This window comes from Coloeus monedula (genome assembly GCF_965178545.1).
Source record: "Coloeus monedula genome assembly, chromosome: 4".
In the NCBI taxonomy this organism is placed as follows: Eukaryota; Metazoa; Chordata; class Aves; order Passeriformes; family Corvidae; genus Coloeus; species Coloeus monedula.
The window spans coordinates 51,971,222-52,248,389 of NC_138784.1; the positions used below are offsets into that span (position 1 = coordinate 51,971,222).

Below are 277,168 nucleotides of genomic sequence, written 5' to 3' on the forward strand. Positions count from 1 at the left end.
CCTACCAACTCACAGGAATGTGAGGATTTATTCCAACAGGTATCAGGATGCAAGAAGGTGTTTACCATGGAAAGGAGCAGCCTGCCAAGCCTTTCTGAGCACTCCTCCTCTCCTACTGCCAGGAACACCATCTGAGCCAGGCTCAGAGCTTGGCCAGAGTCTACCTTTGTCCTAGAAAACAGAATGTACTACATCCTCCAGGTTAAACAAGTAGGCCCCAATACACCTCATGAGTTCATCCTTTGAGCAGATGCAATAGATAAAATGTCAATCGCCTGCCTTGAATAAGAAGAATGAAAATGTAACCTTTTTTTTCTGCATTTTTAATCTCAATCTTCACGGCCAGTGCAGAAGGACAGAGGTGTGCTGTGCTAACCACTATGCCCTATCACCTCCTTGCCAGTCTTCAGGACAGCTTCAGCAGAGAAACTGCACTTCTCTTAAGCCATATTGGTAGCCCTGGAGGGAGACCTTGCAGTAAAGAGTGCTGTGCTCTCTCTCCCAATGCTACTCAGGGGCCAGGGGTTTGGCTCGACAGAGTCAATACAGAAAAAAATGACAGAAGCAGTACAGCAAAATAGCAAGGTACTTGATTGGTAGTTCTACCTATGTCTGATCAGATGAAGTAAAACTCAACAGTTGTTGTTTGAGGGGGTTTGGGTTCTTTTCGTAATTAAATTCATAATTTTTCTCTCACTACATCTGTAAACCACATGCTGCTCATCAGACAGATTTGCTAGCCCATGGTGAGCTTCATGTAGTGTGACTGGACTTCTGCTAAGACATGAGCTAGCTAGTAAGCAACAGGATATTTTGCTGTTCTGTATGTGATTATAGTGCAAATTAGCCTTTGATCAATGTGTAGAGACACTGACACACAAAACCCCATGAATTTTAAATACGAGATTTACGGGTTGGAAATTGGCTGTATTCAATTTAAAACAGCAAGTAGATATATGTGACTTCATAGAAGATGCATATAAATTCCAAACTAACTCGTGTATCACTGCTATACCTGAAATCCCTTCTCAATCTTGACATCCTTAAGCCTCACATCCTGAAATTTTTTCTGCATCTCCAGGATTATTTTTAGTCCTCCTTTAAAATTCCTCTGAAATTTACGTATTCTTCCTGAGAAGACACACAAACAGTCCAAAATACTGAGTCACAAAGCAAGACAAATACTTATTTCTGCATGATTATTCATTTCCCATTAAGTCCTAAGGTCACAGTAAAGTACCTGTGAGGGTACTATTAAGAAGATTCACATCAATTTCTAGGATGACTACACTGTCCTCTGAATCATTCACTTCATCATGTTAGTTTCAGCAAACTTCCAAGAAAAATCTGGTGTAAACATGGTACATCCAACAGATAGATATGTTGACTTATGAGAAAACTGTTCACATTTATCGGAGATCTACCTTTTTGAACTATCTCCCTGATACATATTAAATAAAGCAACACCCATGGCAATATCCCCCAGCTGGCAAATCCCAAGGTGTGTTAAAAATTAACAGGAGCATTTCACAGACCTCAGGCTGTTACTCTTAAGACTCCTGGGTGGAAGTTATAAAGTCCTGTTGCATGACTGAGTGTTGCACAATGCTGTTCCCTGCCACAGACCCTTACCTTTTATTATTGAGTCCAAATAATATACGTAAAATGTTCAAAACCCAAATATCCCTTAGATGCACATTTTCTGTTCTATACTTCACCCTAAATCTAGCAATGGTCTTATCAAACATTAGCTTTGGTTGTCCTTTGTTTCTGACATAAATACCCTACTGTCCATTATCTTTATCCTCCGTGGCTTCAGACATTTTAAATCTCTTTTCGACAGTCCTGAACCAGCCATGTTGTCCAATCTACACATTAATTTAATTATTTTCATTTACATGTTTTCATCATATACTGACTTTTTTTTGTGCCATTATAATATCCACATTTGCCTTAAACAACTTTTTGTCCAATTTCACTTTCCTTCATTTTCATGCGACAGTCCTCTTACAGCATCTAGAGTGACAGCCCAGAAAAATTCTATAGATATTGGCATATTTTGCTCTACTGCACATTAGCAGTATTTGTATAGAAATACTCATGCAAGAAAGACAGATGTGGATGAACTTCATAGCACAAGAAGATCTTTTGGCTTGAAGCTGGCTACATTCACACCACTAACCATGACTGACTTAGGTGTACCTCAACACCTGTGATCTTCCTGTCAATGATCAGCTTTTCCTTGTTCATCATGACTGAGGTGAAGTACACTGTACTGCACATTAGGAAAATGTATTTTCAAATGTTACCAAAGAGTTATCACTGCCTAGAGGCAATCCTTGAAAGTCATCATCCCAAATCCCCCTGTGTAACTCCAATGTCACACCTCTGGATGACATTCTTCACAATTTCTCAGTCTGGCAGTAAAAAACTTCCAATCTATTTATTTTTCTCCCACTGACCCCATTCCATGTCCCATCTTCTACGGTACAAATAGTTTCACACATTTCTCTGTTGCTGGTACTAGACTGATCTTCCCACAACCTCCCCCAGCACCTGCCCCCGGTGCCTCGGCCCCATCACCGGCATCCACTGACCTGCACTGAGCACCTGCCACGGCGGGGGCTGAAACCTGGACATTCTCCTCCTGTCTGAAAGGAGGCTGTAGCCAGGTGAGGGTCGGTCTCTTCTCCTAGGCAAACAGAGACAGGACAAGAGGACATAGCCCTAAGCTGTGGCAGGGGAGGTATATTTTGGATGTTAGGAGGAATTTCTTCACTGAGAGAGGGATTACATATGGAAATGGGCTGCCCAGGGAGGTGGGGGAGTCACCGTCCCTGGAGCTGTTTAAGAAGAAACTGGACGTGGCACTGAGTGCCATGGTCTAGTTGAAAAGGTGGTGTTCGTCATAGGTTGGACTCAATGATCTCAGAGGTCTCTTGCGACATAACTGATTTTGTGATTTTTACTTCTGGCTGCCCACACCTCCAGTTGCTGCTAAAACCGTTCCAGGATCCCCCCTTTTCCCTTCCCCACATGCCCCTCCACTCCGGGATGCCCCTTTCCCATTCCCAACATGCCCTTCCACTCCGGGATGCCCCCTTTTCCATTCCCAACACGATTTTCCACTCCGGGATCCCTCCTTTTCTATGCCCAACATGCCCTTCCACTCCGGGATCCCCCCTTTCCCCTTCCCACCACGCCCCTCCGCTCGGGGATCCCCGCCCGCCGCGCGCACGCACCGCCTCCGCATCGAGGGCGCGCGGGCCCCGCCCTTCCTGCCGGGAAGGAGGAGCGGGAGGGGGCGGGCGGAGCCGGACGGGAAGATGGCGGACCTGGAGGAGCAGCTGTCCGACGAGGAGAAGGTAGGGATGGGTGGATACGCTGCGCCGAGCCGCGCGGCTCTCTTGTCCCCGGCCCTTCGAGCCGGCGAGGCTCCTGGTTTCAGCGTGGCCCCGCAGCCGGGCCCGGCTGCCGGGAGGTCGGGGGGAGGCCGGGGCAGGCCCGGCCCGGCCCGGCCGCATCTCCCGCCGCGCCTTGTACGGTGCGGGCCCGGCGGGGGCGGCGCCCGGGGCCCGGCGAGGGCGGCAGCAGCTCTGCCGGTCCCCATGGCCGCCCCCGCCCGGCGTGCGGGGCGCGGGGATGGCAGGGAGAGGCAGAAGAGACGCGGAAGGGCTTTCCCTTCCCCCACCTCCGCTTCCCGTTCCCGAAGCGCCGTGCCCGTGCCAGCCGGCTGCTCCGTAGCACCAGGCCTGCCGTCCCCAGGCACCCCGGCAGGCTCCGGGAGGAGATGGGATACATGTGATTTACGAGAGGAAGGAGCTGTGGGGATGAGGAAGGCTGTTTTGCTTCCTGCTAGGAGACAGTAATTGGGGAAGTGTGAGGTCAAGGAGCAGAGGGACTGTGTTAGCGAGATGTAGAGGTACTCTTTTTGTGGCAGTGTGAAACTCAAATTTAGGGCAGATTTTTCCAGAAAAGTCTCAAAAGGAGCAGGATGTTTTCTGAGACCTCAGTTATCCCTGCTCCTTGTCATCCTCTGTGGGATCCAGCTTCACGGCAGCTGCCTGTTTCCAAGCTAGGGTGTGGTGTTCCGTGTACATGGTGCTGGTGCGCTGCTCATGCCTTTATGTAATGCATGTTCTTGTTCACTTTACAATTTAAAAATTTTAATTTTCATGTCTGTGGAAGTTGTGAGGTGACTCAAATGTGGAAGGCATCAATACATGATGTTTCAAACTTCTTTGAAGTTAAAAGGATGTCTAAAATATCTAAGTAGTTACAGAAAGGCAGATTTTCTGTTTGACCATGTTTTATAACTAGAGATGCACTGATATGTCTAGGGGTGCATAGCACCAGGATCTTGCTATCTTCTTCCCAAGAGGTTTGAAGACTGTGCCCTCGTCTACTTAATTCACATTTCAATGCCACCTCTCTGTTGGTACAAGCAGTAATGTGATTCAGAAGTGCAAGTGGTAATTGTGTTTTTTCTAGCCCTGTATAGAAAATACAAGTAAACACTAATCAAGTACATTGTTCCGGAGCATATGCTGAAAATACTTAACTGCATGGTTAAGATTGGAAGGGATCCTTGGGCATCATTTTGTAGAGTCATCTAGAGCAGGCTGCCCAGGACTATGTGCAGATGGCTTTTGGAAATCTCTAGGAATGCAGACTCCACAACTTCCTGGTCAACCTGTGGCAGTGCTTGGTCACGCTTGCAGTAAAAAAGTGTTTCCTTGTGCCCAGATGACACCTCCTGTGTTTCATTTTATGCCCATTGCTTCTTGTCCTGTCAAATAATAAAAGACAAAATGACAATTTTGTCTTGTCTCTGTATGAGCTTGGAAGCGCTGCCTGTGCTTTTGTGGCTGATGGAGTTAAGTTCTGAATTTTCTTCCACCCACTAATTTCAGGGGTTTTTTCTCCAAAAAGGAGTGCAGAGACTCATAGAGACTCTTCCTGCCTTGGTATAAGTGAATAGAATGAGCACTCATCCATTTTAAATTTAAATTGATTTCTCTATTAGTCCCATATAAAATTGATTGTCCTGTATGAGTAGAATTTTCCAAGCCTCAGAGTATATTTTATTGGCTAAGAAACCAAAGATGAGTAACACTGCAAACTCATGGAAAAGCAGGCAATGTGCATGTAGATTTTGTGATACCTGAAGATTTTATTTCTGATGCATTAAGTTGTGCTGTCGTACAATAAAAATGTTATTTTGAGTATTCAGTTTTACTGAGCTTAAAAAAAAAATCAGCTGGACAGCATTTGTCAAACACACCCTTCTCACTCATCCAGTTGGGGCTATAAATAAATGCAGTAGATGCAAAGAGGCAAACATTGATTTTCATGAAGAAACAAATCACATTGCTCCTTTATATACTTTCCTCCCATCATACAGAACTGATAGTATTGAAGGCTGATGCAGATGATGGTGATGTAGTTTTGTAGATAATTTCAGTAGAGACATAACTAGAACCCTGAAACTCCTAAAATTCAAGGAGGAAAGAAGGTGAACTAAATAACAGAACTTTTTTGTCTCAGACTTCTAATAACGATGTATGAGTACAAATAAGTAGGAGATTGAGTGATGTAATGATAGGACAAGTTCAGAAAGGTCTTTGATTCATATCTTACTTCATGTTTAGTCAAAAGATTTAAGTGTTGCAACAGCAGTAAGCAGTTTCATATACCTTACTATTACTAGATTTAAGATGACTGTGTTTAGCTGTGGCATAATTCAAGTTTAATACTTGCAGTATTTAGCATAATTGAGAATATAGAAAGGGGCATAATTGGAATAATGGCAAACCAAATTGCTACAGTTCAGGTAAAGAATCTTTAAAACCCAGGAAGGAGAAGAGGCAGAGAGAGCATTATTTCAATATTCAAGATTGCATAAATGGTTTTGGACTCAATCTTGTTCTGTAGATTCACATTTTTGCAGAGATTCTTGAAGCCATGTTTTTCTTTCAATGATGATAGTGTGACAATAAATTTGAACAAGCTTTTAAAAAAAAATCTGAGGACTATTTGTAGCAAATAAGGTGTGTAAGATTTGTGTAGATCCAAGGATCTGAAGTTGAACCATTGCCAGTGAAAGTTACTGGTCGTAGCATCCAGGAACAGCGATCTTTCAGTGCTAAAGATTGCTTTTATGATCCACAGTGTTTTGTAGTTGCGTTATTCACATAGGTCACTGAAAATCCAGGAGCTTTTAGGAATGTCGAATAACATAAGTTTGTTTGTTTGTTCATTCAGTTTGTTTATTCAAAAATGGGGTGTGAGAGGTGGAAGTCTTGAACTCTCAAGCAACAATGTCATCACTTCTGCACCCTTCCTACAGATAATACATCATCACTTAGCAAGTTTTCAATGCAAAACCTGTTATGTATCCAGGATATTTGAAGCAGTTTTGTTAAACTCTAGTAACCATTTTTTCTGGTTCAATTTTATTCCAGTTTATCTAGAAATTGTTTTCTTACCTGTAGCTACAACAAACTCATAAAAATATATAAAAATATTTTAATAAGAGTGTTACTTTAAGGTTCAATTTATCTATGTGAATATAGGCCATGATTGATGAAAGGTACTGATTTTACTATAAAAGTGGCATTTGCTAATGTAAATACTCATTTACAAACAATGGCACAAATGAAAAACAGCACTAAAACTATTTAAATCTTAAAACTAGTGTTCTCCAGTCCATTTTTGGTGACTTGAAGGGGTGTGTTTATTGTAGGTTTGGTTGGGGTTTTTTCCTTTGTTTTTAATGTGAATCTACAAAGCACATGAGTTAAATAGCTGTGTATGACTTGAGAAAAAGCCTAAGAAAATCAGGATGCCTTCAGGGAGGAAAGGGTAACACATGAAATTTTTAAATACTAAGTTATCTCTTGCATTCCTTAAAATACTGAACAAAATAAATGTGGTAATTGTCAAACATTTTTTTAAAAAAAGGAACTACACCTCTTTCAGTAAGCTTATGTCTCAGTAGTTTCACTTTTTCAGGAAGATGGGGTTTAACGGTGTGATTAGAATGAAACCTCTCTTACGATGAGGAAGTAGTCCCATTTGTGAAAGTGAGCCTGGATGGCTTCCAGGTATTTCCTGCTACACTGGGTAACTTTGTAACTTCTTAGATTTGTAGATGTTGACACCTAATTTACCTAATAAAGTTAAACTAAACTCTGCAGTATAGTTTTGTCAGGTTAAGGAAAACCCATTTCTTAAGTCAGTGCTTTGGAATGAAAAGTCTATGCCAATAAAATGCATCTCTCACCTGTAACATTGTCTTTAAAACGTGATATGTTGACAGCAGATTGCACTTGCATGTACAAGCCCACCAATGTGGGAGGCTCAGGTACTTTTATCAGTGCAAATATAAACCTTTTTCTTGAAACTGCTTTGGAAGCATTAGCAGAATTTTTGACAGAAAAAATGTTACTTTTCTAATTTACATGTGTTAAATAATTCCTGTGCTCTACATTGTTCATTTTGAAAGGATTTAGAATTCTGACTTTCAGAATTGTGTCAAGTGAGACTTGGAGGCTGTGGATGAGTAGGAGCTGCATTTGAATGACCTTTTCTGGGTATAATTGCACTGTAATCCATAAAGTAAACTTAAAGTCTTGTAAGTGTCCTTTGACAACATTTTGATGAAATTCTTTAATAAGAATGAGGAAGTTAGGAGTGCTTTTCAGACTGACATGTAATTCTGAATATTGGAGGCCTTCCAAGATTTAAGATTTTCATGTCCATCTCAGGGTATACATGAAAATGTCTGTGAAGATAGTGTGTTGTCTTGAGTTAGGTATTTTTTTTTAATTATTGGTATTAAAAATGCATAAATACCACTGAGATTGAAGGACAGAATAGATACTTGAATCACTTTTTTGGGAAAGTGTTAAACACTGTCTGAAGAAGCGATCATATACTGTATGTGTAACTGCAAATAATAACTTGCTTTATTTCTGCAGTCATACTGGCTGGAAGAAATTTCTGAAGGTAACTAATGCTGCTTAGTCAAAATGGGCCAGCTTAGATAAGGTTGCTTAGGGACTTGCACTTTGAGTTTTGGGAATCTCCAAGGACAGAGACTGTACTGGCTCTCTGGGTGAGGTGTTGCAATGTTTGTCTAAGCTCATAGTCAGAAACTTCTCCTAATACATAATTGTCGCAGCTTGTGTTCAATGCTGCTTGTCTTTCACTGTGTACCTCCATAGTAAGTTACTGTGCAAAGCAAATTGTTTGCCTTTCTGACAAGTTAAAAGTAATTACTTGAAGCTTGAAGGTGAATACAAATGAAAGCGGTTATTATAAATAAAAGATCAGTGATTTATTATTTCCTTAGTACTAGTTTGAAGAAATCAGGTACCCTTTGGGGATTATGACTTCTGCCATGTTAGGGACTATTTATAATGCAGGCACCTCAGGACCATCAAAAGCCCCCTTCTTGCTGCCTTTGTACTGTCAAAACTTCTTGCAGAAGCTTGCTACCTAGGAATCCTCATAGTTTACATAGATATGGGAAACAAACTGAAGCAAAAATAGAGTAATTGAACAAGTTATTGGCAAATACAGTGATGAAACTGGAGACATTAATTTATGATATAATTGATATGGTTCTATTGCCTACCAATACAGTCTTCAACCTACACTTCTGCTGTGAAATTTTATTTTTGGTTGGTTTCAATTTTGGCAGTAAAAAAAAAGAATAGGAAGAGGGTTTTAGCTGCATTATTTAGCAAACCCATGTATTTTTGACAGGCAACCCTGTATACTATTCACTTGCAGGTTCTGAAAGTGGGATGTAAAGGAGTTGGAAGTGCTCTTTGAGAAATGAAAGCAGGTTTTTGAGCATATGGCAATTACATTTTTAATCCATGAGTAAAAAAGCTTCTGAAATGTAAAATACTTCAAATGCTTTCTTAACTTGGCAGAAGGCATTAAAACTTTGAATTGGTAACTTTGAGAGAGAATTGTAAGACACTGGAATTGGGAGGGGGAGACGTAACAGTTAAGGTGGTACCTTATTCCATCATTTTTCATGGAGCAAGCTCTGGTATGTTCCTTTTCTCTCCCCACTGCTATTGAATGGGGACTTGATGTCCTTTATAACATTATAACAAACGATCTTGGGGTAGGAGGAAGAATCACTTTAAAAACTTGGGCTTTGTCGTAGAAGAATACTTTGCAAATGTGAACCAAGTGCTTTTTAGCTTATGGTGGATACCGCTGTGTAAAGACTGCTGAGAAATAGAGGCCTCATTGCTGCAACTGAGCATCATGTGTGTTGATGTCCCTGTAACAGGATGTCATGGGCTTTTACGTGGGAGATGATACTGTTGGTTTCTTTCTTTGTGAAGTCTTAGTTAGCTGTTTCTTATACCATTTACTTACCAAATAAAAGTTAATGGGTTTTTTTTTTTCATTAAATGTAAACTTTTACTACTTTTTCAGGTTTTGGTGAATGACTTTTGCAAGGAAATAAATTTTTTATGCTGCTTATCTGTTGTCTATCTGATCCATAAGCTAAGTGCAGTTGCTTGGCTGCTATTGTATATATTTTATATGTAACTATAAATAGTTGTATATAAATATATTCTTTATACAGTATATACATAAATAGCTCTATATAAATATCTATAATAAAAGGTTTCCAGTTTTGTATAGTCAGGAGTAATGAAAGTAACTGCAAAATTACATGGGGGAGATTTATCTTCCCTAATTTTTTTTAAGGTTAGTCTTGTGTATTACCCAGGTAGCATCCACTGCTTTCATATTCCTTTTTGCTATCTGTGCCTAATACAATGACTTTCAGGAGTCCTGTTTTGAGTTTGGGTTTCTTTAATCCTTCTTAATATGATGTGGTGTGTAAAATGACTTTAAGATGGAGACTTTTATGATATTTAGATACTCTGCTGAAAGGCCCTACAGTGAAGCATCCACCACCTTTCAAAGTAGTTATTTTTGTGAAAATAAATCTCGTTATTCAAGTCAGGTTGTCAGGTAGAAAGAATGCAGCTAAATTACCACATGTGGAAGATTTTGCACCACTATTAAGTGCTAGTACTGTTACATACTCTTAAATATTTGTGTATTAAAAATAATTGAGGAAAACACATGTTCTCCAGATGTAATGCAGCTTTAGGCATTACTATTAAGGAAATGTCTGTTCAGTCAAAACCATAGGTATGGAATGTGCCCCTCCTTTCCTGTGCCACAGAACCACATTTTTACAGCGTTTTCTTCCTTAGCTCTTCTAGAAGCAGAAGTGGATTGGATACTGCAGTGCATTTTCAGTTGAGCTTAGTAGGAAAGCAGCTGCAACACTACTTTTATATTCATTCCCTCTCTGGTAGAGTCACTGCCTCTGTTCCATGTTCGTGTGAGATGACACGTGTTTGGGGATGCTGCTTCACTGTTAAAAGTTACACCTGTGGGTATAGTGAGGTTTCATGAGATGCTGTGAAGGCAGTTTGCTGCTGACATGGGGTAATCCTTTTCTCACATGTTTGTTCTCTGTGCTTGTCCAGCTGTTTGAAGGCTTTTTTGCCTCACTAAACTGTCAGCAGCAAGAAGCAATATAATTATTTAAAGCTCTTTTTAAGGTAAATTGATTGCTATCTTCTTGCCACCTTCTAAAGCTATTCTTTAGCTAGATCAATTTGCTTGTTTGAATACTCACAGAAATAGATTAGCCCTGATGATTCAAATGAGTTTGTAAAAACACTGGTGCAACATCCTGAGAAGTATCTAACCTAAAGATTTAATGAGCAATTGGAGCCAGCCCTACCAAATGTCTAGCTATCCAAAGGAGAAGCCAGTTACATTTCCTTTAAACACTGAAGGGTTTAAAACCTCAAAAACTATGTTGATGTTTGGACAGAGCATCAAGCATTGTATCTTGCAAATATTTGAACCTTAGGCTGTGCTCCTTGATGTGTTATGCATGTCAATGCAAAATTTGAGTAGTGGATGTCGGAGCAGTTTTGCTTTGTAAGGAGCAATAAAGCTGCATATTGAAAAATAATAGCGCAGCTCAAGGTGAACTCAGGCCACAAGTTTTAATCAAACTCAAAACTAAACAAAACTAGGTAAGTCTTATGTCCAATGTCACTCCAGTGAGTACAAGCAGTATCCCTTTTAAGTGTGAATTACAGATCTTGAAAGAATTGAAACTTCCCTCATTTAAATCAGCCTGTGATAATATTTATGTAACTATTAACTTATTGTGAGAAAACCCTGTAGCTACGTGTAAACAGATTTAAGGGGGTCAAGACAAAGCCATTTGTTTAGCTGCCTGCAGACAGGTAGCAAAGAGCTACATCAGAGGGCATGACTCTGAGAACAGAGCTCTCTAGACTCTACTTTTCCTGGAGCTCTCTTCTGGATGTGATATCATCTTTGTTTGCCAAGCACAGGTTTTTGTGAGTAGGAGATTTATTGTGTGTTATAAGATTGCAAGGGTACCCTCAGGAATCCAGAATGTAAATGCATGATATACAATGCTTTGAGCCTGCTGTAACACTGATAAAAGTGACTTCGGGAAGCTCTTTTTATTCCCCTGTGATTAGCAACAAAGTTGTCTTTCAGTGGAAATTATTGTGGGAATCTTTTGAACACACTCCCTCTTCCCCCTCCCCCCAGCCCCCCAGTTTTAATGCAATTTGTTAGGTTAAAAGGGCTTTTAGTATCTATTTCACTATTTCATTTTTATTGCTGTGAAGCAGTGAACTTTAACCTGTTATGAGTGTAGAGGCAGGCTGGGTCTCCTTGCTGCAAAGAGTTCACAGCTGAATTTGAAATAAGTGATATGTAGAAAAGAGTAAGGGTGAGTATGTGGCTTCACAGCATCTTGCTTATCAGCATGGTTTTCTGTGCAGCATGGATGTTGATTGAAGGAGTGAGCTGTCAGGGTGCCTAGCTACTGGGTTTCAGTTCAGTTAAAAGGGGGAAAAGAAAAATTAAAGAGGGAGAGTAGTAGTGGCCCTGTTATTGTTAGATGCACCTTAGCAGAGTCCGAGGAGCGAGCTGCCTTTGCAGAGCTGACAGTGGCACTGTGGAGCTCTGCAGTGGGAGCACGTATTCCTGACCATATATAGGCACATACAGCACACAAGGTCGGGCTTCTCCAACCAGTGTCACTTCTCATGTGCCAGGAACAGGAAGAGTGACCTGGGGGTATTTGAAGTCGCTATGTATAACTTCTTAAAATAAACTTCAGAATGTCTTAGGCTGGAAAAGATAGAGAAGTAGAATTTCTCTATGTACCTGATGGGTATCATCCATTGAGAAAAATTAAATTGTGAAATAAAGGCAGAAGTATGGAAAAAAGATAGATTTAGCATAACTGTCGCCATTCTGTACGTTAGTACATTGCTCTTTGCTTGTATTCTGAAAACTGCAAATATTTTGTGACTGAGTGTAGGCATTTGTTGATAGACCAATTGTTTTAATCTCTAGCAGAATGAAGAATTGGGCATAATGCCTAATAACCTTGTTCATCACATACAACAAACCTGTCCTTTTCTCTTTTGCTAGGCTTCTCTGTCTGGATTTTTACCTTACTTACTGGATTTTTTACCTTTATAAAATCAAAAAGCTTGCAGGTTTGTTAAACTTTTAACTGATGTGTTGGGTAGCATTTCACTTCACTTGAAGTGTGAAAGTAAATCTTGCTAGCTCTTACCTGCTGAGACCAGACTTCCATTTAAGCAAGACTGAGAGTGGTGTAAATGTGAAAACTGGATAAAGAAAGTGGCTACAGTGGGGAATGCTTCCCTTCTCAGTGTTTCAGAATTCTTTTTTTATTTTTTTTTTACTTGCTCTCAGCTTCTGTAGGATTTGTCCAAATTAATGCTCAAACCTGCACAAAGACGTGGTTCATAAAAACATATTTAAATGAGGTTTTTTGGAGGCCAAGAAATTTAATAGAGTAAATGCATAGTTACTTACATAGGCTTGTGGTAAAAGCTGGTTTTTTGTAAACCACTGGTCATCAGATGTTCTGGATTAGTGAAGTCTAAAGTTTATAGTTTCTTGCCACTCTGAAGACTTGAAGCTGAAAACTCTGTAAATCAAATCTACGTCAATAAAACACTGTCTTAAACTTTAGGTAGTGTTTTGGGAGTAACTACAGAAATAAGTGGAGAAACTTCAGGTATTTTAGGTCTTTGAGTTTTCTAAAGGAATACAACTGTAACAGTTTTTTGTTACTTGCTGATACATGTGTAAGTTTCTTGTACTGTGTGTAAAGGTACTGCTCTCTTCAATGGAAAAAGGTTTTGTTCTCTAGATTCTTTAGATATTATGATGTTTCTGTTTTGGCTTGCTCAAATCAATTTTTTAAAGTCTCAATGCATTGAATAATCAGCATTGGTTGCAACTGTAATGCACCTGATTGATTTGTCTTCTTAAAACTGTTTTCAGCAGATATAACTTTCTATCTCAGTTTGACTAAAGTGCAGTTTAGCTTTTTGCCTGTCATTTTGTATTACAAGTTATGTGCATTTTTAATTTATTTTTTTGTAGTTGCTCATAAACATCATATTTTATATGGACTATCCTTTTGTTTTAATTGTGCTTCCCCAAGTGATAGCTGAGCCAGAGGCTTTCTGCTGCCAAAAGGGGGAGATCTTCATCTCATAGAGGCTCATGGAAGTGCAGTCATTTATCCTTCAGTATCAGTCTGGGTTTGAAAAACAGAAGCCTCCTTTAGAGCATTTATTTCTGGAAAAATTCTGTGGCAATAAATCTGTAAGTGCTTTTCAGTTCTTATGTGTTAAGACTACTGGATTTAATTCTTTTATATGGGCTTCCTGTATGTATGAATTGGGGAAATAACGGCTTTATCAGATACTCGTCACAGAGAAGTTAATTCAGTTTAACTGCTGAAGGAAAGTGGATTCCTTTTAAATTGGCTTCACAAAGGCAGGTTAGCAAAATACAGAGAGTGTCTTAGCTGACATGCTCTCATCTTCTGAAAACATGTTAGGTTTTTTACTTTTGTAAGCACAAATATACTTTATACTTGATGAGATATTCATTGCAAATTTGCAGGATTGTGTTTATCTGTTCTATAGAAAGTGTCATCTATGATGAATTTTCACACTAAAAAACTATCAGTGAGAAATTGAATTTACTGGTAAAATGTTTGTAAAAAGTAATGTCGAGGTTGGTCTGTCCTGAGGACATCTATTACTACTGAATGCTTTTGAATGAATATTACTTATAGTGTGGCTAATCTGACTGATAAGAATAGCTTTTACTGATAGTGGAAAAAAACAAGCAAAACCAGATTTACACTACCAAAGCAGCTGAAAATGAGGTAGTTCAGTTTTAGTATAGACCTAATGTCTCACCTTACAGATGTACCAGTTTAAAGCATGTGGTCATTCAGAGTGCAGTTTGGGTACCCATGTTTTGCTTAATTTTGCTTTTACAGCTGCTGCCAGCCCAAAACAGATGGACCTGTTATATCACAACTCCAAATGTCTCCAAGTCTTGTTTCTCTGCTTGTCCAGAGCTATCCTGGCCTTGGCAGGGTTAAGCAGTCCGGTTCACCTGAAGTCAAGGAACCAAGAAAAGGTGTTACTTCATTTTGAGCTGGAGTCAGCCTGGTGATAGTCATTCTGAAATCATGCAACTAAATACTTGCTCTTCAGGTCTGATCCCCGACCCTATTAATTGGTGTCACGGTTTAACCCCAGGCACCCAGCAAGCCCCATGCAGACACTCAGTCACTGCCCCACTAGTGGGATTGGGGAGAAGGGTAAAAGTGGGAAAACTCATTGGTTGAGATAAAGACAGTTTAATAGGGAAAGTAAAAGGTGTGCATGCATGCAAAGCTGAACAGAGAATTAATTTATTGCTTCCCATGTTCAGCCATCTCCAGGAGAGCAGAGCCCTTTCACATGTAGTGGTGACTTGGGAGGTCAAATGCCATCACTCCAAAATCTCCCCGCCCTGCTTCCTCCTTCTTCCCCCCACTCATGATTTGATATGGTCTGGAATATCCCTTGGTCAGTTTGGGTCACCTGTCCCAGCTGTGTCTCCTCCCAACCTCCCATGCACCCCCAACTTCATTGCCAGTGTGTCAGTATGAAAAGTAGAAAAGGCCTTGTCTCTGTGTAAGCCCTGCTCAGCAACAACAAAACCAGCTATTATCAACACTGTGTTCAGCACAAATCCGAAACATAGTCTCCTACCAGCCACTGTTAAGAAAATTAGTTCTGCCCCAGCCAAAACCAGCACAATTGGTCATTTGATAAAATGTGCTGGTGATAGAACCTTGGAGCCTGTCTTGCCCCTTTTCTTCATGAGCACATTAATAATACCGTAGGTTAGCTTTATTTCTCATTGTTTATATTACTTTAGCTTGAGCACTGAGCTGAGTACAGTGCCTTGACTTCAGCAGGAGAGGTAGAGGAGTGTGCAGATTGGTGGTTCAGATAATGTTGATAATGCAGATGAGTTTACATTCTTTTAATTCAAAGGGGACAATCCAGGTTGCTTTAATAAGTAGCCATAGAAGAAGGTGTTCTTGCTTCTCTGTGCCTCTTTTGAGAAGAGTGAACTCCGTGGCATTTATGTCAGTATAATGCAAATTCATGTTTACATGGAAAGATGAGATCTGATGGTAGGTATTTGAGGTAGCAGACAAAGGCTGTCTGCAATCCAAAATGCAACATTTAGGTTAGAAAGTTGGGAACTGACAACTTTTCCGTTTCCGTTATCCAGGTCTGAATGGCTGTGTGCTGTTAGTGATTTGAAAGCTGCCTGGGCTGGTCACATGGGATCTCATGAGGGTTGAACACTGTTAATGAGGCAGCTAAGAGCTCTCCCAGGACCATTTAACTTGAACCACCTCTCCTGGAGACCCTGGTCTGAAATTTGGGCCCTGTCAAGAACCAGGGGCCCAAACACTGGCTGTATTGCTACCCTCAGTTGTAAAAGCTGTTTTCTTGTCAGTTCAAAAGCTGTAGCATGCTCAGACAGTTCTTTTGTAGTGTCCAATACAAACAAATGTGTAAATGTAAAGCATTCTTTGGTTATTTTTAGATGTTTGTTAATGGAATGTGTGCTTATGAAACAAACCTTAATTTCAAACAGTGGTTCCAGACACTGAATCTCCCAGCTCTTTATTCTGTAGAAACATGATGGAAGGTGTTGGAAAGGGGAACTCCAGTTCAGGTAGTATCCTGTATTTGAATAGCAACATCATATCGAGGATGCAAGAGAGCTGTAAGTGTCTGCTGAACTTGGATAGGATAGGTGATAGGAACTTCTGCAAGATGAAGTTAGGGAACTGATATTTAGTTAGTTAGGCACATGTGTCTGTAGCTGTGCAGTGAACCGGCTCAGGGACCTGGTCTGAAAAAGAAGAGCAATGACTTTCCTGGTTTTGCTCACTGTGCTGTTGTACCAGGGCTCGTGCAAGCAGAAAGAGAGAGGAAGTCAGGGCAGGTTTGCATACTTCTGGGCGAAATACTGGCTTATGCTGTGTTTTCTTTGCAAGAAGTTGTGGCTGAAGGCCATTAATTACTAATTAAGATCTCAAGGTTTTTTTAAGCTCTATCTGCTGCTACTGTGATACTGAGAGATCTTAGGTAGATGTGGTGAAATTACATGCTTTAGTGTCTATGCAGTGTTTTTAATCTGTCAATTTTGTCTAACTGAACCTTTTGAAAGGTACAGAACCATATGATGTGTAGTAAAATTAGAAGAGAAACTTAAAAGATCAAATATATCTTCATCACGGATTTTGGCTCTTGGATTATGTATTGATTCCCAGGCATCCATGGACTGAAAGTTGAAATAGATTGTGAACATATTATTGATCTTACTTGTTATATACATCTTTTTGTGTTAGCCGGTAATAGAAAACATGAGTGACTCAATTTCTCCATCTGCTTCCATCACATATACACTCTATTCTGTTTGAAGAGGTGGAACTTTACATTCTGTGTCTTTAATAAAGAGCAAGTAATTAAAATAATGTGAACAAATATGTGAAACAGTGGGAGTTGTACAATTTCATGTCTGGCTATTAAAACTACATAATGCATGACTGCTTTGAATAGGAATGAATGCAAGTATATACAACCACGATTGTTTTTGTATTTAAGGTGCGTATAGCAGCAAAATTCATAATTCATGCTCCTCCTGGGGAATTCAATGAGGTGTTCAATGGTGAGTATCTGTCTGCTCTGTCCTTTCATTTAAGGCATCTATATCCAAAATTGCATTGCTGATTATTCTCCTGAATTTCATGTAGCTTATATTATAGCAGCTCCCTTGCCGTAAGGGATGGTTTTGTAGCTTGGCATGATAAGCTTTGCAGTCACAAGACAGCTTGAAGTTTAAATACAAAGCAAGGAAAGTACTACTTTTCTTTGTGATGTGAGAATGAGCTTTGTCTCTGTTTTCAATGAGTCATGAATTAACAGTTACAAGGGTTTCTGTTTAGAAGACACCTACTCTTGTTTTTTTTCTTTGATAGACAATTATATTTTTCAACAAAAATTAAACTGGCTAAAATTAAAATGGTCCTTTTTTTTTAAGAAGGAATATCATTACAAATACTTAACCTTGAATACACAAAAGACTACTGCCTAGTGCCAGTTGTGGAAAGAATATTAATCTTCTCCAAACATTTCTAACCTTTAAATTCTGGGCACATTCCATTTTACTGAGTGTATTGGTAAACTGAAAGGAAACTTAAAATAAGCTTCTTTCAACTACTGTTGTCTGAACTTTACCTAAGATGTTAATTTTTTTTAAAAATTTTTGCTTGTCTGTCATCAAGATATTTGGGCATACATATCATATAAAAAGGCATGCTTTATAGTTGTGGCTTACAAATGGTTCTGAAGCTATTTAAGTAAAGAAGTAAATTTAGTATACTAAACCTGTAGTCAGTCTCAGACTGGAGAGAGCTTAAGGTTATTAAAGAATGCAGTGCTTTTACAAGTACCTTGTTCTTAAACTGTGGCCAGCTGATTAATATTTAAAATTAATTAGTACTACATTTTTGAAGTGAGCAGGTTATTAACTCAGCTTTCTGAAGATTATTAATATTTCTTAGAGTAGTACTGCTTATAAACATTATTGTTATGCTAATTCATAGTTGCAACTACCTGCTCAATAACAGAGTACAGTAATAGATTGAAATCACGTAACGAACATTTGCTCACAAATGCCTGACCAGAGTTCAGTGAGATTCAGGCTGCCTTCTTAAAAAGAGAGAGAAAGCTTTGGATTCCAAGTCTGTAAATTGTGGGTTTGTTTGGTTGGTTTTGTGTGGAGTTTTTTGGGTATGTGGGGTGTTTTTTCCTTTGGGCTATTGTGTTTTGGTGTGGGTGGGGGAGTTTGGTTTATTCCAGGAGGGTTTGCTTGTTTGTTTTTTAAAGGAAAAAATACCTTAATATATTCCAGATTTTTTTTTCCACTTTAATGATAACTTAGGAATATTTAGAAGAGGTTTAATATGGTATAGCGAGACTAATGATTGGTTAGTTAATGAGCAGTGAATTAAATTGTTATTAAAACAGTGCCTAGTAAAGTCAAATACATAAGAAATTTGCTGCACAGTAAATATGAAGTAATTCTGAGGAGAGTATTGACTTTTTTCTATATTCGTATGTTTCTTGTATCATGGTAGAAGAAATGCTGTTGTGATGTAAAATCCTCTGCCTAGTAAGTGTCATTAAGGAATGAGACTAAAAAGGGTAAGGCTTAAAAAATAATAAGTTCAATACATACTGTATCAGTGTTACCAGAATACAATAACAATAATACAGTGTGAGGGAGTTGGTAATATACATTTTAAAGGAAACTTGGTAGAATTCTGTGCTGTTCTCATTCAGAGCTTCTCTAAAAACTAGATTGACAGATTCCTACACCCTGTAGAATACAGCTTATATCTGTTCGCCAAATTGTCTTGGAAGAGATCCATTTCTATACTATTATTTTCATTTTGTTCAGTCAAAATTATAAAATATGAAGCAATAAATTTCCTACCTAGTAATCTCTGTGGGTATGGAGTGGTTTGGGTTTTTTGTTTTGTACAGTCTGTTGACATTTGTTATGTGACTGAAACAAGTTTCTGGGCAAACTGTATTTATATGTTGTAAATACCTCCTTTCAGATGTTCGGTTGCTGCTTAATAATGACAATCTTCTCAGGGAAGGAGCAGCCCAGTAAGTACCAGATGTCATATACTCAGTTGCATAAAAACAAATGGTTTTTCAGTAGGACTTGCATAATCAGTAAGCAGTTCATTGAAAAGATGAGTGCTTGGCAAGTAAAACCCTATTGTGTGTGTTGGGCATCTTTAATCAAGGTTAAATTCTTGGCAGAGGAGAGATCTGTATTGTCTAATGATTAGAGCAACTTCATTTTCTGTTTCACGGTAGATGTTACTTGAACATCTGTAAGATACTGCTTCCTTAGGCCCTACTTCTATATCAGAACATTATGCCTACTGTACTTTCATGCCAAAATTAGTTTCATCTGTAAGAGTGGAGATGTCTGGCTTAGTAGGTTGGATCCCTGTGGAATTTAAACTTTATCTGTTCTTCCAGTTTCTATGGGTTACTGTAAAGCTTATGTGTTTGTCTATATCAGGGTACTTCTGAATGTAAATTTTTGTATAGGATTGGTTGGAACCTGTAATACAAGCACCGAGTGAACCGAAGTGATTCCAAGTTTTTTGGCATGCTAGGGTTAAGCATTGATAAAATTTTTTAATGCATCATTGCCCAGATTATTAGCTATTATTTCGATTTCTTAACTGCTACTAAGTAAAAAGATTGTGCCTGATGCAGGCTTTTGTTGGTTTTTTTCTCTTGTAGTGCATTTGCACAGTACAACTTGGACCAGTTTACTCCTGTAAAAATTGACGGTTACGACGAACAGGTATGAATATAATTAAATACTTGCAGTCTTCCTTAAACTCTTAAAGATGTTCTGGTATTGGAATAGTTGTTGGCAAGAAAATTAAAAGAAATGCGTCTTCCCTACCAAAACACAGAGATTGTGCCCCTTCAGTAGTACCAGTACCAGTCCCATAAGTTAATCACTTACGGGTACCTAAAGAGCTTGAAATTTTAGTCTGCGACGTTGGCTGAATTCAGTGTTTTGTAGCTGTAAAAACAATTTGCTCCATCTTCAGTAGTAGAAGACAGGAATTTCTATCTTGCATTGTTTGCTGCAGTAAGAGGGTAAGATTCAAGATTTTTTTTTTTCTGAGGCAGTGTGTCATATTCACCTTCTCCTCTCTTGCTATATGCATATTTGTTTAAAATGTAAGCCTTTGTATGTGATTAAGCTCCCATTAAATGCAGGATATAATTAGGTTTGGCATGGCATTTTTTTTGTTTTTATTGAATAGCAAATGTTATTAACTAATTTTATGATTAAATTGTATATAATATAAATACATGTTAAAATGAAATATAAGTTTTAAACTTAAATTTTACAATACAGGTTTTGATAACAGAGCATGGTGATTTGGGAAATGGAAAATTTCTGGATCCCAAGAACAAGATTTCTTTTAAATTTGATCACTTAAGAAAGGAGGCTACTGATCCTAGACCCCATGAAGTTGAAAATGCCATAGAGTCCTGGAGAAATTCAGTTGAAACAGCAATGAAAGCATATGTGAAGGAACACTATCCAAATGGTGTCTGCACAGTAAGTGCTAAATTACATAACCACTGTACCACTATACATAGATACAAATTTTAAAAGGGAGCTATTTGTAAACCAGAAAGATAAGCAGTTTTGACTGTAAAGAATTTATTCCTGTCAGGTATTCATGAGAAATGAGGGAAAGCTTCAGAAATTTAATGTTTCAGCTATTGGATTATTAGTGGGTGGTTACTGCAGGTCATAGTGAAGATTTACTTCTGTATTTAAACATTTTTATTTAAATTTCTTAAAGCATTTAGACCTTTTGTGGACTACTGCAGGTTGATCCTGCTGATCCTGGCTATCTGGTTGGTTGTTTAGAAGGGGAGAAAAATTCTGTAAGACAGAAATGTCTGCCTTGGCTTGCTTTACTGACAAAACTGTCTTAGTAAAGCAAACTGGTTTTGCTCCGTCATATCTCCTATATATCCAAGTGTCATATTCTTACCACCAGAATTGGTGGTTCTGATAGCTTCTTAAAATAAAACCTCTTAGTCTGGACTAAAATAGCATTTGCTTGCTGTTACGAGCCCTGTGACTATTTAAATCTCAGCAAACTGATCTATTGATAGCTGTTCTGTGCTTTATGTTGATGTGACAGAAAAATTAACTAGGGGAAAAAAATCAGTTGCCAAGTTAACAGGTTGAATTGGATTCCCAGGCAGGCAGATGAGTTCCAGTTCCTGTCAAGGAAACCGTATTGGATGTTTGCTGAGATACTTTTTAGTAGTATTTGATTTGGGGGCATAAAGCAGAACAGAGGACTAAACCCACCCTTTTAGTCACCTTTTTGCTATTCTGTACAGGTTTAAATCGTCATATAGTTGGTAGAATAACTGGTGTTTGAAACCCAGCTGGTAATATATATATTGTCTCAGTAGTCACTGCCATAGGCTTAAAATTCCTGTAGTGGCAGAAAAATGAGTTCACAATATATAAAATTTAGTTAAGATGATTGACCTTCAAGTTTTTTAGTCTTAGATTTTTCTGCATTGTAATAAATACTTTAATGTTTCATGTACAGGAATATTATGTATAACCATAATGGTTCTAAAATGAAATTTTACAGTTTATATAACAACAGTAGACCCAGATATCTAAGCAGTTTGAGCAAGATCTACTGAAACTTTGACTCTGTTCTTTTTTTTGCTTCTTTTGTTTTTTTTTTCCTAATTAAGGTGTATGGTAAAACAATTGATGGACAGCAAACCATTATTGCATGCATAGAGAGCCATCAATTTCAAGCAAAGAATTTTTGGTAAGTTTTTGTATGGATCCACAGACAGTAAAATACAGCTAACTGAGTAAGTGCCATTACAGTGATAATCCTTAGTTCAGAGAAGAAGGTGGATGCATTTCTTGTATGGGACTTTTTTTCTCCCTCTACCCTACTCCCAAGTTTTTCTGCCAAAACTGCAGAAATCTCTTCCTTTGTGGTAAGTAGAATGGCAGACTGTGTGCCTGCATCTCCTTTGCAGAGCTTCACAAAATTCCATATTACACAAACGACATACGTGATCAATTTTCCTGTTTATCACACTGACACCAATACTCATGGCTGTATTCCCTAAAATGGTTGTTTTGGCTTGTTTTGCTTCCTTTGTGACTGATAGAATAAGCCAGTTCCTTCTAGTTTGAATTTCTCAGAGAAAGGAGGTGACCAAAAATCACTTTACAATGGGACTTAAGTGATTAATTTTGGGATAAGACAGATAAAGGTGATTTTGGATGAAATAAACTCTTACAAACTGCATTAGTGGTTTGGTCCAAAATACTCATTACTGTTTACCTTCAGTGAGATAAGAATTAGGAGAAATGCAAAGCAGGCACCAAACTTGAAAGAATATAAAGAAGTTTATTAACAGACCTAAAAGAAGAAAAAAAATTCATACCATACCTTCAGAACACTTCTCCTGCCCCCCACCTTTCTCCCTTCTCCCACTGACAATGTAAAAAGACAACCCTTGAGATGTTCAGTCTGTTGACTACTTCCATAATAACCTTGTTCAGTCCATTTAGGAAGAGGAGTCTCTCTGGCCCATGCTATGAAAACATTATCACAACGAGACAGCCGCCCTGGTTGGTTCTCTGCTCGCATGTGAATCCCTCCCCCCACCTTGCAGCTTTTCCCACAACTGCTTTCGAGGGTCCACTCTTGAATTAGTGGGGTACAATTTTAAGGTTGAGCCATTCAGAAGCAAAAGTTCTCTTCACCCATCTCTGGGAGCACTTCATCTCTAAGAGCAGAGGCCCTTCTCCTTCCGTGGGAGCAAAGGGTCCTCCTCATCTTCATCTCTAGGACTATCTCTGGGAGCATCTCTAGGAACTGAGGTTTTCTCCTTTTCCATTTGGAGCAAAAGTCCTCATCGCTTCCATCTCTCCCTGTTCAAACTTCTCATGAAATTACAGCTGTGTCAGCATCTGCCTATCTCAGCACAGGTGCTTTTGCTCACAAGTGCAAGTTGAACGCTCCACCCCCGCTGCCTTCATGAAATTACAGCAGGTACTCTGATATATCATAGCTTTACAACAGAATTTCAGCTTTAAGCATCTCCTCTTTCTTCTCCCTCAGGTTTTCAGCTCTTAACAGCACTAAAAGGGTTAATCTCACCGAGGCCTTGCAGCTGGAATTTCGCTTATTGCTGTTGCTCACATGATCTCTGCTGGACAGTGGTGCAGCTTTCGGCTGAATCTTTGCTGCGCTGGAGAGGGGGAGCTGGGCTGCTCTGGCTGCCCACAGCAGGACTGGGGGGGGAGGAGGGAGGGGGGCGTTCCGTGGCTGGAACAGGTCCATCGGCTCCAGGATGGCCGTGGCCCGGCCTGGCCTGACCTGAGCAGGGCCTGGGCCGGGCCCGCTGGCCCCCACACAGGACCCACAGCCACCTGTGCCAGCACTGGAAACGAGACAGAGCTGTGGGGGGGTTGTATATTCTTAAGTGTGGATCACAGAGATGGTCACAATTTTAAGTGGCTTAAAGAATTGTTCCTATTCAAACTGGCCAGCTGATAGGTTCTGTCAGGTCAGGTCACAGAGGAAGCTGTAAACACCCCTTTGCAAGAACATCACTTCTGAGACTATGCTTGCTAACCCATGACACTGCAGCTTTCTTTCTTTTTTCTGGACTTGGTTGAATGATTTTTTCCATAGTCTGAAGTGAATTTTGGATAGCTCGGTACAGGAAACTGGCCAGAGGTGACATAAAATATCACAGAATCAGGAATGGGTTAAGGAGGTTATATCCTAAAGATAGCTTATATATGCAGTTGTCAGAAGAAAGGTGTTTCATTATTATTTGGTTTGCTGTTTTGCATCTGCTTGCAATTTATATTAGTAATCCCACAGGTAATGGATGGAAGTACGGAAATCTTTGGGTTTTGATTCTTGGAGGTGGATATTACATATCTATAGTAATTTCAGCATGTGTATGGATCAGTTGAATTATTTGCCCAGTACACTGATTTTTATTGAATTTGCATAGCTAATAAATATTTTTTCCTATTGACTTAAACTTGACTAGTTAAGTGTGCATGTTTTGCATAAACGTTAAAAGTAACTTGAAATAATACTGGTTTTCTTTTTAGTTTGGACATATGAATGAATTTTGATATTTCAAATAATTATTTTGTAGTCTTTAAAGAAGAGGAACAGATATGCAGCAGCCTTTTATAGATGGAGAAAATCTTTCTTGAAAGTTTTCTTTATTAAAGTTATGGTTGGGCATCTATGGGTAAATATTGACCATATTTTTAAGTGTTTTTCATGGGTAGTCAGACTCTAAATCTTGTTCTTAGTGAGTTGTAATAAATGCATATTGGTTTGGGAGATTTAGAGATGGAGGAATAGATTCCAAGTTAACCAGATTGCTCAGTTATCCAGCTGTATGGCTGGATATCCAGCCCAAGCCACAGCCAATATTTATTCTCAAGGTGTTCCGGCTTTTTAGGCATTTAGAAGTCTGTCAGCCTACTATGAGAGTAAGTTTGCTGGGTAATAGCAAACCAATATATGCTAAAGAAAAATACTTTGTGATTATTTGAAATACTATCAACGTAGTAGGATAGATGGCTTATTAAAGAAAGAAAAGGAAAGTTAATCTCTGATCAAACATTCTAAGTCAGCCAAGCTAAATAAGGAAATGGTATTGTTTTCACCTTAGAGCATTTCCTACAGAAAAATGCTTCTGAACTTGAATTTTTGATTTTTTTTATTTAATAGCAACTTAAGGATAAAAAAGATATCCCAGAGTGGAAATACTGTGGTCATCTTAACTTCAAGGGACCACAGAGCAGCTAAGAAGCAAACAAATCTTTTAGCTAGCCATTGAATCCCAGGCGTTCAAAAACTAGAGTTATACCTAAGGTATAATCCAGCACGTAAGTTTCTCAAAATCAGTGGGTCAGTCTATAAGGCTACTAGTAGTATTAATGTCAGTGAGTTGGGCAACCCTTTCTGTTTTCTTAGCAATGTCAACTTCTGAATTGTCTTAGTCTATATGTTCAGTGATAATTTGGAAATTGTCTGAAATAATAACCAATGGCTTTATAGTTGAGTTACCATTGTTACTATCTAAGGTGTAATTATATAGATTCATTAGTAGCAGTTAATATTTTGTGTCTTTTCTCTCCCCTTGTTGAATGCACCGGAATCTACGCCTAACATTAGCAGGATTGGAACTCATAGTGTCAACTTTTTTCCTTCTTTAAGTGTAAACACAGGACAAATGATGGACAGCTGCACTGCATTTTTAATACAGCTCTATAGTACTAACCTAATCCACTAACTTCCTAGCTAAATAAGAAAATGTCTAGGTTACAGGAAAGAAATCAGGTGAAACTACACCATACTCTCCCCATACTGTTTTCTGAGTGTTTGGAACACCCTTTTAAGCATTTTGGCAAGGATTCTGAATTTGTGGAAGGAAACTGGAGGGAAATTGTTGTCCTGGAAGGGAAATGCTGGAAGAGCTGAAAGTTGCAGTTACAGTTACTAGTTAAAGTTAACTAGTTACAGTTAAACACAGCAGAAAGTCTTGCTGCTTTAATGTTCCTTCCATTCTAATTTTTGATAGCCTGAGGTGAAGTGTGACTTTGGCTGATCTAGGACATCACCCAGGTCCTAGAAACAAAATATTGACTGTGTGTGCCTAACTAATACTACAACAGAGGAAGAACACTGGAGGCTTTAGGTACTTTCAGAAGTCCTACTGTTAAAAGTTTCTTAATAAGAAATCTCCTTGGTCCACAGCGAAAACTGAGATTAAATGTTTTGGGAAACTGTTCTGATCTTGATTGATTATGAGACTGAATCTTTAGGGGAAGATTTTCTGCATGTGTAGTTGCACTGCAAATTTCGTTCTCTGTTTTCCTTTGACTACCAGTTGTATGTTGGGATTTTTTTTCATAACCAGTGGGGTGACATTCAGTTTCTGTTTTATTGCTTTTTTTAAGGAATGGCCGTTGGAGGTCAGAATGGAAGTTTACAATCACCCCTTCAACCACTCAAGTGGCTGGCATCTTGAAAATTCAGGTATGCTTATCTCAAGCTGTGTCCTGAGCTGTTAAGTCTCCAGTCATTATCGAGGGAGACTCAGGCCAGTGTATCAAATATGTTAAGGGAAAATGGGGACCCAATAAGAAAGGCAGCAATGCTCATTCAGTTAAGTGTTAGTGACTTAATTTGCATATTTATCTAATCCTTAAAAACATAAAATATGTGTTTAATGTAATGATTCAGAGGACTTGAGAAGGTGTATACACCTCAGCTAGGCATATTCCTCTTTGGTTTCCTGTTTCTTGAATTCTTGAAGTGAGACAAGCCTTTCCTTAGGGTAGGCCCTTTCTGAAGCAGAATTTTTTTTTTTTTTCATTTTAACTGATAATGGGGCTTTTTCATGTTATCCTATTGTTCAGAAACCTTTGGTTTCAGCAATTCCACCATAGAAATTTTTGAATCTGTTGTTTTCTTCATTCAGAATTTGGCTTTCCTATTGGGTTTAGGGCATTCAGAAATGAAGAATTCCAAGCAGGCAGAAGTCGTGAGACCAAAGGAAGTCTGACTGTCATGTGGTAGGCAGGGAAACTTTACTTCCTGGATTGGTTCCCTGGAATGTGTACACATACATTGCAGCAGTTTATTGAAGCAGTTCTGGGATCAAGGTCTGGAAACTTAGTGCAGTCTGACTTTCTGTGTAGTACTTCATTTATTTTTTTTAACGAGACAGAGTCAAGGTTTTTTTTCTTGCTGTTTTTATGCCCCCATGAGTTTTGCTTGTTCTTACTGCTCAGTGATGACTGCAGAAGGAAGGTGCAAAGGAATGTTTTTCTAGTCTGAAGCTAGGATGTTATTTTAGGATGTGGTGGCTGTGTTCAGATTCACCCGAGCAAGGGGACCCTGAATCTGCTTTCCCATGCTAGTGCCAGTTCTGTAACATTTGGAATGACGGTCAAAATGTGAGCAGCCGTTATTACGTTGCCAGGTCACAACAGTCATGGTAAGCAGCCCCTTAAGCAACTTCTAGGCTTCTCAAGACTTTGTCACTTAAATCCAACTTGCAGCAAAGCAGGCATTTTCTCCGCAGCATGCATTTTTGGTTAAATGTCTTAAGAGGTTTTCCAGAACAAGGAAGCGGGTGTCCACCTAATTCTTGGAAAGGTTAGGGCAGCAGCCTAAAAAATAGTCTGAATGAGGAATTTATTCAGGTTCTAGTCACCTTTTCAATTTGGGCACCAGATGATTTTGTCTTTTAGTACTATTTCACGTAATTAATCAAGTCATTATTTATATTCATGAAAGTTCTGGAGAGTGATGAAAAGTTCTACTTTTTTGCTTGTGTAGAAACTACTTGTTTCATCAAAGAATTTTGAACTCAGTTTTAAATTTTTAGAAATGGTGTACAATTTCTCCAGTGTATGTGGGAGTGCACAGTCTTCACCTCTCAGAAGAAACAAACAAAAAAAGTACTTTAATTATTTTTTTTTTAAGGAGCACAGTACTTTTCTAGAAAAGGAAGTCTCTGCAGCACTAGTAAAATTTTAGAGTACTGAAATTTCAGTGTTGTTTGCAAAATCTTTGATAGCAATACACTGTTGCCTGTTTCTGATAAAACCTTTTATTAATAAGTTGGGGAAATTGAGCATCACCTGCTATCTTCAGGTGTCTTCAGTATTTTTAAGATCATTTGCACAATTTCTTCCTTTTTTCTTAATTCTAATAATAAATTCTAATATAGGAGATTCTCAATTGTTGTAATCTCTTCTGTGTAACTTTCTTTAATTATATTTAAGGGGAAAAGCAACAGCAGAGCCTTTTACTAAAACTAAGTCCCTACGGTATTTAACATGCTCCAACTGGATGGAAAACAACTGATAAGTGTACTGGTTACTAGTTTATCTCTTAGATAATTCGTTATTCTCATCCCTCAGTTAACCTTTCCAAGAGGTTCTGTTCATAAACATCCTCTTTCTTGTAGTCTTCTGCACCTAGACCTAGCATTCTAGAATGAAGGATGTCATCAGTGAGGTATAGTACAGAACAGTTACTTCTCATATTTTGTTTAAGATATAACACATCCCAGAATTAGATTTGACTCTCCATCTCTGTTAAGCTTCTAGGTCTTGAGTGTTTGCCAAGAATGTGACCCAGTGACACAGATAAGATGTTTGTGCTGGTGTTGGCCTCAGAGCACAGGGGAGGTTTGGGCTCTCTGCAGTGAATCATGATGGACAAGGGGAAATACTTATATTGCTTTGGGTTCTGCTGCTTCATTGGGAATTCTTAAAATTGTGCACTGAGTAAGCACTTCTCCTCTTTCAGAAAATGGATTGAAAAAGACTGGCAGAGGTTTTACCCAGCAATGTTTGATTTGAAAAGAAACTTCTTCTGTGGTTAGGTTGATACCTTTTGTTGCAAAACAAGTATTTGACAATAAGCAAAATAATCGTGTAAGATGAACCATAGGCAATAATGTTTTACTCATATAGGAAACCTTTCCTTTGTGTGGTATTACAACTGTCTTACTGTGTGTCATTTTTTTTCTGTTATTTATGAAGCTGAGGGTCTTTTGCACTTACGATCATAATGCATAAGAAATTATACTGTTGTGCATTAATCTTAGAATATAATGTTAAGTTGTCTAATAGGGTGACGCACAAATGTTTCATTTTCTCATAACATCAGCTATGTTGACTATCTTGACTTTATCAAAATTGTAAACAAATCTTCAAAGATGCTTATTTAAATGTCAGCGATCTGCACAACTTCTATATCAATTATTGTTAATGATCACATGTAGTTTTATATGTGCTCCCTTATTTTATGTTTTCCAACAGTTGTGTTAGGAGCTAAATGTTTTCTTACCTGTCTCAACTGAATTTAAAAGTACTAAAGTTAGCTTGAGTAGAGTTTTAGTGGTCTCCTGCAAAATAATCAAGGAAGCTATTATGTAGATACAGCGTTTCAAGAATAAATTATTTCATTCGGCTTTGCTATCTAACCTTGGGAACTGCTTTGTCTAGATAAATACCAGCTTTTGTTATGAGCCCTATCTAATAGAGGAAAATGTCAAATCCAAGGAGAGCTAGAAAGGGAAGCTTAATGTTGCACTATTCTAATTTTAAGTATATCTTCATCATTTAGAATAGTCTAGTCTATTCATTTCAAGGGTTTCTAGTAAGGTCACATAAATAAGGTGTTGTTTTCATGATGTTAGTCAAAACCTAAACTTCTTTGCTTGGAATAGTACTTAAGGGTATAGTACTTAAGTACTAATAGTAAGCTAGTAGTACTTAAGGCTTAAAAATGTTTCCAGAGTAGCCTCTTCAGTATTCCCCCTCTAAAATAGTGAATTCTACCTTATTTTGGTTTTTCTACTTGATTTTGTTCTGTAACGTTCTGTATGTGGTTTTGGTTGATTTGTATAGGTTTCTTACTGTGATAAATAACACAACACTTTGATTTTCCTGTATGTTGTTGATTTGTAAAACTTAATATGAGGTTCTTTGTTTCATTTTCTCTAGGTTCACTACTATGAAGATGGTAATGTTCAGTTGGTGAGCCATAAAGACATACAAGATTCTCTAACAGTGTCTGTAAGTGACCTTTAAAAACTTAGTGGGTATATTAAAGTGACTTTTTAATTTAAAAATAGAAGCAAGCTTTAAAAAGCTCAGAGGTTTGCGAAGTCTGTTCTTCTATATGTATGGGAATTAATGTTCAAATTTACAAATACTTTATATGTAATATTTACTACTTCTGCCCAATACGTAGCTAGTATTTTTTTTTTTAAGTAAAAAAATATTAACGTATGCTTGCATGTGGCTTATATAAGCTACATTAACTTTGATTTTTAAGCATTAATTAGCTTGTTGTCAGTCTTCCTGCACTTCTTTATTTAAACTTTGGTCTGCAGAGTGACCTATAGAATTAATTTTTGAATATGAAGGAGGTTTGAGTTAAAGCAACTGACTTTAGTAGTACAATCTCTAGGACACTGCCTCCTTTGCTTGCTGGAAGAAGGACCAGTATGCTAAAATAGTAAACAAATGGTACCAGTTGAGAAGCAGTAGTGGGTATTTTCCCTTCATTTTCTCTGTCTGTAACTGCTGCTGTCAGTGTCTTGCTGTTCTGTACACAAAGCCCTTTAAGAGATGCTTCAACTTGAGAATCATAACACAGTTTATATTTAAAGCATCATTTTTTTCAAGTTCTTACCAAATAGATTATTATAGTAATGAGGAGCAAACAATAGAAATAGAAGTTGTTTGGAAATATTACTGGATATATCTTTTAAGGATTGATAATGTTCCACCATGAACAGCTACTACTTCTGAAACAGTGTCTATAATTGTGTTTAAAAACAAGAAGATTTTCTGTTGGAGTGTTTTTTAATAGAATTTAAGATAGTGAGGTTAAACTGGCAAAGAGAAATTGTAAAAGTTAACAGTACAAGTATTTTAATGATAATAACTAGCAGTGGCCAATTTGGCTCAATAGGTCAATTCATCAGTAAAGAACATTGTTTGTTAGAATAAAGCAAGGCTTGTTGGTTTTTCACCATAAAAAATGGGAGAATGTGGTGCCAACTGATAACACTTCTTGAGCTGTAGATATAAAATTACTTCTGACCCCCCAGAGCAGAAGGATCTATTTAGTCTTTCATTCAAATAAGAGTTGCTTCAGGGAAGGTTATGTGGATGCAGTTTTGCTTTCAATAGTTTTTGCTTCACTTGCTATTGGGAAGAAACTTAATCCTGTTTTGCAATTCACTAAAGTAGTAGCAGACTGATGAGTAGGAAAACATCTTTTACATAACTCAGCTGAAACAAAAGCAAATATGCTGCTGGTTACCAGTTTTTAACCTTGGCTTTGAGCTTCACAGAGGGCAGAGGCTGTACAAGTTCTTACTTCACACAGAAGAAATGGTAGGTAGATTAAAAGGAGCCTCAATGACTCCTCTCTTTTGTTGTTTATTAGAGAACCCATTTTAAAACTATTAACAGGCACAACAGAAATAAATGACAGAAGAGTTCTCTTGTTGCTAGAGTTGTGAATAATCTTGCTGAAGGTTATTCTCTTATCCCTTGTTTTCCTCTGAGACAAATAAGACCACATACCTCTGAATTTTTCCTTTCATTGGCAGAGCCTTTGAAAGTATTTCCTCAGTTCACTAAAAAGTCAAAACCTTTTCATTTTTTCATCTACTTTGTCTCTGCCTTCTCCTTCATGTCTCTTGCAGTGTCCAGAAGCACTTCCACAGCTATTAGGTGCAGTTTCACTGAAACTTTGTACCAGTTATGACTGAAGCTGTCAGAGTCTCCATGTCTTTGCCTTTGCAGGAATGAGGGATTACATGGGACAAGAACACTCCTAACTTTAAACAGCTTCCTCAAAAGCACACTTAGGAATGTCTCCAATGCTAAGTTCGAAGTTTAGAAATTCATGAACCCTCACTTCGTTCTGGGGACTTCGTTTAAGCACTTCAGCTAATTTGCCTCCAGATTGACTGATGGGGCATATTTTATTTTTAAACAAAACACCCACTTGCATCCTTAAACAGTTTTTTTTCTGACCTCACCCTTATCAGTCATGATGAAATTTGCACCTTCATTTTTGCAAGAGGTATTTGGGGATAGTTTTAGAATACCAGGTATATAAAGCCTAGTGTTTTCCTCAGCTTAGTCTCCAGATTCAGAATGTTTGCTGGTGAACAAATCTGTTTTGGTTTCATGGTTATATTATACTATAACTTCTGGGTTAACTGGTGTTCTTGAAGTTTTCTTGAATTTGTACTGGAAATGTAACATTGATAATGTTATTATCCGTACTTTGCATGTTTTTAGAGACTTTGGTGGGCATTGTCATATTTCCAAATGCTGATCTGTTCCATCTGTCTTTTTATTGTACCATAGAATTCTTAATCAAAATATGTTAATGAGTTTTGTGGCAATCTTTATGCTTGTAACAGTTTGATTTTATTTTTCTAACATCATCATCATATGGGATATGCCTTTTGGATGAGTGTTCAGTTTTGATTTAGCCACTGAACAGTCAAGTGTTCTCATTGAGTCTGACATCACTCATAACTATAGGAAGAACATAATCCATCTGGTCCTAGAATTATGCTGTGTATCAGACCTAATTCAAATGTTTTTTTCCTAGAATGAAGCCCAGACAGCAAAGGAATTTATAAAAATTGTAGAGGCTGCAGAAAATGAATATCAGGTATGTTGGAAACAAACACTGTATTCATACTCATATTTATAGCATTACCATATACTTAACCAAAGCTAGTATTCTATAACTAGCAAGATAATGCAGTTCCATTTAAATAGATTGCATGCTGCTGTGAACTCTGTCTTGCCTTTTCATACCTTCTGGTGATTGTGCTTAACATTACAACAGAAGTAATTTTTTGAGAGTGGAAAAGTTCCTTGCATGATGAAGTTTCAGCAATTCTGGTGTCTTAAAGCATTAGTGCATTCCCTAGGTGGAATTTTTGTACAGATTCTGTTCAGAGGCTACTCTGTTAGACAGCTTTGCTAAGTACGACTATAGGCATTACCTGTTTCAGTTAGTCATTTCAAAGTTAGGAAAGTGTAACTGTTCTGGATACTTTCTGCAGAACTGGATACACATTCGTTCAGGCCTTGAACATAAGGTAAATTTCAGATATCGTGTTCTGTCAGTTTGAAAGAAATACTCTTTAATTAAAATGTTTGAAGTATCTATTGTATGCATTATATTCAAGTTCACATGATGTGTTGTGGACTGACTTTAGCATCCCCACAGGAAAGACAGTAGAAGACTTTCCTGTGTGGAATTAATGATGTATGAGCTAACTGTGGTCAGCATTTTATTCATGCTGCTGATTAACCACACTTTGGTTTGCTGAAACACCTTGGCTATGGCCAGGTTTATTACATGTCTCACTAATTTTCTTCACATAGTCTCAATCTGTATCTAGCAGCTTTCCTTCATTAAGTATTATTTCAATTTAGCATGTTTTTATTAAGCCTGTTTAAGAGGTAGCAGGCCCCTGAGTCACTGAATGTTTATATGGCATCCTAGTTCTGTTCTTCACATGTCTGTTCTGTGTGCCTTTGTGTTTGACAGACTGCTATCAGTGAGAACTATCAGACTATGTCGGACACTACTTTCAAGGCCTTACGTCGACAGTTGCCAGTTACCCGCACCAAGATTGACTGGAACAAGATCCTTAGCTATAAGATTGGAAAAGAGATGCAGAATGCTTAAAGTGAACATTGCATGACTGGATCATTTTAGTGTCCTTGTATACAAATAAAAATTATTACAAAAAATATTTGGAACTGTCAAATCACCCAGTCAGCATGGGCTTTTGCCATTGAAAATCACTGTAAGTAGTTTGGTTAGAGCACAAAGCTTAGCTAATTGACTTTTTTTTCTTTTTCCTTCCTTTCAGAGGGTTGCAACTTCACTATAGCTGAATATCTTCCTTTAGAGTTTCCGTTGTACCTTTATTTTTTTATAATGAAGAGACCATGCCTTTAGTTTTCAATTACACATTAAGAACAGTTGGAAAAAATATTTTTGCATATGATAACCCTTCCTCTTGCTTTCATGTGAAATGGACAACTTGAAAAATCTGCTGGATTCCTTGTGGAGATCAATAATATGCATTTCTAGGTCAAGGTCAACATGGAGTTAGCCATAGGTGCTGGTTTTGAAATCATCTGTCCTTTCATTGTATGTAAAATTGGGAAAAGCATTTTCTGTATCATTTAAACCTGTCAGAGGACATGCTTAGCTAGCCCCATGATAGCTAATTTTTTTTTTTTTTTAAAGAAAAGGCCAAGGTCTAATGCTGTTTTGAGGTTTTGAAATTAAATAAAAGTACTTACTCCAGAAATGCATTTAATGCTTTTTTCTGACAATTACTCAAATGAGCTCAAACTCCATCTGCCCTCCAGGTTTTTTTATCATAAAGCTACAAATGTATTATAACAAGGCATATTGTAATATATATAATCCTGTACTCATTACTATGTCTGTTTATTTTTTTCTTGGATTGAAATGTACTAAAATTCAATGTGACATTAAAACGCAAATTTTCTATTTATTTGAGTATCAGATTGTTTCCTGATATAGCCTATTTTTGGTGTTTCTAAATAATTTTTAAATTCTGCTTAAAGCAGCCACAAACTTGTGTATTTAGGGATTGTAATATCATTATCATTTTCATCTGCATTTAAAAAACATATGCATATGGAAATCTACTTAAAACAGATGTATTTTGGCTTCGTATTGGCTACAGAGGATAGAAGAAATTCCAAGACCAAAAACTAATACATTTGTCTGGAGAATACTTTCCCTGTCTGATATGTCTCATTTTGAAAATGGATGTCAGGTATCTAAAAACACAGACTTCGTTACAAATGCTGTATAACGCTTCCATAACATGCATAGATTTTGTTTTTAATTGGATAAAAACTTGGTTTACAGTATGCTACCTACTTATATGCTCATGATGGAAAATTAAAAAGCTCTTTATTTTTTAGAAGGCAGATGTTTATACACACTCCTAAACCAGTAAAGCTTACACAAAGGTTTGATGTCTTTGTTTACAGCATGATCTTATGAATTACCTTAAACTGTTAAATTACAGCATAGCAAGAGAAAGAGTCTAGACTTGTACTGGGTATAAAAATGTACATATGAAGTAGTTTGCTGTTTGAATTTCAATAGCAATACCCCAATATTCTGTTCTTCAGTGCTCTCTTACACAGAGGTATAGAAGTTCTTGAAACTGCTGCTACTTTACAGTACTAAACTGTATAGTAGAGGAGTGGGATTTGTTCTACCACAGTCTTCCTGGATAGTTGCCCTCTCAATTGTCTTTGTAGTTCAGCTCCTGAACCATGTTGTTCTTTTCAAGTTAGCTCATAAAAGCTGCATGTGAGCTAGTAACAAATGCTGAGTCACTGTCAAGTCAGTCTGTCAGTCTTAACTAAGATCTAAATACAAACCCTATTTGAAGAATTTCTTCCAGGGTATTTAAGAACAAGGTAAAAATAAAAAGGCAGTGAATGAACAGTTAGGAGAATTGTTAATGGGCAACAGCAGTGCAAATAACTTTTCTAGCTGTTTAGAATGTTGCATATGACCAGAATCAGCACTGACTAAAAGTCAGAATGCTATTTTTCTTACCTGAAATAAAGAGCTAGTTTTAAATATATTCCTAATAAAGAGGTATTTTACTGTGAAGTACTCTATTACTGTATTTTCCTCTCCATTTATTCAGTCCTGTGATAGTCTTAATTCCTTATCTTGAAATAATTGCTTCTTTCAGGTTCAATTCTACCAATTGGATAACATAAGTAGATCTGTATTACTTATGTTTTTTCTTGTGTTAATTTTTAGTCTGTGAGACAACTATACCTTGAACATCAAATTTATTAAGTTATAGCTTCAATAAAGCCATTTGTAAGTAAATCAACTATTCTGTTACTTTTTCCAAGTGGTGTGCTGTATCATATTTAGGGGTAATGACTCCCCAGATGAAGCTGACCTGACTGTCAGCTGAGGTACATGGCACATTTAGAGTTCTTGATTTCTAGCAGAGTTTTGGATGTCACTTTGCACTTTTGTTTCTATCCCTGCCACTTTTAAGTTGGAGAATTTTAGAGCTTGCTTGGTAGGCTTTAGGGTATTTTCTGTAGGTAAAGCACTTTCTCTGAGAAATTTTGCTGTGGCAATTGTCTTAATGTGAACTACTATTTGTTTATATTCTATTTTTAAATATAAAGACAAGCTTTGTATTGTTCAATCTTGATGTAATAGACATTATGGCTTGTAAAATGGACTTGTAAAATGTTTGTGGTTTTGAAGTGTATTACATCTTATGCATCTTAGTGCCCCTTTATATGAAGGAATTTTTAACTTCTGCAAGTAAGCAGCTGTTCTTTGTGAACATCTTCAACAGGAGTGGCAATTCTGCTTTCAGGTTCTCCTGAGCAGCCCCTTTTTGTATGTCTGTCTTAAAATGCATACTGTGGATAGAATGAAACTTTAAAATCATTGTAATTTTGATTATCTGGCTACTGCTGCTTACTGCTCTACATGCTGATAACAATTCTGCCGTCTGGTTCCACTGGGAACACTGCGATGCAGTTCATTAGTAAATGGTCACTCAGCCAGGGTTAAAAGCCTTGTGTGAGGCTGAACATCCTGAGAGATACGTTCTCTTTGGGGCTGGCTCCAGCTGCATCTATGGCAGCAATGTAGTTTATGCAGTTTGGAAATCCCTCTGTTATCCCCACTTTCCACAGACTGGTTTGGCTCTCAAAGCCGTTTTGGTGCTCTTGAATTCACTTCCTTTTGGAGAACTCAGAACATGGACCTGGGCTCTGAGTGTGCACCAGGTACCCTCCAGCTCTGAATGGTGACCTGAGTCCATAGCAGTGGTTTCTTTCAGGCAGCTTGAAACCACCTACCTATGTATTGAGGATGTCTGGAGCTTCAGACAAAACTGGGCCTTCACATTTCCAGACTGTAAATACTGTAGGTATAGAAGTTGCATCAACTGTTCGATTCTGTGGATTCACTCCTATCGTATTGAATTACTTGCTGACACAGACATAGCTTCTGCCACATTTGTTGACTGGAAAGACTGAAACTGTTCTTCATCTGATGCAATTGTAAACTAGGTTTAGATTAAACTTAGTTTGTTCATAACCTTGAAGTGTCAATTTTTGTGTGACAGTGTCAACTGAACTTTTTTTTTTTTTAAGGGGAAAATTTGCATCAGATTTTAACCAAAAAGGTCAATTTTTTCTTTTACAGCTAAAAGGAACTGTGAATATGCACTTTATTCCTTCTGTGAAAATGAATGTTTAATACTTGGTAGGTTCTCTTATTAGCAATATTTTCCTCTGCTACTGTGACTTGCTTACCTGTAACAGGTATTGCTCAGCATGATGTTAGCCATGTGCTCATCAGAAAAAAGGGTCAGAATGATAATCATTGTCTTAAAGGATACATGCTATAAGTACATTTAGACTTTTCTATGCATCTTTTCTTTGCAAATCAATAAACTTGTGCAGGGACAAATCTGTCAGGTTTGTTCCTCTTCAGTCAAGAGGAGCATGTAGGAACTTCTGCCTGACTAGCTGCAGTTTGAAATAATGTCAGATCAGAAACAACTTCCAGTTTATGGGTTGTAAATATATCTAGTAAAGTAGGTATACAGTAGTTGGTTGGATAGTTTGGGAGGACACCACCATATGCCCATAATGATTTGTAGTAATTTCAGTTTTGCCTTTAAATGTGCTTCACCATTTTCAATTTCAAGTGTTTACCGAGCACAGCTGTTCTAGGCATCAGTGAAAGAATTGAGATTACTTCCTTTAATAAGTAGCTTCCCAGTATGCAACTCAGTTTGAGTTACCCTTCAAGGTTATTTCAGAATTTACTTAAAAATATTAATATAGAAGGCTAAGCTGCAACTTTGCCATACCACTGTGAGTGTAAGACAAGCAGTGTTGTGAAGAGGAGTTCAGAAAAACATGCTCCCTATCTCTTTCTTAGGAAGTAAAAATGGCCCCAGAGGCCTTGCCAATTACAGTGCAGCAGTGTGCTTGCGGTGTATCTGGAACCTAAGCTACTTTCTTCAAACACAGAGAAGTGAGTTTTAGTCCCCTGAGGTAAAGAAGGGATTTGGCTTCCCTGAAGCAAATGTTCTTATAACTGGCTGAAAGGAAGCAAGGCTATCTCCTCTTTTGCAGATGAAGTGTTTATGAACCTAATTGAAAATTACAGCCACAAGCTCTTGAGTGCAGGAAAAATCCTTGCCTTTCATTCTCTTGGGCTGCAGTGGATGGAAAGTGTTTCTTGGTGCCTGCTCAAGCAGCCTCCCTGCCCAGTGTGCCGGCTTTCTTGGGTGGTGGGTTGTAGTGTTGCATCTGTTGCTGTGGCTGGGTACTAAAAGTTAGATGCCCAAAGGCAAAAACATTCAAGTTGTTGCTGTGCTCTGAAGGTGCCAGAAGCTCACACTGTGCAGCAAGGGGCCCAAAGATTAGCCCTGGGATTTGCTGTCATGCTGCCTTTTTTCCAGGTGAGGCAGCACATCCAGTTGTAATCCAAGATGTGTCAGTAAGATGATAAAATACAAGACTGCGATCAGTTATGGTTTTCTTTAAGGAAGAAAGGTGTCATGTGTTTCCACTCAACCACAGTTCCTGTTCAGCCTGTGACAGGGAGCCTGATGCTGCAGCTCTGAGGAAAGGGTCAGTTCAATTCAAGTTGCACTCCAGGAGCACGGGTTGGATGGAGGCTGGCACAGCAGTCACAGCCAAAGGCTGCGCTGTACAGTGCCCGTGAGCTGCAGCCTCTGCTGCCCGTCTGTCTGGGCATATGTGCTACAAGCATTGATCGAGCTGTTCTCCCTGTCCTGGCACAGCCTGTCTTAACTAGGCACAACTAGGGCTGCTGCCCCAAATGTCCTGGTGGCCCTTCTGTTAATAACCTGCTATTTACAGTGACCTGGGTCTAACCATGCAGTAATAACTTACACATAATCTGGAAATTAGGGAAACAGACTTGGAAAAGGAGCAAGGTAGTTACTAAATGAATCAATATTCAAAATAGAAACAGATTTTTTAAATGCATACATTTTTAACTTCGCTGTGACACTTAAGGTTAATATCTGCATATGCACTGGAGTAAGCGCTGAGCTTTCAGGAGCCATTAGCAGTTTTAAACTAGGTAGCAGGAAGAAAAATCTGCTCTATTCTTTCAAGTGGCACGTGATTGTCAAACCAGCTTTTGGATGCTGTAAAACTGGTAAGTTTTGCAAGTCTTTAACTTCACTATAACAATAGGAACAATAAGTAGCAAAAACGATTAGCCAAAAAGCAGTTTTGATTACAGATTCTGAAATTCAATATTCAGTTGGAAGGTTTCTGAAAAAATAGTGGTGTTAGAAATCCTTTAATGGAATGTGAAAGCTTATGTTGGGGGGTTTTTTCCAGAGTTGTTGCACCATCACCTGCATCTCGACTTCATGTGATAGGACAGACTTGTCTGCTCTGAAATAAATTATTAAAGATTATCCTTCCTCTCCAAGTTCTTGTAGGTTTTGGTATTATTAATATTAAGGTAGATAGTAGGAAAAGACATCTACCATGCTAGGTCTTGACCTTTTTTGTCTTAGCTGCGGGCATACAGAAGGGCTTTTTCCCATTCTCATTGCCACGTTTTATATATTTGAAGAGCATCTCCAGACTGTAGCTTTTAGATTAAAGACTGAATACTGCAACTCCAATTACTACATGAAATCCAATACTCTAAGTAATTTCCTTACATTCTCCTTTTTGATTTCTGCACATTTTGAGACGCTTGTTTTTCTCTGCATATTGTTCATTTCAGCCCTGATGATACTGCAGGCTATTGTGATACTAAGCTGGTACTTGTGTTTCCTTTTGCTAGAATCTGGTCTTGCAATAATATTCTCTAGTATTATCTTCATCAGCTATTAGGAATTTTAAACCCCATGTTAAATTAAGGAGATAAAACCAACCAATCAGCCACTACTAGGTAGGTATGCCTGATGTTATCCTTCTCTAATGACAAAGCAGGTAGTGGGAATGTACAAAAAATGAGACCATCTGCATCCTAATGATGTGGACCAGCCAGCACACAGATTCTGAACTGAGAGCATCTTGGCATGAAAAGATGGGCTGCTGTGAACTTTTCCGGGGTGATGAATTAAATCCTTGTGATGTGGGATATTGTGCCAACAGGTAATTTGTTTTTCAGTAGGTACTGACATCAGTTAAAACTGAGGAGTTGAAGTGCACCCCCCTGTCTTGTGCTAGGAAGCACATAGTATGCTTCTTTCCTACCTTTTTTCTATGGAAAGGAAAAGGAATCAGTGATCAGTCAGAGGTGACAAGCTCTGAGATGCATCTCACCTGGTGAAAAACTATGGTAGCTGCTGTAACATCCATGCAAGCACTTTCCATATGTCTCAATGTGTGTCTCCACCAAGCTAGCCAGAATTACTTCTAGAGTATCAGAAAAGTGTGAGTCATTCAAGAGCCTGTTTAAAGTTCCTGTAGGCGTATACTGAGTATGAAGGGTTCTTTATCTGTGCTTGGTGCCAGGAGCCAGCTCAACTGCAGAAGGCTAGACCTGAGAGATGCTGCTAAGAAAGTAAATGCCATATGCTCACTAAGAATTGAAGTGCTGCTCCTGTTCCAAGGCTTTGCTGCAAGGCAAAGGTTTCTGCATGACTGATTCTCTTGGTGCAATAGAATTTGGTAAAATCAGTAACTAGTAGGGGTCTTTTCCCAGTTTGTTACTAAACTTAGTGAGCCATCATCTTCCCTATAAGAACTTGTTTCATCTGGAAACAGTGTGCCTTGTAGTCCTACCAGCAGTTGATGTGGCCAGAGTTACTCCACCTGAATGTAAAGGAAGAATGGGGGGAGTGTCCCAGTATATAATTTCCCAATGAATAAATCCAGCTACCTGGATTTATCTCTGGGTAAGATCCTTTCAGACATAGTAAAGTTGCTGCCCAGATTGTAGCTGCTGACAGAGTGGTAACCCAGAGCCTGGTGTCAAAACACAGGTGATGACAACATTGAGAAACAGGGCAGTAGCAGATGCAACCTGGGCAATCTCACAATCGATGATTACTGTTCTACGAATCATGAAAGTTACCAACAAAGTAACATACCCAGTAAAAGAGGCTCCAAGGTTATCTAAAACAGTGGGTTTTCAATGCAGCTGATGGGTTTGCTACAATCATGTGGCAGTCCTGTGGTGGAAATCACCACACAAGGTGAGCAGCAACCATTACTATATCCTTTTCTCAGAATCCCTCCTAGTTCTTTGATGTAAGGAAAAGCCCCTTCAATAGGGCTATTTGTGCCTTGCCAGCAAGGCTAGGAAATGCTGAGCGGAACAGAATTGTATGGGTGAAGCTCCCTGCTTGCCCACTAGGGTTTTCATCTTGTCCCTCTTCCCTGCTGCCATGCAGAGCAACTGATTCAGTCAGCAGCATCACTACTAAAAGGGGAGGCAGGATGGACTGAATTAAAGGATGCTGTGAGAAAGGTGTTTGGATCTGAAGAATGACTGCTGGGTGCAGAAGACAGAAGGCTGTGACCCAGCAAGAACAGATCAAGCAAAACTGAAGAGCAAAGGAGGGAAGAAAGTAGGACATGATGAAGCCAGCGTGTAACACGGACTATTGTTCTGTAGCCCAAATTTAAAGATGAGCTCACAGAGACCTTCATCTGTGGAGAGGGTAAGAAGAACAGGCTCTATGAGGGAGGTTTTCTCAGCAATGATGTACTGGATGGGTGTGGAGAGGCAAGACAAGCAAGAAAAGGAGAAAACAATTGCATCAGACAAGGCAAAAGGATATTTTGGCACTTGATTTTGCAAAGATTTAACAAGATTTGGCTTGGGAGCCAAATCTAGCTGTGATATGGGTAAATGACATGCCATTTAGATGCTACCTGCTTCCACGGCTTGCTCAATCCCTTCCTGCCTACAGGCAGAGCTGTTCTTGTCCTTTGTAATTGTTGCCAGCCTCAAGCAGTAATAATTACCTGTACATGATCCAGCACAGTGACTGCTCTGTTTCCTTCCTCTGAAAGTCTGGAGAAGAAGTAAAATGTAACTGCCAGTGGATTTCTGTGCTTCTACTGATACGTAGCAGGTAAAGATGCCGTGTTGCAAATCCTAGAGGAAAAATAAACTTCACTCTGCAAATTGCAGATTTCACATGGGAGGAGTTGAGACCTTTTTCTCTCTTTAAAATGTTTTCATTAAGTATAATACCAACACTCACTAAATTGAAGACCATGCTCAACATATTTTTCCTTAAAAAAAAATGGTCAAGATACCAATCAGTGAAAAAAGGCCATGTCTTCTACATCTCCTACAAATGCATCTCCTTAAAAAAAAAAAAAAACAAAAAAAGGAAAAGAAGATTTACTGTTTGGCTTCAGTCCAAGGCATGAGTAGAGTGGGGAGCAGAGCTTTTGTCCTTTTCCTCGACCTCAATAGGGGAGGCAGAAACCAGTGCTGGTTCCCTCTGGGCTTTTGGCCATCTGTCTCTGCCTCCCTGTTTCTCCCACAGCCTCCCATGAGGTACAGAACATGTGTGGATGCAGATGCCAGCTTCTGACTTGTGGAGAGCTCTTTTTTGACCAGGGGCCAACCTAACAGCTCGCGTGGTTCCTTTATGAATCCTAAGCACATACCATCCTGTACAAATACTGACATGTCTTGCTCCACCACCTTTTATAAAGAAGCTTAATAAAATGCCTCAACGAATGTGTGTCCACTTCACAAAAACACGTAAGTGCTCCTGGAGGATATTTCCATGGATTTTAAAAAAACCCCAAACAATTTGCTTTATCAAATTGTGTTTGGGATGGGGCACTGCCCCACCTTGATGCCTAAGTGTGCTGACAGTCAAGGTGAAATTCCCATCTCATTTTTAGGGAAGAAAAAGTAAACGGGCAAAAAAGCAGCAGAAGAAAATAGATTTGATTTTTTTTTTTTTTAATTTGGTTGGGGTTTTCTTTCTGGTTATTTCATTATTTTGAACACTACCCGAAAGTACTGAAACTCTGCTCTGAGTTGCACTAGCTATTTAGCAACACCTTCCTTTGCCCTCTCTTTGCACTGACATCTGATTCTTAACTGAGCCAGTTCTAACCTGGGTTTTGTTACTTGTCTTGCAATCAGGGCAGCTTGTTAGTTGAATTTTTTGTCAGTAAAGATCTTAAAACAACTTTCAGGCAGGCTTTCCTCCTTCCCATGCAACTACCCTGACACATTCCATAGCAGCATGTTTTCTGGAAGAGTACTCGTGGCCATGAACAACATTTTGTTAATAATGGAAACAATTTTTTTAAGCTTTTTGACATGTGGTGCTCAAGGCATATTTCACTTTTCCTCATTAGTATTGGTGGCATGTTTTTAAATATTACTGTCTTTAAGCTGAAGATTATTCCTGTAATACTGTAATATCCCACTTTTAGAATGGGGAACAGAAACTTCAGCCTGGGCACACTGTTCAGAAGTCTGTAGTTGCATACTTTTGCAATATCTTTAATAAAAATACATCGATTAAATTGTAAATTAAGCACAATTTTTTATTTCAGTGTTTCTTACCATATTTTCAATTTTCTGGATTGTGACTAAAGACTGTGTGTACTTTAGTTGAAAACAGATTTTTGCTATGTGATTAAGGCATTTTACGCAGACTTTGGTATGTCTGAAAAGCGCTGTGTACGAGATCCCGTGAACTCTCCTCCAGTGCTCTCATTCCCATTGGCAAACTGCTTCTCAACCATTGCTGATTCCAGCTTAGACTGCCACCTGCAGTTCAACCCTGGTGTTGTTTAACATGCAGCTGATAACGCTTGATAGGTGCACTATGTGCATATGTATTTATTTGTGTGTGTGTAAATACACATCTGGGCAGAGGCATGCATACCTATGTGCATTGTTGTTTAACAGGTATCTAGATTAAGAAGTGTTGGGCATAACGCTGCTTAACGGGATTCAGTTGCTAGTGAAGGAATCAGCTGAAGGTCAAGGGGATGTCTGGCTCCTTTGAACCAAGCTGACAATGTTTCCCAGTGCTCATATATAAATGGAGCTCATGTGGGTCTCACTTCTGCCCTTTCTGAATGTCCTCGACTAGAGTGCCTGGCTGTCTTTTGGCTGCCAAGACCCCAATGAAATCTAAATTTGTAGCCAGGTTCCAAGAAGGTTATACATTATGGGCCTAGAAAAGGTCTCTCATTCTGATCTCTGAAATTATCAGACAGAAGATATTTTAAGGTTTACTAAAACACCCAAACATTAAAAACCCCACTGCTTTGGATCTTGGACTACTTTGGACCCATACAAAGATTGTGTGGGCAAAATTTTCAAACTGGACTTCTGCTGCACAGTGGTCCCATCTATTCTTTCTTATTTGCCAGGATCCAAGTTCAATAAAATGTCTTTCTTCTGAAAAGAAACAAAACTTCACTGTACCTCTTGCTTAGTAACTGTCATTGCTTCTGCTTCCTGATTTCATTTAGCAAAGTCATCAACAGTCATATGAGAAATTAGGAACTCTGAACTGGGTTTATGGCAGACAAATTAGTAGTGTTCACACTTACAGATATTATTTTGAGGTAGGAACTGAGAGCTTGTGGGAGAAAACTCTAAACAATGATGTAATTGTGTGGGAAATCTTAGCAGAGAGGTAAAACACTACTTTCAAAAATTTTTTTGTCCAGTGATTCACTTCAGCTGTATTCTGTTATATGTTGACTTAGCAAATGAGGGCCTAGAACCAGGTGACACTCAAAATGGTGTCTTTTCATTGTACTGAACAGTTTGCTTCTGACTTATGAAATGCATGTTTCAGGGCTTTGTATTTGCTTGGAATTTCATTCAAACAGAACTGAGAGACAAGAGATAATTTGTGTTAAATAGCGCCTGAACAGTGAACTTGCCTTGAGTGTCAGCTTAGATGCTTCTTTAATAGGAACAGCAGAAATGTAATTTGTCATATGAATGCACAAAACTAGTCACAAGTCAAGATATGCAGCACTTAATTTTTTGTCACCTCACACAAACATTTGGGTTTGGACACATGCTTTGTATTTCCTGAGTTTTTGGGGGGTTTTGTTTGGGGTTTTTGTTGGTTTTTTGGGGGGGTTGGGGGGTTTTTTTGTGGGTTGGTGGTTTTGTTTGTTTGGTTTGGTTTTCTTGGTTTAGTTTGTGCCATTGTTTTTTGTTGTTGTGTTTGTTTGCCTGTTTGGTTTTTTGTTTTTTCCTTTGTACAGCACCCAATGAGGAATCCTTATTTTTTTAAATACTTTATGCTCACTGTAAAAACATTGGAGATCTAGAAGTGAAATGCATAACATTACTGCAAAGTATTAAAACTTTTGTAATTTCAAGGGAAGAAGAAGCAGTGGTGCTTAGAGGAAGGAAGGCATAAAATTAATAACTGTGCTTTAAGTGGGCACAGTTCATAGTGTTTTGATCTTCTAGTAATACAAGAGGTGTAAAGAAAGCAGAGCTGGAGGAACCAACACAATTCACTCCTGTCTTTCAATAAAAGACAATAGATTGAAAAGTTGTCTATAACAAAAAACTTTGGGAAAGCCCCATACACCACTTCTTATCTTTCATACATAAAAGAAATGGGTCATAGTCAGTTTTTTAAGATAAGCATGAATACTCTGAAAATTAAAATATGTAGAGGAAAATTTATAAAAGTGAAAAATTGCCTAGTGCAATTGCAAATGTAAGAGGAATATTTTGATTTATAAATAACTGCATGATTGAATAAGGTTGAGGTTTTTCAGGTGTGACCTAATGTGTTAAGTATTTCTTCCCTTTAAAACTGGAAGGGGAAACTGAAAAATTTGAAATGTGGTTTTCTTCGATATGTAATTAAACTATAAATGACGTTTTATGTAGTTAATCTGTATATTCTCATTTTAAAAGTTTTGTGATTTATTAGCAGGAAAAACTTCTGTCAATCCTGCACCAATATTCTTATATGGAGACAGTGGTCTCTTAATCAGAGGATCCTGTCACCATCGAATGAAGAAGACACAGTTACCTCCCCATCCAGCTTCAAGTCCTGCAGTAGTCTGGAAGAAAAAATTTTGTGCCTTTGCTACCATGAGAAGGTATCAATTTGTAGAGCTACAGATTTACTTTGGTTTAATGCCTTTGGGTATTGTAAACATTCTAGGAAAGCTACAATGTTTTTCTCTGTGATGACTGTTTCTTTGGCAGACTAAGAAATCTCAGGTCAGAGTGGTTACTACCAGTTGGAGAAATTTTCGAGGATTTTTTGATCTTTTGGTAAGACTTTATGAATAGTACCTGTTTCTTACAATGCTGGAGAGTGTTATCCCACTGGATACAGGCTGTGGAAGCACAGAAGAGAGATCCAAACAAATTGTGAATATGTGTTGTGTATTTACTTAAATGTTTGTAAGCTGTGGGACACCAAAAAAAAAAAAAAAAAAAAAAAGCAGGGATCGGCTGTGTTTACCGACTTGAATTTTTATCCCATTCTGCTGTCAAATGTTGTTTCATGAATAAATACCTCATTCATGGAAGAAGCAAAATGTATTTCTCAAAAGTACAATTCTATGACTTGAAGTTTATGCTTTACTGACACTATTTTAATGAGATGCATATCTGGTGGGTGCCTTCCCTGCCCTTGGCAGGGGGGTCGGAACTAGATATGCGTCCCTTCCCTCCCATTTATTGCGCCATATAGTTATCTTCCAAGGAGGAGAGTTGTGCAGTTCGGGACTCTGCTGGGCACTGTACACACCAACACGCACGCAGGGACTTCTATGCCTGTTTCATTACCCAACAAGAAGCTCACACGGGTCAACTGCAAAAAAAAACCTACGTGAGCCCTTTTTAGGCTTAAAGTCCTGTTGCACGGTGAAAATGCCGCCAGAAGTTATTGTTCAAGATCGTAAAGATGTGGGGGGGAAAGTTGCGTGGCCCTTCTGCCCCCTTCTGCCCCGGTTCTGTTCTGGCCGCACGCCGCCGTGCCCCGCAGCCTCCGCGCTCCGGCGGCGGGGCGGGCGCGGGCAGGGCCGGGGTGCCGAGCGCAGGGGCCGAGCCGCGGGGCGCGGCCGAGCGCGGCTGGGGGCAGGTCCGGCGCTGCCACCGCAGCACGTCCCCACCCGCTCGGCCGGAGGGGAGCTCGCAGGAGTCCATTTTAGCGGGCCAGCCCCCGCCGAGGCTCGGCGGCGGGCACGGCGGCGGCCGGGGGCAGAGCCGGCAGCGCCCCGGGGGCACCCGCAGTGCCCGGCGGGCGGTGCGTGCGGCGGGCGGGGGAGAGGCGGCCCGGCCAGCGAGAGGGGGGTGAACCATCCCACAAACACACGCTGAGGGCTCGTGGCAGCAGAGAGCAGCGTTTGGGTTGATTTCCCCACACACACACTCCGTTCCCCCCCCCCCCCCCCTTTTTTTTTTTTTTTTTTCTTTTTCCTCTTTTCTCTCCAAAAAACATGGCTGAAGCTGGGACGGGCTTTTTGGAACAGCTCAAGTCTTGCATCGTCTGGTCCTGGACTTATCTCTGGACGCTGTGGTTCTTCATCATGCTCTTCCTCGTCTACATCTTAAGGGTGCCGCTGAAGATCAATGACAATTTAACCACAGGTAGGCTGTGACCATCGGCCCCCTTGCCCTGCCCCGGGGGCGGCTCGGCCGGGGGTGCCCGCGGGGGCGCGCCCGCCGCCGCCCCCTCGGCTGTGCGAGTACTGTCTTACGCTATTTGTGCTATTCGCATTGCACTCAAGCATTTTTTTTAAACCAGGATTAAAACTTTAATTATGTTCCTGATAAAAATTAGATCTCAGCTACTTTTTTCTGAATGATAATAAATAATAAGAGTGCAAGTTTGCTGGAAGACTATCACTGTTGCGATGGACTTTGCTTCGGCTGTTCAAACTCGCTAAGGTAGTGTGCCGCTGCTATACTGAATCAGCAGTAACTTACGTACTGTTAGCCGGTCTGGACTGGGCAGTTATGTCCTTATCTTGAAATTGCTTATTTTTCTACCCATCTACTTTGATAATTTAATTTCTGGCCCCCTCACCCTCCCAACCCCCATGCTGGAAAAGACAAATTAGTTTTGGGGCATAGGAGATGTAACCCATGTGGCATCCCTGCTGCTGGGAAGTCGAACGTTATCTGAGCTTTTTTCACCCATCCCTCTGGCCTGTTCTCATTTGATAAGCCTCTGGCAATTCCAGCATCAAAGAAGAATTAAAAAAAAGAAAGATTCAGCATATGGCAGCTTTCACTTTAGGCATAAACGCAGTTACAAATTGCGTTTATAAACTTTAAATGCAATTTTGGTCAAATTTTCAAATAAAATGTCTTTGAACAATATCCTGTTTCTTTTGACATTGCCGCACACTGATTAAAACAGGATGTAATTCTTGTTGCTTGATTCTTAATAATTTATGTAATGCGTACGTCCCAGGTAAGCATTGCAGGCCATGGCTGTCAAGCAAAAATGTCAGAATGCTTTCTATTATAATTTTCGGTTTTGGAAAAAATCACAGGCATCCATCTGAGACCTAATCAGCCCCCTCTGATTTCTTTCTGAGTTTGAACAAACTAATTCTTGATGCACTTTCTCATTTGAAATGTTACTCCAGCTGAGTCATCATGGGGTTTAACTGAAATGTCTCAAAATGCAAGTAAAATGACAGTATGAAATCTCTGAGGAGTTTAAAAAGGCTGAAGAAAGTCCCAAAGTGCAGGATGAAAATGAGTTACCAGGGGAGAACAATAGGCACAGTATGGTCTTTATGCATCGTCTGTTCCTAAATGGAATTTATTAAAAAGTTAGTACTGGTAATAGCATGATCATTTTTTGTTTTCTTAGTTTTTCAAAGCTTGTGTGAATGAATTAAAATGGATTTGATTTATTGTGGGTCATTCCCCCCCCCAGTTGATTACAGTCAGATTCTACTGTCATTAATTTAAGGTTGCTCATAAAGTACCACAGGAACTGGTCATGTGATACCAATCAAATTTATTTCAGTGATGTGAAAATGAGTTTGTAAATGTTGCTACTAAAACTTCTGTGTGACATAAAGAAATAGTAGGGTGATTAAAAACAATGACTGGGCATTTTACCAGAACAAGCTGGATCTGTTGGTGAGTTGAGGTCAAACAAACTGGTTTTCAGTACCACCAGAGGCAGGCTTAGGCAGCCAGTTAAAAAAACACAGTTCCACAGGTATGGTTTGCACTTCATGAAATAGTGATTTAGAAAGGTTTTAGAGACGTAGATCAAACACCTTAGACAGAGTTCACAGTGGTGTGATACAAAAGGACTAGTGTGGCATGTACGGGAGGGCACCTGCCACGGGGACTTGGTGCTTGCTACTGCTGTATGATTTTGTTTTTCCATCCCTAGTGTCAGTATTTTTAAAAGGAAATGGAAAAGCTGGAGAAGATAGTGGAAAGATTATTCCAGGGCTGGAGAGATGCATCAGAGTAAGATTATGGTAAAGTGGTATTGTCATGGAGAGAAAGAAATGGCCTTTTAATCATGAAAAGAATTATAACAATTGATGGCTAGAAGCAGAGGGCAGAACTCAATTTTGTCATAATCAGGCATTAATTCTTAGCAAACTTGGATCAGCTAATAAAGGAACCTTTGGGATTCGCCTGTCTGAAATTCTTCAACTCCGATGGTGAAACAGGAGTCTCCAGTGTTCATGCAGCCTTAAATTGCTTTTTGGTAAGGACAGGGCAGCAGGCTGTGCACCACTCGCAGTCAGAGTCATTGCAGATGGTTTCACCAAATAGACCAGTGCTTGGTCACTTGCATCAGAAAGTCTTACTAAGAAGAAGTGTGGGGTCTTTTTCCCTCCTTCGATGTTGTACAGATGTGCACACCCCAAGCGTTAGTGCATGTTGGTCACCCCATGTGTTTCAGTGAGCTCCCAGGCTTGAAGGTCCTCAGTTTGGCCAAGCATAATTTCAGTGTCCTCAGTGGAGTACCTTACTGTGATATAACCAAATGGAAATCTAATCTGTCTTGTAAAAATATTACTGTTAAATCTGATTGTGGTGTTTCATGTATTTTTGGGGGGTTTTTTTCATTTTTTTGAAGCTTGATATCCAGATCAAATAATAAGATATGAATAGGAGTGTTTGAACTATTGTACTATACCATTAGCCAGGAAGCAAGAGAGGACATATTAAGTCCTATATTAAGTATTAAGTACAGAATAAGCAGTTGAGGAAGCGGATGTTATCATCTTACTCTAAAATAATTAAAAATGCCTTGCCTATTTTACATAACATGCTGTATTTTCTTCCCATGTTGGCACTTGCATGATTTCTGAATGCCACACTAATCTGAACTAAGACACACCTCTTCTAAAAATGTGCTTGTTTTTCCTGACATAAGAGTTTGGATTTCTAGTCAAATCCTAAGAAGGAAAGAGGCACTGAACTTAAACAGTTTCTGATGATTTTATTTATCCTTTCAAAGTGCAACAGAAAGACGGATTTAATGACCAGAGCAGTAAGTGTGACTAGCTTGTGACAAGGCAGACAGGAGGAAACCTCTGGTTTGCCAAGGGTGGAGAAATCAGAAAAACTGATTTCCTAAAGCTGTGGAAAATAAATATATGGGTATGAGCTCTGGGCTGAGTCTGGCTCTATTGGTGTCGGTGGAGTATTATTATTCAGCTGTTCTGGAGCAAGGCCCTGTGGTGTTACCAGCTGAGCTGCAACGTTAGAAGCCTGTAGAATGAAAGAAAGCAAGTAAAGTTGTGCTGCCAGGCCCCTGAGGTCAGCAGGCCCAGGATACCACGGCTGGAAGAGGAAGACTACATCACCTTGTGGTGGCTAGGACAGAGTTGTTATCTGAGGAACATGATACATTTCTTCATTATGATTTTTTAAAAATTATTATGATGACATTCCTACTGAAATAAACAGCTAAAATTTTAATTAATTAATTAATGTGGGATTTGTGACCGTGTAATAGACTTTTCTTAAAGCCCATCACCGGAAACACTGCGCACGGTGCCGGCCATTTGGAGAGGGAAGAGGCTGGCATGGAGCAGGGCTGGCAGCACTGGCCATCAGCACGTCCCCACTCACCCCTGTGGTTTGTGTGGCCAGGGGGTGAAGTAGACATGTTCAAAGTCCTGTAAAATTAGGATAATGATGCTTTCTGTTTGTCCAGGAGTCTCTCAGAAGACACAAAATTGAGAGGTTTTTTTAGTCAGCCTGGCCCACCTTAGATGTATTCACCAGTGTGTGCATTGCACTGACTTCAGGAAGCAAAGCACTTGGAAAAGTCCCATCTTATGAAACTATCTTGTGTTAAACCGTGCAAGAAAGCGGAGTGTGATTTCATTAGCAGAAATACTGCAGGAGATTAAGAGATGGAGCCTGCCTCTCAGGTTTGGGCTACGCTGTCTTAGGGTGCTGGCTGCTGCCAGTGAAGCTCATCTCATCTTTCTGATCTCCCCTTTCTGGGCTTCCTGACCCTGCAGATCTATACTGCACATTGGTGCAATGTGCCCCAATAAGCTGCAATGTGAGAAGAAAAGAAAATTTTCATTCCCATGGTCTCATGGCCTGTTACTAAAATTTAACTAATTTCACTTTTTTCCTGCTGCTGGTAATTTGGCCACGTGGAGCTGCATGTGCACAAGCTGCGGTGATAAACCACCCGTAGGACAGAAGGATTTTTTGGGGACTGAATGCCTGGGGGTTTGTCTTGCTTGGGCTGGGGGTGCACAGCTGCAGGTGCTGGGGCTGGAGCTGCCGGTACCTGCTCGGCCCCTGAAGCCACCGTGCGTGTCGAGGTGTGTTTGCTGTGATAGCATCTTGACAGATGCTCCGGAGGTATTGTTCCCCTTCATAAATTCAAGCTAGGGCCGTTAATCATGAGGGTTGGAAAACATTAACCTGACAAAGGCCAGGGAGTTTCAAATGGTTTGAAAACAAGTGAACAGATTCTTTCTTTTGAGAAGAACTGAAGGACAGTTAGTTTTAGTTTTGCAGACTTGCTGGTAATTGCTTGGCCTTTCTTCAAAGCAATCTGCCGTCATTGTGATGGGTTTCCTTGTAAGCATCTGCTGTGTGAGCTACAAAAGTCAGTGTGGAGGTGGGCGAGTCGAAAGAAAACCTGGAGCAAAGCTCTCATGCCACCAAAGGAGACGGAAGAATTCTTAACTCCCTGCAAGTGCCGTGTAGATTTGTTTGGGGTATTCTTAAGAATTTGACTGTTGAAAGTAAAGTTTCAAATGCATGACTACTTCTGCCAAGGTCAGCATCAATCCCGCCTATGAAATTCACAGAATCAGTTACAGATAGTTTGCTCACTGACCCAAAATCACTTGCATTAATTTTTGCATTTCTTAGAATGTAAATTAAATATTTACTAAATACTGATCTTATTTTCTGCTCAGTGGAATTAAAGTAAACAGTGTTTTCGTAACTGTTAACCCCTCTCTTCAGCTGTATCACTTACAGCACCACAAAGCATTCATAGTTGCTGCTGAGCCTCCAGACAGGGTTTGGATATTAGAGGTTTCTGTGGTCTGCCTTTTTGGGTTTTGCAAAAATTAGTTTTTACTGCTGTAGGCTAATATTCATGAGGTTATTATAAAACAGGTTTTAACTGTTTCAAGCATGCATATTTTCATCATGGTACATTTGGAAACTGTCCCTTTAATATTTTAGGGAAGAGATTATTACGTGCATGAAAGTACTATGTTACTTTTGACAAAAAGCAGACAAATCTTTGTAGATGAAACTGGGGATTCTTGGGGGAAAAGCTGTATCAAAACTTGCTGGATCAATGCCCCATGGATACAGTATACAATGATACTTGTTTTCTATGAATTTTTGACATTTCTTCACTGGTTTGACTTTTTGATTGAGCTTAATTTTTCAGTCAGCATCAGATGCTGGGAATGGAGTGAAGTTTGTAGGAAATGCAAGGTTTTCAGAAAATACTGTTTGAAGAAATTGACTTTATTACTGCAAAAGCTCTAGAAGATTTGCAGTCACTATTTCAGGGGAAATGTGTAAGCCAGAGCCTTCAAAATAATATTTGATAACATCTTGAGTGAGCTTACTGTAACACTGACTGATATGCAACCATGGAGCTGTACTGCCAGCTTCTAACTGAAGTCTAAAGTCCTCTGTGTGTTGATGAAAATCTATGGAAATGCTCCTAAAACTGCCTATGTGTAGTGGGATTTTCCCAAAGCATCCACTGAGTGCCTGGACAAATTTAGCCCAAAAGAGCATAAGCCCCCGATTGTTCACAGGGGTCATAGGCCCTAATTGTCTGAGTGGCTGTGAAAATACCACCATTCTAAATTAAAGAAAGAACTTAAAATAGATATATTTTTGGTGGTTGTTTTGCAAAGCAAATGCAAAAATCCGGGTCATGAATTTGCATTTGTGAAAGACAGAAGTGCTAATTGGTGTCAGTGCCTCAGGGACTGAAAAGAGAGAAAAGTACATAATTCTGTGCCAAGGCTGTACATTAAGTGAAAAATAGAAGGTCATGATGCCTGTCTGAGAGCAGCACCTGGCAGAATTAGGAAGATGATGTTGGATAAAACAGGGATTTTGGAGGGAATGACCTGCCTGTGTTTTAAAATGGATTCTCTGACAGGAGTTATGGAGAATCTAGTAAAAGCACAATGTTAGCCTAAGGAAGCTCAAACTGTTTATCTAATCACAGAGAAGCTACTTGACAGTAGCTAAGGAGGTGTAAGAGCTTTAATCTGGCTGACAAACGTATAGTGAGCTTCCTAAATATTTGGAGTTAAAATGCATGTTAACTTGTCAGAATTGGAGCCCAAATCATCAATGGTCTGAAGAAACAGCCTGGCTGTGAGACGTGCTGATTGCAGTGCCTTCACATTAACAGAGAGGTGGTTCCTTGTGCTGTCAACTGTGGTGGGAAGAAAGTAGCAGGTACTAAAGTAGCCTTTAAAATAGGGAAGAGAAATCTTAAAAAAGGGGTGGCTGCAAACTGAACCCAGAGAAATGCACATGATAAGTATTTTTTATAAGAGATTTTTGAAGATGTGTCTTTGGACCCAGTGGATATGGCAAAGGATATTATGCCTCTTCATCTTTGGCTCTCGTAGTACTAAGACCCTCAGTGTGATGAGGATTGCCAGGCTCTTCAGTGGGGAAACTGGGAGTGAAATCTTATGGCCCATAATAAACAGGAGAGCTGACTAGTTAAAACCCTATCATGCTGGGGTTTAAAAACTCCCACACCCAGCTGAAAACACTTGCTGATGGTGTGCAGGTATGTTGTGCACAGAGGCTCCGATAGTCCCAGATGTGCCAGGACTTTTGTGCACATGCCAGAGAGCAATCCCCACCGAGTCCAAGGTTTCTGTGCATTGTTCAGTCAGTTGGCAAGCTCTATGCTTAAGGGAGAGTTATTTGTCATCCTGGAAAGTGGTAAAGCAAATAAAACCACTTAAGTGGTGACTTAGGTTGGAGGGCCAAGCAGTTTCTTCTGGACTGAAGGAATGAACATTACTGTCAGAAGTTGATGTTGTCTTTTGTGTGGCTGTCACAACAAGTCAGGATTCACCTTTTTTTATCCAAGATTAGTTATTTAAGAAGGTCTTTTATATTTAGCAAAATAAGGCCCTGCTCCAGATACCTGTCAGAATGTTGAATACAACTGGGTGTTCTGTTGAACTGTACAGGAAGAACTAAGGCAAAGGGAAATGAGACCTTCATCCTGAAAACCTTCAGTGGTTTGGTTTGTTCTGAAAGCATAGGCCCAGGGCTTTACTGCACAGGTAATTAATATGCATGAATTCGCAAAGACTTGGGCTTAAATATTTTATGAAGGTACTGCAGGGAGCCTGTAGCAATATGGGGGACAGAGTCCCCAGTCACCTCAGTCCAAAGGTAGTTTTTTATGATTTGATGATCGCATCTAAGTTTTGCCTTTTTTTCCAGAGCTGTTTCAGAACATACTTAGGACATCTGTCATAGAATTTAGGATAACGCCTATCCTGGTCCTGTGGACAGACTATGAGGTGCTTGTGGGGATGTTACTCCTCTGTTGGCTGTTAAAGGGGGTGTGTGAAGGCTCCTTCCACCTGTTTTTAAATTAGCTCTTTGTGGCACTGGAGGCATCTATTGAAAGATTGTGTTATAAACTCTAGCTCGTCCTCATGTCTGTGAAGTGTCATGTGGACCAGTGATGCTGTGTAAATACTAATGAGTTAAAGTTGCTTTGTGAAATCCCAGCACAGGCTAATTGGACTTTTTTTGTGTGTGTCTTAGTCAGGCACTGCAGAAGGGCAACCAATTTTGACACCAAGAACAGTAAGCTTAAGCAACAATAATGCATTTAAAGACAAGAGTTAATGTCACGCTTTCAGCAGACAGAACAAACAAGTTGTAACTGTTAAGCCTGAGGAAAGGGCCTAAATTCCAAGTCCAAATCAAACCTCGCCAGCTGCTGAGAGAAGACAAAGATTTATTATTGTGGAGTCTAAACTGGAGATTTGTCCTTGTGGTAGACTCATTGCTTAAGTGATTAAGTGCACTTAAATATACCAATTAGAAGGATGAAAGCTATAGGGCAAAAATGAACTGCAGTCATCGTTAAGATTCCTATTCTGTACAGTGTGCCAACTGCAACCATGAGATTTTATTTCCAGCTCGCTTTCTACAAATAAACTTGGCTTATTAAATGTCAGGGCTGTTAGGTTGAAATGTAGGGTCTTGTGCTCAGTGGCAAGACACTCAGAGATCAAATTTAAAGCACAAGAAATGTTGTTATCATCGTTGTAATCTTATTTTGTAAGGCAGCCATTTATTTCTGAAGAAAATATGCTTGTAACCTGGGAGTGTCATAGATGTTGAACTTCACATAACTAAATGTTTTCATGGCATGTCCTGTGTGTTTATGCTGAGGACTGAAAATTGTTTACACCATGGCTTGCTCTGAAGCAAGGTTATATGATCCACTAATGCACTTAATCTTCCATGTGAAATTTCTTTTGCTATTTTTAATAATGAAGTTAACTTGATAGCAGTGTACCCATCTCGTATGTTTTACACAAGTCTCAGCTTAGAGTCCCAGGCTAGTAATTTCCTCAATTTTCAGAGAGAAGGTTAAACCAGGCCCTGTCAGAGAAGGGTTGCAGCTGGCCTTCCATACCCTGTGCAGGGGACAAGGGGACAGAGAGTCCCCGGGTGAAACTCAAGATACTTCTTGAGCAGAAGCCAACTTTGTGCAGCAGCAGGATGCTGCAGCTGAGCTGATGAGCCTTCCCTGTGAAGAGAAGGATCTGAGGAGGTCTTGTGCAGGGTGGCACCGATGCACAACTGCTGGTCTTAGAAGCCAGAAGTGTCTTCTCTATAGTGCTTGACTTGACGGATTTATCTGCCTGCTCAGAGTAGGCTCCTGTATTATGCTGCATTGCTATAAAAGTGCCTTCTGGTCCTATGTCTGACTGTCCAGCTCATTGGGTCAGGACAAAGGAGGATTGATACAAGCACAAGAGAATTGCTTTTGCAGTTAATATTTCCTACGTATTCCCAGAAATTCTTATCAAGAGTTTATGGTTTAAGAGTGCTGATGACAGCTGTGTTAGCAGTCACCCCAAAAGCCACATAGTCTTGTGGGGAACACAAGTCCCAAGGAGCCCTGATTAGTTCCAGGGTTTCTGAAAAGTGCCTGAACTGCAGGATTTCCTCAGACCTGGCCAGGAGGGTTTGGCCTGCGTTACGGCTGAGAGTGTTTTGTCAGTGGCTCCGCAGAAGGCAGTTTCCACCCTTGATATCCTCCTGTGAGGAGTATGTAACAGCTGTGCTCTGTGGCATGGGAGAGGTGTACAGGCCTCTCTGGGTCCCTGACTCCAACCTTCAGTCATATTTTACGTTATCTTCCCATAAAGAGCTGCACTGAAAGATTTTTTCCAGAACTTGAAAATTCTCATGGATAGAAACTTTGCTCTCACTCTGGCCTAGATATATTTGTGGCCGGCTCGCACGTGTTTGTGCTCGTGACAGCTCTCTCCTTTACCTGCAGAAGCAGCAGCACCACCGTGAAGACTGGTTCCCAATGCATTAGTGGGGTTTTTCCTGCCTGTCCTTGCCTTATAAGATTGAGTCAGTTGGGCTGTCCTCGTGTGTTCTCCTAAAACAGCGGGATGTCCTTGATTCTGCTGGTAGTACTTTATTCTTTCAGTTTTTCTGGCCATTTCAGAATTCGGCTTGTGCACTCTATATCATATGCCAAGGTAAGCTGTCATTAACTGCCTTATATAGTTCAATTAATCCTTCTCACCTTCCGTTGGAAATAGTCTTCCTTGCTGGTTCCTTGCCTTTTGCCCCATTAACTTTGATATGGCATCTCTGGCAGCTCATGCCAGGTGCTTTCTGCACCTCCTGGTTTTGGTAATGAAAATACTCCAAAAGGCTCAGTTTGCAGCTCTATGTGCTCTCCACACTGTCCAGTGCTCACAGGCTAGCTGCAGGTTTCTCCATCTCCTGTTTTAACTAGCTTTCTACAGCACTGTCAGTACTTTACTGAAATCCAGACAGTTTAGAGCTACTCATTTTTCCCAGTAAGAGAACTGAACATTTTTTTTAAAGGCCACATCTGATTTTTTTAAAGGGGCACATTGACATGATTTATTTATTTTCTGTTTTATCCTATTTTTTTGTGTACCTCCATTGCTTAATTCTCAAGTTTCACATATTACTGCCTCATAGTGCAGTAGCTTGGGTGTGCATATTAAAAATAGAAATATGAAGTACTCTGGCATAATCTGAGGGGTTTGAACAGTTTATTAAAACTGTCTTGATATGGGGCTTGCTGTTCCAAATGTAATTCCTTTCAGCAAGTTGCTTTCTTTACACTCTCTTAATCTTACACTCAACCATGTCTTGGACATTTGAATGTCTCTCTTTCTCCTGTCACAGTGTCTCTTTTCTTGCCCTTTAATTATTTTTTTCCTCCACATTCAGCAGTTTTGTTCCCATTCAAAAATGAAATAAGTATTCACTTTGGAAACAACCATATCCGGCTTCTCACCTTGCTGTGTCCTTATTTATTTTGTTGAAATAGTCTTGGTTTGTTGGATTTGTTGTGATATATATTAACTGTTTTTATACAGATCTTAAGTTATAACTTAGTCTGACTTTTTCAGATATAATTTTATTTCTGTGCCTTTTGTCCTCACCAAAGCAGAGGGAAATCTTTGAACATCCCAGGTCATGCGGGTATTACTTGTACAGGGCTGATATTGCTTTATTTGAAGGCCATAGCTGATAGATTGATGTTGTGAGGAAGAAATGGAAACTAACTTTCCATTTTTATTTTGAGAAAGTCTGTGTCCCAATTCTGGTCTACTTGAAGCAGTTGGTAAATCTCCTAGTGAGTTAAGGAAATGACAGTGTTGCCCCAAGAGTTTTTTTTACATTAGTCTTGATAGAAGAGGGTATATAGTGTGAATGACTCTCATACACCTCCCAGCAATCTGAAATAAGCTTTAAATAATGTAAATAACGTTTACTGCCTTCCTGGATGTGAAACATGACAGGTATCAAGACACTGAGAACTGATGGCAGTGCAGGTTAAATAAAGGTATTTAGCATTAAAAGAAGTTGACCTGTCTAAATCTAATCTGCAAAGTTTCTCAGCTGCTTTTATGTTTAAAGCTTTTTAATCAGTTGTCTTTCCACACATTTCTATAACTCTTGAAGTTGCAATATAAATTTTCAGTTTTACAAGGTGTCGTAAGCTTTCTGATAGTGTGACAAATTTTACACGACATAAGCCAAACCCAGTAGTTAATAAATCACTCAGCTGAAAACTTTGGGTGCTTCAAGTACTATTCTGCTCTCTTCTGTAAGTCAGATAGATCTAAAAATCCCAATTTTTCTTCATGCCACATTCAAACTGGCAATGACAGATTATGGAACAATACTGTCATTGAGCGATTGTTTTTATTTTTGTTTCTGAGTAATATATAAAGTAATATATAAAATATGTTATATGATATTGATACAAATTACATTACATATAATATTTATGTTAGTACTGTATATGTAATAAAATACAGTGCTGTCCCCCTTGTGTTTGAGGCTACAGCTCTATCAGTTGGGGTACAGAGTTAGTGATGTGCAGGACTAATCGGCATTGTTTGCTACTTTCCTTAGGTGACCTAGTAATACAGACTTGAAATAAATATCCTGCAATATCTTCCTTACAAATCTGTTCTTCCCTAGGTGCATTGGAGTTCCTGTTGCCAGATGGCAGCAGTGTGTGGGTCTGGGTGCTGCCGTGCTCTTCGCTCTGCAGCAGGGCTGTGGCAGCCCGTGCTGTCTGTGGGTGTGAGCAGCTGCCCCTCGGTTGTTGTAAGGTGGCTCCGTGGCTGTGAATGCCGACCCAGCTTGGTTCACTGGGAGGGTAGCTCCCACCCTGGTGATCACCCAAGATCTCAGCTCTTCCAGTCTGGGTTATGACCCCTTTGCATCGTGGCAGTGGACCCTTGGAGCCAGAGTTTGTGGTTTAGTCCAGGCTGAACACTGGAGACCTTCTTAGTCTAGAATAAACAACCAACAATCCATAAACCAGCCACAGAGAGCCCACAGACAGCTGCTCTGGCCACGAGTTCCCTGGCATACAGAGCCCTCTGTACATTACCATCATCCTCTTTCCAGTGCACATGTGATCCTTCTGCACGGGCACAAAAATCAATAATAAATAGTAAATGAATAACGAGAAGCCTGCCAACCAAAATCTCTTGTTCGCCTTCGTGTTTCTTTTCCTTTTCTAATCTGATAGAGAAGCATTTAAGGGAAAAGAGTGCTGGATGAAATTTTATGAAGCCTTTTCTCACAAATGTCCTTGTTTGAGGAGTGAGGGAGCTTGGTGGTATCCACGGTGGCCGACGTTCCCTTGCAAAGCCTTGCGCTGCAGGCTGCAGTCGTGGGCTCCTGGGTTTAGTCCCTCAGAAACTCACTCCTTGTGTAAGCATCAAAAACTCATGGCATTGATGCAGTTAGGTAGGGACATGTCTTGTGCAGGTGGGCTCCGCAGTTCTCAGGATGTGTTTTTATTTGTATACAGAAGGCAGATTTTATCTGCCTTTCGTCCTTAAGGTGAAGATAAAGTCGTATTAAAAGTATCTTTTCTGTTCCAGTTTGCAACATTAGTTTGTTCAGGATATGAATTTTAAACACACAGACTGGAATTATATCTGCAAGGCAATGTTTTCAGAAGCACCCGGGTTATTTAATTACGTATGCTTTAGTCAGCCATTAGTTTACTTATTAACATGTACTTATTCATATACTCTTTATAATAAGCATAGTAATAAATCAAACAATGCTTTGCTAACTGAAAGGAAAGCATTTAATATCTGATACAGAATGTATTAGGTGCATCTGTAATGGCACAGTATTCTTTTACTCATATGCTAGTGTAATTCTGTACATCACAGCCATTGTCTTTGCAGGAAGTTATGCTGTCAGTTTGGAATAAAAGTTAATATTAATGAGAGATGTGAGAATACCATAAAATAATAATAAACCTAAAATACACGCCAGTTCAAACAAATCTGGTTATGGTGTTTGCTTTCTGTGAATGCTGTAGTTCAGCAAGAACAATATTAACTGCCTTGGGTCCTCAATATTGTTCTTAAAATACAGGTCCCTCTGGTCTGATGAGTGCCAGCACTGCGTGGCAGGAGAGGGGAAATGTCTGAGGTTTGAATATAGTTCTTAATTTATAGTGAACAAAACAAATGGCATATTTACTTACAGAGTTAACATTACTGTTTGGCATGTTGCAGTTTTAAGTTTAATAGAAAGGATTCATTGAATTTGAAATTGTAGTTTTGATTCACAAGATGTTTATCATGCAGAAACTAACTAGAAGCCAGTGCACTGGCATTTGAGTCATTTTCATTTCCTAGTGGTTGCTATTCAGATGGGAACAGTGAGATTAGACTTTCATTCTGTGGTGTTGGTTTGTAGGAGTTTCTTCCCCCTTGTCCTTGGTGGTTGGCTTCCAGTCCTTTCCTCAGTCCCTGAGCCAGCCCTGCACCGTGTGCTGCCTCAGCTGCTGTTCGTAGATTTTGCATTCGATACTCGGCAATGTGGCAGAAGTAGGAAAGGCCTTGTACAGTTCTCGCGCTAGAGGGCATCCGTTTAAAGGCACGGGAGTCATGCCGGGACAAGGACAGGCAGCTGCGGCCTGTGGGAAATGAAGTCTGACACACACCTCGCTCTGCCTGCGTGTCAGACTAGCGAAGGGTCGCCAGTTTCCACAAGCAGGCACATGCACACACAGCCCCATGCAGCAAACCGGAGTGTGGGGGAGCCCCTCTGTCTGCCAGTGGGGACCCTGAACCGTCACGGTATTGCATCACGTTACCCACAGAGGGGAGGTATTAAGTTGAACACAGTCCCATGGTAGGTAAGAAATAAAGTCATAGGGCCCATCCTACAGCTGATGTAGTTGTATGGCGAAGTTAAATTCCACCATTGAGCTTCGGAAGTGTGCTTGGGAGGGGGTCCTTTAGATGGCTTTTACAAGGTCAGATGAAAGTTGAGGTTCATGACATGCGGGTCTCAGGCTACAGGAAACTGAAGGAACTATGGTAAATGTCATAAAGCCAGATTATTTTGAGTAGGATGAGAAATGGAAAATGCACGACTGATTGTTGACTGAAGGTGTCTCATATTTGTTTTCCTGAAGTGATTACCACAAAATAAGCTACACAACGAGTTAGAACCAGTTGTGGTGATAGGTGCTGCATCTGTGTGCCCATGCTCCTGCAGACTGCAGGCTTTAAGGCAGTGAGGACAGTTTACACGCAGGTGCTGAGGAGGTGACTAGTACCAGCCTGCCTGCCCTTACTCCACCTACTGCCTCAGCTGTTAAGGCCACAGTGTTTTTACAGACACAAAGTAGTTTCTAAGGCTCTGGAAAATTTGTGCTAATTGTTGTGGTTTAACGTGTGTCTGACTCTGGCTGACTTATTCTGTACAAATAGCAAAATTATCTTTATTTCCTGAAGGTTTGTCTCCTCCCCAACTGTTATTAGATAGATCTCACATCTAATCTGTCCGAGCATTTGTGCACACATACAGACATGTCTTTGTTGTTGGTTTTGTATAGGTAGAAACAATTTAAAGGTGTTGGTTTTTTGCATATCCCTTGCCCCCCCCAGTACAGCTGATCTATTCAGGCATCTGTAACCATAGACAGTGAAAAATTTTTTTAAAATGTCCCTTTTGTTTCAGTATAAATCTTATAAAAAGAATATGTATATTGCTCATTTTAGCATTTGTGTCTTTTATCATGGATTTTTCAAGAAAGAAGTCACTGCCTTCCTTTGATGACTATGTCTGCCTTGCTAAAAAGAATCATATACAAGGTAGTTCTTTTATAAATCACATTCTAGTTCTGCTCATTCAGATTATTCTCAAGTTGCTTTATATTCTTCCTCGGGACTGCCATTGATATTTTGTGTGTACACAACAGCATCATTTAAAAATGTAAGCATTTGAAACTGATCAGACAGTTCAAACAGACTCCTCAACATCAAGGGCCTCTGCAACAGTGCATGTCGACTTCATTGGGATTTTGTCCATGAGCTTATTTGGAAGTTTCAACTAGGTTGGTGCTCAAGTGTCTGGTCTTTACATGGCTGCGTGTTAAATGCTAGCTCCCACCTTTATGTCATCCATCCAGACAGGCCAAAGATAAATTTTAAGTGATAAAAAGATGAAAAACAGCATTGCAGGTATGGTTTAGAGTAGGTTGCCAAGTGCTGAACAGGTCTCAGTGTTTTGTAATACCAGCTCCCCACCTGTTCTCTGCTTACTGGATTGATTTCTTGCGTGTGGGCTTGTTGTAAATGAGCCACAAGGTGAAGAGACTTCTAATGAGGCATACTAGGTAGAAGCAATTCAAGTACTTAAAATTTTTGTCTGTAAAGTCTTCTAGTGGGAGTAGTCTCAGCTGAGAAGGGCTTTTATGACAGATATTCATAAATGGAACAAAAATATTTGCTAGTGTCTATCAAGGCAGCACCTTAACTTCAGAGAGATTTCAGAGATAAAATACAAGAAAACAAATCTGTATGGTTACCAGCAACCCACATTGAATATCAAGGGCATAGGGATAGGTATTCTGTTCTGGTAAGTCATCTCCTACGTCTTTTTTCATAACACATCTTTCAGCTTTGTCCCCTCTTGCACTTAACATGGGAGTGCAGTGACTTTTCAAGAATAGCTGCCTTGGTAGACAAGCCCTTGGCCCTTCCTTAGCTTATGACATCTTCTAATGCTGAACAACAATGGCTAGGTCAAAAGAATTAAAAGAAGTTTGAATATGAAGGAGTTTGATGTGGAAATACTTTCAATAGCTGAATTTGCCCAACTGTATTGTAACAACTGCAGCCGAGAACAAGTAAGTGGACATGAAATATGAGCGGGGCTTACTGTGTATTTTTATTAAAAACAATTCTTATGAAAGGAAAAGGCAGACACCTGATTTATTGATGAATTTCTCAAGTATTTCTATGTATGTATTAGGCTTGCAGGGCCAGCTTTTGGTAGCAGGAGGGCTACAGGGGTGGCTTCTGTGAGAAGCTGCCAGAAGATTCCTAAATGTCTGATAGAGCCAATGCCAGTTGACTCCAGGGTGATCTACCACTGGGCAAGGCCAAGACAATCAGAAATGGTGATAACGCTTCTGTGGTAACAGATTCAAGAAGAGAAAAAGAAAACAAGTTACTGTACAGCAATAATTGTGACCAGAGAACAGCAGGGTGAGAATATGTGAGAGGAAAAACTCTGCAGACACCAAGGTCAGTGGAGAAGGAGGGGGAGGAGCCGCCCTGGGTGCTGGAGCCAAGATTTCTGTGCAGGCCATGGTGCAGACCATGGTGAAACAGCTGTGCCCCCTGCAGCCCTTGGAGATCCATGGGGATGCAAAGATCCACCTGCAGCCCGTGGAGGAGACCCACAATGGAGTAGGTGGATGCCTGAGAGGAGGCTGTGAACCTGTGGGAAATCTGTGCTGGAGCGGGTTCCTAGCAGGGACTTGCAGACTCATGGAGAGAGGAACCCACACTGCAGCAGGTTTCCTGGTAGGGCTTGTGACCTTGTGAGGGACCCATATTGGAGCAGACTGTACCTGAAGGACTGCACCCTGTGGAAGAGTGAAGCACAGTGCAGCAGTTCGTGGGGAACTGTTGCCCTTGGGAGGGCCCCCACGCAGGAGCAGGAGAAGGACTCCTCTCTGAGTGGTGGCAGAAACAAAATGTGATGAACTGACCATAACCCCCATTCCTTGCCTGCCTGTGCCACTCTGGGGAGGAGGTAGAGCTGGGAAGGAGGGAGGGATGGGGGGAAGGTGTTTTTAAGATTCATTTTACTTCTTATTATCTTGCTCTGATTTTGGTAGTAATAAATTCAGTTAATATCCCCAAGTTGAGTCTTTTTTGTCTATGATGGTATTGGATGAGTGATCTCTCCCAGTCCTTAACTCATGAACCCTTCATTTTATTTTCTCTCTCCTGTGGAGGGGAGTGATACAGCAGCCTTGGTGGGTGCCTGGCATCTAGCCAGGGTCAAACCACCACACTGTGAACCAAGGGGGTTTATGTATTCTTGATATTTCTGAGCAGTGTAGAGAGTTTTGTGTGTGCAACCAGACTGTGCTCCAGAAACTACACAGAACATAGAAACTCCGTGGTGAAGTCACTCAGCATTTCTAGTGTTGCTCTGGGTGAGGTGCAGACAGACTTTTTTTTTTTTTTTTTTTGAGAAGAGGCAATACCAGAGGCAGATTCAGCAAACAACAGAAAACAACTTTCAGTGATCAGGCAACAATTGTGATCTGCCCCTCCTTCATTTCTAGTTTACTTTCTCATGTGAGTTTGCTACTTGGCTTGCCTTTTTATACTCTTTATACTCTTATGTCTTACTGTAATTCCAGTTTTGAGTTTTCATAGTTTTTGACTTCAGCAGCATTTTATCATACTGACTTCTGCAAGTAAATGAGGTGTTTAGTGAATGCCTGTCTTCTTGTACAGTTTTCAGTTTGCCCCTTTTTTATTGAATGGCCACTTTTTTGCCATTTTGTGCTGCTTTGTTCTAGACACTTGCAGTATCCTTTCTCCTTTAACTCTTATGTGGCATAAGCAATCCTGATTTTTGTAATCTTATCATTTGTATTAACATGGCTTCATCTCCCTCCACAGTCATGTTTTTGGATAGGTGATGGTACTCATAAGGTATAAGTGAACTACAATACATAAAACAGATTACTTATTTTATATTCCTTGCCATTCCTATTCCTAATATCACATTTTGGTTGGTTAGGGAACCTAAAAAGGTTTCTTTTGCTGGCTCTGGCTGCAGCTGTTCGTGGAGAGAGGGAATTCTGTTGATCTGTGTAAAGCAGTGCTTAGATTTTGTGCTCAGTCTGTTGCTCCATATGGGGAGAGAAGAAAATGCAGTCGTTGTGTTTTAAATTTAGTAACTTCTAGTGATTTTGATGATTACTAAGATGCTTTTTCCGATTATAAATAAACCACATTGTTTAAAATATTTTTGACTAGACTGAATTATGTCCCAAAATTGGAACAGGCTGAGGAGAGTTTGGGAAAGAAATTACCATCAAGTTTTTGCATTCTTAACCGTAAATGGAAACAGAAGGGCATTGACTGACCAGAAGCTTTAAATCTATAGCTCCTTTAGCTAATGTAGAACATTATATACTAAAAATCCTGTCAGATTTAGTTTGTCACGGAGGTTTGGAGGTCCTCTTGAAGGTCTGTAGGTAGTGGAAGGTGACAAGCCCTTCCACCTGAAGCTCCTTCAGCAACCTGGGGCACACTAAAAGCTGGATATCAGTAGGTGTTGGTGTCCTCTGGGACAAGCAAAAGAGGTAACCCAACATCACTTTCACTGGAAGACCAAGGCCAAGCTGGCAGACGCTTGAGGATAACCATGGACTGTTGCAAAGACAATTTGAGGAGTTCCAGAACTGGACTTCGATGACCCTTGGGCATCGCTTCCAATCAAAGATATTCTATGATTCTATGATTTCAAGTCATTGAAAGCAAAGTCTGAGGAATTCAATGTCTTCCTTGCTCAAACTCCTAGGCAAAGCTGCAAAGCTTGATGAGTAGCTAGGTGGTTATTTGAACTAAGAAGGAGAGATTTCCAGGCAAAAAACCTGAATTTGGTCATTGCTTCTGTATCTGTCAGAATCTATTTACTTCTATAAACTCAATTATCTGTACAGGTTACTTAAACCGCTTGAGAATCTTGCTTCTTTTTATGTAGTTTTGTCAAGATTTATGAATTTAGGAGATAGCATGTGGCAGACAGGAGGGTCACTGAGCTGAAGTTACTGATGTAGCTGAACATGAGCAAGCCAGTGGTTTGATGATCTGGGGTGTATCTTTGCTTTCCAAGAGACTGACTGTTTGCTTTCCTCTGTGTACCATGTGTCATCTCTCTTTGTATGCATGTTACATGAGTTTTAACACCCGTGAGATGGAAACGAAACTCCTTCCAATAAACATGGTGTATTCGGGTGTCACTTCTGATGTCTCATTCTGAGGCCAGAACACCTGTCCTTTGAAGAAAGGCTGAAAAGGCTGGGGTTGTTCAACCTGGAGAAGAGAAGTCTCCAGGGTGACCTTATGAAGGGACTTATAAGAAAGATGGGGACAGACTTTTAACAGGGCCTGTAGTGACAGGAGAAGGAGTAGTGGTTTTAAATTGAAATATGGTAAGTTTAGATTGAATATAAGGATGACATTTTTACTGTGAATGTGGTGAGGTACTGGAACAGCCCAGAGAAGCTGTGGATTCCTCATCCCTGTAAGTGTTCAAGGCCATGTTGGATGGGCTTTTGAGCAACAAGGTCTAGTGGAAGGGGTCCCTGCCCATGGCAAGGTGGTGGACTCCTTGAAAAATCTTCACAAACAAGGTACCAAATTGTTTAACAGTTTGGGAAATTATAAATAATTGTGGGTGTTTGATGTTGTGTAGTCATACACAGGAATGTTCCACCCATAACAGTATCTAGACTGTATGTTGTGTTTTGACTAATTTGTATGATGTAGACATTTGATGAATTTTTCCATTACTCATTTTCTCTAAAGCCATAAAAGAAGTTTGCAATACTTGCTACTTCTTTCATGGACTCAGAAGAGTCCATAATCTTGGAAGAGTTTTCAATCAGTGGGTGTGTTTGAAAAATCCTGCTTCTCTGTCTCAAATTAGTACATAAGGCTTTATTTTAGGTTAACAGGTTTTTATCAGATATTTGTCTTCTTTCTGTGCTTAATCTTAAAGATTTTAATCTACAGCATTAAACAGAAGCAGAAACCTGAGGAATCACTGTAACTTTTATGTTATTTGCAAATAAGTGAGGATCTCAGGAGCTTTTAGGTGTATTCGTAACCATGTGTGATATAGCCCCTTATGAAGTTATGAATTCCATCTGCTGTATGAAAACCATTGATAGTTGTAACTGGTATTCTGGTTCACAACATTTCTGTCTCAGCACAGATGTGATACTTCATGGGCAGCTAGGGCCAGAGATTTTCTGGCACAGCAAGCCAGCAGTTGTTCTCTGCCAGCAAGACCCATGACTTCAGAACGTCTCCCTGTGCAGTTAGGTGGAAACCAGCCATGCTTATGAGCCAGGATGGATTTCTGCTCTATGAACTGTATGAACAGTAAGAGAAATAGGAAATCCCAGATGAATTAGGTCTTTCATCCTAACAGACAAAAATGATAAGAGGCAAGAGGACTGTTGGGATTTGGGATTTTGGGTAAACCCAAGGCTCTAGGATGGGATGAGGTCCAACTTCTAGGGTGTGTTGGACTTATGTTGTTTTTCAAGGTAAGGCATTTGTGACTAGAAACATTGTTTTGTTTAGCCAGTTCCTTTGGATAGATTGCCCCATGTAAGTGCAAGTAAGTCAGTGGCACGTCCATATCCCTTCTTTGGGGACATCTGCCTTAAATACGTAGGGCTGCAGGAGACTCGTTTTTTAGCTCTGGGTCTGAAACCACTGGGCTCTGGCAGGAATATGAGAGCTTGTTTGTCAGTGATTACAAATAGGTTTTCTGAGGGAATCTAATTGCAAAAGTAACTGTGGAGGTAGAATTGTTTTTCTTATTTAATGTCTTTTTAATACTACCATGGAAGTAAACTCTGTGGCCATGGAGATGAATGTCCTTCTCTCAGTGGGTACTCAAACAGGCTCTGGTCTCTGGATGTGTAACATCTGCATAAAGGCACAGATCCTGTTTATTGCAAATACTGTCATGTGGGCTGTATTTTCTAATCCAGTTCTGTCCATTCAGCAAACCCCAATGTTAGCAGGACAACAAAAGCTGTAGCTTTTGAACATCAGAATGTCCTGGTTCTGGCCAGGAACAGGATTAATTTTTTGCAGTAGTTGGCATGGGGTATGGCTAGGCCCAAATGTTACTCAGCACCACCTCATGAGATTTCCGGGGGCAGGAAAAAGAGACTCTGTTGCTCTTTAGGAGAGAAGGGGTTACTTTCTGTCGAGAAAAGCTGCGGAGGCGTAAATTGTTTCTTTGTCTTATACCTTTTGTTACCAATATTGTTGTTGTTACTGTTGTTTACTTATCTCATTGCTGTTTCCAGTAAAATTTTTTTTATCTCAACCCATGATCTTTGCCTTTTGTTCTTCCAGTTGGAGGAAGGGGAGTGACAGGCATCATGGTTTTAGCAGGAGTACTAAACTGGAGAATAACATTTCTAAGCCATGATGCAGACATGTTCCATGATTCTGCCCATGTTGCCTCTGTTAAGCAATTTTTAGAGAACAGCGTGCTTATAACCTCTTAAGGAAATTGAGAGAAAACGTTTAATACAGGTCAGGCCATTTTATGTTTTGACTGCCACTTAGTTTTTGAATTCCATAGGGCATTATCCTGCTCTTTTACCCATTTTGCCTGAATGGTCTGACCTGCTCACAGTGATGTCAACAGGTGATCTCTCACTGGCTTCTATAGCTAAAAATCCATGGCAACATGAATTAAAAATATGTGTTTGTGTTTGGTCATGAAGTCGTGGTTTCTGCCTAAATTGTATGTGTTTTGGAGTAATTTTGTAGGAAAAATAGCAACATTTCACATACAGCCTATTCCTACTTGGTTTAATAGAAAGAACCTAAAAATAAAGTCATGACAGTAAGCAAAGTAATAATTCAACTAAAGGAAAGAAGAAATGCAGCAATTAAATGAAACTTTATTTGCAGTAATTTGCAACTTATTTTTTCCCCAGCTGTTGCACAGTAAGATACATTTAGTCAATACAGTATCTGATTTCCTACAAAATCCCTAAGTGCAATGAAGAGCTTCATCTGCTTTTATATTATATGGCAGGAGCACTTTTGTACCAACTTATAATGCAGTAGTCAAGGAACCAAGGAATATTTTCTGTTGATGACTGAAATTGCCTGCCCAGATCCATGGCCTTGGCATTTATAAAAACTTAATGTGCAAAACCTTAAAATTTGAACTTGACAATTCAGACCTGACATATATTTTCCCTTCCCACTGACACAAAATACATCTTTATTTATCAGTGCTATGTGAAAAAAGAAGGAGAACAAACTAGTTTGTTAGAAGTACCAAGCATTTAACCTCACTTTCTGTGCGTGTTTGATATGCTTTTAAGAATAGGAAATGGTGGTATAGGAGACCTTATCACTCCTCATCTGAGATTAAAAAACCTTCTTTACGATAACAGGCCAGTTGCCATGAATGAGAAGTTGTTTCAGGAAGGCAATTTAGTTTTAGACCTACATTACCTCCTAATAAATATTAAACTTATTTGAAAACCTAGGTCTGTCATGCTCCTAACATGGACAACATAATTTAATCATTCATTTCAGTAGTCGATCAACTATGTCACACTGAAATAGGGTGTACCTTTCAGACAGATCTCCAGCTGTTGACTAGTGCTAGTGCAAAGAGTCAGTCTTTATCTAAGTTTTTATTACAGCAGTTTTTTACTATTGTTGAGATTTGAAATGAAGACTTGTGGACACTTGCTAATAGAAACCCATTGTTTTTTATTCTGTTGGTGTTGTGAATAATATTTCCTGTGAAGGGGTTGAAATATTATGGAAATGATGACTAAGAACATTTGTTTTAAAATATATTATACTGCGTTCTTAGCCATGGATTTAAAAATAAATTGTCTACTGAGGAAAAAATGTTGGGCATGTTCCAATTTCACAACAAAAAGTGGGGGTGGGGTTACATACTCTGTATTTGTGCTGAAAAGGAAAAGAGCAGAGATATTGGGTACAGTCATCTCATGGAGACCAAAGAAGTCCAGCTGTACATCTTGCATACGGGAAAAGCTTAAAAGACTTTCTCAGTATTTCTGAAAGTCGATGCAACTCTCAATATAATCAGAGAAGGAAAGTCAATAGATGGAATGGCAAGAACTGCATAACCAGATCAATTCGCATTTTCCTTTCACTTTTTTTTTTATGTTGCTCATTTGAATCTTACTTATTTTGTGTATTGAGGTTGTGATACAGAGAATTGAGTTTTTCTAAGGGTAAAAGGCCATAGTTTGGTATGTTTCATGTCAAATGTAACACAGGAAGAAACTCTTGTGTTGCAGAAGATGCTTTAATACTTAATGCTTCTAGCCTTTGGACATCATCCTTCAAACTCTGGTTTCAATCCCAGACTTTCGTGGCTTCTGTGATTTAAACAGGAGTGAACACAAGACCTCTCTGGTCTCCACAGCATTCTCTTGAATATCAGCAATAAAAGACATGGGTAACAAATGATGTGCATATGGGTCAGTGTTGGACTGGTTAATGTCTCCAAAATGAAGATGTTCTCAATTTCCTTCTATATCATCGTGCATCTAAATCCTATTTTCAGAAGTGATGTGACTTTTGAGAAAAGCCAATGGTACTTGAATAAAGAAGTTCCTAAATAACTTTTGAAAAATGTGCTTGGTTTTCTAAGCATTTCAGTGACACAGCTGAAACAGTATTCAAATAAATACATGTACATAAGGCATGAAATGTTTTTTGAAACAGTAAGAATGGGGTAATTAACAACCATGAAAGGATGACTGAAAGAAAAATACATGTACCCCATGCAGAGCACATGGCATAGCTGGTTTTGACAGCATTGGATATTGCTCCTTTCCAGGCTGTAATTTGTCTGTCTGCAAGCAATACATTTTTTTGGTCAATAAAAATCTAGTGGCAGTAGATAGAATGAAACAAAGATATGTATAAAGGTCCTACTGAAATTAAAAGATCATCAAGCAGTGTTTTGGATTTTCTGACTACTTAAACAAAACAGCATGAAACAGTGCAAGAAAACACAGGGTGCCTTTGGGAAGTGAGTCAGGCTCGGCTGGTTTGTGGGTGCTGGTGGCTGCACCCTGGGACGTGGACGCCTGCTTCACATCCATGATCTCTGCCTTGCCTGGCTCCTGGTCAGTTGAATTGGCCAGAGCAGAGTCTTGCAGGGGAAGAAGCTTCGCTCAAAGGCTGACTGCAGTGACTTGAGCTAAGAAAAGGTAGATTGAATGCACCTGGTCATGAAGTAGGGTCCAGTCTCTGGTCTGTCTTAGTCCAGGCTAATGCCCTACCAGGGGCTCTGCAGGGTCCTCCTCATGCCTCCTGGTTTGGAAGCATGTGTGGGCTTCCTTGGCAAAGTGTTGTCGAAGTTCATGCACTTTCATGAAATATGTTGATACCGTTGAAAATGCTGCCAGCAGAAAAATCCCTCCTTGCTCTTCTAGGGAGACAGTGAATAGGAGGCTACTGAGAGATATTTATTAGAATTAGTCTTATAAACCTGTCATAGTGTAATTTATTCTTTCCTCTCTGTGCAGGCTACAGCTTTCCTGCTGTAAAGATTGTGAGAAGACAGAGTGGTCCTGGACTGAAAAAAACAAGAGTGGCTGTGAAATCTTGTACTCATATGAATGCTGAGAAAGATGACTTGAAAAATATGTAGGAAGAAAAATAACAGTGACTAACATACATAAGAAGAAAAGTCTAGTTCTTAAGAGGACATAAGCTTTTCCACATGCTAGGGAAACTTAGAAAAAAAGGAAAGAACCCTGAAAAAATATTTGAAAATGTTTGTTTCTTTTTTTTTTTAAAGCACTGAAGTTTACAGTATTGTCTGCATGGCCATCACCATGTTCCCTTCACACAGACAGATCTGTGAGATTGTAGAGTTAAAGAAAGCACTTCAAATTCTTATTCAGTGTTTCTGTGTATTTCTTCTTCTTTTTATTACTCCTTTATTTATTTTCTTTTTTTTAAATTTTGTGTGGGTCATATATATCCATAAGGTTCAGACACTTGTTTTTATCTGATGCTTGGGTGTTTCTGTCCTTTTTCAGGTTTATTAAGATCTGGTCTCCATTCTTCATTTGAGTTCATGTCACTGTGCTTGGCCATGTGGTTAACACGTATAAAATCTGCCATGCTGTAGCGCAGCCAAAGGAACATTGCTCCTCACCATTTTAGCCGCTTCTCAGATTTTGTTCATGGATGAGGTTGAATGTTTGTTCTTCCATCTGCTGGAATCCCAGGGACGTTACAATGCAATATTGTTCCTGACACAGAGCGATGAGTGTGATCTTTACTGTGGGAAAATTCCTCTGACAGCCGTGCTGGTTCAGAGGAGGTTTGTTGTTGATGCTCTCCTCGGTCACAGGATGTGGCTCAGGCAGCTGTGTCTGCACACAGAGGGGTGGCTGATGCTCCCTGCCATATTACTCCGTTAACCTTCTGCCATCTCTTGACATTCTTTTGTGCTCACACCTCAGTCTGCCCTGACTCTGTCTGTCTCTTCCCTGCAGTGCACTTTGATTGCCAGGTCTCTGGCTTTTCAGCAGAGCCTGGTCCCTGAAGCTCTCCACTGCAGTTTCATGAAGATTTTAGATAAATATGGTGTTGCAAATTTGAGTACTTCCCTGTAGCAGGGAAAACCTTTGCTGACCTGGGAAATGAGCCCAGTCCACTGTGTGGATTGCTGCCACACAGCAGTACAGCAGTGTTTAATTTGGGTTTTTCAGTATTTGATGGAAAGGGCTCTGTATTGCACTGCTGTTAATGGCACTAGACAGTCTCTTGCATAATACTTTCATTAGCCTGTTATTTCTCAGACAAGACCTTTGCTGTCCATTGGGTCCTGAGAAGACCTTCTGTGGGTTTTGATAAGACCAACATGTGGAGAGTTGGTTTAGCTCCCTGTCAAAGCAAAATCAGGGATTTGAAAAAACCCAATAGTCAGGTCCATTCTGGGATAATAAAGGTGGGCTCCAAGGCATGAAAGGAGGCTCATTATGTGAGCATTTTTTGGGGGCAGACTGAATGATGGTGACTGATGAGGATCTCTGGACTCCAGCTGGGTGGACGCTTGTCCCCCCATTCCTCAAGTGGTCACTCTTTCCTTGTCTTAGAAGAAGACTGTGTCTGGGCTAGAAGTGAGGAATGAGAGCACAGAGAGGAAGATTTGTGTAAGGCTTCAGTCATGGCTGTGTAAGAGGCAAGTGCATGCCACAAGGGAGACCTAACATTTACTACTGCAGAAACACATCTGAGTATTGTGTAGAGAGCACAGATTTGAAATTTGACAACCCAGCTCCTTCTGGCAGAGTCTGAAGCTTTTAAACAGAAACTGTGCTGGAACTCTTGGGAAGCTGTTCCCTAGGGGAAAGGTCTGGAGGCGGGGGATATACTGGGAGGTTCACTGCATTCTGCTGTCAGCACTTCCTAATCAGTTGTGCAAGTTGTAGAAAGAGGGCTTAAGAGTTTGTGGGATGGAAGTGGAGAGAGAAATGTTTTCTCTCTGAATGTAGGAGGAAGTAGTGAGAGTTCAAAAGGGCAGAAATCTTCCTAAGGTCCTGCTGGCATCTTGAAGACAGCAAACTCTATGCAACAAATAAACAAACAAATAAAAGGACAAAATAGAATGTGTGAAAGATGCCTATTGAGCTCTCCCTCAGCAGTGGAATTCAGAGGCTGCACCAGATCCACCTTTATGGGACTGTGCTTCATTTCCCTGAACTACCTTTGTGCCTCGAGACTAGCTGTCATTTAAGATGCAACATTCAGGTTTACATTTAAGCAGCACCTTTAAATCAAGATTTTTTTTTTCAAGCTTCATTCAGAAATGACTTTAACCATCACTGAAATAAAAGAGGATGGTTTATATTTCCCATAAAAACTGTACTCTCTTTGAAAGAATAGCTTATACATACAGTCTGTGGATATCTAAAGACTATTTTATCCAAAGGCTGGATTCTGCCTGTTTGGAGAACAGTGTGTTAGATCTGATGGTCTGGTATGTAGGAGTACAGAGGTGACCCAAGGCTGTATTTCCTCATGACCACAACATTTGCTGCAGTGATAGCATCCCAGGTCATGGGAACCCTCTGATCCCACAGATAGGTAAAGGTGGCAGAGATGGCTGTGGGTCAGTGGTGACTTGAGCAGTTTGCTGTGTGGGGGCAGCCTCTCTTGCTATGTACTCTTCCCCATATTCTGCTCAGCCAAGTCCATTCCCAGACCTGATTCCCCACAGGCTGCTCAGGAGAGCAAGTGCCAAAAGGTGGGTTTGAGGAGCACGGGCTCACATGGCCGGGTTCAGGGAGCACATGGCAACTGAAGGCTAGGTAGCAGTGCATGCAGCTGAAGGGGATCCTAAAACAGCTCTGTAGAGCTTCTAAAGGCATGGTTTAGTGAAATTTTGGTGGTGAGATATGCAAAAATACATTTTGTTTCTGTAGAAGCAACAAAACGATGCCACAGTACTGTCAGAAGTATGTATCTGTCTGATTGTGACAGAAAATTAAAACAGGCGAGGCTTTAATATTCACCCTGAGATAAAATGCTGCATCTTAAGAGGATTAAAAGTTTTGTTCATTGCCAACAGCATATTAATTCATCTGTCAACGGGAAGAAAAAAACAAGAGTGTGATTAAGATCATATTTTCTCTGAGGTCAATGATGCCTTAAAGCAAGGAAATGCAGAAACTCTCAGTTGTTTCACAGCAAAAGTAAATAACCAATTTAAACAGTCATCTGATTATTTTCAAGAAACAATAAAAAGTACTGTAATTTAAAAAAAATATATAAACCATTATTTGGTTCTGAACTATTATCTATCGCATTTACTGTGCAATACCCCAAAGTACATTATGGAAAAGTCCTCGGTTTGGAAAATCAAAGATTCTAATGATCTTCCTTTATCTTCAGAAACTTCAGAACTCCCTGACACAATCTGTTTCATTGGGCTTGATGACATGGAAATATTTAGTCATGCCATCGCTGCATGGGTTTTTTTCCTTAGACTGCAGCTGAAAGGGTTACTTCTTTACTATTAGATCTACAAAAGTGTCCTGTTACTATTGCAATTTCTATTTGTTTTAAATATGCTAAAAGCAAAGACACTTCCTGTGGCTTACAGCTAGTATTATTAATGTATTAAAATGTATTTATTTTGTACTCTTAAAACTAGTTCAGTCTAACCATTATTTCAGTCTTAATTTGGCAAAAGTTGAGAATTGTTGGTTAAAGTTTTCACTATAGAATGTTCCTCACAGAGATGTGTATTTTTGCTTCAGTAGCTCTGCAGTAGAAGACATAATGTTGTGCTTTTAGATCGAGGCTTCCTGCTCTTTTATTATATATTATATATATATATGAAAAAAAAAAATATATAGTATATATTTCATGTAGTAGTAGTATATATATACATATATATATATATAAACTTGCTGACTGTATTATATGTCCTTTTGTCTCAAATGCAGTGATGGACAGAATGCTTTTCTGACATGAATAATCTTGGACAAATTATAGAAGCCTGAAAAATACTCAGCTCTTAAGGCTGAGTTTCAGTTTGAGGTTAATTCCAAAGACGTGCAGAAAACTTGGTATTCAGATTTCAGGAAAAAGGAAGACAAAAATAATCAAGTTACATATCCATCTGCTTTAAGTAGCATTATTTAAATAAATTATGCACATTGTAGTATCCTTGTTTTCATCCAAGGGACCTCTGGTTGAGACAGAAGGGTATTTTGATGGAGAGATTGAAAGAAATGGTGTATTCTGGGCCAGGAGGGGCTGCAGTCTTTGAGATGGACTTGGATACACAGATTGAATTCTCAGTGGGGCCCACTGGTAGAACAAGAGGCAACAGACAGATGCTCAAACACAAGAAATTCTGTCCAAACATGAGAAAGCATTTCTTTACACTGGGGGTGGTCAGACCCCAGAGCAGGTTGCTCAGAGAGGCTGTGGAGCCTCCATCCTTGGAGACATTTAAAACCCAGGTGGATGCGACCATGCGTAATGCACCCCAGCTGGGCCTGACGGGACAGGGACTTGGACACCCTTGCAATCCCTGCTCCTGGAGGGCGATTTCGGAGAGGCTCAACACACAGGATATGGAGCAAGGCAGACGAGAGGGGAGATGTTTCTGTGGGCTTGAGGAGGGAATTGGCTGCATTGGGAAAGGCTGGGTGCTCTCCAAGGGGAGCGGTGGATGCTCATGCCGCAGAACTCCGGATTAGGAAGCATGGGGCAGGTCAGGGGTGGGTCTGGGTAGAGGGCTGGGATCTGAGTTTGTCTGTGGCCAGGTAGGTGGAACATGTAGCCAGCTTACTATACCCATTTCATCCAACTTGGATTTTGGCTTGAATAAAGTTGAACATGACTGTATTGCTTTGTTTGAAGCATCCTCAGAGGGTCACTTCACCATGGCTTTTTGCAGGGGGGCTGTCCACATTTTCTGTCACCTGGCCTTTTGTTTGATCTCGTTTTGCTTTGTGTTTACTGCTGAAAACATAGTAGTCCTTGTCTGTTATAAACTGGTGAAGCACTCTGTTTTAAATTTTAATAGCCATACAAACCAAGAAAAATTTAAAAGATTTTGAGAAAAAAAGTGCTTTAACTGCAGCTTGCTAGCCAGAAATTACCCCTTTAGAAAGCTTCTGCTCTGGAGACATCTGGCTCTGTAACAGTAGACATAATTCTGGTGCACTTTGCAGCAGAGCTGAACTGTGACTGGCTACTGCAGTAAGACATTCCAGTTTCTTTCTGGCTTCTGCAGTGAACATGCAGCATCTGCGTCTGCCCACTGCCTGTGCCAGGGTAGGCCCTTGCCAAAAGACACGTAAGGGATGTTTCAACAAGGAGGTTTTTTAAATATTCAGTGTTATGTCACAGGAAAATGGAAAGTTTTGGCATTTCTTTGAGTGATGGTTATCTAACTAACTGCATTTAAATTGATATTAATTCAAGATAGTAAATGACAATGAAAAGTCCACAAAAGATTAGTTTTCTGGTGAAAAACAAATTCACATATGTATTGCTTTCAGTTCCATCTGTAATGCACGGGTAAAGTAGAACCAAGTGAACTATTTTTTTTTATAGACTATACTGTATAAAAATAATTTCTCTAATAAGAAGCAAATATTTCATACAAAAAACCCCAGTGTTCCAGCAGAGTCTTAATTCTCTCTGCACAGACATGAGGAAGACAGTTGGAATAAGGGGCATGTTAAACACATGATTAAGATGCAGTGGTACTTCCCAGTGAGGTCTTTTCCCTGGGACCTGACACTGTATGCCGGGGGAGTCTGTACGTTTCTGGTTGGACACTTGGTAATACCCTTTTCTTATTCAAGTAACTAACCCTTTGCTTTTCCCTATCTGTAGTGTGTTGTACCAATTTCAGTCAGACACATTTTTAGCAGCAAAAGTAATGAAGCCTGTAAGTCTTGTTTGTACCAGTTTATAAAGAGATGTGAAGGTTGCGGTCAGAGAAGGTGCCATACTGGACTGCATTCATCCAGTGCAGTTTCCAGTGATGTTTGGTATGAGGTAAATACACAATAATCTGTGTTATATTTTGGAATACATTTTCTTGAGAGTTTTTGTTTAAAAAGATTTTCACGAGATGCGATTCTCATGCTGTTTGACTGAAATTTAAGGATCCACAAGTCTCTGCCCTCGGGGTGCCCACAGGGGCAGCCTTGACCAGCTGAATACAGGAGGGAAGTCTATCCTTGTGCTTGAGGTTGTGCTTTCGCCAATCACCAAACCATCTTCTGCGAAGGATAAGTGGTATCCAGCAGTATTTGCCTATAGTATAAACAGAGCCAGAGGCTCAAGTGGGTAGATAACACTGACAACAAACAGCACTAAGCAGAGCTGATGGCCATCTAAAGGCTGATGGGTTTCAGGAAGCATCAAGGATAGATGTTTAGAGGCAATCTCCCTGCCCTTCGGGCTGAGCAGAACCGTATGCTCCTGCTTTGCTGCAAGGTAAAGCTCCTCGGCCTGGTTTGATAACTGAGTAGGTGTCGTTAAGTAAATAAATCAGGTATGTGGGAAGGGCCACAAACACTTCTACTTGAAGAAAAGAATGCATGTCTGTGCTTAAATTTGTTAGGAAGTAGCATGTCTCCAATGGCAGGGAAGACTTATTCTGGTGAAATGATGCCTGCTGATTTTAGAAACTTCTTGTATCTGCAAACTGTGCTCAGCATGACCTTCCTGCCTGGGCTGATGAAGTTGATAAACTCAGTGTGCCACCTGGTACTGGACACAAGCCCTTTAATCTTTCATGGCATTGAAGGAAGAGAAGTGTCACAGTGCTTTGAAGTATCAGGAGATCACTGGTGTAATGGAGATCTCTGCAGCTGCAGGGGGCAACAGGGTGTCTCTCTCAGCTGAACAGCTGCTCTTTAGATGACCTGATCTTTCTGAAGACTGGGACCTGTTCAGGGGGAACACCCATAGGAGAGGCCACAGTTTAAAGTAGATTTGGAGTGCAGGGATCTACATTTTCTTCCTTGAATTATGGGGTCCCTGACATTATTAGCATAGCCATCTCCTTTTCCAGTAGTTCCCCTAAAACTCTCAGAAGCACAGGAGGCACTTCTTCTATGTAGACATCTGTTCCTGAGCTGCTCAAATCTTAGTCTGTGTGTGCTCTCCCTGTAGTCAGTGAGAGAAATGGGCACTGCTGAAGTTGACAACTGCTGAACTGAGAACAAAACTAATTTAGAAAATCAGTGCTCTCTAATTGTGCTGACCAGCACTTTCTTGGGATGCATGTTGTGGAGATTGGGACCTGTAACCTCCATATCTCCTCTCTTCCCTTATGCTGTGAAATACAGCAGCTCTGAGGGTACCACCACTCCAAGGGAGAGGCCAGGAAGGGTGATACCAGCATCCTGGCAGTGTGGTCTGCTCAGAGGGAGGCCCACCATTAGTATCAGAGTTCTGAGAAACTTGAATACTATAATGTGTGATCATTTAGTTGTCATTAAGTTGGACATGCCACTTACTGTCTTGCCTGCCTTGAGTCATGATTCTGTATGTTCATTCATTGACCATCACCAGGCAGAAGGCATAAGCTGTGGTTACTGGTGCTTTGTTGTGTTTGGCAGCACCGTGATTTGCTGTGAGAGGAACCCTGTGAACCAGTAAGTGCTGTGAGCTCCTAGTAAAGACCTGCTCTATGTCCTAAGATGAGTTTCAATATGGAATTAGACTCAGGAGTCTCTGCTTTTTTCCTTTGTGCTTGGTGCCAGGTGAGAAGGCAGCTGGTACAGTTCACTGTAATGAGGAGGGCAGATGCCACCACCCTTTCCAATCCTATTTTCTTCTAATTGTCTACATAAAGTTTTTATTACCATGACTCAAAGCCTAACATTTTCTCTAGTGCTTTGTTCAGGAGAGCTTTTCCAGGGTGCCTGTCAAGTATAAGAGCCTTTTTCTCCTAAAAACCAGTGGTAAAATGCTTAAATGCATTGCTGGGGGCTTCCTCTTCACCATATATTTGTTCCTCAGGCTAGCCCTTATCCACAAAAGTCTTTTTTATAACTTGTAGAATGTTGCTTTTCCCGGAGGGGTTTTATTATTCTAGCGTTGAGTGTTCAGCAATGAGGGTGCTGTGTCCAGGTTTGTGCCTGGAGCCTGCAGTCGGAACCTGATGGATGGATGTCAGTGCTGCTGCAACTTAACACCAATCACAGGGCAGGATCAGGAGGGCCTCTTGCTTTGGTTGTTTCACTGACTCATAGAAGCAATTCTTTGTCAAGGAAAGCTATGATAATCAAGCTATCCAAGCATTTAGTAGTTTTTGTGGTTAATCTTATTTATTCTGAGAAAACAATTTTAGATCTCCAGTCTGGGGCTGGCACTGAATGGAAGTAGAATAGAAGCCCTGGAAGGAGGGGCTGGGACACCACCAAAATGCTGCATCTTGAGAAAACGGAAATCCTTAAAAGTGCAGTGCAACTAGCCAAACAGCTTCCAGTGGACCTGGTTTCCCCACTGACTCTGCAATTGTGTTATATTTATGGCTGCAGTATCAGCTCATTCACTGTTATGCACAGGAGTATTCCTATAGGAAAATAGAAATAAAACTCACAATTGGATTTGTTCTCATGGTTATGTTATGGATTCCTTTATATCTGCTAAGGAGTATGCTTAACACAGCACTCACCTATCCAGCAGGGACATGATTACCTTGTTTTGTGGGTATTCCTTTGTAGGCTTAGAAGTCCTTCATTTTTCCTGTATTTATGATGAAATCATGGCTGTTTGTAATGTCAGATTGAATGTTCATACTGTGTTTACTCGGGCTGAGGAGTAATCTAAATTTGATCTTCCTCTCTCAACAATCAAACTTTCTGCTAATCATGGAGTTTGGATATTAGATTGGACATTATTAATGCAGATTTTAATGCAATGTTTGCAATACTAGCTACTCCTCTAAGTCTCTCTGACTTATTTTTATGCATATAAATTGGATATTTGTGTTTATGTGGGTCACACATGTTCCCTCTGATGCCAGTTTGCATGTGGTTTATTATGAGTTGGCCTTAATCCTAATTTTTGATCCCTCAGAGTCACATAAAAAAATCATGACAGTTCATTTATAACCCCTTTTTTAAATTTGTTATTCACCTCTGCTAACTCTGACATTAGAAACGTCCATGTCTACCTCATGTACAGGCCTGTGGCATAGATCCTTGGAAATGACCTGAAATTAGAATACAAAAAACCCCCCAAAATATTTCAAGTATTTCCCTCAGTGTAGAAAATAAACACCTTATTTTTCTTCTAATATTTTATTATTTTAGAAAGCTATCTAAATAGCTGGTGATTTAAATTAAATTAACAAATAACACTGAAGATTTGGTTGCTTCCTTTGTTTCTAAGTTCTCTTTGGATCATATTGAAAGGTAGTGTGTTCTGCTGGAACATTTTTCAGATATAGTAGTGGTTCCATTTCATCACACAGTTGCATGCATTTGGGACAAAAAACTGCTCTCAGAATTTAACAAAGGCATTACACATGCTCTGATGAGCCACGGGGCTTGATGTTATTGAAAAAATAACATATTTCATTTGGGTTTGATATGTCGTTCACACACTGGGAGTAGATTGTCACACTGTGTTGGTAACTGTCTTAGATATTTGTGGGTGAACAGTTCTATCTTTAAAAGGAAACCAACCAAATGGAAATCTAATGAACAAAACCAAAACAAAAAAGAGGTGAATCACCATCCTAATCTTTTGACAGTATTATATAAAAGGTGAGCTGTACTCTGCCCCTTACAAAATAGTTTTGCCTTTTTTACCAGTCTCACACTGAATGATGTAAGGAAACTTGTTGATGAAATTTGACGATTTGTTCTGTATTCTCTGCTGCAGGGAATGGGAATACCATTCTGGTCTGTTACTCCCTGATACTAGATGCCAGATATGCAAGTAGAGTCCAGGGGTACTACCAGGGGAGAAAAAGATACCATGTTGCATAGTATCTCAGGGCTCTCTGGTCTGCAGGAGTCCCTGGTTCCTATGAGAAGGAGAAAGACCAAGATTTGGTATCTCTTCAATAGCTTGAGTCTAACAAGGAGCAGATGCCCAGCCCCCTAAAGAAATCTAGCTAGACACCTGCCCATGATCCACAGTCTCAGTTGTACCCTAGAATTAAGTGGTTAAACTGGGCTAATAAATTTTCTTTTTTTCTTTCTTATATGTAGTATTCTTTTCATACAGTTTTCTGTGTGTAATACTCTACCGTTTCATAACTGCTGGAGTTTCATGTCCATTAGATGTGCCTCAGATGTGCTAGTGGCCTGAGAGAGGCAAAACACGCAGAACTTCCTCTTTTAATTGCTGAGCATCTGCTGAGAGCTGCGTCTTGCTGCCTGTGGTGAACGGCTTGCAGTAATAATGTACAGAGCTGTAGTGAAGCTAAGATCTTTGCTAAAAAAAGATTTTGAAAGGCATTACAGTAATGTAATAATTTATTATTATGGTTCCTTGTATCTCTCTTTTGAAAAGCAATCTGTCTCTTGAACTTCATCTTTCAGGTAAGGACCAAGGCAGACAAAAATAATTTATTTGTGTCAAAAAGTACTTGTTCTTCAGACTGTCTTATTTGTGTGAGTATGCATGTATATGTTTACTCAAAAAAGCTTAATTTTTCTACGCAATAATTGCCTAAAAATGGTGAAGAAAAAGAATTTTTACATGAAATGGGGTTGCATAAATGCAATATGGACTGTACAGAAGTATTTTAAAAATCAGCACAAGAGCAAATAATAACAAAAAGAGAAAAACATCCCTGCAAATCAGTCTGGTATAAAATCCTTTATCTGTGTTGAACAGGACTGAGATCTTAACTTTTTTTCTTCCAGCAGTCTCCTTCCTTTCTGTGCCAAAATAACAAGGGAACGGTATGTTGCAAAGAGGTAATGTGGGTGGAAAACCTCAAACAAAAAGTGATAAGACCAGGCTATGAGGAGAACACTGAGGACTTCAGACATCTCAGATGTTCTAAGATATTTTCCACTGTCTGGCTAGCTAGTCCCTTTGTCTCCCTGTCTCGGCTGCCTGGTGTGGTCCTGTGTCAGCCTTCCTTACTCCCTGAGCTGCTCCTGGTTGTCCAGCCCGGCTCCCCATGGGAACTTCTGGCATTTGCACAAATGAAGCACTTGAGACATTTCATTCCAGTGCAACATGCCTTTCTTGGCTCTACTTGGCTCTGAACGTTCTGTAGTCCAAGGTGGCAGACCCCACTGGACCTGTGCCCCACTGCCAACTTTCCTGCTGGGAAGGGCTTGTCAGGGCTGTCCTCCATCTCAGCTGGGCATGCTCCCCTCCCTGTTTCCACAGCTCCAAAATTGCCATTTCTGGGACACTGGCTTCATTCAATGATGGAGGTATTGGAAAACACCTCTGCACTGGGGACTTGATGGTATGGCATCAGTGCAGGGTATTGTTTTTGGTTGCTTGGGGGTTTGTTTGTACCTTAAATACATGTCCCTGTGCAACGAGGTGCTGAAGTTGTTGCACCACACTGGATTACATTGGTGTAATCATGATGTCAACTTTTTCACCAAAAATGTTTGTTAAAGATGATTAGGGGTCAGCAAAGTTGAGCACAGTGTAAAGCCAAAGAGCTGTATTTCTGTAATACGTGCTGCTGTTTGGTTTTGTGTTTTTCTGGAGCATGAAAAAACACCTTGCTGTATTTTGTGGGTACTATGTTAATCAATAATCGGTGTGGCAGCTGTTGCCAGGACTGACAATACCTACAGAAGCAGGAGATTGTCACAGTGTGGGTTGGCTGGGGGTCTCACTGCATTTTTAGGAGGGAACTAACTAACATTACTACAGACAAAATTAATTCCTTTTGGAGGTTGCTGAATGCTGTGGACTCATTGCAGAGTCACTCAGAGGTTTCCAATAGCACATTAAATGGATTAAATTTTTCAATGTCTTAAAATCAGTTTTCAGGCATTAAAAAACTTACAGAACAAGGGGACTTGGAAAGAAAAGTTTAACTAATGTAATAAAATTCCTCACCCTCCTCTGAGGCTTATTGAGGTTATCCTGTACTTCCTCTCTAGAGGCTTGAAGGTGTGGGACCTGTTGCCTTACCCTGGGGAGGACACAGGTGAGAGTTCCCCTGTTGAGGTGAGCTGCTCAGGGCAATAGGACAGGAGAACCTCACAGGTGGGATGGACTCATTTCCTGCTTCCAGAGTTTCTCTTGTGAAAAAGGAGGTTAAATGCAAAATGAAATGTTTTTCTAGTGACAAGAGAGAATAAAGATTTATGCTTTAGTGGATCAGCATTAGGCACGTGTACAAATCTTCTTCTGTTGGTAGCTCAGATTTCCTGCTTGCACTGTTTTTATAGAAAGAAATTACTCTAAAGCAGAAATTTATATCTGTATAAAAAATTTAACGTTTCATTATCCAGCTTCATTATTAAAACTCAAACTATGCTTTAGGGCTTAGACACGTGTCCTTACAAAACCAAATAAAATATGTGTATTATTTTTCTGCAGTGATTAAGTGAGGAATAAAGAAGATCTGCTCCAAGAGTGGCAGTGGTTGAGAAGCACATCCCTTTCTCTGGAAAATGTGAATATACAGGAGACAGCTTTGCATAGCATATATTGTTTCTGATTTAAATATTTCATGCTGGTTTGTGGACGAATGTATGGAAGGTACATTGTAAATTAATCTAATACTTGAACAATGTCTTGTGCACATTGTAAGCAATCACAGCAATACAAATGCTGGCAGGAGATTTCCTTTTATGTTTTCTGTACACTTAATTACATTATCTTCACTGCTGTACAAGAGAGAAAAACCATTTGTTGACCCTTCTTTGTAGAATAAACCAACAGCAACACTCAGCATAGGAAACAGAAATCCATAATTCTGCTAGCAAACTGAAAGGTTATGGTTTTAAAAGAGCAGTAGGTCAGAAACAGATTTTAACACTCTCTCAAAGTCATTTGACAAAACATTTTAGGTAAATTTGAAAGAATTTCAGAGAAAGTCCTTCAGTGGCCTGTAAGGGGTCACCTTTCCCACAAGGCAATGTACTGACCTGCCAAGCCTAAGACTAATGAAATAGATTATTATTAAATCCTTCCAGATACTGCATGGGTTGTCTGGGCTTTTCAGCTACCTATATGCATCAGTGTAATGAGAACTTGGCAGAGGGCCTGGGCTCTGTGACACCTTCAAGGATGTCATTGGAAAAGCCCTGAGGTTTTGTCTCTCCTTGGAAACATTGCTGTGGGAAAGTCAGATCTGCTCATCAGAGCAGAACTCATTCTTCAGCCATTGCACGAGTGCACTTGGGATTTTGTTCCAGAGACCTGTGTTTAAAGATTCTTGGAGGCTTACTGATACGTAATAGACACATTTCTTTTGTGAACTTGCCGCAGTTGCTGGAAAGTCCAGCCAGAACACTTAGTTTATTTGATGCACCGAAGCTTCTTATCAACCTGTTTTGACTGAAAGAGGTGTTAACTGCTCCAAGTAGTCAAAATAACTAATTCAATTCTGGGAACAGCAAAGCTACATTCCTTGTCAGGATTTGTGCCACTGTCATGGTCAAAACCAATTTGGACATGGCTTCTTGGTGCTGAGCATCGGTGCACATGATGCAAATAATCATGACAATTGAACAGCCATGCTATTAATTCAGGTGCTTAAGTACAGATTTGTGGTCATCTGGTTAATTTAAGGCATCTGTGGGTTGATTTGAGTCACTATGATTATGAGCACTGATGTCCTGTCTGCTGACAGAGACTAAAAGCTGCCTGTTAGAAAGTGTGTTATGAGATGTCTCACCACAGGATATGGCCTCTCTCATGACTTTCTTCCAGAAATGAAATACAGATAAATGTTCCCATGAGCTTGGTGGCCCTAAGTATTCTTATGGTGTGTGCAGAGCACAAAGGGACTGTTCAATGTGTGGAATGAAAAGCAGAGGAAAAACTGAAGAGCATTTTGTGCCAACAGATATTACCAGGAGAGTAGCTTGGTGTGTCTTGTAGGTACCCCCCACCACTGTGGGAAGGACAAGATCAGGCTCTATAAAGCTCTTCTGTGCTTTCCCAACTCACAGCACAGGGCTGCTGAGGGTCCATAAGGATGTTTGTGGGCATACACAGTCTGTGAGCTTGGGACCATGTTCCCCATCCCCAGGACCAGAGGGACTGGCCTTGCAGTGAACTGCTGTGGCTCTGAACCCTATCTGTTGCTTTCCAGTCTGTCCTTCAGGCAGCAGTGGTCTCAGCCAACAACTCCTCGGTTCCCTAATGATTTCAGCACACTGAGCTTCTCAGGTGGCCGGTGCTGCCAGCCTTCAGTAGTACTTGCTTTTCCAGCCTGCTGCTCATGGTGGCATTGTGTCTTCTGCAAACAGCTCAAACCCCCTTTGCCTGCAGAGCAGCAGGAGTGTTTGAGAATGGTTAACCCACAAAAGCTGAGAAATAGGAGGAGTGGTTGCTTCTTTGCTTAATGGACCTGGATCATTCTCCTTTCTCCTCATCCACCAGCAGTACTTTTCAGTGTCTGACAACTTGGGAAGTGCATGTACGTGTTCAGTGAGTCTTTGCAGAAACGTTCTTGGTTTTGCCCCCTCCAGACAGCCATTCCAAGGATGGCCCCCAATGTCTGGTAGCTTCCAGCCATCAGCTTCCTGCTTGGCTGCTCTCGCCAGCACGAGACAGGCAATTCCTTTTGTCTGCGAGAGGACCAAAGGAGCAAGCTTAGGGCTTTGTTTCTATGTTTGATCATCTTTCGATTACTGAATATCAGAAAAAAAATAAGCTCAGTGCACTAAAAATGCACTTGCAGATACACACTAGATCTAGATGGCTTTGAAGAATAAAGAAAAATTAAGGAAAATGTTTATTTGGTTGCTAGGATGCCTTTTTATCATTGAATCCAGTGTGCTTTGGGGTTTTTATTTTTATTTAGATCTGTGACTTATTTATTGTGGTTAGAGCATTGTTACAGTGTATTCTGACAATAAATTTAAGTAAATGAGACAGTTGGCTAACACTTTGATGTGAAAATTAGGTCTGGAGTGTAGACTGGCCCAGGAATTTAGTATTTCTTTGAAGGAAAAATAGTAAAGAGAGTTAGTGATAGAAATTTGGGGTTATTCTTTACTGAAAATGTTATAAGTGGCATTTATTAGGACATTTGTCCCTGAAATGTATTCTGTTTGAACAGAGACACTTTGCATCTTGTGCAGCTGAGCAAAGGAGCATGAATTCAAGGCAGATATTTTCCTTCTAGCATTACAGACCCGGGTGGGAGCTTTAGCATCACAGAGGGAAATATATGTCTGGCTCTTTGTCCTCTGCTTTTGTGACAAAGGAGTTCCCATCTGAATCGCTCTGCTCTGTCCAAGCCCCCTCCGAGCCTCTGGGTTAGCAGCAGTCAGTCTTTGCAGTGTCCTGACGTCATCCCGTGTGTGCATAAGCTCCGCTATTGTCTTACGGCGAGCAGGGGCTGGGGATTGCAGTATCTGGCGGCTGATACCTCTTTCTGCCTGCCGGTATCACAGAAAGAACGCCAGCCTGCCCTTATCACTCGGATTTAAAACAGAAGCTCCTGCTTTTTGCTTCCTGAAGAAGGACCTTCACTGCGGTTGCAAGGAAAAGCTGTCTGCGGTGTTGAGCAGAGGAGAGGAGGAGAGAGGAAAATCTGGCAGCTTGGATAGCCTGGACTGCATTGTCTGGCTTCATGACCCCTGCTGTGTAGCAGTCTCATCCCTTCTCACATACACTCCGTCTTCCACTCTTTTTTCTTCTTTCCTTTTTAAAATAGCAGCATCTGGGGCGAGCCATGTTTGGCACTGAATCGTCATGTAAGTAAATGCATCCCATTTACATCCTTTTTCTATTGAGAACAGGGCTTGTTTTATCCTTGCTGTACCCGCCACACTTGCATTCTCTTTGCTGTAGGTCGTTGGTTAAAAGCTGTGGTCCTTGCCTGTTTATGAAGGGATGAAAGATGCTGGAGGGGAAGCATCTACCTCCTAACTGTGGGTGCATCCTCGATGTAAGCAGCAAGGCAGCGTAGGGCTGTCAGCACTGCTGAATTCAGGCCACTGGAAGATAGGGGGAAAAAGGCAGTTTTGCTTGAATGTGTCAGTTGATAAGATCACATCTGTCAGTGATCAGGAGTTGCAAATACTCTAATGAATGCACCACTCAGATATTACATTTGGGTACTGAGGGTGCTGCAGTATTAGATGGGCAAGAGCTGGGGGAAAGTGATTTAATCAGCAGGAAAAGACTGCTATCTCATGTCTATCTCATTTACTTAATTTTTGTTTCTGGGAAAAAGGAGGCTTCTGTGCAATCCCCCCTATAACTGCAGAATCTGCAATTAAATTAGGTGGAATTCTAAATATGGGTGAAAAATGCAAAATAAAAGGATCATTTATTTTTCCTTCCTGATCTTTGTCCTGGAAAATGGTAACTGAGGCTGTCTGCTGTATAATAGCAGTGCAGATGCATGTCATTGAAAGCAAGCCAGTTTTCCTTCAATGGGAACAACAATTACCTACCTGGCAAATCTGGCGACTGAGGAAGGCTGGGGATTGTTGTATAAATAATGTTGCTGGGGACAGTGTGGCTGTGTGGAGACTAGTCTGATCCAGTGATTATCAGGTGACCGAGAAATAGAAAACAGTTGGTTCATGTTGTATTTTGTGCACAAAACAATACTGCGCATTGGAAACGTGTCTCATTTGAACATGGAGCAATGGCTTTTGTAGAGCATTGTCACATCCAGCATAGTGTAATGTCTCCACACTGCTAGGCTGGGACCTCTTCTGCTCATCTCTTCCTAGGAAGTGATAACAGCATTGGGATACCTCATAGTTATGCCTTCCTGGCTGTCAAACTCCTTGCTCCCAAAGGGTTAATTGGTCCTGTCGCCTGGCTCTGGCAGCTCCCCCCTCCTCTGCCACAACACACAGTCAAGGTCAGACAGCATAAAAACAAAATTTGCCTTTAAGATTTCTTTTGCTTTGGGACGCATTTTTCATGCACAGTTGTAAATGTCTGCAGCTCTGGGTCATCAGAGCATGAAGAGAGATGCCAAATATTGTAGCTGCACCTATTTCACCCTGCCAGATCTGTGAGCCCCAGTTTCTGTGTCCATGGGCTCTGCTTCTGCAAAATGCACTGAACAGGCTCTGAGATAAAATCAGTGCCCCACCTGCCCTCATGCAGAAAGCCATAGTGCACACTCAGAGTCAGATTGTTCAGTCTTGTTCGTTTTCGTGGTCCTTTCTTGGTTTACGAGGTGCATTGGCAAAAGTCACGGGGGTTATGCACCAGCAGCTGTGGCTGTTTTTGTCTCCATGGTTCCCACAGTTCCCACAATTTAGAAAAGGGTGATGGGAGCTTCCATAACAGCCACTACCTGTTTCCCAGAAGGGTCTAGAAACACTTCTTGCTTTCAAAAATGGGATTAAACAGAACATGGCTCATTGCCATTGATTCAAGCAGAGGCTATGGTCAGTCTCTGCCTGAGCTCTCTGGCCAGATGAAGAGGAAGGCGGTGTGGTGGCCAGCTGCCCTGTGCCTCTGCTCAGGCCTGAACCTCCCGCCCAAGAGTTCCTCTTCAGGTTGGACAGGCTGTCCCACTGCCTGCTGCTGCCAGGTGCTGGCAGGCAGGAGGAGAGTGGGGTCACTGGTGCTGCCCCACTCACCTGCCTGTGCAGGTCAGTGCTTGCGTAACCAGCCCTGCCCACACCACTGCTGGAGGAACAGTGGCTTTGCTTTCAAAGAAAGAGGATAGTGTCAAAATTACTTCAATCAAAATGCTAAGAGTTTTTGGTTTTCCCTTCCCTCCTGTCTTCTTAATATTTCCAGGCTGTCAAATGATAACAGTGCTACTAATTGTTAACGTTTCTGTCTGGGTAGAATATCAAATAAGACAAAATAAATTTAAAAAAAGATTCAGCATTATTTGGATGTTGGAAATATGACAGAAGCCATTGCTGCTGCTGCTGTCCAAAAAGCATGAAACGAGCAGATTACAGTTTTTTTAATCCTGCTGTTTACACTTAGTATTTAGGATGTTATTTCTCTTTTCTCTGATTAAAAAGCTAAGAAAAATGATCAGAAGCAAATACTGGTTCAGAACCTTTAGTCTCACTCGGTATCAAAATATTTTAAATGTCAAAACAACTCTCATTCGGCAATCCTGGTTTTTCTTTTTGCTTTTAGCAGCAGTCAGAAGGGCAGTAAAAGATGGTCTGAGGGCCTTTGTAGGAACAGGCATCTGCTTATCACCTCCTGGATGCAGGGAAAGACAAACAGTCAGTGACAATAGCTCATAAAGGGGGTTAAGGCAGCAGGCGATGCACAAACAGCTGCTGACACTCCCAGTGCATGATGAGCAAGGGTAGAGTGTGCAAAGCAAAAACCCTGAGAAGTATCTGTGCAAGGGCACTGTGGGAGGGTAAGGTAGTTGCCATATGGTCATGGTCAGTATTTTCCATTGGTCACATGTCGTTTTTCTAATGCCCACAGGAAACATAGGTGCCAGAGACACTTCATCTTCAGTGCTTTTGTGCTGATCCACTGTCAGACACACTGCTGGGGTGGTGTTGGGGAGCTGTGTGCATGGGGGGCAGGTTTCCATCCCCCACCATCACTACTGCTGACCTTAGAGATTTGTCTGCTCTCCATAATAGTTTTACATTCTGTAGGAGGTAATCTGGTTTGATAAAAATTGAGAATTTTTGAAGGTGAAATGGTGTTGCAGTGCTGCACCAAAGCAGAGAAGTGGTGGACCTCTGAACAAGCGACAAGGTGGTCCCCACAAGTAGAACACCCTCATCTCAGGGAGAAGAGCCTGGCAGAAATAACCAGCAAGCATCCCTTGTCTAACTAGGAATACTGGCAGTTGGAGGTCTATAGAAGAGACAACAGAGGCACAAATTAAACTGAACTGTGAGAGCAGCCAATTGTGGGCTTACCAGTGGTGGGAGAGGTCAGGAGAATGCAGCTCCATCACATCTGACTGTGTAGTGGTAAGGAATGGGACAGGATGCAGTTTAGAACCTGTAAAGCGACTAAAGAGGCTCAGACAGCCATTTCATGCATGTCTGAGAACATGCACCATGTGTGCTTCTGCTACCCAGAGAAGTTCAGTGGGAAGCTGCGAGGGAGGGAATCACACACATATGTCCATGGCACTTGCCCCAGTGCTATTACAAGGACCCAGATGTGTGCTGTGAAAGCCCCAGGTGATGTTCTCAGTACTGCTGCATTTCTTCATGCTGGGGCACTTTAACCTAGCAGCAGTACTAAACTGTGAGGGGAGGTTGTCTGGGAAATGCTCTTCCAGCCTGGGCTGTCTGGGAGACGCTTATGGGTGGTCCCTGACTGGTAGATCAGCAGCTGCACTCTGGAAAGCAGAAGGACTCTGAAACAAAGGAGAGCTGACCAAAGGGCCAGAGAAATACAAAACCAAAGGGCAAGTGGAGCTTTCCTCTGCTGCAAGGTTAATGCTGGAAGGCTGCTCTCTGTGGGGAGGCTGAGGACTGCTGTGGGAATGGGAAACCTTGCCCACCTAAGTGTGCCAGGAAAAGCTTCTGTGCTTGTCCCAGGCTCACTCTACTGTCTTCTGCCCTGTCTGTTCAGGAGGTGCTTTTGTTCCTAGGCACTTTTTTCCCAAACTTTCTTCCAGCCAAAATGCAACAAATGGGAAAGGTTACAAGATAATTGATTTTATGGCATCAGAGAAGTAGTCTTATAAACCTCTGCAAAACAGCAGCGGCCAGCAGTAGAGAAGTGGGAGATCTTAGAGTCAAATATGGAGATGAAGGACAATCTGATTGGCATGGTTGTTGTCATCCTGGGTGATCTGCCTGCCTCCTCTGTTCCCAGCACTGGTACTCATCCCAGCTGTGGAAGAACCAACCAAAACCTGACCACTTCTGCAGGTAGTTGGTTTTGAGCATGTTGGCTGGTTCATGGGGCAGTTAGATGAGCAGCGGCACAAGGAAGGGTGGGACATGACTGTTGAAACTGGTGGGATAGCAGCCTTGGTGAGACTGGGCTCCACAGAACCAGCAGATGACCAAAACACTCCTTTTTTGAGCATAAATAGCGCATTGCCATCCTAAAAGGCCGAGAGCAGTAAGTACAGCCACAATTCCTCAATGATGTTACACTGGTTTCTCAGGCAACAGTATGTCAAAGAGAGGTTACAGAAAGTACCAGAAGTTGTGACTTTAAACCAATATATTTAGCTGCTGAGGTTCCTGTTGTTCCCTGTAGAGTCAGGGCTGTTGAAAATATTGCAGAACCAGGTCAAAGAGAGGCTTAGTTACACCAGTGTCAAATGGCAGAATAAACCTGTGTTATGAAATGGGTTGAGATTACTGGAGCTGTAATAACTTGACAAATTCATCAGTGAAACTTCAAGATATTTGGAGAGAAAATGTAGTCTCATATCCCACTTCCAGTAGATTTTGAGGATTTACTGAGTGCTAGTATTGATACTTTCTAAATGAATGTATTCTTAAAGAATACAAACCTGAGATAAGAGAGGGTTCTGCATGTTCTCTAAACTCCTTAGGCTGTAACACTTTGTTATATGCCTGAGATATGGTCTCCAAAGGCTTGACTGCATGCTCAGGAGGACGGGGGCTTGAAGCTCAGCCCTCCTACTCAGGCAGCACCAATGGCCATTTGAACTCACTGTGTTGAGCTGTTCACGAGCAGGGAGAGTTTAAGTGCAACTTGCCCTTTCTTCCTGCAAAGACGAAAAGTGAACTGAGACGTCTCACAGGCTGGATATGACTCATAAATTTGACAGTCTTTGGTGGTTTGTCTCTTGCAGCACTGGATCACCTTTCCTATCTCATTGGTTTAGAAGTTGCAAGGTCTGATGTAAAGTTACTGAATACAGTGACAGTCTCCCAGGTAGCTGTGTCCACACAGCTTCTGGAACGGGGAAGAAATCTGAAGGTACATGAAGGGAATAGGTAACCTTTTCTTCAGCTTGTCAAATTGTTTGGTCCATGCCAGAGCTATAATTAGTGGAGGGGTCTGTGATTGATCAAAAGATGACAAAAGGTCTTTCAGATTTAAGACAAAAATCACAGAATAGTTCAGATTTGAAGGGACCAGCACCTCCCTCAAAGCAGGACCAATCTCCAAGTTAGACACAGTGATAGATATGAGCTCAATCAATCTTCATGTTTGCGAAATGGTATGAGATCAAAACAAGCTTCAGCTTTGACCAGTTTAATTTACAGTACCAGAAATAGGGATAAATCTTTATGACCAAGGACGCCTGAAAGATTATTAGAGTCCCTTTGGGCTGTGTGACCCAGATAGGAAGTGCAGTACATGCAGCGAGGACTCTGTCGTACTATTTGAGCTGGGGTAGAAGCGCTAGTGTTCCATGTAATTTGGGGATAATTAATGGTTATGCCTAACAAAAAAAATTATTCACAGAAGAACCTAAGTTATCTCTTTTCATCTGACATAAAATACCCTGCCTGAAGCACCAGGAAAAGGTCTGTAAAGTGCTATGAGAAAAGCACGTGGAATACAGAGAGACAATATTCCAGGTTTTCCAGATTAATGGATTTCTTTTCCTTTTGCTGAAAATCACTTTGATGTGACATCACTGCTTCATATGAAAGGGTCACTGTGTAATATGAAATTAAAGGATCTTAAAAATGACAATATGTTCCCTATTGAAAAAGATAAGATGCTATATTAAGCAAATAAGCTGGACAGCTATGGAAACACTTGCTACCCAGAATCTAGTGGAGCTCAGTGAAAAATTGGCTGACCTTGGTGTGCTTGATCAAGGTGAAACTTACAGTGAGAGATCAACTTAAGATGCTTAGAAACTGGGAGTGAAGAGAATCCATATTCTGCCTAGACCAAGAAATGTGCCATTGCTTCCCAGAATTAGATGGAAAGTATTTTAGAACTTCTTTGGGCTCTCTATAAATTTCATTTGAAAATGGTATCTTGAGGTGTTTTGATCAGTACAGGAGAAAAGAAATTCTTGTGAAACTACATGGCAGTGATACAGAATTAAAGTACGATATTTTTGACCTCCTTTGAGAAATAGAGGGGCTGGGAAGGTCTTCTATTCATGCTTTGAGAGAGGCTGAGCAGACCCTCAAAACATGCTAGATCATGTTTCAGCCTAGAGCAGGAGCCCAAGGTGGAAATGACACAAAGTTGGTGAGCTTGTCAGAGAAAATATAGAGCTATACTGGGGACTTTCCACATTTGTATAGCCCTTAGGTAGCTTTTTTAAAGGTTTGACTGAACAGGGAAGGATGAGAGAGGGTAGGAATGAGCTCTGGAAGAAAGTGCCTTGTGCTCAAAAGGTCAGTAGCCTAAAAAGCCATGAGGAGGTTTTGAAGATGCCAGTGGAAAGATTATCCATCTCCCTTAATCTCTCCTGTTTACTGTGCTGCAGATTAGCCCAGTGATTTTGCCATTTGCAGTGATGATATTATTTCATATATATCATCACTCCAGCAAATGCCAGCTTTCATTTTACCCCAAGGAACTAGTCTTGGAAAGCTGTCATGTATTTGGATTTCCTGCTGCACTCTACTGAGTGTGGAAGTACCCATATGATAGTACATGAAGAAGTTTTAAGAGGATGTAGTCTTGATGCTGATGAGTTGTAGCTGTGCAAGTGCAGCAAAAGGAAAATGTACTCATTTACATATTTTGAAAGTTCCTGGATGGAAGTAGAAAAAGGAGACCAGATTTTTTTTACTTCATGTGTTAACTGCATTTTTTTACAATGAAATAAGGGATTGTATGATGAGGACCACAGTAGAAAGCAAATTCTGAGGGGAAGGGCATTTATTACAACTCCAGGAAGGTGTCAGAAAATGGCAGCGGACTCCACTTGTAAGACTTCTGCCACAAGAAAAGGAAAAACTGCTGTAAGAAGATATGATCCCAGGCAGAACCTCAACTGCATAAATCACTGGCTTACAGATACCTAGCAAGAGTCACACTGATTCTGAACTGACTTAGCACAATGAAAATAGTGCTGGTCACAAAAGAAAAGAAAAGCATCCTGATTAGGAATACTGAAAGATGCTAAAATTATCTATTTAACATTTACTAAAAGAGCTGAATGTGGAAAATATTGGCACCACTAACCTTTTTTCCTGTCAGCTGCATTCATGACTGTCATTAGTAAGGTATCTAGGACTTCTGCAGTGGCAACAATGAATTATGCCACTGTATTTTCATGGGGGTAGGTAATCATGAGTCATTCAAACCATCTGCTAATAAAATTCTCTCAGACTGTTTAGGTTATCAAAGAGAATACAGTAGCTGAGAAATGTCAAATTAGCTGGCAAAGAAACATGGCAAATTTTGTGTGAAGATCCCATGTGTTTTGTCATCCTTGAGGACATGAGCCCCAGCAGTCCAGCTGTTTTATAGGCAGTGGGTGGAGGCAAAGGTCTGCTAAGGGTTAAATGAGCTGGTGGGGAAAGCATTCCTCTGACTCTGGAGCATGTATCAGCCTGGCTATTCTCTGCATCGTCTGCTGCTTGCATGGTCTGCAGTGATAACTCCAGATAAGCTGTACAGAGTGAAGAGGGTGATAATCAGGTTGCCTGTGTGATTGGATGGAGAAAAGCTCCAAATGATGGAAGTGAGCAGCCAGATAAAAGGCAGCAAGATCTGAACTGTAAGTGTCACAATCAAGAGTGGAAGTTCCTCCAGGAATCCATCCCAGTGTGAGAGACCTGACGCGTGAATATCGCACAGGAGGATACAGTGTCCTTGGTAACACGACAGAAGAGCAGTTCTGTGCCAGTACAAACGGGAGAAGATTCCTCTACAACTGCTGACCCACTAGAGATGTCTTTCTGAGACTTCGGAATGTTCTGACTGCACAAGGAGATAGCAGTGGGATGAAGGATTTCTCAAGTGTGCTAAATAAGACATACTACATCATCTTTAGTATCATTTGTAGTTACCACATCACAGTGGGACTAGGGGGTGTTGCCCCAGCCCATAGGGATACAACAGCTATGATAACAAAGAGGTTAAGTTGCCTGCTCAGAATAAAGCACTAGTGGTCTGTCACAGCAGGGGGGGTCCCACAGAGATTGGGCATTCAAAGGCCTTTGCACAGGACCTTTTCTAAACTTACCTTTATAGGTCTGAATATTTTCAAAACTGGGGGTCTCTCTGTGTTAGGCTACACCTCCAGGCCCTGGAGGTAGCACTGCTGTGGGTATTGTGCATCACAGTGACCGTCTGGATGCAGAGAGACATTCGTTTGGTTGCTCTGGGGCATTGCATGTATGCTAATGACTTGGAGTCTCTGTGGGGCTTGGCTGCCTGTCAGAGAGGAATGAAGCTGTAGATTTAATGAAGCTGTAGATTTCAAACCAGTGCTCTGTACTGCAGCAGTTTGGTGAACTACGTGCTTGGCATTTAGTTAGGTTATGTCTTGTTTGTGCATCTATAGTGACAGTCAATTAATTCTTCCATAAAATACAGATAAATACTTACACAGAATTATACAAAAAGACAAAAAAAAAGGGTTCATGTTTGGACTTGCCATCCTTAATAGTATCCCCTTAAACAGAGAAGCTCCCCTGAGGGAACAAAGCGATATGACTCTCTAATGTGGAACGTCAGTGCAGCCGCTGTCACTGTCGAATGAGGTGCTGCGGGCAGCAGCTGCTGTCTGCAGCCTGGCAGCAAATATGGGTGTCTGCATTTTCAGTTATTCTCCCCTAGGTCACTGCTTTGTATGTACTCCTGGTTTGGTTTGGTTTACACAAGGAAGAAAGAAGTGTCTTTATGTCATTGAACAATCTAACTATGGAAAAAGGAGTTAAAAAAAAATCTGCCCATTTTTGTTTATGTATGTACTATCTGTGTATATTTATTTATCTCTTTATTTATTTATTTTATGCTGACAGCTGTTGTTAGTTAAAACTACAACTGCCTTGTTTTTAACAGACTAGTTGAGTGAAATTAAAGCTTTTTTTTCCCAGTGAAGGAAAGCCTGAAGCTGTCTCACTGTACAGCATTTCATTGCTGATGAGAAGCTGTGATCTTCTTGCTACTTGCCACCGAGTTCAGTACCATGGCAGGTAGTAAGTCTTATTATTCTTGTGGATAGGTATGCCTAAAGTTTACATAAATATGAAAAGTAGACTATCTTTTCATGTCCAGAAGCATTTCAGACATACTGACACAACAGGGGTGGACATGTATCAGAGGCGCCATGGGGAAGCCTGCATTGCAGCTGACTTAGGTGCTTCCTGCCTTATGTACAGGTCAGGGAACATCATACTGCCAAGTTGGATTTCAGAAACTAGAATTTCATTTCTGAAAATCATCTGCTGGATGTAGCCAGTTGCTTTCTAGAGGTTTTTTGTTGGTTGGTTGGTTGGTTGGTTGGTTGGTTGGGTTTTTTTTTTAAATTGGCAAAAATCTGGCCATTAGTCCTGTCTATTTCTGAAGTTCAGTCTGAAAACACTTCTCAAAGGAAGAGATGCACAGCTATTTCAACAATTAAATTCTAAAACTGAATCACAGTTGTCTGGCTGTCCTTTTGCTTTCTAGCATCCAAACTCACAGAATTGATCTGATTAAAGAATATTGAAGAAGAAAGTGAGGACAGCCAGTCAAATAATAGCTAAAGTTATTAGTGGTTATAGCCAGAATGAAATCTAATCAAAATAAACTTCTAAACAGTAATCTAAGGCATTAAACCATAAAAGACTGGTGAATGAGATAATCATCATAGGACAAGAACATGACAGGTGCACTCTTTTTCCCTCTGTACTCAACACCATGTGTCCTGTGTCCAGTTCTGGTCCACTCCAAAAAGACATTGAGGTGCTGGAGCTTGTCCAGAGAAGGACAACGAAGCTGGTGGAAAGTTGAGAGCAAAGTCACATGAGGAACAACTGAAGGAGCTGGGGTTGTTTAGCCTGGAGAAAAGGAGGCTCAGGGGAGACCCTTTCACTATACACCTCCCTGAAAGGCAGTTGTAGCCAGGTGGGGGTCAGCCTTTTCTCCCAGGCAACCAGTGGCAGGGTAAGAGGAAATGGTCTTAAGCTGGGCCAGGGGAGGTTCAAACTCTACATCAAGAAGAATTGCTTCATGGAAAGCATTGGAATGGGTTGCCCATGGAGATGGTGGAGTCACCATACCTGGAGGGGTTCAAGAAATGACTGGACATGGCACTCAGTGCCATGGCTTAGTTGCCAAGGTGGAGATTGGTCAAAGGTTGGGCTCGATGATCTTGGAGGTCTTTTCCAACCTAAATGATTCTGTAATTCTGTGGAGAATTTTAAACATTGTAAGTCACTCAATTTTCCAACATTTCATTTGCTTTCATTCTTTGCAAGGAGAATAGAGAGCTGGCTATGAGCAAAAATAGAGGTAACTTCCTTTGTTCTTCATTAAGCTGCATTTTCCGGGGCCTTAATAAATGAGTCCAAGGTAAAACACAGCCTTCATGGACTCAAGTTTTATCTTTGCAAATGATTTCACACCAGCTATAGTAGGATGCTAATGTGCAAAACAAATCAAGAGCAGTTGTTGCACTGCAATTGAGTTTTACATGTTGGTCACTTGCAGCTGGTCACCTTTTCTTTGGGGACAGCGTATCAAGGTGGGTTTGAGCCATAAGAGACTTCCTTCTTGAACAACTAGAAAACTGAGGTGTGATGATCTAGAAGAGAGAAGGAGGCCTGCAACATGGAAGATCCTGGAATAGTAAATTCTTGGATTGTGGGTGATTTGGCAAGTGTAAGAGCTAAAATCTCATATGCCAAATAGATATGTGCACTGTATATGTGTAAGAGAGGGAGGAAGGTGGGAGAAAGGGGGGGAGAGGGGGGCAGATATGAACAGGTTTGATAGTGGATTTCTTAATCTTGCCCATCCTTCTTTAAAGAGTGCTGCCATTCCCTTGAAGAAACCAAGAGACATCCTTAAAATGTAAAATGGAAATGGTTGAAAATGCTGGAAATGCTATTTAAGTGATTCTAGTTAATGAGGCCATTTTAGAAATTAAAAACAAGACATCAGTCTCCCTTTATTCCAGTATCTAGATGAGAAGGTGGGTGGCAGATGATTTGCCGTACTAAATGATATCACACTCCTCTTGACTGCCATAGGAACAAGAATTCATCATATCATAGAGCCCTGCTCCTGCTTGGGGTGGGAAGATGGGGGAGGGTCTCTAGGACTGAGATGTGCTAGAATCTGCAGTGACTGAGATGATCCAGGATTGGAGGGGTTGGCACAGCTTCTACTTAATTTTCAAATCTTTCAGAGTCTGGAGTAAAAGCAGGCTCTGTTTTCCTTCCCCAATGATGGCTGATGGCTTCTTTTCTCTGGGTCTGTCAATCCTGACTGTGGTCTGTTTTACTGAAAGTACCAATTAAGTGGCCAAGCTTTTGCTCTTCTTCCCAGATGGTTCCGTCTTCAATACGGGAAGCAGTCTGTGCTGTAGGAAAATGGGCAGGAGCCCAAGCTGTGATCTTGCTCCCATGTCGCTCAGCCTGACGTTGGAAGCTGCGTTAATAGTGGGATGTGCATTAACAGCGTAGTGAGCAGGAAGGAGCAGAACTGGGGCCAGGTGGGAGCCAGGGACAGGAGAAACCGCTTGATGCTGTTTTGTGCCTGGCTTGCTCCTAATCCCGCTGACTGTTCAGCCTTGATGGTAGCAATAAACCTGAGTACCAGCTGTGCCTTCCCATGGGCTGCCATGCTATTTTCAGCTCCTGTGAAAATGAGGTATTTCCATTTTTTTCCTTTCTCTAATGAACAAATGAGATGCATTGATGCCCTACATAGTGATGCCTCCCCTCCTTTTAGCTCCATCTGTGTAAGATCCCTTTCAGTCCATTGCTTCCTTTAGATCTAGCACCTTGTAGTTCAGGGAAAATAGCTGAAAGTCTCTGCTTAATGACAAGATCTCCTGCAGCTTCCACCTGCAGCACTGGGATTTTTATTCAGAACTTGGATTTCTGAGCATAGGCTTGATCACCCATTCAGCATCACCAGTATGGCCCCACAGAGATTTTCCTACTGCATAGAAAAAATTTATTCTGAAAAATCTCTTATTTTCAGAATGTGTATTACAAACTTGCTGAAGAGCTGCCTCAATTATCCTCCCTATTTTTCAGAACTCTAAAGATGACAGTGGAGAAAATGACCAAACATGCCATGTTTCATGTGCTGCATGATCACTTCCAGCAGCTGGCATTTCAGGTTCTTCCTGGGCATTTAGTCTTTACAGTCCTCAGCTGTACAAAACACAATGCTCTCCTCTCTATTACAGCCCATATAGCATGCCAGAGAGGTTGCCTGAGCATAAAAGGGTACACTAAATTATGTCAGTAAATCTATAAAAATACCTTTATCAGTTACTGTTATCTGTGACATGGCCTTCAGTTATTTGGCATGGGGCAGTGTATCATATTTTTGTCTCATACCTGTCACTTATTTATTTGTTGCTCATGACTGACTCCCAGCACTGCACGAGATTGGGCTGATCAGGCTCAATCTGATGCACAGTGTATCTTAGACACCAGAGTTACTCATTTTGTCTACTACAAACACATCTGACTGGTCTTCAAGCCCCATGCTATGGCCACTTTGGTTTATGTACTCAGAGTTCATTACATTTTTCTAGTTTTTCATTTTTCTTGGTGAGTTATTTTGTTAAGCACCTCATTTTGAGAGGAGACTTTTCATCAAGTCCTGTTAGGTAGTTAAGTTTTCTGCTAAGTGGGATTTTCTGATCTCCAAGTGGACTGGCAACAATCATCGTTAATGGGTAAGGAAGAGAATTTGGTTCTTCAGCTACAGCTTCACAGCTGGAAGCACTTTGACTGCAATACATCTCTGCACAACACAAAGTTGCTTCCAATTCTAGTCACTAATTTCATCTGCTTCGAACAAGATTTGAAAGTTGGTTAGCAGCAAGTGCTTGTGGTAAGAGGAATGCCTACCTGCCATGCCTACTAAGCAGCACTTGGTTAAAGCAATGGCAGAATTTTATGTAGTAGTTATTTATACCCCTAGTTTTGTGTTCTCTACTTATTATTGTGGCAGTTACTGGCTAAAAGAATAGGAGCACATATATGTGCTAATATTGTATGTTGTAAACATTTTACACATGCATTCAATGGGGTTTTTTTATAGCTGGTATGTCATAAAGAAGCTTTTACATTGCATCCTCTTTCAGGGAAACGGCTTGTTCTCAGTTGTGGGTTTGTGGGTTTCTATTGTCAGTTTTCGTTGTTGGTATATAAAGAGAGGAACTGAGTCAAGGCTGTGAAACATAAAGTTGGAACTGAAAACAGTGACTTTAAATGCAGTAATTTCCCAAGCAAAGACATTTTAGTCATATTCCAATCAAATTTAGTTCTGATCAGCCAGTGGATGTTTTCATTGCTGAGACCTACTTTGATTCTTAGTATAATTTCAGATTACAGCAAAACAGTGATTTTGTCATTAATTTTATCCAATTTTTTTAAGTAAAACAGCGAATTACAAGAAGAATCAGTTTCAAAATCAGCTGATTTTTAAAAATTATTGTTTTTTAGCAATTCTTTTTCATTCCTTAATATTTTAACTGGGCATTAATGTAATATACCTTGGTAAAATTACATGTAAAATACCTTGGTTGAGGTACTATTTGTACACTTAGTTTATAGTTTTTCATCACACCTTAAATGTTATTCTGTCACCATTAGGCAGGATCCTGGATGTCAGAGAGCTGAGTCAGGGAAGAAGATGTCTTCTGAATAAAGGTAGTCTGGTGCTTCCTCAAAAGCCACCAATCAGATAATCACCTTCTTCTGTGGCTGGGAGTGCTGAGTTTAACCAACTACATTTATCCTTGAAATAATGTTGTGGGTGTCAATCACCCAGGCTGGGGTCATTCTGTCCCATGTACCTGAATGACCTAGGCTTGTTCTGTTACTGCACTGTCCTTCTTCCAGCAGCAGGATGCCCTGGGAAAGGGACTGGTCTTGAAGTTCTATTGTTTTGAGCTTTCTGCCATTTGGCCTATTCACATCTTTCTTCAGACTTGAGCATTGTGTTTACAAGATGATTCCCTTGGGTGAGTGTCTTCAGTATGTGCATGTTAGGAGGAATACTACATTCTTAGTCTTCGCAAATGAATTCAGATGTGCTCCCAAATGTACATACTTTATGCATTTGTACTCTTACATAGGCACTTTTAAATAGCAATGTTAACTCATTCTTATGTGTGACATGGTGGTGACATGGATGAAGAATGCAAGACATAAAAGGGTCATTTGGGGCTCAGATCAGTTGCCTCAATGAGGCAACTAGAGCCGTTTCAGATGCCCTGGAACTTATTTCACCTGGGTGCCAGCTGTTGCTCCCTGGGGTATTCTGCCTGTGCTTTGTGACAGCGTATCAGCTACCCTATGCATCTCAAACAGCTTTGGATGCACCTGCTTAGACAACCAAATCGAGCTCTTTTTTGTCATCAGGGGTTGTCATTTTTGAATCCTGAAGAGATCCAGTCATGTTAAGTAATGTGGGAATCTCAGATTCCTGAGTAACTGCAGGTTTTTTGGGCGTTTTCTGTTTGTGTTCTGTTTTGAACAGCAGAGAGTGAAAGTCACAGTGACAGTGACAAACTTGGACTCTGGCAAGGCGTGCATGTCAACTGTTGCCATGATTTACACCGGCCGCTCAGCAGCACAGGCTCGGGGCTCGTGGAACATGCTGTACTTGAATTATCTGGCTTAGAAATGCGCTCCACTTGCCATTTGCAAGCAGGGACAGACAGAAGACAAACATTTCTTCCCCTAAATATGGAGCTTGTTACAGCTTAGTTGCTTGGCAATCCACTTGACTGTAAAATAAGCAGACTATTAAGCAATGCTACTGGTTTCCTTCCTTCTATGGCTTTGCAGGATATTCTGTGATCTTTGTGCTGTTACAGCCTTTGCAGCCATCTGTTTAACTGCGGTGGGGATAACATACTGCTGCCACGGGTCTGTCTTTGCAGACAGAAGCTCACTGCATTTTCAGGTGCTTCTCCTGTTGGTTTTTTTTCTGTATGACACTGCATTTCTATTCCCACCACTTCCCTTTCTTCTTCTAAGCTTATTGTCAACATGTTGCTGCTATCTGTAATTACACTTGGCACTGGGAGAAGGGGAGACACTGAGTGAAGCAACTGCCTGTGCCTTCCCTGTAGATTTTCATGTATTAGTGATTGCCATGTATTAATATAATGATACATCTAGATACCTTCATCATTTATTTCCCTTGGACCAGAAAAAAATTCTTCTTTCTCAACCCTGTATTGACTAAATAGTAATTCTAAGTCGGTCCTTGGTGGGGAAAAATTGAACTAGCTGCTGTCAGGAAAATACATCCATTTCCATATCAGATTATATTTTTATAGCATGAATTTAAATTTATTTCTCTCCGAAGGTTCTTAGCCTTATATATTGTTATGTCTCCAAGGTGCTGGTGCAAAATAGGGTGTTCTTGTTAGAAATTCTTTTCTTGAAAGTAATTAACAGAACAGAATTTCAAGAAGGTGGTATAATGTGTGAGAAAGGGTAATATATTATTCTAAAGTGTAAGAAAATGTTAGAAACTCTACAGCTATGTATTAACAATCTACGATATATATAAAAAGCTAAAATTCCTTAGGCATCAGAGTGACTGGCTTATTCCCAGCATCTGCACTGTGAGAGAGATCCAGGAAAGGCAGAAATACAGAGAACAATAGTTAATCAAGCAAATTTTTAGTCTTTAACAACTATTTCATTAGTAAAGATTCTTGTGAAGAAAAGTATATTAACACCAAATGAAATGAACTGAGTAGATACACAAAATAAAGAAATTGGCTCTGAAACAGATGGGTTTTGTCTATCAGGCCTCTCTTTGCCTGGAATTAGGGCCTAGATGATGCTTTCTTCTGTTTGATGTATATGACTGTTAACAGTAGCCAACATGCAAGGGAAAAGGTATCCAAGAACTGTTCATTCTGCTGCAACCACTTAATGATCCCCCCTGCATAGCTTACTGCTATTATGGTGACAGCGTTCTGAAGGCAAAATTAGCGAAATAGCTTTACATGGATGTGGGAGTTTTTTGGAATTGTTAACCCTGCCAGGGAAATGGCAGAGGCATCCCATTGCTATGGTGAAATCCTAGTCCTGCTAACGTCAGCTGCGTAACTGCCCTGGCTTCAAGATGAGCAGGTGGGTTTTGCCTGTGATTCCTGTCTGAGATCAAACACAGACTCAATGTTCATTAGTAATCCTCTCTAGATAAGTTTTCCCTTCAAAAATGTGAATTTGACTGCCCACTGTTTAGCAATACATTTTGAGATCTACAATGGAAAGGACACTGAAGTGCTAAGCAAAATTTATTAGAAGAGATAATCTCCTCAGACCACTTGTTACAGTTGGAAAAAAGCAAGTATATTTCCAACCTTCAAGCCTTTCTGAAACAGAAGTCAGGTAATTGGCTCCTGTTTCCTCTGAGTCATAGAGCCTTTCTTTTGGACATCAAGTTTTGGTATCTTTCATGTTGTGGCTGCAGAGCTTTTATAATTGTGATGGCCTGAAGACAGAAATGAGATTGAGAAAGAGATTAGTCAATTCATTAATTCTTTACCAGATGTCATTCCATCCATTCACATACTGGGATTTGTTTAGATTTTCCTGGATTTGTCCTTTTTATTTGGGCAAAATAACATATCAGATATTGAAATATGATGGCAAAATGCGAAGAGTTTTAAATGTGCTTAGAATGAGCAAAAAGAGTATTTAGGCAAAGACTGGGAGATTTTAATTGGCAAGAGCTGTTGAGTTCTATTAATTTCTTTGTATACCTGCTTTTAGTCCTGTCTCATGATAGGCAAGCACCAATCCATGTACTGCAGATATAGGCAACATACTCTATATGCTGTTTTTTCATCAATATTTCATGTTTTATGGTAATGTGACTAAAAAAACCCAAAACCAACAAATCAGCAACTGGGATGCCCTGGCCATTCCCTGGAGTCCCAGTTTTCCTTGCAATGTGCATATATGACTTCATTAATAAAGCCCCCTTTATTAAATATCCAGAAGTTACTCTTCTATTAGTTTTATATTAGAAAGCACCATTATTATGCTGTAATCTAGCAGCTGCACTTAATCCTTCTTTAGAAAGTGTCTTCAGACCAGACTAGAAACCTAAAAGTAGAACATCAGGATGAGCATAACGAAAAGGAGAACCAGAGTTTTGGGGTGCATTTCTGTCCCTTTAACTCTGATTGTGTCAGTATGAAAATTGACATAATACTAGGTTATTTGTGCAGGATTACGAAGAGTTTTAATTTCTGTTTGTTAGGTGCCTGAGCATTGAGACAAAAGATGGAAGTGCAAAAGATGGTGTTTATTAACCTTTTATAAAATCCTCATCAAAATTCTGACTATCCTCATTTGTTACAGGCTTTCACAATGTTGTAACTTATAAATTGAAAGTAATATCAGTATCAAAACAGACAATACAAGTCTAGTTTGTTGGAAGATTTTTTCATTTATTGTTGTATGAAAGGCCAAAATATAGCAAATATGTTACTGAAAAGTTTCCTCCAGAAGAGGTATGACAAACAGATTGGGAAAATAATCCCATCAGTAAGATAGGTTATCTTTTCCATTTAATATGAGGAGTTCTCAACACAGTTTTTTTCTGTTCACTTGGAAGAAAAATGTACCTTTTGAGGCCTTATTTTAGACTGACAATGTCCTTTAACCTTGAAACAAGACAGTAAATTATCCCATTTTTTGTGGTTCAGAAAAAGAGATGTGAAAATACTGCACAAGGCCATGAACCTAAAAACCACTGAGTGGCTGCACTCAATGACTTGTATGTATTACACAGTACAGAGCTGTCCTGAAGCTTTTGCTACTGGAGCAAACAGCTTTGGAGCAGTTCTTGAATTAAATCAAACAACCAAAATCTCATTAAACCCCTCAGTTTAAATAATAGTACAAGCAAATGCTTGGTGCTACACAGAAAGGTTTAGCTGCTGAGCTGCTGGTACTCTTAGTTAGAGATGGAAAGCTAAAACCCTGGGCTGGAAGTCTGCTCCTTGAAGTCCATCTTAAGCATAAATTATTTGGGAAACTGCCTGGAGAATCTGTGGCTTAGCATCACATGAAAGTGGAGGAGGAGGAAGGAAAGCTGAAGTAAGAAAAAAAAAAGAAGTGAATTTTGGCTTTTCTAAGATATTTTTTAACAAGCAGTCTTTTGGCATTAGAAGGTGGGTTATAATAAACCCTACTGTGTCACTCTTTTAATTGTGAGTCAGAAATGAAGTTACATAAGGTGCAGCACATGTTAGTGATGACATGAACTCTCGCTGTGCAGAGTGGTGGATACTCACACCTGCAGCTACATCTCTGGCCCAGGCAGCCCTCCCACAAAAGGTGCTTGTGCCCAGACAAGATACTGTGTGCTCTGTGATAAAGGACCAGAGTTAGACCTCAAGCCCTTTGGCACTGAACTGGTTTTAACATCTTTCTAAGCTCTTTCTAAAGGAAGCAGGAGTGCTGTGGCTCTCTGATTCCCTGGTAGTGCAGCAGAGTAGCTGAGGAATGGTATAGGAAATGGCAGTACCTGGGGGATTTTAACACAAAATCTAGGAAGAGTAGGCAAAAATGGCATGTGGATTTTCTGATAGACAGAAGTGAGGGCAAACAGAAGGCAAACCTAGATTTCACCATACATCAGGTTTAGGGGCCAGAGCCAGGGGTTAGTAGTCCACTGCTATGAGTTGGTTCCCTCTACACTGCTTCTCCTGCCGCTCGACATCACTCTTGCTAAAGGACCTTGTCCAGGAAGGCCTGCATTGTCCCTCACCTGGACTTGGCTGGTAGTGTGTGGCAACTCCTTCAATTACTGATTTCAGCTTATTGGGGCTCCCTTTCAAAGCGAGGTTCAGTAGTACAGAGGCTGCTCTGCCTTGAATCACAAAAGGCAGCTACTGCTGCATCCCCATGAATTAGCACCCCTCCAGGAATCCCACTGCCTTCACCCCACCATGTGATACAAAAATCGATTACAGACTTTATTCTTGCAATAGAGCCTTGGCAGTGATGGTTTCCTTTCCTTCAACAGGGTTATTTTCCTTCAAGGTTAAAGGAACTTTTTATTCTTCCTTTAAATAGAATAAACATCTGTATTTCCTGATTCTATCCCTTTGCCCTTCAATTCTGTTTGTTCATCAACCACTTCCTTCTAGTTTCTTCCCTGCCTTTTTAGCTGAACTACAGGGATATCTGTTTTCAGGGAAAGCTTTGCAAAATAATTTACTGAGCAATTGTTCTGTGTCAGTGGGAACTTTGACTAGAGTTTTGCCCATCTGCATTCATTATGCATTTGGCCCATTATTGTTTACCATACTATTAGATTATAGAAGAGGCAACTGCTGCTGAACTCTTCAGAAGTGGGTGCTGTTACCTATTCCTGTCAGAAAAGACACAAACAGAAGTTTTGTACTCAGGCTCCTTCTCCTTTTGAGACCATTTCCAATGCATGTGGATGGGATGGGAGAGGAGAGGCTAAATCTACTGTGCTATGTTTGAATGACATTGCAAATTGAAACTAAATTGAGCTAAATGACAGAATGAATAATTTACAAGTCAAGGAGAAAGGAAATGCAATGGAGGCAAGGAAGTGGATGCACATCACAAAAGTGGAGGCAATAAGAGGCTTTAAAACTACTGCAGCATGGAAGAAAGTAAAAATGGCCTTGTGAACTGGACTCTGGTATGCTGGAGAAATTAACTTACAAACTGCAGGTGTGCCCTGAAGAGATGGAAGAACAAATAATTCAGTCCTTTCAACCCGTGTGACAACTGCAGGTAATCTGATGTATGGACAGCACTTTGGTTCCACTCGAGCTGGCCTCAAGCAAAAGATCTTAATGGGCCCATCAGCTAGCAGAGGCTCTGCTTTCCCTGTCAGCTCTGTGGAGGGCTCCTGGTGATAAACAATTCTAAAGAAAGGGAGTATAACTGTGGTGAAAAAATTTCTGTCTGCTCAGAGCAAAACAGAAAAATCAGTAGTGGTTTACTCAGAAACAAAACTATACATTTCAAGACTGTCAATAGAGAGTTCAGGTGTTTCATTTTATTTGTCAATTTTGCTTTCCTTTTTTCTGCTTATTTAATCTTATCAGTGAGGATTTGGCAGAACTTGCTTAGCTCCATATGAAATAAGTGCGAAACTGCAGGATAAAAACTCTGTTTTCCTTCTGCAGCTGAGCTCAAGGCAAGCTGTGCTCCTTGGTACCAGTGTGCTCTGCATGCAGGGAGTTTCTCCAGCTCCTGAGAACATCCTTGTCCACTTCCGTGAAGAGGTCTTTTGTAACCACTCCTCAGGAGCTGGTTTTCAACCACCCAGGCAGCAGGCTGTAACTCAGGATGATTTGCTTTAATTACTCATTTGAATATCTGTGCTACGTGTTTACTTGTAATTTTGCCTCAATGATCCTCAGCTTGCCTGATTTGCCAGAATTTCCCAGAACTTGAGTATGGGCAAAATGTCAGTGGCCTTTTGAGGAACTTCAGTTCTCCTGATACATATCCATGTAGTCAGCATTTTTTCACAGCCAAGCAGCATTGAAGGCAGTGCAACTGGCAGAGAGTTTTCGTTTTCTAAACAATGTCCTCTTGCCTTTTTTTTTGCTTTACCTCATAGGAACAATCAAGCATAGGATTAAAAATGTTTCCTTGGTTTTGAAAACCAGTAAGAGCAACATACTTAAAATTGCAGCAAAAACAACTGCAAGTTGTCTGCCCAACTCTGGTTTGAGACTAACTAATCTCTGAGGGATTTACCTATTTGGTAGTATTAATTTAGCTTGGGAAAACCAGCAATATTAAATTAAATTGTGGAAACTCCTACAGGAAAAAAAAACCAGCTTTAGGGAAAAGATAATGATTCTGTGCTATTTAGTTAATTATCAAAAAAACTGAGTGTACTTCATGAGCAACAAACCTGGAGTAGTTTCCTTAGGAGTTTTACTTCTCAAAAAAAGGCAACCACCATTTTGGAGAAGTCTAAAAGCCTATTATAACATTTCCATTTCAAGAGGTGCATTTTTCCCACAAAGCCATGTTTATAACTCATAAGGTAAAAAAGACTAGATTTATTTATTTAATCCAAAAATTAATTGTCCTCGGGGCAAAGAACTTGTCAATGGAAAAAAAATACAGGTTTTGAAAAACAGTTAGGTATTTTTTTTAGTGTTATGCTTCACTGAGAAAATTGTGGATGTTTTTGGGAAAGGGTTAATTTCTTTATTGAAGTATTTATGCAACAGTAAACAAATCTTGCTCCACTGCATGTCAGACAAATACATTTTTTAATACAACTACAAGATGGTAACATTACTTGATACTATTTCAAGCTCACAGACCTGTGGTATTTCCCGCCTTTGGCTTCTGCTACCAGTATCAACTCTGAGCTTGGCTTTGCTGGCAGGCTGCAGTGTCCTGTTTCCTTCAGGCAGCAAAGCCTTAACAAGCCCAGATGGTTTTCCTTAATTCCCCTAAATGATGTTTCCTTTTTTCAAAGTTGGGGATCTTCTTGCTCAGTGGCAGCTCTTCACCATGTGAAGGATTAATTGCATAATATGAAAAAGCTCTTCAAGGGACCCAATAGTGCCAGTGTTGCTGGAGCTCAGCGAAACCTCCTTTGGGGAGCTGTTTTTCTTTTTATAAAGTAACAAAGAAAAGAGGGAGCTCATAGCCAAATACACGGAGACCCAAACACAGCACAGCAGGTTATATGTAGTCTTTTTCTGCTAAAAGTGAGCTTTTTAGTCTGCAAAGCTGTATTAGCTTTTTGTTCTAATCACCTTTACATACCCTCTCATGCTGTAGTTTATCTCCCAGCCCCTTTATATATAGTGAAAAGCAAGCAAGACTGTTCACAGACCACCATGGTGTAGACTACCATGCTGTCCTGGGACAGACTGGACCTAGATCAGGTCTGCTGGAAACTACTGGATGTAATGCCTTCCTTTGGATACAGTCAGCTATTTCGGAGGGTGACACTACCAGAATCAGTCCTTGGAAAAGGCCAGAGCAGTTCACTTTGCTGGGGTTTGGGAAGGTGCTACATGTAAATGAAGAGCCCAGTAGAGGGCCAGAAATTAGTGCAAAGATCTCTGGTGTGTTTGCACACAAAAGGTTACTTAGGTCTCTTCCCAAAGCACAGTCAGGGATCTAAAGCCCCAAAGCACTGCACTGAAAGACTGCAGGCAAGCCAGCCATGAAGCCGGGAGCAGAAGCCAAGATCTATTGCAAGTTCGATGTTGCTCCAGTATTATATATCCCTAAGCACATCCTTCTAATGGGAACTTCTAGCCAGAAAGTCAGCTGCCCTCTTGGTGGTATTTTGTGCTTTGAATAATGAGCAATAGGGGTTTCTTGGGTCATTTAAATGCTACAGTTCCAAGTGCTTAAACACACTTAGCAGGTTCTGAATGTCTCTGTTTCTGAGCCAAGTGGCATTTTGAAAAGCATTACGTTAAGTAGCCTCCTACTCATAATTTTGCATTCCCTCTTTGAGCTTTCTGTACCAGAGCCCAGTTTGAATGTATTGCTGTATTGATTTTGGTATTCCGCCACTCTCAAAGTTTTGTTCTGGATTTTTCTGCTGAAGCAGTTGCTCATTCAGATGTATGTTCAGAGGGGAATTGGCTCCACGTGCCACACACTTGGAGGTCACTTTCCTGTCACTCTCCCTCAAAGGCCAGATAGAAAGTTAGTTCCTGACCACAGGTGTAGGGACAACTGGGAGTGGATTGGAGGTTCCCCCAGCTGTTGAATCCTTTTGCACTGGCATTCCCCTACCCAAAAAAAACCCCTAGAAACCTTTGGTACTTCATTAAGAGAAAACATGGCAAGTTTTAGCTTTATCGACAATTTTTCCAGGGTGACCTAAACAGGTCAAATTAATGGACAGCAGAAATATTCCAGTGCAGTGATTATCATAATTAACCACCAGCATCTGAGGATTAACATAGCCATAGTTACTAGTCCTAGATACACTAGTATGAGCAGAAGAAGAACAAGCAGATGCAACAAAACCACAGCATTTTGATGGGCTGTTTTTGCAGCGTGGCCTTCTCTGGTCACCAGGTGCAGTGATGAAGTAGCACTCAGTCACGTTTGGAGATCAGTAGAAGCAACAACCACCGCATGTTCTCAAGTCTTACCAGCCCTAGAGAATGGAAAGCTGAGCTCCTGAGATTTGTCTCACCTCCGTGACATTGCCTGCCTCACCAGACTTTGAAAACCGCTTTCTAATTGTAGATGTTCAATTTGAGCCATACTGGCCTGATTTCTGAGGAACTCGCTCAAGTCAGTGTCAAGGGGGGACTTGCAAAGAGGATCTTCAGCCATTACCTGCCTGTTTTCAGACCCACATATGCATGATGAGTGGAATGGAAGGGCAGAGTTGCTGACCAGCCGTGCTTCTGGCACGCCCTCCCTTTAGCTCAACATATTTCTCACAAGCCAGTGTGCAAAAAACCTGTGCAAAACCCAAGACATAGACATAATCACAAAGATAAATACTTCTGGGGTTTTTTAAAGTTGCTTTCTGTATCAACATTTCTAGAATCCAGCTACAGTTTGATACGGTATGACATGCAGAGTATTTCCCTAGAGTTATTTACTAAAATGTGGGGGTGTGCTCTTCAGCTCCTTGATGTCCACCTGGAGAATTCAGACAGGTACATGAGCATTTACTTTCACACATTCCCAGCTGGATCTAAACGTGGCAGCTTCCAAATGCAGCTTTGAATTTTCAAGTTAGAGATGATACAGTATAAGAGTGATGCAAAACAGGGATGAGAACACAGGTTACACTAAGTTCTGTGCAGGTGTTACTTCTCATGTGAGTTTCACATCTACCAAGGGTGCTACATTTGGCTAATTTAGTCAGGCATTTTTCACTTGTCCCTCCATGGTGGTTGGCTTTAGAGGAAAAGAAACCTGACAGTAGCTGGCAGGTAACTCACAGTGCTGGGGTTAATGTATTTGTGTGGTGTTTCTGAACAGCCCGACTGCTGCCACAGGTAGAGTACCAGTTAATCAAGTCCTGTCTGCAAGTCCTGCCCCACTCCTCCTGTGGTCCTTCCTACCTGCATGAGCAGAACCACCTCTGAAAAGATTCAATAATTTTAAACAGAAGAAACGAAAATTAAAGAAGACACTTTGGGACAGAATGCTCTTTCAGTTATTTTAAGCCAAGTCAGCCACGGTCTTGTTTGGAATTAAAACCATCAAATGTTCAATAAGAAAAATAGAGGCTGTCTTTCACTGCCTTTCCTCATGGGATTTCATCAAAGGCTAAACCAAATAACATCATTATTGTTCAGGCTAATGAGGTAGACTAAGTGGCATTTAATTTGTCTTCTCATGAAACAAACCAAACTTTGAAACTATGGACAGTCTGGTTTTGTCTAGTGGACACACAGGACCGTTAGAGGAAATGGCTCTGGAGAGAGACTCACAGCCTGTGGGGGACAGGAGGACCACCCCAGCTACAAGATGATAATTTTTTAAAAGTCTAACTTCATGCTATGTGTCCATAAGGCTGTATGAGAGGGGTGCTCCCTCAGACTCCACTGCGTCATTTGCTGTGCATTTGGTTGGAAATTCTTTCTCTGGAGCTCATTCTACTGAAAATCTTTATTATGCAAAATTCCAAACCGCCCCCCCCCCCCCTTCTGCCCCGAAGTTTGTCTCCTTATCAGTCAGGTCCTGAATGCAGATTGCTGTTCTGTCTGCAGAATTACTGCAGAGCCTTTTCCATTTTAATAAGTGTTGGCTATCCCAAGAGACTGGTAGACAACGGAAATTATACAGCACTTGTCAAGCTTGCTGCTATGCTTTCTTTGAAATACCCCAAAATGGAGGCAAAGAGGTAAAAGTTTTCTACTTGCTTTGTCTTCTTTTTCTTTTGCTACAATTACTGTGTGAGTCACACAGCGTTAAGAATATTTTGAAGGGAAAAGATGATTATTAGATACATAGCAAAAATGAATCACTTGATGGAAAAATAATTTTCCCCTCCTTTTTGTGGCACATTACCCTGTCCATCAATTACTGGAAAAAAAAAAAAAAAAATCCCTGCCTCATATATAAATTTATCATAGGTTGAAATTTCTTATGGGAGAAAAACAGCATGAACATCTTATTGATTTTGTACATTTTCAGTGACAGGATAATGATATCAGCTATTGTAGATCTCCAGGGAATTTTCATGATGCTGCTGGCTCTAATTACGAAAGTGTTTTCTAGTCACCTCTATTCCAAGAAGCACCTTGCAATTTCTTGTATGCAAAGAGATCACATCTTAAAGACTCTCAAAATAGATTTACTGTATAGAGTCAGGCTTCCAAGGTTAGGACAGACATGTCTGGAATAGAATATTTCTCCAGAATTTAAAGGAAAAAAAATGCTTTAAAAAAAATGTTTAGTCAATATACAAATTTCAGCCCAACTTTCTGATTTTTCTTTCATTGCTGAGATAATTTCGTTTGATGCACAAATCATGGTGCTCCTCATCTTTGTATGCCTAGGAATGCAACACACAAGCAAGGATGAAAAATGTAGCACTGCTCGTATCTGTTGGTTTAGTGCTCCTATCAAGTCCTGCCTGGAACAAAAGGAGGCTGCAGGGCAGCTGAGGGTGCTTTGTTCATGTGTCTCTTTTGTCTTAGCATGGGAATTAGCTCCTCTGAGAGAGGTTCCTCGATAATGGGAGCCCATGGGATGTTTTCTCTTTTGTGGAATGCTGGTGAAAACTCTTTGCATGATTTGTCTCTCTAGAGTAGATTAGACTTTGTTATCTGTGGCATTGGAATTAATCACTGTGGCAAACTTTAATTTAGGGTATTCTTTACACAGCTAATGAAGCAACATCAAAAAGATTTAATGGTGCAGTTACCTCCCTGAGTGTAGCATGAAAGAAGAGAGCAGAACATACCCATTCCATTGAGAGAGCTGTACTGATCTGGTTCTTGGAACAAAAGCCTTTAATTTTCTTAAATGACTCTAGATAATTAGGTTTAGTAATTGGCTTTTGTTTTAATACAGCTTTGAAAGGCTAAACCATATAAATCTGTGTAATGCCTCAGAATAATCACCAGTTAAGGTAACAGGTATGTTTAACTTTGCAAGGAGTGCCTGTCTGAACTGGATAAAGATCTGTCAGTTCAGTTATGTGAACGGTTGATGTTAAGAGTAATTTTGAAATAGGGATTTCTTTGAACACTTTGAGGTGCAGAGTGGAAAAGAAGGTATTTTGTTGCAGTGTTTAGGTACATTTTTGCAGTGAAATATATTACTATTGATTTTCGGTAGAGCCCAATTGCTGTCCACATTAAATTGAAGACCTAAAAGACTTTAAAACATCTACCTGATAAACCGTGCAACAGCCATACTCTTACTCTACTCCTGCTTTCTCTTACAAGTGTGTATCAAGAGAAGGTAGAAGATGTCTATGCGTAGTGATACTCCGCAGTCACCTGAGAGACCACAGGGGAATCCATCCTCATTTGGCTGTTGCATCATATCAGGATTTCTTTTGCTTTTGTGTTTGGGAATTCGGTGATACACATGCTGGTATGTGTGTGATTAGAAAAGGAAACCACAACCAAATTGTGAAGGTGCTCTCTCCAGTATCGGGACTGGTTCTGCCTACAAAGACATCCATCACAAATCTGAGAGAGCACTTCCTCATGCAGTGCAATGCTGAAGTAAAAATTATGACAAGGATTCATATGATTCTTGAAACTAAAATCTGTAGGGGAGATGTGTATAATGACAATGTTTCAAATAAATTTGCAAGCAACTTGATTTTAGAAGAATTGAAGTTGAAAGTGTTGCAAGAGAATTTGACTGACGACCAAGCAACAACATGATTTTGCACATTCACACCTCTAAAAATCCAAGTATTAATATCTCTACTCAACATGTCATTGCTCATCCTTAATGTCTCATTCTTATTTGACCCAGTCTTTCCTTTCCACTTGTACATTATTAATATCACGAGTCTGCTTTTAGTGTTAGGACACCATGACGGTCATAAAGAAATGCACAGTAGTTCAATCCCTGATAGCTAAGGGCTGCAAGGGCCCAGGAAGTGATTTCTCCCTTGTTTTCTTTAAATGGAAATGCTGTGGGGGTTTTGTTGGTTTGGGGGTAGGGGACTGGAGGGGTTTTTTAGAAGAGTTTTTGCTGACAGCTATTAGCAAATCTTGGTGTTCATGCAGCATGCTCTGCAGTTAACAGGAGCTGTGTAATTAACTCATGTCACCACTGCATTGTGAAAGCAAGAGCAAATGTCCCTGTCCCTTGGCAGGGGTAACTATGTGACAGAAAATTTGCATTATAATAGCGGCTTGCATTGGGGAAAGTTGATCTTTTCTTCATACTTTTACTCTCCCCAAATCCACAAGGTAGGGAGTTCATGATCTCAGACAAATGGAATAGCAAAATACTGTGTTTGAGTCTCATTACACTAAGTCGGCTTTAGTATTTAAACTCCCAAGACAGAATGCTTTCCTTGGGGGGGGTATAGTTATAGTGTGTCCTCTGCCTGTGTGTCCAACCTGTCTGTTCCTGAGGCATAGTGTAGCTGTTGGCCATAGCAGGACATTCAGGGGAAATACAATGGCCCTTTAGTAGCGTCTTCTGTTAAGGGTTTAATAGTTTGTGAGAGGTGGCTTTGGGGTGCATTTGATAGCAAGGAATAACTTGTGGACAGCATCTCTTCCTAAATGACCAAAGCTGTTATTGTTGGCAGTCTTATTTCTCCCAGTGAAAAGGTACTTCTGACATGCAAAGCATCTTTTGCTGAAGTAAAAATAGCCTTTGTTTACATTCATGTTGCCTGTGTCATTTCTTGTGTCTTTTTTACTTTTGCTGTTCTTGTCTCTATCATCTTCTTTCTATGCATGATAATTTTTATTGCTGTTCAATTTTTAAATTTTCTTTTAACTCATCTCTGTATTTTACTAGTCTACCTCTAACCTGGTTTTCTTTTCTTTTTCCTTTCCCAACTCCCAATAGGGTCTTAAGTGCTTTTTTGTCTCACAGATCTGGTTTCCTTGATGCACCTGTATGCCCTTCTGCCCTCAGCTCTGTGTTGGTTCTTATATCTTATGAGTTACATTTCCCTGTATACTGTTCACAGTGAGGATGAGCAAACTTGCTGTAACAGGCTGAATGCACTCTGAAGGATGCAGTGTATTTGTCTAAGTCCCAAAAGTTCTACAGCCAGCACAGACTAATTCCTGCTAGGAGTGAGACGAGTTTTGATCGATACAGTAACTTCTGGACATGTGTGCTGGATATAATTTGCTCAGTAGGCAATTGGGTCACAAAACATTCTGGAGAGAATGTTACAGTTGCCATTTTCAAAACTCTATTTTTCAGTTATAAGTAAATGAACTTGAAAGTTTTTGACATGTAACTGGTTCTGTGTTTACTACCATCTGCTCTTTCTTCTCTGTGGGCTATGCTTTGTGGCCAAAAGCCTCTCCCATCACACCAAATTTTTCTCCAGAAGACTGTCCCTACTCACTTTCCCTTTTTACTGTGTTCTTCTGTTGAAAGGGAAAACCTGCATTTAAGATGTGGAAACATGGAAGAGAGAGTGTGGTGGTCTTCCATCCAGAAAGTTTTAATTTCCCTAATTTGAAACATCTGTATGGGCAGAACTTTGATTATGCACAACTATGTAGTTAATCAGAGTTGAAGTAATAGGAGGCTTCTGGTACATCACCATCTTCTCTCACCTGGGTTCTTTATCTAGCGGTAAGTGAGAGCAGCAACAGACTCCTGGCCATTAGTGCAGGCTCCAGGCATCTGAATGCCACTCTCATTCAGCCCCATGCCTTTAGGACGGGACTGGGTGCTTGAACTAAGTGAGTGGGCGTCTGGATTTCCTTGTACACAGATAAGACACCAGCTGTTTCTGACTGGAACGGCCACATGTTTGTTTACAGGTGAGAAATTTTTTAAAGTTTTGAAAACAGATCTAGACAAAAGGCCTTACAGAAGGAAGCTGCATAGCATCTGCAACAAGTAAATGGAAAATCTCTCTGCAGCATTCTGAAATGTTTGAATGCTTACTTCCTCTTTGGTAATTTCTTTAAGAAGTCTGAAGAAGTTAAAAAAATCTTGTTAACTTCCCAGGGAAAATCCTGGTAATTGGTAGAAGTTGTTTTGTTTTTCTGAGACAATAGTCTCTGCTAGCTTTAAATCTGATGGAGTTTGTATTTGTATTTGGGGTTTATATTTATATTTAGCTGGAGACCATCAATTAGGCATTATGAAATGCATAATTCAGCCTGACCCTAGTACATTATAGTTAACATTCTTACAAGGGAGCAGTTGAGAGTTCAGAAAGTTTACGTACAAACAGTTCAATTAAAGTCAAGAGTATGCAGTGTTTCATACTCAGAGAGGGAAAGTTTATATATTTAGTAAAAGAAGTTTATTGAACTTAATTTTGCCCTCTTCACTGACACTTTGGTAGAAGAGTTCTTCATTGCTGCAACAACTTTGGATTGGGGAGCGTCATTAATCCAAACAGAGGCCCCTATGAAATAAGCCAGTCACTGCCCTGTCTTCTGTACCACATTGGAACAGCAGCCTGAATGGATGGTTGCAGTGAAAAGAAATTGAATTGCTGTGTCAAAGGTCTCCAATGATAGGTTTCTTAGCTTCTAGCCTGTCTAAGGGATTTGGAGCTCTTGGCACTGGTGTTAAAAAAGTTTGCATCAGTCTGCATACCAAGCAGATATTATGGAGGGCAGAGGCAGAAAGTGCAGCAAAATTTCTTAGTGACTCAGATATTATAGCCATGATGGCTTAAGGACTGGTAATGCACTAGAAAGGCTCTGTAACTATAAACTTGTATATGTTTTCTGGCAATTTGTTCTTATAAAATTAACTATTGTACCCAGTTATATTTTTATTTATTTATATAAGTTAATTTTTATATTATTTATTTATGCATAATATAATTTTTTATTTAACAAGGTTATTGAAATATATATAATTTTACATGCATTTTGAGATAACATTCTGTTCAGGATGCTATTTTTCCTCTTAAAAATGCCATAAATTATGCACTCCTATCTTTGCTTTATCTGTTTGTGTATATGATTTATGTTACATTGCAATTAAATTTTTATTTGCATCTTACTGTACACTTACATCACCTCACACTCAGAAGTAGGTAATGGGTCTGTCATTGTATAAGATCTGCATGTGGGAATAGTTGGTAGTTTGCAGTGCTCCCTCCCCTAGTGACCTTCTAATGTAATTAACTGATGCAGCAGTTAATATGGTGCTTCTAGGAGTTTAACCCCAGTATTTCCCTTCTACTGTGGTTCCTCACATGCTTGAAATCTGAATGCCTCAAGACCTTGAAGAAATTTATAAAGCAACAGTGGGTTTTTATCATCTTGAGTGATACATTTTACATGTTTCAAGGATTTTATTACTAGAAAAATACCTGGATTTTCCTCTCGTGTTTATTCCCAGGTTCAGGATTAATCACAAATATTGGAAATGAATAACGTGAATAACAGGAATGAAATGGCATCTGCTTTCAAAAATATTTCAATCACCTCTTTTGATTAGTCTCAGCTGGGAATGTTAGATATTACTTTTGTAACTTGTCTGCTGTGAATTGAATAGGATGTAAATTCACGTCTGTGAACATGCACAGTTAACAATGAAATAACACTCCTTTCCTAGATAGTACATAGAAGGATGGAATGATTTACCAGTGTAACTTAAGCACTTCTGAAAATGTAAATACACCTTATTCTGGATGTCTCAAGTATTATTAAAATGAAAGCAATAAAGAGAAGGGAAGAGAGAGGGGGTGGGAATTTTTAAGGCCAGGAGTCTCTCATAAGTAGACATGTTTGGCTTTTTTAGACAGAATTTATAGGTCATGCTGGTTTTCTTTAAAAAAATACAAAACAAGCTGTACTAACACACCTAAAATAGATTATTCACTGTCAAAAGCCTGTGCAAATAATTGGGATTTGACAGTAATTTCAAACGAGTTGCCACTGTAAGAACACCAGGCAAGTTCCTTTGTCTAGATACTCATTACGTGCCCTTTTTAAGTCCTACCAAGTTACAGACAAGAGATGATATTCCAAACTGAATAGCTGCACCATTTTCCATTTGTGAACAGAAACAGGCATACACTGGAATTCAGAAGAAATTACATACAGTACTACCTTTTGCTGGTGATTCTACCTGGCTTCTTTATTCTGCAGTCATCTGCTATTGTCTTCAGCTCACATTTCTCAGAAATCTCTCTCTGCTCCTCAATCCTGCTACATCATCAAATGGAATATACAGAAGAAAAATACTACTATCCAAATTAAGGCAGATGGACAGGTAGCATTATCTAATGGCTCTAGTTTACTGCACATACTCAGGAACCCTGATTCCACGGCAGGGTGGAGACATTGGATATGATAGTGATTTCTTCAGTGTCAGAATGCTGACTATGAAGAAATGCTCCCGTTTGGATAATATCACAATGCAAAAGTGGATTAATTTTTACTCCTGAGATTAATTATTATGAGAACTAGGTCTTGATGTAGTTTCCACTGAAACAATTATTGAATTCTCACTGACTTCAGAATAAAAATAGTCAGATCACACATGCTCAGTTTTACTGTTTTGGAGATACGTTTCTTAGTAAAAGTGTTTCCTTAGTAAAAGTGTTTCCTTTTGTTAATAATATTTATGGAGACAAAGGGATTGGGAGAGTAGCTAATAATTGACTAAAGGTGACATTTTTCATCATGAAATAGAAGATTCTTATATTTAATGAGTGGGAAAAAGAATGGCCAAAGGATTAGAGAGATACAGTCCAGATAAACAGCTCTGGTCGTTGAGTGCACCTGTATCCAATCTACTGAGTTATTCCAGTTATCTGGGAATCTGCCCCATACAATCTAAAGGCATCTGGCATCATATCTGTTCATCTTGCCAGTTACTGTGACTAAGTTGTAAAAGTGAAGAATTGCAGCAGCCTATAGTAAAGAGGGTAAAGGAGCACCAGTATATGTGCAGGCAAAGAAGCAAGCAGTAACACAGGTGAAAATTATAGATAAATAAAATCCAATCTCCATTCACATCTGAGAGTTTCTCTCTAAACCAGTATACATTGCTTGTAGAAGAGTGGTGACACAGGAAAGCTAACAGCATTTCCTATGAGCCCTATTCAATCTACACCATCCATGAGCTCCACAGAGCTAATTTGTTGAGAGGGCTCTTCCAAGTGGGCATGCATTTCCCAAAGCAATTTTTATGCATGGAAGTCAGTAAAAATATTTAAAGCAAATAGACTATATCCTTATTAAATGGATATGCTTATGTGGAATCTTCACAGTAGACTTAGATGGCTCACAGCTTTGAAAATCAAATTACCTCCAGGGTAATGAGAAATTTTAATAGGAAAAATTCCAGCATTCCATAGGCTTTGAAGCTCTGGTGGAAGAGTAGAAGAGAAAGCTCCTCTGTAAAGTCTTTTGCTGCCTGGCTTTTCATGTTATTATTGGCACTGCAGTAGCACTGTCTTACAAGGTGGAACATGGGCATCTATATCCCATCATAGCATATTCTCCCTCAGGAATATCCTGACCTAAGCCAACGAAGTAGTTTCACTGGCAGTCTGAAATTTCCCCAGTGACATAGTTTGAGTATGTCTCTGGCTTAACGTTTGCATTCTAAAATGAGGAATGTTTCTTCTAAAAGACTCGTGGTAGCTGGCGAAGCCAAAGCTATTTCAGTCTCTCCATTCCTCTTCCTACTTAGCGAGTGCTGGGGCTGAAGAAAGCAGGGACTACTATTTCAAAGTCTGCTTTTGAAGGGAAGGGAAGGGAAGGGAAGGGAAGGGAAGGGAAGGGAAGGGAAGGGAAGGGAAGGGAAGGGAAGGGATGGGATGTAGCTGTGTTGCACACAGCAGTGTTGAGAATGTGGTACTGCTTTACACTAGCTGAGAATCTGGCATCCAACTCATTTGGAAGGGAAAATGTACAATGGCATTAAAACCCACCAGACTTGTTCTTTACTACATCAGCTTGGTGCTTAATGTCATTTCAGTGGACCAGGGAAGGACAGTTCCATTTTAACACCTTATGGCTTCTTCAAGAAAAAAAAAAAAACAACACAGAAAATAAGCTGCCAAAACCCAAACAAAGCAGCTAAATTGCAGGGCTTTAATCTCTTTTAATGATGCATTTCTGGAAAACTTTTTTTTTTACTGGTTGTGGAGAGTGAATCATATGTTTCATGATTTATATTCTGCTGTTGTTGTCTCCTCTTCATTTTTTGGCTTCATATTATTTAATTTCTGTTAAGTGTTATTTCTAAAGAGAACAGAATGAACCGAGGGCCTCACACCTACATATCCAGGTCTTTCATCAATGTTTTTTAATGACTAATAGCCTGCTACAAGCCTTTTAAATTTACCTGCTAACTATTGTCAGTTCCCTCCCCAGTCCTGGATACATGTACATATACAAATATATATGTGTGTATATACATAAATGTGTATGTATGAGAAATTCTTTGGCACTGGTTGAGACCAGTAGGGTTGTTCAGGGTTATTCTAACCCTTCATGTAGTTTAATAGGGGATGTTTTCATTTGTAAAAGATGAAAGTGATGGAAAGTTGAGTCTTCTTTAAACATCTAGAATTTAGTAGAAGTCTAGTTCTCTCTAGTAGCTTCTGTAGAGTCAAAAACCTAGAATATTTTATTCTCTTAAGGCCAGCCATAGGGATTTTCTATGAGGGATAAGCATGACTACCTGGTGATTTTCCCAGCAGCTTTCAAGATGGGATATGACTAGAAAAGCCCTTTGGATTTCCAGAAGCCCATACAGATGGAATTGCTCATCTGACTTCACTTCTGCCCTAGATTTCAGATAATCTGAACAGCTATCATGATTTTCACCCCTTTTTAACAGAAAGCTAGTTAGGTCTTTTTCTAATCATTTATTCACTGTTGTCATGCTGAGTGGTTCACCAACTTTAGAGCAGTACAATGAGTTCGGAAAATGCGATTATCCTCTACTTTGTAAGTGATGAACCAAGGTAGGTAGTGAGAAGTAAAAAACTTTAAAAAACTTCATCAAGATCTACAGGATGTTGAGACAATTTTGAATGCAGGACATTGAGATAGACTTCTAAGATTTCTAACTGCAATGGAGTAGCAAAGGCATTTAGTAAAATGTTTTCCATATATCATGGGAAATCCTAAACTCTATGTCAGTGGACCACTGACTGAAATAGGAAAGTCCCAGACTTGTGTGCAACTGTTTTCCAATGCCTTGTGATTGACCTTGTTGTGAAAACAAAATTCTGCACGTGGCAGTCTAATGCTCTATCGCATGTTAGGCAGATGGGACAGGATGTTATTTGAACTGTCTTTTTTATCAAAGTTAAGGTAATAACTTATCTGCAGTTGAGAGGAGGAAGGGACACGTGGAAAACATGTCCTGCTCTTGTACTCATGGTTTCCTCTCTTTTCTTTTTCAGTGAGCATGTTTTTGAACACATTAACCCCCAAGTTCTATGTTGCCCTGACAGGCACATCCTCATTAATCTCGGGACTTATTTTGGTAAGTACTACATCTATTAATATCACTTCACAATTTGATTTTGATATCCAGAATTGTATTTCAGGCTTCATGCAAATTAATAGGTGTCTTTTTTTCTTCTATACACTTATAGTTCTGCAGCACATAAAATTTGTCTTTATTTGTATGTCTCTTTCTGTGGGAATGAAAAAAAAAGATGTTTCAGTGCCATATCTTTGAAGAAAAAAGTCTTGAAGAACAGTATGACTCACTAACAACCCTACAGTAATTCATAACAAATGTTTGCACATTAAGTGCTTTCCCTGACAAGTACTACAGAAATGAAAAAGGCCAGTAAAAAGGAAGATGAGGAGAGGTACCAACTATCTCAGCTTAGTGTGGTCCTTTCAGAAAGTTACAGCAGGACTTAATAGAGAAACACCAGTTCTGGTGCCAAGATTCCAAGGAATAATTATTTCAGATCTTCACTTCTAGAATCTTTCCCAGTACCTATCTGCCTATTTGCTTAAATGTCTGTATTTTTAAATCGTTTAAAAAACCCTCCTCCCATAGGTAATTCCTGAAGGCTTCTTTATGCAAATTGATGCAGTGGAGTGAATCATAATACTATCACAATGCAGGAGTCCAAAGCAGAGCATTTGCTCTGAATTTTCTTCAATATCTTCATAGAAACAAATGGAGATAAAAATATAAGAATTAACAGGGTGTACCATTTATATTATTATATGTGGTCTGTTCTTGTTTCCTCACTGCTGAGAGTTGGCTTACTGCTTATACAAATGAATAGTATAGCATAACTCAGAACAGAACAGAATGATCATCTAGTCTACCTGCCTAATGACAAAAAAGTTAAAACATGTTATTGAGGGTATTCTACATAAGCCTCTTAAGCACTGACATGCTTGGGTCATCCACCAACTCTCAAGGAATCCTGTTCCAGTGTTTGATCACTTTCTCAGTAAAGATATTCTTCCTAATGTCCAGTCTGGTCCTCCCCTGTCACAGCTTTGAACCATTCCCAGGTGACCTGTCTCTGGGTACTCAGGAGTAAGAGATCAGCCCCTCCCTCTCCACTTCCCCTTCTCAGGGAATGGTTGCCTTTGTTTTAGTCTTGTTCGTTCAAGCTGTACACTTTTAAAATCCGCTGGATACAAGCTATAGACCCTCCCTCACCACACCAAACCAGGCGTGTAACTGGGGGACCAATGAGACCAAGTGTAAGCTATTGTAGTGATAAGTGGAAAGAGGGATGAGAGAGAAACGTGGCTAGAGGCTGGTTCCATCACCTCAGATCTACTAATCTCAGAGAAACCTGAAAGCAACAAGGATCCTTACTAAATACTATCAGTTTGTTTTGGGAAATCCACACCTCTCACTTCCACACTGCCATTAGCTGATGTAGATAAACAAATGGCATCCTTGACTACTTAATGCCTGTGAGACTCTCATCACTCAGATGATTTCAGGTATAAAGCAGCAGGTGCACTGCTGCTGTGCCTTGCTCTGAGTTTCCTCATAGCAGAAGGCAATTGCCTAATGTCTGCACCTTGGGCATTCATTAGTGTTGTATGGATTGAGCCCCAAAGCACACAACAGAGCCAGAGAGATCAACAGAACTTTCAGGATAGTAGCAGGAGCCAGACCTGTAAGACTTGGATTCAGTTAAGCACAACTCACTCAAATGCACAGGAGAAGAAAATAATGTTACATTCAGCACTGTCACTCAGAAAGAAAAAAATGCTGGGCCCCACCACCAGGATGAGAAGGAATGAGAGAAGTAACATGGGTTTCACAGACACAATTCCATATTTGTTGCTAGAGGGCGAAGACAGCAGGAGGAGGTGGCAAGACAAAGACAGTTTATATCGTGCCCTATTGAATTACATTTCTGAATCAAACAGGAATAAAAACTTTGAAGAGTGACTAATTTATGTGGAACTAAATTCATCATTGCAAATGTAGGTACGTTTTATACTGTATTCATGAAGGCAATTTCTGAGGAATGACCTCAGCAAGCAACGTAACAGCAAGAAATTTCTAAGCACTGTACTTTGATGGAAGTACAAGATGGAAGTGGCAAGAAGTACTCAAGACAATGATATGGAGAAGGGGCAAAAGGACACCAATAGAAACCTTTCATGAAGAAATCAGATTGAGCCTTAATCAAAAGAAATCCCTTAGTGTGTTGCATGAGAAAGTCCATTATGAACAAGTTGAAGAAACTATGAGGTGACAGAGGCGTAGACACAGAAATAAGACCGAAAGCCTTTTTTTTTTAGTCTTCACTACTGCTATCAGTTGTTGTTTGCTGTTCATATGGCACCACCGTAAAGGTGAAAAAGATATATAAGCCAGACAGGTAACAGCCAGGAACCCTAGATTGTAGGGACCAGTGTCTGTGCTGAGAGGAACATGTTTTCTGTACATTTGATAATTGAAAAAGAACTAAGCAGACATGGTCATGGAAAGAAGAAACTGCAAGTTGAACAGACCACACATCAGAAAAGACAGCTGATTAAGTTCTAGTGAGGTAGTACTAGCTTGTCTTTAGCCCAATTGTGCTTCAGATGAATTATTTCTTAATCTTGCTGTTTACAAGTGGCCCTGTAACATGAAGAATTGCCCGCATTGCCACACACTTAAATCAGACTACACAGCATCATCAGTTCTAAAGGATTCACTGCCCTGTTAATGGTATAAAGTGAAATTCTTTTATAAAATAAACACTGTCTTGTCAAATCTACATCACTGGGGTACTTTTTAGACTAGATATACTATTATTGCTTGGAATTTTCCACCATATGGGCTGGCAGATTTCTTTCCATTATCAGTTGGCTGCAGTTCCTAATCAGAAGGAGAAATCACAGCACTGCAGGTTATGGAAATGATGGAAAATTCCATCATTTCATAAGTGTAGTAACTGATGGGAAAGTGATTGCTTTTCCTAACTCATGTTTGGGTCATGAAACAATGACTGCAAAGTTCAGCTTTGGACAATTGAATACTACATTATTCCTTTGCAAAACACTGCACTCCTGTCTTATTTTGTCTCTTACTTTGTTTTACTTCTTTAGGTAAAATTCTGGCCTTGCTGTAGGCAGATTTAATTGAAGCAAGGATTTCAGACCTTTTTTCTTATAGGTCAGAACTGTAAAGAAAAAGTTTTCTATCTCAAGCATTTTCCTTAACAATTACTTGACTACAGCACATAGTTTAAATAAATAATTTAGCATATACTCACTTCATCCCTGCACTGTTGTAGGCATCAAAAATAAGAACAAGATTTGGTCCACAGTTGCATTAGAAATACTGTATTGGAAACTTGGTTCCACCACAGTTACTTTTAATCCAGTAAAATACAGTGTGCTGCCTCACAGAATACAATGAGCTGCATTGTATTCAATGTCTGGGAGGCTGAGGTTTTCCACAGGTAGGGTAATAAAATTGTCATGAAACACACCTGACGTCCAGTAAATGCTGTGAACTGGAACTATGTAAATGCCACTGAGATTTCTAAATAAAGCCACATATTTAACATACAGTTATCACAAGAGTCAAAGTTGGTCAGCAAGAACGTGAGGCACTTGCACTGCAAACTGATAGAGTCTCAGTTCTAACAAAGCCCAGGTAGAAGTGAACCTCAGACTTAAATCTCCACCAAGAATGCCTTGTTATTCTACTTCCAAGCTTGGGACAGTACTAAGTGTCTTCTGCTACACAATGAAAAATATTCTGCAATGAACAAATACCGGGTCTTTCAGATGCAAGAATTAGAAAGCCTACAGAAGCGTGAGTCTACACACTGCCTAGCACTGAGCAGCTAGGCTGTTTGCTACTACCCAAGTAAGTGTATAGTCTGTCAGTCACAGCCTTTTGTAGCCAATGGTACCAGTACAGGAAGTCTGAGAGGACCTGAGTAACACAGAAGGACATATTTTCTGTAGATACTAATTGATCTTCTGCTTGTTTCACTACTTTAGTGTAGTCTGCTGCAGAGGGGTAGAAAGGTGACTGAGTTCTGGGCGTTGCCAAAGACTCTGTGGAAGTCTGACAGTTGTGCAGGGCTGAAAAGCTATACATGGTAGCCATTCAAAGTTCCTGCTCTGCTCAGAGAAGGCTCACAGGTCAGGAAGGGCAGAATCATTGTAGAGAGTTCCCAAGAAATTGGAAACCCTTGCCAAGGAGCAGATGAGAAAGGAAGGATCTATTGGAAGGCAGGCTATAACCCCGTCCACAGACAAGAAAACAGTATCATAACTACCTGGGGTCTACACAGTGTTGAGAGAAGTAATACACTTAATCCAGGCAATATATTATTTTCTTCCATGTTTCTGTATTTCCAGAGATGGATGAAGTAAATAACTATTTATTTTTAATATGCTGCTGTTGGGGTCTCCTCCCCTGCCATGGAGCCCTGCGAGATGGGCCCTGGTGGGGAGACACGGGGTTTCCCTGCCCCTGGTCAGTCTCATTCCCCATTGGTTGGTTTGGGTTCCCCGGGGTGGCCAAGGACCCTGGGGTCCCGTGACTGCAGAGTTCCTGAGCTGAGCCCCGGCCATGCAGCTGGAGAAATAAACATCCCTGAAACATCTACCACGAATCTGTCCATATATACTTCTTTTCCATGGGACTCCTGGTTTGATATATGCGTGTTGCAGTAATCCCCACTGTAACAAACTGGTGGAGGAATGCGGGCAAGACACCGATCCCTGAGGAAGATTCGTGAGTAAAATAACCACTCTAGACCTCTCTCTTCTCATCTTGGTTTGGATATTCTCTCTGGACTATGGAAGAATTGTGGGAAATGGGACTCTCTGAGCCACAGAAAAAAATGTATCTAGAAGTAAAAGGAATCCTTGAACAACAAAACAAAAAAGTAATGCAACCGGGAGATCTAGAACATTTCTTCATCTGGCTTTTCAAAAGGTTCTCCTATATTTCTCGAGATTTACTTTTTGATATCGAACCTCCTGTATCTTGTGAGGGGTGTTTCTGGGATGAGATCTGGGATAAAGTGGGATCAAAGAGAAGCTTTCCGTGCATACCTTATAATCAGGGAAGTTCTTGAGGAGTATTTGTACGGTCCCATTACCCCTAAAGCAGAGGATCATACTTACCCCATGGCTGAGGCCACACAGCCGCCATCCCGGGAGCACACGACTGCAGCCGTGCCGGCGGAGGTGCCTGCGCTGGATGCACCTGGCCCCCTCGGGAGCGCGCTCCTTATCGCGGACCCCATCCCTGTCTCGGGGTCCCCGGCCACGCGGCCGCGAGTGAGGGAGCGATGCCGCAGGCGCCGCGGGTGCCGTGGGCCACGAGCAGCCAGGAACCGGCATCGGCGTGGCAGCCCGCTCTGAGCACACGGCTCGGAGAGCCCTGCGGAGGGAGAAGCGGCGGTTCCCACAGCGACACGAGAAGCCGCGCAGCGCCGAGCCGGAACGGGGCCGCACCCAAAGCAGCGTGGAGTTTGCGGAGCGGAACCACTCACAGGGCACGGAGCCAGCGGCGATGGCAACGCGGGGCCGCGCAGAGCCCAGACACGCCGGAGCAGCGCCGCTCGGAGAGCGCGGAGCAGCCCCAACGCGGGGGCCCGGCCGAGACGTCGGAGCCGGCGAGGCGGCGGCCACGCGGGACCAGCAGCCACGACAAACACGCAAACACGTGATAGGAGGAGTTATAGCAATGAAAGTCACAGGAACCATGAAATGGTACAATGTAAAAAACAACTATGGATTTATAACATGAGATGATACAGGGGGAGATTTATTCATCCATAGAACTGCCATTAAAAGGAATAACCCTAAAAATTACCTGCAAAGTGTAGGAGATGGGGAAGTTGTACAATTTGGTATAGTGCAAGGAAAGAAGGGTTTACAAGCAGCAAATGTTACTGGGCCTGGAGGTATTCCTGTCAAAGGCAGCTGTTCTGCACAAAATTATAAACAATATCCATCCCAGCAATTTCCCTACCCACAGCCTACTTCCCCCTTTTACCCTATACCCAATATGAACCCCTTCCTAAGTTTACCCTATCCCCAGTTTATTCCTAATCCGTTTTTCACCCCATGGCTTCCCTATACAATTCCTTTTCCCTACAATTCCTCTCCGATGCCGAGGGGGGATGAAAAGGGGGAGGGAAGAAGTTAAACCCTCTCCTGCCTCAGTTTCCCCACAAAGCATGCCCGGAGAGTTTTGTCTCCCTTCTGTCAGCCCTAAGATGTTCCACAGAATCTGTTTGGACATTTAAAGACTCAGGAGGGTGGCTTGTTTTGTCTTGAAACTGTTCTTGTTATCCAGTTGTTTTCATTCTCCTTTTATTAAAATAAAATGGGTGAGATGTTGGGCTCCCTCCCCTGCCATGTAGCCCTGCGAGATGGGCCCTGAGGGCACAGACACGGGGTCTCCCTGCCCCTGGTCAGTCTCATTCCCCATTGGTTGGTTTGGGTTCCCCGGGGTGGCCAAGGACCCTGGGGTCCCGTGACCGGGGAGTTCCTGAGCAGAGCCCCGGCCATGCGGCTGGAGAAATAAACATCCCTGAAACATCTACCACGAATCTGTCCATATATACTTCTTTTCCATGGGACTCCTGGTTTGATATATGCGTGTTACAGTAATCCCCACTGTAACATGCTGCCTACTAGCACTGTATGTATCTTCTCCTGCTGACTCTTTGAGATATGACGAATGGGGGTTCAGTAACCAAGAGCAGTCTAAGAGGATGCTGAATGGGTGTATTTAATCCAGAAGGAATGGGAGTGCTTATCCTTCAAGGCTGTCATTAAGGACACTGAGCACGGTCAGAGGCATGCTGTTTCCTAGATCCAAGATGGGCAGGACTGGAGGATCTGCTGGAGTCACTGGCTACCCCTAACAGCTAAATAAAACAGACCAGGAGCTTTCTTTGTTGGAAGGCAAGTAGCATTGTATAGCCGCACTCACATGGATAAACACTCTTGCCTCCCAAAACATGGATGACCTTTTCCATACTGTCTACTGGAAACAGCCCCTGGGCTGTAGTACACCTAGAACATGTGCAGTCATTGTCTGGGAGAGTTGACATAGGAAGTGTGCTAGCAAACAAACAGCATGGATGGCTTGAGCCAAACCTGTGCTGTGGTCCCTTTTATTTATAAAAGAGGCTTAACCATGGAATCAAGTCTTGCTATCACTATGTTGCTCCTCCAGAGAGTAAGCTTCCTTCAAATCCATTAGATTGGTTGTTACCACCACTGCTATTAGAAGAGTTGAAGAAAATCTACACCTTTGAGACCTGAAAGTCTCATTCCAAGGCTGAAAGAGAAATCTGAGCTGTGGAAGTTGTGGGCAAGTGAAATCGTTTACTGCTTCTGTTGAAGACTCCATACACTAGGAGAGAATGACAGTGTTTGCTGTAAGAGAGGATGCCTGTCTCAGATGTGATAAACAGAAAAGCACAATTCAAATCATTGATAGACATCACTCTTCGGTTCAGTGTGAACCATCCCTTGTGAATTGATGCATACATAATGGAATATCTGTTCTGAAAAACTGTGCAGAAAGATCAGATCTGATAGCCAAGTGATGCAGAATAGATTTGTTGCTACAGAGATAAATATAATTATCTGGGATTGTTTGTATGTGATAGCAGAGATAAGAAAGAGGATGACTATAACATTTTCATTGCACAGGGGAAGAGAAGTGCATTAAGAAGACAACATTTCCAAAATCAAATACGCTTACATTAAACAATACCTATACCAGATTAAAATATAAAAGTTCTAATTTGCATTTCTAAACACACAAAGCTGGAAATGGTTTTAACTTGGCCTTTTTGAAAATTATGGTCCCAAAAATCCCTTGAGGGTTTGGAGACGTTTGACCCTGTTTCAGCTTGAAAGCACTGGCATCAACTAGAAAGAGCCCCAAAAAGTTTGCCACTGCTGTGAAGGGGAGATCTCTGAAGATGAGCTCCCCTCCCACTGTATGTGTACGACAGAAATTAGGTGGCTTTTTCTTTCAGAAGTGGTGCAGAAATTACCTTTCTGATTAATTTCCTCTCTAATTCAGATCTCTGTCAATAGGTAATTAATCCTTACAGTAATTTTATTCTGTCAGATGATCTCTCATCTGCTGAACTGTCAAAAGATTGTTGACTTCACGTGGCTTTCAAACTGGATGATGCAGTTAGAAGTCTGATTTACAGAAATTAGGTTTCAAACCAGGTGACGCTGTCTGAGAAAGGTGCAAAAATTCTCTAAAGAGAATTTATTGTTTTGACTTAAGTACCAAATTACAGATTACCTCCTCATACACGCTGAACAAATCACTCCAAGCAAAGGCTTATGATGGTGATGATGATTTATGGCTTTAATTTCTGGGAGACTATGCACTCAGATCTGATGTTTCCTGGCATTGGAGTCACTCAACATAGCAAATATTTTTCAAAGCTGCCTTAAACAATTTATGAACTTTAATGCCTTTTTAAAAAGTAATTAATGCATTTTTAAGTCTAAGGAGACAGACTTAACAGCTGTGTCACACGTTTTGGCAAGTTTCTGTCACTCAGCTGAACTGCAGCAGAGACCACATTTATATATATGTACATTCTTTGTGATTGTCCCTCAGTTTCATTGAAATTCAGTGTGATGGCTTTCCAGCTGGTATACATTTGTGCAGGACAAGTGGGCTCAAGTGTGCTTTTGTGCTGCTCATTCCCTCTCTGGGTTTTACTGACCTCATCTAAAAGCTGATCATGATTGAAATAATGAGCAGGAATTTATTAGCACATTTTGGAAAACCTTTATTTCTTCCCTCTTAGAAGAAGTACGAAGCTTGTTAGATACGGTCTGAATTTTGCACAGCCAGTCTGGCAGCTGTACTTGAGTCCCTGACTTAGATTATAGTGAAAGTCTTACTGAGTGTCCCTCGCCTCAGTGCAAGACTATAATTTTTATTCGTAACACCCACTTCCTCTGAGACTTTGGACAGGTAGAACTGTGGCCTTTGTGCCTTTATTTGTTTCAAAGTTTTCAAAGACAGAACAGAAACAGATGTTCACAGCAGATCTATGACTGTGTCTTATGGCACAGCCTTTCTCTTATGGTCAGCCACATGCTTATGATGCTCTCTTAGATCGTAAGATTTAAACTTTAACCCCTTTAAAAAGTGCAGTGTGCCTAAGAGCATGAGAACAGCTAAAACCAAAGCTGACTCACCTGTGCCACCTCCCTGCCCACCATCTCCAGCATTCAGAGGTAGTGATGTATGCTACAGGAGGCATATCAGCAGTGTGGAACAAGTGTTCAGTGACACTGCATCAGCATTCTGTCCTTGGCACTTTGCATTCCCACCCGGGTGCTGTTGCAGGCATATGCCAGTGGAACAAGAACAGTGACAAATGCACCTCAGAGTAAGGAGGAATTGTCCACTGTCCAGGTTATGTGGGGTTTTGGTGATTTGGGGTGGGAAAGAGTTCACAAAGATCTGAATACGTTAATGCTCTGGTTTCTCTGTGACCATGTTTATCTTCCCAAATGCTTTGCATTCGCACAGTCCTTCTGTCTTCTCCTCATCAGACTGCTCCATTCTCTCTTAGTGATATCTCCCAGAAACACCATTAGATTGTTTTGGGGAGTGGTCCCCAGCACTGCCACACAATCTTGTGTGAACTTGTCTCAAGCAGCCACCAGCTTCATTCCCTTTCACTCCTGTGCAGCTGGGGCCCCCTTCTTCCATATGAATCCTCTAGATGCTTTAACAACACATTTGAATTTAGGGGAAGCCCCAGTGCAGAATGCATTGGGAGCATCCTTTGGAGAGGAACATTTTCCTTCTATGCCAGAAAATTTATTTTCCCCTCCTTTAAAGTGGGGGGTGGGGGGGAGGGAGGGGTAAAAAGTATGTCTGTCTTGTCTACAGACAATCCAATCCCATGGAGACAGAAGTCATTTTAACTACATAAAGAGGTCAAGAGAACTTAAAAACCAAAAAATATTGAAGGAGGGAATGTGTGAAGCCTGGCCTGAACCTTTCTGGAGCAGGTAGACCCCTAAGAGGCCTCCCAGAGCCTGCTGTCTATAGGCTGACCCAGCAAAACCTGCCCAACAGCACACTCATGGTGTCAAAGATGTGAACACAATCATTTCCCTTATTGCTGATTGTGTCTAGTAGGAAGAGATTTTATCAAAGCTTTCAGTACTGGTGTAACACACGGAGATACCAAGGAAAATGGAAAGGGCAGAGACTGCTCATTCACAGTTTTTAGTGCAATTTAGTCCTGCCAAATTTCTCAAAACTCCTTAGATTTGCTTTTATTTCACATGGTATGTAGTTGTTTGGGTGACGATTCAAGTGAAACTTGTCTATTCATTATAAGCATGTGTTTCTTTACAATTTTTACCATCTAAACCTTTTCCATATTTATATAAAATAGTCTTCACTTCCAGGTTTATGTGGTTTCCTGAAATATGTGTATTCTTACTAACGTATTTTTCGGTGAAAATACCACAGATACATATTTATGTGTGTAATTTCAATTACAGGGTGTTCTCTTAGGCTGTGAAATGATTTTCCAAGTAGAGCTCTGTAAATAATATTTTTTTTCTGATTTGCTAGCTCAACCAAATGCCTGAAAATAAAATTAACTTCGAGTCAGCCCAAGTCAGCCAAACAAAATAAAACACAGTTCAGCTAGGGGAAAAGAAATCCTAAAGGGAACAGGATTCAGCTTCCTCGAGTTTGTTTGGCATTTTTAACATTTTTTTTAAAATTAAACTCAGTGAATGTCTTTGGAAGCATTTACTGAGGAAGCAAGAAAACCTGCTTTTCCTCACATTCCCTGGACTGCAGAGGGAGCTGAGGGAAGGCCCGGCGGATTCACTCCCGGCTGCAGCATTCTATCGGCGTGGCTGATGTCGGGCAGAATGGAGTGGGGGGTTTCTAGAAGTCAATTTAAAGGAGGCCTAACAGCTGAAATAATTTGCCGTAAGATTATTTGGGTTTAAAAAAATAATAATAATTTCGTTGACAAGATTTGAGGTTTTCCACCTAAACGTGGGTCACATTTAACTTCTCCGCGTGCTCGGGCCGGGATGACGCGGGCAGGTGCCTCCCCCGGGGTGCGCGGGGAAGGAGCCGCGGGGCGGCCGGAGCCGCCTCCTCGCTTTTCGGGCTGCGGGGCGAGGAGCGGGGCGAGGGGCGGGCTGGAATCGGGGCGAGGCGTGGGCGGAGGCCGGCAGGTCTGAGGGCGGGTCTGAGGGCGGGTCTGAGGGCGGGTCTGACGGCGGGTCTGAGGGCGGGTCTGCGGGCGGGTCTGACGGCAGGTCTGAGGGCGGGTCTGGGGGCGGGTCTGAGGGCGGGTCTGAGGGCGGGTCTGGGGGCGGGTCTGACGGCAGGTCTGAGGGCGGGTCTGACGGCGTGTCTGCGTTGCAGATCTTCGAGTGGTGGTACTTCCGCAAGTACGGCACCTCCTTCATCGAGCAGGTCTCGGTGAGCCACCTGCGCCCCCTGCTGGGCGGGGTGGACAACAGCGCGCCCAGCGCCGCCAGCGCCGCCGGCGGGGACGCGGACTCGAACCGCCAGAGCGTCTCAGGTGAGCGGCACAGCGCCGGCGGCGGCCTTGGGCTCCTGCTCCGGCCAAGTAAAAGGCGGAGCTGCTTCTTCAATTGCTAATTGCATCCTTCCAAATTCATGCGGTGTGTTTTGCGCAGCCTGCGTGGTTAATGTATTTATTTTCTCCTTTTTCTCAAAACCTTGCGAAATAGCGCGTGCCCTTTCTGCAGTATCCTTTGTCCAGCGAAAGGGCTGCAAAGATGATCAAGGGGCTGGAGGCCTTATGAGGAAAGGCTCAGAGAGTTGGGCCTGTTCAGCCTCGAGAAGAGACAACTGAGAGGGGACCTCATCAATGTCTATCTGCAGAGAGGGTGTCAATGGGATGGAGCTTGGTGATGCTGAGCAATAGGACAAAACGCAGCACGCAGAAACTCATGCACAGAAAGTTCCACCTGAGTATTAGGAAGAACTTCTTTACTGTGCAGGTGACTGTGCACTGGAACAGATTGCCCAGAGAGGTTGTGGAGTCTCCCCTCACTGGAGATATTCTAGAAACATCTGGATGCAATCCTGTGCCGTGTGTTCTGAGATGACCCCACTTGAGCAGGAAGGTTGGACGAGGTGACCCACTGTGGTCCCTTCCAACTCAACCAATTGTCTGATTCTGTGATTCTAAAGGCAGGTAGTATTTTTACTGGAATGTTTAAGTAATAACAAAGTTGTTAAAAATCAGACAAAGAAGTCAGAAATGTCCATCTGGTTTTGCATCACTTTGTTTTTTAGATAATGTAAATAGTATGTAAACAACATTTGGATTTCACTTCAGTAAGTGGAAGCAAGGCGACTTTTAACAGTTTAAGGGCTAGTTATGTTCCTAACTCTGCTACGGATTTGATTTGCAACTTTGGGCAAGTCCTAACATAGACAGGCATTTTTAAAAGGCCTCCAGTTTAGGAGGCATGATTTCAGGCATTTGTGACCTGATTTTTACAAGCTTCCAGGCATTCACAGCCCCTACAAGTTTCAGTGCAAGGAGTGAAGGTGTCTGACCCTAAGCCATTCAAGCCTGAGGCACTTTGAATCAGGTGCCTGGTTGCCTGGGCGATGGTTCCTCTGAGAGACAGCCCAGCCTGCCTAAAATGAATCAGCCCCCCAAGCACTGAAATCTGTGGACTGAAGGAGCCCCAGGGGAACTTGACTCCCTACTAGGGTGACTTAGCTGCCTGGGGAGAAGGAATTGAAAAAGTAGCCCGTGAGTGATGAAAATGCTGCTATGCTATTGCTTCTGGCTTGAGTGGGCCTTACTCACCATTTAAAGTCAGGGCAGGAGCATCTGGGTTTGAGTTCCTCATCTGTAAAATGAAGTTTATGTGTCTCTGTCCTAACTTGGCTTACAGGCCATAATCTTAATATTGGAAATTAATTAGAGCCCCTAGAATCAATTACAATTTTATTAAATTTATTTCCTCTGCAGACTTTTAGAATATATCAGAATTTACAAGTGAAGAAAAGTGAATGAAAATAAAAAATTCACTTATGGAGGAAATATTGTTCAGCAGCTGAGCTGCCTATGTCTGTACCTGGCAGATTTTATTTCTGCTCTTCACTGTGCATGAAAACAAACAAACAAAAATTAGCTTTGAACTCACATGTTAAATAAAATAGGTGGCCTCACAAAACCTTGTTTTTTACTGAGTCATTAGGGAAGGCTTCATATAGCACAGCAAATTCAGCTGTTGTCATTCTCATCTGAAGAGAGGCTGTGAATAGCGGCACTGCATGGTTCAGGATATTAGATTTGGGTGAACTGGCAGAAAGCACGGGATGGCTTGGAAACACCTGTGTGCACTCATCAGTGTGCTCAGTCACACTTCAGCAGCTCCTGTAATTTTAAAGAAGAAGGCACGGTATTTTGACTAATGAGGTTCACACAAGCATCTTGGCTTTTCTGGTACAAAGAAATAGTCAAGGAGTGTGTTTGCTTTCAGTGCATTGACACTGAGCTGGGACTCTCGGTGTCACTACACAGTGTGTCTGTATGGATAGCCTGTTATTTGTGCCTTCAGAAAGGTATCAGTGCTCAAAAAGTGATCATTGAAAAAGTCTCTGAAAGGTTAAAATAAGGACATAGTTATATTATTGGTTTGTAATACAACAGAAAAGGCAACCTTTTTGGTTTACCATGCATTTACACTGGGATATTTCTTTTACTATCCAACAAGGTGGAGATGGCTTTTTCTCTTGGCTCAGCGTGTGTTCCTATATAGATTTTTGACTAAGATAGAATGTTGCAGTAGAAACTTTTGCCTTTAGAAAGGTAAGAAGAATGATGTTGTACTGAGACCATGGTGTTAGCAGGTACCAAGACAAAAGGAACAAGAGAACACCATGTTTAACTAGGCAGACAAATGCCAAAACATCCCCAGGACATGAGGGTGGTAATAAAAGGCCTTCTTTACCTCCTCCTTTTGTTCCCCAGTTCAACCTTTCCCTGCTACTGTGCCAAAATACCACATACTTTGATAAAGCATAACGACCTGAATTCAAATAAGATGAACAAAAAGTGTCACTGCAATCACACAGTTGTTACCTAATCTCATTGGCTGCAGAGTAAGTCAAGACATTGAATTACACCTCTGGAACTGAGAAGTCTGATGTTGATTTAATATTTGCAATGGTTGGAAAGTCATATTATGTAAAAACTGTCAGATTGAAGCTTGTCAAACAGCCATACCCTCTGGCTGCACAACAGAGCAGCTGAATGTCGATCAGGCACTTCTGCTGAGTAAACCAGTGGAACTTTCTAATATTAGCTGCCTGCTGAAAAGGATGGTTGAAAGATACACTCTTAAAGCTGCCTGTTCCTCTGTCTGTTCCATGCACTTGCTGGGTAGGCAGTAAACTGAGGGCCCACCTCCTATTCCACTTGACTAGTTTCTGTGTTGCTGAGGGTGTCCTTATGTTACTGTGAATAATTTATGTAAAATGCTTTCTGTCCATGCCCCATTCCATAAGAAAAGATGAGGACTTGACTTGCTGTTCAGTACTTCTTTTTTTTAACGGAACAGGCATAAAGGGAACAGGCATATTGTTACCATAAAGATACCCTTCTGACTCAATATTCTACCAGAAAACTGTTGGTTTGATCTCTTTAGAAATGATGTCACAAAATTTCATAGGGAGGAATGTGCTGGTTAACTTTCTTTAGTGGAAAGCAGGTGATGAAATGCTGGAGGGCCAGTGCTACTGATGAGTTTTTGCAGAGCACCATGTGAGGGGTCATCCAGTAGCAGATTTGTGATGGAATGACATGCTGCCTCTCAGTGAGTCTTTATGCAAATAGTGGGGTTTATTCTGGTCTCACCTTCACTGGAGTGAATTGTCTTTGTTGAAATTAAGAAAATCAATCTGGTGTTAATTTAAAGGAAAAGCCAGACTCAAGACCTCACTGTTCCAAAGGCTATACAATTTGATTATATATTTTTTTAATTTTTGCCTTAAATTACATTGTTGATTTCCATATCGCTTACTTCTTGCAGTGTGAAAAATTCACCATTTTTCCCCCTGAGGGAAATTTATAAAATGTTTTTAATATTCTGAAACCTTTGCAATGCAACCAACTTTTCTCTGCCAATCAATTTCAGCATCTGCTTGTAACTTAAGTAAGATCAGCAGATGTTTCCATGGATTTTTACTCCACAAACTAAGGAGGAATTAAATTTGGCAACTGTAGCTGAGATTCTCCGGGATTTACAGCATTATCTGGACAGTGGTGTTTTACCAGGGAAATAACAAGTCTGTAGAGACCGAGTTAATTGCTGTTTTTCAGTGCAATAACCCAGTGTGATCCCTCTTCAGTTCTGCATTATGGTAAATGTGAGTCCTGGCACAAATCAGTATTATCTTTTCATGTGGCATTTGGGGCTTTGTTAGTGGTTATTTGTCTGGAATGATTGCATTTGTTGACACTAATTTATAATTAAATTATTATTTAAGAAAGGAAGAACTACCTTCAATGCTATTGATGGGTTTTTCCATTTGCACCTATAAAAAATAAGTCATTTGATAAGGCTCATTGTATGGTAACTGATGTTTTTTATAAACCTCCAGTACCATTGTAATTTGGGAGAGATTCATTATGTGTGTGTCTGCTTCTTACAGAATGCAAAGTCTGGCGAAATCCTTTAAATCTGTTCAGAGGAGCTGAATATAATCGGTAGGTGCTACAAAATTACTGTTTTCAGGCACAGTACTGGCTTAAGGAGCTTAACTGTACTTTTCCATTAATCTAACTTAAGAGATGAAAAAACAAAATCCACTGTGTATACATGCACTCATGTCAGGTTTTTCTCTAATTCATAAAATGTTTCCAAATGAAAAGGAATTTAAATTCATGCTGATGCACTTGTTATTTCTCCAATTTTTGGCAACCTTATTAAAAACTATGGAGAAACCTAAGTGTGTTGTACCTGGTGTTAATGCAGCAATTCTGTTCAAATCCATTATAGCAAACAACCTAATGAATTCCATATAGGTTTCATGGAGTCCTAAGGTTTGAATATATGTGTTACCAAGTTGCAGTGTGTATTTTTCAGCATCCTCATTAGCTTAGGTTCAGCTACCGTTGCTCCATCACAGTACAGTGAGGTGCAATGTATATGGGTTAGAAGATTGGCCAGGTGAACTTATTTGGCCATGCCCATCTCAAAGGTCTAGGATTCTTTTCTGGATTCATTTTGGCATGTGTGACCTCATTAACCAAAATGTCTTCTTGTTGACATGTTTGCAGGTATACATGGGTGACAGGAAGAGAACCTTTGACTTACTACGATATGAATCTTTCGGCACAGGACCATCAGACATTCTTTACATGTGACACAGATCATTTACGGCCTGCAGATGCTAGTAAGAGACCTTGTGAACAAATGCTTTTGCTAATAGGTTAATGGCTGATTTAAACTGATGCAGGAAAAATGCAGTGACACATCAGTTCTTTTGCATAGATAAGAAAAGGCAGAAGTTTATCATGCTGAGAAAGCCATTGTTGTTGAATTTATAGAATTCTAGATCTGAACAAGTGTCTGTATATGTAAACTATCTAATTTATGTTGCTGTGTTGTTCTGCTATGTTGCTGAAGTCTTTCAAGGTACCATTTAAAAGTGTAAAGGCTTGTTCCTTTCCTTCTCTTTCTTGCATTGGCTTCAAACATATAGTTTAATTTGCCTCCAGCTGCAGTGTAGTAGGTTGAGTTACATTATCCAGGTTCTGTTTAGTCTACGCTGACAGGAGAGAGAGCTGATGTAAAATTTGAGGCCTGTGTTTCATTCCCTGATGTAGTTAGAAGCTCTGTAAAAAATGAGAACGGCACATTTACAACTGACTTTGTATAAGCAGCTTTAGTTGTGTTAAGCTTGTATTGTGAAGTCCACATGCAGACTTTGATTGTACTAAAAATGTACAACAATGATTTCAATCATTAGAATTTGCCTCTGAAAAAATAAATCTTTGTCTCTTAGGAAGGGAGAGATACTAACAGTTGGATGCTTCATTCTGAAGGCATAATTACTGTGCTTTTTTTGACACATGAGAAACATGAATCCTGTTTTCTGAACTCAGTGGTGTAATTATGTGGTGGTAATATTAGCCTGGAAGTTTTCCATTTAACATTCACGTAAAGCAACAGCACAATAAGGAGCTAAGAATCCCAACTATCCCTTTATTGTTTTTTTCCCTGTGGAATCTACTACACCAAGAGAAAGTAGCTGCTTGTCACCTCTATACTTGGCAGCACAGACAGCCTGATGTCTCAGCCAGACTTTCTCCTGGAAAAAGGTTTAATTAAATGAAAGAAGAAAAAGTGCTGAGTACTTGGGACAAAAGCTCCTGTTTGTTATGTAATTTTTTGAATGATCACTGAGCTATATGAAATACTCTGTAGTGAGTCAGGCTGAGGCCAATAAATTCTGTTGTTATGGTGCAGTAGATTCTCCTTGTTAATCCTGTAATAACTGATATTCCTCTCTTCTCCTTTGTTTATTGAATAGTAATGCAAAAAGCCTGGAGAGAGAGAAACCCTCAAGCCCGAATTTCTGCAGCACATGAAGCTTTGGAATTAAATGAGTGAGTGACAACAACATTAACATTTATTTCCTGTCTTTTAAAAATCCATTTGATGATATTTTAAGGCAGGAGGTTTTCTATAGTAACTTCTAACCATGATTACAGGCCTGTCAAAGGAAGGCCTACAACAGAAGGAAAACAGCACAGCTGCATGTTGTGCTAGCTACCCAGAAGATCCTTAGGGTAGTGATGACAATGGGAGTCTTCTCATTGATGCCAGCAGGCTTTGGAACAGCATAGAAAAATGTTAATTAAGTTACCTCCTGATGAGCATATGAAATATGCATTTATGGGATGGAGAGCTCCCTTTTGGATTTCTCAGTCATCAAGAACAGAAGCAAGAAAGACAAGACTCATAAACACATTCTGAAATATTCATTTCATAGTACAAGAGAATATGATGTAATTTGCTGTGACCTTTGGTCTTTGAGTCCATTACTTATTTTTTTAATGAGAAGCGTAGTATTTTGAGATCCCACAATAAACTCAGTGCTGTGATGATTTACTGGCATGGCAAACAGTGTAAATGTTGCTGACATGCATAAAGGGAATCCCTTAGGTTGCTGAACTGAGATTACTGCATTTTAGAATTCCATAAACTGGCGCTTTACAGATTGTCCTTCATGTGTTTCATCAGAAGAAGAGAAAGAATTGTTTCTTCTTGTATAGTGATTTAACTGAGAGACCATGCAGCATAAAAGGGTGAAATGAGCTATTAGACTGTCCCACTCACACTTCACAGAATTACAGAATGGTTGAGGTTAGCAGGGGTCTCTGGAGGTCAGTATCCAACCCCTCCCTTCAAACAGGGCCACCTGTTTGCACAGGACCATGTCCAGCAGGTTTTTGAGTATCTCCAAGGAGGGAGACTTGACAACTTCCTTGGACAGCTTGTGCCAGTGCTCAGTCACCTTTACAGTAAAAAAAGTGTTTCTGAGGTTCAGGGGGAACCTCCTGTGTCTCATTTTGTGCCCATTGCCTCTGGTCCTGTCACTGGGAACCACTAAAAAGAACCTGACACTGTCCTCTTTGCCCCCTCACTTCAGGTATTTACAAACTTTGACAATTTCCCCCCAAAGCCTTTTCTTCTCCAGAATGAACAGTTGCAGCTCTCTGAGCCTTTTCTCATATGTGAGATGCCCCAGTCCCTAATCACCTTTGTGGCCCTTCATTGGACTCTCTGCAGTATGTGCATGTCCCTCTTGTACTGAGGAACTCAGAATTGGACACAGCACACCCACACGTGGCCTCATCAGGGCTGGCTAGAGGGGAAGGATCACCTCCCTCACTAGTGGAAATACCTCTAGTGCAGCTCTGCTGCAGGGGCACGTTGCTGTTTTGGTTTTTGCTTGGTCTGGGTTGGGTTTTCTTTGTTGTTGTTGTTTTAGCTCTACAACTACATTTATAGTCCATTCTTTTTATATTCCAATTAAATGCAGTTCTATTGATTCTTTTATGCCATTACAGTAAAGGAAACAGTTTATATTAAAACAATAGTGCATAAAACCAGTCTTGATTTCCAGAAGCAGTTGTAGAGATGTAGGCTTAGTGAGACAGTGCTTTACTTTCTGGGACAGCTGTCAGTAGGTGTACTCACGGGCTGAGTGATGTAGTACCTAAAGATGAGAGTTGTGGTGTTGTTGATAGAATATTTATTTGACGCTTCTGGCCCATCGTGGTTGGAGGCCGCTGTGTCCTCCTGGAAAGCATCCCAGATGAGGCTGCTTTGGCTATGCACCACACCAGCACTCAGCCTCCGCCCAACAGCGCTGGGCTATGCCCACAGAAGCCACGCACACGTACACCACCGGAAAGTTGCTGAGTGCGTCACCAAGAATAAAGAGGCGGCAGGGGTCCTTCACACAGAGTTCCACAAGAGATTACTACCATGGAAAGGCTCCGAGGGTGAAAACCCACGAACACAGGAGGGCGCAGGGTATAAGTATGAGGGTGACACGGGGCGGAGAGAGGGCCAGGGACCAATGGAGAAAGAGCCAAGGGGAGGGAGCATAGGCGGGGCCAGGGTACACAACCCAAGGGGGAAACAGGGAGGGGGGAGCCAAGGACCAAGAGCTAATGGGAAAGCGGGGAAGGGAAAACATTCCAGGACATGAACTTATAAGGGGTCCAGGGGGTGGAGAGTTAGCAAACCAATCAGGGTAACAGAACTGGGGTACATTAACAAAAAGTGACAGAGCCCCTTGGGAGAGGCGGTTTCGATCACCCTGCCTTAAGGCTTACCCAAGGGGGTTGATTCAAACTTTGGGGCTGTCTCACCATCCCCAGGCCCCCCAGCTCACAGGCTGCCTCTGCCACAGAGGCAGCCACTGCAACATTTATTCATCAGAATAATTCATCAGAAAGGTACATGGACAAAATTTCCTTGCCTCTGTATTTAGCATATCCTTTCCAGTCTGCATGTCTTCATACAGTTTTTATGTCATGGACCTTTCTCATGGTTTTTCATCTGATATTTTTGCAGGTGTGCTACTGCTTATATTCTCTTAGCTGAAGAGGAAGCGACAACAATTGTAGAAGCAGAGAAGCTGTTCAAGCAGGCTCTGAAAGCTGGAGAGGGCTGTTACAGGCGCAGTCAGCAGCTACAGCACCACGGTGCCCAATATGAAGCCCAACACAGTAAGTTTCTTAGGAGGGAGAGAAGTTCCAAGGAGTTCTTTGGATTTGGGGGTTTGGTTTTTTTGTTTCCCCCCTAAGAACTAATCACTCAGTGTTTGACATTGGCTAAAATATGGCCCTAGAGCCAGACTCTTCTGTTTTAGTGTTTTTGCTTGATTCTGTTGCTGAGCTATCAATGCTCAGATTACACACGTACCTTTATTTTGTAATGGCAGAAAATATTGTAGCATGTACTTAACAGAAAAGAAAAGGTATCAGAGCCGAAGAGATATAATATTCAGGAAAAGCTGGACACCATTTAAGGAAGTTACCTTTAGCCATTTTTCAAACCGGTTCATGTTGTGAAAAGGCAGTAAAGAATGGTGGAAACAGGAGTGAAGTGATGCTTTGCCTGCTTTTTTCCATCAGCTCTGAGGGTAAATGCTTACACTGTTGTTCCGTGTAAAAGTTAATGAGACCAATTAGCCAGTGGGACATTTGAAGTTAGTTGCATTTGTTAAGAAAGGTCACAGAAACAAAAATTAACAACTGAAATAATAAAATACTTTAATTGAAAGTCTAGATTTTTATTACTTTTTAAAAAACTTTGAATAAGCATGTCTATCTGCTGTTTTATTTTTTAAATACTCCTAAAATCTAAGAAAGTACAATCACTGATGGTAAATGACCAAAAAGATAATTAAACAAACAGTCAAGGTTATTTCTAGACTACAATGGCTACCTTAGGCAAAAATAACACCAAATCATTGCATAAATACAATCACTAGCATATTTTTGGTCATCTTCAGGTTTCTTAGGACCTAAATTCACAGCCTCTGGCTATCTTACATAATTTGAAGATTACTGATAAAAATTGCACATAGTAAAATTGTCTGTGATCCCTGATTTCAAAAGTGTCTGCAAGTCTATACCTGAAAACCTGAGGTTTCATAAAGCTTGGGGGTAGTATTTTAAGCATTTGTTGGTTGTAAAACTATATTTAGGATGATTTGTTCATTTTTGCTGGAAGTAAAAATATAGAGTAGCTGAGCCCTTGAAGCAATTTTTGTGCTGTAGCAGGTTTATGGTTGTCTATGAAACCTTAATTTGTGGACTCAATCCATCCTGAGTGCAGCAATTCTATGAAGAGTACACAGTAAGTAGTTAGTAAGCACTCCCATGATGTTTTTGTCCAAGGTAACCTGAGAAAGTTTGTGCAGGCAGATACAAGTATGGTATTTCCGTAACCTGTGTGTGCTAGAGGGCCACTGTCATCATCAGGTTTGACACCCTGAACCTTCAGTACTTCAGCAGAGGAAGTAACCCGTTGAATCACAAAACTGAGTGCATTGTCACAGAGCAGGGAGGCTGAAAAGTGACTGCCAGCTCTGGCTGTGTCTTCAGGAGGATCTTCAGCAGGGGCTGGATCATCCCACATCTCTGTACCACCTGGTCTCCCCTTGAAAATGTCAGTGTGCACCCACAGAAATTAGAGAAGCTCCAGCCTCAGATGTTGCCTTGGACACAGGGGCTTCACGTAGAATTCTTTTGATTATATGCTGGACTTTTGCATGGTTTACAAAGGTGGAGAGGAGGGACTGTGGACACATGTGTTGCAGTTCCATGGTTCTGAGAAGTCTTGGAGTCCATTTCTGGTCTTCAAAGTGGACTCTGGGATTCAAAGTGGGCATTTCATCTTTTAAAGGTGAAAAACACTGTAATCTCTTAAACAGTAACATATTATTCTATGTTTCTGTTTATTCATGTGTTCCGCCTCCTTCATAGCATATTTTGTTAGACCATAAATTTTGAGAGTAGATAATGACTTTGAGTACCCAATTTGCCCTCTTTCAAAAGGTGCTAGTTTATAGAAAGTAAGGGCAATCTTATTTTTAAGGTTGCTCATGTTAGGCATCCCAAGTCATTAGTAACCTCAGAGAATTTCGGCCTGAAAGATTATCTTGATTTCATAGTAAGTAAATGCCTTTTGACAATTCCTGCTCAAAATCCTGAAAAGAAGCTTAACCTGAAGTGTATACCTCATAGCACACTACATAAACATGTTGAAACAGATGTAACTAATAAATTGTGTATTCAATATATAGGAATCAATAAAGAGATAAGGAATTAGGTAATACAGAATACAGCTAAAGAAATTCTTCCCTCCCTTATTTGTCTTTTTCCTCTAAAGTAAGTCCTTTCAACCTGCTGCTTAATCTATTCGAAAATTTTAATCACAGCTTTAAAACGGTTCATAGGTACTTGGAATGTTTTCAGCACATGTTGTTCTTATTATGAAAGGCTTGAAAATTTTAGGAATAGGCTAAAATCTTTACAGACCAGATGCTATACGCAAAGATAATTTGTAGCAGGTGTCTTACATTTTCATGATTCAGTAATTTTGTAGATGGTTATCTGCCCGCTCATTTCCTGTTGGTCCAGAAGCATTTTAAGAGTTCACATTCGAAGTGAATGAGGATTGAAAGGAGTAAGAATTCTCCAAGAGAATAATTATCACCACTGTTTAGTTTCTGTTGTCTTTGCTGTTAGGGAATCTTCTAGCACACAGGACTGTCATATCTGAAACATGTTAATTTGCCATCCATAATTTGTGGTGTGAGGAATTTGAAGATGGCAGTTGGGTAATGAGTAAAGACTGTAAACAGAAAGTTCAGTGTATATTTACCGTCTAATCATTAAGAAAAAGATTGTTAGAGGATGAGGATTTGCTTTAATACTTCTTGTTGACAAGCATGTACATAATAACTGTACCTTCAGATCTGCTTATATTTCACCAGTGCAAGGCCAACCCAAGAGTACTTATTTATACCACTGTAAATCTGGATTAATTCCATTGATTTCTGTAATGCCACATCTAAATCTTCAGAATTTGGTAACTTTTTATCAAATTCTTGTGAAAGCATTGGTGGTAGCGAGTAAGAAAAAAATTGAAAGAAAACTGTGTTTCCTTTTGTATTGGAATACTATAAATGAACCTTTGTTTTATCTTTTTTATCTTAATGCTCTTTCTTTTTCCTCTTGTACAGGAAGGGACACCAATGTGTTAGTATATATTAAAAGAAGGCTGGCAATGTGTGCAAGGAAACTGGGGAGGACCAGGGAAGCAGTAAAAATGATGAGAGATGTGAGTTTGTATTTCTTTCACATGTGATATTTGCATAATAGTAGTATAGAAATTATACATTTTCTTGCAAGTTAGCAGCCATTCCTGCTTCATTCAGCACTGCTGTTCTTTTGTATGTATAATGTGCATAAAGACTAACTTAAGTGATCATTTATTTATAAGGTTATAAAAGCAGCATCAAATACCAAATGGACAGTTACCCCTGCAGACTGAATTTTCCATCCTGGTACATGTGCAATGAAGTTCAGTCTTTAATTATTTGATCATGAAGTTAGTAACATTTTTTTTCTGAACCATGTAGTGAATGCTGCTAACTTCATAAGCAGATCTTAAGTATTCTGTTTTCTCCTTCAAAACTGCCGTTTGGCTCTGTGCATTGTTTGCATCACACTATTCAGATATGAGGACAGTGTTATTTATTCATGCAAAACCTATCACTGAAAAGTCAAACCCCAAGTAATGAATCTGTAATGAACTGAACTCCCTCCGAGAAGGGAGCTGACTGTATTCTGGCTTTGTGGGCAGGGGAGCTACCAATGGTAGTCATAAATCAGTAAGCTGCAAAGCTGCAGACTTGAAACCCTGAACAGTAGCTATTTTGGAGATGGCAGAAGGGGCAGCTGTTCACATTAGGCAATGTATATGTTTCAAATATATAAAAGGCTCAAGTTTAGATGTAGCTGTGAATGCCCAGCATTTCTTTCATTGATATTCCCAGGATGCAGATTAGGAACACAGTTCTTTGAGGGGGTGACTGACATCACCTGAGGTAGCAAATCTGTGACAGAAGGAGGAATGGAGCCCTACAGCTCTGGGCAGATGATGGTAAAACTACCTCCCAGTTTCCTGTGTTTCTTACACTTCATATTCCAGCTCCCACAAAAAGCCAGGAAGAGATGAATCCAGCAAGATACATAGTTCTGCAAATTAAGATGCAGGTGTTAAATTTTAAATGCACAAAATGAAATCCCAGACCAGAATGAAGCACCTGTAAAGTGTGCTTCAGGCAGCTCAGATGAATGGTTCAGAAATCTGCCTAGTGAAAAGAGAAATTCTTTTTGCAAGTCAGTGTGAATTTTAATACAAAGAGGAAAGCGACTTTCTCTGGAGCTGAGGCACTTGCATCAATGGCAGTGGGGCAAGTATGTTTGCCAGCTTGGAATCCAGTACTCAACATCTTCTTCTGGAACTGGAGCACTCATGAGTATTTTTTGAAAACATTGAGCAGAGTTCGCTGTAATAATGCAGGTTCTCATCCTAAATATCTGCCAGATGGGAAGTGGTGAGTAACTTAGTTTCCTGACTTGCTGGGACCCTTCAGGCACACAACTCTCAATCTCCAGAATCACTAGAATCCCAGACAGAGGTGTTGAAAAAGAGCTTGTTAAAAAAACAGCCATTGTACAGCTAGGAGTGTGAGAAAGAAGGATGAGGAAGAAAGACCTGGTTTAGCACTCTTCTGGCCAGCTGGGAGAATGTAGATTTCAAAAAACATTGTTTTCAGTCCAGCCAGCTCTGCTGATGCTTCATGAATTTTGTTACACAAGTACTGTGGGACAAATACTGAAATGTTTTGGGAGAAACATTGGAATTCTAAGTTCTGGCATTAATACAGAAAAAAGATAAAATTTTGAATCTCCCATTCAAATATCACACATCATAATTATGCCAACTTCTGGAGCTTACTATGGGCTGCTGAATGTGTTTTGTGATTTGTAGATAGGGCTATGGGGAACAGATACTGTGTGAAGCCTTCTTCTGCTCCTGTCAATATGTATGGATAGTTGTGTATGCAGAACACTTGGTTTGGGGACTTGGGTGGTCTATCTAGTCCTAGATTTCTTATGCAAAGTGAGAAGCAGAGCTTTGATTAGCGAATTGCCTATTTTGTCACTAGAGATAAAATAGTCTGAAATTTATAAGCAAAAGAGAAAATTGTTGAAATTAAGTACAACATGGATCTTGAGAGGCAGCAATAACAGGAAGACCCAAAGTCTTCAGTTATTAAACATCTGAAGGACAGAAAACACTCTTCTACAGGAATATTTTGTTAAAATGGAAGGACTGGATGCGAGACAAAGGAGGTATAAAGATAGAATTTCATCTTGGAGAGTTTCAGCTCAGATCAAAGCATTCTGTGTTTTTCCACACACAGACACTAAGCCAAATCCTCAGAACTGAATTTAGATGCCTCTAGAGCTCTTCATTTTAAGCAAGCAGAGCTGAGAATTAGCAAGTCTCTAGAGGAAATATAAAAGCAGCAGTAACTCTAGGTCACAGCTCCAGTACACTGGGAGCAAGATGAGGGTCAAGTCAGCTTTGCAGATGCTTTTCTTAGACTGGCTTGGAGCTACTTATTTCTGATGAATGCAAATCCTCCATTTCTTCATAGAAGACATAAATAGTACACTTATGGAGAGGTTTGAAGAACATGAATCTGTCATTGAAGGTTTCTTCATGATTGATGAGGAAGGAGATGAATTTATTCATCCTAAAAAGAGTACGAAGAATACGTTGGCTAGGGACTGCTGAATCTAACATCAGAGGGCGGAGGCCCTGTTTGTGTTTGAAAGATTGAAAACAGGTTTCTCAAGATGTGGAACATGATGGAAATGAAGTGTTAAGAGGTTCATGACACCATCTGGGAAATATGATTGGGATGTAGTGAGTCTTTGACACTTTGAAAAACTAAAATATTTGAGAGTGTTTAATTCATTGCATATATGAGGCCATCTTGAGGACATTACTGATGGATTAGATTGTCTTGCTTAAATTTTATGTAAGAAAAGACTGAGATCCTACTTAAAGCACCTTAATGAAAGGGAAATGAGTTGTTGGTGACTTAAATAAGAGTTTGATTTTATGGTTATATACACTGCTGATATAAAAATCATATTTCTTAGTATTATACTGAAGGTATTTAAAACCAGGGTTTTTTTTTAGAACTGATTTAAAAAACTGTTTAAAAATCAAGGGTGCTTTAATTTTAAAAAATTGGGTAGGAATTTCTGTTGCTTCTGTGAGTGATTTTGAGAGAGTATTTTTTTGCTGGCTTTGTTGCTTGGATGTAACTCGTTCAGTTGAGTTGAATTAATGAGAATTATGAACCTGTAGTTTCCATGGAAACATGTAATGAAATCATACATAGGTGTTGCTTTTGCTTGTATTTCTGATGGTAATTATTTACTATATTTTGCTATAGAAACCAGCAGCTGTCAGTATTTGTATATATTGAGTTAACTTGTGATCTCATTTTGATTAGTGTATTGTTGGAATAACTCCAGTGTAGTCAACAGAATTATTCCAGTTTTATTATTGTTTATACAGAGCATGATATGGTCTGTGAGGGAACTAGATTGCTTTTACTGTCTCTGAGGAGAAAGTCTACAGTGCTCGTTGTTTTACTTGTTGTGCTGATTACGTTAGGAGGATTTAAAGTAGTTTGTTCTAAATGATTTTGGAGAATTTAGTATGTGCAGAGGCGAAAGGCCATAATGGTGGCTGTGAGTAATCTTCATGTTGAACTGTCCTTGTGGGCAGTATTGCAAGCCAGTGGTGGTGATGAGCAAGGGTTGCCTTTTGTGCCACCTGCTTTCCATCTGCTCTTTTCAGATTCCCTCACCATTACAATGGAAGAAAACAGGAATGTGCTAGGTTTGCGTTTTGTGGTTTTTATTGATTGAAAACAGAGAGGATGTGGAGGGTATGCAAAGGCACTTCACTTTCTGCTTTGTGGGCGACTGGATCAGTGACTGACTGCACCACTGAATTCAGGAGCAGGCCAACACAGTCACTTTTCTTAATTGGGTCACTGGAAATGTGAAAATGTACCATGCAAGAAAATGAATTTTCAAATTAATTGGAGCTTCTTGGGATTGTTCTGGAGAACATTTGGTCTGTGGAACAAGTTTTAATTGAAGGGTGATGTATGTTTATGAAGGAGAAGGGTGGCAGGCAGAATGTGTGCTAGTGGACAAAGCAAGTGGAAGTTCTTAATTGCTTCCTACTTCAGAGAGAAAATGAAAGAAACTCATTCTAGAGTGTATTTATCTCCTGCCCCATGAGCCTGCACTCCCTCAAAGATTGCTTTGTGTTCTTAATAAGTATATATTTCTGAGACACAGTGGAATTGCTACTTGCTCTATGCTCAGCAACTTTGTTCAAAAATGAGTAAGGTTTAGGGAGAGAAGAAGGTCTCCAGGTCTCCTTAAGTCTGGAGAAGGATAGAAAGAAAAACACTTTTTAAGGGTCAGGAAAGTCTATTTTATTTCTAGTATCAGTTGTATCTGCTGAGAAATTACTCTTCAGATCATGATAAAGGACCTAGAAGTCTGCTTTTACATATTTAGCTCTGAGAACTTTGCTGAGGATATTTCAGTTGAATGTTTATGTGTTCATCTTGGTGCTCACTTGCAGTCTCTAAATGTGTATTTTTATGCCACAGAGGACACCTAAACAACTTGTGTTGTCTCTTGCTGCATGCTTATCAATTGGCTGCATGAAAAGTGGGCTGCCCTAAGAATCTAAAATGGTTTAAGAGGTTATGTCACTTGAAGGGTACTCAATCACACTAAATCAATTTTAATGATACAGGTAGGTTTGGTTTTTATCTTTTTGTGATCAGTGGTATTAGTGATTTTTTCTGGGATGATAGTTCTGCAAATCTAGCATACTTTCTTGTTAGCTTCTTTTGCTGAGCTTTGAATAAGGATTTCTATTCAATATTCTATTGAATTCTGTATTCTTGTGTGCATTGCTGATTTCTTCTTGAGTAAGACAAATACATAGCCAGGACAGTGTTCTGCACCTCAAATTATCAAGTTGTGTGAAACAAAGAGGGTACTTACTGCTAATAAAGATATTATGATCCCTAGAAACTTAACAACACAATCTCTGCAGCTGCTTGCATCGACGGCTACTGTCTGTCTCTCCCAAATGCTGCTGTGCTTGAGGCAAGGGTGAGTGAGTCAGCTCTTTGGCTTGTGTTACACAGGTCAGGTTAGGCAGGCTGCTCTGCCTTGAGTGGGATTCTAGCTTTATTAACATCTGTAGCAGTTGTTTAAAGTACCATTTATTAAAATTTGAAGGGAGAGTACTTAGTTCAATGAGACCAAGTGTTACCTCATAGATTTTAGAAGAGTGCTACTCTTGTGAATGGTGACATTTGCCAGTCTCCACCACAGAGTGATTATCTTCAGTTAATCTTGTTCTGATACACAAGCACTGCAATAGTGGCAAGTGATAAATGCTGATTTTAACATTTTCATATGTCTGTAATCTGGTCACAGATTCACATGGTATGGTAAGTGGGTAGGGCGAGTTGGAGTATCCCTCATTTCAGTGGGCTCTTAAACAAAATGGAGACTTCCATGATTCCCCTAATGATGTTTATCCCTTCCTTTATCTTCACATCCTCAGACCCCTCACTTTTAGTCGTGATTGTGATTCTGTCCAGAACCTCAGAAGCTAGAAATTTGGTGACTACTACCTAAACTTACAATAATGTTTCTCATATAAATTACAGGTTTCCAGTATTGTCATTCTATTAGATAGAATATAGTCACACAGTCTTGGTAGGAGCCGTGGTAACCTGGACTCCTTTTTGTTCACCATCTTGCATCACTCCATGTTCAGAGACTTTGTATAGTACTTTTATTATGGTCTTCCATCTCTCTGGAATCTCCTAGCTCATTTTTGAGGTCCTAGATAATTTCCTCACTTTAATTTCACTTAAAAATCCATTTCTAAAAATATGTTAGTTTCTGAAAAAAGTACTTTGGGACGTTCCTTCTATGATTAATTCTACCTACTGCTTTTGCCACCTCTTAGTAACCAGTTTCAGGGAGAATTAGATATACTAAATATGAATTTTCATGAACAGATTGTTTCTAGTAGAAGGTGTCCCTGTCCTCAGCAGGGGAGTTTAAACTAGATGATCTGTAAGGTCCTTTCTAACCCAAACCATTCTGTGAATCTGTAATGGAAATAAAGCGCTTTTTTTGGGGCAGGACTACGAGTAATGACTTTATTTTAATACTTTATAGAGTTACTAATATTTGATGTAACAAACATTATTATAATTTAGCACTGTTACTAGTTTTATATAATGTAATTGTTTAGTAATAAGTATAAAATCTAGAACAGCTTGTGCTCTTCTGGGTTCATGCCACATCTGCCTTTAAAATTCTCTTTATACCTGAAAGACATGCATTTTTATGGCATAGTCCAAATAACAGCATTTTGTAATTATATTCTTTAAAGAACTTAAGTCATGCTCTAAAGACTTCAATCCTCCAATTAAGAGAGAACATAAAGGCTGCATGTTCTAACATATTTCCTTAGAGTTTGCATATTTAGTAAGATATTTTTCACTTAATTTACTCATTGTTAATCCTGCATTGAAGAGAAGTCGTATTATCTTTGAATATTACACAGAACTAGGCCTAAATTCAATTTTAAAATTGAATGATGGCAAATTATAAGCCTGTGCCGTCCCACAGTGTAAACTGGATCTGGGTCTCTTTTCTGACAGTCTGAAGTTGTCAAATTTCCTGAATTCCACATACAAGGAAAATACGAGGATCCTACTGCTACTCATTTCCAAGCTTCAAAACAACAGGATCTGACAGATTTGGTGTCTTAGCTCCTATCCCCTCTGAGCTGTAAAAGAGTAACTGTGGAGCTGCTTCCAAACAAAACAGTGATTATTTACCAAAAGGAATGCAGCACTTAAAGAAATTAATGAATTGACAGAATCCTACTTTTGTTATAATTAAGCAGAACTTTAATTCAGGTACGTCCAGTGTATTTAATTAATTTTCCAACTCCAAGAGCTGTGACAGTGTTTACATCACAGGAATCCCACTCACAATGTGACGGTGGTGGAATAACTTGCACTTTTAGGACCAGGAGTTAGACTAATTTTTAAGCATTTTACATTGCTAACAGAGCCTTTTTGTGTGTTAACTTCAGTCTGCTGACACTGTTTCTGCCCTTCTGTCCTTGACAGGTGAGCTGGCCAGGAGAACAACTTAAGATTAGTGTATCTAATTAGACATCAGAAGGTCAACATGGAGTGACATGTTGCAAAAGCCCAGAGTGAGCTTCAGTCAGAGCTTAGACGTGTGAAAGGTCATCTGCAGACAATGAGGCCCACAGAAATGGAGGCTTCTGTTTTTCTACTCAGAAATGGCTTGGAGTTCTACCTTTCCTACCTTGTCCAGTTAACAGATTACAGGTCATATGCCAGAAAGCAGTTCATGCAAAGCACTTGTGAAAAGGCTGGTGCTGTCCATACTGTGTTCTTGGTCCTTCAGTTTTGGTGGATAGTTGCACCTGAAAGATGGCAGCCTCAGTCATTCCTCTTTTAGGAGACAGAGTTTTCCATTTCAGATACCCACTGCAGGAACATACGCACTAGGAGTTAAGGTTGTAACAGTTTCACAGTTTGCATTGAATTTCCCTTGTTTGCTTGTTGTTTCTTTATTTTAAGATTAATTATGAATGCATTCAGTTGAATACATTGATCTGAACATCAAAAATTGTTTGTGGAGAAATAGGAGTACAAGCAATGAATGATTGCATGTCCTGCCCATAGAAGTTGTGACCATGCATACAATCATAATGCAAATGAAGAATAAATGTGTCAACACCAGGTTATATATAACATCATTCATTGTCTACCTTTGTATGCCCTTGTGTCCTGGGGTCTAGTTGTAGGCATAGCTGCAGGTTATAGTGTGTTTCTACACAAATAATGTTTCTTGGCTAATTGATTCATAATGTTGTCACAGAGAGAATAATAGATGCAGACATTAAAGCTACATTCCTTTAAAATGTTTAAAAAAATTAGATCTAAATGAAAATGCTGATAACTGAAATACTCTCAGGGAAGGGAATCTTCTTCAGTAAACGTCCTTTGGGAGACAAAACTTGTTCCTCATCCAAAAAATCAGAGGGAGATTTCCTTTTACCATAAGGCATTTTTTGTGATCATCATTTTTTCATGTCACAAAATCATTGAACCTACACCCTGCAATGTGAATTGAAGTGAGTCTGGGAATAGGGTGCTTCTGGGACTAGTGCTCACATATCTGACTGTGTCAGACTTACTTCCAAAATTTATCTGCAAACTTATACTCCCAAAATATTATTTATCTAAAAAATTAAAACTGAAATATCTGCAAAAACTACCTTTATACCCAATGAATCTTTCAAAGAAAAGCAGCTCCACTTTCTACACCTGTACCTATTTCCCCCAAACGCACAGAAGAATTGGAACAGAATATGTACTAACCCAGCTCCAGGGCTGACTTTGATCACTAGAAGGTATTTTGACCAATTCAAGTTCAAAGTAAAATCCTTGTGAACATAGATTTTGCATAATATGTTCAACAGCCATCTGAATATCCTCATGTTGTAAGGAGGGAATGCATTTATAACCGTGTGGTGTCTGTTTTCACGCGGTGTGAAAATGAGTTTAGCTCAATGGAACACTTCTGTTTAATGCCAGGCAAGAAACCAATTTAACTGGAATTTTACAATGGCGTTTTTAGTCCTAAGTAGTGTATATGTAAAATGCTGTAGTGGCTCTGTGTCTCAGGAAATCTTGAGTGCTCAATTTGATGGCTGTTTCTTGAGGTCTGAAGGTGTGGAGAAAGATGATAGCAGAGCCTTCATCTTGTCTTCAAGTGCAATGCTTGCCACGCAAATGAAAGTATTTCTCAGGTTACAGTAAAGAAGTAAAAATAATTGAAATTTATAAGCCAAGTGATTTGGCAAATATTAGTCTGTAACTTTGCAGAAAATAAATCTTTGTGTGCAAAGGGATGTCTGTGCCTCTTAAACTGGAGGCCAGATTAGAGATCAGTGATGTATGGATCTGGGGAACTCAAGGGTGTGTTTTTCATCTTGTGTTCAGGGATAATGTCCCCATCTTTACATCTCTGTGTGGAGTATGAGCCAGCTCCCCCTCCATCTGCTAGGGAGGGGAGCGAGCTCAGTCTGCTCCCCATTGCTCCTCAGCATGACCCAGTATGTGGCCTGCCCTGACCAGTCACTAGACCTGTGTGGCTGTTTTTTCTTCCCCAGTGTTTGCTTTCACTATGAGACCTGAAAGATGACCTGTCATAATATTCTTCCATCAAAGTGGCTTTACTTTCTGGCAAGTTTCTAAATAAACAAATTTTTACTGTGACTGGAAATTATTTGCAGCAAAAACTAGATACTCTACATCCAGATATGACAGAGAAATGAGTTCATGTCTTCTTTTTCTTTTTTTAATAGCAAATATGCTGTCATTTATGCACAGTCAGTGCATAAATAGCTGAGTGGCCTCTTAGAGGTGTTTTGAGGCTGCAGTATTAACTGAGTTCAGTATTACTGGGTTGGACTTCTTAGTACTCGACCTTTCCCAGATGAACCTTTATTAACACTTGTCAGTTTGTAGTCCTGGCAGTCCAGACAGTGACCTTTATTCCTCTGCTGTCTGAGACAGGGTTTATCACTCTGACAGAACCTAATTAAAATAGCAAAAAAAATAATCAGTGAGTGATGTCAGTGAGAGGCGGAGAATCAGAGTAAGAGCTTTTACTGGCCAGAGTACATCTATAACTAGCTGCAGCTCTTCCCTTTTCTTCACTGATGGAGGGAATGTTATTTTGCCAGCTATTATTCATTCTCAATGAGCAGGGATAATCTTTCTTAATCCCTTAGAGGGGTTTCTTCACAAGATGTTCATTCTGAACTTTGAATCACATTTAGGTAGTGCCAGATTCTGTCATGCTCTTTCCTGCCAAATAGTAGCTTCCTATCTTAAAAATCCAATAGTAAGGACAAGAATGAAGAGAAGTAGACTCAGTGATGGATCTTTAACTAATGAATCCAACTATGTGAATTTTCACCTGCACTTACTTTTCTTCATGAACAACGAGTTAAAACTTTTTATTTTATTCTCAAATCCTTTGACTTAACCTAGATGAGCATCAAGATCTGTGGTCTTTTTTTTTTTTTTTTTTTAAGGGGGGAGAAAAGCCTGAGAACTATGCAGTTTTGTTTGTGTTCTTTTTCACAGGTTCAGCTCCTACCAAACTGGGAGTTTATGGCCATCCCCATGCCATTAACATGAAAAGTTCAGTAACCTCTTTCAGCTGCTCTCTCAGTGATCCTGATTCTCACCAGAAATTTATGTAATCAGTTAAACAAAACACTGCCATCCTTGCCTTTCATCTAATAATCCTCAAACTGCAGCAAAATCAATGCTTTTCCAGACAGACAAGTTTAGAGTCTTAAGGTCAGAATAGTTCTTCCATTAGCCTATGCCAGACCATTTCACAAGACAGGAATTCTCTGTGCTTTGCTTCTCTGTTAAGGTCTCTTTCTTAACAGAGTGAAGAAACTCCAGTGCATTATCTGTTTCTCATTTCTGAAGTTCTTGGTGAATATCCATCCCTCTTGTTTCAGTCCTTTTTATTTTTGTTTATCTTATCTGTTTGTGAGATTAAGATTTTCTGGTTCTCATAGTTTTGCTGTTTACATCTTGAAAGGTAGGTTTATCAAGTGTCAGAGTTTTCAGATCTGGCTTATTATTTTCAAGTAGAGCAAGGCTGACCTTGGATCATATTCTTTACTTGGCATGTTGCAGTATTTCTTTTCTCATAAACCCTATCAGAGAGATTGTAAATTTTAGTGTTTCCTTGCAAGTTCCTGAAAAATAATGTCAGCAGTGTTAATACCAGCTACCCCAGTTCTTCACTGTCAGGGACCTTTTTGTGCTGAATCTACATCATGTAGGCAGTTAAACAACCTTAAAGGGGACACAAGGAAACAAGGATCTTTTAACACTACAGTTCTTTAGAGAATCACTCTGACAATAAAAAATATTGTTTAATCAATTCTGCAGTAAAAAACATGGGTGCTTCTTATAAGTGTGACTTAGAAAAAGAGATGCAATGGAGTATCAGCTTCAGTCCTTTGATTCTATGCAGGTATTGAAACTCAGGATATCTAAAAACAAATCCCTGGTATCTCTCAAAGGCTTAGTTCATGAAGTAAAAGCACTTACATATGAAAAGATTAGATTATTTTAACTCTATATTTCATTCAGTTTGTCATACAAGATGGATTCCTTAGTTATGGTGTTTGATTTGCATAAGCTTTACCTTTCCTATTGTTGCTGCCTTTTCTTTTCTTTCTCTTTTTCTTATTTTTTATATTGGCCACAATTGCAATTGTGTTCTAAAGTATTTACAGTTACAAATCCTGGTATAACATACTTGATAATATGGTTGCATATATGTAAGCTTCTCTCATTTGATGTCATTGTGGTTTTTCAATGTGTTTTCTGTTTTTTCCACTAATATACCAGAGAGATGCTGGATGATTTACTACTGATACACTGGAGCTACACTGTTGAAGATTCTCTCCCAGAACAATAACTCTTTCTCGCTTTGAAGAAGCCTGTTCATTGAAGGAGAGTTATGTGTTCAGATAGCTGGGTTGTTGGCTTTGACTAATTTCATCCTATACAAGCATGTCTTGACAAGAACCTGACCTAGTATCCATATGAGCTCAGAAATTTCTGAAATAATAGTGAACTCAGGGAAAAAACTAAGAGCAAGGGGAACTGAGGAGTTTTAACTTGGTGCCAGCTATTTCAGTGCATTTTGAACAAGAAATCCATCTCCATTTTAATAATCTAACCCTTTCATATGTTATTGATTGTAGTTGATGAAGGAGTTTCCCCTGCTCAGCATGTTCAACATCCATGAAAATCTGCTAGAGGCTTTGTTGGAACTGCAAGCATATGCAGATGTCCAGGCAGTGTTAGCAAAATATGATGGTAAGTTCAAATATGTATTTGTATTTTCTATAGGTGGTACACACAGAAGAAATATATTTAAGTCAAACTCTTAAAATTTAGGAAACACTGTAATTAAATTGATTGGAATGAGCTTCATACATGCCCTTACACAATCCTTTATCCAAAGATTAAATACTGTGCATTTTTTCTGCCAATGCATCCTTAAATCATTGTACAGGGTGATGGCACTCACTAGAATCTCCTCTGTGCTTTCTTTGCTTTCTGTTGATTTTTAAAGAATGACTGTTTAGGTTTTGCAGACTTTTTATTGCGTGCTATTCAAACATTTTCTGAAGAAAAGATTATCAGTGCCCCTGGTAGACTTACCTGTGAATGTTGACTTAGTAGCATACAAGTGCTTTAAAAGCATTGATTTAACTTCATAGCAGTCTAGTGAGTAGCAGACTTCATGTCTTAAAGGGAAAACTTGGAAAGCTCAGAAGAGTAGGTGGACTTGTATTGATTTTTTTGTTGTTTTTCAGTAGACATTGGTTTTTGCGGCACTGCGACTGTTTTCATGTCCAAATCACAGCTGCTGCATCTCTAGCTCTTTGAACTTGAATTCAAGACACCAGGATTTCAGAGATGCAGAGTGAGAATCACCAACTGGCATACGTTGTTTAGACCGAATTTACTGGGTTTTTCTTGTATTGCATAAAAGCTTGGTGATAAAAACAGGAATACAATCCATCTGTAGAGCAGCCTTCATCAGCCCGCACAGTGCCACTCGTCCTCCTCTTACTGCAGTCCCTGGCTTACTCAGTAGCCACATCCCAAGTTCTGCATCAAGTGAATCAGGGAACCTACAGCTGTCAGTTTCCTGTTGTGTTACTACACAGTCCTCATTCATCCTCAGAAAAGTGTCATTCTGTGCACTGGGTTATGAGAGTTTATGAAAGGAATATTATATAATGATATAACTAAAAATGAGATCATAACCTGCATGTATCAAATAGCTGACTTAAGTGAAACCTATGTAGCCTTAATTAACTCTTTTGCTAGGTTGATCTTGTAGCCTTTAAAATGTTCTTAATTGCTAGCTCTTACTATCTCTGGTGTTCTTTGAGCAAAGATTTTAAGGTTTGCAACATCTACAGTTTTGGAAAAGATGGATGGACATTATTTGAGCTGCTGTTTTATAAATGCCTACCAATATGGACACTGGAGCCTATATGCACAATGCTTTGGACACTCTTTCTCATGGATTCTTTTAAGGAATTGGCTGGTCTTCTGTCACATTTGCTTACTGAATTGTCTTCTCTTTTGCATGCTCTGTTTTAGCTTTTAATTGCTCCCACTTCCTACCAGAGGCTCCTTGTACCAGTACTGCTCATTCTCAGTTCCATTCTTCTGCTTTTCCTGATCACCTATCCAAATCTTCTCTTCAGGGCAGTGATGGTCAAGATACATCTCCATCCACTTTTACAGCTACTGTCTTAACATCTTTTCCATCTTCTCTTTTCTCTGTGGCTTCTGCCTCCTCTTCATTTGTCATTCTCTGTTGCCTTGCCTGGGTACCAAAAAGCAGAACAGCAGCTCACACAGACAGAGACTTCTTGCTGTCAGCCCCAGTACTTGGGCCCGTATCATCCCTCAGAACCATGGCAAGGGGATGCATGTTCATTGGATTACTTAATGTGCTTGGACCCATACTTGTTGAGCAAAGAATCTTTGGAGGGTATAGGCAAGAAAAATGCAGAAGCTCCCACTGGCTATGGGCTAACTGCTTTCTTCTAATGCCTTATAACTTAGGAAGTTAAGATAAATTTAAATGAGGCTCATAATAGACCATTGTCTTGTACTAACATGATCATCCTGCCAGATTTCAGACTCTGGCAGTAGACTGTGGCAGAGATTTAAAAAAAGAGAAATATGCAGCTGATTACAAGCAACATTAGTGCTCATCACTGCTGCCAGTCCAGTCTGGAATGTTTTCACCTCATTTTGGAGTCAAATCATTCTAAGCAGAGATCAAAATGTCACCCAGGCCCTCAAGTACTGCCATTCAGTAGTAGTAATGAGTCTGGGAGAGATCTTGGTTGTACTTAGTCTGATTGATGAAATTGGCAGTTAAAGTGCTAACATTAGAGTCTTTCTAGTAGCTCCTTGTATTTCAGTAATTCCTGTGACACTGGTAGAGATCCCGATGTTCTTTATTTTTCCATGTTAAAAAGCATGTAAGTAGAAATGCCAGTTTTTATTCCCCAGGCATCACAGTTTGTTGGCACCTTCTAGTCTTCAATGTAGTTATGAGGTAATAGTCCTGGGAAATAGCAGAACTGTGACAGAACAGGGTATTAAGCCATGCCTTCTCAAATCTCAAGACTAAACTCCAGTGTGAGCTCTACTTTGGCATACTAAAGCACTGATCCCTGATTTTAAACAATACCATGGTAGCACTTTATGTCATGGAAGTTGATAAAACTTGAAGGTGTGTTTCATTTTCTCAAAAGCATCTTACAGAGTCAGAACAAATGAGACTTTCAAAAATAAAGCTCTTATTTCAGCTGTTTGAACACATGCAGTTTCAACCCACACTTTGGTATGGTGTGCGTATGCACTAGGTATGCACACGGACTCAGCAAACACAGGCTTAAGCAGTATAACCCTTACAGTTCATGAGTCTCAGAAGGCCTGTCTCAGGGAGTCTCAGCTCATTTTAGAACTCATCAGCTTCATGTGTTGTAAGATTTATTGGAATATAAAACACTGAACTCATTTATACTTTCCTATCTGCAGTTTCTGTTGGTCCCACTCCTCTGCTTTTTTTTGACTAAGACCAAACCTGATTTATTGTATTTTGATAACATATGAACAAATTATTTCCTTGAGCAGTCTGCTCCCTCCCTGGGCTAAAATATTGGACCACATCATGTGAAATCTCAGCCTCTGCAAGCAGATGCACTGCTTTACCAAAAGTCATGTGTTAAACTGTGTTTATATTATGTACCTGGCAACAGAGCTGATGTCCATACTCATTATTCATGGAAAAAGGGTCTCATTAGTGGAACAGCATGCACTGTTGCTGAGCTACATCATTATGGTTTCAGAGTTCAGTGTCTGTCAATAGAGTGAGGATGACCTAAATACTGTTGAATTCTGAAAATATTTTTTGGCTCTGATTTAACACATATCCATGTTATTTACAGCAGCAATAGTTATGGCTGAGGGAGTTGGTCTGCTTGTAGTGATGCTTAGAGCAACTGATTTATTAATTTCCCTGGGCAGCCAGTTGCTTTGATAGATATTAAGTGATGACCTGGGCACTGTGTGAAAACTCAGACTTTTCTGGCAGTTTAAAGTCAGATTTTGAAAGAATGGATGCTTGTGTATTTAATCTTAGTAATGCAATGGTTCCTCTCTAACCCTGTCCTTGCTTTCATTTTTTAAAAGTACAGAGTTTTCCAGTGAGACTATAAGCCTTCTGGTTTACAGGATGAACACCTTATACAGATTGTTCTCTCACATACCCCTTTGCAGAGAAAGAAAAAGATCATGTTACCATGCCAGAGTCCCAAATACAGAGTTCACTTGAGAAGATATTTTAGAGCAAAGAACACATAGAAAGAAAATGGGGTTTAAATACAGAAGATCTCATTCTGCTCTACACTTTGACACTTCTTTATTTGTTAACAGCTTACTTAGCAGAATCCTACTTTAAATTAGTGTTATATCAAAATGCGGGCCTTCAAAGAAACACTTTAGAAACAGACTTCTTTTTCTTGGAATACTTTTAACTTAGTGAAATCCAAACAGTCAACACAGAGAAATTGCTTTTCTAAAATGTGGCCTATTCAGGACTACTCTTTTCTCTGCCCCCTTCTGTCCAATTTCTTCTTGTCCTTACAGATTATGCATATAAATTCTATTTGTATTGAAGGCAGTCCTTTTGTAGAGAGTTGCTGATTGATGAAGCAGTTGCATGCAGCCTTCAGTTACATTAGCTGTGGTCTGACAGGGATTTTGTAGATAGTTTCATTACTTGTCATGTTTATATTTGACAGTTTGGAGATATTCTACCTGGTGGAGCTAGCTGGGTAGGTGTTCTAAGGGCAAGGAAGAGTTTTCTTTGAAGTTAAAGGTGTAGCAAGTGGCAGTATGGAAGCAGCCATTACCTCATACACAGTCTTTTATAATCATTTTATTTCTTTGAAAGAGGTATCTTAAGAGAGTTCCTCTAAGTTAAGGTTCTACCAAAACCTAATCTACCTTCTCCAAGAGATGCAAATCAAGACCTCCAGTTTGTGTAACAGTAATATCAAGAGAATAGTTTATCTTTGTTCCTATCACATATTTTCCAGCTTCTGCTTGTAAGAACTAATTTCTTTCCTCCATATCAAAATCATTTGTCACTCCAGCTAGGTCTCAGCATCAGTTCTATGTCTGTTTATACCATCTGGTCTCTTTTTTTTGCCATATGATTCTGTGGGGTTTTTTGTTTCTCCTATTTGTGCAAAAGCACAAAAAGACTAAAGTAGTTATAGTAGTCTTGCTCTCTTTAACTTTCTTTAGGTGAAATTATTCCTTCCCCTCCACAGGCATTTAGGATTGAACTCAGTCAAGTTAAAGTGGCTGACACTTGCTTGGTCACTGATATACATGTCAGCAAGAGTGGCACATGAAATGTTTGAAATCAGCAGTTGTAAATCTTTCCATAACTCAACAGTGTAAGTTTTAGTTGTGGTCACGGCAGAGTAAAGACTTCTGGTATGTGCTGGAATGGTCTGCCCATTCTATCGAGGGCCAAAATCCAGCCCTTAACATAGTGGCTGTGTGTGTTGGATTCGGGTGTTTCCCACCACAGAGGAAGAATGCCAGAAGTACAGAGAATCAGAAATGGTTTTTGTAAGCACCATGTTCATTGTTGCGTTCCCTCCAGCATGGTTTCTACTATATTTTGTGGGAAAATGCAGTCAGTGTTTTAATGGGATATCAGATTTTTTTGATAGTGTTTTTCCCCTGATGTTCAGCTCATACTTTTCTTTAATGATTTCCATCATATTAGTCTTGTTTTTAACCATTTGTATCAGCTTAATTCACTTTCTTTCTTAATGTTTGTGTCTTTATAGATGACTGCATCTCTCTTCTGTCATCAGTGATCCAGCCTGCACATATTTATTTGTTAGAGTGCTTTGTCTTTTCCATAAGCAATTCTTCCTATCACCCGTGCAAAATAGGGAATAATTTCTGATTAGTGACTTATATTTTTGCATTTATTAATGACTAAAGCAATTGCAACATGCCTGTCTCTTCATGTTTAGAGCCTTCTGATGACTTGGTAGGGGATGTTGCATCATCCCATATGCTGATTCATAATTTTTTGCTTTAGTTACGATTTATAAGAACAATAGATCCCATGACCATTTTAGATGATATGTGGCATGCTCTGCATATCCATAACATCTTTCCATCAGATCAGTCTCATAAGCAACTGAATAGTAAACGAATAGTAGGAATTCACTTTTCCAACCCTCCCCATACTTGACTGGGGCTTATTAAAAGAAAAGGCTCATAAATTAAGTCTAAATTTTTGTATTCTGTTTAAAGATACAAGCAATAAGAAAGAAGGAGAGCCTTTTTTAGACTGACCCATCAGTTGCTATTAGGCAAAAATGTCCTGATGAATTTGACAACAGAATAGCAGTCACATCTTTCAGCACATTGTGGGAGCTCCGCAAGTAATCACAGGAGGGTGGGAAACAGTGTATGTGAAGATATTTTGCCAGATGGCTCACAGAGCTGAACACAGTCATTTATTAAAACTTTGCTTTGGTTCCTGACAGAGTATGTATCTCCTAGGGCTAGTTTGGACATGATTCCCTTGCTAAATTGGAGTTGTTACCAGGCACAGTTTTTATGCCTCTCTCTAAACTATGAGGGTGCAGCTTTGGAGATGAAGCCTAAATTATATGAGGATTTTAAAGTATTGTAGTAATAGACCAGTGTATAGCAAGACCAAATACTTATGTTCTAATATGTAGCAAACAAAAAGCAAAAGTCTTGTGAAAGCAAGCAGGCATGGACCTATTAGAGCTGTCTCAATTGGACTAGATGATGTCCAGAGCTCGCTTCCAACTCCAACCACTCTGTGATTCTGTGATGAACATGAACATTTGTCTATATTTCTTCCATTGCTAGGGATCTATAAGTATTATCCTCAAACAAGTGCTGCTTGCCCTCTAGGAGCATTGTACTGGAAGAGGCCTCCTGGGTGAATCAGGGCCCCTGCTGTTGCATTCCCTGCATGATACTGCCCCTTCCATGAGCTGAGCAAGCTCCATCTTAGAACTAGTTGGTTTGTCTGCCCCACTATTCTACCGGAAAATCTGCCTCAAATGTTTACTTCACAGAAACTTTCTTTCAATCTCCAGCCTAAATTTAATTCTGAGCTCTTTATTCTTGTGCTGAGGTTGTCCTTTACCTAAGCAACCCTTCTCCTCTCCTAGTGTTCCATGCGGGTCTGCATAGGAAACAGTTGGATCTTCTCTCAGTCTTGATTTCATTTGGTTGATACAAAAACAGCCCAGTCCTGTTTGTTTTTGTTGTTCTTGACCATGGGTGATCAGATTTGAAGACAACGTTCTTTGAGAAATCCCATTTCTTTTGCAGAAAGGACTCACGTGGTGTGTCTGAGCCTTACCTCATCTCACCACATTTCCCTTCTTTACAGATGCCAGCTGTTCATTGTGAATTATCTTGCAATCTATATGCACAGATGTTTCCAGCTCAGGAACACTTACTGCCTACTAAAAGATAGTGGTTTGTGATACTGTATTTTGTTTTAATATGTTTAAAAGGCATTTCTGTTCACTGGAAATAACTTTTAACTCCTGATGTTAAGGAAAACTTGGTATATAGAGGGTTATTGAATGTGTTCAGAAATACTTGCTCTTCCTATCATTGAACATATGCTCATGCCTGTGTCTGTAGCTGTCTTCTATTAGTGGAGTAATTAACATATCTATCATCCAAACTACTTCGCATGCTGTTGATTTTAATTACTTTAGTCGCCACAATTACATACTCCAGTGAAATTATAGTTGCAATATATTATAGGGAAGCCTCCAACAGGAGATGTGCATCTCATACTCGAAGTGCATAAAAAGATAATAGGTAGCCTTTTCCAAGCGCCTCAGTCATTCTGGCAATGTTTTCTGTCTAACAGAACAACATTGTGCCTGGTTGCTTGGTTATTAATAATGAAGGATGGTGACTGCTGAGATGCGACTTGCTTGTCCTCTTTAACTCCCTTTTGGAGCCCTATCTTGCAAGGCACATGAGTTCAGTAAATAACAAGTGTCTGTTAATCCTAAAGTATCCAAGTTATCATGGTAATTTTGTCTTTCTAATCAAGTTTCATGACAAACCAAGGGATAGATAGTTTCTTAGAGCAAAAGTCAGATTAGCCGCTCCTCACTTTTACAGTGGACTTACTTCAGTGCCTTGTGTTTGCTGTGCTGTATTTGCTGCTTGCTCTAAGAAGTTATCAGCGTGTGCAGAAGGGTTTGCAGAATCCAGCATTTAGTGGGTTTGGTTTGTTGTGGTTAGGTTTTTTTTTTTCCATGTAGCTGTAATCTCTAAATTTTAATGCTGGAATATTTCAGTGACAATATGTGACTGCTGGGTAGATTACAGAATCACGGAATCACAGAATAAGCTGATTTGGAAGAGATGCACAAGGATCATTCAGTCCAGCTCTTAGCCCTGCACAGGACATCTCCAAGGGTTACACCATGAGATTAGAAATATGAAAGTCAATTCTCTGTAACAGTGAGAACAAATATATCACTCCAGTCTGTTAAAACAGCATTTCTCTCTACCTTTTGAATGCATTGTGTCAATTTGCTGGTAGAAAACAAGTATAAATTAAGGTAACTAATGGATTAATTCAGGTTTTTGGTTCCTGTGTGTCTCTGGAACAGGATAAAATGGCCAGAGAGTATCTGGTGAATGTGTGTTTTGGTCCAATATTTTCTTAAGAGACAAAACACCTTATTTTACTGTTGATCTTTAACTTCAATCAATCTACTGGTTGGTTGCTTGCAAGTCAAATCCATTATTACTTGAATAGCTGTCTTAACTTGTATAGCTGCCACATACTCATATTAGACAACTGCTTCTCAGTGAAAACATTGAGAGTGAGTAAGATAGCCCTCAGCTATTACCTAGATACTTTGTGAACTATGGAAAAATTCAGGTATGCCAAGTTATCTATACATTTATGTATGGAGTAACAAATTCTTTCGTTATGTCTCTATCATGTCACTCTTTAAATTAGTTCTCTAATGAGCCCAGTTGTTGTTTAAACACCAGTTCCAGTGGTCATTAACACACATTTTAAAGCCTGTATATCAGGTGAAAATTTAAAAATTAATGTGATGTGACAGCGTTAAGTCCCAAGAAGAGAAGTATTCTGAGTTTGCATACTAATTTTGTGTATGTCATGCTTACTCTTAAGTATCAATCAAACACTTTTCTTTCTGCTCACTTTTAAGTTTTCAAGTGTTTTCTTTTTTCCTTTTTTTTCTACAGATATAAGTTTACCAAAATCAGCAACAATATGTTACACAGCTGCATTGCTCAAAGCCAGAGCTGTCTCTGACAAGTAAGTGCTTAAGAACCACTGTCCAGCAAAATTCCTGATTTAACGTAAGATTTTTCTTAGCTGAGCCCACACCCTAACAATCTGCTGGTTTAGCAGGAAAATTAAGACCTGTGGTAAATTGATAAAATTACTTCACATATAAAAAATTTTTAGTGATCAAACATTGCACTTCAGATACTAAGGAAGAAGAAAAGAAGAGAAATAGCATAAATTCAGTTCTTGTTTCAGTTTTATATATACTGTCTGGGTAAGCTTTGGCTTCCTAGATAGTATAGTGAAGGTGCAACTGAAAAGGGTTGTGTGGCTGAACCTCTTCAACTTTGTGTAAACCTGATCACAAAAAGGTAATAACTAAATGTGGATGCACTGGTAACAATGTCATTTTACAAGTGCTGTCAGAAGACTGCTCATCTAAGTAAATAGAGGCAGGTAGATTTAGCATTATTATGTCAGGGATTCTGAGAGGTAGATAACGTTCATATTTTTAGAGACACAAATATCTGTTCATTCCTTTTATGTTTTTCTCTTGGGTCTCAACCTTCCAAGGTGCTGAGCACATCTATTTGATGCCTGTGGACTTGAGAGCACTGGCCCACTGTGAAAGGGTGCTCAGCTCCTTGTGAGATGGAGCTCAAAAATCCCCATTCTGCTCTCAGATGCCTTCACACAAATCCCAAGCAGAGTTGTGTCAGTGCACCTGAGGGTCGAATGCCCCCTAAAGTTGAAAAGCAAGTGGAGTGGAAAGCCATTTTCTTGACTGACATCCTGACAGTTTTTGCTTTTAAAGTGTATGTACACATCAAGATCTAAGTAATTTTCTTTCATTCTTTTTATCCTGTAGATCGCCAGTACCTACTGCAACATCTTTCCTCCCTACACAGCGACTCCAGCTTGGGAGGGCAGGGCTAAGGTTGTCACAGCTTTCCCTGTGGTGTCTGCCTGCCAAGTACAGCTCTGGAGTTAGCCGTGGGGTGTGAGGTGAGAAAGAGATTGCATGGTCTGGTTTTTTATTCACTGGGGCAGATGATTTGCCCACAGTTTGGGCATGCTACCCTCAATGGTGCTGCAGCCAGTAGACCACCTGCTACTGCTGCTGCATCGTGCTTCCATCCCAACCTGACCCAGGGGCATTGGGTTGGGAACCTTCCTAAAACTTCCCTAAACCTGTTTTTAATAGAAACCCTCCAACAATAATTTGGCATTGGTTTTTTGGTCTTGTTTTTTTTTTCTTTTCTTTTATTTTTTTTAATGCAACTTCAGCCTTGAATATGCCCCTAGCAAGGTACCTAGAGCAAATTTAGATTAGTGACAGAGAAGGGACTGTTTGGACTGACTTTCTGCCATGATTAGATACAAACATGCTTTCCGCTTCTGCTGGGATTTTCATTGGCCTTGATGTAATAGATCACTCAGAGTTTCCACTTGCTATGGAAGTTTGGAGAGCATAGGAAAATTACTCAGTTTGGTTACATGGGCCCATGTTCTAGATTCCTTTTCTGACTTTTTCTTACTGGCATTTCTGACCTAATGTGTTTGTTTCTTTGCTTTTGCAGATTTTCTCCAGAGGCTGCCTCAAGGCGAGGGCTGAGTACTGCAGAGATGAATGCAGTAGAAGCTATTCACAGAGCAGTAGAATTTAATCCACATGTGCCAAAAGTGAGTATTGAGAAAACATTGTTGTAGCTGAAATACTGCTGAGGATATAACTCCTGATTTTTGTGTTAGAATAACGAGTGATGTTGTGGAAAAGAGAGCAAACAATGGAAAGGAAAAGAAGCTGATCATATGCACAGTTTTTTCATTTGCAATGTCGCATTCAGGGCTGTGCAACTCGAAACTTCAGCTGAAGTGGATTGCACCAAATGCTGTGCTGCAGGCAGATCATGCATAAAGATAGATTATTATTTGCAAAACAGTCATTAAAGATCTTTTAGTTCAAAGTAGCATATTTTATTTGTTTTGATGATTATATGTAAGAATACGTTTTTGGCATGCTGTACAAAAGAGCCTATCTTTGGAGTTCATGGTGTGCTTCATATAAATTACATTAGTAATTCCTTATGCAGCAACCTGTCATTAAGTTCTGAGAATGCAAAGCTCAGAGATGAAGAATTGCTGAGAACTACAAAGTAAAAAAAATGGATTTATGTTCTAATTTCCATACCTGCTCTCTGGGGCTTGTATCTCAGCAGTAAAATGTTGCCAAGAGGTTGCTAAAGGCTAAAGGAGGATGCTTTTTGGCCATTGGACCTTTTTGGCCTCTGAACTTCACCCCACAAACCTTTGGGCTGCTATTGCCCTTTGAAAGTAAGCATCAGAAAACTGGGATGTGTCAATGTAGGGAGCCTATTCATTAGGTACAGCTGAACACCAAGTCTGGTCAAGATAAGCCCAAACCTTCTTCCCTATGTACACATGGGTTGCAGAAAGTTAATTCTCATGCATTGCAGGAATTAAATGTTTTCTTTGTGAGCTTCGTCTGTTGTGCCAACCACTAAATAGTATGGTGTAGCTGTCTGAAAGTTAGGCTGTTTGCTTAATAAAATCATCTAGATTTCCTCTACAGGCAGTAGAAGGAATGAGCTGTCTTAGTTCTTTAGACAGACTTTTCCTCCTCAATGTGTCTACATTGACTTTTCCAGCGAAAGCCTGATTTTTAGATAACAAAGTTTAGGTGAGATGAGTCCTTTTGTATTATTAGCTAAGCTTCTATTTTTGTCTCGTACTATAAAATGAAAATACTAAATAAAGCTTGATTCCAGGCCTTCTCTGTTTACTTTCTTCCGTGCCAATTGTTCTTGCAACAACACAACCATTTGTATTTCTCTTCTGCCCAGTTGCTTGTTTAATTCTCTAGCCCAGTCCTATTCTGGGTGAACTTTTCTAAATGTTCTACTGAAGCCCAGTTAGAGATCTTGCCAAGGAAAAAGACCAGGTTAGCCTGTCATGAGCAGTCCTTGGAGCCTGTTCCATTTTCCTCACTTATCTCCGTTCTTTTGATAACTGTTTCCATCAAAATCTCTTTTAACAGTTTGCATACTAACACTGCCATATTAACACACAGTGTTTCCATCCTCTTTAAATGAATGGCTTTGCATTTATGTCTCTCATCAGTTACTCTGAGTGGGGATCTTTTTGCTTTAGGTCAGTTTTGCTAGTCTGGCTGTTTCTGGGACTGGTTTATTAGCTGTTCAGGGACAGAGGTAGTTGGTGCATTGGCCTCCACTTCTGTGCATGCTCCTAATGTCCATCCTGCTATTGTCTCCAGGCTCTACACTGCCATTAAACTGAGGCCAAGTCTTAATTTACTACCTTTTCGCTTTTTCTATTTCTGTTTATACTTAAGACCTTGATGTTCTTTAGTTTGACCTCCTTCTCAAAATCTACGTTACTGTAAGTTGTGGCATTTGTCCCATAACTCTGCACTTCCAGACCGCCAAGATCCTGCTTTTCTTGTAGATCAGTACTTTCATTCATCCTTTATGACCTCCTTCTTACTAGCCAGCTTCTGGTTAGGTGGCTGTTCAATAAAAGGCTGAATTTCCTCTCTGACTAGTATGCCCATGAGTGAAATGCAGATTCTATATTATTTTGTCTACTTTTGACTTAAAGAAATTCCAGTCCTCTTCCTCCTTAAGTTCATGTTGTTAGTTGATTCCCTCTGTTTTTCAAAGTCTGACACTCTGAAATTGAAAACCTTTGTGAATCATAAATTACCAGGATAACAAGGTAGTAATAGGAGCAGACTCCAGAGGTTCATTTAGTTCATATTTTAACATTAAAACAGAATAGCCTAATATAGATTAATATACAGCAGTGCTGATTTCACACTCATTCCTTCTGCTATTAGCTAAGGGATATTAAGGTGTGAAACTACGTTTTTGGTTATAATTTTACGCAGTGTGGATATTACACCTCAATTTCCACTCATTTGTTTTTAATGAAATGGGAAGAGTTTTAGCAAGCAGCATCACAAGAAATCTAACAGGGCCACAAAACTAACGTGTGTTCAGAGCTTCTCTAGGATTTAAAAGTTAATGAGTCTTTTGTTCAGAGTGAGGAAGAGATAAACTACAAACGTGACAAATATTTAACGTACTGCACAAAAATTTAGAAGTTAAACAGAGAGGGTTGTATTGCCACTGAAGCTGTAATTCCAGAGGGGTTTGTAGGTACATACTATATCACAAAGAGTACACAATTTGTGGAGTGGTTGGGAAAAAAGGTGTATATATATACACAGACACACAACTTCATCAATTTTATTTATATGTGTTTGGGGCTTCCCTACTTGTATGTAACAGGACTATAAAAAGCTAATGCTGATAAGCTTCCACAGCTGTCTCTGGGACATCTCTCAGTTGTGGAACACCCTTCCTGAACTGATTTGCAGAGCTCTTTCCCTTCATTCAAACTCCTCATGAAAAGCACCCCCCTCCTTTCTGTGATGTATGAGACCAGAGGTATTCATTAAAGAGAAAACAGATGATGGTCTGTATATCTGATTGCTGAAAGTGAGTCAAAAGTATGTCCTACGCACAGTTGTATGGGTTTGGTATGTAAGCCAGGAGCTAAGTTGATTTGAAGAGAGTCTCTGCTGAAGTATGCTGCATTTCAATCAGAAACTTAAATATTGATATTTCTTTAACAAATGTGAGTTTTGTCTATAAACAGTCTCTTAAAAGGATGTAACAAACCATTGAATTAAATGCTTTTAAAGATTCATCTGTTCTCTGCTGCATTCCTTCTCATTTTTTTCTTATTTATTTTGATTTTCTTTAGTAAGAACTGTGTCTGTCCATATGCTTGTGTGGTTTCTAGTAAGTTGTAGTTGCTAATAGAAACAAATAATGCAAACAAATTCATAGACCAGATGGGAAATTAATCTGTTCCACACACCCCATGATATTACAGAGAAACTATTTGAGATATGTTTGAGAGAGTTTTTAGCTCTTCAGTGAGACGGTGATTTGTTATTGTATTTCCAGCAAAAAAGGCCAAACTTCTTAATTGCCATCAATGTAATGAGAATTTGAAAGGTGACCTAAAAGTGGCTTCACTGGGCATGTAGAAACCAGTATTTTGGAACTTTCTTAAGATTTATGCTTTTGGAACTTCCTTAAGCTTTATGCTGTTCATCCCACTGGGAGGAGGAGAGTTCCTGTTCAAACAATGTTAAATTCTGATATTCTGGCCTGGAGGGATGCTGTCACAGGTGCAGGAGTGACTGTTGCCTATTTGTGACCTGAGTTGTAATTTCATAGTTGAATTGCACAGTAGAGGAAAAGAAGGAAACCTGCCTGAGTTAGGTTGATTTATTTTATAAAAGGTCACTGAAGTAATGTGGAATGCTAAAAGCACTCCCAGCAGAAGAGAATTAGGAGCCAGAGAGCTGTCAATATTGTGAAATAAACAATGTATACTCAATCGATTTAAGCAAGAGAAGTATAAATTCCACCCTGTTGCACTTCATGTCTATAGTCTATAGTCTATAGGTTCTATAAGGTCTATAGTCGTTCTCCAAATGCTCTCTAAAAGACATTCCTGTATGTGTACAGAATGGCTGTAGCTGAGCTGTACCTATCACAATGTTATGTAACTGGCCCAGAAGCCCTCTGTAGAAGCACATGAAAACTACTGCTACACTTGTTGTAACTCCCAAATACAGGTCTTCGACAAAAAAAGGTTAGGTTAGAGGGAGAGAAGAGAGTGATCAGAAAAAGAAAAAGAAAAAAAAAAAAAAAAAGAACCCAAAAAAGATTCCAAGCCAGAGCAATGCAGTGGCAAAGGGCTAATTGAGCTATCTCATGATGGCAGAAATCATTGTGCAACTCCAGTATTTGCTTCTAACTTCATTGAGGCTGGGTAATAGAATCAGCAAATCAGAGAAAATGCCAGAATTGGAAAGGACCCACAAGGATCATCAAGTCCAGCTCCCAGCCCTGCACAGCACCATCCCCAAGAGTCACACCATGTGGCCAAGAGCACTGTTCAAAAGCTTATTCTGTCAGGCTTGGTGCTGTGACCACTTCAGTGGGGAGCCAGTTCCAGTGCTCAACACAAGTCCTGTCACTGGCCACAAGAGTGAAGAGATCATTCTGGCTGAAATTTTCTAGGCTGTTTGTTTCTGAGCTGGTTCATTTTTTAAAGGAATGTGGTAAGCCCAGATGGTGACAGCATTCTGTTTCTTGTTCTAGTTAACCTTCTTCATTTGTTCCTGAAAAACAAATGCAGTTGGAGATGTCTTGGTCTTACCATCTAGGTTTCCTCCATGAATGCCTAGCTCTTAGCTAGGTTTCTTATTTAGCCTGTTGTTTGATTCTCCCTCTAAAGTGGAACCATGCTTGGGTTCAGAGCTCTGTCAGGATGACATAGGGCTCCCCTCTTCCCTTTGTGTTCAAAGGATTGCTGAGTTATTGAAGTTTTATTACTTAAATTGTGAAGGTTGTAGTTCAGTCTGAGTGGATGCCAGCAACAGATGCCAGTGTATCAGGAGTTAAGAGTTAACAAGGAGTCTGTCAAGAGATGTAGGTTACTAGTATGAATTTTAGTGGTGTGATTGGATTTTGTGTCCCTGTTAGTCCTGTGACAACAAGGGCTGTGATCTGGAGTAAGGCCTTTGGAGATTTTGGGATATGAATAGTCAGATTCCCACCCTGAAGTTTGGTGGTTGAAGAGAAGAGTGCACCTACCTGGTGTAGTACCTTTGATGAAGCATAATAGCAGCCTCTTGGAAACTACAGTCAGGTGTCTTTAGCTGATTTTTTTCCAGCCGCTGGAGATGTTTGTTGCATGCAGTAGTCCATCAGGACTGTAGTTCACACCTTATATGGGCAGCATGAGGACTGCAGCTCATTGGATGGTTTTTAAAGAAAGATTTTAAATTTTTTTATTGTTTTCATTTGACTGGAATTTGTCTGCTTGTCCAGTATGAAACGTTTCAGGGGGACTGTGTTGGTTTCACAGACAACCTGCTAGAAACCCTGCTAGGTTGCTAGGACTCAGTCCTGCCTCTGAAAGGTCTGGGACCAGTAGCCTGCAGCTACCATAAAATGGGGCTGCCCTTGGCTATGCTATCTCCAGACAGACCCTTAGTCCTGCCAGCAAAACCTCCAGGAACCGGAATGCCCTCTGGGCTCTTCAACTCTCCTTGAAAATACAGCAGTGCACCAATGGATATGATATTCTAGGACATCAAGGCCATCCTAATTTTCATGGACAGTCATATCTCTCCTGCCATAATAATCAAGCCCTACTAACAGCTAGGTAGCTTTTTGGGACCCTTTACTAATGTTCAGAGAAGTTAAGTAGATGGAGGCCTTCAAGTGCTGTCTCCCAAAGCCATTTCTTTGTGTACTTAAGAAATTTTATCTTTTTTGTTTTGGAAAGTGCCTGATGAGAACTGTACGAAGTGTTCCAGACAGGGTCTCTCTGGGGCTGTGTACAGTCAGTGTTCCTGCTGGAAATGCTTCCAGAATAAATTAATTGACAGTTTGTATGTCCAAAAGGTGTGGCTGACATTTATGCATAGAATAAAAACAATTATGAGTCACAAATAGTCTTGAGCCACCTATCAACTCTGTGTGTGGGTCTCCTTGAATATCGCCAAGCCAGGTTATGGATTGTTTGTTTGGGAACGTAGCTGTGATAGAGTAATGAGGGAGGAGTGTTTCACATTTTTGATCTGAGGAACTTTAAAAAATAGTTTCTTTCTGAAACTGAGAAAAATGCAGACTGAAAAGACAACATAACTGAGCGAGGACTAAGCTTGATTTGCAAGTGTCAAGATATATCCTTCCATCTGGTACATCCACTTGATTTCTTTTTGATTGCTGATAACAAGCAGTACATAAGAATCAAAATAACATGTTTTCTTCTTAATGCTCCTAGAAATATGACAATTCTTCCTGGTTTTTCTTTCCCTACAAATAGTGACATGTCATTGGGTTTATTTTTTTTCCCTTTGGTTGAAATATTTGAGTATTGAGAACTTACTTTCTCATTTAATTTTGCAGAAAATATGGAAGTAAGAGTTATGTTCTAAATTAATAAAACAGGTAGAAACCTGCAGCTCTTGCAGCTGTATTCCATTCTGCTCAACAGGTACAGTATGTGTTTTTAAAAGGGTGAGGCATTCATTAGGGCAGTAAATGTTTGCTGTATCTGTGTAAGCCTGGCAGCTCCCTCCCTCTTGTCAGCTCTTCATTCTGTCCTCTCTGTCACCCGTAATCACTTGGACTGCCAACTAAATTGCAGCTTCCTCCATTAATCCACCTGCTCTGTAGCTCTCTCAGATTTTTCTAAAAGGCAGGTATCACACTCATCTACTCCCACTGCTAATTCAGTTTCTCCTCCTTTAATGCTGTTACCTGCATCAGAAACATGTGATTTCTCGCTCCTCTTTGAAGTATTTATCTGTTTCCCAGGGTTGACAGTTCTCTGTTTCAATCATGAGCTCTCCAAATCTTTAACCTGCTTGACAGCTCCTTTAGACAAAGGGGTGACAAACTCTAGGACATCCTGCATGACATTATGCTGTTGGTGCTCATTTTCCTCTGCCCTTTTCTCTTCCTTTCCACAAGGCTGACTTTCAATCCTTATTTCTTTCTTTTGCCTGCTTTTTTGCACCAGCACACCCTGTTCACAGAAGTCAGCATTTATCAGGAGTTGTGCAGGGTTGACACCACCCATGCCTCCCTTTCGCCTCTGGTGCCAGGTTGTCTCCTCATGGGTGCCTGCACTAGGAAGTTGTCAGTCCCTAGGTCCTGCAGTCCTCCTCCTTCCAGACCAGGCTGTAGCACCGGGTAAAATGGAGGGGCTGCACACTCCCTCCTTCTTTGCCAGTGGTTAGCCATAACTTTCCTTTCCCAGCCTTGTGCTGGGGCCTGACTCACCTACTGCCTTTTGTGTTAACTTGAGCAGTCTGGTGGGGAGATCTTGGGCGTCCTGGAAGAGAGCAACAGTTTCCCTGTGCTGTGGAAGAGCGGTCATCACACAGCTGGGAAGTGTTACACTCCTCAGGAGAACTGACAAACAGGAGCTGATTCAGCAGCCTGTTTTCTGTCTGCTGCTCCTTTTCCTGTAAAGGATGCCATCAAGGGGCATATAACAAGGGGTATACCTTTCCCCTCTGCTGTTTCTTTCCCCTCCACTAACGAATGTAGTAACAGCAGTGATGAGATGTCTGCTGAACTGGTGCGAGTTGTCTGTCCAGTTAACTGTTAGTCTAGTTCATGGATTGAAGAGGGAGGAAAAACCACCTGCTTGAATAATGTCTGAGACCTCTGTCTTCTCCTGTGACATGAACCCTCTCTGGTTTTCATCTGCTTCTGCTGGGGGCAAAAGCCAGTTATGGGGAAATTTTCTGTGAAACGTGGTTGTTGGTTTAGTCAGCGGTACTTTTCATTATAGTAACACATTCAACAACTATTTCAAGTAGCAAGCAAATTTCCTGTACTTTTACCCCCACCCCACCATGGAAAAGCAGGCATTTGTTACATTTAGTAACATTTTTAGTTTGTAACTTGTTATTGGCTACTTAGGTGGCTGCCAATCCTGCATGTTCATAGACCTCGCAACCAGTTAAAGGCAATGCAGTAAATGCAGCAACCTATGTGCAAACCATGAGTGCTGTGTTTTTCCTTGTAGGAAGACTTTGTGCATCAAAATGCTTAAAGTCTTCTTTATTTTATTACAAACACTTTTCATTAAAAAAGTCTTGTAATTAAATTCCATTTTCTGATTTGAGCCCTTTTTTTCATCTCCTTCAATAAGAGAGATGTTTCATTTTGAATTTCTCTGTAGTCCCCATACTACTGCTGAAGAGCAGAACCATCTGACAGCATGTCTTAGTCTTTGGGACTTGTCTTCAAGTGCAGTTGGTGATGTTACACATTTGATGAAACACTTATGAGAGAAAGTACTTTAGGGAAATAGACCTTTCAGTGTACATTATAGAATTGCAGTCAGCTTTCTGTGTTTTATATTACTTCTGCAGTAATTGTGCTCTGCTTTTTTATTTCAGTATCTACTAGAAATGAAAAGCCTAATTCTGCCCCCTGAACATATTCTGAAGAGAGGGGACAGTGAAGCAATAGCATATGCTTTCTTTCATCTTCAACACTGGAAAAGAGTAGAGGGGGCATTGAACCTCTTACACTGTACATGGGAAGGCAGTAAGTAATCCTCTTTCTTAAAAAGGAGCTAATTAAATATTTTTATTGAATGTCATGAAAAAAATAATAGTATTTTGTGAAGTATAGTATGTGAGAATTTTGGACACCAGTTACATCCTCACCAGCATTGAAATATTTGAAATTTGAACTGAAAAGACAAACTTCATTTAATGGGAAAAAGGGGTTTGAAGTCTTGTATTGTGTTTGCTGTGTAATACTGAACAAAATTTCCCAGCTTCTTTGAGACACATTTTCTTGTTCATGGATAAGGAGATAATAATTCACCTTCTTTCATTCCAGGGTTGTAGAGATTTTTTTGTCATTATTTGAATGAATAGTTTAAAACTGTGAGTATATTCAGCTTGGACATAAGCAAAAAATATTTTGCAATAAGGGTGGTGAGGCACTGGCACAGGTTGCCCAGAGAAGCTGTGGATACGCCATCCGTCCAAGTGTTCAGGTTGGATGGAGCTTCAAGCAACTTGGTCTAGTGAAAGGTGTCCCTGTTCATGGCAGTGGAGTTGGAACTAGATAACCTTTAAAGGTCTTTTCCAACCCACACTATTTTGTGATTCTGAGAATGCTTTGATATTTGGAAATTATGAGTGTGCCTGATAGACAGGTATATATTAATGTGTAATATAAAGCAATACTGTACTATATGACTTTTTTTAAACTGACAAACGGGAGTGAGTTCAGTGAAGGATTACTGGGATGCATAGGGGACTGGAATATGTGATGTAGGACAAAATGCTGAGGAAGCTGGTTTTGTTCAGCTTGGAGAAGATTTATGGTGGGTGAAGAGATGATCCGTTTGCTGTCTTCTGCCACGCAACAGAGAGATGATGTGGAAGAGAGAGTCATAGTCTTGACAGAATGGCCCAGCATAAAGAGAAGAAGCAATACACACAAGTTCAAACAAGAGAAATTTAATCCAGAGCTAAGATACATATTTTCACAGTGAGAGTGGTGGTGCATTGGAACAGGTTGCTGATAGGCTGTGGGACCTACAGCCCCAGAGACATTCTGAGCTCAGCTTGACATAGTTCTGAGCAATCCGACCTTACTTGGAAATGTCCCTGCCTTGAGTGGGAGGTGGGAGTATATGACCTCCAAAGGTCATCTACTAACTTTCTAATATATCTTATCCTGTCTTTGAGATGTGTTTTTTACCAGGTTTCAGAAAATTTAAAAGTACAATTTATAATCAGCCTTTGTGGACTTTTTTTTGGAGGCAGATTTTTCCTTTATGTAATCTAGTTCCCCTTTTCTGCTCTACTTTATTCTGTTCTTTTTCATCCTCTCCATATGTTATTATACCAACTTCTTTGTGTGTGTGTTTCACGATTTTTTGTCCTCATTTAGCTTTGATGGAAAAGATATTTTGTTACCATGGTAATTCCTATAGGAATGTACTTGATACTTCCAATGTAAAAGTGACTATCTCAGTTACAGTATCAAATGACCTGAACGTGCCTAATTTGCAGTGTAGGCTCCCTGAGGATGCACTGGTTTTATTTCTAGGTGTGCAGAACACCTTGCTCAATAATCCATACCAGTGCTGCCTGGGGTTTGCTCTGCTGCATTGTTCTCTGACACATCTGCTAGCTCTTCTCCTATCATTTCTCCCAGTCTGTTATTTTCTCTGTCATAGGTTCATTCCCAATGGCTTATTTTCAGTGGTTTGCTTTTACATGGTGTTCCTTCTCTTCTGGATTATTGCAGAAGTCCTCTAGCCCAGGGTTCATTATTTCTCTAGTACAAAGCAGTATTTTGCAGGGAATCCTGAACAGATCTTCTTCTGCTTTGTCAGGCTGGGGAGCCCCTAAAGGGTTTATACAAGGACCAGCTTTTGGCACAGGAGTCTGGCTGCCCTGCAGTCTTCCTGCCACTTAGGAAATCAAGTCATCTGTGCCTGAAGGCAGCGTAGGGCATTCTCATCTAACTACATTCCCCTTCTTATTATCTCCACAATCAGCAATCTGAACATGTACTTTATTAGCTAATAGCTGTATAATAGTCTGTAAAGATGTAAATGAGTATCATTGCATAACTTCTGCAGAATAATCCATAATTCATTTTGTACAGTGATTTCAGAAAAATATGAACAGTGCATAAGTCCTCAAAAATTTTGTTCAAATTTTGATCACACATGAAGACAACCAAGGGTTTTAATGGTTTCACAGTGTCTAGTCCAATAATTATAACATTTGGTCCATATCTTGGCATCTCTGCATAACTGTAAGTGAAAACCAGTGAACACATGACAGAGAAATTAAATGTAATTAAATACTAGTTTTAACCAACAGTCTATGTATAATACATGGCCAGTTGCCCTTGCTTCCTTTCTAGGTGTTTGTAGGTATTTTATTTGTAGTACAACTATAAAAGGCCAAGTGCCACCACTGTGTTTGGGCCAGGCTCTCTGTACAGAAGGTCTGCAGTTTCAAGTGTAACCAAATTTCAGAAGTGTCCAAGGTGATGGTTTGTCACTGTTGGTTTCTAAACTTGTGTCAAAATTCCTACTGTTTGCACGAAGAAGAGAAACCTAGGGGTTCCCAAACACTGCAGTTGCTCTTGCAGCAAGTACATGGGTGAGTGGCAAACTGCCTCTGTGCTACCTGAGTCATTTAATGTAAGATAGGATCAGATAATAATGTAGGAGTAAGGCAGAGAAGTACCTACATAGACACAAACTGATCCAGATGAACCAGAGCACTTCCTTGCTAAATAAGGCTGTTTTGCTGTAAATATTCCATAATTGGCATCATGTCAAGGATGACCACTTACATTCAGTAAAATCTATCCAGACATTTTTCACTTGTTTTGTAAAAGCAACATCTTTACCTCCCATTTTATTTTGATTAAAATCTTATTAAAATCTTGATTAAAATATTACTGTGGCTTAGGGTAAGGCAGATGAGGCTTGATTGTCTGTTTCAATATTAAGCCAAATTGGAAGGAACAGCTTGTGTTAGGGGTTTTGAAGAAATGAGCATTGAACATCATTCCACATATGTTTTTGTACAGACACTCAAGTTTGTTGTATGTTAAGATCATACCCAGCCTGGATTATTGTATTTGTACTTGGCTTTTTGGGTTGCTGTGGAGAGGGGTGGTTAATACTGGAAGAGCATTACAGCCCAGGTTGGTTCACAATCTCAGGATCTCTGCCTTCTTCATTGCTTTAAATTCAGCAATCAAGAAAAAATACAATATAATTTCGCAAAAAAATACAGTTAACATCATTTCAAGTGCAGTGTGAACAGCTGAAAATGTTGGGGGACTGTGTATTTAAACCAGTTCTTAAGTTGCCCTGTGAGAAAGAGATAATGGAGTATTATTGTGTGGCAGTGGGCTGTACCTAACAGCTAAAGTGTACAGTGCTTCTAGGACATCTGTTGGGGAAAATATTGCTTCAGTGTCTGATGTTCATAGGAGTAGTGAGAATAACACGTTGATGACATTTTAATAGTGAAAATAATATATAAGATAATGGAAAAGGATGTCTTGATTGCAAAGCTATATTTCAGTCAAGTATTCTGATGTTTCCATAAACCACACTCGGATGGCCTATGACATCAGCACCATCAAGATTTAGTAATCCATTTCCCTCCCTCTCTGTTATTATTTTCAATTTTAAAAAATCATAAGATTAAGTATTATTTAATCCATGACCTGAAGATTTATATTGGAAACCTGACTTGATCCACTGCATTTAGAAAGAATGCATGAGAGGAACCTGGGTTTAATAATTCAGTATTAATCTTTGATTGCCAAATAGAAAATGAAAACATGACTGTGTTGGAAAACTGGTCCTCAGAGCTCATGTCATCTGTGTTACCTGGCTAGCTGGAGTGTGATGGAAAAAGAGTAGTGTATTTTTTCCATGAAAACTTCTATTATGCTTGATGCACAGAAACTGTGAGTATTGCTCTGAATTTACAGGCTTGGCTGGTTATTTTTGTAGGCTATATCTGTTGTATCAGATACACTTCTTTCCCCTGAAATTTAAAAATTCTGCAGCCTAAAAGCCTAAGACAAAATGTGTAAATTTGGCTATGAAATTGGAAGTATAATGGGCTTTGATTATGCAAACATTTTTATATGTCCTTGTAATGTGGTCTCACCTGACATTAGTGAACATTGTCTCAAGAATAAAAATAATAGGAGTCTTTGTGATTAAAAGCTCAATGTAGATTTATATTTTGGCATTTCATTAAGCAATTTATATGCTGTTTGCAACTGAATATAAATGTTTTGCCTATGTTTGTTTTTCAGAATTGCAAGTATACTTACGTATGACTGCCATGCTCACAGTAATTTATGCACTGTGTTTTCTTTTCAGCTTTCAGAATGATCCCCTATCCACTGGAAAAAGGACATCTTTTCTACCCTTACCCTATCTGTACAGAAACTGCAGATAGAGAACTACTACCATGTATGTTCAACCTATTTCTTCTTACCATTGACACCAGAGAATAGTTTACCTGAGTCTTGCAGCACTGATCTCCTTTGATGCCTTTCAGATTGAGTACACTGGATTAGAATAACCAGATTGACAGTGAGCCTCTGGAGCTTCTGTGATGGTTCAAGAGGCAGCTCCTCAGCATAGTTCATAACAATTAGCTGTATTTACTATTTTTGGCAGCTTACGGACAGGGAGAGAGATTACCAAAGAGATACAAATCAGTTAGGTCTTGCTATTCTCTCTTGCCAAGACACTGATCTTTCATTTAGGTTAACATCCCAATCAATCCAACAGCACAGTGTCACAGCCTTGTTAATCTTTGGTAGACAGACTAGCTCCTTAAATTCCAAGGCAAGATCCAACTTGCTTGAGGAGAGCTGGATCATTAATGCAGCTAGTACTCATGACAAATTGTGCTTACATTTTCCAAAAAGCAGTCTTAAACATCAAGAAAGGGTTTTCTTCATGTTATGGTGTGTGTACTGTTATGAAGAGATCAACTTGAAGTCATCTCAGTCAATTTTATGTGGGTTTATGGTGTGTATTAGGAAAGTGCCAACAATGTTCCCAGATACAAAGAGAGATCCAGCCCTCAAGAAGTGTTACAGTCCAAGCTAATGAGACTTACTGCAGTGCATGCAGTGAAGCACAAGAATGCAGAGGAAGAGCCAAAGCAGCCAGTCTTGCAGTTACACTTCATTCCCACATGTGTTCTCTCAGTGGGACTTCGTGAGCACAAGTGGAACACACACAAGTTTGCAGAGTCAGGGCGAAGGAGGCAAATAAAAGTTGATGCAAGGAAGAAGATTCTTCTCTCACCTTCTCTCTCCTGAAGAAGGTATAAAGAGAAATTTGTTCTGGAACAATTAAAATGAAGCCTGCTTCTGCTGGGAAGGCTGGTTTTGAGGGCATTTGCACCCTTTGTAGTCTTTCATTCAGAACCTCTCTGGTTTGGGCTGAAAAATGTGTTGCCTCTTTTTATAAGCCTACATGAGTAAACATTAGGTGAGAATAATGCAGTGAAAATCCACTCTTTGCAAGTCTCTCCTTCACAGCACATTCTTGCTGATATTACGCAGAAATCTTTGGCAACTGACAATATCTCCCCACCCCATTATAATCATCCTAATTATAACAACACCTCTCAGTGCTCTGCTTGCTTTACTCAGAGGGATGCTGAGCTGGGGAGGGTGGAGTGTCAGGAGATTTAGGAATGACAAAGTCATGCAGAATAGCTCAGCATTCTCTATTTAGATGCAAAACTAATCGTTCTTGTCAAACGTTAGAAGCGAGGGACTCCTTAACAGCGTATGCAGACAGTGTGTTCTGCTCTGGCAGTTACAGGAAATGCCTTTCACTGCAAAATCTCCTGGGTTAGAGGAGGGAAGGGTTTAGCATACCATGACAGACACAGGTGGGTTACAGGGGTTTTGTGTACCTGTCCACACCCTTTAATTGTGTATGTTTTATGGGAGAATCAGCTGGAATTATATCAGAACACAACAATCTGATAGGCTTTCCAAATTAAAAATATTAGTTATAAAGCTTTTTCCCTGACTGGATAACAGACTGGAACAGCAGGGTTTAGCCTGTGTGAAAAGGCAGTGCAAGAAAAGCACAAGAGATCCTAGACTTACAAAATCCATGTTCTGGTGTTTCTGATTTCTACATTTATTTTAAATCAAAGAGAAGTTGTAATCTGTCTCTACTTTTGTTTTTTTTAACTGATTGAACTAGCAGACTCGAGAGTCATACATATTTTTAGTTTTTAATATTCTAATTTAAACTCTTACGAGTTCTTGCTTTTGGTTTTGAGAACCACTCCACTCTGGATGAATGCAATCACGAATATTATCCTGCCATGTTGCTGAATTACCCTGTGCTTATGTTGTCTGCAAGTACAATGAGATGAGAGCTGATCACCAAAGTAGGCAAAATGGAAGAGTAATGTTTCATATATATGAATAGCCATAGGATTTGAGTGTATGGGAAGCCTTGAGGTTGGTCCTATATGAGAAAAAATGTTTCAAAGTTTGCGTTTATCTTGACTGTAGCTCTGAACTATAGACTGGAGTGAAACAGACAGGTAAGAGTTCACCCGACCTTTTGTCAACCCAGACAAATTTTCATCTTGAATCTGAGCTGCCATAAAAGTTTAAGGGATATATCCTTTTGGTAAAATACTCATTATCCTCTTCTAACCCTTTTAGTCATCTTGGTGCTGCTTTTTCCAAAGTCCAGTGAAGGATTTTTTTATATCAGAGCCAAGGAAATTTCTGTATTCCTATCAGTGTATATTAACAAACATCTTAAAAATTCACTGTTAATTTAATTTCCAGGTTTTAAAATACATGCTTTTATGTCCTACTTTTAGGATAATTTTTCTTGGCTCTGCAGATTAAACACTCAGAATTTACATTTACAAAGGCTGTAGTTCTACAGCCTGCTTTAACCGGTCTGCAGCAATGTTTCTGTATGGCTCTGCTGCTCCCGGGCACGTTTCTGCACTCTCTGTGTATCAGCATTAGTAAACATGCAGCCATGGGGTTAGTTTATGATTACATTTTAAAAATTGATGTTTATTTCTAAGCCTGTTTTCTGGGATTAGCTGTTGCACAGCTGCGCTATAGTTAATGCTCACACAAGGAAGGCAAAAGTAATGTGTACATAGCACCAGAGTAAACCAGAAACCTGATCTTTAGAGAGAATTACTTGGTGGAGATGACTGACACAACAACAATGTCCTTAGATGTTTCAGACCTTCCATGTTGTTCTTCCTTCAGAAGCACCTTTGTGTGTCTCTGGTTGTTTAAACTATGTAAGAACATTGGTTTGGTTTTGGTTTTGGTTGGTGTTGTGTTTTGATTTTTTTTCAATGTATAATGCATTCCCCTTCTCATGTCTTTTTCTACAGCATTTCACGAAGTTTCAGTTTACCCCAAGAAAGAGCTTCCCTTCTTCATCCTCTTCACTGCTGGACTCTGTTCTTTCACAGCCATGCTCGCCCTCCTGACACACCAGTTCCCAGAGCTTATGGGGGTCTTTGCAAAGGCTGTGAGTATTCTGTGCTGCTGCTCTCTTCTGCTAAATAAAGACACCAATGCAGGCAAAGCTGAGCTAAATACTGCCAGGTATTAAGTGTCTGCATATTCAGAAGCATCAGTCCATATCTGAGCAGGGGGACTTACGCACAGCTGTCAAGGTTGCTAATCAGTAAAAGACACTGCTGTTTGTCTTCTCTGGTTTAGCTGGCTCTCTTGTTAGGTTAGATGTCTTGTGATTTTGCCAAAAAAAAAAAAAAAAAGGGCTTGGTGGGAGAAGTGAATATCTGTGTTTTCATATACCATCCACTAAAGTAAACTAATAACAGATTGCAGAACCCCTCTGTTTTGTGTAGAGTCATAATGACTGCTGTGATTTCCAATGCAATAGAAACTCTCAGAATGAGCAGAAGTAGAATGGACTGTTAACCAGGACAAATTTCTGTGTTTTTTCCCCGAACTGTCAAGGAGGAAGTAGTCTCAATATTTCCCTCATAACTTTTCTGAACTACATCCAGAGAAGTCTCTCCTAATTCTGCTTTTTTAATCCACCAAGGATTAATAAATGTTGGAGATGAGGGGGAAGAGCCATGAATTATTCTAAATCAAACTTTTTTCTTTGCAAAACCAAGAACATCACTGCTCCATGATGCTAGGAGATGAAAAATCCACTAGCAGAAAAGCTGTAGGATAGTAAAAAAAGTCCTTCTCCAATAAATACTGAATATCTTCCGTTGTAATATATTTTCTCAAATATATTTTTATCTGTTCTAGGTCTTGTTTTTCCAAACTGGCCTCCTGGCCTTGTTTTTAATGTCTTTGGTGCTTTTGATTTGGGGGTATAGGGAGTGAGGTGGAGGAGGCCAGGCTGAAAGGTTTTGGCAAATTCCAGATTGTCAGTACTTTTTCAAACCCCTTGGCAAATGGCAAGAGACTCCCTTTGCAGGTGAGCTGGGTCTTGTATTAACCCAGGCCTGTGAGCGATAGAGATCTGGTACAGCAACGGTTCCTGCAACAAGAATGTTCTTTCATTAGCTCTAGAAGACAGAAGTAAGATTATTTGTAAGGGAAGATACCTCTTCTATCAGCAAAAAGTGCTGAAACATACCTGAAATATTATTACTCTTTGTTTCTTGAGTATGCACGTAGGCGTTAGGTGGACAGTAAGTGTTTTAACTTGGGCACATGATCATAAACTTCTCTGTAAAGCTTTCATTATATTTGGTGGTTAGGTTTTTTTCTGTTCTGTAGTTACTGAAGTTACAGAAATGTATGACCCTTGTTTGGCTCTTTCAATCAAATCTTTAGTTTTCTGATACTGTCACAGTTGCCGTTCCCAAATCTGTCCCTATTAGGCTTGTTCCTGTGTTTATCAGCCTTGTATCCTGAACAAAGAATATGTGCTGGCAGCATAATGAGATTTTGCCCTTAGTTCTCCTGCCATAGTCAGTGAGCTACTGGAATTGGAGAAAATCGGTAGACTGTGTTCATGGGCTTAAATGACCTGTCTTTGGTTGCTGACTGCAGAGAGAGATAATGGAAGTTACACTGGTGGCATGTTGGTGATTGTTCCTCCATGGTTTGGAGCTTGCAGGTTCTAAAGCCGTTTGGTGAGTAGAATCAGACCAGAAGGATCTATTTCCCTGATGTGTAAGTGCAGCTGCCATTGGTGTGAATATTAAGATAGATACCCCAAGGCCCTGTATGGGGTTGTGCAGTTCAGCATATCAGAGCAAGTAAAGTTTCTCATTAGTAAGCACAGACAAATAGAATTGAAATGTGAGCTACATTATGTGTGTGAAGATGGCAGGATTATTCAAGATCTTCAAACCTGTATGGATGGAGTTCGGAAATCAGTTAAACATGTATTATGGCTTGGTTCAGCTGTATCTTGATCTTCGCAAACCATGCAGCAGCTGAGCGTTTTTTGTGCATGGGAAGGACAGAATTTGAGATCCTGTGACATCGATTTCGTAGCTCATAGAAAGGCTTCGATTCAGAAGGCTTATTTTTGTAGTCTTCTCTGGGAAAAGTGTCCCAGGTGCATGAGACTGATGAAAATCATGGCAGACATCCCTTTGAAATGCAGCTGTATCAGGACAGAATACAAAAGGTTGGGCCAGCCCTGACTCTACCTTTTTAGTTTTAGGGAAGATCATTTCATAAGTAACTCATTCCCTAAATAGCTAAAAGATTAATGTGCTGTTTCTGTGGCCATGTTTATGGAATTACATATTCATGTCTGCTTGCTAGTCATTGTGATGGTGCTATATGATATTGTGAAGCCATGCACATATGCACATTATGTTGTTCCTGGAAGTAAGTTTGACTCTTCCATAATGAAATTGAAATAATCCAGTTCTTCCTTGATACTTTGTCAGACTGAGTATAAGTAACTTTAAAATGACAGCAGTTCTTAGCGTTTTGTCTTGGCTAGGAAGAAGCATTTTCATAGCTTGTGCTTTTAATTTTTGCTAGCCTTTCTAACAAAAGGCATATGGAAGTCAATTAAGAAATAAATATAGGCAGAACAAATTTCTGATTGCGTGGCTTGGATAAAATTGCCAGGACACTGTTGCTAGTATCAAATTTCTTTCATTGACGTGCAGAAATTTAATAATATCTGGGAAATCATTAAAAATACAGAAGTGCAGGGTCTTTCAACAATAACAGTATATCTTAAATAAAACTGAGAGTTGTATTAACACAGAGGTCACTATATAATTTGAGTCAACAGACAGATCTAAAAGTGTACTGCCTAGTTAAATTTTTTAAATGAGGCAGACTTCAGAAAGACTAATTTTTCTGATTTCATTCCTTTGTTTGCCTGAGATCACTCATATGATGTATCTCAATATTTCCTGTGTGGTGGATGACACCTCAGTTCAGCAGGTGGGTTTGCCCGGTGAGGTATTTCATCTGCTTGGACCTCTGCAGGTGCTGAGGCAAGGAACATGTGGATCCAGTCACAGGGACTGAGCACTGAACAGTCAGTTTCTCTATGAAAACACCAACCACACTGTGGAAAAGCTTGAAAAGAGACTTCTACATATATATTTTAATCAAATGGCACTATTCAGAAGGTGCTACCAGAAAGCTGCTGCCTGCCAGCTTTGAAATAACCAAATTGATGGTTTTCTTTTCAAACACAAAATAATACCAGAAAACAGCTCTCCTATCACCCCTTCTGCCATGTTCTGCCACCCTGAATTCTTACTCTACTGCTGATGCTGGTTTTTTTGATCTCTGTGGAAAAAGTCAATGTCAAAAGGAAATGCAAACCAATTTTTAAACCTCCCCCCCCAAAACCAAACCCTAAGAAAAAACCTCAACGTGTATCATGCTGACAAAGATCTCTTGTGTGCTGGCAACAAGCTGGATAGGCATCTGCTACTGAGGAAAGGAGCACCAGTAGCATTCCAAGGGCCAGACAGCCCCAGGTATTGTTTACATCACCTTGCACAAGAGAGTAGGTGGCATCTTCAACTTCTTGTTGTCAGCAAATGTTTCGCTTGGACTTTATGGAAGTCAGGTTTTGGTATCCATGAGTTGAAATGTATTTTGTAGACAACTGATTTTCCAGGTGGAAAAAAACTTGGCTTGCTTTAAGCTGCAGATAATTGGCTGAGTTTGTTGTAAAATACAATCAACAGCTTGAGCAACAAAAATCCTATGAATTGCAATAGAAGTCACTGTCAGGCAAATTAATCTTGTTTCATTGATTTAACAAGGATGTAATTTGCACTAGTTACAAAGCTGAGTTTTATTCAAGTAGATGTGATGGTACAAGCTCACCACGTAAATCAAGTGATGCTTAAATAGCAGAAGATATCCTCTGAAGAGCCTTTTGCATTTTCCAGACTTAAAGGAACATATTTATTTAAGCACTTCAGAGCTTAACCAGAGGGAATGCTTCTCCTTGGGCTAAGCCACTTGAAACAGAAAGAGCAGTCTCTAAGATTAGGTAAGTCAGCATTTCATTGATTCAGCTGTGGCTCATGTTATATAGCTTGACCTTTAGCACCAGAACTGAAATAGTCAGTTCTGCCTCAGTTAGTTTTACCTTCGACCTGTGCTTATGACAAAATGACATTACCAGGGGTGGTGTTACCTGGTTTTCCCATGATGCACAAGTTGTCCATGATGTAGTGTCTGCATTGTATGCAAACACATCTGAGAGGAAAAAAAGGATTCAAGTGCTTACTATTGCCTTTAAAATGCGTGAGCATCGTAAGTGCTGTACTCTCTCATACACATGTAGGGCCCCAGCATAGGTGTGTGTAATGTGTAGAGTTGAATTGCAGGCAATGTAAAGCACAGTTAATACGTATTTTTTGAAGTTTCAGGAGTGCTTTGAGTACCTGAGTTCTGCAATGTGTAGCTGCCAGTGTTTTTTTCTGTGATAAAATGTTCTCCATTCACTTGATTTTTTCACATATGCCTGTCTGAACACTAATATATTGAAGTCTCTTTGAATGTTGCGTTCTGTAATAGAGAGAGGATGTTAAGATAAATTTTAGTCAGTGATGCAGAGTATGTTAGGATACATGACAGTGATGCCTCAGTATATATAGCAGATGTATAGATAACCCTGAGCCATTTTAAACCTGAGTCTCAAGGCACACTTTTTGTCTCTGTGAGGTGGTCTGGCAGACCCCTGTTATGAAAAAGCCTCTCTTTCTCTTCACTAGCTTTTGGGTTGAGCTTTTAGCAGCTTCAGTATGAGCTTCAGTCTAGGATGTGACATGTGTGAAAGCTTTTGTAGTTCATCACTTTGGTCTTTGTAAAAATGGGGCTCTCGCTTTCTTTACTGCAAAATCCAGAAATCTCTGTATATGCAAGGTTCAAGAATTTGAAAGTCTTTCTGTGTGAATGATGTCATTTTTATCATGCTGGAGGATTTTACAGAGGAACACAGCAAGAATATCTTATTGGACATCTTTCTCTTAAGATGTATTGTCTCGTGGATTTTGATCTGAATGTGTATCTGATTTCTTTGCAGTTTCTCAGCACCCTCTTTGCCCCTTTAAATTTTGTGATGGAAAAAGTAGAAAGTATCCTGCCCTCCAGCCTGTGGCACCAGCTGACGAGGATCTGAGGGAGCATGCCTGCTGACTGACTGCCATGACATCTTCTGTGCCAACTTTTTGTTGACCACAAGAAAGCATGATAAAAAAGGGAAGCAGTTATAAGACTTAAAAAACTCTTCATGGATTGTCTGTTCTCATATAAAAACTGTTCTGTTGTACAAAATACATTGATGTTAGGTTCTATTATATTTTGCCTTCAGAAAAGAAAAAAATAAACTTTTGTGTATTGTAGCATTTGCTGTCTTTTGACTTTTTCAGAACACAGATTCTGTGGGGGTTGTTCTAAAACGTGTGGTATCTGTTTCACCAGAGCTAGGACGTGGCTACACATTCAGGTAATGAAAAGACACTACTAATGTTACAATTAAGCAAGATTGTCACTGCCTTTTCTTATGGAGTTCAATTAGGGTGAGACCCTCAGCTCTACAGATGGTCTAGATGAGGCTTCTAGACAGTCAAAGCTCTTGCTTAAAGCAGCTTTAGGCTCTCCAGGCAGTTTGGATGGCACACTGGGCTTCTTATTCCCTTCTCTGCGCAGAGGTCAGCTTATCCTCATTTGAATTTTCAAGAAGCCCACATAATTGACAGATTTTCTTCACACCCTTGCTGTTTCAGGTACCTTCGGAAGGCTCATTAGCAAAATTGATGTTAGTTCATGCACAATTAATAGAGAGGTTGGTGTTTCACTATACTGCTCACCTCAGGTAATCTTATCCTTGTGCTGTGACTGTTTAGACTAGGTATTCATTTATGACTTAGCCCCTCTAGATGGAAATTTCCAAGACCAGCTCTAAGATGAAGATTTTGATGTGGAAGTTGAAGCAAGCAGTCCTCTCTGTCAAGAAATGAAAATGCATCCTTACAGATGCCTCAAGGATATTTTTTCCCTAACTCACCCTCTAGATAAGGAAGCATAACCCTGATGCAGTGGATCAAAAATGCCACCACTTTACCATTTTAACTTTGCTGTTGCTCTTAAAATGCTGAGTGGTTTAAGGGACTGGGATCACCAGCAGATAAGTTTGTTTATCAATGAGGAAATGAGTGAGCAGAGACAAAACTCCCAGTACTAGAATTGGTATAAAAGGAAAGTGTTTCTTAACAATAGGAGATGCATGACATTATTTTTTTTTCACTTGATCAGAGACACAGTAGTAGAAGACAGATGTTTGTCCAAATGAGCAAACGTACCATGTTAACACTGCTGTGCTATGAAATTAAAAAAAGGCAGCCCCACACCAGGAGAAATCAGCTGTGAGTGAGACCTGGGGAGGATATAGGAGATCAGAGAGCCCCATGGACAAATGTTAGACCTGGTGGGGCTGTTTGGGGCTGTTAGGGGTTTCCATACAGGTTTTTCTTCTCTGGCTATCACTCCTGCAAAACAATTCATTGTAATGTTGAAATTAGTCTGGCTTGCAGTTAATGTAGGATGTGGCATAAGATTAGAGGTAATGGGTTGCTAGTGTATAAGCATGTGGAAGTATGAAATGGACCAATATTCATGTTCTCCTATTTTCATCTGAATTGTTAGAACAGCCGCAGAAAACACCCTCACAGCAGGTGCTGCTGTGTATCTCCAGCTGAAAAACTAAGGGTAACCATATTGATTTGCCTCACAACAGCACTGTCAGAATTATTTAAGGCTGTGAAAATCAGAAGGATCAGGCATAGTCAGCTCTTGTCCTGTGCTGCTTTGTATCACACCTGTACCCTACATTTCAAAAGAACAAATTTTTGTGATTCACAGTCCTAAATGTAAATCCATTTGCACATCAGTGTATATGTAGATATATACAAATCTCCATGTTTGTCAGCAGCTAAGGCAGTAGTTTGGCCTTCTGTTTGAAGATACTATGATCTGTATGGGAATTGCTATGTCTAATACTCCGATAAAAAGGATTGCTTAACTCCTGGAAGAATCACATCCTTTCTTTGAACTATGGGAAACATTTAGGAACTCGAAAATACCTTTATGCAGTTTTATTTCTACTATTTCTAGTATCTATGTCCCTAATGAGCATTAATGGACCACGGATTTTATCTAGAAAATCTCTCTTTAATTATAATTCTAGGCATCTGGCAGACTAGGCAAATCAGACAAAAGGATTTTCTTTTTCATTGGGCAAAGTTTATTGCCTTGGGCTTTGCTGCCTCTGACATGTTTCCTGTGAAGTTTGGTATGGTTTACATCAAAAAGCAAACACAGCCTGTGATTATAATGATGGAAAGCCTCTGGCTTAGTGCAGAGATGAGCCTTGTGGAAATCTGGTTCAGATAATAACTGACCGTCAGATTGAGGGGTGGAGGAAGCTTTTTAACTCCAAGTGTTAGTAGTTCCTGGGGTTTTTTTATTTAAAGACAACTTAATAGAATTTGTATGCACATTATCTCTTTACATATAAACTGCATGGAACAAAAAAGGAAAGGACCCCCCCAGGAGTGTCAAGTCAAGCTGGCCACTTTCTGTCCCTGTCTGCCATTGGATAGGTTTACAGCTGCTCCCTGGCAGGAACTGCGCTCGGAGAGGTGAGTGCTATACCAAGGAGAGGGCTGCTGCTTTCTCTGGCTGCTTCTTTCTCTCTTTCAGCATTTGGTGTGTATGCTGAACATACAGACTTTTTTCAGAGCATAGAATTCCTTACTCCTGTTGAAAGGAGGCAAATTATCAGGAGTCTTGCCATGTTGAAGAAACCTGCAGAAACTAAACATCCAAAGGAAGCTGCACCTCTTGCACACACCATACACACCCTTTTACAACCAGTGTAGCTGTCACCCTGTGGTGGCCCTGAAAACTTCAGTGGCTCTAGTTACAGCAGATTGTACAAGGTAGCCCCTGGCTCCACCTGGCTTCCAGCAGGGCTCCTGCCCAGCTCCCAGCACAAAGGGAGCTGTCAATGTATTGATCCATATGCATTTGCTTCTTTCACACAAGAGATCTTACTTTATGAAGTTGCATCCATTTCACCAGGCAAATGAGCTGTTACAGGAAAGAAACAACCCAAAATCATGTTTGTGGTTACAGCTCATGAGCTGCTGCTCTCTTGCTGATAATACTGTAAGTTCATTTGTACCATTTGAAGTGGCAGGTAAAACCTGCAGGCTGTGACATGTGACCACAAAACCACTTCTGCCCGTGGAGGCAGCGGTCACCTGCATGAAGCCCTTCCAAAAAGTGCGGGGCAAACGCCATGGAGAAGATCGAGTCTTGGTACACTTTGTCCTGCCACACTGGAGTAAGAGCCGTTTTTCTTAGCAAAAGCACCCTCCCCAGATCCAGATCTTCAGTAATCCCTAAACATTCCTTTCCCCCTTGCCACCATACACTGAGCCCCACAAGAAGCTGGACATGAAGCCTGCAGGCAGTGACCAGCAGCTGTGGTTTGGGCATGCAGGCTGGATGCCCTTCAGCAGCTGTGCAGCGCAGTACCAGAAATGCAGCATTTTATTTCTAATTCACATCTGCAAAGAAATGAACACAGGGGTGGGAGGCCAGGATGAGATCCACAAACTGGTTTTAGATATTTTTCTGGGAAAAGAAAAAGCAGCAATCTCTCAAGCTTCAATGCCCACGTGCCCTAATACACACCACCATTCCTAAGTCATTCCCCATTTATCATGTGGTAAAAGAAAATTAGACTTTTTTTACGAGATTTCACCTGTGACAGCACAACACACTTTTTAGGGTAAAGTTTGTTGAAAATATTGGGGAGGGAGCAATCCCAAAAAGCTTGGCAGGCCAACAGCATTTCAGGGCGCTGCTAGATCCTGAGTTCGTGCAGCAAATTAAAGGGAACTCCCTCAAGAAAATTGGGCTGCGTATTTAAAAAAAATAATCCTACAACCTTTAGCCTCAGCTAACATTATTCTGACACTAAAATGTCTACCTAGAGACAGCTGTTTCCTCTTCATGACTAAATACATGAGTAAATTTATTCCATAGAACAAAATACAGTATTTCATTTGCCATGCCTGATTTCTGTTTCTTCTTTTTTTTTTTTTCCTCTTTTTTTTCCCCTCTTACATTCTTTGCTGGATTTGCTGAACCATGGAGGGGCCTTTCCTAGCAATATTTACATCTCTGTCTTTTGCTACTGAGAAATAGCAAAAGTTTCTGGGAGTGCATTTCCTTGTGGAAGAGGCAGCAGAAATGCCTACAGCTGTAAGAAGCCTACCTTGAGCTCTTAAAAAAAAACCCCAAAAAACCATAAATACAGAAAAAACTGTCATCAAGTAAGTGGCCAGCTCAGCACTTACCCATTTGTTACGCTGTGAAATATTCTGGGTTTCTTCTGGTGGTTTTGATGCAGGTATTGCATCACAGCTTATTGATATGGCACGTGCCTGAAATGGGAACATCAGCCTGCTGTGCACACCTGGATGGGCTTGCTGCCGGACAGGGTGACAAAGGACACTGAAAAGGCCAAGGGACTCAATGTCCCCATCTTTCTGGTCTTACTGGTAAGACCAGCCTTCAGGAACCACAGTTATCTGGCCCAGAGGAAGGTTTGGAGCAAGAAGATGTACCTTAGCAGAGGAGAACCAGGTTGGGGAATAAAAGTTAATACACCTTTGATACAGTGACTCTAAAAGACTTTATCTGGGATACTAAACAACAGATTTAAGAAGAGATCTAGTTTCATTATCCTTCATTCAACTTCCTAGAACAAGTTCTCATGCGAATGAGCCTTTTTTCTTTTTTCCAGAACATTGAAATATTTTCAGCTTTATTACATAGATAATCTTTTAGACTACTCAGGCTCCCTGAATATTTTTTAAAAAAGGCTCTAAAAAGTTAAAAATCATTATACTGCTTTTAAATTCTTAAAGGCTTAAAATATTATATTGCTGAGGCTACGAACTACATGTGGATTTAATTTCACTGCGAAATCCCAATAAAAATTCTCCTTGGAGCTCACCTTTAAATACAATTAGGTATGAAATTTTCCTTATCCAGCCCAGAGCCAGCATTGGCAGCAATGAAGAGGCTGGCAGTATCACCCCTGAGCTGCACGTGGGTACATATGTCCCCATTATACATGCACTGAATGTGCACAAACATGTGGGCAGAGCTGTTCCACCAGCTGTTGGTTTATAGACAGAAGTGGATTATTGTTACCTCTAACCATGATCATTTCCATTTTCAGTAACTGAAACATTATCTTATTGTCCGAATAAAGAACTTTCTGGAGCCCCCTAATCTTTTAATGCCAGCTGTGCCTTCTGGAGATGAATTACCCATTTTAATGATGCAAACTTTTTCCAAAGCCTTGCAGACGTAAATGACTGCTCCCTCAAGACCACTTAATGCCAAACCCTCTTCTTTTTAAAAATTCTTTTTAGAAAGTTCCAAAAACAAAACATACCCAAAGTATTCACTTTATTGCCTTGGTTAGCTTCTTGGTTATTACTTTTTCCTGCACTGTTTGTACCTGCTGGGGTTCTTCCAGTTTATTTCATTTTCATATCGAAATTTTACTTTCATCTACGATACATTCTATCACTCATTCAACTTCCTTTTCCCATGTTGTTTTTTCATTACCTTGCCTGTCTCTACTCTTCATGGGCGCTTTTTCAGAGCCTTATTATACTTACTGGCACAGAACCCATTTTTCTCTTGGTTCATGTGGCTGATCTCTGCCCTGAGGAGAGGCAACTGGTCTCTCTCTGATGCAGTTCCTCTCCACCAAGGCTGCATTTCTGGGCCTCATAAGCCTGCACATCTTTACAGCAACTTCTTGTTTTGTGCTGATCCCAGCCCAGCACATGGGCGTGGCATAACCTGTAACTGCCTCCATCACAGGCTGATACACTCTGAATCACAGGCATGGGTTTTTGCAGAAAGTATGCAGAAGAAAATTTGGAAGTCCCCATCTAAGTGGAAAATATAATTTTGAGCTCATTTAAGAGATTTATTAACTTTAAAAGAACATAGAAGCCGATAACTTCTTTAGAATAGAAGTCATTACTGAGGCAAGGCTTTTCCTTCTCCAACACTGTTCACAAACATTTTTCCACTATTGTGAATGTGAAAAGGAGGAGACCTTATCCTTAGGTAGTTGAGTGTCCTGTACCCAGCTTTCATGAGGCTGAAAAACCATTCTCTTCAATCCTTCTGGTCAGAAAAAGAAAATCCTCAGCAGTTAATATTAATTACTTTTTAAAAGCTTTTAAGGCAAGTTTTCACAAACATATAACTAAGACATTTGCTTTGACTCTTTAATAGTTCATCAAAGTGTTGTGGCTGAATACATCTCCTGCAATTTCTTTTGTTTCAGGCCATGGGCCAATTCATGCCCCACAGGAAGCCAGAGTGTGCTAATGTTGGCCAGGGTGGCCTCAGGTGGCCGCCTTACTGGGAACTCCAGTCCACCAGGGATGAACAAACACCCTTCCAGAAAAGCTTTTCAACAATCTAGCCCCAAATTTTCTTTCATGGGGAAATCACCAACCAGTGCTCAAACTCCTGAGGCATTTGGTATCCAGGGCTCAACTGTGACCTGCCCAAGAGCCATGAGAAGATGCTTGAGCAAGCCCAGCCCGTGTGGTTGGTGGTGGTGATCTTGCAAAAGTGCCACATTTTGTATTTTTTGTGTTCCTGATGGCGAGAACGAATTGCCACAAGGATTCTGGAGGAGAGTTACATGGTTGTTGGAAGAGTCTTGGCATAATACGTCCTTCCAGAGCTGCATCAGTTTATGCACAGACAAGTCTACAGCAACACTGTCATGCAGAAATGCAAAGAAAATGCTGCAGGGTTTGTATCAATTATTCAGTAGCTTCTGTGCAGTGAACAACAAAGGCAAAACCAGCATAAAAAAGACCTCTGATGCATTCCCCGTATGAACCAAGATGGGCAAAGGCTGTGGTCCTCAGCATCAGTAGCCCATGCATCATGTCCGGGAAATCCAGCCAGCGCTCTTTGGCGCTTTGCAGGTGTGAATGTCCACCACTTCCAGGCAGTCCTGGCAGCGCACAGCACAACACCAGTGGAATTTGCACTCGCATTTTGTCATCCTGCTGACGCGGGAGGTGTCGTAGCCTCTCCCGCAGCACATCACTTCACAGCTGTCCATGCCACGGGAGGTTTGGTTACACACCCGACCCGCTGTCCCAAGGGACCCTGCAAAGGGAACACAGCAAAGGTCAGGAGGCAGGTTCTAAGGGAAGACAGCAAGCATATGAAAATAGGGATAGGAGACTTAATTTGCAATGTATTTGATCCTTTAACATCACATCACCCGGGATTCAATATCAAGACAGAGAAATGCCTATAATAAGGTAAAATTGCTCTCATATTTCCCTTAGAAATCAGGTCTGGAGATGAGAAGGAATAAAATGGATGAAATACTTCAAGGCTCTGCCTGATTCTGTTAATATCATCATGCTTTATTTCATCTTTCCTTAGATTTCCTCCAGAGAGCAGACACCCTTGCCAAGGCAGCCATGAAGCCCCTTACTGCTTCCTGCACCCAGTCCCCCCAGGACTGTCTGAAATGGGATGGCCATGTGGAGCACCTTCATGGTTCTTGGGAACTCATGGGCTTTGCTGGGGAGCTCTGGGTGGGCAGGAGAGGGCTGGGAAAGAGGAGACCATGAAATTCGGTGGCTGCAAGGGACGCTGTGGGTAAAGTAACTGTGCTGCCAGTGATTAAAGTCTTGCAGAAGTGAGTGCAGAAGCACCCCAGGCATTTGGCATCACTGCTGTGTCCACCCACAGGCCCCATTCCACCAGTTCAGGTGGCAGCTGAAAAGTTGCTGCCCTGTGTGCCTCTCATCTCTGTGGGGTAACACCAAGGGTTCTTCTCCCCTTTCATGATGAGATTAGAAGAAACTAAATTAGAGCCTGCTGTGGACAGAAAGGGGGAGAGGAACCATACCAAGCCTTGTCATGTTCTTGAAACACTCAGGAGGAGTGGCTGAAATGCCTGTGCCTGTAACCACGTGGCACAAAATGGCTCTGTAAGGCATGTCTTAGCCTGAACAGTGACTGTGCCACGTAGGAGCCACTGTTCGTCTAACGCGAACTGATTTTAGGGTACATTTTAGGATCAATACCACAGCTGCTAACAGCTTATTACCACCAATCTGAAAACTTCGTAAAAATTAATTGCCTCACCTAATTTCCTATGTATTGCTATTATGAATCAAATGCAGGTATATCGACAAAATTAACATTCTTCTGACATTTTCCATAGACCTGATTACAACTCCATTCTTTTCTTGGGCAAGGTGATATTCCCTAAGTAATGGCTGTGGTCAATAAATTAACTGGAAATATTTTACAAAGTGTATTCGCAGGTGCACACTGAACATGAACAATTTACCTTCTTAAGGGAAACAAATACATGCAAACATTAATTAAAATTTGCATGAGCTAGGATAGCAAACCAATCTTAATTAATAAAAATGTAAACTGCAGTTAAACTGTAATTATTAATAATTTAAGCTGAATATATTCCAATTTTCTTTTTTTTCCCCCTATGGTGTATTTATGGTTGGATGCACTGATGCTGCTGTCTCAAAGCAGTTTGTAACATACAAGTCTTCACTGTCCCTCCATCCCCTGCTGCTCCCCAGCATCAGGGAGACTTCATGTTACATGGGGGCTGACCCCAAGCCACTAATGCAATGAGGGGTCTCGGGGACTGGAGCAAAGATGCCTTCTCATACTGTGTTTTTTCATGGGACCAACACATGATCCAGCCTCTCAGCCATGGGGGTGCACATTCTCCTCTTTCTGCATCAAAGTTAGGACAGGCTTCAGCTGCTGTCCTGGAGAAGTGCTTCAGCCCCCAGAACACATCTCAGCTTCCCTCCCATGGCCTAGATTCCTACATTTATTTAAATATTTAAATATTCATTGGGTAGAAGTATACGCCTGGAAAGCTTCACTATCGAGTGGCTGGCTCATGTCTGCTGCAGGCAGAGCAGGAGGGTGTTGCACGGCCCCCGGGCTCAGCAGGTGCCAGTGTCCCATCTGGGAGCCACTCGCCGGCTGCCGCTCACGGCTGAGCCCCCGGCCCTGGCTCAGGGGTCCTGAGCTGCAAAGGTGCTGCTGAGCCAGCCAGGCAGAGACGTGCTGAGCCACCCCAGAGGCAACTGGCAGAGGGAAGGGAAAACACACTGAATGGAGCCAGAAACAGGCTCCTGCACCTGCAGCCTGATAGATCCCAAATCTCCTTGGGGTCTGAGAGTGTCCAGGCTGCTGCCTGTGGACCAATGCTCTGCATAACATCCTTGGGAACACGGCTGAACAGCACTTTAAAGTAAGCCTCTGATATTTGGAGGAGCATCTCCGTTGGATGCAACATTCAGCAATGTAGTGCATCAGGCACACCCTGCGCCAGGAAACCAACAGTAACTCCTATTCCTGGCCTACTGTCCCTACAGCCAGTGCCGGCACCTGGAGCCCCTGCAGCAAGGCCCAGGGAGGAGAGGTGGCCCCAGCAGTGACCCACACGGGCACACCCTACTCCCAGCAAGCCCTCAGCTCTCTCTGCAAAGCCAGCTGCACCAGGGCAACTGGCGTAACAGGCATAGCAGTGATGCCAAGAGGCCTTTCCCAGATCTTTTTTCAGGAATCACTCTATGACGGGGGAAAAAAGACTTCCAGTGGCCCCCAGTGCCCAGTCTAGGCAAGGCTGAGGAATCAGGAGGATGTAGAGCTACATGATGCACCTGTAGTCCCACAGGAATCCTGTGGCAGAAAACAAGCCAGATCCTGCTTCCCAGCCATCACACTCTCCTCCATCCATGATGCTGAGCAAACAGCTAGGACACCTGAATGTAAATCCTGCTGTTCGTCTCAGCCCACAGCAATATGCATCACATCCCAGACTGTTCAAAATACAACCAAATTCACAGAAAGGGTTATTAGACATTGGAATGGATTTCCCAGGGAGGACATGGGGTCACTGGCCTTGGAGCTGTTTAAGGAAAGACTTGGTGTGGCACTTAGTGCATGATCTAGTTGACTTGGTGGTGTTCGCTCAAAGGTTGGATTCGATGATCTCAGAGGTTTCTTCCAACCTAATTGATTCTGTGAATAACTTTTAAAGGCACTTGTCCTGCTCTCTCTGTTCAGACCAAAAAAACAGTACGAAGGCCAAGCTTGTCACCCACGTGATTAATGTTCTGTATCCGGAACTCACACCAGTGGAGGAAAAGCAAAGCCACCCTCCACCTCAGCACAGCTCCCTACCAGAAGCAGAGTGGGGCCATGTCATTTGGCTGGGGTTGAAGGAAGACCCCATGTTCCCCCACATCCATCAGGAGCTGCCCAGAAAGGTTTGACCACATTCCTCTGCTGAGGCACAAGTTAGTTTCCAAGTCCAATGTTCTTATTTCCAGATGTAAGAGGAAGTCACACGGCATTAAAGTAAAACCTAAGCATGATGCATCCACTGCTTTCAACAGGAGTTTTGCCACCAACTTCAAAATTATTTCAGCCACTAACAGACAGTCAGAAACTGGTATCATCTGATGCTGACCATCAAACAACATCAACATTACTACACCACTAGGACAGGGGACTAAATTATGCACAGATTGTGACAAAAGTGAAAACAAGCTCATATAAAGGCGTTGTTTTTGAGCAAAATCAACTTTTTTTTAAACTTCAAACAGCATCTTCAGAATATCTGCAGCTTCTCTAGTGAGAAAGAAAATTAACAATAACCATCAGTGAGGAGCCAGACAAGTTACTGTGCTCCTTGGTGGGCCCCTGAGTGATGAAGGCAGCAGAAGACACTGCACAAAATAAGGCAGAATTTTCTGCCTGCTACCTGCAATGCACCTCCTCAGCACTTCTAAGGCAGGAGCAGGTTCTAACTTGTAAAAAGTTTTTGTATGTCCTCTTTGTTTTCATTTCAAATGTTTGAATTGCCATGCCTACACACATTTTACCTGCCAAAACATCCACAGCTTTTCATAATGCCAACTTCACAGCCTGTACATCAAGCCCTTTCTTCTCGGTTTGCACAGCTGTTTTTGGAAGTCAACATGTGTTATGTTGAAAATACTTTTTTCCATTCTTAAAGCCCTAAAATGTATTTATTAGTTTATAATGAGAGCTTTTTCCTTCTACTTCTATTGATTAAAATCTGGTGTCAAGTAATAACACCCATTATTGGACTTTCACACACACAAGCAAAAAAATGTGCAAAACCAATGAAATTCCCAACAATAGTTTCCTCACAAGTGTTTTTGGGGAAAAAATAATTAAAGGAAATAGCCACAGAAAAGTAGCTCTGAAGCTACTGGATCTTATGTATAACACCCAGTACAGAAGGACTGGAGAGAACAGGCAGTACACATTGGAGGCAGATTTGTCTGGAGGAGGTGGGATTTCCCAGGCCAGCACTGAAGAGATGGCAATGTGTTGATAAAAACAGCTTATCCAGATCCAGTTTTGAGTAAACGTCTCTTGTTCTAATTCCCGTAGCCACTGAGAGCATTCCTCAGCCCACAGCTCCCAGAGGCCCTTGGGGTGATGGTGCTGCTGCCTTGCCAGGTGGTGCTTGGAGGAGAGCTGCCCTGATGGGAAGCCATTGCAAGCTCCCCTGCCAGCCTGCCCGGGGCTGGGACTGCACGCACCGTGTTTGCCATGTGCAAAGTGGGAGATACGGGCCAAGAAGTCACACAGGGACTGCCTGTATGCAGCCAGCCTCAGTGAGAAGTGTTGGACATAGATCACGATTGGTTTCCCTCCATGGGTTACATACCTCAAGCACTAGCACATCTTGTGTAACACCAGGACTCGCACATCGCACTTTAAATTCCAGGCTACACTCTGGACTTGGCCTCATTCCTCTCAAAAATGCAGCAAATGGCTTATGTGGGGCAGCAAGGGGAAAAGAATTAACACAGAAAGAGCCCTGTGAAGTACCCAAAGCAGGTCACCCTGGGCAGGTGATTTGTCACCAAGCACACAGCTCCAGAGGGCTGCAGGTAGCCCTGCACATGCCTCTCCACAGTGCTTTGCACAAGGAGACCAGAGGTGGAGGGTTCTCAGCCACAGTCACACCCCTATCTGCCTGCTGGGGACACGGGAGATGGGCGCTGCAATCCACAATGCACAGGCAGAGGCTTTGACAGTGCCCAGACTGGGACCATGTGAGTGTTGGGACAAATCTATGGATGACTTGAAGCATGTGGCACATGGAATTGCATCAGGTTCTGAGGGACTGCTGCAGCAGCTTGAGGTCATCTGCATGTAGACATGCCCTGTCTCTCAGGTGCTGCCTAGAGGTTTTTGGTTGCTCTGTACCAGTGAATTTTTAATAAACCTGATATTAAACGTTTTCAGGGAGATGTTACACTGCTTTAACAGTGCCAGTGAAGAGCAGGCTCTAGCAAAGGCTCAGCCAGCAGGCTGCTGGTGTGCTTATCCCTAAAGCACTCTCAGTGTGTCCATTGGTATATGCCAAACATGACAAACTTACTACAGCTTTCAACCAACCTAGCCTGCATGGATGGACAAATAGCAACTTTTTAAAACTTAAAATGCTTAAAATAGATCCTTATAAGCAGACAAGCAAGAAGGGTTTTTAGAGTGTTTTGGAGGTGAAGCAGCACATTCAAGGTAAGGTAGTATGTGCGACAGCAGGACTGCCACTTGCACAGCTGTCACTTTAGTCCATGTCACAGCTCTATCACTCCTAACAGGTCTCTCCCTGTGCAGTCCTGGGTGTGCTCGTATTGGTTTTGGGAGCTGGAAATTTACAATAAGGAAGACGATAAAAATCATGGCAAAATTTTGTATGTTCACAACATGATTTTTAAAAGCTCTCTGGGATGTTCTATCTCTGTTTCTATCAAATTTTGAGTATAAAATTGTGAGCAAAAATTATTTCAGCAGAGTTATGTGTGCAGGGTTAAATGAATTCTGAACACTTCTGAAAATCTGCCTTTGGTCCTTCATGAAATCTTAAGGCAAGGAAAGAGGTGGTCAGGTTATTACATTCTCTTGCTATTGAGCTACCATTAGTGATTTCCTATATTATACCTCCCCTGAAATCAATTACTCCTCTTTTCCTTCTAGAGAAAAAAAAAAACCGAACAAACCACATTTTGGGGTGTGTCCAGCTACCCCCTCAGACAGACTGCCAGACCCAGGGTAGAAGCTTCAGTGGGGGATGAGAAGGTATCTGCTTTTTTTGGGTGATGGCAGAACTCTTGAGCACCTTTAACTCACTGGTTCCTACATGTTAGCACAATCAAGCCACAGAGGACACTGGCTTGGACATTTTACTGTTTGTGAAGTAGCCTCCTGGTCAAGTCATGATGCTTCATAAGGTTTGCTCTGTGAATCCTTCATTCAGCCCCAATATTAATCAACCTCCAGATAATTTTTTTTTCCTGAAGCACTGAATCACTTGGATTCCCTGGAGAATGAAAGGCAGAACTGTATTCAAGGACATACTAAAACACCGTGGGTATTAGATTCAGCTGACACTGAGATGGTCCCCACCTACTTCCAAACTCAGACTTTAATAATCTTATTTCATTTGCAGTCATTTAACAGGGCTGGCACTCTGCAATGCTCAACAAGGAAAACCAAAAAAATGAAAAAAATATTGTTCAACTGCCAAAATCATCTCCCTCAAAGCCAGATCAGGTGGTGTTGGTTTTGGGTTTTTTTGTGGTTCTTTCTTTGCTCCATGCAAGCAGCAGGACATTCCACATCCCATCAAAGGTTTACTGCAGCTTGCTAAAAATATGCTCTTGCAAACAGCCACATTCTCTGAATTCTGGGCAGCAAAGGAACACCACCTCAGGTGCAGCCTTATCTTGAGCTGAGCCAAGGCACATGTCAGACTTTGCCATCTCCAGGCAGGCTTGTCAGTGCCTGGCAAATGCACATTTCACTGTGGTGAAAAATGCCCACTCTCCTCCACAGTAACAAGACTGACAGATGAGACTAGGCTTAGTACAAAGAGATTATTAAATGGCTTTTTGATATAGAATTGGGTGGTGTACGGGTTCTCCTTTTAGGCAAAAAGAAATCATGGGTTTGACAATGAATGAGGCAAGCTCAAGAGATAAATGTTTTGAAAAAATCCTAGTCTGCAAAGTAAATCTCTGCACGATGCCACAATATGCCCATTTATTCACTTGTACTAAAGCATTAGACTTTACAGTCTCAGCCACTATTCAAGGAACAGTATGTGCTCATGTAGGTGATAAATATCACCTGCCAAAATAATAAATAACATTTAAAATTATGTTGATGACTAAACTAACCAGAAACACTGTACAATGTAATTGTACTGGATGCAGTTCTGGGTTCATTGAAGCCAATAGTACATGACCAGGAATTCACATCTTGTTCTTATTTAAGTACAGCTGTTTTGCAATGTTTATTCCAAGCAAACTTGGATTGTAAATATGCAGCAGTGCCAAAAAGAGTTGAGCTGTGTTGCTATCCAGATACTTACAGATTTGTCATATGGGGTGCAATCTGGTCCATTATACAACCTATTAATTAGTTCCACAACTTCTCTCATACATTACTCAGTCTGACTCTCTTTTCCAAATTTCTGGTTTTCTAGTTGCTAGTTTTTAATTGCCACATCAGGAAATACTATCTATGGGTCCAGAACCATTAGCAGGATTCCTGGTGCTTGGCAGTGCCTTGAATTCTGTAATACTGTTAAGTGTGTCTCTATTGAATCTCTGAAGCAGGAAAATCCAGTGTGAATAGCAGTACCAATTCTTTATCTCTTCCCACAGGGGCTGGCACAACTCTTCAGCAAACGTGACAGTTGTCATGGACAGAGCCAACACTGCCTTGTAAAGAGGAATAAACAGCTGTGTCACTCAGCCCGGTGTGCTGTGTCCCACCAACCTCTACTCTTTCATCCACCAGCATGTCCTCCAGCTGCCTCACCCCATGTCACCCACAGCTGCCTTGACTAGTGCAAGCAGGGTTGGATTGTCACAAGCTGTACCTCCCACATTAGATGGGGACAGGCATGTCTATAACTGGGGTCCGCAGATGCAGTGAGCTGCGGGAACGAGCAGATAATACTGCAGCGGTAGCATAACAACATGGAAGGGAAGCAATGCAGCAGGAGGTAGCATCACAGGGACATCACAGGGCTTGGGGCAGCTCTGGAGTGAGCTGTGTTACACAAGAGTGAGTGTGGCTGTGCCCAGTATGGATCTGCCTCCAGAGTACAACTCAAACTTGTGCTGAGAGCAACTTTGCCTTACAGCATCTCCAGGGCTCCACATCATCTGGCAGAAACTGCTGAATTATATTAGAACAACTGGCTGTTGTACACCTAGAGACATCGAGGAACTATTGTTCATGTACTGACTGAGTCCTTCCAAAACATCTTCTTTCCTGTTTCCTGCTGGTTACATGCATGGATTTATATTTTTTTATCTATCTACCTATCTACACACACACTCAATAAAATTATAAGTTTCAACCTTTGAAGTACAAATGGCTTTAATAAAACCATTCATGTGTAATGATAGAGGCTTACCTACATCCCTGTCCCGGATACAGTAGTCTGGAGAGCTTTCAAAGTATACCAGGTCATTCTTAGTTGGCTTCTTAAATTTCTTATTAGCCACAGTGAAACCCGTGCCATCTTGATTCATGACCACCTGAATAGCTCCATTGTATTTCTTCCACAGATAATCTCCTGTTTTCCTAAAGTCTGCCATGGCCAGCCAGCAGGTCCTCAGAGCGCACGATCCACTCACACCGTGACATTTGCACTCCTGTTTCAAAAACCGCTTCACAGCCTGTTTAGGAATGCAGTAAAATATACACAGGTAAAACAAACTGTAATTAATTGCTTCTCAGCCCTTTTCCAGCCATCCTGTAGTGCCAGGCCTAGGATGGGCCTCCAAATTACGGTCTGTAGTGACACCCACTGGTAGCATCAAGTCAGCCCCATGTGGTTGGTCTGCTCTGGTTGTCTGACTCGCGGTACACACAATCCTCCGGCTAAAGGGCTTACCTTCCTGCTCCTGCCAGTCATCCCAAGGATCGATGTGGTCTACAGTGCTAGGACGCAGACTGGACAGGAGGAAATGGTCAGAAATGGCCAGAATCATTCGGCCACTTGGGAGGCTGCAGGATTGCCGTGCTGGCCCTCTGACCCTCTCTAGCTCATCTTCATGAAGTTGCCCTTTGCCCTGAACAGTGTTTCAAATATTGCCCAGAAATTCATAGGCATTTCATATTTAAATGATTTTTACAATGCTTTACACAGTCTTTTACCTGTGCTAGGCATCATATCTATGCAGAATTTTAAAGTACAGTACACTTAAAATGCTTATACACATTCTAACAAACATTTTAGAAAAAGACCTTCATTAGTTTGCATTGGAGAGATCACCTTTATCATTAATTTAACATCTGGATAGCATTAAAGCCATTTCATCTTTGTCTCAGATATTTATCTGTATGATGTTGGAGAACAGATGGGTTCATAGACAATAAATAATTCATTCCTAATTATGTAGATATGGATATTTGATCTATAAATATTATGCCTTAAGGGTTCATGAAATATGAACTTTTTAGAGTTTGTAGTAGAGGAATGTCATCATGGGAGGAAGGTAAGAGAGAGGAAAGCTCCATGATTAGATGTGCGATTGAAAAATGCTGCTCCTCTGTGCATCAGTCAAGCACTCAGTAATAAAGTGAGAATGTATTACAAAACCAAGGGACTTTTAATTTTCTTTCCAACTTGCAAATGATATGTTCAAAGAAGTCACTGGTATTCCCACAGTCCCACACCATTGCCATATCACAAATCTGGGATTTAAGCAGATGCTTGGTTTTGATTATCTGGGCTGAACTCAATTTAACTACTTGTATGTTTAAAACAACTTGCTGGAATAGTGGAAGAAGCACATAGGAATGCAGGTCTCTTTGTCAGTGATGTTCCTATACTGATACACAGCATATTATGTTCTATGATTCATATGGGAATATTATAAATATTTATTCTATTTTTTTAAATTAACAAGTTGGAATAGTCTAGTTTTAAAACAACACCCCTTTTGGGGGCAAGAAAAAACCAAGGGCGCAGGAGGTCTTACCCAGGTCAAAATGCCAGGCTTAGGGGCAGCTGAGGTGGTGAGATCCCTGCAAACTAAACCTACACTACTGCACTGTGGATACAAAACAGCATCCCTGTCCATAAAGCAGGTCCTAGAGCATATGAGAAGATATTCATTATTTTTAATTGAATGTATTTATTAAAATCTCTCGATCTTTTTCTAAAATATCTACCTGCTTACCAGTACTGCCTTAGTATTTGGAAGAGGTATTTTTTAAAACTTAATAATAATAATATGCTCAAATATTACAGAAAGTACTTCCCATCATGGAACTTACTTGTCCCTAAAAAAATCTTTGTTTGTGTTGTAGACTTCAGCCTCTTTTGGACAGTAACAGAAACATAACCATAGTACTGCATGTGCCTATCACTGATCTGAATAGCCTCATCTGCCTACATTACATATTAATTACACCTGCTGGCAATAAACAGGTGGAGGAAAGATGCTGAAGAACAAAAATCTAAAAGGAAAATCATCTACTTGCAGTACACAAAAAGATCAGAATACAAACAATTTACTTCCTACTAAATATACATTAAGGAAAACCAAAGATAAGAAACAAAAAGTCTCCACGAGTAATTCCAGAAGTGCTTGGTCTAGCACAATAAATATTTTTCCTGTATTATTTCAGATGTCATGGGAGCAGCAAATATTTAACATGTTTTAAAAAATGAAACAGCATATTCCAGTTTCATGCACTATTCCTACCTTTTATAGCTACCACCACAAAATATTAGTGCACATATTTCTCAGCCCTTGCACCAGAGGTGGGTAATACACCTGGCAACTACTCCTTCATACCTACAGCGTGAAAGTAAAGACTCTTCAAGTTGAAATTCAGGACATTTTCATACAATGTTTAGAAAAGGGTTTTGTTTAGAGCAGGTCATGCTCCAAGGCCATTGCCTTTTGGAGGGACATGTATTTATTTTCTTAAAAAGTGAAGTAATTACATTTTATCTCTGCTCACTTCATGATTAAGTTTACCATATACATACAGAAATGGACAGAGTGGGTTTTTTTCTTGAGTGTTATTTTGAATTTGCCCTTTGTCAAACCTGTTCTTCAGTGTGATCTTCAGCCTCTCTTAGGAATTTGCATTCTGTATTAACCAAAAATAAAACTCCTGCTTATAAAAGAATTAGGCTCAAAACAAAGCCTCCATCCAAACTGATCCCGCAGCTTAGATTCCTGCTTAACTTCCCACACAAGGAGCGACTGAACTGACTCCAACAGGAATACTGTTAGCCAGTTGAATTCAGTCTGTTTGGAGATCTCTGTCACACTGAACCTCCAAGGGAGGTAGAAACAGCAGCTCAGGCTCCTGCTCTTCCCATATTTCTTCCTAACTGCTGAGACCAGACAGCAAGGGCCAACCATTAACTGGCCCAGACACAAGAGAGTTGTCCAAGAACATCTCTAGGCATCTATTGGATGGACACCCACCTTCCTTCCAGCTCTGTTGTTATGAAGGTTCATCAGCGCCCTGGCATCTTTTCCTTTCCGTTCTTTGGCATCCACAAAGGCTCTGGCAAATTTCATGCCATAGTCGATGTTATCGCTGCAGCCACCCCAGTCAAAATGGCCCTTGCTGTCCTTGGCAGAACCTTTCTTCTTGGGATCACAGGAGCAGGATTTCAGCTCCCCTTGGCTACATGCCCTGGTGATGGCAAAGACAACTCCAGCAGAGGAGATGGCATGTACAAAAGCAGATTCTCGACTACCTGGAACAAAAGAAGTCACTTTAAATATCATTGGGGTAGCTAGTTTGAGTGGCTGTCCTATATCCAGACAGTTAGCCTGGACTTTTTTTGCAGAGCAAAAGATAAACTACGCTGAAATCACACAAATGCACATTCCCTGGAGCCAGAATTAGTCATGGCTTAAACTTGGACCCCTCCCTGGTAAAAGCTCATCAATATAGTGTTAGAGTTGGAAAACATTAATCATTTGTTTCTGATATTGATTAATATACTTTCATGGATCTGTTGTTCTATACAGATATGTGAATAGGACAGCTGGTATTCCTATCGTTTCATGAATTTAAAAGAATATATGAAGTGTTATTTGAGAGATAAGTTCAAGAAATTATTAAATAGGGACACTAAAACAACAGGTACATTGCAAAATACTGCAAGTAACTCTTGAAACTAGATGTTCCTCTCCTGAAGCTCTTGGAACAGACCTTCCTGCTAAAAATGTGCTAGGGAGAAAACTTGGGTGTTATTTTCTGAAAAATAAGTTAATATTAGGTCTTCTGCCTATAATCAAGCCCGTAACCGTAATTCACACAAGTAAGTTCCATTAAATCAATGGCAACGCTTGTGTCATGCTTGAGGCAGGATTTGGTCTGGCAGCTGTGACTTCTTCATGCCAGCTGCTCTGGCAGCTTTCCCATCTCCTAATCAAGATACTTTATTATACCAGAGATTATCTGAATTTCTAGACTATGCCTACTCATAGGCTACTAGGTACATATTACAATGTGATAATTGCTTTTAATTTAAGATGTAGTAGTTTGCAATACAGAGCTACATTACACTGCCACAAATCTACTTATGCAATGGGATATTTTCCTACTTTTAAAGTTTTTAGCATAGGAAGAGTGACAAGTAGATTTTTGTGCAGTATCTAAAACAACTTTGCAGTGAGAGAGACGTCTTTGCAGGACTTGCAAGCCTTAAGTAATGTTAGCACAGTAAAACAGGACCCCAAAGAAAAATGTTAACAGTGATTTTTTTGTAGAGGCAGAATTACACCATGTAACTTATTATTTAGTATTTCAATTCCATTAGCACTAATATGTTTCACCAACAAATGGGCCCTGAACTTCCATGTGCTGTGCAAGCCTTTTGCCAACAGCAACTAAAAGCTTACAAAAGGACTGATCAAAATATGCCTTCCCTACACTGCCTTCAAAATCAGGCAGAAGTTACCATGGTTTGTTACAAACCACGCTCTTTTGAAGACTTATTTCTGAGAAAACTTATTCAGAAATATCGGAAATTTGTAAAGTGTTAATTAAAAAGAAACAATATTGATAGAAGATAAATGTTTTATTTGAGTTGATTGAACTGATCAACTTTGTTAGAGCACTGTCACCATTCTATGGCAATCACAGCCTGATCAGGCTCAGTGTAGAGCTCAGAATCCTGATGCTGTCATTCTCTCACATGAGCCAACAGTGAAAACTTCACTTTTGGAAAAACTGCATTTTTACTTTTTATATTAAATAGCCTCATCATTATTAGGCTGTGTTCTGCCAGACATGTTTTCCTGAATATCAGACAAATCTCATTGAAAACCTCAGCCTATGGGTGACATTACTGGTTATTCACAAATAATTGCTACGGGAACATGAAGCTGGTTACAGGAACCAACCTCTTACCAGGAGCAGAACCTAGCATGGAATGAAAATTCCCCTGCTTGAGTCAGTGTGCCCAGTGTCTGCCATCCTCCTCTCCATCCACACCAGTGGGACAATGGCCCCAGGGTACTTTCCTACTCCCCTCCTTGCAGGCACTGTGCTGCTCACAGCTTAGCATGGTGCTGGGGACATTCCAGGGACAGGAGCGCCAGGGCAGGGTCAGCCCCACTGACTGTGCGCCAAGGCCATGTGTGCAGGGTGTGGCACTTGGCGGAAAGAGCTGCAATTACTAAGGGTCTCAGCACGTTTATCATTGGGGTAAGGCCATTCTGACACAGTAACAGATCCCAGCCATTTCTTTGAGTCAAAAGGGCCAGATTTGAGATGTGAAGACTCACTAGATGCCTTAGTCCGACCTTTAGATGACAACACCACCCTGCTTAACCATCTTCCCTCAGGGTTAGAAGCACAATGTAGTCCTCAACTGCTTGGGACCTGCACAAGCCTGGCTCACCTCTATCTGATGTGTGTGCCCTGCCTCTCTCTCCCCGGGAGCCTGACCTGAAATGTTGCAGTGCCTGGAGGGCAGTGCTGCCCCGGCATGGGTGCAGATCCTGCACCCCTCAGACCAGCGCACACAGTCCTGGAGGGACTGCACCTGCTACTGTGCTTTCCCGGCAAAATGCTGCAGCGGGAATCAGCGTGCAGGAGGGATTGTCGTCTGCCATCCCAAAGCACTGGGCTCCTGTTTGCATGTCAGCTGCCCCTTTCAGCAGGCCCCACCCTGAGTACTGGTATCCTGAGGCTGGGCTGTGATGGAAAGTCTTCTGTCCTGCTGGCCACATTCTGATGACTCGGTTTCCCTGTAGGCCTTAATTTGTGAGTTTGATATCCATTATGCACCAAAAAAAGAGAGAAGTCAGGAACTGCAGAGCCAACCCCTAATAAGCCAAAAACCTACATTGTCTCCCTGATTTGATATAGGTTTTTAAACAATACAGTCCTTCACGTTATCATATATGCTGTTCCACTGTCCACGAGACCCTAAAATAACTTTACATTTGCTCTTCCCTTCCTCCTGAAACATAAAACCAAACTTCACCCTTGCTAAGACCAAGGATACAGGAGGATGACCACAGCTTCTCATCGTTTCCGCACACTGCCCAGGGGGTGCCAGCCCCAAAACAGTCCCTGTTACCCTTGTGAGGAACACTTGTACCCTCACGCTGACTCTCTAAACCCCCTTTTACCCTCGGCCCGTAGGCGCGGAGGCTGTATGCCCCACCCAAGCCCGCGGGAAGCCCCTCCCGCATCCCGGCGCGGTCCGCGGGACTCACTGCGCAGCAGGACGCGGCCGAGGAGGCGCTGCCCCCGCTCCAGGGCGTTGCAGTCCCAGCGGTGCCGGCGGAACTGGTGCTGGCACTCGGCCGTCCAGGCGGCCACGCCGCGGCCGATGGAGAGCATCGCCTCGGGGTGCCGCCGGCACAGCTGCCGCTGCCGGCTCACCAGGCCCGGCACGTTGTCGCACATCACCCGCGAGGAGCCCACGGCGCCCATGTACCTGCGGGAGGGAAGGGGCAGGGCAGCACCGGGGGCCCGCGGCGACCCCCGGGCACCGACTCCCCTGGAAGGAGGGTCCTCAGCGCCTCGGAGCCTTCCTCTGGCGGGTCCAGAGCTGCAGCTACCTCTGCCTTTTTGGTGGAAATCCTTTACAATTAGTCATCGACCCTGTGTTCTTTTAATAACGTGAAGCATTCAGGAGAACCCCAAGCCCGGCTATTTTAGCTCCGTGCAGTACTTTTAAAAAAAAAAACCTTGACAAAAATTAAATTACATCATCTGTATCCAGATGGTCTCTATTAGTCCTGAAACGTTTCGAAAGGTACCTTTCATAAAACCCAAACTTCTATAGGTGTCTTTTGAAGGGATCAAACAGAAGAAAATGACCTTTTCTTGTATTTTCATTATTTTATACGATCATAAAATCGTTAAAGCCGTGACTTACAAAAAATATGTAGTTAAGTGGCATTTAGAAGACACCATGACAAAAAGCCATCGCAATAAATAACATTTATATGGCTAAGGACACAGATAGTCATTTTATTGAAATATGCTCAGTCTGATAAATCAGGCTTTGATCGCACGTCAGCCAGTGTCAAGGTTAAAGGTGTACCCTAGGATTACAAGAAGGGGTTTAACCCCTCTCTTACACCAAGACTTTCCAGTCTGGACTTGTTTGGGGTCCCCAGTCTGAGCGGCAGGTTTATGTTTCCATTCTAACCCGTTTTGCAGCCTGCCTGAGACGCTCCACGCCGACATCAACTATCACTTGAAGCCGGGAGCAGGGCTCTCTGCCCTCTGCCCTGGCAGTTTACAGTTCAGCGAGGAGAAACTGTGAAGGGAAGGGCGGGGGAGGGCAAGGAAGAAGGAGAAAAATAAATTAATAATAAAAAAATAGCGCTGCTGTAGCCAGTTCCCAGCGCCGCCGGGACGCGGAGGGCCGGCTGCCAGCAGCAGCGCTTCGCCCGCGCCCCTCGGGCGTATTCCCCGCCCGCCTCCCTGCCCTCCTCCCGCTCCCTCCGCGGCCCCGCCGCCCCGGGCAGCGCCGGCCGGGCGGTGCCCGCTGCCCCCGCCGGGCCAGGTCCCCCGCACTGCTGCCAAAAGCCCCGGGTAGCCCCCGCAGTTGCGCTGTGCTTTTGCGGAGGAGGAGGTCGGGGAGCGGGGACGGGGTGTGGAAGGAGGTGCCGGGACCGTCTAAATCCGCTCGCTTTAAGGCCGGACTTTCTGGACCGGAGCAGTTGGCAGCAGCGAGCTCCTCTTCTCCGAGCTGAGAGGGAGAGGCTTCCCCCACCTCCCCTGATTCACAATTAATCCGACCCCACCTTCCCCAAGAGCAAATAAAAATTTCTGGAATTGCACAGCTTACCACCATGAGGAGGTGACTGGTGGGGTCGCCCAGACCAAGACCAACGGAAGAGACCACCAGATCCCAGGGAGAAAGTTCATGTTAGAAACGCTTCGGTCCACATCAGGTCAGTTGTGGGGGGCAGAAGAAATCCCATGAAGTAACAATGACGAGCAGGAGCAAACGCACCTTGAGGGCTACTTCTTTCCCGTGGGTCAAGCGCCTTCGCATCCCCACGCGCGACCGCGGGGTTCACTGATCCCCTGCCGGGAAACGGGGGATGCCGGTTGGTGCATCGCTCTGGATTCCTTTCGGTTCGCCCCGCACCAAATCTCTCAGGCCATGGAGTTCAGCCCCGCTCCCATCCTTCATCTTTGCCCCGATCCAGCTCTTCCCTGCAGTCACGGCAAAACTGAGGAGCTGGTGTGGGCTGCTCTCAGACTGGGTGGGTTCTGCTTTGGTTGGTGTTTTTTTTCCTCTGAAACTCTGATGGATGAAATGATGTCAAGAGACACTGGGGGAAGAGGAGGAGGTAACACCTCTGATTAGGCAAGGAATCTCGACGAGGCAGTTGCTTTCCAATAACCCTACAAGCAGGCAGCGAGTTCAAACCCGCCGGCAGATGCTACACGACCTGCTGCGGAGCCGGCGGCGGCCCCGGCGGGCTGTTACAGACCGGCAGCACTTGGTACCTCTCTCGGGGTTTGGCACGACGGCACTTCATGGCTCGGTACGCACATCCGCGAACACCGAGCACGGAACGGAACGGCGATCCTGTGCGAGAGGAGAAGCAGAGAACCAGAGCAGTCCCGGTACGGGGTAAACACCGCCCGGCCGCCTCCTCTCGACCCGGGCCCCGCAGAGCAGGGCCGCCTTCTTCGCGGGCACCGGCGCCGGGGTGCCTCCGTCCTGAGGGTCCCTGGGCAGCCCCGCACCGCGGCGACCCCGGGCCCACGGGCTCCGACAGGGGGACGGGCTAAGCCCCCCATCGTGCTTGAATCCCAGGAGGGGGTATCCGCTGCCGCCGCGCCCCTCCCCGGCCTGCGAGGCGACTGGCGAACCTTGCCCGAGAGAGGGGCGATGCGACCGGGACGGGACACCAACTCAAGAATAAGAGATTTGGCAACTTTTTCACTTCATGTCATCTCTGCAAAGCCGAGATGTTACAGGGTAACACATATTCCAAACAATGAACCCTCTTTATCAAGCTGGACATGGTCCGCTTCCGAGACAGCACTCGTTGGCTGAAAAAAAGACAAATGCCCAAGGGTGCTAAGTGAGTTAGGGACTGCACAGCTCTTGTTACTAGAAGAAGCCTGCAGTTGTCAACTCCAGGTGAAAATCCTGGAAGAGCAAGCTAGGAAGCACCCTTTAAGTGCTGTCCTTCAGGCAGCATATTACAGCCATTCTCCTGTTTCTCGGTACAACTTCTCAAGATCACATAGAACTAGATGTAAGCACAAACCGTTTCAGAAAGAAAATGCAATAGGTAGAATTATGTGAAGTTTTGAGGTGGTAACATTCAGAGACTTACCAACTTAACTTGAAAGCAATACCCCAAATAACCCCCAGAAATCAACACCCAACACCCACTTACACTGCAATGTCAAAACCTTTCAACTGCAAAGACTACTGAGTAAGAGTAATTGAAGCTTGGGGCACATGAATGCTTCTCCAACAGCAGTACTCGCCCAGAGGCAACTACAGTTCCTCTTACTAACTCCAGCAGGTCTTAAAAGCAACAGATGAGCATTCAGCATCTATTTGATAAAATGTAATCAGTGCGTAAAAATACACTCCAATTTTTAGCTTCTGGTCAACTTATTTCTCACATTTACAATACACTTCGGATCAATTAGAAGGGCAGAGAAACACCAGTGAGAGGACAGCAAATTCCAGCACTATTTTAGACCCATACAAACAGAGGCTACAATTCTCCCTGCTACCAGCTTTCTCAGGCTTGCAGTAGAAAGCTGACTTAGAATTTCTTATACCCTTCTGTATTAACAGGAGCTCCTTTACCTGTGGCTACTGCATGAGTGGCTTATCCATGATGTTCTTTTCTTCTCCGTAAGTCATTTACCACATCTGCATTCCAGCTTTTTTGCTATTCAGATTCTTTCTCCGAGCCCTCCACAGAAGTACACTTTGGGTCCATTACTTCTACTAACAACCACACTCATTATAGAGAATGGCAAAACAGGCAAATTTGGAAAGGAACCTGGGGGACCACACTGGGTTTGCATGGCCAGGTTTAGGTAGGAGGAGGGCTACAGGGGTGGTTTCTGTGAGAAAGTGCCAGAAGCTTCCCACATGTCTAACAGAGCCAATGTCAGCCAGCTCCAAGACAAACCTGCCACTAGCCAAGGTCAAGCCTATCAGTGATGGTAGTTGCACTTACGCGACCACTATTTGATAATGTGAAAAAACTGCTCTGCAACAGCAATTGTACCAAAGAGATTGTTAAGACAATGTGAGAGGAACAGCTGTGGAGACACCCAAGCCACTGAAGAACAAGGGGGAGACAGCGCCCCAGCTGTTGGGGCAGAGATTCCCAAGCAGACCATGGTGAGTCAGCCTGTCCCCTGCAGCTGACAGAGATCCATGGTGGAGCAGAGATCCACCTGCAGTCCGTGGAGAACCCCATGCTGGGTTGAAGGAGGCTGTGATCCTGTGCGACGCCGATGCTAGAGTAGGGTCCTAGCAGGACTTGCGCCCTACAGGGGACCCACAGGGGAGCAGTCTGTTCCTGAAGGACTGCACCCCGTGGCAGGGGGCCCACATTGGAGCAGTTAGTGAAGAACTGCAGCCTGTGGAAAGGACTCACATTGAAGAAGTTCATGGAGGACTGTCTCTCAGGAGAGGGAGTGCTGGTTCCTGATGCAGCCCTGGAGAGGCTGCTGGCCTCCCTTGCTGCAAGAACAGACTGAATCTAGAAATCTGTAGGTGTCTTCAACAAGTATCATGTGCAGTTTCTCATACAGTTAAGAAATCATGCCATGTGCAATACAGATGACAGCGGAGTAGCCAGAGCACTGAAAGCCCATTTTCTGCATACCTTCTGAAATCGAGCTGAGGTTTTTCAATACACTAATGAAAATAATGTAGTTAAACCTGTATTTCTACATTCAAATAAAGACTGTTTTCAGAAAAGCTGAAGGCATGGAAGGCTCACTTGGAAATTTTTTTAAAGAAAAACCCCACCAAACTCTTAAGTAGAACACATCTTCCCATATATACTACAGCCCATAGTACATCTTAAAAAACCTGAAAATCCTTCCCCAGCGATATCTCTGTAAGTCCCACTTCCAGGGACTATGGCTCTATATTATATGAAGCTACACCATTTGGATCAGGATAAAAACTAGAATTTATCAGCTATTAAAACTGTTGAGGATACCCATCACATAATCATCTCATGTCAGTAATACCCCATGTTGTATCTCACTTGTTTCTCAGTATAGCCCCATTACCTGGAAATGCCTATTTCTGGAATAGGGAAATGTAAATTTTCAAATATACACGTCCCCCCGCCTCCAGAACAAAGAAATGATAATACATGTCTTTAAAAGCAAAAATCTGCAGTTCTGATACCTGTTAGACCTTCAAGGCTTTGTAGCCTTGCTACCTACTAACAGGTATCAGAACTGAAGTCTCTGTACATAAAGATCCAAAGCAATATTTGTAGTACTTCACTAGTAACACAGGAGTTTTATTTGGGAAAGACGACCTGTAGCTTTTGCAGAACAGGTGAAACAGAAGGCAGATGCAAACACCTACTCACCCTTATGAGGAAGTGATAGCTTTGGGGAACACCTGAAGGGGTTCAAAGACAACAAAAGAAAGAAGAATAAATTGCACATTTTAAATCTTGTCCTCAACAAAGCACTTGGATGAAATAAAAGAAGATAAACCAAACACATACTGAAGTCAATGGAGACTATAACAGAAAGCTCACTCTTTCTCAATTTAAGAATACACATACCCCAAACTACTCTTTATTACTTGTAACTGGCTAACAAGAATAATTAAGGGTAGTGCCTTATGACAGGTCAGGTACTGCACAAGTCAAATTTAAAGAGCAGAGCAAATCCCAAGGCACAGAAGAGAGAGACAGGACACACAAGCCACAGTGTATCTTAGATGGAAAAATAAAAAAACCCCCAAACCTGCAGTTCTTTCAGATCTCCACAGGATCACCCAAGGCCCTAATTTTACATAACAGCCTAAAGATTCAGAAAAAGGCATTTTATGAATAGTCATCCCTATGAAAACAAGTTAGGTATCCAATAACATTGCAAGTAGGAACCTCACTGCATCTTTAAGCAACTAGGTATCCCGGAGGATTTGGCCTGAGGTCCAATTCACTCAATCCTCAGCATCGCAATTTGCACTACTGTAGGAGGAGAACAACAGCAGCAGGGCTGCACAGCTTACCTGCTTAATACATGCAAAGCTCTTTAGCATTCTCCTCCAATCCCCTCATAGATGTGCAAATCATTGTATTCTTACTGTTCTAGGATAATGACTGCAATTTGATGACTTGCAGAAGGAGGCCTCACAGCAGGGACGTTTTCATATGAAGGCTCCCTTAGGAGGTGCTGGTGGGGTAAGAATTCTGACAGTGTAGCTCAGGAAGGAAACTTTTTCTTTGCTTCCTGCCCTATCACTACCATATTGTGACACCTTGTCAGAGAATTTGAAAGAGGCACTGCAACAACATGAAAGTGAATAAAGGTTCTTGAAATGCATTGTTTAAGCCTGAGTTTGGAATCCAAGAAGGTAAATGCAATTTTTTTTTTTTTCATGATATGGTATGTTAAAATATTCTTTGTTCCTTTGGCTCTTAACATGTCCTCTTCATGCAGCGCAGTTTCTGATCAATCAATTAATGAAAACAGCCTGAAGTGGTTACTCCAATTCCCTTGCTTCTTGTGAGCGGTTTATGGAATTCTGAACACTATACTTGAACAGTGCAGGATGCCAAGGATGCTGCTGGCACAAAACTTATGTTTAACCCAAATGATGTTTACATGTGTGCTTGCAATTGTGACTACAAGCATCAGAAACAGGTGATCCATAAGATAATTTAAAACAACCAAGCAAGCTTCTTCCAAACTTATTTTAGAGGTCATCTCCTGAAGTTCAGACATTTGACTCACTTCTGCAAAATCACTTTACTGTAACTCTCACACTGGAAAAAAAAATTACCAGCAACTATCATGCATTACTTTTTCCCTCCTAAGTACTTTACACCAAAGGCATAATAATTTAGTTAAATACCGATAAAACTTTTCTGGAGCCGATTTTCTATTCAACTGCAAGAGCTCCAAGTTAAGCTTAAAAGCCTCCATCTGACCAGATCTTTTCTCCAAATTCATGGAAAAAAAGTTTAAACTTCTATTGTCTCAAATATCAAGATCTACTAGTGGCAGAAAACGCATCTCTTGAAATGGAAGTTATATTCAGTGTCCTTCGAAGTGGCTTTGTTAATGCAAATTGTCACTTAAGTGAAGAAGTAAGGGCTAAGAAGCAGAAATCTTTTCAATCACTTACTAGTGGTTGAAATAATTCCACTTAACTAATGAGAGAGTACATGTAGGAAACACAGTTTGAACAACAGGCCTGACCACTTCCCCCTCCACTACCAACCCCAAAAACCCCAAACATCTTCACCCAACAGAAACTCCCAAAAGATGCTGGGTGTCAAAGTTCTAGTATTACCTGTGAGTCATCCCATCACTGACCAACTGCAATTGAACCGAACCGTATTTCAAGCTGATTAGAGGAGGAGTGGTATGTATATAAAAGGTTCTTCCTTTCACAATACGCACCCTGTTAGTTTAGGATTAATTCTAAGGCAATATGAAGAAATAGACAACCATTTTTAAAATACTTTCTTTTCTATTACTTTGTTCATGCTGATAGAACGTTCACTTCCACTTCTGGTAGATGGTGGTTGTGAATACAGCTTAGCCACTCTGCCACCAGCTTGGGAGCAGAAAAAAACAGAAAAAAATCCCTGAACTTATGTTTTGCCTCTGGCCTCATCAATCTGTAGGATGTTCCTGGCATTGAAGGACGAAAGGAGGTAAAACAGTTGCAGTAACAAGGAAACACACTAACACAATGCAATTCTCTAAAACAAAAAAGCAGAAAACAGCGGTAACAGTGATTGGAATAGCACTCAAGTTTTCATCTTCTCCTTACTAGTCTCTAGAGGGAATATGAAAGGTTAAGACTCCACACAACATTTCTGAAAACTTACAGACCAAAAGTTTCACACACCCATTCAGGTTTATGTTTTTTTAGACTCCTTTTGTTTCATTTTGAAAGAAAAATGTCCCTTCCAAAATATTCAGCATTTTTACAGATGTTTACTGAAACCTGCAAAAACATAACTGGTTTGAATTCACTTTAACCAACTCCCTTTTTTCCTAACATAGCTGGTTTGGTAAGCAGATCAAAACCAGTTGTAAATGTTTCACTGTGGGATTACAAACACCTTTTTAAGTGGAGAAAATATTAAGAAAAAATTTGTAGTGAAAGACCAGACCAAGAAAAAACAAGCTGCTATGCCTTCTAAGGTCTGCATTCTTATAGCAAAGGACTACTATAATCCTTTTAATAGATGTGATGAAACTCTTAATAGAGGTGAGTATCCCTAAGGAAGCAGATTTCAGGCATAATTTAAGTATCATAGTTCAGTGGGAAATGACTTTCTAGGCTATATGTAACAAGATTTCCATAGTTCTCTTGATTGTGAAAAGAAAAAAACCCCACACGTATCTCTCGGCAAGAGAAAAGATCTTTATCAAGTTAAAACTGAACATGATACTTAAAATATTTTAAACCATCCCAACCCCCAAAACACATCTGCATTATAATTTTAAATACAAACGTGATATATACTCAGAATTTGCTTATGTTCACCTCTGAACAGTTAAGGTAGAAACCGAAACCAGTAATTAGTAAGCAGTAATCACAGCTTTATGCTAAAAAAAGAAAAGCAGCATTGACAAGATTTTAGACCTGCATTCTATACCAACAATGAATTTCAAAATAAAACCCTAAGATACTCTTAAGCAACAGTTTTCATTTTTAATAACTTTATTTTTAGATCCAAGTACATACTAGATACTACAGATATGATCAGAAACAGCACTAAAATTATTTTTGGGTTCTCTTTGCTACTAATTTAATTGTAAATAAGAAAAAACCAAATCCAAGCAGTGTTACCACTCCCATTTTTACTAATCTTTTTCCCAAGGTGGCTGCTTTTTCTGGAGGTTTCACTCGGTTAGGTTCATTCTTCTCTTCATACTGAGGCAGGTGTTAAATCCATGTAAAAAGTACAAAAAAAAAGTTAGTGTGAAAGCTTCTTAAGTAGATTATAAAGCACCCAGTCCTAAGAATCTGCATGCATCTAGGATTGATACTACTTCTTTCTGTCTCTGTTCTACTTAATTTGAAATAAATGTGTGTAAACCTTCATCTTATCTGATGTTCAATCATTCTGTAACATATATTAGAAAAACGAACTGTTCATTTACAAACTTAATTACTCAGCACTAAAATACTGCTATTATTAGATGCTACAAAAATCTAGTAACAAAACAATTGAACTCCAACTGTCAAACATTTTAACTAGAACTTCTGCCATTTAATTACTAAAACAACTGTTTATTTATAAAGGAAGTTAAATACATAACAGATTAGACTTTCTTGAAATTAAAGGAAGAGTGGAAAGTACCTTACAAGTGCCTGCTCAAATACCTGTTGAACCTGAGTGGAGCCTTGTCATAAAGGACAGCAGGGTTACGTTCTTATTTTCTACCTTAGTTCATAATGCTTGGAAGGCCATCTCACTTACTGCACTTTCAAAAATTATATGCTACAGACATGTACTGCTGGCAAAGTCTTGTAATGATTAAGGTTAGCAAACAGTACTGAAGACTTCAAGGGAATTTATACAAACATTTTATGTAAGAGGTTTAACTGTTTCACTTAGATTCACACGTTCACACTAAACGCTTGGGTGCTCTACATTCAAAAGTGCTCCATCATAAATTAAGTAGAACAAAAATGCCTTGTATTAAAGCACTCGTAAGTGAAATTCATAAAACATAACAGGATTTAAAAAAGGAATTGCATTTTTGAAGTAATTAGAAGGCGGTTTCACACAGGATACAAAGATACCATGCTTCATCTTGACAGCTATTAAACCTTACATACAGATAAAGTCAAGTGGCACCAAACTTGGAACCCTCCCAGCCGTTATAACTGGCCTGCATATGGAGGAGGCAAATATATACACAATTGATGATTGCATATGCAAAAAAAGGAATAAATAGCTAGTAAGTTCTTTGCCACAGTTTCTACCTCTTAATATATTTGCTGTTAAGTGATTTATTGGGAGAAGGCTGTTATACTACATTAAATTTACTTAAACTACAGGAAATTGAATTAGTAGCATTATACTCAAGGTCTGAGTTCCACATGGCTTCATTCAGCAACAGATTCCTTTCTGACACTGATGCTCCATTTACCCTACCCCAGTGGCCGTTCATTTTAGCAGCCTATTACTTAAAATGACCCCATCTGACAAGAGAGTGTCACTGTGTTGGTTTGAGAATGACTGATGTGGTGCTAACATCTAGCCTTGACCTCTCCCACCCTCTTCTTTTGTCACTCTGCAGTTATCTGGGATGCCTCCCATTCAATCCATAAAACCTTAGTATCTTCCTTGTGAGTCAATAATTCCAAACAAAAGATTCCTTAATTAAAAAGTAAGAGTGTAAGTATTCAGCGTGGCATCTATGCCACCATGGTTGTCCAAGAGCACAGGGATAAATGCCAATTAATTATTTCGTGCAGTAGAAAGAAAAAGGCAGATTGTGCTTTCCTTTGGAGATTCTCCACAGGTAGATTGCGCTTTCTTTTGGAGATTTTCCACACTGCAGTGGAATATTAGAGATTATTTCTCATTCTGTCCATGAAAAGGTGGAAGGGGGAGAGAGCAATGCAATGCCCAAGCTAAAGCTAAACAGCTGTTGGCAGACCAAGGTATGAAACATTTCCCTGATGGATGCCACATTTGTGGTTGCATCAGGAACTTGTACACAGTATTTAACAGCCTCACTCACACACACCCACCTCCACCACCAGGTCCTTCAGTTTGCCAACTTCTTCTCCCAACTTGTTAACACTGCAAATCAAGTCTTTGCAGACTTCAATATAACATTCAGTTGGTGCCCACTGCAGTACCATCTGTTAATAAATACAGTTATTTGCCATAATTACATAATTGTAGATTATAATTTAATATTCTACAGTTAATGCATCACAAAAGACAGTGCCAGAAAATGTTTATAACTGCATTAATGCTGGGTTTTAATTGTATGGTTTATGCACAACAAGCTACTACTTCCTAGCAGCCTTTGTTGGAAACTTTTGTCACCTCAACTCTCCTATCAGTAGAAACATGAAGAAACAAATCTATCTCCTTTAGTTGTGTGGCTTAACTCTTTGAAATAAATTATTTTTAAGAAGTGTCCTTTAGAGAAAGGGCATTGGACAGCTTTATATAACTATATAATAACCAAGATGGATGGTATTCATAGTTTTCGTGTTTTCATAGTATTCATAGTTTTCATTTTACAAGGTGGAATAATACACTCTAAATCAATCTTTTGTTTGGTTGAATACCTTGTGAGAATTTTTGAGGAAATGGTTATTCATGGTCTGCACAGGAATGATCAGCTTACTACACTCTTTATTCAACTTCTGAAGAAACTTGAGGAATTCATCTTCACTAGAAAAATAAAATGATATTTTGTTATTTGTCAAATGCTGTAACTTTTTGCAAGCCAAATATTATCTATGGATTTCCAACACTGGCTAGTGAGTTAAACATGCAGTTTCATAACACACAGAAACCCCAGTATCATTTTAACAGCAAATAGTTAAAGACATTTAACACCTTAGCAAGTTTGGTTTTTTCCCCCCTTGTTTGTCCCATCCCATCCTCTCCCTCCCCCACCTTATTTTGGAAGGACAATATTTTTGACCTGCAGCTTACATTTTTGAGGTAGATGTGAGGGAAAAAGTCTGGTTTGTACTTTGGAGCTAGGACTGAAATGACTAGGTTTAGGGTCATTTAAAGCAGAGTGGAAGAAAGTAAGAATTCAGTAATACTGGCTTGGCCCTTGGATCTGCCACTCAGTGCCATGGCTTAGATGAGGTGTTAGGGCATGGGTTGGACTCAATCTTAGAGGTCTCTGCCAACCTGGTGATTCTGTGATCTGGAAACATATACCTCAGAGCCTTAAATATCCAATGCTATCTTTTTGAAGAAAATTTTTACTTGGTGTTCAAATACAAGCAGGAAGATAATTCTCAAAATTAGTTTGCTCCATGTCTCCAAAAAGTGGAGAAAGGTATAGAAAAATTTAAGTTTATTTTCAACTTTAAGTTTCTAGAGCTTCCACATGACACCGACTCAACTTTACCGGAAATGTCAGAGAATTTTAGTCATAAGTCATGGTGCTGGCCAGAAATTTGTTGCCATTCACCAGGAAGATGGAAAGAAGGCAAGGAAGAAGAGGATCCAATTGCTTTTACTGAGTGAGCTCTCAAACTCTGGAACTCCTGAGAAGTGTCTGTATCTCCAGTAGGAAAGTTTCTATATGGGTGAGTAATAGGCAGGGCCAAGAGACAATTACAAGTTCCTACTGCAGATCTTCCTGTTCTGCAGATCCATAGGATCTGAATAAACTAATTCAGACTCTTAACATTCCTCCATTCCCTAGGCAATCTGCTATTAAACCTAAATGCAACATACACCACTTGCTTCTGAGGGCAAAGAGGTATCCACGAAATTTGTCAAACAGCTAAACTAAGCTACATGCCAATGCAGTGCAAGTATCTAAATGGAGATGGAATTTAGGCCATAGAGCACTTTCCTTCAACTTTGGGCACAGAATCATTAGTGAGTAAAATTTCTGCCACTGCTCAGGACATGTGTGATTTGCAATAGTGCTGAACTGTTAAGACTTTAACACTTAAAACAGAATATACAGAAGCATTAATAGAAATGCTGGAGGTTTAAAACCAATACTGCACATGCTTTTCATGAAGATGCAGAAGTACAAAAGCCTATTAGTTTGTTTTTATAAAATAAACTATTGCTTGTTTCAGAACAATGTAATTGGACTGAGTATTTCAGTAAAGAACACAAACACTAAACATCTGGAGATAGTCTGAAAGTTCCTCCCACATTACTATAGTCAAGTCATAATCGCAACTATTTTCTTCTACTTAGAAAGGTAACTTTTTAGCTGGCTGGGATCAGTTAGGGCACCTTTTGTATTTCATCACAAAGGAAATTATACTTTGGAATTCTGGAAGGACACTCAGCAAATATAAAGTATGTCATGGGCTTGAATCAGGGAGGGGAAAAAACATTTATCTATCATACTACTTCATTACACCATAGTTCTTAAAAAACTCCCTATTTTCATGGAATTTTATACCTGTTGCAATGACATGCTCTTGTATTTAGAAATGGAAATAATATTTTCAAAAAAGGATCACTTTTAAAAAGAATTAATGGCTGTCAAAAACATCAGTGGCTAAATAGTGCTAGACACTCCGTAAGTTTATAATCAATCAGTTCAAGATTTTCTACTATGTTAGTTTTTCTATGACTTAATGACTGATTCTCTTTCTCACAGAATGACTTTGAACAAGTGGAAAGTAAAATCTTTATATAAAAGCATGTAAACATAGCCTAAGATTTTAGTCTCAAGGTCAGATTCCTAGAATACATGTCAGGCAATTTTCTAGGAAACTATGCAGTGCTTGCCATAACTGAAGTGCTGTCATATTTTGTGTATTTCAGTCTTAAATCAATCAATTATTTTCTGGTTTTGAGAACTATGTATAATCTAAACCCACACTATACTAGGAACAGGATATGTGACTGGTGTGTGAGACTGCACCAGATACCACGTGGGTATTTTATTGTATTTGGCCACACACGGTGATGGATGATGTTTTATATTTCTCCACTTACTCCCTCTGTTCAAATTTTTAAGCTGCTCTGCTTGAACGTATGTACTAAACACTACTGTGGAACAACCTGAAAAAAACACACATTTTAACATAAAAATGCATAAAGCTTAAACTGGGCAAAGTCCCCTTAAACTGTAGCTAATTATCGCTCACTGAAGAGCCAACATCCCTTTCTAAAGGCACCTAACAGATTTCTGGCCTACCACCTTGGCTCAGCAGCAAAGTCTCTATTTTAATACAAATGGCTCAGATGCTGTTAAAGTACTTAGGGTGTATCCGTATCATACTGGTTTATACCCTCCTGCATGCTGGAACTTCAGTTCTTCAGTATTGCAGGACGTGTCCAAGTTTGCAGGATTCTCTTCTGAAAGTAGGCACTTGTTTTGATGGGAGAATTAGAGAATCATAGAATAGTTTGAGTTGGAAGGGACCTTACAGACAATTTAGTTACAATCCCTTTGCCATGGGTAGGGACACCTTTCACTAGACCAGGTGTCTGAAAGTTCCATACAACCTGGCCTTGAACTCTCCTAGGAATGGGACATCCACAGCTTTTCTAGGTAACTTATTCTAATATCTCACCACCTTCACAGTAGAAAACTTCTTCCTTTCATCGTATCTAAACCTGCTCTCCATCAGTTTGAAGTATTCCCTCTTGTCCTGTCACTACATGCCCTTGTAAAAAGTCTTTCTTCGTCTCTCTGGTAGGCTCTTTTAGGTCTCTCTAAGGTCTCTCCATAGTCCTCTCTCCTCCAGGCTGAACACCCGCAAGTGTCTCAGCCTGTCTTCATAGGACCAGTGCTCCAGCCTTCTTGGTCATCTTTGTGGCCCTCCTCTGAACTCCCTTCCAGGTTGATATCCTTCTTATGCTGGGAGTCTTGGAGCTGGTTGCAGTAGTTCAGGTAGAGTGTCATGAGAGTGGAGTAGACAGGGAGAATCTCCTCTTGACCTGCTGGCCACTCCTCTTGGGATGCAGCCCAGGATACAATTGGCCTTCTGAGCTGCAAGTGCACATTTGCTGGGTCATGTTGAGCTTCTTGCAGGAGTTGGATTTGATAATCCTTGTGGGTCCCTTCCAACTTGGGATATTCTGTGTTTTTATTATTCTTGTCAACCAACACCCCCAAGTCCTTCTCCTCAGGGCTGCTCTCAGTTGATTCTCTGCTCAGCCTGTACTTGTGCTTGGGATTGTCCTGACCCAGGACATTGCACTTGGCTTTGCGGAATTTCACGCATCCACCACTCAAGCCTGTCAAGGTCTGGCTGAATGGTATCCTGCTGGAACCCTGGGCTCTGAGAATTTCAGCCTATCAGTACTGAGAGGCAGTGATCCTCAGAAGTACACTGTATTCGATCCAAAATCCTGGGAAAAGCTTCCTAAGTTGTGTGATAACACTGAGGTTGTTGCTGTGTAATTAAAACTCATATCACTGGGTGGAATATGTAGAGATGTAGAAAATTAGATTTAGGGGATATAGGTAATAATAGGTTACAATATGGAGGCTTTTGGGTGTGGATTTGTCCTTCATCTTTTCTCCTCCTTCTTCACAAATCTGAGTGTTCTGGTATTGGTTCAAGAAACTCGCACTGCAGACCATGAATAGATAGTTATTGGATTATAAGTAAAAACATATTACTTGGTATTTCATAATTGGTTAATTTGGACCTTAAAAAGCCTTGGAAGTTAGAACTCTGGGCCATTTTCCACCCTGCCAACTAAGGGGCACATATCATACAGCTGTGCTATAGATAAGAAAATAATAAACAACAATTAGAAGAAAAGCCTGGTGTCTCCTGCGTTTTAATCCAAACTCTGAGTAAAAGAACTTGAAATTCAGAAACAGAGAAAATTAACAGTATCCCTTCCCTCCAGCACACCACACAACTCAGTGTCATTGGCACACACACTGAGGGTGTACTCAATCCCAGTCTCCACGTCACCAGCAAAGATGTTAAGCAGCGCCAGCCCCAACACCAACCCCTGAGGGGTGTCACTTGTTACCAGTTTTCATTTGGACATTGAGCTGTTGCCCACAACTCTTGCCCAGAGTGACTATCCAGCCAATTCTTTATCTCCTCACAGACCAAAAGCAACATCAAAGTCTTCCATCAGGACATGAACTCCCTGCTCTTCAGCCCATCTCAGTCTTTCAAGAGCCTCTTCAAATGCCTTGCACATCTTCCCATGTCCTACAGCTCAAACTTGGCATTGTGCTGCCAAAACATAACTCAAGCGACCACAAAGTCTCTTTTTCATAAACACAGTTATGGATAAAGATACCAGCACAGCACCAGCACTGGGAGCAATCAGTGTATGAATAATTGGTTGGGAGTGGAATACATACTAGACAGTCTCATGGAACTGGGACTCTAAAGACAACACTATGGCAGGATCACATTATGACATGACTGCTAACGCAGAGTGTCAGTGCAATTCAGTTCCCTCCAAGGCATGGAGACACGTACAGATTGAATTTGAACCCAAGCATATTCTTTGGGCCAATGAACAACATAACTAACAGGGACTCTAGCCTTACAGCATTCAAATAATACAGACAGTTCTCCCTACTGTTTTGGAGAGGGAAGTAATATCTATGACAGTACCAGCACAGCTGTCAGATCACTAGTCAAGAGGGGAATATACACACTTCAAAGAGGCACTGAACCCTTACTATCTAATCCATTATTAGTAGCTATTCTTCTATAAGTTTGGGAACTAAGAAGAGGAAAGATATGACCATGGAATTTAAACTGAAGTCTAGTTGTGCTTTCCAGAAAAAAAAAAAAAAGTACTTACACATAAAGAACAAGAGATTTCAGAAATCTTAAGGCTCCTTTGTACTTACTGTATCCTTCCTTTTTTATTTTGTGCTGGATGTGGAGTGCTCTAGCAGTGCTTAGGCAACTTATTAAGTTTAATAGCTGAGGAACGTACCTCTCAGCTCAGGCCTGGCTTCCATGGTACTGCACAAGACTATACTAAAAGTATGAGAGGTGTTGCAGACCTGATGCTTAAATACTATAATGGGAAAAAATATCAAGTTGGAATGGAAGTCTGAAGGAGTAACACTTTCTTTAAAAAGTTTCCTTATAAACCTACTGATACATACAATCTATGATAAAGAAAATAGCTTCTAAACTGCTTAATTGGTAAGAGAAAAAAAAAATGAGGTATTTTGATTATTTTAAAAACTGCTTCTAGTGGAAGAGAAAAACAATGAAAAAATCTGGAATCTAAAGAGAAGAAGCATTTATGATTTAAGATACACATGTACAAGATATTGTATTAGGAGTTGAAAATTAAAGGCCTGTGCAGAAGTTATATGCATCTCTCCCTCCTGCACTTTTTAAAATTGCGTCTTACAATCAGACAGATTTGATTGGAAGACTAGCAGAGCCTACCTTGTCTATGCTTCCAACTTTCTTTGTGCAAAACACAGCCACCACCAGCTCTCATAATCCACTAACTCACATATTCTCAGGAATGTTATGCATTAAGGGATAAGGTGTGAAACATTTTTACCTCTGAGCCAGAGAAAATAACACAGTCACCTTAAATAGTTAATTCACTTCCATTTCCTTAGATATACTATTAATACCTCATTTCCAGCTTCATAATTTCTGAGATATCTTCAATTTTTTTTTCCTCCACTTGCAGCTCGTGAATAGCATCTAGGAGTTTCTGCTGATCTCCAGGATTTGTAATGCCAACCTAAATTTAAAGAGTAATTCCAAATATTATTTACTTTTAAACTTACTAGACATAACAGTACCGTAACACTTACTGCACAAGCTTCTAAATATTAAGATTCAAAAGAAGTTATTTTTAAGCTATTGCAACCAGCTACAATGTAAGTGACAAAGAAAAAAATAAAACCACAGAAAATATTCAATGATGCAGAACAAAATGGCAAGAGATGAGGAGCTGCCAAACCGAAATTGCACAGGATACTCAGAAAATCTGTTTAGGGTTCATTAAAAAAAAAAAAAAAAAAAAAAAAAAAAAGTTTGCCTAAGTACCCCTGTGTTGGTAGGATGTTAGGTTTTCTATTTCAGAATCATCTCTGACAGCAAGATAATGAATCGTCATTATGGTGATACAGCATTAACTCAAAGAAAGAGTGAAAACTATCAAATCAGCATAAAATAGAGAATTTTACAGGAAGACATCTTTTTTAACTGAAGGAAAACACCAAAGATATATACTATGTAACTGAGATTCTCTAAGTGATGCCTAGAACAGAAAACACCGGCAGCTGTGCTATCCATCAAGTATCTCAGATTGAATTTTAAATCATATTTAAATCCTAGGCTGAGAGTTTTCTTGCAGAACACTTAAAGAATAGTTCATTTGTTAAAAGGGAAATGCTTCTGTGGCACATTCAATACTTTTCCTTGCTCATATCTGACAGGCTGCTGTGCAATGCAGGACTTCTGGTATCAGCAGCCCTAAGATGCTCCTCCACACAAGTGAAAAACCTCTTGACTTTGTTCCTAAGGTGCCAGCTGAGTATCTAACTCAACAGGAGTAGACCACTCTGGCATTTGAAACTGCAAGGATCTTAGGGTCTCCAAAGCTAGGCTGTATGGGACCCTCACTGATATTCTGAGGACTTCAAGTTACCTTCTGCACCCTCAAAAATCTGGAAGATGTTAGTGTTTGCAGTCTCCCAGACTCCTGTCAGAAAGAATTTTGAATGAACAGTTGACAACCCACATCAGATGGAAATTCTAGGGAAGAGATAGTGCCTAGGGAAATGCTTGCTTTTCTCTGAGACCCAATGTTCTGGCACCCAATGTTCACTGTGACTGCATAAAACTGTCCTCCAGGTTCTCCACCAATTACAGGTAACAGGTAACTATGGGCTCACAAGTGTGCCTTTACACATTTCAAAACCATGTTAAGTTTATAGACAAGTAAGTTCTTCAGCAATGCAAAATCCCAACAAGATTAATCGGGAATTTAACTACATGTGTCAAGAACTTTTGAGTTTCTAACAGGTTTCTATGGGTACCTGAATAAATTTTACTGAAGTCTTTTTAGCAAGTATCACTAGCAGCTTTAAGATAGAAAGATCTGGGTTTCCTATAAATAATCTGCTTCACTTGTGTTGAGCTGTAAGTTTGCTCAATTCATTAGTTCTCAGGTTTGCCTTGTGGAGCCCTATCTGTAATGAACTAATATTTTCTTAAGGCTTACAAAGCATTACAGCAGTCATTTCATCATGAAGAAGCAAGCTGATTTACACAATAGCATCTTGAGGATTAAAACTATCTTGTTTAAAGTAGGGACTATTGTGAAGACTGCCTTTGCTTTTGACTCCACCTTCTCATTCCTGAAACCAGCAAATCAGGATGCAGCTTTCTGACCAGCGTATCAGGAAGATGTTGCACTTTGTTCCTCTAGAAATAAAATATCGTTTTGTTTTTCTGCAAACGGATCACTTAACACCACCACATCTTGAAAAATATGTGTTGGGAAGTACAGAATGTGATAAATGTCACTATAGATAAAGCCTTCTACCACCACAGTAATTCTGCATTTGGAGGTAAAAGGTGCAGAACCCAAGAGACGGAAGGTTGATAGATCAGTCCAAACTACTTTCCCATTTCTAGACCATCTCTGCAAGAACACGAAGTGACCCAGAATCTGACTGTTCATGCAAGAATGAATGCATGGAACAACCACAGTGCAGTAAGCCCTTCTTGAAGGATAACTGAATTTTTAAGTTGGCGTTGGTTCACTTGCACTCTGCAGTCCAAATTATGCAAGTATTATTGTGAAGTGGCCATGTTTAAGAACGTGAAAGTGCTGTACAAGAACTTGCTTATATCTGTCAAACAGACTATAAACACTCTCAATTTTAGCCAGATCAACTCTAGGAACATCTATTTTATTCTTTACTTAAATACATCCAAAGCAGCCCCTCCAAATCCAAGCCCCAAGCTCACACCCCAGCATGAATGTGACAAGAGGTGAGTAAGATGGCCTCAACACATGAAAGATGATATACTGCACAGATAAAACCAGTCAAGCTATGCATAAACTCTTGTATCAATGCCACTTTGCCCAAGTAACCACTAATTTTAATAACCTGACACATTTCTGTCAAATATTAAATGTTTTTTTCAGGGAGTAGGGGCAGAGAAATGAGTCCTGGAACTGTGATATAGACCAGATAATTATCTAATTATGTAGTTTAATTTCTGGATTATATTTTGAATTTTGATGTGTCAACTTTTCATTATACATTCTCAAATCCAAAACAGGATGACAATTTCTCTTATTCTAAACTAAATAAAATGTGAGAAGAAACCTTTTTAGTCCTAAATGCATCCAGAAGCAAAATTACTTCTGTTGCTACCTTACGAGAAAAATGCTTAAAACAAAATAAAAAATGTGTCGTAAGTAGTAGACAAAAACCTCCAAATGTTGAATAGACATGTCCCAGTATATTGAACACATTTTTTCCAGAATGGAACAGTTTATAAGCTTAAGGAATGCAAGGATTTCAGCTTGAAAGACTCATTGTTTAGGCTCTGTTGTAGAATACAGATAAAGATATTTACAGAGAAAATATCTTCCTGATATTGTTTGATGGAAGAAAGCATATCATGTTAATGACAGGATTTCTCCCCAGTTCCCTGGATATAAAGCAGCTTGGCTCAGAGGCATCTGTCAGAGGTCATCATTAATCTTTGTAGTAATAAGATCCAGGCTATTTAAAACAGCTGGCTGTTAGCTGAAAGTCTGCCATCACAGTAAAAACTTTCAACTCTGAAGTTACAAGGAAACAGATTAGATTTGTTCTATCAGCAGCGTGGGGAAAAACCGTTAGCAGAGCTCTAAAACTAGACTGCATCAAGAATTTAGGATAACTTACGAAGTACTAATAAGCCAAGACTGATATGTCATTTTTTAACTTTGCAACTGAAGACTCACTAATTAATTTATGTCCATGCACAAAGGATGACTTATTTTTCAGGAACTGTTTCCTGCTGTTGCAAAGTTAAGAGACAAAGCAATTCAATTCTTACAGATATTATCTTCCTGTGTAGAAGCAGCTGATCCATGTAGTTATTTCAGTTTGTTCAAAGCTTTGTTTGCTTTTAGAACAGGGAGCCTCAAACAATTTAGAACACTGAAACAGAAGGTATGATTTTGAGCGAAATTACACCTCTTTGGAGAAGGAACCATAAAGCTTAGCCATTTACTGAAGTCCACAATTGTCTCCTCTTTCCCCAATGTTTCCTGGACACAAACAAGCAATGACAACAATACCAAAGCAAGTGATCATTATTAACATACACTCAGACAGATTTACCACTTATTGCAATCATGACCAACACAGCAGCTCACACAGTACTGAGAAGAAATCCACAAGAATCTCCTTAAAGCATAAAACTACTATCAATAGGAGCTTTAGAGTTCTAAAAATCCCAGGACACCAGGCTGCTGTCCAATGACCCTGAGGCTTCAGAAAAGCAGTAATATCAAAACACACTGACATGCCTTATACTATTTTGTCCTAGATGAACTCTTAAAAATCTCTTCATTGACAAAGCTCCCTGCATGAGCACCCCCTGAGAACACAGAATTACTTGTGAGTTCTGTCAGAAAAATTAACTCTACTCAGTTTTAAGACAAAACGTCAAGCAAAACAATCCTTGCTGACATCCACTCTAAAGGAATACAACGTTGGATCCAGCTGCTAGAACACACGCCTTGCTGGTACCAGGATAAGGAGAAAAAAAGCTGACACTAAGGACATGGCTACCGCCAGTAGCAGGGAACAGTCTTGAAGCAGCTGTTTTTACGAGACGTCTTTGGAATCCCAGACCAGAGGGTCCAAAGCTCCCCAGTACAGAGTGCTCAGAAGAATCCCGCAGCCTGAAGTACTTATGTTGCTCCAATGAGACTCCTATAATTGCATTTTATCATAGCATCCTCCTGTAACCACAAAGTCCTTTCATTTCCCACAGGCAAAATTCCAGCAAAGACTAAAGAAAAGCAACCACCAATCTCAGCTGAGAACTGAAGCCTTGTAATAATGCATCACGTAGTCAAAAGACCAACCTTTGCAAACAGCGAAAGACCAACCTTCCCAGCTGCAGTGAACTGTAAGAAACAAAATCTTCTCTTTTTTCCCTTTTTTTTTTTGGGATACAAACGTGTGTGGGATATGAGATTCTACAATTTAAGCAATTATAATGTAAGACAGCTCTTCTTTCTCCAACAAAAATAACCACCTCACAAAGGAGGACCACACCTAAAAGAGTTGTTTAGTATCATCTACTGTTAATTCTAGAACTGACTTCCTTTCAGAGAAATCAGAATTAAAAACTAAAAATGGTAGCAACTAAAATTTAAACTGGAACTATTTCCTGCTCCTGATCAATCACTGATCTGTGAAATTACATACTTCAGAAAAAGCCTGTCTATATTAACATTAAAATTCAAGAAGTTGCAGAAGATGCTGAAAGAATTCTTGCAAGGTTAGACATTTATAATGAGAAGTTAAGACATTAAAAACATTGAAAAAAGAGGACAAAATTAAATGAAGCTATAAAGTAGTAAGCTGACCTGTATTAAGTCATCTTTTTGCATGGTCAGAAGTTGTCTTAAAGTTATATCTTGTTCCTGTATAAAACAAAGGGGTTTCTGACATCAAAAAAGAACTTCAGAATACAACAGTTTTAACTTGATTTTCTTCCCTGTTTTACTTCAGTTTTCAGGAACAAAACCAGCTACAAAACACCAATATTGAAGCAATGAAAGATCCATCTAGTTTAGAAACATCCAGTGTTGTGATTAATGCACATAATCAAAGAATCCAACTTAGTCCATTGCAGTTTAACTACCCATTTCATAAATAAGATTCTGTTTAAGAAATTTATTTGAATTAATATATTAATAGTGATATAACCTTTTTATTATGCAGTAGGTTTATTTTGCTTTCACTGATTACTTCACAGGTAGCAGATATACCACAAAATTACCTCCAATAATCCTCTAATGTGTTCTAGATCAAGACCATGTAAAAACACTTCCATATCATCAAAAGTCGAATAGGAACTGTAAAGATAATTAATAAGACTGTAGTTAAAAACAATGTAAATTTGAAAAAAAAAAAAAAAAAAAAAAAAAAAAAAGACATCCAGAACAAAATGTTACAGAAGTTACAGAAAAGCTTGGGAGCAACCTGAAGTTGCACACACCTGCTGATGACAGAAGTACCTTACAAGCATACAACTTAAATCTATCAAAAATTTATAGATTTTTTTCTGTCTAATAAATTGAATTGAACCTAAAGAGGATGACTTTCTTACATAAAGGTCATTTTAAGTCACAAAACATTCCAAATGAACCTTAAAGCTGGGTCACAAAAGCCTGAAAAATGTGGAAGTGGGGTTAAGGAAGGTAAGTACGTATTCTTATCAGATAACATTCATATTAATTGGATTCAGCTCCCAACTGGTATCCTTCTGGTTCCATTTAAGCCAAAAAAGGTTATCAAGAAAACAGGACCATCTGTAATTAAAGACAGCAGAAATTACTCCATCAAGAAACTTGTCAGAAGACTACTGTTCAGAAGGTAGACTGAGGAAGTAGTTAACACTGAACTGCAGGTACAGAGTTTAACATTTATAAACAAATACAAAACATCAATTTTGATTCCCTGTTCTACCAAGGGGTATAAAAGTGTAAGAGGAAAAATAACTAAACAGCTTTCAACAATCAGATGAACTGTAATGAAAAGAATTAAACTGAAGAGCAAATCCAACAAAATCCTGAAAGGACTACTGCAGTTGCCTCAATGAATCTTTTGCCAAAATCCCGAGTTATGACATACTTTGCTCTGTCTTGTTTTAGGCCCTGAAATAAAGGTCTGCCTCCTCTTCCCTTCAAAGACTGAAGGAGCATCTTGAGTGCCATCACACAGCATGTACAGGACAGCCAGGGAATCAAGCCCAGTCAGCAAGGGTTTAGGAACAACGGGTCCTGCTAGACCAGCCTCCTTTTAAGACTAGGTGACCCACCAAGCAGATGAGGGAAAGGTTGTGGATGTTGTCTATCCGGACTTCAGTAAACCCTCCAGATACTGTCTTCTACAGCATTCTCCTGGAGAAGCTGGTAGCTCAGTTAAAACCTGGCTGCATGCCCAGGCCCAGAGAGTGGTGGTGAACAGAGCTACATCCAGATGGTGGCCAGTCATTGGTGGTATTCCCCAGGGCCCAGTGTTGGGGCCAGTCCTGTTTAATAGTTTATCAATGATCTGGATGAGGCGATTGAGGGCACCCTGAGTAAGTTCACACATGACACTAAGCAAGGTGAGAATGTTGATCTGCTGGAGGGTTAGACGGCTCTGCAGAGGGATCTGGACAGGCCGGACCAATGGGCCAAGGCCATTTGTATCAGGTTCAACAAGGCAAAGTGTTTGGTGCAGCCCTTGGTCACAACAACCCCATGCAGTGCTACAGGCTGGGGGAAGAGTGTCTGGAAGGGGGCCCAGCAGAAAAGGACCTTGGGGTACTCACTGACAGCTGAACATAAGCCAGCAGTGTGCCCAGGTGGCCAAGAAGGCCAATAGCACCCTGGCTTGGATCAGAAATTGTGTGGCCAGCATGATTAGGGAAGAGATTGTCCCCCTGTACTCAGCACTGGTGAGGCCACACCTCAAGTTCTGTGACCAGTTCTGGGCCCCTCACTACAAGAAAGACATTGAGGGACTGGAGAGAGTGCCCAGAGAAGGGCAACAGAGCTGGTGAAGGGTCTAGAGAGTGAGTCCAGTGAGGATAGGCTGAGGGAGCTGGGGCTCTTTAGCATGGGGAAAAGGAGCCTCAGGGGAGACCTTATCACTCTACAACTGCCTAAAAGGAGGCTGTGACCAGGCGGCGGCTGGTCTCTTCTCCCAGACAACTAGCAACAGGACGAGAGCTGACACAAGGGCGGTTCAGGTTGGACATCTGGAGGAATTTCTTCACTAAAAGGGCGGTCAAGCATTGGAACAGGCTGCCCAGTCGAGTCACCATTCCTAGAAGTGTTCAAGAAATGACTAGATGTGGCACTTAGTATTAAGTTAGTTGACATGGTAGTGTTCGGTCATGGGTTGGCCTCGATGGAGGTGTTTTCCAACCTAAATGATTCTAGGATTCTAAGAACAGAATCTGGCGAGGCTTTGTCTGAAGTACTCAGACTACTTCACTGTGAACCACTACCCTGTCAACTGCCATCAGCCCATCAGCCAGCCTAATGCTACAAAACTAAAGCATTCCAAACCCAGCAGGAGCTGGCTAAGCTGGGTCAACCTGACCAATCAGAACCAACTATGGGCACTGCAAGGTATCTTTTTAAGATCACACATCTCAAGCTGAAGGATGAAAAGTGGATGGTTTGTTGAGGACTTCTTAGCCAAGTTCTTGCACAAAATCATATCCGGGATCTCTGAAGTTGCTGAAGCAGGTGCTGATTTCAGGCACAGGGCACCTTTAAGCCTCAGGGCCAGGGGCACAGTCTGCCAAAACTTCCAGAGCTTAACTGGTGTTCATACTTAATTTTGACACTCTGACTGATTCAGGAAAAAAGAAAAGGGCATAGCCCTTCTTGGTGGCAATGAAGCTGAAAACAGGCATTCAGTGAAAGCATCAACAATTTCATATAAAATGATAATTTGGTATTAATATTTAATATCAAAAGATAACCACAGAACAAGGAGTGTGCAACAGGGAAGCATAAGAACTTAACAGAGCTGAAATGAGCATGCTCTTTGTTTATATTGCCAAGGAACTTTGCAATCTTGAAAAATTGATAGTACATTAATATACTTACTGTGGACTCTTGGTAGCACTCCAATCTAGACACATTATGTATTAGAACAACTTAATCATTGATATGAACAAATATAATCTCTTAGGAATGTTTATAAGCTAAAATTACACTATAACTGTATTTACCCAACTCTGTGGTCAGAGACAGCTGTCAGAAATTTGCAGATAGCCTCGTGCTCAACTGTTTTATGGTATCTCCCTTGCAAGTGATTTGCAGCCAAAGAGAGCAAACTAAATATCTGGAAGAGCCAAAATGAATTAATTATTATTAAAACACAAAATGCATAAAAAAATATATGGGAATAGGATTACAATCAATTACTACTTACAGGGAGCATGAAACACCTGCCAATTCTCTAAAGCATATATCTATAATGAAAAGTTGAAACTAAACTAAGAGTTTCTCAATTAACCAAATTCTGGCACAACGATGAACTGACACAGAGCACAATGGTGTCTATCACGTGGTCTAAAAAAAAGTCTGCCACTACAGAAAAAGCCAAACATCAACATAGTCATTCACTTTTGCTGCTTGTAGACAAGAGTTCTACATACTCAGTGCAATAAATTCTCTAAAGGGCACAAGGCATATGACTCTTTTCATGTCTTCATTTCCAGTGCACATATAAACATAACACTTACCAATTTACAACTGACAATCTAAGTTAACTATGTCTGACAGACAGGGATTCTTTCAACTGATTAAAGAAGAGGCCTTCTGCTAGGCATCACTATGCAGTACTGATGGATTCCAGACATTGAACTGCCTCTGTGTGGGTTTTGAGATAGTTACAAGAAAATTCAGCAAAAGAAGTAGAACCTCAATAAAGCTAAATGAATGGTGAAACCACTTGCCTGGAATTCAGGTGACTAGCCAGTTTTATATACATACACAAGTATGTGGATTGATCCTGGCTGGCAAATAAGCCCCTACTAAGGCCAGCAGGATGGGGGAAAATGAGAAAGGTAAAAGTGAGAAAACTTTTCATGGACTGAGACAATACAATTTGATATGTGAAGGGGAAAAAAAACCAAACCCAAAAACTAAGTGATGCATAGGCAGGCACCTACCACCTCCCACCAGCAGACCAGTGCCCACCCGCTCCCCAATTTTATTGCTGAGCATGATGTTATAGGGCATGGAATACCCCTTGTGTCAGCTGGAATGAGCAGCTGTGCCCCCTCCCAACCTCTTGCTCACTCACAGCCTACTTGCTAGAGATGGGGAGCAGCATGAGAAACAAAGACGGCCTTGATTCTGCATAAACACTGCTCAGAAATAGCTAAAATCCCGGCGTATTATCAACACTGTTTTTGGTCACAACCCTAAAACACAGCACCATACAGGCTATTTGGAAGAAAAATAACTCCCAGTCAAATCCTGAATAATACAAAAGAAAAATATTCTCCGTCCCAGAAAGAGTTTCTGCAGACATAGTCTATATGACAGCCCCTTTGGGTTGTCAGCCTCAAGAGCAGACCCTGAAGCTGGAAGAAGCTCATGACCATTAAATATCACAATACCATCTGCAAGACTTTGCACCAATTGTGTGAAAGTTAGCACTAAAGGTCAAGAGGCAAGAGCCATCTCTCAAGTGTGACGAGCCTGTATTCCCTCCATGTCAGAGAAAGTCATGTTATAAGATAATATGGCTGCAACCTGCTGAACAAGTTGTTTATCAAAGGCAGAAAGCATTTGTAACCCTTTTCAGTAACCTGAGCTAGCAGATCACTGAGCCTCAGACACAGCTCTTGCTAGTTTCCACTGACAGCTCTGTGCATAGTTATCATTTTTGCTCCTGCCTAGCCCTTGAGTCTGGCAGGGAAAAAAAAAAAGAGGCAAGAAAAACAAGCTGTAAATTACAATTCATAAGACTAAATTATACATTTTTGAACAGCCACTGTAAAAAGCCACATCATTGGTAAGAGTAACTCAAAACAAAATACACAGGAATATGGTCTGACTGATTCACCATGTATCATCTGATACAGCAGTAAACATATTTATTTTAGGAGAATACATGTTGTCTTCAATAGCTCTCTACATTGATAATTAGTGGCTGTCCTTTCCATGATCTGATAGCCAATTTACTTTATTATACACCTTTCTTTGGAGAATAGATTTTGAAAACAGCCAGTACCAACTCCTCTTCTTTTTGGATTTAGTCTTTTCACTTCCAAACTCAATGAGAAACTATACTCTACAAATCAGTTTGATACCTGCATTCTCTCACGTACTTTGGCAGATAGGTAAAAAACAACATGTTTTTCTACTTCTCATATCAACACTGCAAACACGAATAATCCCTTGTTTTGTATACTCATCTAAAGCCAATGATTCTGAAAGAATAAAGAAAAAAGGTTTCTAAAACACTACGATATAGCCTTTACAGCCCTGTGAAAAGCTATAACAGAAAATAGTCTGTTATAAATGTAACAGCACTAGTATTCAACTAGCTGCTATAATGTAGTTATTAAAGTAATACTTCTACAGAAAATTATACAATTAATGAACATATTTTTGAGGCAAAACACAGAATTTGCATTTCTAAGAGAAATGAAATACCTCTGAATGTTTATTGATTTTTGCTAGATCTGCTGCTGTTTTTTCATCCTTTGTCTGTAGATTTTTGTCAGCTCCAAGCTCAAGCAACTTCAAAATTACACTTCTATGTCCATGCTGTGCTGCCCATATTAACGCCTGCAAAGAACAACCTTGTTTTACCAATTTTACATATGGAGCAAAACCCAATAGTTTCAATCCATAAAGCACAGCCCAAACTGGAGACAATTAATGCAAAAGGATCTCAAAGTGGTGTTAAAGCAGAAAATTCTGAGGAATATTTCTCAAAAAGCTGTATTTTGAAACAAGCTAGTGAGTATTTGCTTCTTCAATCTTTTTATCATTAAATACAACACACAAAATAAATCACTTACTGTATATCCATTTTCATCTTGGGCATTTATGTGTGATCCATGAGCGACAAGAAAAGCAACAACCCGAGCATAGCCTTTTCTAGCTGCATACATCAGTGCAGTCATTTGTTTCCTGAAAGAAAAGGTGCCAGGTGAAAAAAAAGTATGTCAAAATGTAAAAAGAAAAAAAAAGGTGGCACGCTTCGGTTTTCATTTAAAAAAATAGTTTTAAAAGACACAGCCTAAGTGATGCGTTCTACATACAGATTAATTTCAATCCAAAGTTTGGAAAAAATATGCAGTTTCACAGAGGGCAAGATATAAATCACAACTGAGTACTTAAGAGAAAGAATATTAAAACAACAACTATGTTCATAAATGCAAAATCCTCTCTGGTGGAATCAGTGTAAGCAAAAGAATCGCAGGTCATACAGCTCTTACTGCTGTGCAGAGGCATGATGCAATAGCAGAGACACCTATTACCAACAGTCAGGACCACCCCCACCCCGAGTACACCCAAGAGAAGTCTTCTCCTAAGAATTACATATGCAGATCATACTGAAGATCTTAACTTTTCAGGTACTAAAACTAAACACAATCATAATATTTTTGCCCTTTATCCCATTTTTGTCTTCTGTTCCCAGAAGTTGCACCAGAGAAGGTTCAGATTAGATATCAGAATTTTTTTTTTCCACTGAACGAGTTGTTAGGCATTTGAAGAGTTGCCCAGGGAGGTGGTAGAGTTACTGTCTCTCAAAGTGCCCAAGAAGGGTCCGGATGTGGCACTTTGGGATACAGTTATGGGTGGTTATGGTGGCACCAGGTTGATGGTAAGACTACATGATCTTGAAGGTCTCTTCCAATCTTCCTGATTCTATGATTCTGTGAAAGGGATCTGTTGATACCTTCTCTCCTACATAGATTACTGTTTCTTACAGCTGCTGAAGGAGTACTTAGACATCACCCTTCCCATTACTCTTGTTTTTCATATCCCAAAACCATGAGGCAACAGTCTACTGATCTGTCTTAGGGTGATTCATAATGATATCCCATTATCCCATAATCATCTGCGCCCCAAAATGGTTCCTGTATGTTTAAGACCCCACAGCAGGGGACCTCGGGTGTATGTGCGGAGGTTGCTTTTGTGCAGGAGTTTTTAGAAGCTCTCCAGTAAGGTTTCTCGGGGCTCTTTGCAGGGTGGTATTTGCATTGCTGGCTGCTTGATCTTTGCTCAGGTAATGTTTTCTCTTTCAGGTTTTGGTTTTTTTTTCCCCCTTGGCTCAGAGAAGAAGCAGTAGTGATCTTTGAGCTACCTTGAGGGTGAATTCTGCAGCTGCCTGTCTGAGAAACTGGGGGGGGGGGGGGGGGCATTGCACTGGCAGAAGTGGAGCAGAGCCGCCCTGCTCCAGCACAAGCCGCTGTTGACTATGCCAAGTTGGGGAGGGGATGCACTGAGTGTCTCCAGCCCAGCTGTTTCACCTGCTGTGCCCACTCTGCCATGCCTTGCCTTGGGGAAGCTCTTTGCCTGCTGCTGGAATGGCTCTGTGAGGTCCTGCCTTCCAGAGAGGGACCTCATGCCATCTTGTCACTCTGTCCTACAAAGCCAGAAGTCCTCCTGCCCGGCCCATTTTGGGAACGGATAGTTTCCAGCATTTCAGGTCTCTCTTTGCTCCAGTGGGGCCTGAGGTCTAGCAGTTTGATATCTAGCAGTTACTTACTCTTTTTCCCCATGCCTTTCAGCACTGTTTGTTAATAAACCATTGTTTTTTCACTTTCATCTATTAGTATTAATTTCTTATTGGTGGAAAGGGATTGTTGAAATCCTTAAAGGAAATGACTCATTCCAGAGTGTTCTCCTTTGAATTGTCTCAAACCAAGACATGATCTTACACTTCTAGAGATGTTTACAAGATTAAGCCATTGTGAAATATTACTCAGAAGTTTCTGTTTGCAAAGTATCTTTCCAGATGCCTGACTCATTCTTTGGTGGAATAAGATTGCAGAATTAAGGAAAAAAAAAAAAAAAGTAGTATTGGAGGAGAAAGATTGTGGAGTTTCTGGTTGCTACTAAGCAATCAGATTAAAGCTAAAATATTTTACTACTGCTGTTTAATTAAAATCTATTGTATTTTAAAAAGCAATAGTTTTTCATGAAAAATATTATGTATTGCTTGTAATGTATAGCTCCATGCCAAAAATCTGCTTTCTAAAGATTATTCTATTTTGCTAGGATATACCTGAGGGGAGGACTGCTCCTCCCAATACTGGGTTTCTTAATACTAAGTTCATCGACCACTAGAGGGATCCCAAAACGCGTATGTCTTAAAGCAACTGCCTTAAAATTTCTGCCTCCTTCCAGAGAGCATTGCTAGAACTAAGGCTTTGCACATCTTTCCTTGGTTTTGATCATTCATACAAGGATAATGTTTTGTCTTATGAAAACACAGTTAAAATTGTACTGAATGAGATCCAGTAATGTTACAAATTTGAAACAACCTTATGCTAGGGGAAGGTCAATTACACAGAGATAAGCAAAAATGAAAGGTAACCAGACCCTCAAGACACACAACCAACAAAGTAAAGGAACCTGGTAATGACACAAAAAGACTTACATCAGTCCAGAACTAATTCAGTTCATCAACACTACAAAAGCAGAAGTTCTGGCTGAAAGTGAGGAGACATTCCACCACGGGGCACAGCCAAGCAGCAGAACTGGTTGCACAGAGAAGTATTTTAGTCTCCATCTTTAGTGGGTTTCTAGACCAGATGGCAACCTAGCTCAATTTCACAACAGAGGTAGCTTTAAAGAAGTTGGACTAGAAACCTCCTGGAATCCCTTCTGACCTGAAATACCCTGTGAACCTATGAAGATTACTACAAAAATAGAGAAAAACAATAATCTCTCTCTTCAACTTAACTGATATCTATGTATCTCACTAGCTCTATATGTCTCCATAGAGATAGCTACACAGAGACACATACAGATATCTGTATTTTAAAGAATGAGCGGAAGCTGATTATATCCTAATACTTGTAGCAACAGAATTCAAACTTACTTGCCCAAAGTGGACACTCACTCCCATGCTTAGTTCTTTTCAGTGGTAGGTAGCCTTTGACAAACTTCCCAAGTCATCATCTTTGAAGTATTTACATTTGACTGCAAAACCAGTGCAATCATGCCTGATTTCATTTTCACTTCTCCTGCTCTCAACCTTTTTTGTTTTAAATTTTTATACTATTTCACAATTACTTCCTGCTTTTTCAAAGGAAAAATACTAAACAAAAGCCCTGAGGCTACAGAATAGTTTTTTCTCCAAAGATTATGATGTAGTTACAGCTGTACAGTACCGCAGGCATAATATCTGAAATCAAGACAACTCAATGATATTAAAACCACTGAAAAAACTTCTCCATTTGCAAGTAAAACTCAATAAATACAACATTCAAAAGGTCCATCAATGTGATTGTGCAAGTATGCCATTTTAATGCTTGAGTTTTAATTTCAAAGGCTACAAGCTGTTTCAGGATGGAAACATACAATGCTGCAAAAATTTGCACCTCTACATGTGAGGGGGTGCCCTGAGCCATGCCATGAAAGCAGAGTCCATTTACACGTACGGCCACAAGAGGGAGACGAGAGCATTGGGTAAAACAAACCTTGCTTTCCTAACCCTGCAATGAACCCCCACAACCACAACAGCAAGCTTTAACATGGCAAATCCATTGTTTCCTGCTCAAGCTGAAGAGAAACTAAATGTATTGATACATCTTAGTGCAGTCTAAAAATGTTCATAGAGAGTGTAGTGATAATCATCCAGACAGAAGAACTTAAGAATCCTTTCATTATTTTGAGGAACCGCTGTGTTTCAGCAGTCTGGCTTGCAGATGACCTTCTTGTCCAAACACCGATTATTATGTCCTTTTGTATGGTACAATTTACCACATGACATTTGTCCATATTGAATATGATACTCAAGTCATAGTCAGTAAATAAATACAATCTTAAAAGGCATAGAAGCAATTTAGTAATTAAACATCTAATTATGTTTGCTTCCAGCTTTGCAGCACCTACATAAGAAGCAGGGTCTCCTGCAAATGAAGAGAGATTTTTGTTTTTATCTTTAAAATCACAGAAAATTCTGAGTTGGAAGGGACCCACAAGGCTTATAAATTCCAACTCCTGGCCCTGGACATGACAACCCCAAGAATCACACCACATGGTTGAGACCATTGTCCAAATGCTTCTTGACCTCTGTCAAACTTGGTGCTATGGCCATTTTCCTGGGAAGCTTGTTCCCATGCCTGACTACCTTCTGGCAGAAGACCCTTTTCCTAATATCCAAAGTAAATGTCCTCTAACACAGATTCGTGTTCTAAGTCTCCCTGCTTTTATATTAAGACTGGAGAAAAAGACAAAATCAGAAGCTTTTTCAGTTTTTAGGGCCATCCAAAACTTTGTATGTGACATGTACACAAAGATAAAACCAGAAGCTCTTACAGGCTCACTTCACTCTGTGCAAAAAATGGGGCAAAATTTAAATCACAAGAAAACAAGCTAAACAGATTGGCCCTACTACCCTGAAGCCTCCTACCCTGGATAATCGGGAGCCATGACAGAACCGGTAAGGAAGTTTCATCTCCTAGATGGCAAGCTATCTGACTGAAACATGTATTGAGTAGCTGTCACTAAACTGAATCTGTGGTGCAGAATTCATCACACTTGACAAAAAAACATGCTTATGTTTAGGATCATGATCTTAAGCAAAACGAAGTTCACCTTCCTGGAAAATTTCCTAAGAGGAAGGATAGGAGCTGTCTCCTATTTGCACAAAGGTTTCTTTCCACTGGGGAGACATCTACAGAAAATTCAGTATTTTCAGCTGGCAATCTTGACAAGTTGTAAGTGAAGTCTCATAACCAGATATATGTTTATTAACTAGACCAGTGTATCAATAATACTAGAAAAAATACAGCAGGTAGAAAACAATTTTAACCTGAGTTCAGTCTCAATCTTTTCTTATTGAGATGCCAAAGCAAGGAAATGATGCAGCAAGACACTATTTAGTCTATTGATCTGTAAACTGAACAGTGTTTCAGATGAACAGGAAGCATCTTCAGAAGCTTTTGGAGCCAGTTTCACCACTCCACTGCTGCACATTAAGCCTGGAACTGAGAAATTAAGCGGCAACAGTGTGGTCACAGCAACAGAAGATAATCTGTTTGCCCATTTTCTGGCAAATGAAGTGGGAAACCCTATATAAAAGTAATACTGGAAAAACATATTTTAGTATAACTTTAAGAAAGCACTGCAGGTTAAAAAAGGTTTTTAAGAAACACTACTTAAAAGATTTCCAGGCCTTACAAAGGGATAAAGTATATAATTTACATTTTGGAGCAAGAGGAAGGTGAATGACATGAGATAAGCAAAACAAATTTCTCAAGGTAGCATTCACTTAAATGAAGCATTCAGGCTATAGTAGCTCTATACTGGCTATTCAGAGCAGTGCCTTCTTGTTTCACCTAGCCATTACTCTACTTGTTTGACTTTCAAAACCCTTTAGCTAGCACTTATGCTTTGATACACTACATTCTCATCAACAAAACTGTTTTTACAGCTACGAGTACTCAGTTTCCAATTTTGATTTGGCAAAAATATCCTGTTATGCTACTGAATACTTTCTTTTCAGTACTGTATCCCGTTGCAAAGAAACCACCTGCCTACTCACTCCTAAACTCACCTTCTTTCTTTGCATTTCAAAATTCAGTCTCTTTCCCACTAGTCCTTCCCTACTCCACACACACTTAATAAATTAGACCCATCCCCTCCAAGTTTCTGTGCATCACCTCCAGACCACATAAAATAAAAGAGCCTACTGGTTGCCCTGACAGTGCAACAGAGAAAGGATAAACATTAAACCCCGCCTTACATGAACATTAAGTATTCTACTTTGCAGTCACACACATTCCAGTGGTTGGTGGACAAAAGAGAAGCTTCCTAGCATCATCCTGGTTCTTACACGCTGAGAAAGCCAAATAATGAGAATCTTACTTCTTAACACCTGCGGTAAGCTGATCACACAGGGAGTACTTTCACAATACTCTCAACTCACTGAGAGTTCTGATCGCTCCCACAGAACATCCTGTTCGCTCTAACGAAACAGGTGAAAAGGGACTGCAGTGCCACAGAGAGGGGCTGTTTGATCCCTTATCGTCACATAAGGCATTCCATTGTGTTTCATTCTCATTTCTGAACACAGAGCTAGAAATCCATGAGAAACAGCAGCTGCTGCCTCAGCAGACCCAATAATGGAGTGGCATGCACAGATGTCAAATACTGGAAAGGCATAAAGGCAGCTTGAAGATTTGAGATGACAGGGTCTGGATTTTTTAAGTCTCTGCTTTTATTTGGCACAAATATGACATTTCTGATTGCCACTTAATTTATCTTTTCATTTGAGAAAGACTACTACTGCAAAAGTGAAAAAGCCACAACTGTACCTTCTGGATGCATGAATAACTCATGTTAGCACAAAGTCTAAGGACACAAAAAGATAGTAAATAAATATTTGTATATAAAGATCAACTATGCAAAACATACTCTAAGTTTATAAATAAAATTTAAAAATTAGAATTCCTACCTTGTGTCAGCATTCATACTTTCTTTTCCCCCAAAGTTTAGCCAAAAGCCTGTCCAAATGAAAATGTGCAGCTTTGCACTCTCGCTTACATTTTCATCGCCCAAGACACAGTTAATAATTCCCCTATTTTTTAAAGCAGGATGTTTATTCTAACACCCAGCTATCTGACAACAACAACATATAATTATTTCAGAGTATGTAGCTTTCTCTTCTCTCATGAACAATTTCTAGTCTCTCTGGTAAAAATAAAAGAATGGCACTTAAATTTGGTACCAGACATCAGTTGCACTTCAGCAGAACTCTGTTTCCTCCTTGTCTACCAGTACTATGCTCACAGTGAGGTTCAGGGCCTTGAATAGTTGAGTTCTACTAAGGAAAACCAAAGGCCTCCAATTCTATTCTTTTTACAGACCTACTCACTCTATATATCCCAGGTAATGTGATGAAAGAGGTGTGGTATAAAAAAATTCAGTTAGTTGAAAAACCAGTTGACCTAAAGAGCATTTTTTTTAGCAGAGGCAAAATAGTTTATCCTAGGGTCAGTCCACAATTGATTTCTTTTTGATGTAAAATGAAACATTTCATCAGACTGCGCAACTACAGACATCTCACAATGCACTGCTTCAAACTGCTCAGACACAAAGTTGTAATTGAAGAAGTATGTTATTACTTGTTTCTAAAAGAAGCTTAATCTCTTAATCAGAATTATTCCAGATTGCAGTGGAATAAATATATTTTATTCACAGAATTTTGTTATCCACAGGAAGCACTCTGTGAAAAGAATATAGCCAGATATCCACAAAAAGCTCGAAAGTTGGACATGAATTTAAATAAAGAATTTAACTTCCATTTTTATGCAGAAGAGGCAATATGATTTAGGAAAGGCAGAGGACATAATTCTTGCTCTTATACTTCAGTCAAGTGAATAATTAAGATTAATTTATATTCTGTTCAGTTGAAGAACAAACTTAAAATTTGATAAAGCTGATCACAGTCTTACTTACTCAGATTAACAACTGTACTAAGAGATGTAAGTATCCGAGCACTAATCTTTTCTTATACAAACAGCAGTGAAATGACAAGAAGTATGTACACTTCATCTTAATCACCAACAACAGCTACATCTATAAACGTGTCTCTGTATAATAATATTATATTTTGTACTGTGTTCACACATGTGGGGTTTTCAATACCTGCAAGTAAGGTTAGGGTCAGCATTCCTTGATAGAAGCAGTTCCACAGTGTTCAAGATGTTCTCCTCAGAAGCTTGTGCAGTACATGCTGCCATCAACACAGTGTATTTATCTGTTTGGAAATTTGCAGTTAGAGAATTATATATGTAAACGTAACTACCATGCTAATTCAGAAGTTCCTTTATAAGTCTTATATTTGCTAGAGTTGTTAATCAGGTTGACACTCCATGATATTTGGAAATGGCTAACAATCTTGTTTTCCTGTCTGTGAAAGTCACTAGAATGATCAGCTAAGACAAAGGCACCTGAGGAGATACTCAGAAAGATGTGAGTGAAACACAGTGGTAAAGCATCTATTCCTACTGAAGTTTAGAATACTTTGCAAGTACCCCAAAACTACAGGAGTTCAACTAAAGATCCTAATTTCTCAAAACGCATTCCACACCAGTAGATCCACTCCCTGTTCCTCCCCTCCAGTAAAAGGAAGTAACTGCTGACAGGAAGTTAACTGCAATGGATAGAAAAAGGTATATGCACTGTATTATAAACACATAGGACACCAGCTCTGGGGAGAACAGAGGCCCATACAAAGGACAGTTCAAGGAAAGGGGCTTTATGATAGGTCTTAAGGAGGAAGAATTAAATTTATTAACTTACTATGGTCCAGTAGTGGCAGGAGGAGTATTAAAAGTATTGGTTTAGATGTAGATTTAAAGAGCATCTACACAGTAGGTAAGAATACCAGCATATTTACTACTCCAGCTCTGCAACCAGCTGGGTGTTACATGCCACCCTACCTCACAAATCAAAAATGTACAACTGCTGTTTGCCCACAGAACACAGGAGACCTCCTTTCCCATGATTACCATGGTTTCCATATGGGAAACTAACACTTTAAAGACCTTAGCAAGTTATCTGGCCCCAGTGTCATTTAGAACACTGCTATTTGAGTAACTGCCCATTTTGTTTATTGCACAATCTTGTTCACAAGCTCCAGCATGCCTTCATCCATTTAAGAAGTATAATAATAGCTGTACTTACTTCATATCCTATCAAGAGTTCCAACATATTTTCTAATTTTCTTGTAGAAATTTTTGAATTGTATAATTAACATCTTCATTCTTTAATGAGGTCAGATTTCATTATATATAAACATGAAAAGTTTGTTATGTACTTTACCACCACTGCTCTCACCACTTCTTGCCCTCCACCTCTACAACATAGTTCTGCATTTGAATTCACTTGGTTTTTTAATATACCATCTTTTAATTTTCAACTGCCTCTTGAACAAATTACTTGATATGCTGACAAATATTTACTCAAAATGTTCAACCTGGTTATCAACTAGAACATGAATGGGAAGATGGCAGGACTTTAAATAAAGCACTGTTAAATATCTGGGAATGATATTTGGGAGGAACCTGCAGTTATATTTGTATTTATATATATATATGTATATACACTGTATTATCTCAGGTAGTGATACAGAGTGGGAAATTAATTTCTGTTAGCCTATCTATAGCTCATACATGTGAGCAAGAGACAAAAGGGAAGAAACACCTTGGAATTCTTAGATTTCTCTTTTGCAGAGAAAAACTGCTAAAAGACTGCAAAAAAGATGTTTATGTTCACACCAGATGAAAAACCCAGCAGATCTGGTGAAATTATCCCTCAAGGATGCAACATTTTGAGCCCATCATATAGTGAATGATATATTAGTTCTTGTCAACTACCAAAAAGGGTAAAATTAAGTAACTACTTATAAAGAATGACTGAAGAGTGACTCAAGATGATTAACAGTATAGCTATTTATTAGGATTATAAGCGTTAAAGGCTAATTATTATAGGATCACTTGTATGACTGCATGCTGACGTAAAAAAGAGCAGGAGGACTGGTGAGATTTAGTACCCCCTTAGGATAGCACGGCTTTACTGAACACATGGGGCCTGACCCAAATCAATGACTTACAAGACTGCTCCTGGCTGGACAGTACTCTGTAGTTACAGTTTCCCTACATGGTCTAACAGGGAAACAAGCCAAGAAACCTGATCCTAGCAAGGTGCCACTTTGGGCAATGACAGTTGGTCACACAAATGAAAAATGCCATGCATTTGGTTACCTGGTCAGCCTAAACCATTGCCCATAGCAGTTTTTGCCCCATTTATAGCTTTCTGCAGCCATAAACAAGGAGCAGGTATGAGTTGTAGGCAGACACACGGAAGTTCTCCAAAACTGGCTACAAGGACAGTGATTAGAAGAAGGCACAATTGCTTTTGGTGCAGGCAATCTACTCTAATCTCACACTCTGATCAACTGCTAAAAGGTTAGAGAAAATTTTCAGAGCTAGATTTGTACCATCTGCATTTCAGTCTACTACTACGACAAATACTGGCAAGTTACTGGAAAATATGATCACTGCTTTTATGTACTTGGCAGTATTGTGGGATAAACATTCCAATGCAATGGAAGAGTTTGAAAATAACCAAAATTTAAGTAGAAAAAGTGTTGTTATTAGGCCATAAAAATTGACAGAGGAACTGATACTACTTAGAAGCTACACTGAACTCCCACAGAAAAAGATGATCTAGCCACACACTGAAGAACAGTTTTCTTAATAGAAAATAGAAAAATTGCACTCTAGTTTTAGAGAAGTCCACATGAGTTTCCCACGGACTGGAAAGCTATTCATGTTGTTTGAGATGGAATCTGGTTTCTGCATGTACATAGCTCATAACAGGATCAAACAAAGGAAGTTTAACCTGTACAACTTTATACTACAATTTTTGAGCAAGTACTTCCAAACACTTTTTAAAAAAGTATTTGGGGTTTGGGAGGTGTGGGGGAAAATGACTTGAGAGATAAAGAACAAGAAAACCCATCAACTGATTCCAAATAAATTCCAAGTACACAATTTTTACTTCAAAACTACTACTTTTCCTTCAAAACTGTGAAAGGTAGACCAGGTCCCAGTTCCACTGCGAACTTTTGCTTTTTCTACCTACATATACAAACAAGAGAATAAGGGTAGGGACAATGTCTGGTACCAAGCATTACCAGCCAGTATTTTTCATTCCCATCTTACCTATTTCAAAACATGCATTAGCACCTCTGTCCAGAAGAAGACGTACTATTGCAAAGTTAGCCACACTGGCTGCACACATCAGGGGAGTCCATCCAAACTGAAAGTTAGTTTCTATGCTGATTCCTGTCAAAATTTAAGAAATTAGTATCATAAAACTGCATCAAAACAGACATGCTTTTTATAAAACTTACTCTCAATATGTATCGTTACAAAGGTTACACCCTGTTTGCATTTAGTACAAGGGAGAAAAATCTCTTAGGGCATTTTCTTTCTTTTAATACATCTTTATTTAGAACATCAGGAAACAACTTTTCAAACTGACTTAAATGAAGTCCAGTTCTCAATCTAAGGAGTTAAGTACCACAGAAAGACTACATTAAAAAACCTCAAACATTTAGCTACAAAAGTAATTTCACATAAGCACACAGAATCTGTTTTCTCTACTTTGTGCAATAGCTTTCTTCAATCAAAATGAAAAATTTTGACTCTTGCCAAGCCAAGAGGACTGCTGGGGAAGCCAACTGCTTGCCAGACAATTAGGATTGCAATGTCTAGGGTTTCCTGCTTCACAGCTCCGTTTATTCTCTGTCCTGCAAGACAGTTAACTAGCAGATTTGCATTGGGTACTAACAAAATATTATCTCTTTAAAAAGGAGAAATAGGAGACTATGCAAGGTTCAAACACAATCACCAGAATTGTTTGTTACTCTTTACAAAAGCCAGAACGACTAAAATGGCTAGAAGAATGCCAGACAGCCCAGCCCTCCCAAATGCACCAAGAACCAAGTACCAGACTGAGATACTCATCTGACAGCTTTCTAATAAAAACCTCTATGCATTTTTTAATCCTTCAACAAATACTGCTTCCTCTAGAAAAGTTTCCATCAGCTGGTTCCATATTAGTCCTACGGTGACTATGGATAATCAAAAATATTTCTTTAGGAAAAAATATTCTGAAAAAAACCCCAGAACTACCCTAAGAAATTTGTGACAGTTAAGCTACATGCATACTTTTTCATGCAAAATGTGTACTTTCCCTGTCTTGGTACTATGTCAAAGATGTGTTCAGTGTAGCAATATAAAATCATTAAAGCTGAGGGACTAACAGGTCACTGCTCTTGGATTGATTCTTTAATTTCTTAAGATCACTAGAATTGTAGAATCAACAAAGAGGTAGCAATTCAATGAAAGCCATGTGTTGAAGCATTCTAACATCTGCAAGCCACAAAATTTACAATCAAATCTCCTTAGCAATGTGTACCTTCTAGCTGCAGTTAATGTCACAGCACACTGGCCTGTCTGCAGTGTACAAAACTTTTTATTAAAGCCCGTAAGTTCTACAAGGGGAGCCAGCAAATGTTCCTTAGCAGTCATATCAGAATCTCCTTGTAGTCACTTCAAGAATCTAGCAAGTCTGATATTCAACAGCCCACTGAAGTATATTAGTAAGAAAAAAAAGCCAAAAACTGTCACCCTGTCACCCTTAAAAAGTCTCTTTTCCTCATAAGAAGAAAAGCAGTCCATGTAACTACAGCTCCCATCTAGAGCTTCTCACTTTAATACATATCAGAACAATAGCGACAAATAACCTATTTGGCAGTTATATAGAGACTTATTAAAACTCTTGAGACGGCATTTCCCTCAATGCTTTCTTTACATGCATAGCAGCCAGTATCTGCCATGATGCTGGTGCTTTTTCTAAATTCTAGAAGTAGAATGGTCTATCTGGCAATATGTTGTTTGTCCTGCACAGTCTCCTACCATCTTGGTAATGACTGCCTTGAAGTACCACTCAGTGTGACAGTCCCAATACAAACAAGCTGTAATCCCAGAGGAAGACAAAGAAAGGACAACTGAAACAGGAAAAGTCATGTGGCTTCTTGGCCGTATGGTTAAGGGAGTTGTTGATTGAACCAGAAATGTCTCACCTTGGTGACTACTCAATAGTTCACTACATGAGCTGTTATTGAAATAAGCAGTGTTAGTTCAGCATTTAAAACGGCCCTTAAGAAATCCTATAAAACAGTGAAGCCCAGAAAAAACTTTTTAGTGAAAAATCAGGCCAGATCCAACAGCCAGAGAGAAGTGAGACTGCTGCAGCTCCACAACCCCAGGTCCAACCCGTATTGATGTACTCCCAGCAGGCACACAGGCACACACACCCCCACATATCCCACTGGCCACAGTGATCAACACAAACAGAGCACTCTTATGAACACAGCAGCACCAGTATCATCCTGTCATCTATCCCCTCCAGCTGCTGGCATCACAGACACATGGGCCTCTGACCTCTGGTCCCACTCCTGTGACTGGCACGGCTTTCACTCATTCCTGTCTCTACAGTTGCTTGGCCCCCAGGCACAAGGACCTTGTACTACAGCTCTGGGAGTCCCTTGCTCCGAGTCCGTAATTTGCCTGCCCATGGGCTTCTCTGCTTCTCTGAGACTGTAGAGGTGGGCCTGTGATAGGCTACTGGCTTCCACGATGGGCCTGGAGGAGCTGGACCAGGGTATTATTTGGGCTCCCCCTCCTGCCATTATCTGTGTTCCTCTGTAGGTATGAGCAGAGGAGCTTTTCAGTTACATGGCCTCACAAATTACAGCTAGGAGACAAACCAGATGCAACATTCTTCCTTACAATCTGAGTTACAGATAAATATCTTCCTATTTAAGCAGCAAAGGGGAGAAATACATTCTGGCCACAGACAAGCTCTACAGCAGAAACTATGTGAAGAATATGAATAATAGTGAAGCAAAAGAACAGCAAAGGAAGAATTACATTCTTTTTGTGAGTATTACTGTTTCTCCCATATCCCTTTCAGGTACTTTCTTGACTGTGGCTAATAATAGCTATGGTAGAAAGGCTGTTTTTATAGAGAAAAATGTAACTCTGCTAAATAATTCCATGTTTGACACCAAAAATATGAGGTCTGGACTTTCCTTCAGTTTAAGAACAGCTCCTAGTATTGGAATCCATTCACATTCCGACACCACTTACCTGAGGGGAAGTTCTAAAACGCTTGATTTTCTAAAACTTTTCTCTAGTAGAAGTATTGAAGTATCTTTTAAGTCTGTCAGCACTTAGGTCTGTTCCCACATTACCTTAAAGCTGAGCCACATTAGAGCTGCTAATGTCTCCCTCTGCTGGGCCAGCTACGGTGGTCACCTGACTCAGGGCTCAGAGTCCTAAACTGGCTGAGAAATTAATTCTCACACACTAAGCATCCTCCCATTACTGTAGTTTACTACTACTTTTAATTCCCTGAACTGGCTCACAAAAGATGAGATGAGATGAGCTCCAGCACTCATTCAAAGATATAAATGGAACAAACTGTTGAAGGAAAACAGAGGATTTTACTCTAGTTATATCTTTAATCAGAATAAAATGTCATGAGGTCGTAACTTTTAATTCCATTTTAGGAAAAGGAACACATGAATTACATGGTGTCAAGTATTTTACTCCTAAAGCAGACCAAAATGTCCAAGTCATCTTTAAAGGCACTAGTTGCTTGCATTATTTTTTGTGACATGTACTTCAGAAACTTTTTCTTAAGTTGCCATTTAACAGAAGTGGTAAGGAAAACCACTGTGCTTGTCCATCTCCTAAAGGAACTCTGTGAAACTGCCTCAGCATCAAAAATACTAAAGCAACATCTAACCAAGCCAGAAGACAACATGGTCTCACTCTACCTACAGGAATAGCCCCAGCTGTTGCTAGGAAATCCACCTCCAACACAAATCTTGAGTTTGGCTGACTGCTGGTAGCAAGCCTCCTACAAGCTCCACCAAACATACATTAAAGGTAATTCTGGGGACAAAGATTTAATCAGAGATCCTCTGAAGGACAATGTTACCTTTCTTCAGAAAGACCTCTGTGATAGGCACTGTGGTCTACTGCTTTGCAGAACAGTACTGGATGGGTCAGAATTTACTACTGATCCCATTTTAAGAAAATTATATATTCTTTTATGATACCGCCTTGTTCATTTCAGGAGACAGGAAACTAGACTACGTGAATTCTCAGCCTGAACCTATGCTCTTACAGAAACCTATTATCATCTTCCAACAGCACAGAACTGTCCACTGTGTAGCAGGCATCAGCACAGAAAGTGAAATATTGCTTTTTGACTGCAGTACAATTAAAAATGGATGTTGTAGCAAAACAATTGAGCAATCTGATGCACAGACATCACTAAAAACTCTACCCATAAATAAGAACATATTTTCTCAAAGCAAGACAGATATATTTCACTCTTGTACTGCACTTCTTGTGTTGCAGTCCATGCAATAGTTTTGCTTAATTTAAAAGGAAAACCATTCCCCCATTGTGGTGAGAAACAGTTGGCTTCTAAAAGGGCAAATAATGTCATTGTTTCTAAACTCAGAAAAGCCCATTGCTAACCAAGAAACTACTTTCTTTCCTAAGACAAATTTTCCTCAGAGAACAAGCTCTTGTTTACTATATTCTCCTTGCTTGCTGAAGCAGAACTTCCTGACAATTATCACTAGGCAGGTCAACTCAGCTATGCAGTTTCTGATTGCCCTGGATGCTTCAGTAAGTGATCCAATCTTCCTAACACTGATTAACAAACACATTAAAGACAAATACTGAGTAATAGAGCAGGGAAAAAGGCTTTCAGTGTTAAAACAGACTACTTTTTAGTGACAAATGCCACATAAAGCCTGCTAGACCTTTCAGAATCACAAAATCTTTGTTCAGCTCATGTTGCCAGGACAGCAGTTACATAGGGCACATACCAGAAACTTAACAGTGCTGTGAAGGGGAGGGGAAAAAAAAAAAAAAAAAGAAAAGGAATTTCCAAACTGGGGGAACATTACAATAAAAAAGGCTAGCCTCCCCTTCTTACGCCATTCTGTACAACCTTCAACACCAAAGACCATCTCCTGAATTCCCCCCCCAATTTAAACCACCTCTAATTCAGTGTTTGCAATTGCTATTTGCATGTTAAAGATGCATCTGAAAATAAAGAAACACCTTACTTCATAGCTGAAACATTACAGTTTTCTCAATTTTCAGGGCTCCTGACTAACAAAAGAAACATAAATTAGAAGGAATGGGCTGGAATACTGAATCTGAGTCACTCAAAAAGTAATTTAATCTTTCAAAATAACGTGTTGAGTGTATGTAGGAATATGTGAATGTTTCCAGTAAAGGATATAAAGTCTTATTTTAAATGAGAATGGTTAGTATTCTTGCCGAGTGCAATTAAAAATATTCAACTTCGTAACCAACTTTCCTCACCCGAGTTTAAGAGTTCTTCAATTAATGACACATCACCATGAAATAGAGCCTTCTTTAATGCCTTATTCTTGTCCATCTGCAACATTTGATCCAACTGCTAGATAAAGAGAAATTAAGTCAAAACCTGGAGACTGTTTCAAGGCAAAAACAATATAGCTTCGTTTCAGTATAAAAGCACTAATAATCTCTGAAAGGACATAGCACAAAGGAAAGAGCAAGGTAAAACTTTTGTTCTTCCATCTCTGTAGATATGTTCAGGGTCTACTACAAAGCCTAAGGTTTAAAATCAATTTTTCTGAGAGGTTCCATTCTCTGAAAATGGAAACATCTTCTTTCTCAACAGACCTGCCATCCTCCCACACTGCTCTCAATTTTTCTTACCGTAATTTGATTTCAATTAAGATTCTTTTTCATCTTATGACACTAGAAAAACTTTGCAATGCATTTAAGTACCTTTTTTTTTGTACATTTCACACGTTGTGAAGTACAACGTTTAAAAATACAACTATCAATATGAAAGTTTGAACTTGAGTCAAGGGACCTCAGTGACCAGCTGTCTGGCCTAGCTGCACAAGTCCACTGCTGTGAAGAGTTACGGTTCCTCTGTCATCCTAATTCTGTGGTGACAGAGGCATTTGTAGTGCTGCATCATAAACGTTCTGGCTGAAAAATGCACTGACCAAAAGATTAGTTTATGCATCAGACAGTTGCCCAATTGAAGTTCTTTTCAAAAGCATCATAGATTTGTTCTCTATTAAAGCTTCAGATGCAGCTGAAGATTGCTGCTGGAGCTATCTCAAGTGTACTAAACATTTACATACAGTGGTAAGCAGAGGATTGATTATTCACTAGTTTCCTTAGAGACAGAAGTAGGTATGAAAGAAAGTTGTCTTTTGTCATAAGTTTTTAATTCCCAACATTATAACTTAGAAATACACAATTTTTACAGCACATTGTACCGCATCTTTCCAATAACTTTTGTAAAAACTAACAAAAGTGTCTAGAGGACCAAGGTGAGAAACAGTCAGTAGAACAATTTACCCCTATTTTTATTCTACTCAGACAACAATTTTCAAATAAGGCACATCTTTGGATAGGAACCTCTATTTAAAGATCAAGGCCCCTAAAACACTGGCTATAACCTTTAGCCTGCGACTTCAAGAACTCAGTCATACTTCCATTTTTCAATTCTGGTCATGAGACAAACCCACACTTAAAAGGCCTCACAGCACCTACCTCACACTAATGGGTACTTCACACCTGTAAGATACAGTAACACTACTGAAATTTTCAAGTTAGCAAGAAACATTCTCAAGAGATTTAAGATATAAAACAGCCTTACAGGCCTCTGGCCACTTTCAAATTTACTCTCATGCTGAAATATGATTAGGAGTAAGGTCTGCTAGTCACGGGGAGAAAGCCCTTTAAAATAAACATTGAGGGTTCATGCAAGAAGATAAGCCCCTACAATTCAGGTTTCGTTTACTGGATTGAGGGCACCCCAGCATTACCCTGGTGGGAAAGAGCCTAAGAGGAAGCAGCAGCCGCATCCTCCTCTGAAACCCACTGCGCTCCGCTCCCCTCACGGTTTCAAGCCGAGGCCGCCCCCCACCCCGAGCCGCCCGGCCACGGCTGGTGGGCGCCAGGGGCAGAGAGGCTCAGCCTCACCTGCGGCTCCTGCCGCACGACGCCAATGTCCCAGTCGCCATCGTCGCTATCGCTGCCCTCGTCGCCACCCGCCACGACGCGGGACGCGCACCCCACCGCGGCCATGCCGCCCCTTCCCGCCCGCGTCGCCTCAGGGCGGGCGGGTCACGCGGCTGAGGCGGCCGCTTTCCCGCTTTCCCGCGTGCCCACGCCCCGCCCCTGAGGGAGCGCCATGGGCGGGCAGCTGTGGCTGGGGTGGGGAAGGGGAGGGCTGCGCCGTGCTGGCTGTGGCGTCGCGGTGCCGGGTACAAGGAATCCCTGGCAGTGGGACTGTAAGCACGTGGGGCTGTGACACGGCGCACTCATGGCTCCGCTGCTGTGTGGGTGCTGGGAGACGCAGCACAGCGATGTGTGAAGTTGTGTCTTTAGATATGTGGCTGATGTATATGTGTGGAGTCAAGGTAAAAGATACGGCTTTCTCTCTTTAATTGCTGACGTCATTAACATGCTCTTTCCACGCCACCTCAGCTAGCAGCAGTCAGTGGCGTCACTTACATGTGGGCACACGCAGTGTCACATAGCCCGAGCCCGCGGTGGGGACACTCGCGTGGGAAAGCTGAACAGCAGCCGCGCACAATGAGCCAGACTTTCGACCTCCAGCCTGGCTGCATGGGGCATTGCTTTCAGAACTGTGGTTAGAGTTCTTTCTAATGACAGACAGTAATATCTCATCTATTAGGAGGTTCGCGTGTATGCTTTGAAGAACAAATGAGGAACGACGTTCTGTGTTTCATCCACAGGCAGTATTGCTCTTTGAGCTCATCTCAGACCTTGCCCCAGGCTGAAACGAAATTCAGCATCCACTGACAGAAGAGGAGTGTGGTCTTGGAGAAGAGTACAAAATGGTAAGTGTAGTCCTTGTGCCCATGGCACTGTAAAAATGTAATTTCGGGAAGTTAATTTTAAAGAAAAGATACCCTTGATCAGAAAGTGTCCGTGAAAGATTTCTTATTTATTGAGTTAATTTTTATTGTGTCACTTTTGTTTTGTTTCTTGATGCAATGCAATGTGTAAGGCAACTTTTACCATGTTGGGATTTGCAGGTTAGCTAGGGTTATGCTCGGAACATGCTAAGTGCTATAAAAATTGCACTTATTGCAGACCTGCATGGTCTGCATATTTCAATTCAAAATTGAAATTTTTAATAGCTGCATTTTCTGGATTTTATTTGCTTGTCTGTTAAATATACCAGCCTGTTTGCATTAAAGTATAACGAAAGTCAGATTATTAACAACAAGAAACTATGGTGTAAGAAGTAGGTGAACATGTTAAATGAATTCCCATGAGAGAAACTTCCAATACTGGAAACTTGATAGAAATGCAAACCCCCTTCTTTTCACACAGCCTCTGTAGAGCAAAGGTTGCTAAAAATGAGTCAACTGTAATACGTAATTCTATATAACGGCTTAGCTTTATATGCTTATTTTGGATTTACCTGTATACACTAAATCTCTGTTTAAATTATTTTGGTAATGAAGATAAAATGTTTACCATGTGTAATAATACAATGTTTTTGTAGGCATGTCAGTTCTTATTGTAACTTTTATTCTCAGTTTTCAGGGGTTTTTATTAATGGCCTGAATATTTCTTATGAATATGTCTTATTTCTCTCTGCAGAGGAAAAGTTGAATTTATGCCATTTTTGTGTAGCTTCTTTGTATCTGTATTGAACCTGCAAGTACTTGACTTTATAATAGTCTCCATAACTAGAATCAAACTTCCATCTTGTTATTCATTTGGCTTAGCTGTGTTCCTGAAGATGGACTTGCTAGTAGAACTTACATCCCCAGCTGCTAAACTCTAAAGACGACTGTGACTTTTTACAGCTGGCATCACATGTTCCAGGAGAGTTATTTCTAACTGGCGCTGCTACTATCAATAGATTCATTACCTTTAATACACTAGCAATTGTTTAGTATTTGACAATTGTGATTTATTTGTACTGGTCCAGGTTTCAGTTGGAGATGGTTGGTTGGTTTGTTTGTGATTTTTTTTCCTTTTTTCTGCATTATATCCCATCCGAATAAAAATGTCACAACAGAAACGTCAAACACAACCTGCATGCCGCTGCTTCCTCAAAGGGCACCACTCTTTAGGTAGGTAATTTTCAGTAACAGGCCCAATAGTGCCCAGTGTTAAAAAAAAATCCCAACTCCTTTCAAAGGCTCACAGTGTAGAAGAACCTTGCAGCCAGTGTACTCAATACCTGTTTCAAATGTGAACAAGACAATCATGCAGAAGCTGGTAGCAGGTGATCTCTCCTTTTGCGTTTGCTTGGTGCTGTAAGTCAGACATTATTGTTGATGTAGACTCTCCTACTTCTTTTTCACATTTTTCTTACTCCAGCTTATTTGTGACCTTCAAGTCTGTCTTCATTTTTCAGCTAGGCAGACTTATTTTGGTTGACAGCATGGTAAGTCTTGGTTGTCATCCATATTTGCCAAATATCAGTGTTTTTGCTTACTCTGATATGAACACTTCCCAACATCTTTTCCATGTTGCTGTGCAGTACTCATTTTACATGCAGGAGGTGATTATAGAATGACTCAAGCTGGGAAAACAGAATAATTTCCTGTATCACAAGGGGTATCAGAATAAGCACTGAAGGTCTACTTGAAAATAAGTACCTAATCTATGTGTATCCTGTCTTTGTGTACTTGCATGCCAGCCTGTACTAAACATATGTGTTAAAAATACAGTGAATAATAAGGATAGCAGTCACTGGCTGCAGTAAATAACAATATTCTTGTAAGAACCTGGTTTTGCTCTGAATAATAGAACTTCCTTAATACACTTCCTGTCTTTCTTTAGCCATCCTCCTTGCTGGCCATACTTGCATTTAGATATTTTAGATTTTTATTTGTCAGCTGACTTTTAACCTTTTCTGGTTACTTCTGGTACTAAATAGATTTAATTAGTTGAATTTCTTCTGAATTTTTATCTATACCTCATGTTTTATCTTACGTGAAATTGATATATGCATAGCTAAGAATTTTTATTCAAACATGATTGCCAGAATATTGCAGAATATTTTGACTGATTCGGTTTTGTGTGTTTCAGACCAAAAGGCTGAGTCAGCAAATATGTATGGATGTTGACGTTGCTAAAGTTCTTGGGAGGAGAATCAGAAATGGTAAATGTTTAAAGAGAGTGACTCTGTAAAGCTTAATTCAACTCAATAACATAGTGCTAACAACACAGCAGCCAATACTTCAGAGGTTCAATGGCAATAGCATTTTAGTGGAGGTCTACATTCTGTGATAATTCTCTATCACAGCTACTGGTTTGAGTCTATACTTCCAGCATTCTTATACAATTTTCATCTGTGGTAACATTGTTTAGAATAAAAGCTTAGTGATTCTTTATTTTAATGTTGGCTAGATATTACTTTGACAAAACTCAGCCCCATGATGGGATGATGATAAAATACCTTGAACTCATTTCTTTCATGTTCTCCTAATTTATTTGTGCAGAGAAAGAAGGAAGACCTTGTGCAAAAAATGGCTACTCCAGAAAGAAAAGACGTAGTAATTGTAAGAAATCCTCATTCCCAGGGAGGCTTAGTAGCTCTGGGTCTACAGAATTGACAAATTACCAGTAAATGTTCAGCTGGGAGATGGTGAACTTACAGCTGTACCAGTAACTTGGTTAAGAGCAGGACATGAAGGAATTTGCATAATTTGAAAAAAGTCCCATAAAGTAGCAAAAATGATTGCAATTTAACAGGTCACATTCATGAAACAAATGGGAAACAAAGTAGTTTATATGGTACTGGATGAATTTTCAGCTGACTTGTAAATATATTTTTAAGGTATTTCAAGTGTAAAGATGGATACTTATTCTCTGAAAAGCACTTAAGTGGTCTGTGTTCTTTCTATGATCTGAAATCACCCTTTGTGTTAAATGTTTAGTTTTGCTATCCTGAAATTTTGTTATGAGCTGCTGCACTGCAGCAAATTGGGTTATTCATAATTATTTCAGTCTTCATTCTAATGGACTTACAAAAGATGGAAAGCATTTAGTTTTATCTGTTTTGCTTATAATTCTTCTTCTTTACAGCTGTGTTCCTCCTGTCCGCTTTACCAAATCTATCTGGATGGGACATGATATAAAATCTGCTGCCAAGCACAGGAGTATAAATTGCATACCAACTGGTTTTCTGTTCGTAAAATTTGTTTTCTGGTAGAAGCCTTAAACCATTGTCAAAATTCCCCATACTAGGTGGGGAATTCATGGACGCGATGTAAACCTGAATCCTATTGTGAAAATATCTCTTATTATCACAGTAATGTATAAAAAAACCTAGAACAAAAATTAGGATGTTGAGGACATTTTCTTTTATTTTAGTGTCACTCAGGCAGATTTTTAGCTTCTTTCCATATAACCTAGAAACTTTGGTCTGTGTAACAAGTCCGTGTCAGAATGATTCATGGTATTACTAGATGCAACCTCTCTATTAAAAATTCCTCATTCCTCCACTATCTCTACTCTGCTCTATGCTATTTTGTCCCCTTAATCTTAACTGGCAGTACTCCCACTTCATTATCATGGTGAGTACCTTCTCGTTTCAGCCTATTGACTCTCGGCTGGTACTCAGGCAACCACTTGTACTAGTATTGCCTGTCTCTTAGAAACTCAAATGTTTGAATTTTCTAATGGCAGTTTATAATGATCAAGTGCTGCTTTGAACTTTCTACACCATTTACCTTCTATTCTGGTATATCACTTTGTCTTACCACTTTTATCAAGATTGAAGGTTATCCACATATTTCAGTATATTCATATATGTAATATTTTTGTTGGTTGCCACATTTTATTTTGCTTTGGCCAATTCAAAAAGAATATAGCTTCTTGGCAAAGGGACTGGTTTTAAATCAAAAGCTGGTTTTGCTTTATCATGTTTGGTGGTTTGTATTACTTTTTTCTCTTTCTTCTCTTTTGTTAGCAAAGCATACAATCTAACTGTCACTTCTGCATACTGAATGGCCTTGCTATCATAGGTTTACCACAGGATATGAAGTCTTTGGTTATCTCTTACTTTTACAGCTGCTGGGGCTGCTTACCAGTAGTCTCTGGGCATTGTGACAACTCCCACAACATATATCGTCTTCCTGGACTTGTTTTGTTTGAGTTTGTTAAGTCAGGATGCTATTTTATATTATGGTCTATGATTCTGGCTCTCCAAAGTAATACTAGTAATTCAGAGCTCCTAAAATCTCAGTTTCTTTTCTGAGAGGAACTGTTCAGCCCCTCACTGAATTCCTAGGATGTGCTAATTGGACTTCGCTACCGGTTCCTTTTATCTCATACATCTCTTCCAGCAAAGTCAGCATCTCCTTTAGATCTGCTTTAAGGTCTTCTCTTCAAGAGTAATTGTGATACCATCCACATCCCCAGTGGTATAAACTAAAACTGTTACAAGTGCCAACAGTTGAATCATGAGAACATAGTGTGGGGGAAAACCGTTCAAAGATGTTGTACTGTTGTCTAGCTCTTAGCTGTCTAGAGTTGCATTCTTATGCTACTCTCCAAACTTACGTGCAGAAGTGTCTACCTGTGGAAGAGACTTTTATGATAATTTGAGCTATTCTGTCACAGCTGGTCCAAGTAACAGGAAACCATGAGTCTTCCTTATTGGCCATATGGGGGAGCAGGTATGCACTGGGGATGCCCTGACTGTTTTTGGTTGACCAGCAGACTGAACATGACCAGGCAGTTTTCCCACGTGGTCAAGAAGGCCAGTGGCATCCTGGCTTGGATCAGAAATAATGTGGCCAGCAGGACTAGGGCCCTGATTGTCCCTTTGTACTTGGCACTGGTGAGGCCTCAAATCCTGTGTTTAGTTTTGGCCTCTTACTACAAAAAAGATGTTGAGGTGCTGGAGCATATCCAGAGAAGGGCAACAAAGCTGGTGGAGGGTCTGGGGCAGAAGTCTTATAAGGCTGAGGGAACTGTGGTTGCTTACCCTGGAAAAAGGATGCTCAGGGGAGACTGTATTGCTCTCTAACTGTTTGACAGGAGGTTGTAATGAGGTGAGGTTCAATCTCCTCTCCCAGGTAAAAGTGATAGGATAAGAGGAAATGGCCTCAAGTTGTACCAGGGAAGCTTTAGATTAGACATTAGGAAAAATTTCTTCACTGAAAGGGTGGACAAGCTTTGGAACAGGCTGCCCAGGGGAGTGGTAGAAACACCATCTCTGTAGTGTTCAAAAGGCATGTGGGTGTGGTATTTGGGAATATGGTTTAGTGGTGAGCATGGTGGTGCTAAGTTAATGGCTGGACTCAGTGATCTTTTCCAACTGTAACCTTTCTATAATTCTAAAGCAATGATTATTGAGCTTACAGTAAAAGGTTCCTTCCCTCTAGTAAATCCCTAATATTTAAATGGCCATTGTCCAGCTTCCTGTGTGTTCATATAGAATCATGTTTCTACATAGCATCCTGTATGTGTATCTGCAGCTTTTTTTCCCTATGTCTCTAACCACTGATATAACTCCTTCATTCAAGTTGCTGTTGCCATAGATATAACAGTTCTCTTGTTACAAAAACCTCGTTAGTTTCAGTGCATGAAATCAGCAGGCTCTAGTATATTAAAAAATATACCTTCTACCTAATTTGTGTAGTAAAATACTCAGCAGTTCCTATCTACTTTGATACTGTAAAATGCCCTGAGTCCTAATCATCCTATATACTAGAACTGTCCAGGTTATTTAAGATTAGCTCCTTCTTTGTTAATGCACCTGTATAAGCTGCCAACAGCTGTTTGATCCAGATTTCTTTCTCATAATGCTTTCCTACAAAATCTACCTTGCACTAAAGTTGTGGAATCCCAATTGCCTATGAGGCTCTGCAATGAACAAATTTGCCTCTGTCTCATATGTTTCTTTTCTCTTTTCTATGTTCCTCCTTGAAATACCCATTTCTTTTACCAGATCATCCAAACTCATCATGGAATGTATCTGAAATCCAGATATATATGGGGGAAAAATGGACCATATGACTTGCATTAATGATCCATGATCATAGATTTCCTTGTCGACATCAGCCAATTGTAACAAACCTCCAATTAACCTCTTGGCTAACTTTCTGCAAAACCTCCACATTCTCCTTTGGCAGCAAGCTCTGACTGGGCATTTCAAGTAGACAGGATTTTGTAACAGGCAAATATTCCCACCAACCTGCTTCATAATTTGCTAGTAGATCTACTTAAATAATTCATGATGTAATAGAATTAACTTGCAGCAGTGACACTGATGGGATTCTTATTGTCAGCATCTAGAAGAACAGACAAAAGACAGCATGCTTTAAATAAGATTTTCCTGGTACATGGAAGTTTCATCTGAGTGTCAGGACATCTAACCTTTGATTTTGAATTTAGGAGAGTCCTTGGGGAATTAATGGTTCTAGCTAGCATCTTTTTTTGTTTGGTTGGTTTGGTTTTCTGTTTGTTAGACTTCTGTTTGTTGATTTCTGTTATCTGGACTGGGATGGACAAGTTTAGATGACGTGACAAGACAATTAAAGGCTGTATCATAATACTGTGGAGAAAAAATAAAGGAATTCAGTGTGCTTGTTCTTTGAATTTTTTCTTTGCAATATTCACATATTTACTACACAGGTTTTAGAAGTGTTTATATTCTAGTTCTTACTAGGCTTGAAATTTTGCAAAGTCAAATGCTGTATATGCCAGTAGTAAAAGTAAATCAGAAGACTTCAGCAGAGATACAAATACACCACTTTTTCACCTTGCTTTTACCTAGTCTGCTTCCCTGTTTATTCCTACTCCTATCCATTCCAGCTCTGAAGAACAAGGCATACTTTTCCACTTCCTCCTTTGCATGGGAGATTTTGCTGCCTCTACAGTTGATCTTGCTTAGTTTTACCAGGAGCTGAAAGTATCAGATCAAGAAAGCAAGCTGTGTTAATGATAGAATACCTGCTAAGCTTGCACAAAGACTTATCCAAAGGGGAAAAAAGACAGGGTAGGGAAGGAAAGTAAGTTGCTCTTTGCACTCATCACAGAGGTAAACATTTGATTTCTACCATGCTGAGGGCAGTGGAAGTTCCCTTTGTCAGGAAGAGGCCAGTGGACAAGGAAAACTGTGCAGCTCAGTAGTGCTGGCTGTTTGGAAGATCCTTTGAGGCTTTCTAAATTTTTTAACAAGTCATCGCTTTTTCCCTTGAGCCCTCTGTTGCATCAGTAACTAACAAAATACCATTAAAAATGCAACAGTCCTCTCTAGGCTTTGCTTTGGCTAAAATAAAATTAAATCAATACATTAAAAATGGAATTTTTGTGTTTTACAAAGCTGTGTTTGTACTGAACTGAGAAGGCCTTTACACACTGATTTTTTTTTTTTTTACAGGAACCAGGATGAAAAGAAGTACAATACTGAAAAAACATTTTAAAAAAATGTTCACTAGATTGTGATGATAGGAATATTATGGCAATATGGAGAAGAAAATAGAAACTTAGACTGTCACAGTAGACAATTATTTTCTATTTCAAATGCTTGTAGAGCTTTAAATGTTTACAGAAAGCTGTTTGCATGGTGGTTAAATATAATGAAAAATGTTGTTTCTATCATTCCACAACAGCATTTTTAAGAAAATAGATGTAGTTCATACTGAAGTTGTAGTGTTATATGCTTAGTACTGTTGTGGTAGAAGACACAAGTGTTCTAATCTGGGGTGACTCAAAAGCATCAAGTACCAGGTATGGATGCATGTTGCTGTTAGGATTTATATACTCACCTAGAAATAATATTTATTATTTAAATATTATTCAAACACACCATAGTGCTTATGCGTACTTTACCTAATCTGCTAACTTTTGCAAAGCAACGAGATCTTCAAATTAAAGCAACTGTGGAATTCTAAGATACTAAATTAAATGCACTGAGTTTTTAAACAAGTAGTAGCTAAGAATCTCTTAAGTCACATAGATTTCTCCTGAAATGTATTGTACCAGGCTAGGAAATGACAGCACATTTCCTTACTTCTTACTAAGATAATTTGGTTTTAGGCCTGCTTGCTGCTAATTTTAGTGTGTGAGGCATATAAGGGTGTGTGATATAGCTTTGTCTTGTACTACAACAGTATTTCATTAGCCCCTAGTACAAAAAATGCCACAATCTGAAGTCAGTGGAAATTTGGTTGTCAGCCATGGAGATGGCAATAGGTGGCACCCCAGTAGTTAAGAAGCCCAATTCTGAGATTTAGTTTCAGTCTTTGTAATATGATTGTACTGTTTTCTCGTCTTCAGTCATAAGAAACACTGCAGTATGTTACAGATTTATCTAGAGCAGCTCGTGATAGTTCTGTGCTTTTTTAACCTGCCAGATGTTTTAAAAAAAAAACAGTGGAGCACGTTATGTCTCAGTCTGTCACATGTTCTTAAGTACGAGTTCTTTTGAACAGTTCTTAAAACCATCACTGTACCTGTTCTGAGAAAGGGGAAGACGCATCAAGAAAGAAAATACATCATTGGACTTGTTATGTTCTTGGGCTAATAATTTCTTTGTAGCAAAAATTAGTAGTGCTGAAACTAACACTTGAAATTTCTTATTGTGTATAGGTTTAGGTGGCTAGTATGGGAAAGTTCTATTTTACCATAAGCGTTGACTTTCAGGACTCTTTTTGATTAGTTTAAGTTAAGGTTTGTAATTTTTTGTATGTATATTGATGTTGTATATCAAGAATACATGTTTCACAGAAGTGTTAAATAGGACAAATATCATCTAAGTCTCATCTACATTACCTAAATATGAGTATTTACAAATAAATCTGTAGACAGCAGTGTTAGTTGAAAGAAACTACTTTTTAAAGGAATTAATGTGACTATTTAAGCATATTTTAGCTTGAAGAGCGTTAGCCTGGAAAAAATGAATTAGATTTCTTCATTACATTTGGAAGCAATGTTAAGGTTGTCTGTGCTTTCAAATAATTTAAAATAATTTATCTTTTTCTCCTGCTTGCCTTGTTTCTACTTTTGGTATGTAAATATGACTTCTGTTTAACATCTACTTGTTATTCTGGCCGCTTTATTTGTATGCATTAGCAAAGTAGTCTTTTGTTTTACCTGCCTATGACATCGCTGATCATTTTGCAACATGTTCTGATGTTACAGATTTGAGGCTACAAAGCTGCGAGTCACTGTGTGGAAAAGAGTATCACAGTCAACAGCAGAGAGTCACGTCATGTCATGTTGTGGCTATTAACTGGCAATTAACTGGCCAGATAACTCAGGGACCGTAATGTGTTCGAGTAGGTATTGAGAATATATTCACACAGTAAGTCATTACAACTCCACTTCTTGCATGCCTCTTTAGATCTGTCAGAAGCACTTTCCTGAACTGGTACCAAGATATTTTGCTTTCATCTGTTCTCCAGATCTGTGAGACAGAAGGTGGTGCAGTGAATACAGTATTGGGGAAGGCATTCACTATTGACAGGGCACAATGTGCTTGAAGGGCAGGATCTCTCTGAAGTAATAGTTCCTAGGTGGTTTCTAGTGGGAATGCTTGGTTCTAGTACCAAGAACCTGTCTAATTTCAGACTTTTCATTTTTATTTGAGAAAAAGCAATAAACAATCTTTTTGGATCAAGGAAAATTTTCTTGTTTGTAGCTTTTGCTGACATAACTTAGTTTATTTGAATATTACCAACAGGAAGTCTTCTGCCTTGTCTTGCTGAAGTGAGTGGCCTTTTTCATGCAGAGGCACATAGCCTTAATTCCTATACAAATTCTTTTTGTCTAGATGTCTGTGAAATTTAGAGTCATGGAAGAAAAAATCCACAACCTGGGAACGTATCTAATATATTATCAGCAGGTACTGAGGAACTATGTTAAATTTGGGCATAAGATGATAAATACAGGTCTTGTTTTGGGGAGTTTTTCTGCAAAACAGTAGTAGCATGTGATTCCTTACACAGTAATTTGGGAGGACTCCTGGGAAGGACTGCTTTTCATTACAGATGGATTCTTGTAATGATTGTGTTATGAACATCCAGTTGTTCTGCTGAACTGTTACTCTTACTGCTGTACTTGTTGCAATACCTCTAGGAGAATGTTAAAAACTGTGTCTACTTTTGAAATAGTGTTAAAAGTTTTTAACAGATAATGGTATAAAAAAGAAAATTTTTTTTCCAGAAAACCTGAGGAATCAGGAAGAACTTTTTACTAAGGCTTCTAGAAGCAATGAGTAATTATTAAGCCACTTCTGGTGATACAGTTAATGATCAAAACAGCAATGACAGAAGTATAATGAGAACAGTGGATTAAGTATAAGGAAAGGCATTTGGTAATGTAGCGTTCAGTTACTGGCATTGAAACTGCTGTTTGAGAATAAATCTAATCATAAGCATGTGGGAGTAGTACATCTAATTGATCCAGAGATGATTAAAAGGGAAAAAGAGATTTTTGATTGATCAGGCTGGGTTTGGATCACATACTTTCTCTGTTACTGAGTTGCAGCAGAAACCTAAGAAACATCCCACTTGGTTTGCTTGGGCGACTGCTTACCTTTCTCTGCCTTCATTATTTTAGCAGCAAATAAAAATAAAATAAAAAGATATATATGAAATTGCAGGAAGTGAAATCTAAGGGCTCTTTTTAGATAAATGATATCTGAAGCATTCTGGGTTTTGCAAGCCTCCGACGGGTGTGGATCCTGGCTTGGGTTAGGCTGAATGATGGAAAAAAAATGCCAATCTCCTAGAAAAACACAAAGGAGATTTTTTTAAAAATAGAAACTCAGTACCTGAAAATCATGGATCAGGCAGGGAAATATCATGAAGTAGTTGCTCTCTTGCTGGTGTAGCACTGTTTTAATTTGATTTCTCATTAATATGTTGCTGGGGGATATCCCAAGTGAAAATGAGTTGATCTCTATGTATGTACAACTGATATACCTACACAGAAAATTTTAGCAGCCCCTTCTCATGAGCTCTGTTATATGGAAGATATTCCTTCTTCACTGTTCTGTAGATCATCTTTTATTCTGATGTTAACAAGGTTGTTGCTGGAGGTCAGCCATGTCTGGATAGGTGTAGGTTATTTTTTCTGTGCTTCCTTTTTAAAAGGCTGCCTTTTTGCATTCTTTTTGCTGTTCCTGTCTGCCCAAGCAGACTATTTGTGACAAGCTACCAACCCAAGTTCATTGGATATAGAGAATGTGCTAGACTGGGTGTAGGAACTTGGTGTTCTAGTCTCTTTATTGAGAGGGAGCTTTTCCCCAGGCATTTGTAATAGAATAAACACATTTGTAGTTAGATGAGAAGGTGCTGGAATGGTAAAGAAATGTCTCATTGCTTAGAAAAGCTGCCTCCTCATATGCTCACTGTTCAGAATTCCTATGACATATCTCAAGACAGATATCTTGTTTTCCATTTTGGTGTTAGGGATTTTTTTACTATTTATAATTTTTTTTACATCAGTACATGCATAAAATGAGGTGTGTCAGCCATACCAGTGGTTATATCTGCATTTTTCAGCATGATATCTGTTTAGAAATTCTCATTTCCTTTCCTGGCTTAATCTTTGAATAATAAAATTTAATTGTTTCTGTTCTTCCCTTTCTTCTAGCCTTTGGTGTTTCTACTCTACATCTAGAATTCAGGAAACACAACCTTCAACTTTTTTTTCTAGCTTTGGTCTTTCTGTTCATGTTCTTAATCAGCTCTTAAGGAAGGGAGTTAGAAATCCCACCACACCTCTGTTTAACTACTTCTTTCTAAAAATCATAAACATCTACTCTCTTTCTGACTTCTCTCCACTTCTGCACTTCTGGCCACCTTCTTCCCACCCAGGTATAACTGGGTGAGCCTGCTCTTTCAAAAGTATGTTTTGTCTGCTTGACTGAGAGAAGCAGAAAGGTAGCTGGGGTTTGGTAAAGGGTGAGCTTAAAGAGAAGCCTTCAATATGCATGCTACTGGCTCGTCTTTTTACAGGTTTTCTCGCAATTTGAAAGTTCGTCTCACTTTTTTGTTGTATCTTACCTTCAAAATGAAAGCAGTTTGAGGAGAGAGACTAGAATCCTGATTTAGCTGACCTTAGGTAGCACTGCAATAGTAGGGAAAACAAATTATAAAGTAAATACACTGAAGATATCTCTTATTTCTGATTTCAAAAATGAAACTATTTTACAGCAAATAGATGCATAAGTGTTCATATTATTTCATTTTCTTGCTAGTGCTCAGATGTTCCTTGTTTTCCAGCTCTAAAAGAAGAGTCTAAAGCCATATTATATTTATCAGAATGAAATTGTCTTTATTTGTGCCAATAAAAATGTCTTTAGTTTCCTGCTGCCAAATGTATATGGCAGACCCATCTACTGTGGTTGCCAACCCTAGCCAGGATCCTGTACAGGATATGACAGTGAAAAAAGTAAAGCAATAGAGATGTTTTGTGATAAATTGCATATACCAGGTGTTGCCTCCTAAATCCACAGAAGTAGAGATTGTCTTGAGAAAAAGCCATTTCAGATTTTGATAAATAATTATTGTAAATGCATTAAATATTTCCCTTCATATGTACATGTCTGTGTCCTGAGGCCTTATAAGCTTAACACAGCCGTGGGTCATTGACTTTCGCAGATTAACTATGCATCAAATAAAAAAGCATTTCCGTTTACTTACGCAAAAGTGTATACAGAAGTCCTTGATATAGTTTGTCTTTCCTGTGTATTATTTCAAATACATAATTTTGTCATAGAAGTTCTCTAACTTCTATGTTACTGTTCTGAGAAAAGATGAATGAGACTGAAACAAATATTTGATGAGAAATCATTTCATTTCTGTACAATATAATTAAATATTTTAATTATTAGTTTCTATCTCATAACCTACACCTTGTGTTGTCCACTCTTTTTTCATTGTGCTGTTTACAATTAGATCCACAGAAGGTTATTTCCCTAAATGGTTATACTAATTTATAACCCATTAGTGTGCATGAACAGATTGTATTTTTCCTTTCACACAGGCACAGGGAAGTGTAAATTAAGTTTTTGTTAGCCAGCAAGGGAGAAGTCTATTAAGGCTAGAGTATTAGATTCCTGTTTTTAATTTCTGTGATAAATGCAGTTAGAAATAAAACTGCAAATATTTTCCATTTCTTAAGTAATAAACCCAGTTTGTTAGTTATAACAAACCCAGTTTGTTAGTATATTTGGCTTTTTAAACTCTTCTGTAAAAGTATTATGCTGACATTGACCAATTTAATAGTCCTAATTGTAGCTAGCTAATTATAGAAACTCCTGGGCAGGAAAATAAAACAACTTTTAGAAGAGCTTTTTAGATTCTGTAGTCTAATCTGAAAATGCTTTCTCTGATAACTCTTCAGAACTTTTTGAGTCTGTCATTTCAGTGCTCAGTGCTGTTAAATTTGTCCATTTTTTCTTATTTTCTCTCAAAACCCATTATTGCCATGTCTTTCTAGTCTCATGCCAAAGAAAACTGAGATTATCCATTCTCCCATTCTTCTGTGGGAAGAAACTGAGACACCTGATGAGTGTGGTTTGTTTGGTTTTGTTGGTTGGTTTTGCTTGTTTGTTTTTCTTCTATCAAATAGTACCTTTCCTTGCAGAAAAGAAAAACAAAGAAACAAAACCAAGCAAACCCAAATACCACATTGTCTCTCATTTGAAAGATAGAGTTCAAATAAAGGATTGTAACTTGGGTTCCACGAAGCAGTTCATGACTGGGAGCTTGACTGTGTTCAAGTAAAATAGCTTTAGCAGAGCAAACTCAGAAAACTCATCTCAGAATGATTATCCAGGTAGGTCTCGTACCAGGCATGGGAGCTGGTGGCACAAGTTCAGGGGCAGAACTCAGTGGAACATGAACTTCATCACCAGTTTTTTAAGTCTCTGCAAGGTGCCTCTACCTTTGGTTGACCAACTTTTTGTTCCTTTTCATATCAGTTATTGTATCAGTATGTAAAGTTTTGGTTTTTTTTAGTAAATAAGTCAAAAGTTAGGGACCTGAGTTGCTTTATATACCCTTATATTCCTTGCTTCCTTATTTTTGTGGTGTTACCAGTGATAGCCAGTATTTTACAATAAGCCTTAACTTGCCTACAGCGCTGGGAAGTATTTTTTGGTCTGCATCACCTAGAGGTGTGTAGGATCAAATTGCTCTGCAGGTTTACTTGCAACAGTGGCAGGCTGGTCTTGATGATCAAACTTTATGTTCTGGCAGTTCAGCAATTTTTGTTAAAAAGTGTCATTGGAATTTTTATATCTCAAGAATTCCTTTTTTTCTCAAACAGTTCTGTGGACAGCTTCAGGACTGATGCCTGCTTTGTCACTGATAACACCACTGTGCTGTGGTTGTCTAACATGGTTCTTACCCTGTCTAACATGATTCTTATCCTGTAGTATAAGCTTTTTTTCTTGCAGAAAAGTCATAGGGTATTTGGTAAATAAAGGGGAAAAAAAGACTGTTATCTTCTATAGCTATATAATGGTGGGTTTCTCCTGCTGTCACTTGTGCAAATCACAGCTTGACATAAAACCACACAATTTCAAGACGTCTTGCTTTTAGCCTCAAAAATCGTAACTATTTAAAATACAGCTATACCTGTTTGGCTTAGCACAAGTAGCTTCAAGACCTCATGATGAGAAGCTTTTAAGCTCATATACATTTTTCATTGTGTCCACTGTGAAAGGTTTTTGATTAAACTCAGTAACTCATGATATTCTGCTGACAGCTGCCATTAAAAAAAAAAAAAAAAAAAAAAAGACATCACTTCTCTTTTTGACTGGGAGAAAATCTTTTACGAAAATGTCAGTCACTGACCCACTGACCTAATCCTTGTTCCTTTGTACTTGAAAAGGTTATTGGTTTTCTGAAGCCTGACTAAACACGGGGTTTTAACCTACTAACCTGGATCTCAGCATGGCCATTGGAAATGGGACGGACATGGGCTGAGACTGCTGAGAGAACTGCGTGGAAAACAGGGGATTGGATGCTGCCCAGCCCTTTGCCTTTGTGTGGAACCCTGTTTGCCCCTTTACCCACACAGTGAGCTCAAAATTCTTGGATGTCTTTAGGAGGAGCAATTATCCCACCTTTTTATTTTCTTTTTTTTTTTTAGTTTTAAATTTTTTTTTATTATTATTCTGAATATTGAGGCAACTTCCTTATTGAAGAGGCAATGACAGAGGTAATTTTAGACTATTTCAAGACTAGAAAAAAAGACCAAGTCTTACAGTTCTTTTTTAACTGGAATAACAGTGGTTTGCTTCCAACTTTTTCCATTAAGTTCAGAAGATATTTGGACCCATATGGAGCTGTTTTAGGCTAGAGTAGCATACACCAAACTAAGCACACTTGCAAAACTAAGTGGGCTAAGGATCCATTGTGCTGCGTAGATTTGCATGGTGGAGTTTCTACTGCATGATCTTTGCAATAACATTCCAGTAAAGACAATTCCAGTCTCAGGGCTCTGACAGGAGCTCAATCTCTTTTCTTTTAAGCAGTTGTAAATAATTAAGCACTTTTTGTTATGCCCTAGGTAGTTCAGTAATCTTTGTTGCTCAGCTGTTTAAGATTGCTGGTGTGTGCCTTTTTTTGAGTCACTGAAGGTATCAGTCTTGGATTTTTGCCCTTTTAACCTCAATAATACCATTGTTCTGGGATTATTACATGACAGTATGAAGAGGAAGAAGTTAAAGCTATCTTTGGAAACATAAACCTTGCAAGCTTGTCAGCCTTGGAATTTCAGGCTCTTAACTCCTCTCACACTTACTCTAGACTGAAAGCAAACAAACCCTGAAGTTTTGAGAAAACTGTTTTCAACTGCAACTTCCGAAGAGCCAAATATATTTTATCAAGTGTAAAGTGAAAAAATATACCCTACATTTGGTACCTGTTGTTTTTTCCATTTGCTTCAATATTTGTCAAAAGTGTCTCTTTTTTTTTTTTTTTTTTTGTTAATGCAGGTACTCTATCTGCCAGGACAATTATTGTATCTGATTAAGCTGTGTCCAAACTGCTGAAACACATCACAGATCTTGATATTATGAGAGTTACTTGCAAAGGCCTTTCACGGTTTTAAGAAATCTTTTAGAAAAACGAGTAGTATCATTTTCTTATGTAATCAAGGCCAAAGTCTGAATTTCCTCTGTTCAGATTCTAGATCCTTCAGGACTTTATTTGACATAAACTTAGTCGGCAAGCTTTCAGTCAGTACTTTGATAGATCATGTAGAAAGGCAGATCAAAATGACACTTCAGTAGGTCTAAAAGTTTATACTGGTTTTGATGCATCAGTATAGACAGAAATGGATTGTCACAGAATCATGTGCTTCTGAATGAAATAATACATTTTTGTTTCCCTTATTGTGTGTCAACAATTTTGAAAAGCTTAAAAATACTTTCCAGTTTAAAAAGATATTCTTTTAGTAGTTATTAACTCCATAGACCAAGGTGTTAAAGTTTTGTTGAAAATTGTGTGCAATTTGAAGTACTTTGAAGAAGTTGGCCTGTAGTGCCTGAAAAATCAACCTCTGCAAATTCAGTATGTTGCACCATGCTGAACACCAACACACAGCAATTCTGCTATTCTTACATCAAACCTGTGATTTATTCTTCACTGTTTTCCCTCTTATGATTTCCATGTAAGATCTTACCAAAATGGGGTCTGCCCATTTTACCTGTCCAGAATGAAAGGTGTGGTATTTTCACGGTACTTCACCTCCCAGCTCAATATGTTGTGCCACAGAAATACATGCCTCATAAAAGACCTGTTTAGCTTCTCTGGAGTATTAAACTGTTTTCCATATTTTTTGAGACCATGCGTTGAATTAACGTAGTCAGATACTGGTGATGCAGTGTGGGAAAGCATACATAACTCTGCTTGCCAAAAGTGTCCAGTGTGCACAGATTAAGAATGTTAATCTGCAAATATTTGAAGCATTGGTTGAATTAATTTTAGCAGTATTAAGACAGTGTACTGGAATACAGGTTTTGCTTGTGGAAATGTCAGTCTGGCATCTTCTGCATGTCCATCTATATTCTAAAAGTATTATGAATGTGGACTCAAAGACTATTTGTCTGGTAAATATTTGGGAATAGTTTACTTTTTAAGTGAATGCTGTTACAGCTTTTATCTTGGTTGAGATTCAGTTTTTGATATATTTCCTGGGAATAGAGAAGCTCTTTGGAATTCGTAGTAATATAAGCCAAAACTGACAAACAGTATGAAAAGTAGGATGTTACTAATTTGTCCACAACTAGAGAATACTGTGGGGACTTCAACAACTAAGAGTAGATATTTAGAAGTCATCAGATAGAATGCTTTTGTTGAATAATAAATTATACATATACTTTAAACTGTAGTTGACAGAGTTCTTTCATTGTTGCTGCTTTACTGTTTTGAGTAGTTTTTTAATGTGTGTGAGGAACTCTGAGATGATCAATTTTTTGTAAATAACAACTGTGGGATAAAATAAAGCCCTATCCTATGGAAAAGTGCCCAGACTACTTTCCCTGCTCGTAGGAGAAGTTGGAAGTTAGATGAAGGTAAGCCATCTCACAAGAGATATGAGGAGCTATACCTGACCCATATGCTAAGGCCATTCTTGTGAGAGGATTTGAAGTAAGGCTTCCCACCATTGTTGAAATTACTTGGAATGATGAAGGGAACCCAGGTCCAACTGAGTGTACAGGGAAGCTTGAGAGAAAGACCAGTGTCAGATTTGTGGATTAAGTTCTCTGCTTTTATTAAAAAGAAATACAGAAAATAGACCAGACTTCTTTGGGGTTGAATGAGACATTGCAAAAAAAAAAAAGTTAATAATAAAAAAAAAGTGTTAGTTTTGACATCTACTTAGCTTCATTTTCTCAGGAGATTGTATTTAATATGAACATGCTTTCTCTATGAACATGCTTTCTCTTTCTACTAAGAATTTCTACTGCTTTGTCCAGTGACATCTGGATCAAAAATCCAAATATAATTAAATTTTTAGAATCAAAGAATCATTATGGTTGCCAAAGACCTCCAAGATCATGAAGTCCAATCATTGAACAATTGCTACCAGTCAACTAAACTATCTTCTTCTCCTCTTCTTGAAAATCAGCATCTGGATTAAAAACCAAACAAAAAAGCCCCAGACCCCCGGTGTATTGCTGTACCTAGGAAAGGGAATGCAAAAATCTTTTGGTGACTTCATGGCATCTAAAGCAAATCATCTGCGTGCCCTGCCTTTCTGTGCCTTGCCCCTTACCATAGGTTCATACCCTTACTTACCTTGGCAAAAGCACTAAGTGAGTTTTCTTCCTCCTAAGTTCACATCCCAGTGAAAATGCAGGTGGGGTTCCCAGCTAGATCTGAAGCCTTAAACAGCTTTACATACAGTCTGGTGGCTTTGGAGCAGAATGGGAACATGTACCCAAAGGCAGGAGAGAGGTCAAGGTACAGCCCTCAGGGTTGAAGTCACTTTCAGTTGCCATGAACATGGAGGGATCTAACCAGCCAGTCTGTTTCCCATGTGTGTGACTTCAGACTGCCCATGGCCTGTTGGCTCTCACCTGGTTGAGTTACCCCTGCAAGAGTGTGGGAGCCAGAGCTACCGTGGTGATGGCACAGGGAACCAGCCTTTACTCATCCTCCTCCTTCTTGGCTGTCTAATTCAGCCTCACCGTGTTTTCTTCAGAGTAAAGTCAGATGGTGGATGTGGATACATCTAAAGTACCTGTTGTCTCAGTGTATCAAGTTGCATTTCTGTAGAAGTGAAAGAAATTCTTGTAAATGAAATCTATAAATAATACTAAAGTTGGATGTATTTCAGTCCCTAGAGAAGAACAGAAATATTACTGTTTATTCCTACTCACAGTAATGCTAATGACAAGTTTCACATTCGCGTCAGCTGAGTATGTTCAAGATCCCTGGGAAGATTAGGATTCTGAAATAAGCAAGGAAATGTAACAGTGGAAACTTTGTGGATGCATGAGAGAAAAATGACAAGAAATATGTAAAACACAACCAAGAGTTTAGGAGTTTTTGACTGTGGGATGTATGTATGTGAA

At 40.2% G+C, this 277,168-nt stretch overlaps 4 protein-coding genes across 6 annotated transcripts; 2 read left to right on the forward strand and 2 right to left on the reverse strand.

The window, feature by feature from the left end:
• The first annotated feature begins 3,300 nt into the window (after nt 1-3,300).
• On the forward strand, nt 3,301-35,668 carry CAPZA2 (capping actin protein of muscle Z-line subunit alpha 2). Of its 2 annotated transcripts, XM_082279527.1 has the most exons (11): nt 3,308-3,365; nt 13,601-13,764; nt 17,136-17,199; nt 19,157-19,208; nt 19,863-19,926; nt 20,497-20,703; nt 21,879-21,958; nt 26,149-26,227; nt 29,716-29,787; nt 32,357-32,419; nt 33,311-35,668. In XM_082279527.1, the coding sequence occupies exons 2-11, from the start codon at nt 13,663-13,665 to the stop codon at nt 33,449-33,451; spliced, it is 924 nt and encodes a 307-aa protein (XP_082135653.1). In that variant the 5' UTR covers nt 3,308-3,365; nt 13,601-13,662; the 3' UTR covers nt 33,452-35,668. The 2 variants fall into 2 exon arrangements, with proteins under 2 accessions (XP_082135654.1, XP_082135653.1); XM_082279528.1 differs by lacking the exon at nt 13,601-13,764 and having other exon boundaries at nt 3,301-3,365.
• An 11,570-nt stretch (nt 35,669-47,238) lies between these two features.
• ST7 (suppression of tumorigenicity 7) lies at nt 47,239-189,240 on the forward strand (the record flags this gene model as incomplete). 2 transcript variants are annotated; one of them, XM_082280763.1, is made up of 15 exons in its annotated part: nt 47,239-47,404; nt 122,359-122,441; nt 133,830-133,989; nt 138,111-138,165; nt 138,739-138,854; nt 139,995-140,070; nt 142,553-142,707; nt 145,734-145,831; nt 157,556-157,670; nt 166,224-166,296; nt 167,850-167,952; nt 176,321-176,471; nt 180,820-180,912; nt 183,857-183,996; nt 188,986-189,240. In XM_082280763.1, the coding sequence occupies 15 exons, from the start codon at nt 47,254-47,256 to the stop codon at nt 189,079-189,081; spliced, it is 1,665 nt and encodes a 554-aa protein (XP_082136889.1). In that variant the 3' UTR covers nt 189,082-189,240. The 2 variants fall into 2 exon arrangements, with proteins under 2 accessions (XP_082136889.1, XP_082136888.1); XM_082280762.1 differs by lacking the exons at nt 180,820-180,912; nt 183,857-183,996; nt 188,986-189,240 and adding an exon at nt 180,256-180,492 and having other exon boundaries at nt 47,254-47,404.
• Nucleotides 189,241-195,966: 6,726 nt separating this feature from the next.
• Nucleotides 195,967-212,537, reverse strand: WNT2 (Wnt family member 2; the record flags this gene model as incomplete). Its single annotated transcript, XM_082280891.1, has 5 exons — nt 195,967-196,196; nt 204,571-204,835; nt 207,611-207,888; nt 210,869-211,092; nt 212,458-212,537. The coding sequence occupies 5 exons, from the start codon at nt 212,535-212,537 to the stop codon at nt 195,967-195,969; spliced, it is 1,077 nt and encodes a 358-aa protein (XP_082137017.1).
• Nucleotides 212,538-219,606: 7,069 nt separating this feature from the next.
• Nucleotides 219,607-257,205, reverse strand: ASZ1 (ankyrin repeat, SAM and basic leucine zipper domain containing 1; the record flags this gene model as incomplete). Its single annotated transcript, XM_082280361.1, has 13 exons — nt 219,607-219,759; nt 221,593-221,706; nt 222,145-222,250; nt 228,111-228,223; nt 233,096-233,152; nt 233,512-233,587; nt 236,467-236,579; nt 238,907-239,041; nt 239,278-239,389; nt 247,088-247,199; nt 250,171-250,293; nt 255,433-255,529; nt 257,101-257,205. 13 exons carry the CDS (start codon nt 257,203-257,205, stop codon nt 219,607-219,609), a joined length of 1,416 nt encoding a protein of 471 aa, XP_082136487.1.
• Between the last annotated feature and the right edge of the window lie 19,963 nt (nt 257,206-277,168).

What these genes read in the sequence shown, in the direction of transcription:
- CAPZA2 (XM_082279527.1), top strand. Translation starts at nt 13,663, where the DNA reads ATGGAAGTGCAGTCATTTATCCTTCAGTATCAGTCTGGGTTTGAAAAA. An exon ending in AATTCTGTGGCAATAAATCT is followed by an intron (nt 13,765 to 17,135) that starts GTAAGTGCTTTT and finishes TTTGTATTTAAG; the next exon opens with GTGCGTATAGCAGCAAAATT. An exon ending in CTGGCATCTTGAAAATTCAG is followed by an intron (nt 26,228 to 29,715) that starts GTATGCTTATCT and finishes CATTTTCTCTAG; the next exon opens with GTTCACTACTATGAAGATGG.